The 231404-nt window shown below is 37.7% G+C and overlaps 3 protein-coding genes across 5 annotated transcripts; 2 read left to right on the top strand and 1 right to left on the bottom strand.

The window, feature by feature from the left end:
- Positions 1-37273: 37273 nt before the first annotated feature.
- gabrd (gamma-aminobutyric acid type A receptor subunit delta) lies at positions 37274-74853 on the bottom strand. 3 transcript variants are annotated; one of them, XM_041798905.1, is made up of 9 exons: positions 74502-74853; positions 52837-52952; positions 50016-50083; positions 49293-49513; positions 45707-45789; positions 45181-45318; positions 44570-44725; positions 41355-41566; positions 37274-39800 (listed from the first exon to the last, which is right to left on the bottom strand). In XM_041798905.1, exons 1-9 carry the CDS (start codon positions 74567-74569, stop codon positions 39477-39479), a joined length of 1386 nt encoding a protein of 461 aa, XP_041654839.1. In that variant the 5' UTR covers positions 74570-74853; the 3' UTR covers positions 37274-39476. The 3 variants fall into 3 exon arrangements, with proteins under 3 accessions (XP_041654839.1, XP_041654840.1, XP_041654841.1); XM_041798906.1 differs by lacking the exon at positions 52837-52952 and having other exon boundaries at positions 37275-39800; XM_041798907.1 differs by lacking the exons at positions 50016-50083; positions 52837-52952 and having other exon boundaries at positions 37275-39800.
- Positions 74854-82309: 7456 nt separating this feature from the next.
- Positions 82310-156321, top strand: cfap74 (cilia and flagella associated protein 74). Its single transcript, XM_041798707.1, is given in 39 exon segments — positions 82310-82391; positions 82538-82607; positions 83417-83578; positions 83867-83962; positions 84055-84159; positions 84783-84956; positions 85246-85356; positions 86595-86697; positions 87967-88124; positions 88279-88492; positions 88575-88730; positions 93120-93278; positions 94636-94754; positions 104829-104895; positions 105623-105712; positions 106133-106318; positions 106460-106578; positions 107413-107432; positions 108261-108358; positions 109517-109639; positions 109806-109927; positions 115454-115582; positions 130564-130651; positions 134338-134511; positions 135946-136079; positions 137033-137291; positions 139870-140002; positions 140622-140748; positions 142575-142709; positions 145328-145437; positions 145559-145614; positions 147866-147985; positions 148211-148366; positions 148551-148689; positions 150534-150688; positions 150853-150985; positions 152726-152850; positions 155630-155764; positions 156217-156321. Coding segments are annotated over 39 exon segments (4947 nt in total).
- A 3283-nt stretch (positions 156322-159604) lies between these two features.
- On the top strand, positions 159605-228357 carry gnb1a (guanine nucleotide binding protein (G protein), beta polypeptide 1a). Its single transcript, XM_041798832.1, has 11 exons — positions 159605-159975; positions 202599-202705; positions 203804-203842; positions 204076-204182; positions 206944-207007; positions 213009-213171; positions 219573-219639; positions 220110-220311; positions 221646-221862; positions 224223-224338; positions 224546-228357. The coding sequence occupies exons 2-10, from the start codon at positions 202649-202651 to the stop codon at positions 224327-224329; spliced, it is 1023 nt and encodes a 340-aa protein (XP_041654766.1). The 5' UTR covers positions 159605-159975; positions 202599-202648; the 3' UTR covers positions 224330-224338; positions 224546-228357.
- Positions 228358-231404: the final 3047 nt, after the last annotated feature.

Consider the following 231404-nt stretch of genomic DNA (forward strand, 5'->3'; position numbering starts at 1 on the left):
TACGAGGTTGTGTTTGTCCCACATAGTGTAGGTCCACTCCAATAGCTTTTCTTCTAGCTCCAAGCAAATCTTTTTTTGCCCTCCTCCAGTTAGCTGTGATCTAATCCTGTCAGTCTGCTGCAGCTCGGTCTTCTGCTTTTTCCAGTAGCCAATTCTTCTCGTATCAATATCAAAGAAACGTGCAGCCTTTTGTCCTGAATTTTCTTCAGCATACTGTTAAACTCTCTTTTTGAATTTCACATCAAACTTTCTTCTCACTGCCATGTTGCCAAACTTCACGCTGCCTGTCCTGCAATAACCTCACTAAGGTGCACAGAAACACGCTTGTTAAACACGCTTACTGCCATCTCCTGTTACGTATGAGTTACTACAAGCCACACTTGGCGGAGACATGACAATCCATTGCACCTTAACTACCGAAGATATGAGAATGAATTCTTTAAAGATTCTCTGAAGGGTTGAGTTTGGCTGAGGAAGATTATACGAACGCTATATTACTTTGCAGCAACTTTGCATGCCCGTATCGTATATGGATACCCACATTAGTCATATTGATGCCAGGTGGGTGGACCATTCCCAGCATGCTTAGGGGAGCAGCAGTAGACAGTTTAAAAGGCTGTTTTTCACATCAAATACAGCAACAATTTCTGTACACTGACCTTCAGTTTTCACAGTACAGTGTATATTTTTATGATTTTTGCACCATGAGTGAAAAGGTCTATTATTTACTACATACTGGTCACACAGTCACACTTTGTAAATAAAAATAAAAATACATGCGTTATCAGCTGACCACATTGTTTGCAGTGTTGTGTCTGAGCTATTTTTCATACCGTATTAACAAAACAAAGTGCCTAATGATCAGATTAAAACATTTCGAAGATTTTAAAATAGGAGAAAGCAGCTGAAATATTTTAGGAAGTTTTGCATAATTTGAGCCTCTAGGAGCAACAATTCTTAATGTCAGCTATAACACAATTACCAACACCAGGGAAGCAATGCAATGCTCAAAACTAAACACCTAAACAATGTGACTTGTTATTAAATAAAACAAGCTCCCTCCATGGTAAGGAAGTATTTGGAACTCCAGGTTAAATTAAGTAGGCAAAATTTACAAAATGGTGAAAAGAAAAAACAAAAATCAATACAAGACAAGGGTTAAGGGTTGTCTGTGTCTGTAGTTACTTCTTGAAGGAACCTGGAGACTCAGCAGATCTGACAGATAGTGGGAGAAGACTCCAGGAAGCCACACAAAAAAAAAAAAAAAAAAAGTGATCTCCTTTTGTTTACATTCTGGTTGTGACATAGATGCCAAAGGTGTTGTTATAATTTATTTGATTATCAAAGTTTCCCTTTTAATTGAAGATTCTCCAGATTTCTGCATTTTCTTCCACATAATATGAGTTTAGATTATGTCAGTGTTGCTCAAGTAAGTTAACACACAGCAAAGAAAACCACACCACCTTTTGATAGTTATCATGTTTTAAGATTGTTGTAATGCTCTAGATATCAGGAAATACTTAAAAAAAAAAGACTGAAGGTGACTTGTGGAAATTTTAAAAATTCATGTATTGAGGATGATTAAAAAAACATGAATAGTGCCCAACATTGGTAGACCTGTTAAAGTAAATCCAAAACTGCATGTCCACAATGAGTCACCATTTATCAGAATTAGTTTGTGCATCAAACAAACTGATTTTCTGCACCAGGGGCTCAGTCCTCTGCATTTTAGTAGCTTCCGTTGTCAGGGACATTAAACCGAAGCTGGATCGGCTAATGGTGTTTCATTTTTCCCAGCATACAGTATGAGACACCCTAGAGTCCTCAGATATATGTTCTCTAATTAGAGTGAGCCAGCTAATGAGCCACATTTGGGTTTGGAAACTAATAATGAAAATTTAACACAGAGGTGATGCCCTATGCCAATTAGATAAGTTACCAGACAAGCAGTATTTTTCCGAGGACTTTTGGGGGCACTTCAACATCAGGAAAACATTGAATGTCTTCATTACATGAGATGAATATGTGCATTATCACCCTCAATTGATCAAGATTGACGGTCCTAAAACACTAACATTTACTGATGAGAGCCAGTCAGTGTGTTTACCACAAGAGAAGCAGCCTTGATAAGCAGGTAAGATGTTCTGAAAGGTTCTACAACACTTCAAGGATTGTTGCTTGCAAAATATTAACAACTACCATGGCTGTTAGCATTAATGCATTATTTGCGATGTGAAGGGCCTATAATTTAAAGCATTCTTCTTTTTTTTTTTTTTTTGTAGCATTATTTGTTTGCTTTATTGTTCCCTTCAGCACATTTTATCCAGCAGTGTCTTCCTGCAGTCACAGTAAAGTAAAATAAGTCCACCGTGCTCCTTATTATTTTAAGAGGACAAGTCAAAAGTCATCTGTACTTTGTATTAACAAATATTTGACTTTATTTCCTTTTTAATCCATATGCCGTTTCTCTTTTCAAGGTTCACCTCATCATTGTATCTGAAATCACACAGTCATTATCTTTTTCCTACATGGCAATCTGTCTATAATGGGCTTCATACACACAGCACAATAAAAAAAAAATCAGAACCTACTCCAGCCGATGACATCATTAATATCTTACAATCTAAACATGTTGCAACAATGGGTCATAGACCCACAATAACAGTTTTTCACTTAAAACTAATGTCTTACTCAAGGTTTTTTCACACAGACAAACATTCAAAATGTTACATTTCTTTGTTGTTAATACTCATTATTAGAGATGATAGATTCAGGTGAAAAGCTTCGAACAATGAACTATGCTTCTATGTTCTACATTCATGCCTGCCATGCTCCCGTCATCCCTCTTTCATGGACGAGTGCAGTCAAACCTCACTTTCTGCTCATTTAGCTTTGAACTGCAATACATGATGATAAGATTGCTGTGTTTCTAGATACCGGATTGGATTACACTGTAAAAAATCCAACTTGATTAGCCTTAAAGTAAACAAATTATGAAGTTTTTGGTGCACTTTTAGTTGATAAAACACATAATATTAAGTGACTTAAATGATGTAGGATACACACCAAGTGAACTTAAAGATTTAAGTTGAGCTGACATTTTCTGGGGGCTCACTATAAATCAACTAATTTGGCTGAATCAACTTAAATAAATATTTCCATGGGAGAAAATTCCTACCAACTCATTTTTTTAGCTAAGAGAATGCTATGTCAACTTAAGGACAACATGAAGTATTAAGTTGGCCCCTCAAATAAAAAAAGCTTTGAACTTTGCTTCATAAATATTCAATATTGTTTTTTGATAGATTTTACCGTGTATAGACAATTTAAATTCTTTGAAGAATTGTAAAGTTTATCAAACACCTTAAAAAGGTGTCTCTCAGTTACAAATAGTTTGGCTAGCTCCGCTGCTGCTCCAACCTGGTTCAGGAAACTCTTTTTGACAGTTTCACACAGTGGGCAGATCAGGAAAACTGGACACAGCTTCACTGAGTTATGTTCTTAATAATGTAAGTGTCTTACATGTCTTACGTGTCTTATGGAAACCAGTCACGCATTAGCTCTTGCAAGTGTCTGAACTTTTATGATAATCTGGTATCACAGGCATGTTCCCAACAGGCAAGGCAATATATGTTTTTCATACTTATTGCTTCGAACAGCCCCATGGAGAAGGGGTTTATTCTGGAACACCTTGGGGTCCCCAAGAAGGAGTCAGAAAGTATCGCTGGGGAAGGATGTCTGGGTTGATTTTCTCAGCCTGCTGCCGATGCGACCCAACCCCAGAGAAGAAGAAGAAGAAAATGGTAGATCAATGGATACATTTTCAGCATTTGATAAATATGTGAGAAACATCAATAATATTTATGTCTATATCTACAACATGTCACATCAAAATAAAGTGTGGCTACACATCCACTGTTCATTTCTAAGTAAAATCTTGAATTGTAAAACAGTATCTGGGGAAATACTCCTTTTCTTTGCCTGCAACATTTTTTGTTCTGAATCTGTTTCCAGGGCAGTGGTTTGGTAAATCACGACTCAGTGCTCTTAACTGGGGTCTGCAATTACCTTTCTCCATTTTATTGGGATCTTTTGTGGTGCAGTTGTGCTGTTTTGGACAGACAGAAATTATGAGCATGGTTACTAAGGCCATAGTGGTTGAAAAAAGCTGAAACAGGACATACTTCTAAATATATTTTACTAAGAAACAAAAGAGCTACAAAGTGCAGTCTTTTGTAATGTTGTTTCTTTGCTCCAGGGCACAATTTATTGGAAAATGCTGACTTCTCCTGGCACCATTTAGCCATTTAGTTTTGCTCATCCCAGGAGCAGAGACAGTAGTTCCATAATTTCTCTGCATCTTTTACTTGTGCAGCAAATTATTATAAAGGATGGCAAACCTAAGTCCTGTGTCCAAGAAACTTTTTCTGAGCCAGACCCTTTAGAAATTATTTGCTTCTGCAGCCTCGGTGTTTATACTTGGTTTAAGAAAAACTGCTGATTCATTTTTAATGCTGTTATAAATGATTCTTTTTTAGCCAGCTTTAAATCTCATGATGAGAAAATATAAATCGGTATTATTATGTCAAGACACTTTACAAAAAGAGCAGGTCTAAATTGTACTATGAAGGTTAGTTAAAAACGCTGGTTTAAAACACAAAATATGCAGAAGGGCCCCGCGATTGACTGGTGACCAGTCCAGGGTATACCCCGCCTCTCGTCCAATGACAGCTGGGATAGGCTCCAGCCCCCCTGTGACCCCCAACAGGATAAGCAGTATGAAAAATAGATGGATGGATATCCAGAAGGGTCTGGCTTCAGACCATCATTAGGCTTTATTAAATGTTTTCTAATTAGGTTTTGCAGGTCAGGATTTTTAACTTTTAACTTTTAGTATCTAAACTGGTACCTTTACCCTTACCCTCTCCTTAAACCGAAGTTTAATCTGATTCTATTCAAACAGTTTTAGCGTCTGTTCTGAGAAACACAGTGTCTCAGATGATCAGACTGTGAGGGTGGCTGTCAGAGATGAACGGTTTACAGCCAAACTTGAAAGACAGTTTTGAAAATATCTGCGTAGGACGTAGCTGGACCATCATTTATTAACTTATTTTACACATTTCACTGGAATGCAATTGGTGCTCCGTCCCAAAATGCCAGTTTTTAATGTAACCTTATTCCTCTTCACCATGATACTTGATGTGAATTCTGGGAGTGACCTCCAGTACCTGTTGTCATGTAACAAGGAACTGTTGTTTTCAATAGTAATGAGACTTTAATCCTGATTATTCCAGTGATTCCGAGATTAAAAAGTGTGAATGTCATCTGACACTGCCATTATTCCTATGCCTTCTATTATCAAGGAATGGAAGGAAAATATGGAGAAATGACTGAAGAGGATGGTTGTGTTGATGATGAAGGTGTGAAATAATAGACTTTAAAAGCAGGCCAGTCAGTGCCTAAACATCTCATGTCACGTCACTGCTTTTATTTTTAGTGCCATTTGCTGTGCTCTAGGCTTGTGGCTGATGGTGTGTTGTACTTTGACGTACATGCAGTCTGCACAAAAACAAACATCTAACATGGTCCTCTGCTATTTGTTTCAGAACAAGCTTGGTGAAAGCTCAACAAAAATATTAGGACATCAACATTTTAGTCAGTGGATGGTCTGAAATTCTCCATGTCACATGAGTAGTCCCTCTTTTAAAATGTTTGTTTACAGATGTGCATGATTCACACGGGTCACCAGAAAATTTGGAGTTGTGCATTAATTTCAGAACACGTTTAAAACAGTGTTACAGATACAAATTTAAATGTATCTGTTTATAAGTATACATCAACAAATGGTGCAAAAAGCACCAGAATTCTTCAAGGACATTTCAGGAATATCACATATAACTTACTACTTAAGATCTAATTTAATTGAACACCTGACTTTAAAAGCAACCAGTAGGAGTCGTAGTAGTAGTAAGAAATGTGTTTTTCAATATCACAGGAATTTCAACCTATTTCCAAATATGATCATAAATAGAGCCACAAGGAACAAGGTGGGCAAAGTCAGCAGTCAGTTGTTGAAGTTTGAACTGTATTTCAGGACAGTTGCAGGCTTCAGTGTCTTGCACAGTGGCGTGGATTGTAAATTAGAAATAAAATCAATATAAACCAGCCGTTAAATGATAACCATATAATCCCCTGTAGCTTAATAAGTCTGACTTCTCTCATAGCTGCCATCACACATCACATCAACATCACATTTTATGCTGAAGCCTATTAATAAAGAATTAAAGTCCTCTAATTTACACTGTGAAATTGATCACTGAAAGAAAACAGAGCTGATCTGAATGATTCCAACGAGACAGTTAAAGCAATCTGTAGACATTTGAAATGGCTTTAGACAGGCTTAAGGACATATTGATGAATTTTAAAAAAAAACTCTACAGCAGATGAAATGAACAATATCTTAAGTAGTCACGTTTAACTAATGACATCTCTTAGCATGATTTAATAATGATGAAATTAGAGCCATTAAAGCTCATTATCAAAAAGTAATTGCTGAGAGTAAATTCTATTACAATTATCCATAATCTGGACACCTCTCACAGCAACAGTCAGTGTGTGATGGTGCTGGAGCTCACACACGGGCAGATGAGCAGTTAACACGTAGCCTGAAATCTGAAGGTCAAAAAGCACACAGTCAGAAGTGCTCCTTTTTATGCTAATAGCATGGAAATGAAGCCAATTCTATTATGTCAGTGAAGAAACCTATTTATACCAATCCAACCACCATGCTGTTATTTTCATTGGTATTTCTATGCTTTTACAGAAAACCACAGTTTGCTGACAGTTAAAAAGCCACTTGTTCATTATTTTGCTGTGTTGGTGTGATCTGGCTGCTTTGGGAAAAATTTAAAACAAAACATGGCTGTGACTTTAGCACTGTTGTTTCTCCAGCACTGCTTTAAACTGACTAGTGAACAGGACAAAAAGTAAAGATAGAAAAGAAAATATCATGATGAATAAGTTTGAACTTTGGGTGTTCAAGGCACTTTCCATTAATGTAAGATGCCACTTGCGGTGAAAATGTAAAAAGATGCACAGCCAGGGGTTAACATGATGTTGTTAGCATGAGGCAAGTATATATGCAGCTCCCAAATCAGTGCTTTCAACTTTCATGCAAGTCAACCTACCTGTCACACCAACGTTGTGACTTTGGAAATTTACATCTCGCTCTTGTCAACATCTAAAGGGGTTGGCATCATATCACATCAAATATGATGTTCATCTGTACAACATCCTTCTCAAAAATGTAAATACACAGTTCTACGCTGAGAGCCATCAAATAAGACAATACCATGAAAGTACATGCAATAGTTAATGGTTATGAGTACACACGAACACACACACATCAACCAGACACAAAACTCTGATTTGTCTTAAAGTACATACTACTACTAGTACTAGTACTACTACTACTGGTTTGTTTGTGGTTATTATTAAGGTGGGACTCTTTCAGTAACTCACAAAATGATCAATCTTGAGACTTTGGGTCACAGTTCAATTCAAAATTGATTTACAAGACAATTTCCCAGTCAAAGTTCCTATTTGTTACAGCCTATCAGACAGAAATATTTTTGTTCTGTTGAACAAATTGTCAATGTCATGGTGTAAAGATGAACCTATCTGAACCAGTGCTGACACTAAAGAGTCAAGTGCATTAGTGCATGAAGCCCTAGGTTGGTAAAATTTGTTACAAATATTGTTCACTTGTTTGACCCAAACAACAGATACTGCTCATTCTGCATACTCTGGCTTAGCGTCTTTAATCTTGCAGGACTTGTTTGACCTTTCATCTTTCCGCTAATATTACATTACGCCAATATTACGGTGCTTTCACTGAACGGTACGGTCAGAAAATTCATTTTTATTCTCATTAATCTTAATTCAGTACCCCAAGAGAAAACAGAATGTTGGAAATTTTTGCAAATGTCTTTTATTTTACTTAAGTATTCAGAGTGGCTAGGTGGGAGCCTCTGCTTATTGCCAAACACTTGAACGTCCAGTTGGCTTCCCATAGAGTATTTTGCAAACTTTCATTAAATGAGGAAAGACTTCTGTCTCGCCACTCTGCCATTAGCCCAAATTTTTAGAGGGCTGAAGTGTTGTTTTTACTTCTGGAACATTTTTCCATCTGTTCACAAGATCTCTGGAGCTCAGTCAGAGTGATCATCAGGTTCTTGGTCACCTCTCTTACTGAGGCCCTCAAAATTATGACTTTTTATCTCTCTATTATGACGTTTTATCTCATAATTTTGACTTTATTATGTCATAATTATGACTTTTTATCTCATAATTTGAATTTTTTATCTTAAAATTTCTACTATTTATCTCATAATTTCAACTTTTTATCTCATACGTAATTACGACTTAGGATTTTTTTCAAGAATTGCCTTACTTTCACATTTTTAAAAATGATTTTGTGTAAACGGGCATCCTTATCTGTTCGTTCCAAACTTCAATTTGAGAATTATGGAGGCCACTTTGCTCTTGGGAAACTTCAGTTCACCAGAAAGTGTTTTTTGAAGCCTTCTCCAGATCTGTGCCCTGCAACAATTCTGTCTCTTAGCTCAGAGACAGGAAACTTCATCTCATAGCTTGTTTTTTTCTCTGTAATGCATTGTCAGCTGTGAGGCCTTCTACAGAGAGGTGTGATCCAATCAATTTAATCTACCACAGGTGGACTCAAATCAAGAAACCTCTCAGCAAAGACTGAGAGAAATGGGAGGCACCTGAGCTACATTTAAGTGTTTTTGTAAAGGGTCTGAATACTTTAACCAATGTGATATTTCAGTTTTATTATTAATTGTTTAGAAAACAATTCTAAAGTTTTGTTTTCACTTTGTAATGATGGGGTACGGAATGAGGATGAACGAAATATAAATCTTTTTTTTCCATCTGTGGCAGGCTGCAATGTAAAAAAAAAAAAAGGAAAAAAGGTAAAGGGTCTGAATACTTTCTGAGCGCACTGTAAGTGGTAGGTCTCTGCTCAGTAGCTATGTAACCTAAGAGCTGGAGCATTGCCAAATCAACATACAGCCCTCCACCTAAGAAATCAATGAATGTGGACTTAATATGACACTAAGAAATTAACATTAGCAAGTAGTGCAAACAGAACTACAAATTAAACACTTCTCTTCATCACAACCCTGCCAGGTCTGCTGACATCTACAGCCCTTTTTACTCTCGGGGCTTATAACCTTACCTGGTGGCTGAGAGTGAAGGATTTTTGTGACTTAAGATATTCATGAGGGTATTTTCACCAAAAAGAACTTACAGATACAAAGTGAGCAGAGATGATGATGTCCAAATAACATGAAAAAATGTTGACAATTACAAAGGCATTATAAGGAGCAACATAATGTCGAAATAGCTTTTTTGTTTCCCTGGTCTTAATATTATTTCAACATATCCTCCTGTTCTAGCAGAGAGTTCCTGAGGGAATATAATGTTTTGTTTGAACAATTAGCAGGACTTTATAAAGCCAATGAATTGAGCATTACAGAGGAGATTTTATTTCATAAGAGGAAGAACAAATCCTTATGTTTCTCCTCCAAACTAACGGTCAGTGTGACTCACCTGGGCAAGAGTGTGATGAAGACTTCAGTTCTTAAACATCTTTCAGATGACCTGTGAATCAAGAATCAGTTTGAATTTTCTTGCAAAGAAGAGATTCACACCCCTAGTGTGATCTCATATGAACACATTTTGTTAACAGTACACATTGCTCTAACTTGTGTTACAACAAACACCATAAAATCTACAGATCTTTACCAGAGAATGTTGGAAAAGGAACTTCTCACCCTTTATCTGACTGTAAGAGACTGAGTTTGAGGAGCGATTGGATTTTTCAATTTAGATATTACAGTATAAGATCAAACATGGCTGTGGGAAGGAAGTATGGTTGTCCTCAGAATCCTACACAGTAATCTTTACTACATTCAACAGCCTTAGTACAAAGGTTAAAGCAGCTTGATGACCTCCTCTACACTAATATAATGCTTCAGTTCTTTTTTATTAAAATTTAATTACAGCCACTTAAATATACCTGTTTAAAAATGTTCTTTTCCAAATTACTATTGTGAGAGATGTTTGTACTTTTTAGATTTTTTGCCTGCATTCTTGACAATGAATTTGTCCTTTAAGCATAATTTTTGACCCACTTTTGAAGAGCTTGGCAAAAAAGGAAAACATGGCACCTCACTTCAAGCAGCTCCACCCAACCATGAGGCTTTAAGTACTGTTTCTTTGTAATTCGTCTTGTTTGAGCAGGCATAGTGTGCAACAAAGTCAAAGCCAGGGGCCTGTGTCTAACTATGAAGCAGTCTTGTCACTCACTCTATGCATCTGTGTGGTTTCATTCACCCAAGGGCCAACCTCTTTCCATTAGGCTGAATAAATGAGGTGCCAATCATGCAGTTGGGGTTTTGGCTCCAAACAGGGCACAACAAGTGCCTCTGTCTACTATCTGGTTATGGTGAAATTGTGTTGTTGGCAGGTAGGGGGAATTCACTTGGCACTTAACACAATGTGGGAAAAACAAACATAACCACTCAGGTGTTACAGGCCGGGATAAGGTGTCTCTTTGGTTATTTTTTTAGGGTGGAAGGGTAACCAAACAAGGGAGGCAGACAAAAAAGAGAAAAGAGAGAGAGACTTGATATAGATCAGCAAAAAACAATGTGTACATTTCTCACATATGCAATCCCCCTCAGGCTAAATAAGTGTCCCGATCAGATGTATGGTCACACTGCAAAATTCTTATAAACAGACCTCTGTAGTTTTCATACCTTGACAGTTTCACTGCACTCTGCTGCCTTCCTCAGAAGTTTCACGTGATGTTGCAGTGATGTGTCTGGCCAGCTGATTTATACAGATTTCTTTGGCATTGTTTATAAGAATTTCCAGTGTAATCAAATTGGAAGACCTGATGAACCTAATCAGATTACAGATGTGTGGTCACCCTGAACTTGAGAAATATAGCCTCAGTATTTTGGGTGCTTCAAACCAGACTTCCCCAGCCCTTTTGTCTATTACCCATGATTTATGTGAGCCTGTGAGTTTCTGTGAGAATGGCAGACAAATGCCATAAACATCTCTTAACAAGACATCATGATTATTTTCAAGTTTTAGAGTTGATTTGATCATTGCTGTCGGCCATATCAAGTTGTTTTCTTCAGCTTGGAAAGCCTGTTGGTTTTCCTTTAGGTGACTTTTGTAACAACAATCAGTTATTATGCCCCAAGGTGCATATCCTTGTGTTATGAGGGCCTGCTCTCTGTATGTAGTGGCAGCTAGGGCTAATGTAGGAATGAATGTATGAATCATGTTTTAACCTCTAAGAAAAGCATAAGCTAGCTGAAGAAGGCTGTGTCCTTTTCATGAGATCACAGAGCTGATATCAACAAATCCAGGGGAAATTTGACTCAACTCTCTTTTTTGGAAGTCATTATTTCATAGTTATTCCAGATATGGTGTAGCTGATCTTTGCTTTGTTAACATTCATCCTGTCATATATCACACCTTTGAATCTCAATTTTAGAAAAAAAAAACATGTCAGACTGCAAAAGAACACCCAAAGCAAGGTGGTTTGGGGAAATTATTTACTGTTTGAGGTTGCCCCACCTACTTGCCTGTGGCCTGTCTGAGTCTTAATTCATGAAAAGCTTCACTGAGCTTTTTTCTTCTTCAAGTGGCTGAGGGGGTTCATGAAGCATACAAGCAACAATGATTTATGTGGTCATAAAACCAGTCAGCCAATGTTTAAGTGTTACACTAGATCATCCAGTGAGGTAGCAAAACCATGTTCACTGGAGCAACACAAAACTTGGAGCTGCGATAAGTGCATCAGAAACAAGTCTTTCATCAAAACTATGGGCAACAAAGACCACAGCTGTTTTTATGATTGTTCAATTTTCAGTGCAGGAGAATAAGGTTTGATGGCATCTATATGTGCACAGAAGCTATGGACATTTTCCAGTTCTTGACCCTTGTAATAAAAACCAGGACACCATGACAATTTTCGTTGGCTTGCAAACAGGCATGTCCAGCATCATGACTCCACCAAGTTGTTGGAGCCAGCAGTGGCACAGTTGGATTTAAAAAGAGTGGAGCTGGACTAGAGCGGGTCTAAAGCATGCTAAATTGTATACTGTTTATGCATAATGCTTATTCACCTTGCTAATGCCACTGCAGAAGTTGATCCAGTGAATCTCATATTTGTGGTAGCTGACTGGAGATAAGATAAAGCTTTTTTTGTGGTATGAAGAAAACTTCTATCTAGCTTGCATAAATTTCTGATATGTAAAGCATAAACACAATGCATCAGTTTCTTTGAGCACCATAACAATACAAGTATCTTTTCTCCAGGGAACAGCCAGCAACAAGCCTAACAAAAACGTACGGATGGTCAAAGATAAACTAATGTATGAGGAAACAATGAAGGAGTAAGCCCAGCATATGAATGTTCACACAGATTCCTGCAAATAGATATTAACATAAGGCAACATTATGACTTCACTCATCTCAAAGCTAAGCCATGGACTTCCTCTACTTCCATCAGTAAAATTAACCACACATCAAGCCTGTCATATTATTTCCATGAAAAATGTTTGTTAATGCAATGACACCGTACACATAAGTAACACAATTACTGGCATGTTTGATGAAGTCAGGAGGACAGCTAGTTGCAGCTGAGTCATAAAGGTCAGCACAAAATAGGAGGTGTTTAGATTCACAGACACAGAGGTTGTGGTGCAGTCTGGTGCTGTTTAAGCTCATGACAGTCCGTAACGTTACCTTGCTATTTATTTTAATAGAATGATGGATAAAGGCCTTTGCACAGTGACTGTTTTTTTTTTTTCTGAATTTTTCACACATTTAAAAAGAAAAAACAAGCTCATGTTGTGTTAATCCTGTTTATACACTGACCTTGAAACTTTTGTTCGTCATTATTTTTCAGAAAAGGTTTAATGTTTCGCATTTTTTCCCATCAGTCCAGGTCATTTAAATGGGTGATTGATGAGTCAGACAGAGAGCTGACAGAGAAATTGATACTGCATTATAGCAAAGCAGTAAATAACTGTATCATCTGCATTCATTTGGTCATTTTGATTAGGAACATCATGACAGATGCAGTTTGTATAAGCCGTAAATAATAGTGGTCCCAAGACTACGCCCTGGGAAATGCCATTTCGTTTTTCAAAAGACATTATGCCTGCAGCCTGCCCAGGGATTAAAAAAAAAGACAAAAAGAAGATTTGGGGAAAGTGTGTAGTCTTTATTTCACAACTGTACAACATTGTTGGACCTTCAACAAGTCACAGTAGCTGAAGTTCACACAGGTCTTGATGAGCTATAATGCTGGTTGGCCATGTTACAGGGTAGGTAAGAGAGAATGTCTCAGTGTTGGCATGGAGGGGCATAGCCCTGGAACGCTGGACAAGAAAAGCAAAAGACCTTGTGAAGATGCTGGCTGAAGTTGGTAAGAGAGTCACTATCCACAGTGAAACCAGTCCTGTACCCACATGGGCTGAATGGCCACTCAGCTAGGATGAAGACATTACTCCAAAAGCAACATAAAAAAGCCAGATTACAGTTTACAAATGCTCACAGGGACAAACACCTTAATTCTGGAGACATGTCCTGTTGTCTGATGACACTAAAACTGAACTGTTTGGCCATAATGATCATTGCTACATTTGGACGATAAGGAGAGAAGCCTGCAAGACTGAGAACATCATCACAACTGTGAAGTACTGTATTTGGGTGGCAGCATCATGTTGTGGGAGTGTTTTGCTGCAGGATGGTGCACTGGTTGGTATGATAGACATTCCTGAGTGCCAGCTAATAAAATGAACTACCCTCTAAAATAATTTGCATGTATTTCCTGGTCTAGGGCATATTTGAAATTTTTTTTTTTTCTTTTTTAGTATCATTTAAAAGAGAACCCTTTAAATCTCTGATACATACTGAGATGACTGTAGCTCTTCCGTCATTGACTTACATTTTTTTCCACAATTTTCACCTGCATTATATATTTTTTTTCTTTTAGCCCTGAGGCCTCAAGGAACATCAGGGACACACAAATCAGAAACACAAAGGACTCCTCTGGCTCAGGAGATGCATGATATACCCATACTATTTCATTCTGAGATGTTATTGAGTCATAAACAAGACAAATGACTTTAGCAGAAACCTCAAATATAATCTCTCATTTTATTTGTAATTGGACAAAAAAATCAGAAATCAGTTGCAATTTGTGACAGCGTACTTTGGAGTACTATGCTTCATGACATACTGAAAAAGTCATCCAAAATACAGAACAATACACTTGACTCTCTCACACTGTGATTCTGTCTGCACTTGTTGCTTTTCATGTGTGGCAGAAAGACTGGGCTGTACATCAAATTAAAACCTTTGAGTGTTGTGATATACACAGCCAATCATCTGTTCAGTTAAACAGAGGCAGCTAGCATCTCTGTTAATGGCCTTCCTGGTGTGAGAGTGATCGTTTGATGTCAGAGAAACCACAGGGAGTTAGTTATTACATGTACTGCACAGCTTTTCCCACAGCTTCCTCATTGATGTAGAACAGCTGTATAGAGGTTCAGAGACAGTTCTAGACTTTCCCTCTATGTCCAATCTGTCTGCTGTTTTAAGACTCTACCCATTCAGTTTGGAGTTCCATTGCTGTGGCTTGCTTCGGAAAAGACTGATGGATGGTGGGTATTCACATTCTCAAGCAACAGGAAAAAGTGTTTCTTTACATGATGAAAATTTCCCTTCAGATGCCAAGATAGTCGTGGAGCACACATGTTTGTCTACTCAACCCACAGGAAGAATTAGCATATGTAGAGTGACTGTTGTAAGGATGCAAAATAAACTCCTGAATCTCTTCTGAATTGTTAAAATCATAATTCAGAGAAAAGACAATGTGAACCAAACACTCATGAGATTCCATGCTTTAAACTGAACTGATGCTTTGTAAAAGTTAGATCTGAAAAATATCAGCCATAGCACACGCATTCTTATGTTAACAACTAAACTTGGCTTATTAAAAGCCAAGTTTAGTTTTTTTATATCAACTTTTTTTATATCAACTTTTTTGCATTTGAAACTATATCTAAAATTCTGTTTCTACTTTGTCATGACGGGGGAGTGCAGAATAATGAGAATAAAAATGACATTTTTCAACTGTAGCGCCAGGCTGCAGCATAATAAAACTAAAAAAGTGAAGAGGGTCTGACTACTTCCTGAATGCACAGTAACTTGGCCCAGTATGCAGGATCATGAGTTCCAGCTGGGGAGAATCATACATATTGAAAAAGTAAAAAGACTAAATGGTGAGGAAACATCTGTGATTTGGCTTGAGAATAAGATGAGAAAGATGTCTGAAGTGTGAAGGGCCAACTGTTATCAAAATACTTGAAGCAGTTAAAGCTCAACATGTAAAAACACGTCAGATATAAAGTCAGGGCATTGCCCTAAATAATAAGCAAACGTGTTTCACTTTAGTTTATAATGTGGATATACAGTTTCTCAAGCTGAAGTTCCCTGCTGTTTTAAACCATTCATAATAAGGGAATTACAGAACTTATACAGCTGATAAAGCATGAGAGGGTTTTTGGCATCTTTTTGATTTAAAAGTCAAATGAAGCAAGATGATCAATGATGCTTTTATGACCTTGATCAATAAGAACTGGCTTTTTATTGGCTTCTTGGTTCCTTTAAGGTAGAAATATTAGTTTTTGTTCTTCCTCAGTTTTAAAAAGTTGAACCCATCCATTCATTTTGTTTGTTTGTTTGTTTTGTTGTTCATGAATCTGTTGATCATATGTCCATTTAATATTAAACTGATGTTTTCAAAAAAACTGCTTGTTTTTCATTTATCTGTTCATAAAACCAAATCAAATAACGACAAAACAGTGCATTTTCTCATTTTCTTTTCTGAAATGAAATTCAATACTTCAAGAAATGATTTATTTTTTTATTTTTGATAAAGAGGTAGCTTCATCTTGGCTGTTCAGTCAAACATAGTTCTTAATACAACTGATGACATTTATAATGAATATAAATTATTCCATTTAATACACCTGTCTAGATGAAATGTGGCTGGTTTGATTTATCTCAAATCTACATACTCTGGAACACCAGAGGCTGCACAGTGCAATAACAAATATCCTAATTTGTGAAATACATGTTTATTCTCCGAATCTAGCCTCTTCCCCTCACCACTAACCCACTTCCTGAAATAGATCTGTTCCATTCACTCTGAAGTGTTCCAAAGAGAGAAAGCGCTTCTGGCTGCCCATGTCCTACATAATGTAATTATGTAAACCAAACCAAGAGAAAGAACCCGCACACCACACAATCCACCAAGTAATCAGCTGCAGATAATCAAGGAGAGACCGCTTTAAATGCACGGAAATATATCAAAGCATTCTAAAGTTACAGTTCACTGTGGTGCTGCTGATAAGGACAAGAATACAAAAGCTTTTATTTTAGATACATGCTGCAACAGCTCTGTCAATATCTTAATGTTGTTATATTGGGATTTATAAGATCTTAATGTAAAGGAGTTTGGAAGTGAGCCTTTTATTGAATCTTCAGCACAGTGGTACTTCAATATGTCCACACCATTTCCTGTACTTCCCTCTCAAAAATATTTATCCCTTAAATTTCATTATTTTTTTTAAATGTACACATTACATCACATGTTTTGTACCATCTTGCATCACTAAATAAAAAGAAACATATATTTTTTCCTTTAATCTTCACAAATTACTCCATTATGACTTTGGTTTGTGATTCTGGAATATCAGTGGACAGCTGCAGTCATGAACGCACCTCTACACATAGGTGCCTTTAAATGTATTGACTGATTTTCAGGAACAAGCATGTGGCATAAAATATTTTATATCTTTAATATCTTTTTTTCAACAAGGAGAAAAGGCCGAGCTTTGATAAAGAAAGAATAAAAGGCATTAGTGGTTCAGGGTGGAGAAAGGCCTTTCATGTCTTATCTATACAACAGTATGTCTGTAGCACAGCTCATTGATCTCGCCATAAAAAAGAACAGGCTCTCCATTGACTTTATCAACTCAGTTGAGTGCTGCCTTTGCCATCACAGCGTTGTTTAATCTGCAAGTTGGTGCAACATTTAATCTCTCTCTCTCTCTCTCTCTCTCTCTCTCTCTCTGAGAAGTGCTAAAATACACACACTTGCTACATGTACAGCACACATTACAATCCCCAGTGTCACAGCCTTGATGCCATTTGAGCCAGAGGCAATAACTTCATATAAGCCTGTCAGGTCAATAAAGACACATGAAGAGAGGAGAAAGCATTTTCTCACTATTGAGCCCCCCCTTGACACATTACATGTTCACATAAAAGATCATGTAAGAGCCTTGCATCCTTTAGAGCGCATCATGTAAACTCTTTTAACGCTGAGTAAGGAAGCCATCACAGCTCCTCTGATGCCTGTTTTATTTTTTTATAAGGAAAAGCACAAAGTGACACAGAAAACGTTCAGTTTTGACAAAAAGTTAGTCACCTGTTGTTTTTAAAATTTCATTTTAAAAAGTTAACACTTTTTTTGTTTAACATTTCACAGCACAGCACAGAAACCACCCATTTTGCCTGACAATTGCTTTATTAATGTATGCCTTGAAATTAACCAGTGGTTTTTTTGTTTTGTTTTGTTTTGTTTTTTTTTTTTTGTTTGTTTTTTTTTGTTTTTTTTTTTCAATTTTTTTCAGAGTTTTAGGTCTGTGCCATGCACAAATCAGTGCATGTCTAATGCACTGAAGATGGGCGAGAATGGGAGAAAAACAAAACACTTATAACTACAAAGAAGCAGCCATTCTGTTCCCTGCCCCTGAATAATTGTAAAAATGTGCGTTCGCTTTAATGCTTTTGTGTTAAAGTCGCAAGTTTTAAGAGACGTGGCATTACAAATTGACCTATTGTTACAGATGAACATTTTCAGTCATTCTTTAAAGATTTATCCTTTGGCTTTCCATGCCTTTATTGACAAAGGGGGACAGTGGATGGAAGCGGAAACAGTGATGAGAAAGCTGGGTAGAGACATGCAGGAAAGGCTGAATTCAAACTGACTGTGAACATGGGGCAAGCCTAAACCACTAGGCCACCAGCACCCCACATTTTCAGTCATTCTTAAGAGAAAAAAGAACAAGCTACCTATCCTACCCTTGGTTATACCCTGAAATGTAATGTCTATTCCCAATAAGACATATTAGCAGGGTTAACATGGCACTACATACTCCTATTAATTTGTTGAACCCTTATTTGTTTAAAATAAGACCATTTTCAAACTCATATGTACTCTTTTCTCCCAGAAAAGGTACATGTGAGTACCAAAAAAACCTTGAGGGGACATCACCAGTGTTTTACTGCCTTGAAGATCATAAAGGGATCTGTACTCTTCTTCTGACAGTCATCCTCATGCTGTTTACAGAGACATGCCTAAAAGAGCTAACATCAGACACATTGTGGACAGGACAAGTTTCAGCTGGTGATGGCAGACAGAACAAAAGACAGCAGTAAGAGAAAATAAGGGGGGTTGTGGATGTTTGTGAATGATAGATAGTGTGACCTTGTGTGTATCACTGTTAAAGAAAACTCTGTATTGGCTCGTAATGGCCTACACTAAATCACAAAGTGCAGACACAGGCCCTTATCCTTATTTATGGGGGCATTAACCATTTCTCTTCTACTTCAGAATTGCCTGTTTTTAAAGAATGAGTCAACTGCCAGGCAAAATGAAATACTGGACTTGCCCAGTGCCAACACCAAATCAACATGCCAGGGTTGATATGCTGTGATCTGTCTTGTGCAGAGATCTCTTTCTCACCTGGAGATACTGGAACCATGCTGAGAATTGGGGGGGGGGGGGGGGGGTCCTTGTGTTGCCCCTAAACAGCCCAGTGAATGTGACCTCACCAGTTATCATGTGTAAGCGTATGTGTGTTTAAAGAGTGGTGTTTAGCCTCCTTGTTAACATTCATCTCATTATGAGTATTAAAAAGAATCTCAACAAGGGATGGAAAATACAACATGTATAATGCACCAGATCAGACTCTCACAGGTGGTTCCATAGAAAACTAGGGCTGTCTAAAGTTTTTAATCAAAATTCATCTCCGCTGTTCTGTAGTTAATTTTGATTAACTATATCATTTTCATTACGTTTTAAATTTCCACTATTTTCTCATTATTTTATAATCTCATTATAAGGGTGCAACAAGCTTTATGCTATAAAGGAGGAGGCTGGGGTGGTGGAGGTTAAGCTTTTCTAGCAGCAGAAGCAGCATTAACCAGCTTTAATGCAAGCAGGGATCAGTGAGAAGTACTTCATATTTAAATACACCGCTGTGTTGAGACAAAGAGCGGTGATTGGCTGTGGTAGGTGGGAGGCAATAATTAAGATCAGCTGGCCATCCTGCATGAACTAACGCTGAGCTTCATTAATTGTGGGCTTGATTATTCACAATAAATACAACTACTGCCAAATCATAACCAAAGTTATCTCAAGACACTACAAAAATGGCAGGATGTTTCAGTTGTAAGAAAAAAAACTCACTTTCATGCCAGTTTAGCTCAGTTGGTAAAGCAGGAACCCATGAACAACATAGTGGTTGTGGGATCGATTCCTGGTCTCTGCACGTTTGGTGCATGTTTTCCCCCAAACTCTTTCCCTACTTTTCCTGTCTCTCATCAGCTGTCCAATCCAATAAAGGCAAAAAAAAACCTAAATTATCCTTAAAGCAAAATCTCCCATTTACCAGGCAGAAACCTCGAGCAGAACCAGACTCATCTTGAACAGCCATCTGCCTAAGAGGGGAAAGCATAAAAAGGGATAAGAGGATGGAGGAAAAAGAGAAAGGCAGGTGAAAGAAGAGAAAGAGGAGATGCAGAAAAATGAAGAGTGGGTGCAGGCATAGAGGGAAAAAGCAGAGTAAAAACAATGAATTAGATGAATTTACAGCTGTCGGGTCAGGTATGGGAACATACGCCAGTTTGGCACTTCACCACACCAACATCAGTCCTGTATCACTCTGGCCTCCTGATGGCCATCAGGAGCCCGCATGCGGTCGCCCCTGGTTATAGCTGTCCTGGCCATAAATCCAATTTTCATTTTCTTGGATATGGCTATGATGACAACAATATGTGAAGAATTAGCAGTAAAACCATGATTTATAGATGACGGGACATTCTACTATTCACATGAGGTTCAGTATCTTGCATAAGGGGACTTCACTGTGTGACTTTAGGAACTGGGATCAAAACCCCCTTACCTTCTGGTTTAATTTAAGGGATGCCACTCCACCAGCCAGCCCCAAAGAAACACCATATCAACTCAAGGGGACATTTCCTAACCTCTCAGGTTTAGGTATTTCACTGGTGATACTAACTAAAGCAGGACACACACCTCAAGATAATCACGCCATGTGTGGGTCAGGTTTCCCCTTTCAGATTAAAGTCAGCAAAGCTCCATTTATCAAATTGTCCTCATAATTATCTTGCCAGATTTCCCAACAGTGTGTGGAGTATTGTTAGGAGTGCTCTTTCCATCTCAACCTGCTTAGAAGACAATCAGAGCCACTCTGACTTCAAATTATAAATTTTAAACATGATCTGTATTTAAGATCAGAAAAACTGATGTGTAGACCAGAATTATAACCAGTATAGAAAGAAGCTGGACACTCAGTTGAGGCCTTTAGAATGCAATGGCAATAACTTGAAACATGCAGATGGATGGACGTCAGATGTATTACCAATTTATGGCATGAACATGAGTGTTTATAGAATGCATCACATAAAGCACACTTACCATCATACCACAATTGAACAGACAAGGACAGATGCTGGACTGGCATTAGCAATGAATGCACCAGGGAGCTAACAGCTAGCCACGTTTAGTCAAAGGTCATTTTTGACCAAATTAGAGTTCAAGTTTTAAAAGATGAGATTTTGTTTGTCTGTGGACAGAATCTGTTTTTGGATGGTGTGCTGTGTAGGCCATCTCATTGCACAACACAAACTATAAGAACAGAACAGTTAAACTATCATTATCTGTCACCATAAGCAGGTTTTTCACATTTGCAAAATTGGTTTGAATTTTAGAAATCCTTTAGTCTGTGCCAGGCTTTACACAGGCAATGGCAGGAAACTAACCAGTCATGGCAGGTCACAACTTCAACCTCAATGATATACATATGAGCACATACAATGAGTCGGGGTAGCTGATAGCAGGACAGGATCACAATATTAGAAAATCACGAGGCGTATGGCTCTAACAATGCTTAAATTCAAAACTGTGTTTTCATGTACTATCAACTGTCCCAATTATGTCATCCGGTCAGACATTCAACTGTTTTTCCCCATTAGAACTGGTGGTGTCCCTAAGTGGCCTAGGCCTCTATGACCAGAGGCTATGTTGAAGATTGGAAATGGATAAGGGGCAGCTCTCTCAGCTCTGAGAAACTGGTGGATGGCAAAGGAGGCAGCCAATTAATATTTCAACAATGCATCTCCTGTTGTCTGCAATTGCCTGACTAACAGCTAGCTTTCAGAGTAGTTATCTCTAAAAATGTCATGTGGGTATGGAATCCAGAATGTCCTGTGAAGAAATGAATTTTGCAGACAACAGCAGGCAGTTTTCATTAAGCCATGATGCCAGAAGTCTTCCATCACCGGAAAATATACACAAACATTAATATACATTATGTTTTTCTTTCACTTAACTACCTAGACTGTATTTCAGTTTTGCAACAGTTGAGATGCATGTTGATATGAATATGTGTGAGATGGGGCTGATGGCACACCTGCAATTTACATTATTTAGACTCAATTTACCTATTGTTAAACCCTGTCCTCTACACCAGTGATTCCCAACCTGGGGTCTGAGAGCCCCTGGGGGGTGCCAAAGATCTCAGGGGGGGCGTGAGGCTTTGTCTGCTCCTAGGTTTTCACCATTATATTTGCAAATATTAAGTAAAATCATGATAAAGCACTTAATAAACAGTTTTATACAATGGTCTTTTGGTGAGAAAAACCTGTGAAGAGCAACTTCCTTAGGGTTTTATCCATGATACAATAAATGGATGTTGATTTTTGGCAATAATATGTTGTTAAAATTTTTTGGTTCGTGTCTAGGGGGGGCTCAGCTTGGCTTTGAAACAAGTACTGTAGGTGGGGCTCCAAGGAACAATGGTTGGGAGCCCCTGCTCTACTCCACAAGCCACTCACATCCTTCACAGCTCTACAATGCATTTGGGCATCCAACTTGTAGACCTCCATGCAAAAGCATAAAAAAATTTTGATTTTCTGCAGTTTTACTGAAATGTATACAGTTAAAACTTAGAAAATAGATAAAAGATGGAAAATGGAAAAAGGGATATCAGTTGAGAGAGGAGGCAAGACTGAGAGATTCTGAAAGATCCACAACAAACACAACTTTTCCCTGTTCTATTTTTCATTTAAAAAACATTTCTCCTCCTTCTTACTGGACATTGAGCAATCGATTGACCTGGACAACCTCAAGGACAACATTGATTAGTGTTACAACAGACTCTGCACAAACGATTCTGCTGAAAGCATGGATGTGGCCACTAAAACTCCCACAACCAATGAGAAAAAAAGACACTGTAAATCTGACTCTTTTCTCATTTCACTGGGAAACTCTGCTGCTCTGAGATTAGTGACATTCTCATTTCAATAAATGATCCCATCTGGACTTGAATCAAGGATCACTTTCACTTATCAAAGTGCTTCACAAAGGATTCACAGAGGAATAACTTGCCATTCTGATACAGGAAAATAAATCACTGCAACACTGCATCACCTCACTCACAACACAGCTCAGTTCTGTCAATTTCCTCTGTTTGTTTTCAATCAAAGAAACACATTGTTAAGGACATGACAGTACAAGAGTACAAGATTAGGTGCTCACTACCTAATGCTGCTAATTTCGAACACTGCATGCAAAAAACAACAGGTACAACAGCGTGGTAGGAATATTAAAGGCATAGGCTACAGCATAATGGACAGACATACAGCACTACTTGAACCATCTGTAAAACAGAACATACAGGACAGAAAAAGGGATATCTGTTTGGTTCCAAGGTAAGGCGACCTAAAGTAAGTAAAGCTTGCTGCAAAGTCAGAAGTACAACTTCCATTTCCACCCAGCATCAAACTATTAAAGTTAACTTGGGCAGCATGTCAATTGTCTGTCCAAGGGAGCTCAGGCAGGCCTGAAGTCAAATGTGTTGTACTAAAATACCTTCTTTCTGTCTGCCTGTTCCAAACTGGCATGGAAAACATCACCAGTTTCATTGCCACATCAATGTACACATTAATAACAATAAAAACGTATTATGATTAATATCAAAAACTTCAAGTTTGGAGTATAGTTAAAAATGCAAAAATTCTATTTTTGTCTTAGTATGCAGAAAGTCCATTTTATGATGGTGTTGTGATCGAGGTTCTTCTTCGGTCACAACAGCTCACGTAATATTCTGCAACATTTGCACACTGTTGCTCTTCCACCAGCAGACATGGAAGCTTCTGTCCTTTGTTCATGAAGAGGAATTCTTTTTGTTTGCCGGTGTAAAGTGGAAAGAAATTGTCTCTGATATCCCTGTGTAAAGGACAGGTGATTAGAGAGTGCAGATCTGTTCCACTTCCAGTTGGCTGCAGTGGATGCACAGTCTTTCTCTTTAGGGATCCAGCTTTTCTGTGGTGTCTTCTCTCGATGGTAAGGTTGTGTTCACATTTCCTAAGCTGTGCATCATTCACAATACCTAACTAGTCTGCAATTGCATATTCCCTATTAAGGGACAAATAGCATTCCAGTTTGTTTTTTGGTCGATTTTTTTCCAATGAGTTGCTCTGTTACTACTTACTAGATCTACTTACAACTTACTTATCTACTGAGTTACTCTTAGTTATGATTCACTATTCTGAGTTTTGCAGCATTTAGGCTCTGTTTGAAATGTCAATGCTGCATTAATCACACATAAAACTAAACTGGGATTCAGTCATCTTTAAGATTATTTCAAGACAGCTTTGAAGCTTTATACTCATGCTATTGTGCCTCACTGATTCCAAGGACCTGGAATCTGAAGTGTCTTGTACCTACTTTATTATTTGTTTATCACAGAGAAATTGAAACCAGTAATAGTTAAACTCTCTTCAATTTCTGTTATCACTCAATATTAAGATGTCAGGGGGAAACATCTGATATCCATAGTTGAAGAAAAAATCCTTTCAGATATCTAAATATTTTCATCAATGAATTGATCCAAGGATGAAGGCTGTGTTATTCTTTCTCATGTTTATAGAGAGTTTCAGTCGAGGGCGTCTTAGGCTATATCCATGTGCACTTGAGTTGCAGGATTTTAGTTTGACTGCTTCCTTCGTTTCCTCTGTCTACTGTATGTAGGGCAGCTTGTGGATCAGCTGACATCCCCATCCTCCCACACAATCTTGTTAAAGGATGCTGTTAATCTGAAAAGGAAAGGACTCTCTTCACAAACAAGCGGCTCTTTCATCGCTCTTTTGTACTGCCCACAACCTGTTGTCACACAAAAATGGGATTACCCCAACATTCAGGTGCTAAGACGGTGTTGGCCCTAGTATTGGCTCTGCATGTCTGGGGGTGACTTCATAAACTAGATATTATCTGGATGCAAAGACAGCTTCATATTGTTGAAGAATCAACATCTCCTTTTGGACTTTGCTTTTAACTGTTGTTGTACTTTTGGCCATTAGTCATTTTCAACAAAGTTTAGCAACAACAAAGAAACAAAAGAAATAAAGTACTGAGCTAGAGGATATCTTCTGGAGGTGGTTTCAAGAATGTTTTAGAGTGTTTGGCTCATGTTTTGTGCACTTTTATTATAAAATGCCAACAACTGGGGCAAAAAACAATTTGTTTCCCTCTTCCCTCGCTCTTTTAGTCTTCTTTAAACTAGACATGGAATACAGCGGGGCTAAAATTACCTCTCTTTGTTATCACTGCTCTTTATTTGTGCATTGCACTGCACTGTGGAAGAGAAAAGAGAGTTATTCATTTATGAAAGAGGGCTACATCCCAGTACATCTTCAAAGGGGAGGTCCATTCTCCAACCAGGAGAGAGAGGAGGCTGCTGCATGTTTTTAGCCCCACTGTAAACCCTAGAAACCTTATGACCCTGAATTCCAGCTCTGAAAGTCACCTGTCCTGGTAAAGACTCTGACTCTTTTTTCTTTATTGTGGTCTAAGAACATACAAAACCAGACATATTTCATCTCTTAAAAGTCAGAAATGGAGATCACAAGTGTGTCTTTTCAGACATAATAAAAATCCACTGACCATTCAAACATTCCATGAGCTAATTGTGCTCAGAGGAAAGTAAACAACTTCATTTTAAAATTTGTCTATCAAAGGCCTTACTCCTTTCAAAGCAATGCATTAAGTCTTAAAAGCACCTTCAGAAATAGTTTTCTAACCTAAATAAATAAATAAAACCTAAAAGTTCAATACTGCAACCATGCTGCTGTGTTTGTTTCTTTTTTTTTCTGTTTCCAGTAAACTGTGGAAATTCTTGTGTGGCTTTGGCAATACTGCCATCCTGTGGTGGTTTTTCAAAGAAACAGCACTAAGTTTTCTTTAAGAGAGGTTTAGTAATTAGATTGGACATTATCACAACCTTGTCAAATTAAATAACATAATGTTGTGGTGTCAAATCAACTGCATAATTTTGATTAAAAACAGCACATTCAAATGAAGCTCTCAGATTTCATGGTTTTCTTTTGAAATAGAAAAAAGATTTTCAGCTAGGTTTAACATATTGAATGATAGATGTATAAAATGTTTTTTCATTTTTCAATTGGGACTTATTCTCAAGTCCCCGGTAGTTCTGTGACTAAAAATAGACCTTGAGAAAGAAGGATGTCTCTGAGAAAGGCTGAGATGCAAGAGATAGCAGTTCAACTATTCTCTTGGTGTATTAAAGCCATTCCCCCCTGAGAACCAAAGTCATGCCTCGCAGCATTCTGAGACTTTCTATACCTGGACATCTCTGTGATCTTCCTTCCTCTCACTTCTCCATCTTGTCAGTATTACAGCTTTGTTCAACTCCACACCCCTCTCTATCAGCCTTCTGCTCTAAAACCTCCTCCACATCCCTCTGGTTCAACACCAAAGTACCAAAGCGAGACAACTGTCAACTCTGATTCTCCTATGGGCTGCTCATACTGCAGCACAAACACTCTGAGGAAGATGACTATGTTTATGTGTATGAAGAAGATCGTCAGCTGGTTAAACAGCTGCTCTTGAACCATGAGGAAGAAGGAAGGGTTTCTTAAGTCCCACCATAAGCAGCAAACTCCAAACTTCACTAGAGCATGAGGAGGTGATTTTCCCAATTTTACACACTCCTTTAAAACTTACTTTGTAGACAGACAAAGGCTCTTCTGGTTTTCCACTTCATTTTATGAAAATTGAAACAGTTCTATACCACAATTTTGTTGCCGTTGTTGTTGTTGTTGTTGTTGTTGTTGTTTGTTTGTTTGTTTCTCATGAGTGGTAAATGGACTTTAGCTCATATAGCACTTTTTTAGTCTCAAAGTGCTTCTAGACCACAGGTCCACCTACCCATTCAAAGCCATTTACACCACATTCACTCACTGATGGCACAGATGCTGCACAGAATTGGCCATCAGTATTAGCCATTCAAACACATTCATACACATTGGTATGGAGCAAATTGAGGTGAAGTGTCTTGGACAAGGATACATCAGCTTGTGACTGCAGGAGCTGGGGATTGGACCCTGGGGCGACTGGAGCTCAGTTGGTAGAGTCAGTAATCTCACAGTCAGAAGTGTATAAATGTGGAGCGAATAAGTCTGCAGACCAAACAGCTGATCAGTTTGGCACCCTGTCCTGATGTCAACAATGAGGATCCTAACGCCTACCAACAGGAGAGCATTTGCTCCTTATCTTTGTATCATCATGGACCAGAGTCCCTACTTTGTCTCACTCAGGAAACTAATGTGTACATTTATTCTATTTACATTATCACATGTGTGCCTTTAGTTCTATCTGAAGGAGAGTCAGTCCATATTCTCCTTCTCTTGATGTATCCAAAATTGTTATCCATAATTGTCTCTTGTTTATTGTTTTCTGCTTTTACGAGCTAAAGAGTGCTTCTCTTATATCTGTGATTGACACTCTTTACTCTCGAACTCATACACAGTCGCAGCGAGAGTGGGGACATCAGCATACGATGAGCCAATCCTCCTGTCGCGTTTGTCTTTTCTTGTACACTTGATTTCTCACATGGTAATAGGTATGCATTATGTATCATGTTCCCACAATGCACAAACTTAAAAGCACAAATAAAGGTGTAAAATAAAAAACCAAATGATGAGTTGTTGGGATAACTCTTGTAGTGTGGCCAGGCTGTCGGCCCGTCAAGATTTAAGTTGTATAGTCTGACATGGTGCTGCCGTGAATGACTAAAAAAATATGTAGTCTGTGCTGGCATTCAAATGAAATGGCCTGCTGAAAGAAAAGTAGAGCATTTGAATTATTCTCAGTATAGCATAGATGAAGCTTGTCACTTTTAAACTCATGTTTTCAAAACATGTCTTCCTGGTCAGGTTAAAACTGCTCATGCCTGTGGCTTCACATATCTGCAGGTCATGTCCACTGACCCCCAGTTTATCAACCGTTAAAGTTTGTACTGCTAAACTCTCAATTTTGGGGAAAGAACAGAAAAAAAAGAATTACTTGCAATACATGATACGTATTCATTTAAAGATAAAGAAAAAGTCATCTAAAGATGAAGAAGAGAGGACAAGTGGAGGAAGTGTGCAACAAAACAAGACTGAAATTAAAAATGAAGGAATAAACACAATTAAACATCAGTTCTGATTAAGATAAAGAACCTTGACATATGCCCCTTAACAATAACATGGCTTTATTGTCCACTTTGTTGATGGGTTAATACTGAACAGATATATATTTTTTGCATGTTACAGCATCTTTAGATTTAAAATGATAAGGAAAAAACTGTTTCTTCTGCTGCTGTTTTTGTCAGATTCAACCAGTGGGACAGCTATCTGCATGTCTAATTGCCTTTATTCTAATGTTTCATGCATGTATGCAGGCTCATTATTGGATCACAATGTAGCAAGGCATCTGGAATCCTTGATCAGAATTATTTTAATCAGACTGAAGAAAAATTGCACATATAAACATACAGTGAATCCAGACAGTATTCAGACCCTTTCACTTTTTAAATGTTGTTATATTGCAGCAAAAAACAGTAAAAAATATATATTTTAATGTTCATTAATCTACACTCAGGTCCTGCAGACCCACTGCAGGACTATGACAAAGTAAAAACAGATTTTTTTGAAATTTTTGCAAATGAACTAAAACAGATAGAAGTATTCAGATCATTTGCAACAACCCTTGAAATTCAGCTGAGGTCCCTCCCATTTCTCTTGATCTTTGCTGAGATGTTTCTACACCTTGATTTCAGTCCACCTAAAGTAAAAAAAAATAACTAATTGGACATGATTTGGAAAAGGCTCACACCTTACTGTAGAAGGCCTCACAGCTGACCAAGCATATCAGAGCAAATGCCAGGCCATGAGGTCAGAGGAACTGCTTGCAGAGCTCAGAGACAGAATTGTTGCAAGGCACAGATCTGGGGAAGGCTACAAAAAATTCAGCTGCACTGAAAGTTTCCAAGAGCACAGGGGCCTCCATATTTCTCAAATGGAAAAGGTTTGGTACAAACAGGACCCTTCAAGGAGCAGTCCGAGAACTGACCAAGAACCCGATGGTCACTCTGACTGGGCTCAAAAAAGATGGGACAAACTCTGCAGCCCTCCACTGTTCTGGGCCTATTGCAGAGTGGCTAGATTCAAGCCTCTCCTCAGTGTAGATTTGCAAACTCCAAACTGGCTTTCATGTGTAAGGAGAAGCTTTCATCGAGCCACTAAGCAATAAGCCCAGATGAGTGTAGTGCTGCAGCGATGGTTGTGCTTCTGGAACTTTGTCCCTTCTCCACAAAGGATCTCTAGAGCCTAGTTAGAGTGATCATCAGGTTCTTGGTCACCTCTCTTAGGTGAAGACCCTTTTCCCCTTCGGTTAAGCTGGGTGATGAGCTCTTGGAAGAGTTCCGGTTGTGCCAAACTTCTTCAATTTGATAGTTGGAGGCCACTGTGCTCTTGGGAACATCTAGTGCAACAGAATTTTTTGTAGCCTTTCCCAGATCTGTGCCTTGTAACAATCCTGTCTCTGAACTCCATATACAGTTCCTTTGACCTCATGGCTTGGGTTTTGTTCTGATATGCTTCGTCAGCTGTGAGACCTTCTACAGAGATATCTATGCTTTTCCATATCATGTCAAGATGATTTATTTTATCACAGGTGGACTCTAGTCAAGGTTTTGCAACATCTCAGCAAAGATCAAGAGAAATGGGAGGCGCTTGAGCTAAATTTCAAGTGATGTTGCAAAGGGTCTGAATACTTATGTCAATGTGACATTTCAGTTTTTTCTTTAAAATGCAAAAAATTCTGAAATTCAGTTTTCACTCTTTCATGATGGGTTTCTGATTTTAGATAAATGAGAATAAAAATACTTTTTCTGAGTGTAGCACCAGGCTGCTATTTAACAACACTGACTGACATTCTGGATCTTTCATTTGAACCATATCTGTATTTCATCATGAAAAAGTTATTTTTAAGTTTAATTGCTGTTATGAGCTCCAGATTTATTATACAACAAGAAATAAACTTTGATTTCTCAATATTTGTGTGTCTATGTGATGGCACTACTTTTGACAAGGAGTTCAACAAGATCCAGAATCCTATATATTAAAGACAACAGCACTAAAGCCAAACCCAAAACGGGAGGGATCAAAAAGTTTCTCTAGCAGGAATCATATCTGAACTTCACCCAAATTATTCTTTCACACATTTCCTGCAACTAACAGTATATCCATCCCATTCCTTGATCCAAAATTTATCAGAAACCGTGTGCTAGTTTAATGTTGCTCCATGCAGTGTGCAGCAGGGAGGAATGTTGTGTGCTGGGATACCTACCGCTGCGATGGGGATGTGAGCCAGCAAATGAAGCTCAAGTTGTTGACAGGGAGCTTGGGCAGCAGCAGGCTCAGCTCCAGAAACCAAATGAAGGGGGTGACAGAACTGAGGTACACAAAAAAATCATGGAGGGCGATCCTAAAAGACATTTAATGTATATAGAAGAGGGGGTATTTTTAGGGACCGTTTTTGCCAACCACTACAGAAGATAGGGCCTCATTTTTTCTAAAAGAAGTAACAAATTTCAGACAGGCAATTATACCCATCATATATGCAAATCCTTCTTGACAGTGCAAAGCCCTCTCCAGGAGGAGAGAACTTCAAAGTAAGACTCTGTGAGAAAGAGAGCGGCCTTAGGAAAGCTTGTGTCTGAAAATGTTCACTGCAAATATGCCCAACAACTACAGCTTAAGAATGGTGTTGAACAAGGCACTACACTGAATGTTCATATCTTTTTTAAGAACCTGCGATTAAGGTTGATGTGAAGATGATTCAAGAACCTTTTTAGGGGTGCTGAAGCATTCCTATAAATCTAATCTCACAACCCTATAAAAATATCCAACCAGATTCTACAAATCCAACAGTTTTTTGTAAATATCTTCTATCCCTGCTATTATTCTGATGAAAGCATAGTTTTAAAAAAATCACTACTTTGTCAAATTCATATGCTATATTATGTCTAAAAAATGCGACCCACGGCTGGTCTAATCTGAAAGCCACACTCAGACCAGCAGGTAAGCACAAACAAATGTACATGGAGCACAGAGTTGCAGAAGTCATTATTCAGGTATGAACTCAATAAGACAAACATCAAATACCAGCTAAAGGTAAAAGCTTCCCCCGTTCAGTTAGTCAGTGCTCTGACTCCTTACCTAACGCTAGTTAGCTTTTTGTAACTTAGTGCCCATTTTAATATTGATTAGGAGAGCTCAGAGTTACAGGAACTTAATGACAGTCAGCTCAAAAATGTTATCACCAATTATAACAAGAAACTTAAATCTAAATGAATGAGGAAGGCAAGGCAAGGAAGGCAAATTCATCTTAAAAGCAAAACAACAATTTTTGTGAGAAACTGAAAATGGTTCAGAGGCGGTAACAAAGCAAGGTTTAGTTGGACTGAAAGCCATGATGGCTGCCGTAACTGCAGTGATTAGCTCTGATGTAGCTTTATATAGTTATCAGAATTGGATCCCATTTCTGTATGAAATACAGAGCAAGAAAACAACAACAACAATGAAAGTTTTTCATGATGAAAAAGAGGTTTTTGCTCCAATCCCAGCCTGCTTTGGCATGAGTTAGTAATCATTATGAGTTAGGGTTTGCCAGTGTATACAGTGGCTAATGCTGTGGTATTATATAGCCATAGTACAGTGAGAGTTTAAACAGAACTTGGCAATATTTCTTTAGAACAAGCGTGATGAGCCACATTGTCTTGGTAGAGAAGATATTTTTGCACAACTCCCAACTGGCTTTGGCGGGAAATGCTTTCTAACCGAGACGCTGCCATTCGTATATTACATCAGCGCAGGCCTGTCGAGCTCAGGTTTGTTGCTGCACATTCCTACTACCCAGAGGTGTCAAGTAACTAAGTAAAAATACTTTGTTACCTTGCTTCAGTAGAAACTTTGGGTATCTATACTTTACTGGAGTAATTATTTTTCTGTCGGCTTTTCACTTCTACTTCTTACATTTTAAAAATAGCCTCGTTACTGCTATTTCATTTCAGCTTGTTTTCATTCCGGCTTGGCATCGTTCATAAAAACACAAATAAAAAAAACAAAAAATCTATCCAGATAAATCGAGACATTCAGATAGAGTGAATTAGCCTTGTACCAAGATGTCCATGGCAGAGACTCAAGAGAACTGGAGGGAAATGTCTTAACCAAGCACCAGCGAGGAGGTTGGTAGTACACATACTGTATATGATTCTTGAATGTATTTGAATTGTACTAAAATGCGTTCATTTTCAATGGGCATAAATACAGCTGAAACAGGTGCATCCCAAATCTTTCAACATTAACATTTTAATATAACATTATAGTCATTATGGCCTTTAGAAAAATGTTTTTTTGAGGAGGTGAGGTAGTGCACTATGGTAGAATGGAATGGAATGTGTAATGGAATGGAATGGAATGGAATGGTAGAATGGAATGGAAAGTATAATGAAATGGAATGGTGGAATGAAATGGAATGTATAATGGAATGGAATGGTAGAATGGAATGGTAGAATGGAATTGGCCCCTGTGGCGCAGCCTAAGCTCTTGTCCTTAATGGAATTTTTCCCCCTTTACATTACTTTTACTTTTATACTTTAAGTAGTTTTGAAACCAGTACTTTTATACTTTTACTTGAGTAAAAAGCTTGAGTTCTACAGAAGTCTTTTTAAACCCTAGTATCTATACTTCTACCTGAGTAATGAATGTGAATACTTTTGACACCTCTGCTACTACCTCATTTTGTCTTGTAACTCTGATTGGCCCATATTTAATATGACAGACAGAACATTCCTCCAATCACCTTCTGAGATCTATTTGAAAAGTCCTGCCCTTCCCAGCCGCTTCATATGGGAGATTTCCCAGATAAATGTGATATAATTCCATGCATTGGATACATGGAACAGTCTATCAGGTGTTTCTAATAATAAATCAATCCTTTTATTGATAAACCAGCAAGCAAAGAACAAGTAATATGTAGCCATTGCAATGTAGTGTCATAGAGTAAGAAGCCCAGATTTTAAAACTTAATGATATCACAGAATAACAATATTAGCATCAAATACATCCAAGAAATGAGTTAAAGTTTCTTTTAAGCTTAATGAATCATTAGAGAGAATAAACATCCTGTATAACTGTATTATAATTATGACTACTGATGTATGTATGAGTTAATCACTTAAGTGTAAGCTGATAAAGATGAGGCTGGTTTCATTCATAACAACTGTTGAGAAGTCTTTTTCTAAGTTTCCCAGTGTGGTATGCAGCACCGAGCAGGCAGGCTGCTGCTGAATGGAGCCTGTCACTCAGCCCCAACCCACCACCCTGCACTTTAATCAACTCAACTTTTAAAGGCACCTGGTGCCCAATGCAGGCCTCTTGCTCCTGCCTGGCATGCTGGTATTCCTGTGCTGCTGTTTTGAGCTCTGAAACTAGAGAAACCATTTAACTGTAGTGTGAGGTTAGAGAGAGATTGGCTAACTCCATGTTTTTGTTTTACTCATGACTGCTGGTAATTTGACTTTGGTTCCCCATATGGGATTTTGATTCTGGGTGAAAACCCATTGTGGTGAGCCTCTTGTTTTGGATTATTGGTTGCCCCCTTTACCTTGTGCTGAATTTCTTTTGTTTGACTTGTTAATTCTTTAGTGTTCTTTCAGAGTTGGCATCACTTTGCCACTCTATTGCATTTTATTATTTTGATTATTTGAAATAAAATCTTTATTTTTTTAAACTACATCTCCTGCCTCCTTAGTTCTGCCATGAATTTAGAGTTGCTCTGCCACATTCAAACAGAGCCTAATTATTTTCTTGCATATGTTTGCCCTGTAATATTTCACACCATCAACGTGAATGTGGACAGTAGTCTACTGTTATCAGATTAATGTTGTTAATTGAAACACATCTTTAGAGTAGGTTGAGCAGAGATATAATGCCGACAGAAATCAGGACTTTAGTACTGAAGAGAATATTTCTTTAAACTAAATCATCTGCCATAATGTTGGCATTGGCCTGATTATTCCCTTTCACCACAGGTGGGCCTTTAAAAAGTTGTAATGGTGATGTGATCAGGCACGTGGAGGTACTTATCTATAGGAGTGATGTAAACATGATGGTTACTACATATGATGATGAACCATGCACATTCTCTTAACAAAACATATTTTGTGTGGTGAAACCCACTTTAAGTTTTATTGTTAAATAAATGATGTGCATAGGCAAATATTACTTGTTGAATGACACTGGTGTTTTGATAGGTGCACTAAACGCTTACAAAAATGTCTGCTGTTTATTTTTCTCTAGCCAAAAAAGAAACAAACAAAAAAAAAACCTGGCTGGTCAGTAAACCCTTTGAACAGATATTTTCTGTCTCACTGGAAAGAAGAGACTTAGATGTGATTGCAGGCTCAGAACATAGGTGAGGAAAAACAGAGCTTAACAAAACAGTGGATGAGATTTGCCTTTGGTAGCCACTGAAAAAGATATATAGCTACAAAGAATAAGAGCAAATTTAGAGGCAGTGAATATTACAGGCCCCAGCTGCCTCTCACTGCCCTGGGCAGATGGGTTGTAAAGTATTGAAACAATTCCAAGTTCAAACGCTTTGTACTCCCCAGAGAATAGATTCACTGTCTGTCTCCAATACTTCAACACTGTCACTTTGAGGGAAAAACACCGAACCCGAGCAAGCAGCTGATTATTAAATGAAAATCAAGCCATCCAAAACATTTTATTAATTATGGTTGAGGCAGTTTATGACATAAACACAAGTAATTTTGTGCTATAACCACAAAAAAAAAGTCATACTACATAACACAATGGTTGTGCATTTTAGAGGACAGGAAAGCTCTGCTGTCAGTGAACATGCCTGAAGCCTACTGTGCATTTTTAACAATCAGTAAGTTTTTGGAATGCTACACTGCCACATGAATCTCAGACATCAAGTTTGATGTTTGCAGACTGTACAACAATAACTCCCACCAAACGCTACTGAATTGCAGGAAACGACGTACACAATGCGCAAGAAATAACCATCACTGCTGATGTTTATACACAACATCAGTGTGTGCCATCCATCTACCCCCGCCACCCACCCACACACACACACACACACACACACACCAATGTCCGCTTTTTTTGCATTATTTGTTTGTTTGTTGGTGCCAGTGTTATGCCATTTCTTGCTGCATTCCTATTGGTTGCTACATTGATGTAGGTCGTAGCAGCAGTCGCATTTTGAGATGGTCATCATAAATTTCTGACACTATCAGAATTTTATTCCAGGCCATCTTTGGTCGCAAGACCGGGACAATGGTCTGTCAACCTGTCTCACAAAGCGATGTAGGACCACTGTTTTAGAGCCATGACCAAAGATGTCGCACAGTGAATACCATGCTTTAGACAGGGCATCTGAGCCTTAAAATCTACAGCAGCCTTTAGCACCACAATCCGTCTACAGCATGGTTATGCTCTGTCTGATAGTTCACATCCTCATCTACTGGGTCCATTTCTGGTAGCTAAATTATCAAGATCACATGGTCATAAAGAGAGCAACATATTAATGATGTTACTATGCCTTTCTGGTGTTGATGTGCTGTCCTTGACGATGATAATGACACCAGCAGTCTGTACCAGGTATTTTATCTTGACATTGGCCAGATAGCTACGGTCCTGAGCAGAGATGGATTGTAGCGCCTGCGTTGGAAACCGAAGCTGGAGAGGGAACAAGAAGCTCTGGCGTATGCAGCATGGATGTAACACAGCACACACCTATTCTGTGGATATGGCAGGTAACATTGTGGTGAGGGTAAAATGGACAGTCCCAAGAACAGGCAAGGCAGAACAAAGAGCAACAGTTTGCTGTGAATTTGATAACACTGTCTGGAGTTACTTTATTGTTATGTGGCCGCTGTCTTGGTCTTGATTTTCTTTTATTTTTGAGATTAATATGTTTCTGTAGTTCTTTGTGATTCTTTGTACCTCATGTTCCCTTGTCCTTGTGTGTCTCTCATTAGTAATTCCCATTTAAGTTTCTGCTATCATCTGATGCCTGCCCTCCCTGTGTTCTTGTTTGATTTTGTAGTTTGCTTCCCTTGTGTTTGATTTTTAGTTGTCTTCCTGCCCTTGTTTTTTTCCCTCCACTTTGATTGCACTTACTGTCGGTTCACAGATGTCTTGTTTGTCACACCTGAGTCCAGGCACTCCCAGTGTATTTAGATTACTTCATGATCTCCAGTGTCTCTTACGATTTCTGGTGAGCTTACTGCTTATAACAATATGCAATATCAGTCCAAACTTTTGTCCTAATCCTGGTAAGGACATAGCAATTCATGCTACAAAGTAGAGTGTTTGAATTATTACAGTGTGCTTGATGACCTAAATGTAACCAGGTCCACTTTATATATTTAGTGCACTTCAAAGTGACAGTCATTGTAATTGCCAGCAGAATCTTACCAGAAATCAGCAACCAAGAAGCTGGCTCTTCTTGAGCAGCCGCCACACACCACACTGTCACCACTGGTGTAAAAGTGAGTAGTTTAGCAAAGCAGACAGAATGAGGTCCACACATTAAAGACCAAAGGAAACCAGGACAGAATATGGCTCTGGTGGGGCACGCCAGCACTGCATTAAAAACAGAACTTCATCTGTGATGGACATCACTGCATGGGCTCAAGAACAGTTCCAAAAGCCATTGTCTGTGAACACAGTCTGTAGATACATCCACAGATGCAAGTTGATTTCCTCTCATACTGAAGGGAAATTGTCCGTGGCCCTGAGGTTATTTAAGAAAGATTGTGACAGGGTGGAAAACTGTCCTGAGGTCTGACGGGTCAAAATGTGAAATTATTTTGGGAAAAAAGGACACAATCATATCTGTAAGCTAAAGAGAAGTGCTTGCTATAAGCCTCAGTTCAAAAGCAGTCTTGATGGAATGAGGGTGCACTGGAACACACGGCAGGGATAACCTGCTCCCATTTAAGAAGACTCCATTAACACTGAACTACAGGTTTTTAGAGAGACATGTGTCATTAAGAAGGCAATGTGTTTTTCAGGGAATGCCTCTCTTATTTCAACAAGACAGTGCCAAACACCAATCTGCATGTATTTTAACAGCAGAGATCTGCAGTCAAAGAGTCTGGGTGCTGCTGGCCTGCTTAGAGTCCCGGCTTGTCACAGGATGAAAATGTTTGGCAGATTTATGTTAAAAAAGAGGCCATTCTACAGAGAGGTACACATGTCCCAACCTTTTTAAAATGTGGTGCTGGAATCACTTTTTTGAAACACAATTTTCCCCAAATCCTACAGTATCTTTAAAAATCCACATTTTCAATCAAACATAGGCTTTATTGTTTTAAAAATCATCTGTTTTTATTTACATCTTACAAAACATGACAACTTTTTTACGAAACTGCTGGACCTCTGGACAGTCTCTTGGTATGGACCTCTTGGCGGTCTCCAGTTCTATTCAGTAACTTAGAGGTGACTGGGTTTTCTCAGTCAAGGTCTCTTTCTTCCAAAATCAGAACTGCCCCTTCTGTTGACCCTTTCAAGCCTTGCCCGAGGATAGGTTTTTATTTGTTGGCTTTTGAATCCCCTGGTCGTATAGATGTTTTACCCCTCTGTATTATTCTGTTCTTTTCTCTGCTGTTGGGTTTTTGTCTCATTCATATTTCCATGGTTTTTATGTCTGATTTCTTCTTTATCCATTGTAAAGCTCTTTGATGAGCTGCTACAGTTTTTAAATGTGCTTAATCAATAGACTTGCCTTGACTTTTAGGAAATGGGGTTGTAAATGTTAATTTAAGAGCTGCTGAGCTCCCCCCTGTAACAAACTACACAAACAGTCTTCCTACATCTTTATTATCTGTCTTTAATGCTGAAACCATCTCCACTGTTATTTGCACTGCAGCCTTTAGCCTGTGTTATCTGTTGATGCTGTTTATCTCGACTCATTCTTGTTCTATTTCAACTATTCCTCTTACTCAGCTCATCAATCTCAGCAGATGGTTGTTTCTAATGAGCCTGGTTCAACACAAGGTTTCTGCTGGGTCAAAGGAAGTTTTCACTTGCTAGTGTTGCACTGTTTTTTTAAGTGTGTAATCTAGACCTGTTCTTAATTAAAATTTGATATGAAATTAGCAAGAAAAAACTCCAAAGGGACTCTCTTGAATAATTAAATGCCTTTATATTGAAAACATGATCATGCAGATCTTATGGGATACATTTTAGGCATGTAGGGGGCTGAATATTCACCATGAGGCCCTGATTTGCCACAACCCGAGGCTAGAGAGGATGAGAAGAGGCTAGAGTGAAACTCTGAAATGGCGGCAAAGGTCAAGCTTAATGGCGTGTCTCTTGTCCCCTGGTGATACACCTGTAGAAGTGTGTGAGTAGAGGATGCACAGTCTTCATACACCTGGGGCTAGCTCTTCCAGCTCAGCATCTACTACTGTATTCTGGTTATGCATCATATTAGTATATTTTTCTTGCGGTTAGATATTGTTAGATGAAGCTTCATGCTCTTTATATGCTTAATTTGCAGAATAACGCACTGTTAAACAAGCCACTTGAGAATGCAGTTCTCTGGAAAGGGACAGATGAGTTTCTAGTTTCTAATAGAGCATAATTCTTGAAACCTGTCAACATGATATTCAAGTCAGTTGTTCAGAATCCCTCCAACTAGAGACAAGCTTGAGCATTCTTGTTCATATGATACTGTCTGCTGCTAAGATTTTTGCTTTAGGGTTCATACATTATTAAACATTTATCTATCAGAGGGGTGTTGAATTCTTTTTTTTTTAATTCATGAAATATAAAGCTAGGCAAAAGACACATACAAGTAGTGGAAGAAGTCCTTTAATGGTGAGGAAACAGGCAGAACTAGCAGTAGGAGATAAGACACTCCAGTCGGTGTACTTAAAAAAAGAAAAAAAAAATCAATTGAAAGAAAAAGGGCGGAGGATTGAAAGATAAGGAGGAAGAGGTCAGTGGCAGTAGCAGGGAAAGGGGATAAGATATGAGCCATGCAGAGTAGTAGTACACCTTATGTTGTTATCCTCTAGTCTGGATGGCGCTTTCAAATAGAGTTTACAGAGAGAATAACATTGATGGACTCCAGATTTTGTCTTAAATAGAGTTGAGCAAACTAATTTTCTGTAGAAGATGTTGGCTTGTGGTTGGAACTTAAGGCAGGATTATTTGCCGTTATGTCCTTTGTAGAGCTTGTTTAACTTGAACTCGTTAGTTGAACTGTTTTCATTGAATATGTGAACTTGTAACAGGCAACAAACTCTTTTGCCTTCATACAAACCATTTCTGTATTTGTATTTAAATAAATGAAGTCCTTTTTACACTTTTTAAACTCATTAGAACTTCCATTAATTACCAGGAATCCATATTCACAGGCTCAACACTCATTTTCTTTATCTTTCAAACATTTCTTCTGACATTTTGATTTGTAACTGAGGCCTACAGTTTACTTCAGCTGCATCATCCAGCCAGCATTGTAGTTGCACAGCCCCAGCAGTGTCTTATATACAGCCCTAGAGGGCAGCCAGTTGCACTGTCCCACTGCCTCTTCACATGGTGTAGGCCACCCAGTAGATCACGTTCACCACAGCGAAAGTAAAAGGAAACACAGCCCTGGCATAGATGTCGATTGTATCAGCATCAATGGGCTTGCAGACACACTTGGAACAGCATTTCTTCTCCTCCTTTGTCTCCTCTGCCTGCTTGGACCTTCTCCTTCTCGGCTCAGTTTCCTCACTGCCGCCTTCTCCGGGGATTTCACTGCCGGAGCGCTGGGCCTGCCCATGGCGGTTGGCTATCATCACGCTCTGGTTCATGCCGGTAACCGAGAGAGAAAACAGGACCATAGCCTGTTTGCCATTCTTCACAATGGACTGTTGAGAGGCACAGAGAAGAACATTAGGACTTTGGTAGGTGGTTTTAACCTCCAAAGAAAACAATTCACTGCTGTTCTTTGTTCTTCTTTTAATGAAGAAATGTTTAAAGTTCTGATAAAACTGGCACTTTAGCAGCATCCACGCTAATCTCTTCCTCCATAACTGCACCAGCTCTTGCTGCTGCTTGTTTACGTCACGACTCTGCTGCGTCCGGAAAGTACTGCCCCTTGTCGCTGATTGGTCCTGCCACTTTCTAACCTAGCCCAAACGGTTCAGATGGGAGCTTTGCAAGATGGATTCCCCAGTGAAAAACAAGGAAATGGGCGTATCCATCTGCTTTGCAAGGTTACATTGATTAGTCCCTGAGGGAAAATTTTGCTTTTCTAAATCTGTTACTGAACATAATACACACAGATAGACCAGGAATACACTCTCATGTACAAAAATATCCTATGGACAAGTACTGATATATAAGGGGACTGCACACAATAACAGAGTGGGTTTTGGTGCCTTGCTCATGGGCACATCTGCAGTATTTACAGTACATTCAGACAGTATTGAGACACCCTTTACTTTTTTCAATTTGTTGTGTTGCAGCTTGATGCCACAGTCAATTAAATTAATTTTTATTCTCATTGATCCTTAGTAAGAGAGATGACAAAGAATAGTCACTCTGACTGAGCTCCAGAGATCCTGCATGGAGATGAGAAAAAGATCCAGAAGGACAAACAGCACTGCAGCCCTCAACAGATATGGGCTTATGGTAGGCAGAAGCCTCTCCTCAATTAAAAATATATGAAAGTCCACTTGGAGTCTGCAAAAACTCCAAATGAAAGCCAAGTACCAAACTTTGTCCATTTGAGAATTATGGAGGCAACTGTGCTTGTGAGAAACTTAATTTAACCCTCCCCAGCTTTGTTATGTTCCTGCCTTAACAGCCTGCTACATGCTGTGTTTATGGTCATTGTGAGGTAAATTTCCCAAATCTATTAGCCACTGTGGTCTAAGGGCCATTAAAAGTATCATAACAAAAACATTTGTTCTAAAAACATTAAAATTTAATCTCCAACTTCTATCTCTCTGCTCTGGCACAGAGCCAGGCAGCTGCGCTCTGATCAGAAGCATTTTCTAAAATTTGAGAGGATCATAAGCTATTTCTTGTGAGTGGGTGTGGCTTCAGTTCATTCAACCAACATGCCCACACCATTCTAGAGCATATCTTACTCATTTTTCACATTTGAGAAAACTCATGTTATGAACTTAAAGATTTTTTTGGGAACTGAAATTTGGCCTAGTGGTTCATAACACAGTGGCCTGTCATACAACAAACCTAAAATGAAGATTTTCTTTATCACTTTACAGGGACTTTAATGAGAATCAATATACATTTTTTGGCTGCATCAGGCTGCAACATAACACACCTCCCCAACAGTCAGCCTCAGTTTTCATAATTTGGTCCATCCTGGCAACCTTTCAGTTCCCAATCCAAGTCCCTGCAGACGTAGCTAGTGCTATGCTAATTGAAGTCCATCACGGTAATCATTTCCTCACCTCAGAGCTGAGCTTGTTGGCCTTCACCTTGGCTTTCTCTTTGAGTCTGTAGTCAGCGTTGTAGTGTGCAAAGGCGTACTCAATGAGTGCAGCAAACACAAACACATAACAGATCCAGAAGTAGACGTCTAATGCCTTTATGGCTGACGCTCGGGGCAGGGAGGAGCGGGCGCTAACCATCAGTGTGGTCATGGTGAGAACAGTTGTGATCCCTGTAGTAAGAACACAGAGACGAAATACATTTTAAGGTTCAGTGACTTTTAAGCCATGCTGGACGAATTACCTGGTAATGTCAGTCTGTCACACAGGATAAAGTAGCTAGATATAAATTTTCCCCTGCACTAATGTGGCACAAACATGAGAGACAGGGTCAGTTTGTGGGTCGAGTTTACGGAAGTTTGTGGGAGGGTAATGCTGTCCAAAGAGGGTGAACAACAACACAAGAATGACACAACAGTGAAGAAGGTAGATACTGTCTTTGATGTTGTTGCTGCTTCTAATTATATGGTGTGCCTACAAGCAGTTTGATGCAACCACTGTGCTTCCCAGGGGAAACAACCAGGTGGAGGAGCTGTAGTAAACACAAGGGAATACTGAACATATTTAGTTATGCCTCCTGATCTGTACAGACTTTGCATCAATAGGTAACGAGAGGAATAGAAGGCAAGTAGCATCTGTGTTGTTATCTAAGAACCTTACAGTAGGAATTGCAAGCACAGACAAAGTTTGGTCTCAAGACCTTGAAATATATTTCCAAAGTCCCAAACAGCATTAATTGCCATGACTAAACATTTCAGCTGCAATTTATACTTTCTTGTGAACACTTCTGAAGCTACCTCAGCTGGTGCCATTTTTTAAATTAGCTCTCATCATTCTTATAAACATTACATCTGGTCTTATTAAATTACCTCAAAGATGGTGAAACTTTGTACAATGCTGCAGTAGAGGCATTACATGTGATAGTCACTAGATGGCAGTATTGACAATGGTTGATCCTTCATTTTAAACTGTGTTATTACAGTGCCTATGAAAAAGTATTGGGTGTTTTATTCTTTAATTTTATAAATCAATCATGGTCAATAAAATACATCTTTTCTGACAAATAAAGAGATCTCTTTAATGTCAAAGTGAAAGTCAATTAAACAAAAACTATGTAATGTGAAATAACTGACTGCATATATTTACCTGCTTTAAAGTGACTGACCAAATTCAACAGAGGTCCAGCCAGTTGGTGCTAGTAGTCTCACAATGAGGGAAATAAGGATTACCTGAGTGAAAGGAATGTCTCTACATGGCACTTGTTTAAATCTGCCTTGATCAAGCCATCCTCACAAACTCAGTGACCATGCAAGAAGGAGACTAGTGAGAGAGTCCACCAACACACCTATGACTACTCTGAAGGAGTTAAAAGCTTCAGCAGCTGAGATGGGAGAGACTCTGCATACAACAACTATTGCTCTGGTCCTCACCAGGCAAAGCTTTATAGAAGAGTGGCATATTGAAGAAAACTCATTAAATCTCGACTGGAGTTCACCAAAAGGCGTGTGGGAGACTCCATGGTCAAGTGGAAGAAAGTTCTTTGGTCTGATAAGACCAAAGTGGTGCTTTTAGGCCATCAGACACAATGCTATATTTGGCAGACATCAAACACTGCACATCACCACATACACACCATCCCCACTGTGAAGCACAGTGGTGGCAGCATCATGCTGAAGGGATGCTTTCTTTGCAGACAACAAAGCCTGAAAGGCTTGTAAAGGTAGAGGATAAGATGAATGGGGCAAAATATTGGAAAATTCTGTAGGGCAATCTTATCTTAGTTTAACTATGGCTAACTATGATAACTATGGCTTGGGAAAAGTTTTTTTCTAGCAAGACAATTACCCAAAGCATTCAGCAAAAGCTAGACATAAATGATTTAAAGACAACAAGGCAAACATTCTGGAGTGGCCAAATCAAAGCCCAGACTTCAGACCGGTAAAGAATTTTTGGCTGTTCATGCCCAATCCCCATTCAACTTGACAGAGATTGAGTAGTTTTGCAAAGAAGAATGGAGTAAAATTGCAGTGTCCAGATGTGCAAGCCTGATTGAGACCTATCCACACAGACTCAATGCTGTGATTGCAGCCAAAGGTGCATCTACTACAGTGGACCCCCCTTTGGCAGATGAAAATATTTGAGTTTTATAATTCTGACTCTCTGAATATCAACAATTTATTGAAAATACAAACTTAACAAACATCTTTAAGATTTGTAAGTCCTGTAATAATTTCAGTGACTACTGTGAGCTTTTTTGGTGCTACAGATTATCTCTTGAGTCTTGGATGCAGCTGTGAGACTGACAATCTCAGGCCATTTTCATTGTCCAGCTGCTATTTGCAGCAACAACATACACACAGGTAGGATGTTGCAAAAGGAGTGTGGCCAAGGCTCTCAACAGCTATATTTACATGGACCTCTTGTAATTGGAATAAATGCCCGATCTGAATAAAAATGCTTCACATTATCACTTCATTAGATATAAAATCCTCAGATTCGGCTCATTTGGAAAGAAATTTAATTCCGATCAAGAGTGGTGGTTTATGCTGATAATTGTTCGGATCAGCATCCATGAAAACACTCAGTCTGATCGTCTCTCCCTGTTTGGGGTGATCGTCCAATTTTGGAAACCACTGATCTACTAAATACTGACTTGAAGGTGGTGAATATTTATGCAATTGCCAATTTTAGATCACACATTTTTTTAATTGACATAACTAGAAATCAGTTTTCACTTTGACATTAAAGAGGTTTTTTGTCATTTTTTGTCTAAGAAGCCAAATTATATTGACCATGACTGATTTATAGAATCAATAAAAGGGTGAAATATCCTAGGGGGGGTGAATATTTTTTAAAGGCACTGTATAATGGATTCTATGCTCCCTTAAATAGATACTTTTAATATAATCACTTTTGATGGATCTTTTCTCTGACACCCATAGTATTTCAGAATAAAATTTTGTTCTACCCAATCTGGCACTCAATGGCACTCAAGAAACTCAAGCTAATTTATCAGAGCAGATTATTCACTCAAGGATTTAGATTAGTAATCTGGTCACAGGCAATGCAATATGTGATTGAGCAAACTGGAAAATAGAATTACATGAATATAACACTTGTACTAATTATAAATGTCAAATCAAATATGATTTTATAAAAACATAACCAATACTGACCTAAGGATACACGAGCAGGGACTGCTGATTGGCTGATCCAAAAGGACACCCAAGACATAGCAACCAGTAAAATTGAAGGCATATATGATTGTATGATGTAGACTCCTCTATTACGTCTCAGCTGGAAGCGAAGACTTAGTCTGGGAAATCTTCCCGCTGTGAAGCAGAAGACAGACACTCACTTAATCTGATATGCTGAGGAAGACAGTTATTCATCCTAAAATGTCCAGTGGTTCTACAGAGACACTGCTACTAGAGTAAATCTGACTGATTATTTTTCATCCATAGCAAAGCTTCAACGAGCAAGCCAGAGCAGGATTGCATCTACACTTTAAGTAGCAACTCTTCTCATCTCCTAAACCTCTTGCCTGGCTCAGCAGCAAGCCTGACTTGATACATTCCATCTATGCATAGAATATAACCACAGAAGTGCTTGAGGTTTAAAAAAATAAGCTTCAGACTGAATCTGGAGGCTTCAGTGTCAGAAGCTAACAGTTCAAAATCTCAAAACAGTAGTTAATGCATGGAGAATGCTTGAGAAACATAAAGGGGCTTTCAGACTGGCTGTGCTGCACTAACTTGAGACAGAAGAAACTAAGATGAATGCTCACCTGATTTAAAATTCATCATTTCAGTGACAAACCGATAGTCTGTGATGGTGAACTGGGAGAGCTCCAGTTTGTCCAGGCCATGGATGTGTCTCTGACTCTCAGACCAGTGATACACTACATCCTCTGAGGAGTAACCATCTAGAGAGAGAAAAGTCATTTCATTCTTAAAAGCTGCAGTAGATTTGTCGGTAGTTTTAGGGTAAGTTAACAATTCACACTGGGGTAACAGGAAACTTTTAAGACTGTACATTGACACAAAAAGAATTCAAAAAAGGTTAAATGTGTCTCAAATCTAGTGTCTTATGTGAATGTTTGTCCATTTTAGGTTTCCTGATACAAGATTCTGAGCAAGGCTTAGAAGACTGAAGCATGAAATTAAATAACCTTAATTATACAAAAAGAAAAAACGTTAACTTTTCTGGAAGTCCCTTTAATTAGAAAGGACACATGGAAACATACTGTGACAGAAAAATTTCTCCTAATTCAGCATAAATGTGAATAAAGTGATGTGTAAATCCCAACTTACAGCTCTCCAGGTCTAGCATACATTCTTGTTCATCCATGGGATACTTGGTCAGGTCCATATCACATGCCACTGTTGAAGTGATTCTGAAAAATAAAACAGTTGAATACCAAAAACAGTGAGAATAGAAACTTTGGAGAACAAGACCTAGAGTGTCTTGCTGTGCTGTTAAATGACAAACTATTCTGCATATCCACTGACTTTAAGGGAAACTGGATGCTCTAAGTGTGATGTCACAGAGGGAAAAGAAGATACTGGATTGTGTTCACTGGAGGTTTTTAACTGAGATACACCACAGAGAGAACCGAGAAGTCTTCCTGCCTGATTGTCTGATTTTTCCATCATCTCCCTTACAGTGTCAGTCATTAGGAGTTAATAGACAAGCCCTGGTAGCTGTTTGACTCATGTCAACATCTACAACAGACAACTGATTAATATACTGTGATGTTTTTAATCTTAACACTACAACACTAATATCCCCTTTTCCTTTATTCAATTTGATACATTTACAGTATGCTTTATCAAAGAAAAATGCTCACATTTTAAATTGACATATTTTGAACATAGTGGTTATATTTGTAGTTAAATGAATTCACTTCTGCATGTTTAAATGGACTTTTCATGTCTTATTTTCTGCTTCTAATAATTTATTTATGTGCATGTTTTCATTCTGGAATGAGAACATCTGGAATGCAACAAATATCCCCTCAGCAAACAACAAAGTGTTTCTGAATCTGATGTGCTGTGATTCCCACGGTCCTGAGGGAAAGTTTGAACTTCATTGAACTGGAGTAAAACCCATTGACATGTTAAGCATCAACCCTCTGGATCACACGCTCATTCCCCCAGTTTGTCTTCTTGTCTTTCCAAAAACACCAGGTTTTTAAGTTGTCATCTGTGAATCATGCCAGCTTGATTTGAAAAACAGCTCACTTAATGAAAAAGAATTAGATAAAATATGAATAAAAACCAAAAAAGCCATTACAAAGTGCTGGTTACAGAAAAATGGTCCATCGGCTGGTCTCTTTGTTAGCATTGTAAAACAGCTGCATATTCTGGAACAGATGACTCATTCTATACGACTTCAAAAAGAGCTTGGAGAGAAACGATGGGAAAAATGGAACTTTTATTTGGCCAGCTAGTGCTTTACTGGTGTTTTGATAACTGCCACATGTGTTTGTATGTTTGTACGGATATGTATATCAGTGTATGTGTTTACATATATAGATATGTGTATATTGTAACCACAAGGTTTTGCACTCTGCATTTGAATGAGGCAGTTTTGCTGCCCTCTAGTCTGGACCAATCCAAGACCTCATGATTATCTGGGTTTTTTTTTTTTTTTTTTTTTTTTTAATGTTTTATTACGCCTGCCTCTTGTTCTATTTAAAAAACTACAAATAAAAAGTTAAAAAAAAAAAAAAAATATGAATAAAAACCCTCGACATTTGACCTTTTGGACTGATATTAAAAACTGAAGGCAAGAACTATCACTGAAGTAGGAAAATGAGGCGGCAGTGATCTCTTTTCAGTAACTTTGAATAATGCCAATATCAGCCTGCTTTGTAGGGGATGCTCAGCAAGGCAGTGATGAGATGATGTAACTTGTCATTTTGCCTTGAAGACATTTCTTTATCATAAAAATGCAAGCCTTTTGTTCAAAACTGAAGAGTTCTACTGACATACTGACATCAGTGCACTTTAGCAGATCATTAAACAGCTCAATCCAATATTAAAAAACACATTACAGTGCATAGGATATAACAAAAAAGAGCTATTTGATGAATTGCTGCGAGTTAATAAGCCAATCACAGCAATGGAACTGTACAATTGATTACTTTTTACCACTACAACTACTACAAAAAAGAAAGAAAAAGGAGAGAAAGAGAGAGGAGGATGTGTTAAAAAGGATTAGCTACATTGCCAGTCTAATTTGGGTTATTCTCATTGGTCTTATAAATCAGCTGCAATGGGCTTTATGAATTGTAAAAAAAACTGGTGAAGGTTAAGTTAAAGCACTGTGGAGGTAAACAGTTTCACTGATTTTATTGTCTGTCTCTCTTAACCTAATTTTCTAATGCATTAACAGGAAAATGTAACTGTTTTGGGCATTCAGATACTACATGGTGATGTTTAGTGCCTTGCATAAGACAAATAGCAATGCTGAAAATGATTTAATACATGATCTCAAATCTATTTCAATATAAAGTGCATATGGAAGTGGTCTTGGATAACCTGACACACTGGATTGACTGATTATATCCACTGCATGGATATATTTCACATCCAGCTGGGAAACCTAACATAAAAATCTTTTCAGCTGGGCAGGACTTCAAAAAAATCTGGACCAACATTCTGTCAGCCACATCCATTATGGGCCAGTGACTTTCAGTGTGGCTTTTTGCTCTAGTGTTGGTAAAGAAATGTGGTTGTGGTCTGATTCCACTTCTACAGCTACATCACAGCTGATCACTCCACCAACAGCTACTGTATATACCCAGTCATACTACAACCCCCACTCCTGTAACTCTCAAAACACATGCCAAAGCAGGTCAGCAAGAGACAGAAAACATCTTTTCTGTCATTAAAAGCTTTCAGTGCTATTCTTTGATCTTTATTTCATAAATAAATGTGGTCCAGTTCAGATAAAACTGCTGCAACACTACTTCTGAGCTAACTGCTACACTGTGGGTAGCCCGACCTGTAGCTACCACCTCGTTCTTCTCGAATGATGCTGATTGGTCAGAACCATTTTTGGGTTTGGCACAAACATTGTAGATTGAAGCTTTATAAGATGGATTTGTGAGATGGCAGACATGGAGTCCAGCAAATCCATCTGCTGTCCAAGGGTTAGGTCCTGGATGCCTTCATCTGGAGTGGATTGGTTGTGTAGACCTACTAGAACACATTAGGGACAACCCCATCAACTGACATGACCTGCAGTATTCTGATAGTAAACGGAAAGCATGGCTTTCTTTATCCAGTCAAGCTTGTAGCGATAGAAATTGCTCCTCTTTTTGGAGTTCCAGATTATTTGGCTCCTCTATGTGATAAGAGCCAACCTTTCAGCTCCCAAACAGCTCTTCATCTAGTATCATCTTGCCATTCATGTGGCAGGATGGGGAAAAAAGGAAGCCCCTCTCTAGCAGGAATCAGCTCCCGTAGATCACAAAAGAGCTGGCTCACGTGGAAACAACACATCATGACTCCCACATAACTCGTGGTCTTAAACTGAGTTGCTGTTGCAATTCAACCAGCACCTTACAATATTTATTTGCTGAATGGTGAACCACTGTGTCCTTTAAAGGCGTGTTTTTATCAAAACAGGGGAGAAAAGCTGTTAAAGATGCATGGCTAGCCTCATGGCTTGTGGCGTATTTGCCCTCATTTATTGCCAGCGGCTTCACTTCACACAGCATGCATTGATACCAGGGTAAAAGGGTACTGTTGATGTGCAGTATGGACGTGAGTATTAAGCTGCAGCCATTTCATTTCAGGATGCCCAGAATGGCTAGCTCATCTGTAATAATACTTTGCATAAACAACTCCCCTGAGTTTTACTGCTTAAGACAATGAACAGCGTCCATACCTGCTGCTGTAAAGGATGACTCCATTGGGCTGCAAGCGGATCAACTTGTTCTCCACAGTGACATCATGGAACCATGCAGATTTGGCATTAACAATGAACGTGTCAGGTAGCCACAGCTTGTCCACAAATCGACTATCCAACCCAAGAGTCTTGTTAGTGTGATTGTAGGACAGGCGGTCGTCATGCCAGCTCTGCCGCAGGAACACAGTCATGGTATATTCCTACCAGGAACAACAAACACACAGGCACTCATGAATACAACATATACAAATGTGTTAATATGTGTATTATTTCTCAAAAGCTGTGCTTGATAGTATTGATTTCAAGAACTCTAACTTAAATCAAGAATCCCTTGATTAATCAGAATTGCCGTCATATTATGCACTTGTTTTGCATGCATTTAAATTTAACTTTTATACTTCAAGGGGAGAAAAACACAGGGTGTACTTTCAATTTTCTATTAAAGCAAGGAAATGATGCAAAAAGGAAGGGAAAAATTTAAAATGAGATCCAATAACCATATTTGGTTCAGACTGTACCATTCTCATTCATGTGTGAAATTATCCAGAAACTCTGCCAGTGTGTCACACATGTTCACACTAAGTACTTACAAACACTCCAGTGGGATAAATCAGGATTATGCAAATAGAAAATCTTTGCTGGAACAGTGAAGTTAAGAGAATCTCACTGTAGAGGTACTGAGAAAGTGAGTGTATACTTTACCATATTGGCTTCAGAAATGTGGTCAATGCTGGCCACTTCAATAGCCATGGCAACATTCACTGGTGGACCTAAAGGAAAAGAAGTGAGAAAAGAAAACAAACCTAACCCCTTCACGACTGAAATCCACCCACACACAGCTACACTGCTCCTTCTGAATCCATCAGCATCTCCCGTCCTTACTCCATCACCCATCTGTTTCCCTCCCACCTACCAACTTCCTACATCTCCAGCACTCCTACAGTGTGTAGAGATTAAGCATTATTCAGTTTAAGTGGCACATCAAACTGTGGGTATTCATAAACTGCACTGATCTTTCATGGACTCACACAAAGTGAGCTCCTGCCAACATTAACTCGCACACACATACACACACTGATGCATTTTTCTATCCAACAGTTTGTCACATCATTAGCATGGAGTGTGCCTCTGTGAACGGATGCTGGAGGGCAGAAACAACAGGGGAGCTCACTTATGCAAAATGAAAGGCTATTTATACTGAACATTAAGGAATCATACATTCGAATTTCCCTCCATTCAACACCATCTCCTGATAATTCTAACAAACCAAATACTACTGCTTCTACAGTGTGTGTTGAGTGTTTTATTTACAGATCATGTCCAAAGATGTGTACTTTTGTGTAACATTGCAATAATTATGCAGTACATTATTTTAGTAGCCAGGGGCAGGACTGCAATACTTTTGCCTCACCTCACAATAACTTTTGCATTCCCAATTGCTTTGTTTTGCTATGTTACATTATTATTTCATTGTTCTATAAGACCATTGCAGTGTGTTCATTTTGTATCTAAAATAGCCAATTAAATGTATGTTCACTCATAAATGCTTCTTAAAAAAATAAAATGAAATAAAAAATAATTGACTCTTTGTAGATGAGTTGAAATTCTTTGCGGCAAAAGAAAACATACAAAGCAAGTTTAGAAAAGCTTAAGATCATGCATAAAATGGTGTTGATAAGGTTTGGAGTCTTCATCTGTAAATACTTGTGTAAAGATTGAATAGGATTAAGAACATTTGACAAAAAATTCCAGATATACAAGGCGTTCAGAAAGTATTCAGACCCCCTTCACCCTTTTCAATTCTTTTATGTTGCAGCTTTATGCTACAGTAAAAATAATAATAATTCATTAATATACACTGAGTACCCCATAATGACAAAGTGAACACAAAATTTTAGACATTTTTTTAAATTTATGAAAAAGAAAAACTGAGATACCACGTTGACACACGTATTCAGACCCTTTGCAAACACAGTTGAAATTATGGTTTTCACATGGAGTTTTTTCCAAACTCCAAGTACGCCTGTGTGTGTTTTGCACTGAGGAGAGGCTTCCGTCTACCCACTCAGAAATAGCTGAGATTGGTGGAGAACCCAAAGATTCTAAAAGTCTGTTTTCACTTTGTCATGATGGGGTGCTGATTGTAGATTAATGAGTATAAAAATGTATTTTTTTCAACAGTAGTATCAGGGTGCAAAATAACAATACTGACAAAAGTAAAGAGAGTCTGAATACTTTCTGAAGGCACAATAAGTAAACTTAAGGAAAGCCTTATGATAAATATCTACTGAGCACAGCAAAGCATGCCAGCATTTATTGAGGAAAAATATAAATTGCAAAAAGGGACCCATGCAATTTTTTTGATAATGATGACATCAATAATGATGGAGGTATTATCTTCTCCACTCAGTAGTCAATGTTCTTTCAATAATTCAGACTCAAATATCATATTTAAGTCAGGTAAAGACCTATATCAATGCAGTTGTCTTAAACACAAACTAGTCTTGGATTTAACTGACAGCATCCTGCAGATTACAATACAAAAGAATCAGCATAAGTTTACTTTTAGCATACTTTATGAGCAGTTATATGTCTAATTCAATAAGATCATCAAAACTGGTGCATTGTGCTGGGAGCAGCTTATAAAGATTGACATTTTTTACAAGGGAAGATAAAAGTATTATGAAGGAACACAGAAGTACTTAGAGGTAATGCAAAACTATTGCAATGGTAACACACCTTTATTGTGAGGGAATATAAAGGTACATCTAAATTATCTTGAGTTGCCACATCAATAAGACTTTTTTCTACATAAATATCAAAGTGTGTGCAAATGGAGTTATTAAATCCATTTCTATAGTTTTTCTGATGTAGCCCTCGTCTTTCTTCATCTTAAAGTTGAAGAAAATATCGACACATACTTTTTCAATGCTAATTACATGTCACAAATAAAATGCTGATGCGAGTTGAATGATGAGAATGACTCGAAATAACAGGACACAATTCCTTAGTGGTCAGTATAATGTGACACTAATAAAAATGATGCCACCACATGATGTTGGGATTGGATGGTTTGTATACACCAAAATTGCACAGACTCATGTAGTGACGTCAATGCTTTTCACCTTTTCTTAGCTGAGTTAAGCTGTGAGATTGAGAAATCTATCACTGTGGTCATTGGATTTTTCCACATCTTGCAGCCATTCTTAGCAGAGCCTCCAAGGGGATGCTTACTGTTTTTAACACCCATTTCCCTGTTTGCCTTACACTATAGTCTCAGAACAGGCTTAATTACTAAGACTAATGATTCTCCTAATGGGAGGCAAAGCTGACATTCATCTGAGTAAAATACACTTCTGTTTTGCTTTTCATTCAGGACATCTTAGAATATGATGAATTTGGAAAATGAAATGTTAAGGTTCTTGTAGCTGAAGTCCCTTTTTATGAGTAATGCTAAGGATGGCTGTAAATGTGATGGAATGAAATGCAACCCAACACCACAAGCAGTAGATCTCATACTCACCTCCTATCCCAGGGCGAAAATTTCTGGCATAGCCCTTCATTAAATCATCCAGATTAGGTAACCAGGATATTTCAATGTCGGTACCTACATAGTCCCCAATGTCACTCAGCATGGCCCTAAAGGAGACAACAGCAAACACAGCATCCTTCAGCTTTCATCCATCACACCATATGTCTGCAGGAAAGCTCGAGAAAGTATAGAATCACAAAACATGCTAAATAAAATCTCTAGTTTTGTTTGCTCAGAAATATTAACTGGTGAGTAACACTGACAGCCCAGACCCTCTTCTCTGTATGACTTCTTCTTAATGAGTAAAAAACATAATCCTGGGTCCATGGTCTTAAAATTTCAAGCTTTACAATTCATGTTCAATACACACGAACAAGCACAATCAGTGTGAATAAACAGTTGTTTATACTACAGTAGAACAACACGGTGATGGATTCACTCTAACAGTAAAGGAGGCCCATAAACAGAGGCTGCAGCCTTAGATACGTTCACTGCAGGTTTGTCCTCTCGTCACGTTATTTGATGCTTTATACAGTTTTCCCCCTCCACACATCTCATCTCTCTTCAGCTGTGCTTTACATTACGGCAAAAAAGTATAAAATAACAGAATGTAACATAATATCATCAGTTCTTTTCTAGAACATAGCAAAGTTGCTTTAAGTTTAGATTTTGTGTCCAAAAGGCAAAATTTTATCCAGTAGTGGTTCTCCTGATAAACTCCTGAGAGCATAACATGGAGTGTTTACAATCTAGGAGAATTTACAGCACAGAAAAATAACTGGAAAATTCATTGTAAAACCATGTATGCTCTGTGATACACGATTAATTCAAGTTATTTATAGTCTTTCCGAGTTTGGATTTTGAATCACTTACTTAAACATGAAACAAATATACAGTAAAATGTTAGCATGCAGTACACGTTGACACCCTTCCCTCTTTGCCTGATGAAACAAACATCAGCATCTCCTCCTTTCCTCCCAGGCCTCCACCGAATGGTTTGGTTGTGTTTCTGTTTGGATTGCTCATTAAACTCAAAGCACTGCATTCATGACTAACCTAACTTGCATTAATATAATAATCTTTATTTTACAACACCTCCATTTGTTTAGCTGTTATTTCAAGTCAATACCTTCTTTGCCACTTTACTTAAAGCCAGTGAAAAACCTGCTCTTTTGAGGTTTTAGTCGTATAAACCAGGTTCTGTTGTTCAGTAGGTTTCTAACTTGTTTGTCCAGAGGCACTCTGAAGATTAAGTCAACATTTCAAGGCCCATCATGTCTATATCCAAACATAATAGCTTTGATTATTTAAGATTTAAAATTGTCACACTATGTCCTACTGCTATTTTCAAATCCTAGAAGTTGCAATATTTCTTCACTGGAAATGTGTTAAAAATAAATAAATACATTTTCTTACCATTTTATTGCAGCAGAGATGTTATTCTCTAATCAACATGCAAGCACTGAAGCATCAGGGTTTTTCTAGAATAGATTCAATACTCCCCTTCTTTTTTGTAAATGTTTTTCTCATTTAAAATGGGAATGACATAAAAACAATCCTTCCCTTCAACACAGCAATTCACATTGCATCTGCAACTGCGGTTAGATATTTTTCAAAATTGTTCAGCCCTAGTCTTCATGATGATTTCTTTTAGTTAAACAAATCAGTGAATTTATCACTGTGATCAAAGTAGATGTAGTTATGTAATTCATACTTATTTGTGCATCATGTTATGTTATCCTAACTTATATGCCCAGACTATAGGAAATAACAGTTTATTTTTAATGCATCTAATATTACTGCATCTAATTTGCTAATAATATGGAAGGATTTATTGCTTGTGTTTCTTTAAAAAATCATAAGATGAGAAACTTAAAATAATTGCAAGTCAAATAGAAAATTCAATATTGGAAAAAAAATCATAACAGGATTATTTTTACAAATTGTTCAGCCCTAGTTGTTGCGATGTTTTTGTCACAACATATGGTTGTACAGATTCCCATGGCACACCTAGACTTACCTCAAGGCACACCAGTGTGTTGTGGAGCACCATTTAGGAACCACTGCTGTAGTTTCAAAGTAGTACACTCTACTTTTAATGGTACTTTCCTTTTTAACAAAATAAATACATTCTACTATATACAGGATTTTATACATCTGGAAGTCTAAGCAAGTAAAATGGTAACATGATGAATTAATCATATACAAAATAAATAATAAATGAGTATTTGTAATTGGCATTAAAAGAAAGTGCTTGCTATTATGTAAACAGGTCCTTGTGCAACTCCCTTTCTAGCAGCAGCTACACCTAAACCAAGCAGCTCAGTCCCTTAACCCCTCAAGATGGGAGGATTTTAAAGAACTGAACTATATACTGGTATTTAAAAAAAAAAAAAAAAAAAACCTGAGAAGCCTCCAAGTTACCCAAACACATACTATCAACCACTTTCTCACTGCAGGATTTATAAAGAATTTCACAGGTCTGACACCAGGTGGCAGCTTTGCATTCCAAGACAGGAAGCTTGATACCATGCAGGTCCACAGACGCCATGGGGTTCTGCATCAGTGTGGACCATAATGGATTCAGTATCAGTAAAATCAATTCAACCATATCTTTATAGAAACCTTTCATTGGTCCACAAATATTACATGAATGCTCTTTAAAAGATGAAATTACAATAAATATGCACAATAAATAATGTGTCATACATGGGGGCTTGAACTTGGGTTTTTTAACCAATAAATGAAACAAATAAGACTAAGTTATTGGAATAAAGCATAAAGAATACCTATTCCAGAATAGCTATTACATTATATCCTTACCTAATAAATAAAATTTCTATTATGGATGAGCAAGCTCACTGTATTTCTTTCCTTTTACTGTGCCGTGGAATATTCAGAACACAGACCCCTCTATAAATCATGGCAATCCTCAGACTGAGGTATCATCACTGAAGCATAAAACACTGATGGCTTTAGATAAGGAGAAATGCTACAGCATTATAATCATTACATAAGACACAACAGCATTACTTCATTAACCTAATTTATTATTTATTAATTTCACATCAAAATCACCAGATAGAATCAGACAGGGCCTTGTGTTAACTACATCTGCAAACTTAAGAGTCTGCATGAATTCTGACAGCAACTTACTCAGTAATAACAGGCCATTCACGGACTGTTTCTAAGAGGGAGTTTGTTCTTAAAATCCACTTTGTGTTTTTGTAAAAAGATGCTGACATTAATCGAAGTTTTTGTATTTGTGGTTTGTTCTTAGTAAAGAGCATCATCTGTTTTACATTTAAGTGCTGGTAGTTAATGTTTAAAACAATAAAAATGTACCCTTGTATGCACTTATCTAAATGGATTTCAATGATGTGCCATCAGATTTTACAATAAATGTAGGTTTCAAATGATAAGCATTTTGAGAAAATGTAGGATGTGGCACTGAGGCCTCATGTCTTTACATGGGAATAAAAATAGTGTTTCTCCATGTGTTGATCAGTGTTAATTTCGTTGACTAATACCATGACTACAAGTGTTTTTCAACAGCCTTTATTCCATGATGAAAATTAGACCAAGACAAACCAAAAATAGATCTTTGATGACTAAAACTAACAAAAAGTACATTTTGTTTTCGTCAAGATGACTAAAACTAGACTAAAATGTATTTTAGTTTTCGTCTGATGTTAAAAAGCCATGATATTTCTCCACTAGGGGGAAAATCTGTCAAAATACAATGCATCTGCTATTCTGCCTCTCAGCTGTAGAAAGCAGGGACCCCAGGTTTTGCAGGGTGCCTAGAACACACTACCATGACTTGGTACTAGATTTAGGCAAGAGAATAAATGCTTGGACTGAAAGTAAAGACTAAAATGTGAGGACTTTTTATGTACTAAAACTAGACTAAAATGTTTTGGAGTTTTTGTCGACTTAAACTAAAAAAGGGTAGAAATTACTAAAATGTGACTACAACTAAAAGGCATGTAATCAAAAGACTAAGACTAAAATTAAAAATAGCTTTCAAAATTAACACTGATGATAATAAGTAAAAACATTCATGAGCCTTCAGCATACATGGAGATGGCATTCATAAAATTAACAACACTTGTGCAAATTATTATGCCGTTGAAGAACACATCATAAATCCAGAGTAGGTTTCTCTTAAAGAAAAAAATTGAGGACAAAATTTTAATTAATTGAATTAGAACAGCAGTTACTGTTTTCACAACATTCTCTAAACCAGCATGGCCACCACCAGCTAGCTAATGTATTGTCTCAATAGTAAACCAGGCTGTTTATCTGTTTACAGCAGGGGCAACTGAAGATAAATCTAAACACAAGGAAGGTGTTAATATGTTCTAAAAACATATCTGAAACTTCAGCGAACAGAAATATCCCATGTTAAACAACTCTTTACTTTCATCACAGTTATCATTGCATCAGCAACAGGGTCAGTCCAAGAAAACAGAAAACAGCCAAACAAAATCAGGTTAACAAAAAACAGGAGTAAAGGCAAAAATGAAAAATATCCAGCTGAGCATCATTTTGACTGCAAAAGGAAAAAACTGATTTTAATTCAAATCAATAAACTAAATATAGGGGTGGAGTCAGCTAAAACCATAAATGGACAAGAGATTGTAAAGCACTGTTCCAGTCATGAGCTTTTACACCACAGGTCACACCTACCCATTCACACCATTCATACACTGATAGCAGAGGTTGCTATGGAGACCATCAGTATTAGCTTATTCTACTCAAATGCATCCATGTACATTTACACAACACTTAGAAAGCAGTGAGAGCAAACTAGGGTTTAGTGTCTTGCCCAAGGACACATTGACATGCAACTGCAGAAGCTGAGGATCGAACCAATAACATTCCAATTGCTGGACAATCAACTCTACCTACTGAGCCCCAGTCACCCCAAAACACAGACCAGTCTATTATACCATCAAACAGGCTACACTTTGCACCAGAGCCACTGGTGTTTTTAACGAATGCTTAGCAGTTTCTTAATTTTTTGGTGAGTGTGGAAAAAAAGAATAGCTGTAAAGGCTTATTGAATTCTCCAACTACTTCTGAATGTTACACAACTTTTAGGCGGCACACTTTAGCATCTTATACTATTTTCATGCATCAGCTCTCCCATTGGCTTGATGAATTATCATTGAATGCTCTGATAGCACCTTGGTTAAGTCAATGCATCCACAGACTCGTTACATTAAGCCTTGAAAACGTGGCAAAAATCACTTCTATGACATTTACATAAAATATAAACTTGTGCCGGGGATTACCTTTCTTTCCCCAAGTAGTTTATTAATTGCTCATGACCCAGTGTGTATACCTACATCAGGCTGGGCAGTTCTGGGAGAGAGCTACCACAACAAGCAGCTCAGCTAACCTTCTCTTGGGCAGAAGGCTGCAGATCTGAGGCGGGTCACAGGACTTGGCCTACTACCATGTAGAGTTGCAGGACAGGTTTTTTGATTTCCCATCCCAGAGATGCACATGTTTACACCCCGTGACAACCAAAGAAAACAAAGAAAAATGATGTATGATATAGTCATTTAGGTACGTCAGAAACAGAAACTTGTAATCATCAAAGCATAGGTGAGAGCTAATTATCCAACAAGTTAACATTGACTAAATCCAGTATCAGTTTCATTGTCAGCTGCCATAATCAGTCCATTTTCTCTGGCAGTAATGTTAGCTATTTGATGGCAGGATTAGAATGAGTCTGTGCAGTGCTACTCCCTATTACACCCTAAGGAGAGAGCAGTGTCTAAAAGCAATAATCTTCTAGGATATTTGCCCCTTTCTCCCTGCTATTTGCTTCTCGTCTTTCTCAGATGGGGTTTCGTAAAAGGTTATCCCGGGCTTGTCTACTTATTCTGCTTCCAATTGAACAACAACTGTATCTCATGTTAATTTGATAACTTCAGGGTTTAAACACATAGGTGTTAACTGAGACTTTCATGTCCTCCAATGAAAACAGCAGGAGGCCTTTCTCCTGAAAACTAGGAGTAGCCTATGTTTGAATCTTTTCTCCAATAAATTTCACTGTTTTTTGGTTTTGTGTTGTTTTTGCTAAGAATTATGCTTTGCTCCTCTGACATGCTACCTGCCTATGTCTGTCTGTCCTCTGTTGGAAAAGCATTAACATGCAGCTTTATGGAAAACTAAGCCTGAAATTCTGAAGTGCATAAGACAGAGCGATAAAAAGTGGCTGAGGTTAGCATTTCCTTAGTTAATTCACTGCATAGTAGCAGGTGTATTTTTAGTCTGGCGGTTAGTGTCTTGTCTGGCTAAAATTGGAGCACTGAGTGAATTAATAAATCACTATGTGACTCCTGGATTTCCTCACTAATTGGTGGTTTCTAAATATGGACAAGAAACGCTTTGCTTCAAAAAATCCATTAACACACCAAGGTCAGGAAGGACTTCTGTCATAGAGGGATGGGACAGTGTGTGGAAGTGTTAATGCAGTAGACTTATTGTCTTACATTGTGTTTCAGTCCTGGGCCTTCCCCGTCCTTTCAGCTGTCTTGTGGTAGGGGCTATATATACAGGATAATCTTAACACCTATTTCATACAGCTTCTGTCTCTCTAGTTCCTTAAAACACATCTGTCCAGTGTCAATGTTTGTGCACTAAAAATGTTTCATCTTAAAGATCAAAATAATTTTAAAAATGCTAATGCTTGAAGTGCTTTTTGCATCTTTTAATCCATGTTTTTTTTCATCAATACCTTTCAAGCTTGTAAGCGGGGATTTATTAAAAACATCACAGATTTTAGCTTCAAAATGATGCTCCCTAAAGACCTGATCAGACTTAGTAAGAGTCTTTAAATAGATGTTTGCAAAAGAGATAAAAGTGGTTATTTCTGGACATCTGGAACCTATCTAGCAGTATTTGACTTCAAAAAGTAAAAAAATCACACATCACCCTCCAAGAGGAAAAAATGTCACTGTATACTATTAAAAGACATGTGGAAGGTTGAAAACTTCATTACTCTCTTTGAAGATTCACCAAACATTTGCCTCTTTCTATTTTTTCATGTCTCCATCTGTGACAAACAGTTGTCAGTGTGTTTCTAGACGTCCCTTCTACTTCTGGATTTCACTTCTATTTTACATCGCTGCTGAGACCTGGATTTGCACTCATCTGTTTGAGCTTTCATTGGGAGAGGAGACATGTAGAAGAAAGGCAAAAGGCAGCAACCTCATTCAACTTTTAGGCTGTTTCCACCGAGTGGTCTGGTTCAGTTCGGTATGGCACGATACAGATTTTTTTTTTTCCATAGAGCAAAAATTGTAAAGGTTCCCAAAAAAACGACCCGTACCGTCCCCCTTTTTGGCACGCTTACGTAGGGGTACCTATCCGTCCCAAAAAGGTGGAACTACACACACAACAATAGGGGTTTGCACTGGCATCGCATCAGTGCCACATGGCCGCTCGGCTCGGGGCTGCAAAACTTGCGCTGCATGTGACTTCACATGCAGGCCCTTATAGCCCACCCACCAAGTGAGGGTACGGGTGTCTGTGGAAATGCAAACTTTTTTGGTGTTTGCCGTACCAAACCATGCCAAACTGTACTCAATCAAACCAGACCACCTGGTGGCTTTTATGGTCTCTTATGAATGTCCAGTTGGGCATACAATAACAAGCTTGGTTATTTTTGTACCGTAACGCGGCTTTTTACCTGGGTGTTGGTGTTTTTAATTTGTGTGGGGATCTAGAGATGAAAACAAAGTCATATTTGAGAACTTTGATATGATATATATTTAAAGTATTTAAACATGTACATTAAATTATAGCTACAATGTTGTATACTCATTCACTTGACTTACCTAAACCTCTACCTGACAGGTTAAAAGTTCGAACAATATCCTGATTAAAATGGTTAATGGTAAATTGACTTTAACTTGTACAGCACTTTTCTAATCGTTTGACTCATCACAGCACTTTTTATACTGCAGCTCTCACTTACAAATTCATGCTACATTAAAGGGATACTTCAACACTTTGGCAAATTCACCCATTGCCATAATTCCTATAGTCTTAGTAATAGGTTCGTTTCCGTTTGTTGTCGGTGCAAGCTGTTTCTAGAGCTGGGGGGACCAATATACCAGCTGCACAGCTAACGCTATGGAAGCAGACAGCATTTTTTGCTTTCTCTCATAAAACTAATCAAATAAACATGGACAAGTTGTGACCTGCACATTCACCACACTATGAAATAATAACGTATAAATATGTAACATTACGACACATGAAGCAAAAACTCTGAACTATTTCTTAAGTAAACCACTGGGTGGAGTGACACAGTGCAGCAGCCATGTCTGGAGTGTAGTTCCGGCTTTGCATTTAGCTTTAAAACATCTCCGTCTCGTAATGTTCCATGATTATTTCATAGCAAAGTGAATGTGCAGGTCACAACTTGTCCACGAGAGTGTTTTGGAGTTGTTGGATTGTGTATTTGATGAGTTTGATGAGGGAAAGCAAAAAATACCGTCTGCTTACATAGCGTTAGCTGTGCAGCTGGTATATCGGTCCCCCCAGGTCTAGAAACAGCTTGCACTGACAACTAACGGAAACTAACCTATTATTAAGACTATAGGAATTATGGCAATGGGCGAATTTGCCAAAATGTCTAAGTATCCCTAATAAAGTAGCCATCAGCATTTACTAATCTGATTTATCCATATTTATATGCCACAGAAGTAACAGTGGGCGCAACTGGAAATTCAGTGTCGTGTGCAAGGACCCCCAAAGCTTCTGTCTCAGACAGAATAGATTCTATCCCTCATAAATCATAGTCTGTGCTCAGTTATTTTATCAAGCAGACTGTCAATTAATATAACTTAGCTCTCATGTCTAACCAGATTTTAATAGTTTGCATGAGAAACTTATGACTTTCTATAGAGTTTGCAAATTCAATGGAAATCAGCAACCAAGACCAATCCATACCAGGTCAGGTTTCTTCCACTGTTTCTTCTCTGAGTTTACTACAATTCAAACCTGTGGCGAATCAAATACAGGTGAAAACTTTGAGGTAGGGAAGGGGGCTGCTCCTTCCAAACCCCCAAGCCCTGTTCTAGCTGTTCTGGATGTTCCATTTCTCAGAGGGCTCAGTGGCAGTTCAACACAACCTCTTCTGAAGTCAGGACAGTACCCATCTTCTGCTAACGGTTAAAAATGTTTCTTTTCATTCTGCATCAAAATGCAGATTCAAAAATGTCTTTGTTGTGATGCTTTTGTTCCTGCCAGATACTCTTTCTTTGTATGGAATTATTTAACGGCTCTACAAGAAGAGGAGAAGAATTTAATGAATTTATAAATTCACAATTTAAAAAGGTATACACTTCCATGTGGAAAAAATATTGAGGTTCAAATGTTGCTTTAAAAATCATTGATGTTTCTGGTTTTCTTTTGACATTGTTTTGGTGACAATAAACTTTGAACCCTAAGTTGAGTAACAAGTTGTAGATTATAAGTTTGAAAAGCTTGCTTATAGCAAAGAGGCACTCTAAATTAAAGTGTTAACTTATGCTAGTTGATTCATTTTCACCCAAGACGCAAGACAGACTATTTCACATCCATCTGGGTAGAGACCCAAAGGTTTCAAATCAAGAAAAACTTGGAGGGTGATTGGACAAACATTCCATCTGCAGGGTTCAAATGGCCTAGTGGTTTCGGGCTCTATCCACTGTCCTGTATTTCTCTAATGAAGGCAAAAAAGTCATAAAAAAAGAAAGAATTCTGCTCCTAAATTAAACAAACCAAGTCTCAAACACAACGAGACCAGTAACATAAAGAACAGACATAAACAAAGAATTGAAAATTAAAAAAATTATCCAGCCTTTATTTGTCATAATAAATTAAATCAGTTAATAAATCAAATCAACAAAACAAAAATAGTTGTAGGCACAAGCCAACAAGAATAAAAGAAGAAAGGTGGGCAAGGCAAACCCACATGGGATAGCTGAACCAGCCACCACCCAAGAAGGCTACCTAACCAAAAAATAAACAACTTACTTAAGGTTGAAAGGAAACACAAAGAAAACAGGACTGCCATTAAACTATTGCCCAAACTAAATACTAGATCTAAATATGCATGGGGACATAAACAGAGGGGATCGACAACTGCTTATAATATCTGATTAAACGGGGCAAGAAGGAAAGACAAATCAACAAACCTTCTCACGCACACATTGTCCAGAAGTGTGTGCCAGCCACCTGCTTTTCTCCCTGCTCCTCTAAATACTCCCCTCCCCCACTCTGAGTGCAGATCACATTCAGGTGTGCTACAGCCTGCAGGTAGAGGGAGGAGGGAGACTAGAGAGCCAGGGAGAGAGAGGACAGGCGGTAAACCAGGCCACATGTAACACTACATAATGTGAGCTTAGCAGGCTAATGTTATTGTTGTTCACCAGTAGAGATTGACTGGTGACCAGTCCAGGGTGCCTCTTGCCCAGGGACAGCTGGGATAGGCTCCAGCCCCCTCTGACCCTGAACAGGATAAGCCATGTAGATAATGGATGGATGGAAGGATGTTTGGTAGGATGACCTTTACATCTCTGTTTCTGCTTGGATTTTTATTGCATCCTAATTTCTCATCATGCTGCCCTTATTTTCAGTCTCTGTCTTATCAGCCACAGAAATTAGAAACACTTGTGTAGATGTCCAGAGGCACTATAAAGAAATAGGCTATTGTCCAGTTCTGCTAAAACTGCCGCCATAACTACATCCACACTAATCTCTCCCCGGGTTGCCATGTTTACAGACTTGCAGGCTAAACACCATGCCAACATTAGCTACTGCCTTTTTTTTTGTCCTCAAATGATGCTGATTAGTCTGGTCATTTTCAGCTTGTAGCTTAGAAAGATGGATCTACCTGATGACAGACAAGGATTCTGGTCAGACTATCGGCTTTGAAAGGAAATGTACAATCCATGACTTTTGGAGTAAGATTCAAGCTAGAGACAAATAGGTAAGCTATCTCTGAAAAATGTTCATCTGCAGAGTGAATATTTCATATTTGTTAGTACCTTTACCTATTTCAAATCTTCTACTGTATTCCCTACTAAAGAAAAATGAAGTAGAAATGTATCCATTCATCCATCCATTATCCACACCACTTATCCCATTTGGGGTCACGCAGGTTGGAGCCTATCCCAGCTGTCAATGGGTGAGAGGATGGGTAAACTCTAGACTGGCAGTAGAAATGTATCACATTTCACAAATTTTGACAAGCTTAGACACTACATAAGCAGTTGAACAAGCCATTTTGCAAAGTTAGTATGCTAGGAGTAATAGGTCTTAATGGTATAAATGGAAAAACCATTAAAATGGTGCAACAAAGCAATAGGGAAAAAAGGCAAGTTGTATGGTTTTAGCATAAGAATTTAACATCAACTAGTGTAGTTTTCTAAATTATTTTGAATCATAATTGGATGATTATCTAATGGACTGCAAGCCTCAGCTGTCTTAAACTAATTTTATGCTAATAAATCCTAATTTTTGCACCTAATCCTGGTTTTCATACAACTAGAATTTTGTTGTTGGTATGGAATATTGTTGGTCATACCTCAGCATAATCACGATCTTCTTCATTCTTAAGGTAATTCTACTCAGGTTCCTGTTGATGCCGACTTTTTGCAAACACAAAGATAAATGGGCATGTCTCACTGAGACTAATGCAAGTCATTGGCATGACAGACTGGATGAATGTCATCATGCACTATAAGCGGCTAAAAGCACAGAGAAATTCCTGAAAAGTGATTAAGCACTACTTTAATGATTGTGAGCTCTAGTTGTAAGCCTCATCACAACTTAAGGAGGCCTTACACCTTACAACTTTTCCTTCGATTTCAAAGTCGCAGACAAAATTCCAAAGTCGGAGTAAAATCATGGGAGTCTTGCTAAAGTTGCAGCTTGCTCCCGTTGTCTCAGTTGCTACATGTAAGGTGGTCATAAGACCTTAGATCTTTCTTCAGTCTTGGTGTCCAATAATATCAAACATGTTTGATATCAACATAAGGCCTAAGTATGATTGTATGAAAATTGTGTTTCTCAGTGACGCGATTGTCGTCCACGACCAATGGGAGCCAGTGTTGTACATAAGCACATCAATTCACTTCATTCTTCAAAATATGAATGTGAGCAGAGATCATTTAAGAGCCAATGAATGTCCGCTTTTAACTCAAGAGATTGAAAAACTTTACTGCTCAGAGCTGCAGTCAGATCTCTGCACCTGTGTGTTTGTGTGCCTTGTCTGTCAATTCATTCCAGGCTGACATGACAGGTACAGTAAACCACCACTGAGATTTTCAAAGTCAAAGCCTGATCAGCCCGATTCGTTTCTACTCGATGTAAATGATTTAAAAACATCTGATTAGAAGACATGTTCACTCAAATGCAATCGCAATCTCCATCTCCATCTTGTTCGCTGCTCAAAAATTGTTGTTGGGAATTTCCACCAGATGCATGATGGGAAATAATCTCAAAAGGAATCATATTCTAGTCTTGTAGTTAGTGACCACCAGTCTGCAAAACTTCAGTCTGACACTAAAAACTCAACGGCTTGCTGACAAACTGTCTTCAGATGTGACAGGGTCTCAGTTGTCAGTCTTTTTAGTCTTTTAAGGGTTTTTGCAAAGTCCTCTGGTGTGAGTGACTTAGTGGTAGATTCCGTTTCTCAACCAGAAGGTCAGGGATTTAATGTCCCTGTTAAGTGAAATCCAAAGTTTTTGTCTTAACATACTAGATGTGTTGGAATATGGTTGCTGTAAACATGTGAAAACACTGAGATCTACATGTGACTGAATTTTGGATTAAGACAGAAAGTTTTTCGCCTCTTTCCTGGCTCGGTTTAATTTGAGCGGGACAAATATGTGAGCTCATAGTGTCATGAGCCCACAGTGGGGAATGACCCCGCCCCTCTAACGCTGCAATATAAAGTCACAGAGCAGTTCATCTCTGTACAGTCTGTTGTTAGCTGATGTCACTGCCTTGATTGAAAGTTAACAGCCCGTTTAATGCTGTTTTTCTGTTCATTGTGAGGTAAATTTGCCAAATCTATCAGCCACAGTGGTCTATGGATCATTTAAAGTATCATAACAGAGATTTGAGCCAGAAAACGGACTTTGTCTCTTCTTCAGAGGTCAACAAAGGGTCAAGAGGCAGGATAATTGTTTTGAGTGCTTTCCTCCATTCAGACTGTAACATTATTAAAACCTGAAAGGACTGTATCTCTCCTGAGGGTGCGTGGCTTCATCTCATTCAACAGACACATCCACAAAATCCTGGACCCAGTGACCTGTCATACAACAAACCTAAATACAGATTTATTTTCACTTTACAGGGTCTTTAAACTCCAGCTCCTGGACTCTTCTTCACACATGTTGCTAAGGAATAGACAAGTAGTGCAAAAGCCCAATACATCACACACATCACACACACACACACACACACCCACACCTACACACACACACACACACACACATATATATATATATATATATATATAATGTCTTATTCTATCCACTGTCCTAACACATGGAGGCATAAAAGCCCACAAATATAGAAATTATTGAGAGCACTTGGAGAAAATGTGGATTATGAGCTACACACATTTCCTCCCTCCTGTTCCTGATAAGTGATGAACAAAAAGCCTGCCATCACTGTCAGACAAACCATTGAATCTACTTAAGTGTATCAGTAACACAAATGCAAATATGGTTAAAATGGAGGGTCTGTGATAAGAATCTGTGTTCAAAACTAGTTTAGAGGCTCTGTTCTCTCCAGAGACTCCAGCGCTCTGGTGTAGAAATCCAGGTCATGTTAAGTTGTACAATTCTTACCCGAAAGCATCATCACATAAGAGCTGGCTTCTTAGTACAGAGCCACTCTCAATGACTTAAAATAGAGAAGTGACTAAATGGTAAAAACATATAAGAGATTAACAGTGCAAAGAAATGCCAATTTGTCAACTTACTTATAAAGAATTTATTTTCATACATGCACAAATACTAAAGGAGACATATTCTGTACACCACTGATGAATCACTATCTTCAGAGAGGCCTCTGAGAACCACTTAATGTAAATACAGACATTTTGAGCTCTCTTTTCCTCCAAGTCATACAAAATAACTCAAGTCAGCTCCATCCTTCACAAGAAATTTCCAGTTTAATCATAGCAAGGAAGGACACAAAGCACAGCGACACTTTTTAATAGTCAAGCACAGTCCCAGTGAGGTATCATGTTAAATACAAAGAAAACCAGCAAATCCAGTAAGACCTCTTTTAGGATAACACTATGTTTTAATGTGTTACTTCAGTGAACACTTAAACAATATCAACTTTCACGTGTCTCTGATATGAAACACAGCGTCTGTACTAGTAGCTCAGCTCTGAAAGGTCAGTGCAGATTGAGGTCAGTGTTAAAATAATTTGAACTCTGAGCACAGCACTTGGTGAGAATGTGTGCTCAGAATGGAAAAACAAAGGCACGGTAACACAAACATCTCAAAGCTTTATGTACAATTATTATTGTCTAAATCTATTAATCATATGGCAGTATGTTCTATGACATTGCAATTTTTGCAACTTTAATGTGTCTGTTGTGGGGAATTTTTAAAATCAGTGTTATGGACTAATGGTCCTAAAATGTGCCATTGTCACTCGTACTTTAATTATTGTGTATTATTTTTTAAAGCTTGAATTCATGTGTTACTGTGATCTGAAATTTTGTATGCACTAGAAACATTTATTCAAAATGAATGCAATGCAAATAGAGGACCTTTATAACAGTAACAACTTCAAAGTTAACACCTTTTTCTTGTGCCCAGAGTAAAAAAAAGGTTGCGAGAAATGCCACTTAAGTGAAATAAAGCCTAATTCTCCATTAAGACCTTTATTTATAAAACATATCGATAGCTCTGTTCAGTCAGATTTTTAAAAATTCTATCTTTAGTTTTACCAAAATGATTTTAAGTGCCTTCAGTCGATAACTTTAACATTTTCTTTTTACTTCAATAAGCTGATTATTATAACAAGCAACCATGTTGTCAGACACAATATTTAAGTAGATTGACTACATCCTTTGTAGTCCCTATTATCAGGAAACTTGTCTCCATGAAGGCGTATGTTATACGGCAGACTATAAAGGCCATAGCATTTTTTCCATCTGTTGTCTAAGAGGTCTATTTTCTGATCTGGTTAAATCCTATGTCCACTTCTCACTCACTCTCTTTTTTAACAAATTTGTGGCCTTATTGTGACTGAATATTCAGTGACTTATTCTGAGTCAACTGTACTGAAAATAATACCAAGGGGAATTTTTCACATCCAATGGAAAATAAATACAATATTTTTGAGTGCTTGTTTTCTTTCTTCATTCCTTAACTGTATATATCCTTTGGCTTGAATTGCTGTCCCCTGTTGGTCTAACCTCTTGAAAGGCAACCTTGCTGCTGGTCCTATGAATTTCTTGTAAAATGGATGGTCCAGGTAAACATTAATTTTATTGTGTTTTGGTAAAAAAAATTTAATGCCGACAAATAAGTGTCTCACAAAGGCCAAAAGATTATATATCTGGGAAAAATTACAAAGACTTCAGACACAATCAAGTAACAACAGCTGGTGAAAACTGAAACCTATGCAATTGCAAAAATCTGTTGTTTCCTGGGGTCTCACTCGAGGCTGGCAACTGAAGCAGTGGTTGTCACATGTGCAGATGTTAAAATGAAATTTGGTATATCTGGTTTATCTGAAAGGGTATGCACAAGACTGACGTGACACTGTCATAATCATGACATGACGACTGTCATTCACCTAAAGGAGGCTTTATAGGTGTTTATGAATGTCTCATTAATACATTGTTTCCACCAAGCGGTCCGGCTCAGTTCGGTGTGGTACGGCACGCATTTTTTGCGTTTCTATAGAGCAAAAGTTGGAAAGGATCTCAAAAAAAAACCCACCTGTACTGTCCCACTTTTGGCACCCTTTCGTAGGGGTACCAATCTTACCTATCTGTACCAAAAAGGAGGAGCTACACACACACAACAATAGGGGCTGCACTGATGTCACGTCAGCGCGCGACACAGCTGCTCGGCTTTGGGCTGCAAAACACGGAAGTCTCTGTGAGGAACAGCGCAAACAGGAGAAAAACAGACTAATGTCTGCATTAATCTGGGATATTTGGACTTGACAGAGATTCAAACTGCTTCCTAGTCTGTGGATATTGATATCTGGCCACAAATCAAGTTTCCTGATGTTTATCTGGACCTGATTTTAAGAACACAAAGCAAAGACCAAATGCTCACATCAGCCTGGTCTATCCGCGATGGATGTGAAACTAAATTAATGCTAAGGTTTTGTAAATACGAAGCCTTAGATCAGTTTATTCTCTGTACTGTAACTAGTTATTCATCTGCTTCTTACTTTAGGTAACCTGTGAAAACATGGCTCTATGGTTGTTGAACGGGCTCGTAAAACTTCGGGCTGCAGCCTATTTTGCACACACAGCGCACCCAGTATTTCTGATTTAATCTAGTTTGATTTTAACACCAGCTGAGCTTTCACTTCATTGTTAATGTGGCGAATTCTCACAGTACAGCTTTAAACTTTAATATTTTGTCGTATAAACTGTTCTAGACTAAATATATTCACATATTAATGAACAGTTATGACGCAAAACGTCTCTGTGCACATATTCCATCAGCTGAGGATCTGTACTCACAGCGATTAACATAATTACACAGTTATTTTTTTAAAAAGCACTTTCATCTGAAATAAAGCTGTTTAATGAGTATTCCCCTGATTTCTGTCTCTCATCCCTTCTAAAACTGTGGCTGGACCAGCAGACTCACGCTGCATGTGACGTCACATGCATAGTATTCACAGCCCGCCCACCAAGTGAGGGCATGGGTGTCTGTGGAAACGCAAACTATTTTTGGCTTTAGTGTACCAACCCATACCAAACCGTACTGAATCAAACCAGACCCCCTTGTAGAAACAAGGGTTAAGTGTCATTCAGTCAACTATGTCACCTTTAAAGCTAAGTTTACATTGATCGCTTTTCGCTTCTTTATACAGTGAGGTAAAGCTATGGTCAGCTGTCTTAGCCTAGCATAAAGACTGGAAACGGGGGAAAGTGGGGTAAGATCCAGCTTTCACCTTTCTAGCACTCCAGGAAAGGAAAAAAGCTGCAAAGTGCAAAGTACACAAAAAAATTCCACTCTTGATTTGGGATGTCCAGCGGTGTGTGAAGAAGTGGGTCATTTATGGCATTAAAGGGGATATAATTGGCCAAATGACAGTCAATGACAACACTCATAAACGTTCATAAAGCCTCCTTCATGTGAATGACAGGTGACTATGCCATGACAGTCTTTATGCATACCCCTTCAAATAAAGTATAAATGTTAGTTTTTAAGTGGTATGGCTGCTATTACTGAAAGCAATTGCACTGTAGCTTTTTTCATTATGGTGACTACCACGGTTGGGCTTCAAAATATTGTTTCCTGGGTGAAATCACTCAGATTTCAAACTTCAAAATTTTGACTTTTACATGAACAAATTAACTAAATGTTTCTGTTTTTAGTAACTAGATAAAATGAAATACAAATAAAAGGAATAATTTTCAGATTTTAAATTTCCAAGTAGTTTCTAGTGGGCTGTACATATTGTGAGAGCTAAGAAATCTGAGGAGGGTCAGTATTTATCATTTTTAACTATCTGAGAAATTCAGACCAATAGAAGATTGAACCTATAAAGCCGGGGGCAGGGAGACTCTGTGAGCAAGCTAGAGGACTGTGATGACAGCAGCTCTAACGGGATCTGACGACGGGGTTGTTGAAGAAAAACAACAAACCCAAAAGAAAAGTACCTCATCACAGTATTCCCTGTCATCAAACTGGCCTATGAAAGCAGCATCAGAAAATAACTTGCATCAATCTCTGAAACCTACAGTAATCATCTTCTATCACCATCTAGACAGACAGTGAAATGTCACTGGGAATAGTCTTTGTAATTCCAGAGAGGTCAGCAGTAATATTAAAAACATCCTAGTAAAACTTCCTTTTCCATGTAGAGTTAATGTGTTCAGCTTGAACACTGTCATTACTTGGTCCATAAATATCCCAGATTGGTGCCTGTTCATCAGTTAAGTCTCAGTTAAGTCTCAATTCAGTTCAGTAGTAGAGTTTGAGTTATACAGCAGCTTCAGGCTGACTTATTTCAGCAGTATGAGCTGCAAAAAGGAGATCAATTTTTTGTGATTTACTTGCAATTAACTGAATAAAGTTTGCCAAAATAACATCATAATGTAGATCTGTAAGATGAAAACTGTAAGGCTTTGTTGGGTCCGTCTCAAAGAGAAGAAGAAAACAACTATTAAAGTCACAGTTTGAATTACAGGGGAGCTAAGGAGAGCTTGGCTCCCCATAAAAGGGTCCAAGCTCCCCTGAAAGCCTCAAATGAGACGTTTATGGGATATTTAAGTTGTTGTTATTATGCAGGTGAACAGCAGGTTCCAGATTAGCATTAGCTCCCTGCTGCAGAGGTGGCAGAATGACTTTTACCTCTGATGTTGATCGCACTGTGCTTATATATGTACATGCGGTGCGTGTGACATGGAACGCTGTGGTGCACATCAGAAATTAGCCTCTCATGAAAACCACCATATATTTCCAAGACTGATTAAAGTGTTTGTGGGTGAAGGTCACTTCTGATGCATTTCAGGTAACTTTGACATTTCCCAGAGTCCCTAAAGGGACATAGGCAGATAAAGAGCCCATAAGGTTTTCCATGAGTGTGAGACAGTTCTGCATCAGCACCAGAAACTGTTTCTTTACACCAATGCCTGCTGACAGTGCATTTCAGCGAAAGGTTTGTAATTAATCTCTGCTGTTATTTTATATAAACCCTTGCAGCATTTATTCTAACATGGCAGCGCGTGAATCCGGTGTCCCCATCAATTCACACATTTCAGCATTGTGGGAGTGCAAGAGAGAGCATAGCACAGCTGAAGCTCCGCAAACACACACAGACATGCACACACAGTGCTGCACTCCCCCCAACTGGCTCAGCTGGTCCTGTTTTCACCATGGCAATGCCTCTGTTTGTACCTACAGGGATGGCAAAGGGGGCGGATCACCTCATCACCCCATTACGTCATAGCGATGTTTGCAGTGAAGGCGTCATGAGGGTGTAAATACCACATCTTTAAACAGCACTGCAAATAGAGCTCAACAGTGGTTCAGATAGTAACATTTAAACAACACTTTCTCCGAAACGGATTAACTAAATGTCAAGATAGATATACATTTTTTTTTTTTACTATTCTGCCTTGTTTTCAGAAAAACTGTTAATTTGCAATCTTGGCCACAAAAACTACAGAACCTGCAATCCTAGAGGTTCACCTTGACATCTCTGATTGGTTACCAGTTGACTGTGAGCTGTTGAAGATGACAATAACTGCTGCCCTAGACCCAAGCCGTGATTTATCATATTTGAAGCAGAAATATGGATGAGAATATATAGAGAAGCTGCATGCTTCAAAAGGTTTGAGAAACTATCTTTTAAAATGGATTCAGGTCATTGTGATGGATTGTGGTATGTGCAGTTCCTTCATGCTCTTGAAAGAAATGTACACAATCATTTGCTCTTTTCTCAGTTTTGGAATGTCATTTTTGTGCTGAGACAAATGTCTTAAAGTCCTTTGTATTTAGGTCACCTGTTAGCTTGGTTCATAAATTTATTAAGTTGATAAAAGCATTAGCAAAATGTCAATGGAGGACTTGAGTTATGAGTGTATTAGGGTTTCATCTACAGATCTGTCACAAAAAATACAATCTCCACCAGACGTCAAAACTACTTTAAAAGTTTTGAGGAGAACATTAAAATAAGTTAGCTACATTAAAGATGTAAGCAAAGTTATATCGTGTTTCAGTATAGTATGTATCTACTGACCCAATCTTTTACACTTTCTCTTAGATTTAACTATCATATCAGTTATGACATGATTTACACATCACATCATTATTTACATTGAAGGACGGCTGTTGGATGTGATCAGTTAAAAGGCAGCTGTATTTATTTCTCTTTAGTGAAACCTAACTGGGAGGAAAATGACCCCACAATCAGAAACAAGACAAAACTTTTCCAATATGGAGGGAAAAGGTTTTAAAACTATATCAGAGTAACTCTGATTAGGAGGCAGTGAAGAAAGAAGTAGTTTACCTCTTTCAATCAAGTTTGTTGTATGCAAGGAAGAATGCTTGCAAAACAGATGTAAGAAAAGCCCACAGTCTGTGTTGTACTGTGAACAAAATAATGCAGCATACATGATAAGAGGGAGGAAAGCCTGGTTACGATATCTGTAACTCCCTCTATTGGCCAAAAGCCAAGAGGGACAATGGAAACTACTTGCCCAATTTTTAAAAAAAGAATTCAACTGCTTCACTCTTCGCCCCTTTTCAGTGGAGGCACTTGCCAGTGTGTGGGTTTTTGGGAAACTGGCACAAAGAATGGGCTGCTTGTACAAGCATATGAACAAGTGCATGGGGGTGTTTAAACAGCACAGAAAGGACTGGGATTTTTAAGGAATATTAAGCTTAAACCATTAAACGTGTCAGATATTACTGCCTGATAAAAGAACACTACTGTTATCCAAAGATCTGTGCAGAGAGGTTATTCATCTGCACATGTTTACAGTTACATAGATGCTTTATATCCCAGTGTTAGCACTGTTAAATAACAGCACTGTGCTTGGCATTGTTGTTTCTAAGCCCAAGAGTACAGTTTTCTCATTACATTCAAAGAAAACTTCACTTTGAGTCCCAAGTTGAATATTTTTATCATCAAATGCCAACTGTGGTAGAAATCTAAGCAAGTTTGTTGCCAAAAAAGAAATCAGTGCAACATTTTAATGAAATGTTTCCATCTTTGCCAAGCTGAATATTGTCCTCTCTGGTGTGAGTACTGTGAACACTTATGAAAGCAAATGGTGCTATAATTGAAAAGACTGGTTCTTCATAAATAGGCTTGATCTGAGCATCATGTCACCATCTGATTAGACTTTGATCAAACAGAGCTGAGGGAAGGGGACATTATCTGCTACACCAAACCGCAGCATTCACCCACTTAGACCGTATGTAGAAAAACAGAGCAGCTTTAATGCACATGTATTATGCAGATAGTGTCGTCAGGTCCACCTGTCCGGGGGAGAAACAGAGAAGAAAACACAGCCTACTTCCACTTTTACGAGTCAAGGAATTGATTAAAAAATGTTTAATTATAGCAAACAAAGAGGCAGATCGAGCTGATGGCTTTAAATCTACTGAACACGATGGAGGAGTGGAAGGAGGCGAAACAGATGGACTAACAGCAGGATCAAGCTTTCTGGAAATATTAAGCTATGGAAGGTTTGTGTTAAAAATAAAAATGTGACCATTTGTTGGTAGGAAGATGGCTTTTAAGCTATATAAATAGCATACTGAGTTAGCCATTAAGCTTTCCATATTTTGTCAGTGTTGGTATTTTTGCGTTTCTGGTCCATCTTAATGAATAGTATGCGCATTTCTCACTGCACGAAGGGATACGTGATGAAAAGACACCTATGTAAATAAGTGGGCTCATCTCACCTGGTGAAAATGTCCCCTCCAACGAAGAAGAGAACAAGACTTGCCAGGAGGAAATTTGGAATCTCCATTTTCACGCTTTTTGATCAAAGATTCAAAAAATGAAAAGGTAAGAAAGTTTCCTGGAGTGGTAATCGACGAACAGCCGGAGTTTTATTTTAGTGCGCTCTCGTCGTGATCCCACTCTGCTGTCAAGAAAGTAAAGTGTGGTGCTGATGCCACTGGAGATGCAGAGGATCGTGGTGACGATGACCCCATGATCATTCAGCCAATTCCTCTGTGTCCAGAAGCGCACCGAGGAAAATTCTCTGTCCGACCGCAAGCCAACAATCCACCGCAGCTGCTCTGGCGTTGCCTGTCCTCCAGTGTCAGAGAGAGGAGAGAGGAGGAGGAGGAGGAGGGAGTGGGGGGGCTCGCTAATCTGGCGATCCCTCCCATGCTTGGCCTCTAAACGTCAGATTCAATCTGGCCGCAGAAGGCGGGATAGGGGGAGGGGACATGGAGGCATGTCACGAACATACCCTTCATTATATTATGTAATTGTTGACACATTGGAATTCTCTCTTTTAGGTTATTACTCATGGAGATATCAATAGTTCTTCATCACTAATGTGGCAAAAGGACAAAAGGGAGAGGCGGTTATGGTCAGCACATGAGGGACTCCAGTCCAAAGTGAGTAAGAGAGACTCTGGTTGGGACCTCTCCCTCCCAATAATTTAACACAGGGTGGGCGTGATCAGCCCAAAAAATAATGTAAAACTGTATTAAAGTTTCACAACTGCTCAGAGAACTGGGAAAAAACACACAGGTCGATTTTAGTCGTATGAGCTACAGTGCATTCAAAAAGTATTCACACCCCAGTCACTTTTTTCAATGTTATTATGTTGCAGCCTGATGCTACAGTAAAAATCATCTTTATTCTAATTAATCTACACTCAGTACCCTATAATGACAAAGTGAAAATGAATGTTAGAATTAATTTTTCAAGTTTATTTGAAAGGTGCTCAGGTGCCTCTCATTTCTCTGCATCTTTGCTGCTTGTACACCTTGACTGGAGTCCACCTATGTTACACTGAATTAATTGAACATGATTTGGGAAAGCACCCCCGTCTAGAGGGTCTCACAGCTGACAATGTATATCAGAGCAAAAACTAAAAGCAAAGGCCATGAGGTCAAAGGAACTGCCTGCAAGGCACAGATCTGGGGAAGGCAACAATAACATTCTGCTGCACTGAAATTTCCCAAGAGCACAGTGGCCTCCATAATTCTCAGAACCCTGACACCACCACAAAATAGCATATTAAAGTGCCCTCTGTGTTGAACAGGGAGTGATTTCAGACACAGACAATATCTCGGGAGTCAGAGTGACCATTGAGTTCTTGGTCACCTCTAAGGCCCCTCTGCTCTGATTGCTTTGATCAGCTTTTGAAAGAGTCTTGGTTGTGCCAAACTTCTTACATTTGAGAATTATGGAGACCACTGTGCTTTTGGGAAGTTTCAGTGCAGCAGAATGTCTTTTTGTAGCCATCCCCAGATCTGTACCGTGCAACAATCCTGTCTCTGAGCTCTGCAGGAAGCTCCTTTCACCTCATGCCTTGGTTTTTGCTCTCATATGCATTGCCAGCTGTAAGGCCTTCTATAGAGGTGTGTATCTTTCCCAATCATGTCCAGTCAATTGATTTTACCACAGGTGGACTTTAATCAATGTGTAGAAACATCTCACCAAAGATCCAGAGAAATTGAAGACACCTGAGCTAAATTTCAAGTGTTTTTGAAAATAGTTTGAATACTTACATCAGTGTAATATTGAAAATGTAACATCAAGCAGCAACATAACAGAACTGAAAAAATTGGATGGGGTTCTGAATATTTTTCAAATGCAGTGGAAGTTATTTCTGGAAGTTCAACTGTTTCCATCCAGACAGTGAAAGCATTCACGGTGTAATTCTGTCCTATTGCTCATAAGTTTTCTCTGATAGCCAGCACTTGGTTGTATAACACTCCCAGCATTATGGATCAAAGGCTTTAATTTGTGTTAATCCAGTCATTTCAGGAACCCAGTTGAGATTTAATTGAATGTTGTACACTTTAATAAGACCACTTAAATCATAATCCAGCATATAGCTCTCAATTACACGCTATCATTCCTCCCCCTCCTCCCCTTTTCCTTGTAATTTCTCTACTTTAAACCTTTCAGTCTGTGTGTGAAACCCCACTAATGCCCCCGATAAACACAAAACACTGTGGATGCTTTTATAATTCAATCCAACTCTCAGAAACGACACCCATAGAATGCAAAACAGGACGTATTAAAGAACAGACTGAGTATTTTGATTGGACAGGAGGCATGCCATGAGTGCTGATGAACAGGAAAAAAAACACTACTATAGCTACACAATGTGTTTTACTCTACCTAAGCCAGTTTAACATTCCACATGATTAAATAAAGCATACAAATATATTTTCATGAAGCTTGTCTGTGGTAACCATGGACACAAAAAAGCAAGAGTGCAGAAGAATGTTTGGCTGCTTGGCAACAGGTCAGTTTCAAAGATTTGGGACTTGTTGAATTGGTGAAGCAAAAAGTAGATTTTTTTTATTTTAATGGTTATTCAATAGTTTGGTCATTGAACTGTGGTATAAAAGCAATATCAAATAGTGATTATCTATGGCAGCCTTGTGCCACAGCAGCATTGCTTTTCAGTATCACTCCTTCTCATGTGATATTGCTTAAATAAAAATACCACGTGGCCCATGGCCCATGGCCATGGCCCATTCAGTATTGGAGAATCTGAACAGAAGAGCTTAGTGGATTTTACATTTTTAATACATACAATTCTTTGTTGGGTAAATCAGTTATATAGGAGGTAATAGATCAGTACGTCTGCTGAAGTACAATTTACTGTTTTTTTCCTTTTGGCTATTAATAATCAATGCGATAATTTTAGAATATTTCTGGTGAGTATGCATATTGTCTTATCCCATAAAATTTGACATGACCTGCAGTTTAAAAAATCTTTTTATGATATTTTTAAAAACACATCAAGGCCCTCAAGACTGCACTTAAGGTGTTGCTGTTTAAAGTTCAATTTATCACATCATGCAGGCTAAGTATTTTTGATATTACTGTCTGTCTCCCAATCTCATCAGTAAATCCATTGGTCATTATTTGAAAATGTTCTGGCTTTTAAATTTCTTTCATCTGATGGAGCATTTTATGCTTTGCGAGAGGAGTTAAGTGGTTGCAGCTGTGCACCTCATCTGCACTGCCTCAACCTAAGGGGGATTCACCCCCCCCCCCCCCCAATACTGGACCTTACATTTGGAATGAACTGCACTTGGTATTTATAGAGTGGTACCCCTCTTTGTTTCCCTCACAGCAATTTGGCTTTGCCTTCATCCTGCCCACCATCATCCATCACACTCTCTCACATTCATTGCCTACTATCTATTTATTCTGTCTCCCATGGTGATAAGAGCTATTCCTGTATCACACAATTTCAATGTGTTACACTGCAGGGCAAACACCTTTTTTATGGCCCTCTTCTGAATTCCTCTTTAACATTATGGAGACTAGAAAGAAAGATTTATTTCTGCAAATAAGAGAATCTTTACTGTAAATGCTCATTCTGCCAGCGCAATACTGATCACCCCAAATGTCTTATTCCAGCGTAAATCAGATAGCGCCATACAGCATCTTGCATGCTTGACAAAAGATTTTGCATAACTCACAGATTTATCATTCTTTCTGAGCCAAATGAGATATTTTCTGCTGAGTGTGGTTTGACTGATATCCATCCATGGAGACAATTTAGGAAATATGGGACAGCTTTGCTATTTTAACTTAAATGGCATTAGATATCTATCAAAACACTAGATCATCACATTCAATCTTTGTTGAAGGGAAATAATAAAGTGCTATCTTTAAACAGTGATACTTGAAATAACACATGAATGCTTAGTTCTGTTGACAGAGAGTAACAATGCTTTAAGTCCTAATCGTCGGGTGACTGAGAGCCTGACATTATTATATTAGCCATCTTGTTATATTTTCTTTTATCTAACAACCATCATTTTTAAGAGGGATTTCTTCTTATTACTGGATTTAGCACTGCTACATTTGATTTATTTTACAAGCTGGCATTATACAGGCTTGGCTTCAAGTTTCTCTGTTGCCTTAAAACACAATAACTGTTGTGGCTCATAGTCTTTCATTTGAGGTGGTTTGTGGGCTGGGGTTAAAAAATAAAAATTCAAAGACAATAAAGTCCGTACTTACAACATATTTAACTTGAAAAAATGATGATGCCTTGAATTCTACATGCCATGTCTGCGATTTTCAATATAGTTTTTTTTTTTTTTTTAAGGTATTTTACAGTTTACATGTTGATATTTGCACCTCATCAATAAAATGACCATTGACCATTTGCTAAAAAACAATTCATTGAATGCAGTGTTCGTGGTCTTTAGGTCCTAGAAGGGGTTTAAAATAGATAAGATTATACTTCTCAAAGGGGAAATTCTGGGCAATCTATTGTTCAGCTGGGATAAAGTCACTATGGAATGGCTTGACAATGTGAAGCTGACTGGTGTTCTTGGACAGGTGATCTATTATTAGGGAGATTTATAAGTGTGTGTAATACAACACTATTTGCCAAAGTTGATGATTGAGTTTGCTTTTATTTCCTGAGCTGGAACAGGTCATGGAGGACAGACCTGGTAACCCTCAGATGTAGTGAAGCTGAATTGGGACATCTGACTCAGAGCTCCACCCCTGGGAAACTCCAGTGGGATTTTCTTGAGCATGTTTGGGGAGGTGGGATACATTGAATTCAAGAAGACCTTGTTCAAAGCTTCCACTTATATCTTTTATATCTTTTTTCTGTGAAGGTCTGGCTGAAGAAGGAGACCCCTTAAAGACAATTTGTCCAGTATACTTGATGCCATATTCATGGAGCAATAAGGGATTGTATAATCCATGTTCCTCCTCTCAATCAGCTGTAAAATGATGAAGGCCTATAATTCCTCTGTTTTCTATGATTGCTGACTTTTCTGTCAAATTTTAAGCCTTACTCCTTGCCCTTAAAGTATGGCCCCACCTCCTTTTGGAGAAAGTCGTCCATCTAAAATCTGACTAATTTGAAAGTAAATCCTTTTTCATAGTTTTGGATTCTCTGGTGTTATTTTTGAGATTATTATTTTCTTAGCTCTTTGCGTTAGTTTCAACTTCCTGTATTCCTTTGTCCTTGTGTTTCCCAGGGTAGTTTAAGTGTTATTGTCTTGTTTTCCTTTATTCTCTTGTCACCCTTCAGTGTCTCCTGTTTCATTTTGTAGTTTGCCTCACTTGTGTATTTTTTTTTTCTTGCCCTTGTGTTTTTCCCTCCACCCTTTGACTTCACCTCATTCAGTTTACCTGTGTTTTGTTGTCACACCTGTGTCTGATCAGCCCTGGTGCATTTAGTGTCTCTTCTTGGCTGTGTCAGTTCGTTGTGAATCCCCTGCATGTGAATGGTTCTTTATATATTTGTCTCCCGTGCCCCCTGACTCCCAGTGTCTCCGGTGATATTTTTAGATTTTTTAATTTTGCACTATCTATTTTCTAGAAGCTTGTTTTTTTTCTTTCTTTTTTGGTTTATTAAACATTCTTGGATCTGTGCCTATGCATGGGTCCTCTTTTATTTGATTTTTGCTAAATAATCACATCATTCAGTTTTGCAACAATTAAAAACTCAAATAAAGATCTTTTTCTTTTTTCTTCATTCTTATTCCTGTTGGTCTGTTCCTTGCTATGTTAGTCATTTAATATACCTTAATTTTCAGATTTGTCCACATCAGTTTATTCTGTATGATAATATTTTGGCATAGCCCACTGTGATTTGCACAATTATTGTTTTGCCCCTGTATCCACCACAGAGCTGTTTGTTCTGTTATCAAATGAAATAAACCAAAACAACTACTTTGTCATTAAATCATCCCGCAAAATTGTAATTTTTGTCCACAAACCTGCACTGTCTACGCTCCTTAAACTACCATAGATTAACTTTGTGAGAAAAAAATGGAAAACAAAAAACACTCACATGTGCTCATCCTAGAATTCCTCTCTCTGAGCTCCATCAGAAGCCCCCTCTCGACTTTATCCTCAACTCCAGCAGTTACGTCTCAGAGCTGAAGGTCCTCCATCATTGTGGATTGTGTACGGTTTCCGGGTCATTCAGCTACAGTTAGCGGCACTTCAAAGCCTTGTCTCTTGCCTCTCGTCTCTATGGCAACCATATCAAACACTGAGTTCACTTTCGCTGGAGCAAAAGTAACTGTGGGAAGAGTTTGCCTGTTGCCGATAAAGAGACAAAAGAGGCTCAAGGTAACTGCTTAATTTTGTAACATGAAGTGTTTCACTTTAAAAATGAACCGCTATATTTAGCTTAGCTGTGAACCTTTGAAGCTAGCGTTAGCAAGTATCGAGTGAACGACATGCTAATATCAGTCAAGAATCTAGTGAGAGAATGATTCAGCATCACATTTCAAAACAGCTCTTATATTTTACTTTATTATAGAGGCGTGAATACCTGAAAAGCTTGGGTGGATATCCATATTTTCAAATTTTTACTGCCAATTAGGAAAGATTATATTTTACTTCTCAGTAGCTACTAAGGCTGGGTAATCAGTCAAAATTTAGGTAAAATCGCAATATGCCCCACTGCAATTGAAATACCAGAAGTCAATTTTTCTTTGACCTGAAATGTGAGAAAAAACATGTCCATACAGAGATGAAACACTCTTACACAACATGCAAAAACTGATGCATCATTTCCCAAAAATAGTTCATTAAATTTGTACTTTCCTTATCTAAAATGAGAATGACATAAAATTCCTGTTCCCTTCAATACAACAATCAATATTGTATCTGCAATATGAACCAAAATTTAGATATTTTTTTCACAATCATTCAGCCCTAGTTTTGATGACTGCTACAAGAGTTTAAGTTAAATCATTACATTTACTGTGATCAAAGTAGATAAAGATATGTATTATGCATTAAATTATGTCATCCTTACATAAAGGTCTGGCCTAAAGGAAAGAAGAGTTTATGTTCAACCTATCTAAAACAGTGTCAGTTTTGAGATGAAATGAATTATTGCTTGTTTGTTTAAAAATACATAAGATGAGGTACATTACATGTCAAATCACAAATGCAATACTGGAAAAAAAAATCACAATTATTTTCCCAAATCATTCACATTCAGCCCTAGTATCTACTCAGTACTCGAAACTTAAGTGTTAAGAATGATAAGCTTTGTAGAGGTCCTCTTCTTTTTCTTTTCTTCTCTGTTTTGTAAATTGTTTTGGACTGGTTTTCATGTTCCAAAGGGGTTAAGCAACTGACCAATCCCCAAGGACTTGAATCGAACTGGTTCTTAATTTTGAGTTACAACCCAGCGTAAACTAAAACTGAACTTTGTTGAAGCTTGGGCTCGCTGATCACTGAAGTTAACAAGGTTTGAGGCCCAGAAAACACCAGTGTGCAGGTGCTTGTATCTCCCGTATTGAAAACCAGTCCTATCTTTCTTCTGACTCTCTTTTCTTTAATACTCTGGATGTTAGTGCTAGTAGTTTAAATCTTTGTTTATTTACCCAGGCTTAGCCTGTAACATAAGTACTTTAAATTGAATGCTTTTTACTTGTACTTGAGTATATTTTTAGACCAGTGCTTTTACTTAAGTACAATAGTCGTGTACTTTTTTCACCCCTGGCTATAGGCCATACAGTTTTCTCTAATAACATGCACCTGTGTGCTTTATAGATAAAGCAGAATGGACAATGAAGAAAGGGAAAGTCCTCAAGTGGCATCAGACAGGAGTGAACTTCAGCTTTTCACTAATGAGGACAGTGAGGGTGAGTGACAATACCTGTAGTTACCTTGTTTGCAAAATGTTGCTTGCTCTCTAATTTTGGTCTGTATAATTAATTATATCTTTAATTTTGTTTATGTTTTTCATTAAAAACTGTGATGATGCCACATATTTCTGATCATGGTTCAGTCCTGGACACCTTGGGAGATGATAAACAAGCCCATCCTCCTGATTTGGAGTGGTTGGAAGAGTTGTCTGAGTGAGTTTCTTTTGAATTATATCATATTTGGGAGGGAAGCACTCCCAGATAGCAAAAGATGTTAATTCAATGTTGGATTTTGGTCAGATTGGTTATTTTTGGTTGATGTTGAAAAATCTACGTTGTTTCAATGTTTAGTTACAGTTACCATTTCAATGTTTGAAAAACTGTTGTTGAATCAGTGTAGTATAGATGATGATTTTTCAATGTTGAAATGCCCTACATTGAATTGACATCATTTCAATGGTGCTGGATGGGGGGGGGGCATATATGTGGGGGCAGACAAGACCAAGAACGCTCTCCAGTACTACAACATGACAGGTACAGTAAAGTTCCATTGGGTTATTCAAAGTAAAAGTCCAATCAGTTTGGTTTTGTGGTGAGATGACTTTCTTTGTATTAATCACCACTATTTACATTTTAAAGTGTGTTTTAGGGCTATTTGTTCATGTTTCTCTTCTAACTTGTTGCGTTTTAAGGACTGAAGCTTTAGGTATGATCTACATTTGAATTTCGGTATCTATATTGGTAAATACTAAAATTATTTTTTAGATAATGGCATATCAGGTATTGGCAAAAATGTAATATCACGCATCCCTAATATTTGGACAGTAGATTGCAAATAGATAACTTATATAACAGTTTTGGTGATCATCTCGATTTTTCTTTTTTTTCATTTTCTTTTTTTTTTTTTTTTTACTAAATTGGCTGATTTTCCATCCAAGTTGTAAAACTCTGGTTCTAATGCAATGGTCAGATTTAACATGAAACCCACTTTCTTTCCCAAATACTTTTGCATTTGCCCAAAGAGAGGAAAATGCTGATGAAGGTGATGGTGACCTTCCGGCTGCAGCTGACAGTAGCGAGAAGAGGATTCATGCCATAACAGCACGGAAGTTCAAGCTGAGAAGGAACCTGGACCAGCTGGACTCTTTGCACAAACAGAAAGAAAATTGTGTGCTTAAAGCCAGGTATGGACCGTTAAAATCTTTTATTTTTTGACACTCTGTTACCCTATTCAGAGATGGTTTTGTTGCACAGATAAGACTGGGAACATTTAAGTTTTTGACATGGGCTTGTGTCCACTCTGTCCTTTGAACTTTTTTTCAGTGGATTACCTTGTTACATATATGATATGTTACACTAATCCAGCTCTGATAATGTCTCCTAAAATTGTTAAACTTTTCCCTTCAACACTGAATGTTTTTCAATTTTATGTTTAAAATGTTGATCAGATATTATACACATATTTGTTTCAGAGAAGAACTTAAACTCTGTCATAAGAACATACACAGTTTGTTGGAGGAGAGGGATGTTTTGGAGAGGCAGATAGAACAACAGAAAGCAGATAACAGGTTTGTTTAAAATGAACTATCACCTTATATTTGTATGCAGATTTTCTATATTCTCCAACTCCAAGGCACTCTATTTGTATTTTATTCTTCAGCGTGGGGGTATTTCGTTTGCGAGCCCAGCATAAGCATCTGTGTCAAAAGCTGCAGAGTGATATGGAGCTGGAGGGCAACATCACCAGTGAGCTGAAGCAACAAGAGTGAGTCAGGGAGGGAGACTGCCAGTAAGATTTTTTGGTGATGATCTTTTGGTGCCAGTATGTCAGTCATACCTGCAACAACTGGACTGCACCAACTTTGATTTTATTTCCAAATACGAGGCCTTTCTTTATCTAAAGGCTTTATCACCTGATACTTTATACAGCTGCATCACAATATACAATGGTCCTTATTAGAAGGCACTGAATTCGTCGGCAAATATCATAAAATGTGGATGTCCTTATGGGTTTGATATACATGAAAACTATTCATATGTTGGACTTGATAAAACAGTAATATATTTAAGTGCAGTGTAGGTAGTTTAAGCCCTATTTGAAAATCTGTTAGAAGTTCTCTTTTTTTCTTAACTCAGATTCTGTTTCCTTGGGTTTATAACATCACCTGTTTTAGTATGGCTTCTTGGACCAGATGTTCTTGTTGATTGGCCCATCAATTCAGTGAAGACTTAAAATATCGAAATTGCACAGTGCTTCAGACTACATATGTCTAGTTACCTCTTTTGTAACCATGAGCCCTGTAGATAATATACTGTATATACCATCAGACAGAATCTTTGATAACATGTTCCATCTACATTTATCTCACTCTCCATCCGTTTACTCAGAGTGGAGCTGGCAGAGGTTGAGGTGGAGCTTGGCAGGCTCTCCTTGCTCTGGGAGGATTTGAAAGTGGAGGAGCAGGTCTTCCAGGTCAATAAGGGCCAGAAGGCAGTAAAACGGTTGCACCATGAGAGGAAAGCCAGCAAGAATTTGCAGCTCAAGTCACAGCTTCTCAGGGAGTAGGGAAACGAGATTTGTTTTTTTCTTCTGCTCTGTTATATTTTGGAAAGTATTCAAAGTTCATAAAAGAAATAAATATGAAATTCACTCGTACACTAAGGCTTAATTAAATGCCACATGATGCCTCAATCTTTGTTAATAGTGCCCCTTCCCTATCAAACATGTTTTTGTCTTCGAAAACCATTTTCACAGTTCCCTTTTTAAAAGCTAGTGATTAGATATATGTGTATGTACTTTGTATAACCATGTAAAAATAGCTAGATTATATGTGTCTTTCTGCTCTCATAGTAAGCAGGCATTAATGCTAGAGAAAGAGGGCACTGAATGTCAGAAGAAAATGGAGGAGGTCCAGGCAAGCCGCAAGATAGCCGCAAAACACCTGAAGAAAACAATTGAAAGGTAAAAAAAGGTTTGGATTCAATAAAAAATTCTTGGACCTGATCAGGAATGTAATTTGACTCAGCAGACTTGTTTGAACTTGTTTAAACATGGTTTGTGTGGTTTCTTATTCACCAGCGCTGACAAAATAGTTTTCTAAGAGGGTCAGGAAAAATACTTTGAAAGGTGTAAATTTCAGGGGAAATATGTACCATAGAATTATTCAGTTTAGACATGAAAATAAGAAATACACAAAGTAAAAGGAAACCTTAAATTATCCAAAAGATTAGTTTTTTTTGTCCAACTCCACACTGACTCACTTTAAATGTTTTTTTTTGTTTTTTTGTTTTTTTTTTGCAAATTGCAGCAATAATTTGAAATGCAAAAAATAGCCCTTTCACATTCCTCTAAGCGTTAAGCATTAAGGCTGGAAGTACTATAGTTAAAATGCCAGCAATGAGCTGGTCTCTTTAAGTAGTACCTAAGAAGCCAAAGATGAAGGCTGTGCAGTTCATTCCCCTGTACCATAGAACCCAACTGTTGTCAAACTATGATTGAAATAACCAACTTAAAATCACATCATGTTTACATGTAATATGATAAAAAAGAAGGTAAGTCAGAAAGTAACAAAATTAAACACCGCATAGTTGTTCAGAGTCATCTTCTGTTTATTTCATTAACCAAACTGCTTGTAGTTGCATGTACCATTACATCTTTAAAGTCAAATAACATTTTTAATAATAAATACAACAATTGTAACAGGGCTCTTATTTTGATTACCATTTTTCATGCCTTTAAGAAGATGTCACCGAGAATATCAGCTAATCTGAGAACAACAGATCTGAACTTGTTCCTTTAGGAGAAAAGCAGTGATGGTACAAGCTTTATTGTTTTGGATTCTTTTCTATTTTCAGGATCACTTTCAATGATTTTAAGTGTCAGCTGTGTCTGAGTTTTTCATCTTTAATCAAATTGTACTCCGTCAAAGAAGTAACCATTTGTATGTTTACTCTGTGAGGTCAAGAAATTCGAAAAACAGCCACAGCCTTTAATCAACATTTGCATTTTTCTTCCATTTTCAGCTTCCCAAAAACAGCTGAACCAAGATGTTCACATTATTCATTATCAAACTATCCTTGCAATACCTTACATAACTTACATGGTATTTATTAATCTCAGTGCTAAAGCTTGAATTTTAAGTCAAGGTGGAGTTATCAGATTTCTTTCTTCATTTTTAATCTTTACTGTACTTTTTTCAGGATTCATCAGCAGGAGGCTGAGAAGAATCAACAGATTAAGGAGATAATGGAGAAGAGAACACAGGCTGTCATGTCATTAATGTCAAACATAGCAGCCACCAAAGTATGGGCACTTATCCACTAATTATTTACTTTTATAGTCGTCATTTTAAAACACAACACAAGGCAATGCTGAGGTGAATATGTGATTACTTTGAATAACAGACTAGCCTAAATGATGCACTCCATGTTTGATAAATAATAACAATTACTAAAGTGTTCAATCTTGCTTATGCAAAATTAGAGTTTAAAGGTTCAACACGTTTTAGTTTTCTGTTGTTCATCTAATGATTATAGCAGCCTAGAGCTAAGTATCATGGTACATTAATAATGTATTTTTTTAATAAGTCATAATTTATTCTTGTATTTAAATCCACTCCAGTAAAAGTAATAATTACTATTACATCTGAATGCACTTTAAGAACTAGGAAATGCCTTCGGCAAAATTGAATGAAAACGGTAAAATGTGCTTTAACTTACAATATGTAGTTCTGTCAGATCATATGAATTTGCATTTGGATTTACTGTTTGCTTGCAAAAGTTTCTGGAGCCTGGAAGGTGACGGGGTGAAAACAAAGGCACCTGTGTGTCGAAATTAAAAATGCACTGTGTTCAAATATAAGACAAAATTCCATCCTAACTAAAACCTCCATTAACCCATTACTGTCCATGTTTTTCAAAAGCAGCTCCACAAGCATCAATTTTGCTTGGACTAGGACAACGTATTGTGCCAAAGTCTCCTGGTGTATCTTATAAATATATTATAAAAAGGGTTTCTGTTATTTGGTCCCTTCTGTGGTACTGAAGAAACATACAAAATGCAAAGAATCCAAGATGGTGGACCTCATGGAGGGGAATAAAAAGTTTATTCTTAGTTAATAGAAATAAATTATTCTTATTTAGGTGATTTAACACTAATTTAATTAAGCCAATTTATAAATATTTTTCATTTTTAATAAGTTTATTTGGCTAAATGGCACTATGTTAAATATAACACACTGCACCTTTTTATATGAATAATTTAATATTTTAATTTTAGGAGCATAACATAACTTTAAGAGAAAAAATATATATTAATGATGATTCTGACACCTAATAGGCACCAGTTTTACGATATGATTATTTTTACATGAGTACAAGGCAGCAATATATACTGTACATGTAAATGTTTTAAGATATGTAATATCTGTGATAATTTGAACATTGAACAAACTGATCATATCATTTTGGAAAAGCAGCAGTGTAACTTTCATCCCCCTTATTCTAATGATTACCTCTTCATATAACTTAAAGGGATAGAACTGAGCTTTGTTTATTTTGTGTGATTTTTAAGGAAAGCTTGGAAGTCCAGCAAAGACGGGCTAAAGCAAATGCACAGAGAAAGGAGCATCAACAGAGACAGCTGACAAAATCTCTGCAGTCTCAAGGCATCAACAGTATCAAGCATATGCACCAACAGAAACAACTAGAGGACCAAAAACGAAAACAAGAGTACGTCCTTTTCTTTCCTGTCCTCTCCTCTCCCACATGCGTGTCCTCCACTCCCACTCCATGCAGCAGTGTGTGGGTGTTTTCCTCACTGTGTGCTGAAGAATACATAACTGCATTTCAGTATAACGCAGTGTTGTTTATTTGCCCTTCTCAGGGAATTTGAAGAGAGAAAGAGGTCAAAGAGAGTGGAGATTGTGGCAAAAATACTTCAGGAGGAACAGCTGGTAAAGAGCAGAGAGAAGCATACACCACTTCTGCGCAAACCCTCTACTACTGACGAGCTCTCATCCCAGGGGAAGGCAAGAGAAAAGCTCCTGTTCCACTTGGATGATGGGTCCTCATCTGCCAGGGAGGAGGAAGTCACAGTCGTGAGTGGTCCATAACATCTGAAAATACATTTGTGAAAGGGCTATATAGAGATTTCAAGTGCATATGTGTGTATTTGTCCAGCAGTTAAGAGATTTCAGTGATAACAGCAGCTCATCATCAGCATCCTCTGACACCGAAGACCTAAAGGAAGACATGCAACAGGCAGAGGATTACCAAAGCCATGCTGAGAGGATGAATGAACCAGAACTCCCAGGGCTGTGGGAAAAAAACTACAAGGTGCTCACAAACAGCCAACCAGTTGCAAATCCGTGCAAGTTACTTGTATGAAACACCCATAACCCTGTGTTGATGTTCCCAATGTATATGAAATTCTCACAGAAAAATTCTAATTAGATATTTCTTGAGAACAGAAATTAAGACAAATTAATAATTAAGTTAAGTAGATCATGTTTACACTTAACTGCAAACAACAAAGCTGTTTCATCAAGCTTCTTGAGCTTAGATTAATAGAGAATGACTGGGGCCTTAGGTAACCTAGGACTGTGATTGAACAGACGTTTAAGTCCAAGCAGTTTGTGTGTCTGTCAGATTTTGCTGAAGGAAAACCAGTGGGGATCATGTACTTTTCCCTGCACTACAAACAACTGCTAGTTCTTTGGCACACCCACATTTAGTGGGGGAGCTTTGGAAAGGTAACCTACACATCATCTGTGTAAAATCATCAGTGAAAAATAAAGAGAGGGACCACATATCGATGTATCACAGTGGCAGCAGAAGTTCCTCTAAATCTTTCCCAGTCCAACAATCAGGCTGCAGAACACAAGGAATTACAAGGCTTTAAATTAAATTTTGGAGGGCCTTTTGATGATATTTTTAGAATTTATGTAGGATTCGCCAACACTATTGAGAGCATTTATTTTAAAAATGCCTTCGAATGTTGGTGCTAAAATTTAGACTTGTCCCAATAAATCAGTTTCCTGATTGGCCATTAATCAGTGATTCACTGGCATCAGTATAAAAGAGGAGTGACCTGTTCAACCCAAACTGCTCTGTGTGTAGCTCATGTTGCAAAGCCCGGTGGGCTCGCCACTTGAAAAAAAAAACGCTTTTTTTCCTTCAGTGTGTAAAATTTGCTCATTAACTAATAAGTAAACATAAACATTACTAGGTGCATTTTCTTAAAAGACTCACTAATTTGAAAAAGCAAGTAAGCAACAGGTGGGTGGTACTGAAATGTCCATGGTCACACTGCTTTGAAGGATTCAGAGGTTACATACTTCAATCCTAATACTGACAGAAAATGTCCATTTAAGAATCAATAAAAGAACAATTTATAGAATAGTACAAGTTTTTGGTTCAGTATTTTGGGGGCATCTAGGGGTTTCCTTCCAACCTTCATAATATGTACCACTGTGTGCAAGTAAAGTTGTTTATCAGAAAAAAAATGGTACAGTTGCTGGAGATTTTACTGGTATTCAGCTGTTTATCCAGCAAACTCAAACTTGCAATATGCAATAACTATGCAATACCCTTCAGATGATTTGCAGTCACACTCATTTATTAAAACTCATAGTTTATTCTACTCTCAGTTACTGATAAGACTGATGACTGTGTTGATACAGAGCCAAAAAGTCACAAAAATTTATAAGCTCAGTACAGTGCCTCTTGACATCTTTCCTGAGCTCACAAGTGTATTAACATTACACACTTGATATAGCTGCAGACTCATTCTGTTTTACTTACCTCCAAACTTTAATATTAAGTGCCTTTCTCTCTAGGCTTCTCTGTACCGGTGATTATTGTCACAAGCTCACTATCTTTAAGAGGACTTGGCTGTCTTTCTAATCCATCCCACACACACGCACACAATTGAGATGTGGGGCAACAGGAATCACTTCTCGGTTGACTTGTGCCGTTGAGAACTCCATGCCAGTGCTATGAGCAGCTCAGAGCTCTGAGGAGGAAACCAGTCAAGTGGCACTGATATCTGCTCTGTGCATACAGATCAGATTTATGTCCTCATTAAGGGTACTTCTCAGCACAGTGATTGCAAGTGTGAAAAGGAGTGGAGCGAAGTGATGAATGTGAAAAATTATTATAAAGTATCGATATTACGCTTGGTTTTACAACAGCAAAAAAGAGAGTTAAAAATTACGTAATAAAGGCCATATGTGTGTACATTATATTTTTATACTCCAGAATATCAAAATTTTGAAATACAATGGTTAGTAATAGATGCTGATTAGACAGGAATGCTGTCTTCAAAGTATCATTATATATATATATATATATATATATATATATATATATATACAGTTGAAACCAGAATTTTACATACACTATATAAAAAGGCACATAAACATTTTTTCTCAAAGTCTAACATTAAATCAGATTAAACTTTTCCTGTTTTTGGTCAATTAGATTACCAAAATTATTTCTGTTTGCTAAATGCCAGAATAATGAGAGAGATCATTTTTTAGACATTTTTTTATTATTTTCTTGAGAGTCAGAAGTTTACATACACTAAGATTACTATGCCTTTAAACAATTTGGGAAAGCCCAGATGATGATGTCATGTCTTTGGAAGCCTCTGATAGGTTTATTGACAACATTTGAGTTAATTAGAGGCACACCTGTGGATGTATTTTAAGGCACACCTGAAACACACTGCTTCTTTGTGTAACATCACGGGAAAATCAAAAGAAATCAGCCAAGATATCAGGAAGAGAATTGTGGACTTCCACAAGTCTGGTTCATCCTTGGGTGCAATTTCCAGATGCCTGAAGGTACCACGTTCATCTGCTCAAACAATTATACGCAAGTATAAACACCATGGGAATGTCCAGCCATCATACCGCTCAGGAAGGAGACGGGTTCTGTGTCCCAGAGATGAACGTGCTTTGGTCCGAAAAGTGCATCTCAACCCAAGAACAAAAGCAAAAGACCTTGTAAAGATGCTGGCTGAAGCTGGTAAGAGTGTGTCATTATCAACAGTCATACGAGTCCTGTACCGACATGGGCTGAAAGGCCGCTCTACCGGGAAGAAGCCATTACTCCAGAAGAAACATAAAAAAGCCAGATTACAGTTTGCAAATGCACACAGGGACAAAGACCTTAATTTTTGGAGACATGTTCTGTGGTCTGACGAAACTAAAATTGAACTTTTTGGCCATAATGCTCATCGTTACATTTGGAGAAAAAAGGGGAAGCTTGCAAGCCTGAGAACACCATCCCAACTGTGAAACATGGGGGTGGCAGCATCATGTTGTGGGGTTGTTTTGCTGCAGGAGGGACTGGTGCACTTCACAAAATAGATGGCATCAAGAGGAAAGAAAATTATGTGGAAATACTGAAGCAACATCTTAAGACATCAGCCAGGAAGTTCAAGCTTGGGCGCAAATGGGTTTTCCAAATGGACAATGACCCTAAGCATACTGCCAAACTGGTTACAAAGTGGCTTAAGGATAACAAAGTCAATGTTTTGGAGTGGCCATCACAAAGCCCTGATCTCAATCCCACTGAAAATTTATGGGAAGAGCTAAAAAGGCATGTGCGAGCAAGGCGGCCTACAAACTTGGCTCAGTTACACCAGTTCTGCCCAGAGGAAGGGGCCAAAATTCCTGCAAACTATTGTGAGAAGCTTGTGGAAGCATATCCAAAACATTTGCCCCAAGTCATACAGTTTAAAGGCAATGCTACCAAACACTAATGAAATATATGTAAACTTCTGACTCTCAAGAAAATAATAAAAAAATGTCTAAAAAATGATCTCTCTCATTATTCTGGCATTTAGCAAATAGAAATAATTTTGGTAATCCTAATTGATCAAAAACAAGAAAAGTTCAATCTGATTTAATGTTAGACGGTAAGAAAAAAAAGTTTATGTGCCTTTTTATATAGTGTATGTAAACTTCTGGTTTCAACTGTATATATATATATATATATATATATATATACTGTGCTTTATGAATTTATTAGACCACCACCCAAAGTAAGGTTTATGCCAGCTGCCCTAAATTAACAGCACTTGCATAACCAAAATCATTTTTTATGTTTCTGCAATGGTTAACACCGATATCTGGAAGCTCTTTAACCCAAATGATATTTTTAACACTAAAATATAATTATTATTGTTATCCATGAATTTTCAAATTTACTGATTTACAAAAAAACTGAAAAAAATAGTAAAGCACATTATTATTTCTTGATTAATATGTCAAATGATAGTTATTTACTTGCATTCCTGCAGAGAAAAATTAGTTTTAGTGGTTGAATGTTATGCTTGATTAATTTCTGACTTCTCAGAGAAGCCCAGTGAGCCAAAAGAGTCCACACTGAAGCACTTCATGATGCTGGATGGTCTGTGAGACAAATATGACAGGTGGTCTGATAATTTGTTAAGCACTGTATAGTGCTTAACAAATATGTGGAGTGAGTGAATCGTTGTTAATGGGTACACCTGCGGTGTAAAAGGTCTTTCAGTAGTAAGACAACAAGAAAAGAACTAAATGAGCTCAAGCCCATTTACCATATATAGTGAACATATATGTGCCATGCAGTCAAGAAAAAACAAAATTATTTTCTGAGACTTTGTTGTATCAGTGAATTAATGAGTGAATTCATAAAAGCAACATTGCCACCTCTTGCTGCCTTGTGCGGTTACAGAAACTGCGGAATGAAAGAACTACATTGGAACAGACAGAGATGAAGCCTGAAGAACCTGTTGTGTCCTGTCGAATATTCAACGTGCCTGAGAAACAACTCCATGGAAAACAGTTCAAAGGGCCTCCATTCAGCAGTAAACCTGACATAATCTACTTCAAGGTATCAAAGTACTGGTTGTACAAAACCTTTATCACTAAAACCTTCTTACCAGTTCCAGTCCATACTCCATATTGGCCTTGTACATTGTCTTTGAGTGTCTTTGCTGGGCAGCATCCCATTAAAATTAAGGTACAAAAAGTAGGGATTAAAGATTTAACCAAGAGATTGGGAGACCACCTTTTACAACCTGATTTTTAAGCCTCATACCAGGATAGGTTATCACTGTCACTCACAAGTTTTTTATATAAAGGTTAAATGATATCTCGAGTAGGGCTCAACTGGGTCATCATGCAAGCTAAAATTCTGGGGGGAGCTATATTAGAGTGGGGGTCTAGAGCAGTGGTTTTCAAACTTCTTTTGCCCAAAGCACACCAAAAATCAAGCTGACATCTCAAGGCACACCATATTTATGTCCTTGCAAAATAGCCTTTTTAGTATGTGTAGCAACATGTCCCAACTACATGCAATGTGAGTGAGCGCCAGCAATAACATCAGTTTGGTTACAGAGTTTCCTTTTGTAGCATTCTGACACTCTGCAAGTGATACACTGCAGCTCCCCAGGTTTATCCTCAGTCACCCTGTTCCTATTTTCTCTCTGTCACTCCTATTAAGATGGAGAAGTAACAAGGGAAGAGGTTGCACAGAGGATGACAAGGAACCAGGAGAGTCCCACTTTTCTTACTCCCTAAACTTGATAGCTTGTTTTACAAAGTGGAGTGTAATGCATGGATATTCTTCATAACCACTTATGAAATGTTAAGATCTGACTTGTGCTAACATGGAGACAAAACTATGTGGCTCAAAGCCGTTAGAGGCACCATACCTCAGATTACATTTGCTTATTTAACAGATAACAGATGGACAGTGAGCATGCAATGCTGCATGATGTAATGCAACGTGTAACGTTTGCCTGCAGTAAGGACATTGGTTATAGTCTCTTAAGTTTTGCACAGTTGTAGTACTAATGTAAACTCAGACGAATTCCCAAGGCACACCTAGACTTGTCTCAAGGCACACCCGTGTGCCTCGGCACACCATTTAAGAACCACTGGTCTAGGGGGTCCTTCTTGGAAAAAAGGGAATAATGACATTATTTTCTACTGATGTATGTTACCACATCAACCAATACTCCATAATCTCTAAAAGAATGTCAATGAGACTGAATGGTAGGGCAAAAAGAGACATAGGATGCTGCTCTTGTTATAGGTAATCATGTCTTTTTGCAGATGAATGTCATTTGCCAATGTGAACCTGCATATGATGTGTGTTTTTCCTCATGTAAATTTTAGTTTACTGAGCTGATGTTTGTGGATTCCTTGTTAAACTGGCAACAAACTGCACACTTTATTTATTTTAGGACTTTGAAGTTGGGAGAAAGTACAAGAAGAAAATCATCCTGACAAATGTCAGCTACATGACTAACCACTGCAAGCTTCTTGGGGCCTCTGCCAATCTGAAGGATTTTATCTCTATCAAGTAAGATGTTAATGTCATGTAAATCCCTAAACAGACAACAGTAGGGTGTTTCATGTCAGACAAAATGGCCAAAAATCAGGGTGATGTAAGGTAGCTTGCATTTCACACCAGTACACTGAAATGAAATATGATTTACAAAAACTAAAACATACAACAGGGTCCTCATATAAATGGACTTAAAGTCCAACAAAAACTGCACTTGAGTTAAACAGGGTGTCAAGCCTGTCTTTCTTGAGAAAAAATCAAAGGTCTGATTGGATGACTCTCATTAAATGGCTAGAATAAAAATGATGAATAATACTGGAGTTTCTCGAAGTTTATCATTTCATGTACTCACATGAACATACCAAAACAAATTTACTGTAGATGGTAATAGATCAAAAAAATAATGCTGAGGCAGAGACATTGTTACTTTTATACAACACTGGAGGTTCAGGCACTCCACACATTAAAATAGAAAAATGGGTAAGGAAATATATTGTTAAAAACATTTTTATATATATGCCAAATCATTTAAAGATGAAACAAGTGAGAAAGCAATCTGCAACAGCTGAAGACAAAATAAACCATTAAATGGGATAATATAATTTGACCATTATTGAAATGGCTTTTTAAAGGTTTCCTTCCTCATTTTTACATTTTTCATGCTTGGAATGCATGGTCTCTACCTTTTTGTGTGCATATTTTTTTCTTCTGTTTTCACAGAACCACAAACACCATTTTACATTTCTTTTACATTGACCATATTAAGCAACTAGTCATCCCTATTTGTCTGTTACTGAGATTAAGTTTTGGTAAGGGAATACCCACCAGCCTCAGGCCAAAAATAAAAAATCTTAATCCTTGAATTTTTGGACTCATGGATGGCTGGAGTAGTTTTGGTGCTCATAAGTCAAATTCTCTATGAGCTCACATCTGTGTCTTTCTCAGAGATAGTTGGGTGTCACCAACACCTGAGGGAAGCTTTATTATATCAGATGATATCAACCAGGTTTCAATTGTGCATATCAGATAGATAATTGGAACGTCATAAATTAGCTCCTCCTCCTACCCTCTCCTCTTCCTCTTCTAGTTTCCACAGTCTTCCAATATGGCACCCATTTCACGGAGGACTATTCAGTCACTTAATCTGGACAACCCACTGGGACCAATTTGTCTTGGGAAACCCTGCCAAGGGCTAGGGCCCCCTGTAACACAGCTCACAGGTTCAAGTGGATAGGAAAAGACCTCAAAGATTACACATAATAAAGCAAAGGTGATTTTTAATGGGTTTCTCAATAGTTTATTTTTATAGTCATTCTATATATCTAGGATTCCAAGGCAGAATTGTTGTATTGCAACAACACCACACTTTGAGGTTCTACTTAAGTTGATTTGTATTGTATAATTTCAATTACCACATAAAAATCTTCTAATGTATCACCAGTGATGAGTTAAACACACCTTTTTTGTCATTTTAACAAATGATGGAGTGCATGTAAGCCAAGCTTGTCCTCCCCCATATGGATCATCACGCTCACAGTTCCTCATATGAGACTCTACTGAGTGAGTCATTCTATGTCTTTGCTATCTTCTCTCTAAGCAGCCCACAGGATGAGCAAAATGTATTGTTCTCCAGGTCACTCAATGTGAATCCCTTACTATCAGCTCCCCTTAACTAAATGTTTCTTTGCTTCTCTTCTTTCTGCCTGACTGAGAGGCAGGGTCAGCAGGAAATTGCTAATGCAGTTGAGACTGAATGCTGGACCACTTGTCTGAACATATCACCTTCTAGTTGTATGACTGTAACTAACATGTAGCATGCACTTTCTCACCAATAGGGTGTATGCACACATACAGTATAGAGTCCATACTACCAGTTCATTGTCTTCAGTTCCATTTCATCTTACTGGAATAAGAAAGTCACATATTTTCAGAGTTTTGTGTTTTATACATTTGAGATCTATTCATTTGTTGTTTCTACATCAAATTTTAAAATAAAATGTATTAAATTTGCTCTCAGGCTTGCTAATAGTAGACACATCACTGGGGTGGGAAAATCTATGTACACAGTTTCAGAGGCTTTCATGTAACAGTTCTTGTTAGATTTTTTTGCACACAGGTGAGTTGCTAAAAACCTAGTTGTAATGAGTGACATGTTGGATGTTGAAGACCCTTGTTATAGACAGTATAGCTAGTCTAGATTGTATTGACCTGGTCTCTCATAATCAGTTATATTTGATGAGTATACATCCCTGACCTTCAAATGAATTTAAATTACGAGAACTGCTCTTTTCACCCACACAAATATGAATAAATCAGGTACATTAATTCTCAAAACTGTACTCTGCTCAAACAATATTTTGGTAATTATGTCCTGAAAATTTTGAGACATTTTATTCAATAGCAAAGACACTTAATGTCAGGGGCTTTTGTATCTTAAATAGATGGCGATAAACTACATCTCTACTAGGCATGATGCCTTCTTACAATATTATATCAATAATCTATACATCACCCCTTTGATTGTTTTTTCTTTTAATGGCTTCAGAGTAAAATTATTATTTGTGATTTATGGCACTAATTGACCATCCAAGTATTTAGACTCAAGTTGTTTTGGTGAGTTAAATTTTGGTAGTTTTGCGTGTTTATATTTGTATGCCCTTGTTAGCACTTGTAGTGTTTTTATCCACAATGTTTAGATCAGTTGTAGCCACAGCATATAGCTTATAGTTCACCTAGCTTTCAAAAAAGAAGAGCAGGAGGGAGAGGAGAGATCCAGGAACACACTGAGATTTTTCCTCACTAGCCCATTGTATGCTGTATTCACCCTGAATTTCTAAAAATGGCTCCCCATCCCCCCACCCTCTGCCAAGCATACTTGCTCTACTATGTTGTGCCAAAATGGGCTGTGCAGTTTTTTTTCTCCACTGAAACAAAATCCATAACACACTTGCTGAAAAGCCTGGCTGAGAGGAAGACATCTCTCTGTGTTGTCCATACTTTTGAGTTGAGATGTGAGATAAGGGTTGTTACATACAAGTCCCAGTACAAGCAGCCTCTGACAACATATTCCATCTACTCTGGTGAATAAACACCAGTATGTATGCTGGAAACAGGGCATCACTACTTGAGACTAACTTTCAGACAGGCTGGTTGCTCTCTTGGCTATGCTAATACTTAGTTTTTGCTTAGTGCAAACTGAGCAAATCAGAATGGAAATAGACTCAATCTTACATTGTTATGAAGCAGATTATTTGTAGGTTACATTGTCCATGTTGAGAATGCTATATTAACTCTGTACAATGTACAGTTAAGGCTCATTGTAATGTCAACATGTTTTAAGGTATTTTTGAAAACTATTTATCAGTTTTGACAGTAAGAGCTGGATAGTTTTAGGCAGCTTAGTGTTTAAAGTCTTGTGGGAACAAATAATAATTATTAAAAATGCTTAAAAAGTCTTTCCCTTGGTATTCAGTACCAAATTTACCAGTTGATTAACCCAATTCTTAATATTTCTTATCAAATAAGGTCCACAGTCCTTGAGAAATGCTTTCTCAAAATTGTAACCCAACCACCTGTCACTAGAGGCCATTTTTTAGTGCCTTGCTGACGTAATGAGGGTAGCTGAGTGGCATGACTTGATGCTGTAACTCCTCCTACTCCCTCTCATCAGCCTCTGCGTTTGTCCCCAGCTGTTATTATTTCTCCTCATCCAAATCCACTGACTGGCCTGAACCGCAACATATGACATCTCCTTTACTGTCTTTCACAAATTTGAAAGTTTTCATAAATACTCCACTGTGAACTAGATGAGCAGCAAGAGCAAACACGTGACTTCTCCCTTCACCTGAGTGTTTGACAAGTTAGGCCAAAAAGGGCTTTAAAAGGCTAGATAGCCATCCCCTCCATAATAGCTTTTACCACCCATAACTCACCTGCAGAACTTTTTTCCACATGCCATTTTTGTAAAGTGTCCTGAGAAAACCAGTTAGGAATTTTGTGATACACAAAAAAAGATTGATTGATCAATCGTTTGATATTGCGTTCTTGTGGATAAAGGTCAAACAAACTAACAATACAACAAAACAATACATTTCTGTTCCAAAATACCATAAAAGTCATAAGAAAGACAGATGTGAGACAGAACAGGGACAACAGAGAGAAGCCAGTATCTCCTCTTCTACTCTCTGCTTTTTTTAAGGGTTAGGGTGGTCTAATAAATTTGTTATGCACTGTACCTCCTTAAACATAGTGGCATGCCAATTTCAAATATGAAATAAAACCATGGTTAGAGGGGAGGGGATTTTTTTATGATGTTATTAAACTTTGGCATCATAAAAGGGCCCAGTGTGTGCCAATGATATGTCCTCCATGCTACACCTAAAACATCCACTTTAAATGTTAAAGCAGAAATCAGGACTTGGATCAGGGGAACTGTTTTTAATCTTCTCTCATCAAGTTTTGGTTGGCTTATCTATCACTCCGTCTGTCAGTCTGTTCATCCATCTGTCTATATATATTTACATAACCTCAGTTGCCACTGTCTTGTCAATGTCTGCTTCATGTAATGCAATAAAACTGCTCCACCATAAGCCCTCCTGTTACTCTGATCATCAGTTGACTCTGTCAGAAAGGGACTGACAGTACTCTGATTGTACAAATCAGACGTTTCACTGAAGTACAAATATACATTTGATTAAAAGATTTTTCATCTATTTCATACTTTTGTCATAGATATTCTGGTTAAACCTTTATTGATTCTAGTTCTTATTGAATTTTGATCAAATTCAAACATTTTTGTGGAGTAATACGTGTTTCATGAGCAAAAATTAGCCTATCTTTAATGTTGTGACATTTCAACTGTCAGTGATGTCCTGGCAAATGTGACCACTTAAATTGAAAATAGAAAAATGTAGCAAAAATACAGTAAGATTAGTTTTTTTCTTATTTGTGTTGGTAATTATTTTAGTTGTTTCTACTGTTCAGTGATGATACAAAAATACTGATGTAGATATCTGTAATAAACTTTGCATACCTAAGGCTGGTGACTTAGGCCGCGTTTAGATTTCTGTAGTGTGTGGCCAGCCTTAGAAGGATGACAAGGAAAAAACTGTATTTTGTACCTGAGTATGAGGGGATGTTAGAACAGCTGCTAATGCTACCTGTGGCCAGGGCATTGTGTTTGATTGCAAACAGCAGCACAAGGAACGCAGCTCATTCTGTAGTGAAGTAAACACCTCATCATAATGTGCCTTCTTCTGTGCTTGAATTATCTTTACTGCATGTTTTTGCTTTGATGTGTCACTGTCTTTTTTAGTGTCGCTTAGTGATCACTCGCTGCAGTCTGCCACGGTCCTCTTCTCTAACCTTTTTTGACATCCTGTCTCAAAAATGATTTTATGTCATATCAAAACAGTAGGTCCTGGCAGCTGAGTCCAGTTTTCATGGACTGCATAATTTCACTGAGGTTTAATCCTGAGAGATTTGTGTTGCTGTCAGGATTTAAAAGCAGAATCATAATTCACATGCCTTGTCAAATCTACCAATCTCAGAAATGTAGATCCAGGTTGGAACTGGTTCTTGATACCCAATACTACTTATGAACACAAAAGAGTCAGGCAAAATAATTGGGACACCTCTACATTTGATTAACTTCAGTTAAACACATGAATATGCATTGATACAAATGCATGTTGATTCATGCATGCATAATTTATTCTGATTTCTTTTGAGGATGGTTGTGGGATTAGAACAGATCCCACCTACAGGCCATTTAGGGTGGTGGATACTTGTATAGGGAGAGCATGCAATGTCTACACAAATAAAGCCCCAGCCAGCCAGGGGATCTTAACCAAAATCTTTTTTGTTTCAAGGCATCAGTGCTTACCACTGCACCTCCATGAGTTTCAGGTGGGCAAGCAATGCGTACCTTCAAAACTGCATTGCCATACTCAGAGTCAGTGGAATGTGTGTCAGATAGGGCTGTCAAAAGATTCAAATTTCTAATTGTGATCAATCCTAAAATTTCTGTAGTTAATTGTGATTAACACATGAAATTCCATTATTTTGCATTCAAAACTATTTTTGTGACATTTAGGATTTTTCTGCTGTCTGGCCTGCTTTTGTAGGTAGATCAAAGATTTTAACTTACTTAACCAAGGAAAAGGGAATTTTCAAAGGGTCTTAAAGAAAATAAGTGGCCAGTAAAAAATAAATAAATAAATAAAGGTTTTAACACATGGCACAGATTACTATTGACTTCTCCACTGAACTGTTTGAGTTCTTTAAAGAGAAATGAGACATTAAGGGGCAGTGATAGACCTTTTTAACATCGCTGTAGCTGCAGGGACACTGATGTGGCTTAACCAAATCTGCTGAAAGGGACAGAATAAAGAATGTGATTGATCATGATTGAAAAAAATAGTGCACTTATTGCGCACCTTAATTAGTCGAGATTAAAGAAAATATTAATCATGACAGCCCTAGTATCGCACCAAGTTTCTGAATCCAAATTCAAAGGCCATTCAGTCTTGGACTATGTCTTGGGATAACTTTTGGATTTTTTTGCTCAAATCATTACCACCTGCCAGGGCACACAATTCATCTTAATTTTTTTTTCACCTTTGAAGGTGTTACCTTGACTAGACAAAACAAGACACTGAACCCAAATTTTTCCTGATTGCACAGCCAATGGTTTGCACATGTGAGTAAATTGTTTTTTCTACCAATGGGCATTTTATCTAGCAGCCTCAGTCATTAGTGTTTGAATGTCTGTGAATTAGAGACCATGACATGTAGTGCAAAAAACATTTAAAATGCCAGGCACAAAGTACTTGACACGTCTACTTATATCAGAACATTATTGAAATATTGAAAAGTACTTTTTGGGAGGTTTAATTTTGAAAAGAATATAAAGCAAAACATGTGGTGTGGATATAAAAGGATTCGGAGGGATACATATGCAGCAAGAAAAAACATACAAAAATAATTTTGTAGTAATGGGTAAGAGAGTCTTTGAAAACAATGTTGGTACTCCCTGGCAAAGGTTTTGTTAAGTAGGCAGTAGTACCTTTAAGGTGTCAAATAACAGTACACTGCAAAGCTGTTGCTGTTCCTTAATTGTGCAGCAGAATCTATCATGAAGTTTATATATCTATATCTATATCTATCTATCTATCTATCTATCTATCTATCTATCTATATATATATATATATATATATATTATTTTTTTTTCCTCTTTGTCATCATTTCAGAAAGTGTAATTTTTGGGTCAAGCTTACAGAACAGCACTTGCCATAAAGACTTGGTATACATTATATTTCAGTTAGAGCTCATAACTGAATGTATCCTTTGCATTCAGAATATTTTTGAATAACATGTCATTCTGTTTCAATATTTCTGTATAGTCAATAATTATATAGTCACCATTCTGGGTTTCTCTTTTAAAGGAAATATTCTAGTTCTCTAAATGCTGATTTGGTATAAGACAGTATTTATTTATTTATTGACACTAACCCTGTTGTTTTTTTGTTTTTTTTTCTTTTTTTTTTGCATCTCAGTGTTAGACAAAAATGCTGACAATTTTTGTTATACTCTTCTGACTAGACCATATCATATCCCTTTGCCATGCTGACAATAATGACTTAAAATAGAGTTTTAGACATTTTTGTTGGTAAAGCTATATCTGATTTGCCTGTGTTTTACAGTGAGAAAACATAATCTGAATAGTCTCTGGAAGAGCAGAAAGTTATTTGTTTCCTTAGGCTGTAGCACTGAGGTTGATGTCAATAAACTGTAAGATACACATTCAACATTAGCATAATTATGTTAACATTCCAACATCTTTTTTTTTCACTGTGGAAAAAATGCATGATGTTGACTCTTAACCTTGGCTTATTCCAAGGCATATTCTCTCTAGTCTCAAGTGATTTGAGTCAAGAAAAGGAAACTTAATTTATGTTGCACATTTGAAATAGAGAGACGGAGGAAAAAGGTGAAACATGAAAACTATTCATAATACAAATATACAAATATTATACTGAAAATTTTGAACTTTTAATGCCCCAGCATACCATTAAGCCAAAGGAAAACTTTTTTATTTTATCTAAACAGTGATAAATTATGTTCTGATTTTTTTTTTTGAAAATGTGCTAATCTGTGTCAGACATATTAAATCTCCAAAAACATCTCTTTAAAATATTTGCTTCTGAGCTATTTCAAATATGAAAATAGCAGGATGTGATATCCAAAGCACACAGAAAACATGTCTAGAAGCTCATGCTTTGAAATATAAATATAGAGAGACAAGTTTCTGTTTTTTTACACAGCTTTACTGTCAACTAGGTATGAAAACTGGATATTCTAGAGAGCACTGAAGAAACTGTGGAAAGAGACATGTTTAATAGCCTTAAAAACATTTGGTTAACACAAGAACTAGGTTATTGCAATAGTTATGGTAAACGTAAGCTTTTATCAGCCTAGTCAAGTGAAAACCTGGGCCTCCTGATTTTCTTGACTGCAAAAAGGCACTCTTACTCATGATGTATGATATTGTTTAAAGATAAAATATTGCTGGAAAACTGTTGTTCAGACATCATTGGAGATGTTTTTTTATTACTAGTGCGTTAATGATATAGAAAATGTGTGTGTAGTAGGTATATGTCCAAAAGATTTTTAATGTTAATTCAAAGCAAACAACTTTGACATTGCATATCTGTAAGTTAGGAGGATGATTGATCCATTTAGGAGGAAAATTGATATACCTTAGTGAAATATGAGGTACGTCTATTAAATAATGAGGCTGCACCTAGGAGGATAAAATCACATGGTTCATAGTCACACCTAGTGTTATACTGGAGGTTCAGTGTTCATGCACAACTGCTGTATGGTTTCAATAAATTACGTCTTTAGTTCACTGGTAGCTACTGATTTAGGTGCACGTTTTTCCTAAAGCATCAGGAAATGATTAGCTTAAAATCTTAGCAACAAATTAACTTGAGGTTGTTGATTAAATTAAACAAACAGACAGCAGAATCTTCACTGAGGTGTATAGGGAACACTGCATGGCATGTGCACTTGTGTTTCAATGACAAAAAAAAACTTTTGGGAAGGCAGAGAAGATGTCCAAGATGATTAACATCCTGGGCACCTCACCCTAGCTCTGCTTCTCCCACCCTCTTGCTAAACCTGGGTCTGTTGAAAGTGGCAATGCTAGTTGGCCATGTGTCAGAGAAGGTAAGACAGAGATGTCTTCGTGGTGGCATGGTGCGTGGTGAGAGTTAGCATGGAGGTGGGGGCTTGGGAATGCTGGAGATCACTGTTCAACCCTCTCGAAGTGTCATGGGACTAACTGAACAAAACACTGGTGGAGAGTTCCCACTTGACAACCCTGGTGAAGTGCTGGTTTCCTGCTACCCATCGGTCTGCATGGTTCACTTGTGGAGGCAGTTAGCAATGAATTACGGATTTCTTTGCTGAGCGCCAAATTAAAGGCCATGTTGATTGTTTTCCTTGATATTATGGTTGTAATTTTGGAGAGGGGGGGTTCAAGAAGAATCAACAGTGAATCAACAATATTACAAATGGGTTCAAGAAAAACTGCGAGGAAAGAGTCCAAAGAAAGAGACCACAATTGTGGAAAATTGAATTTATTCTTCATAACGACAACGTGCTAGCTCACGCTGTGCTCTCAGTAAAGCAGTTTCTGGCCCAAAAACAAATCATAAAATTGTATTACATCATTAATCTAATGTTTTTAATAACCATGCCTCGTATATGTATAAAGGAGATGACATCTTGTACTGTAGTAGACAATTGTAGCTAAATTGCTAGAGAAAAGAGAAATACAATCAAAATGTATGTCAGCCTATTCTGAAATTCCTCGAACATCATACATGCAGCTAAAGTTGGTGTGTGTTGAGAGGCTTTATTTGTTTGTATCTTGTATTTAATGTGAATATATGTGAATATTTGTACATTTATATGTGTGTAACAGTCGGTTATTAAAATTTAGTTCTGTGTGTTCATCATTTGTAAAATATGAAAAAAAAAATGCATTTTTAAATACTAACCAATTGTGATTTGTGTTTCAGCTTTGATTCTCCTTTGGTGTTATCTGCTGGTATGTCCTGTGACTTCCATGTGGTTTTTCTACCTATGGTTAGTAACATCTCTCCTTTTAATATGTCTCATTTGTCAGTTTTAGTTTTGTTTCAAATTGGCCCAAAATCAATGTAATGTGTTAACCTTTTTTAGTCTGTTTAATGTAGTGGAAAATAAGCTTTAGTTATTTTGTATTTAAGTGATACTACTTAGCTTAAGGTGATTAGCATTTCAAACCGTCTAGCTTCGTTGTAGCTATTAGATTCATAGCGGTTAAGAATCTTAAATAGTGACACTTTTTTTTGTGGTAGTTACATTGTACTCTTTCAGTTTGAAATAAGTTAGGTTTAGGTGATGGCTTTGATTTTGGCTTGAGGTTTCTCATCAGAAACAGATCAACCTTTCACAACTTGTACAATGCTATCTGGTGTTCTCTGTGCCCATTTACGTCAGATGGTCTTACCTGATCTGCTCCTACAAATTTAAGCTATGAAATCCAGATAATCCCTGCAATATCCCAGTGTAAAAAATATCAAATATAAGATAATTCTCAAAAGCACAGAAATGCATGTATGGGCTTTTTGTAGACAACACTCAAAGTTCACTGACCAACAATCAAAATCTTGCATACAAATTTTACTTTGTTTTTCCTATGTACCCCAAACCTCATCTGTCAGTCCACTTGTTTGGGTTGAAAGCAAAATTCTGCCATCTAATGTCATATTAAACTATGACTTTTCATTAAATGTCCTGAACACATTGTCATATTATCTGATCACTGCAGATCAATGCAGATCTTGAAGGAGAGGTCCACTTTGCATCAGCCATGGGTCCCTTTTCTGTGTCTGTCAGATGCACTACAAAAAAATGTGACGTGAGTAGTGAGCTGTAGCCAGCCCAGAGAGAGATTAGTCTGTGTGTGTGTGTGGGTTTGTGTGTGTGTGTGAATGTAATTTTCATGCTCTTCTATTTTTTCTCCTATCATTTTATCTTAATAAAGGGCTGTAAATCTTATATATTTTAATTTACAGTGTCATACATTTGTTTTTGTTGGCTTACTATTTTTAGTTCTAGCTATTGGCCATGTATAATTCAGTTTATATGACAGAGGAACAAATGTGTGTGTGTCAATCTTACCACAGAAAAACTGCACTGAGGGATCTGACCCAATTTAACTGGCCATTTAATTTTCCTCTTTATTAAATCAAATGTTAACACAACTGTAAAATCAACTGAATGCTCTTCATTTTTTTCTGTGCATTTATTTCTGTTTTGTACTGTATCCTCTCTATAGTTGGAAGTTGACAAGCAGTTTATTGACTTTGGTCCACATGTTGTGGGCCAGAAAATTTCACGGATTATCACCTTGACCAACAAAGGTGCACTGGCCACGCTCTTCAGCCTGGAGACCTCACCATGTCTCATTTCAGAATCTCACCAGGTCCAGATGCTATCCCAGACTTCAGCCAGCACATGCCAGGTCAGACTATGAATAGCTTGGTCTAATAGATTTTACTAGCCGAAAATGAATGAAAGATACTTTAAGCATACATGGTACAGGTTATGTAACAGGTTATGTTTGAACTGAAACTAATTTTTGTGTTGCTTTGTTGGCTGACAGGAGACAAGCAGTCAAGACACAAAATCTAACAGCCAGACAGGTTTTGCATCCATGGACACAGTGGATCTTCAGCTACAACAGGACAGTCACAGGCTATCTGACAAGTTACAGCAGGGACAGTCAGGTATGATAAATATTAACCAAAAAACAGTGAAAATACTCAACAAAACTATTATGTTGCCCTGTTGGGTTGTATTTCCTTTCGAAATAGCCCACTTCCACATTACCTTGCTTATTATTGGTTTAATTAATATAAAGTCAGTAAGCCAACACTAAGTAGTCATTTCAAAAAAGTATTAAAAAATAAGAAGCCACTGTCAAAGCATTCTGAGTTACCCATTACAGGGAACACCTTGGTGACAGAGTGCACAGCCATTGGCAAATAATTGTGGATCATCAAGTTAGCAGCACAAAACGTACCAACAGAACAGCAGCTTCCAGTAGCAGTTCCCAATTCATGTAGCATGACATCCAGTGTTTCCATGACAACAATAAACATGTTGTGTCGATTATGGAGGAAATATTTGGGGTAATATAAGTACTCAGCTAAAATGGAAGGAGTAGTCATTTTTTTAAAGGAATTTGGACATTTCAGCACATAAATTCTACACCTAGTTAAGTAATCTGATTTTTTATTCATGTTGATAACTTGGCTCTTTAGAGCGTAATTGTGGACCATCAATCTGTAGTTCACCACTGTCTCATGAAAGACACTCATTGTTTGATGGTGAGGGGGTTGGATTTTTTTATTCTGATGCAGAGCTGTGCAAAACTATTGAATAAATTGTCATAGAATCTGGTAAACAAAGTCATGTTTTTCAAAGCACATCCATACAGAATGTCTAACCATGCAAGTATACTGACTACAGCATTTTGTTCAAAGTGCAGCGTTGCACAACCTCCCATATTTCCTAGCGTGGCTGTGGACTCTTGGTCTTGTTTTGTAAAACAAGTTCAGATAGCCAATGCTAATGTTATTCCTCTCTCACAGTCTTTCTCTACTCTTAAAGAATATTTGAGCCATAATCGTGCTTTAGTTAAATGATGTAAATATTTTAGAGAAAAGATGAAATTAATCACTGTATAGTTTTGGTTATAAGATTTTTGTTTTTATAAAAGCATAATTTGAACTGACTAAGTCTACCTTCTACACATTTAAGCCAGTGCTGGCTCGCTAGGTGTGATCCCAGTTTGTAGGAGACAGCTCTTCCTGTAATACAATGCCTTTGAAATACAGGAGGTGAGGACTGACAAAATCTCTCTACTGTTGACAGTTTGTCTCATCCTCTGTGCCTTTTAGGACTTCTTGTCCTTGTAAGAACAAAGATAAAGGAACACACAGAAAGCAGAGGGTTCACCTTGCTCTCACAGCAAGTGACAAGGAGGCATCTGTTCTTTAATGGTCTCTCAGATCTAAAGTCTTCATCGCTGCACTCAGCACTTTTCTTCTCCTGATGCTTCGATAAGCTGTTCAGTCATTTGGTTCTGTTCTGCTGTCTCTAGAAAGGACAGTCATTTTTGTTCCCATTGTTTGAAAGGGTGCTCTGTGTTGATCAAGTTTCTGGGCTGCTGAAAGTAGATGATATTTTGAGCTTATATTTGTTTTGTGTCACTGCTGTCTCTTTTTTGCCTTATGAAACTTATCTTTATCTCTTTTTCTGTGTTGTATTTGTCTACTTGGCAGCACATCAATGCAGGCTGACCATTTAGATTTTCTTATTTTTCTTAATGTATGCTCTATGTGTGTGTGTGCTTGTGCATGTGTGTCTGTATCTGTGTGTGCCAATGTCTGATGCTCCAGCTACAGATCCACAAGTTGCTGCTGAGGCTTGTGTGTCCATCAGTGCTGGACAGATGGACAAGAGCTACTCAGATTTTGGTGACATAATCCTTGGGAATGTAAGTATCCAGTACAGTTATAGTGCTTAGTTTTGTCTTACAGTTACTTTGGTGACCCCTGAATTGTTGTTTTCCTCCATCATCATATAAGAAATCATTTTCACCCAATACCTTGACATATGGCCAAATTCCTTCATAGTAAACAAGATTACCATCAACTACAAACTTGCATTACAAGCAAAGGCCAGCATGTTGGAATGCAAAGAGGTGATCAAGGTAAACATTTTACCTGCACAGCATCATCATGTTAGAATAGTTTTAGGATGTTACCATCGCTGATGCAATACAACAAATGTTCAACTCATGATCAGAGGGAAACTTGATTGTATGTTAGAGTTAAGCAGAAACATTAGGGAATCTGTAATTATTCTCTAAAAATGTTAACTGATCTTACTACTTTTTTGTCTGGTTCTTGATATATCTGTGCTACAGCATAACTAATTGTTCCATACGAAACCCCTGGCACAATTTGTGTGTATGAAACTGATAAATCTGACCCAAAAACCATTGTAAACAAGCATGTGAGACTAGAACAGAAGAGACACTTGCTCTGTGCCTTTGTGAGTGTCTTGTTTTTAGCACTGATACTGCATGAGTCTTGTGGTCCAAGTGAAGTTATTTAGCTTTTCATGGTTCATTATTTCTTTCTGGTGTGAAGTTAATGATGCATTCGCTTTCAGACTGCATCAGCTATGGCTGTCTGTTGCACAGTGTTATGAAAGGCTGGTGTCTGAAGTACAAGATTTTCTATCATGAATGGTTTACCCTCTTTTTTTTCTTACATTTGTAGTTGTCATGGACAGTCTACATAGCATGTCATCGTAGTTTTGCAACATTTTTCATGTTGTGAAATATTAATATCAAACTAAACAATGCATTTCCTGTTCATATTTTATTTGAGATTCACAAACAAAATGATGAAATGGGTGGTAAATCAGCTTAAATGTTCGAACAAAGAATAGCTCAAAAAGCTCAATGAAAAACTGCCATTATCAGAGTTATTTGGTACATCTGATGTTCTTTACAGGAAAAATGATTATGATTTGCCTTATTCAGTTCCTCTCAAAAAGTTAACTTAAAGGTACAAAGAAAATTAGATACATAGAATTAAATATTTGATCACAAATTTTGCTTTTTTTTGTTCAATGAATTCTTTAGGTTAGAGGAGGAGAACTCGGACCATTCCAAAGCATTAAACTGGAGGTTTTTTTCACTCCCACCATTCCAGGAGAAGCCAAGCTTGACTTTCACATCAAATTCTCTGATTTAAACACCAAACCAGTAAGACGAAATATCAATATTATCTTATTTTAAGAGCTGAAAACAAACCTATAAATATAGATTATAGGGTTGTAAATATATATATATATATATATATATATATATATATATATATATATATATATATATATATACATATTAGATTAAGGCCTGCTTTTGCACACAGATACCCATTCAAGTAAGGGGTTTGGGAACCAGTGCTCCTGTATGGGTGATACAGCCCACCATTGACTTGAAGATCTGTATGTTTGACCACATCTATCAAGACAGCATCACCGTCCAAAGCAGGTAGGTCCTTAAGCCCACCATGGCCAACAGCTATGTTGTACATGTGAGTTTGGTACTCTGTATGATTAGATTTTTAAAAAATAAAACATATTTCTGTCATTTCCTCTTTTCTAAAGAAGCACAAAAGTAAAGTTCACAGTAACCTCAGAGGGCTTTCCACAGGTGCTGGCTGCTGGCCGAATAGATGACTACTCACTTTACTACAGCCAGTTTTCATACTCTTAGCTTAGTTAGTAAATAGTTTGTTTAACAGGTTGCCACTCACTTTTCCTGTGCATTTTAGATGCACTTGCCTCTGCTAGAATCATTTTTCATTAAAAAAAAAAAAGCTTGTCCATCTGTGCCAGCTCCACCCTTGGCATTGTGAGTGTGTGGGGGCTAGGGTGCCACACACACTTGCATGACTGTAAAACATTAGCATGGCAGCTGAGCGAAGTCCATGCTAAGTAGAAATAGCGAAGTAGTAAAAATGACCACAGTATAGGCGTTAAAGCAGCCTAGATACTCTGGAGATTGCAATAAGATACGCTGACAAAATTCTGAGGTGGTCTGGGTCTTATTTGACAAAGTCCTCTAAGCAATTGGAATTCAAAGTGTCAGTTCTGTATTTTTTCTGTCTTGTTGTTTTTTGTTTTATATGGCAGACAATAGTTTTAAAGTAACGCCGAACACTAGACTATGTTTAGACCATTCCCTGAAATATAATAATTACAGAGTCCCAGTTATGTTGAATAATGAGCTAGCTTGCATATGATATCAGTGGTGAGGGGAACCTCCTTTTAATAAACAGAAACCTCAAATGGAAAAATGGCATTGGTGGCCACTGATCTGCCACAACCAAACAGGTCCAATTTATGGATTAAAAGATAGAGATTGAGGTTTTGTGGGACAGAAAATAATGTTGGTGTTTGAATGCTAGGTTAAGGTTATCATTTAAATAATGATAATCAAAACTATTATTATTAATATAAATGAATAAAATGATTGATCAAGATCAGTAAACACAGGGCACCACCCTGAAAACAACAACCAAAAAAGAGCAAAAATCAGTCTCAGTTTTTTTTAAATAATATTATTAACATTTAATACATTTTTTTATTTACATAAATAGAAGGTGTAAGACCACACACTCCATCCTCTCAACCAGCAGAAATATTATCGTATTTGTGCACAATAATCCCAGACAAGTTCTCTTTAAATCTATAATAAAATGTATTAATCAAACCAGCATCAATTGTTGTCAATAGCTGCATTTCCATTACAGTTTTTTGCAAAATAAATTACACTTTGAATATTTTTTTTCCCACTGAAGAGTGATTTGGGCATGAGCTTCGCAATTCTCCACTGCAAGGAAGCTAGACGCGCAAATCCTGTTGCATGTTGGTATGGTTATAATTACATCTACAGCGGTTGCCTTGACAATTCTGAACAAAAGACAGAGGCTACAGATGAGAGTTCAGAGGCAAAGTCCATATGTATGGCAAAAGCTACAAATAAGGGTATAAGTATGATGTTAAGCAAAGTCTCAGTCTCCTGTCCGCACGTACCATGCTATGTTGTCTATGTTGAGGGAACTGGTCATGTGACACCGTATGTTACGTCCTTTGACGTGTAAATGCAGAAAATGTGTTTCCACTTTTGCAACTTCTGAAAAACCTCCTCATTAGATCATAAAAATCTTTAAGCTTTATTTGAGAGGTTTTTCCAAATTCAGGTGTTTCCATTGCCAGTGTTTTCTTTTTTTTTGTGCTATTTAGATTTTGCGCATTTCTAAATGTAATGCAAACGCAGCTAATGACACTTAATTCAACAAATAACTATTATAACTAAACTACAACAAATAAACTTACAAGCTTACTTTACAAGCAAATCAAAGCAGGGTGAAGGTGTCAGAGAGATAGAGAAACAAGATGGCTGATGGCCTTCAAAGGGCTGACTGACATGTGGTTTCGCACATGTGGCTCTAAAGATTTTGGACTTTGATCAAACATGGAGAAAGAAACTTTAGCTCTCAGCTACAACATCAAGACAGCAATTTCACCACATAGAAACTCAGGTGTGTGATTAGAGTCTGATGTCCAACTAGATCCAGAAGTGAGTGTTTAGGTATGAATGGCCATTGAGATGGGGGTACCACTGGCTTTTATTACCTGTGGACCCCCTGCATTGTCTCCTGCTATCAGAGAAGAGAATATATCCTGCTGCAAGGGTTCCTGGTATGAGGAGTCCCTTTGTTTTTAGGACTCTTTGTTTGAACTTTCTCCAAAAAATACTGTAACTTAGACTTTAACACTGCAATGTAGGCTGGGTCTTTGTTTCATAAAATCCACCACATGGCTGATTCCCAACAATAATGACAAAAAAGACAGAAACTAAAATGGTAATAATAGGGGACTGATGGAAAAATTGTAATCATAGGTAGCATAGAACTCTCCCCCATGGGTTCCCCCTACCCTTAATGTCCACTTTTGTAATTGTTTTTATAGATAGCCTCCAGGTGGTGGAATTCAGATGCATGTAAGGCAAATGGTTACTGCACATGCAAAACAAGCCTCTTTTAAGCGCAACAAGAGCACTCTAACTATATTTAAGTTAAACATCCACCCTCCAAAATTACATCAAACAAACTTCATTATTTGATGTGACAAACCAGGTGTATGATCTGAAACAACACAGCATTCACTCACACTGCAGACCACTTGCTTGTTCCCAGTTGGGTCCAAGCCATTATACTGAGATTCCTCAGCATTGCCATAACAAACCTCCACTGTCATGGGGGATTTGTGATTTTATACCATACCAAACAACAGTAACAGGCTGTCTCTTATTTTTGATTTTACAGTTCTTTTGTGCTATGGCAGTGAAAGATACCTCTGTTTCTACCTCAGCTGTTATTTTTACAGGGAAATGGATTACCTATTACCATTACGCCTTGTAACCTTTAATACAGATTGAGGTTGGATGATGTGTAAACTAGGGGTGGAAGAAAAATTCGATACAGCATAGTATCGCGATATTTTGTCTGGTGATATATTGTATGTATTGTATCGTCTCATCCACCAAGTATCGATTTTTTTCAAATTAATTTCTTATGTGAACTAAAGTCTATAATAATGGAAAAATAAAAATAATTGTTTTGGCAATTGTTTGTCCAGTGAGGTCGGCAGACATGACACATGAAGTTTGTAAGAAGTGCTACATGAAAATTAAATACTGCAGAAATACGACAAACATGAGGGCAAGACTAATGCTAAATCAGCTTAACAGCTTACAAAATGGTATAGACTGCAGTATATCCCACTATATGGTATTGCAATACTCAATGTATTGCAAAATGTTTAAAATCACCATAATATCGAATCGTGATAATATCATATTATGGGGCCACTAGTGATTCCCACCCCTAGTGTAAACAGTCCTGGCTTGAACAGACCATGTAAAAGGGGCCTTGGACTCTCGCTACATTAACTTGTTGACTGGGAGGGATAAGATTTGTAGGATGTATGTTGTATATCTCACCCTTTTACCCATGACCCTGCCTTCTTATTTGACTTTTACAACTTGCAGAAGCCTAGGTCACACAGTATTTGCCAGGAGGGCTACTGTCACTACTGCCTTTTTTGGTTTTGCTGCTCCTTGCCTCATATCTCGTCTGCATTTAAATGGAGTATTTGCAGACATATTAAAAAAATATTTATTAGACTTGATAAATGTTATAATAGTATAATGTCAGGATAGAGCAGCAAGCTTGCATCCCCACAATCCTCTTTGACCTATACTGTAGCACAGAACAAAAGTAAATCCTTGATGATAACTGATGTGATACATTATGATGCATACACAAGGTTAAGAATACTAGGAGGGAATTAACATTTGCCGGCATGTAGTCCGCCATTGAGCTAGTCATTGTGTCATGTCATGTGAGGAGGAAGTGCTTGTGTGTGTGGGGGAGGGGATTTGCGACAACTGCCATCTGGTGTGCTGGCATACAAGCACATCAGACAATACGAAGACCACAAAATGAGTCTTAACAGCAGCTCTGACAGTAGAAATTGTTATGCTTGTGCCAGGCAGCCATGCTGTATTAAAGCAAAGATTGTGCACACCAACAGCAGGCTTTTTTGGAGAAACAATGAGAATGATGCTGCTTTTATCTTACAATATATCATATTACATTTTTCCAGGGTTGATGGGTATATAAAATTTCCTTCAAGACCTCCATTTTTAAGAGAGAGAAGAACAAAATGTTACTTAATGTGGCACTTAATTGAATGTTATTCCTGCTAATTAAAAGCAATTTGAAAGACTTTCAATTGTGTAAAATTTGGCTGTTGCTTACAAGCTAATGGTTTGAAAGGTATGCATACCTTTAACAGGGTTTTGTGTTTGACAAGCTGTATGAGAGCAGAAAACCAACCCTGATTACTAAGCTGAGACAAATGTAATCTCTCAAAAGAGTTGAAATTACCATCAAACATTTACCTCATCCTTCATACTACTTTGGTGTAATTTGCCATTAGACTGCTTGAAATTTGTTATATAATTTGACATACTTTTGCATGTATTATTTGGGATTTAACTTGGTTTCTGTAAGTTTTATTTATTCAATTTTATTTTTATAATACATGTTGATGCAAAAAGCAGCAGAAGGGGTTAGGCCACAATTTTAATGACAGAAAAAAATCATAGTAATTTACTTGCATCTGTCAGCTGACGGAGAGGATGAATGAAATATATATTGTAATTAATTTTGATCTAATTGTTTAATTAAATAACTTTTTCTGTTAAATGGCAACTTGAAAATCTTTTAGAATTATGATTATTTAGCCTAGTAATAATTAGCATTATTTTGTTATTTGAAGACAACCAATTAACCAGCTTTGTTTACACCCGTTCCCCTTTTTTGAATACAGAAACACCACCTGACAGCTCTTTAAAAAACAATTAACTTGGAACCTCATCTCATTCCCTGAGTGATTCCTCACATCCAAAATTGTTATTGATGAACTTTAAGAGATCATTTATTCAGAAACGAATTATTTAGGGAACATTTTAGTGGAAATGTTAAAGAAGGTAAAGTCAAAAACTTGTTTTATAGCACTTGTTTAAATACAGGACACAATACTTAACTTAAATAAACTTAACTAAACTTAAATACTTGAAAAGCCAAAGATTTGATCATCTTCCATAATGGCACAGCTCTCCAGCATCTTTATCACTGTTTGAACTGAACAGACACACATAAGCATTTGGTCTCTATTTAAACCTGAAGCTGTTACATAGCAGCAGGAAGTGATGTCATTCCTCGGTTCATATAGTGCCATCGACTCTTCTGTCTTGAAAGGGAAACACATCTGTCTGCCATTTGCACCTGTATTTCACTTATTCCATCACTGGTTTCCCATGTTTTACTAATGTGTACTATCTTTCAAAGGCAGTTTGGATTACCCTTTATTATAGCCATTCTGGGAAATGCTCTTAGTGTGTCAGCATTATGCTAATGAATCTGTGTCTTTCACATGACAGAGCCAGCACAGCATTAAAGCTGACCTTTGAGGTGTGCCCGGAAATGAGAAAACACATGGAGATCCTACCAAAGACGTGCTTCATCCAGGCTCAATCAAGCTTTAATGCCCTACTCAAATTCCTACCAAGGTAAGGAAGGACAAATATGGGATGGTATAATAATTGAATCACTGGAACAATCATAATCTTGTTTAAGACTCTTAAGCTTGTTAAGATTCTGTCAACCTTCGGTGAAAGTAAATCTGATTCAGTTAAAGAGGACTTGTGTGTTAAGCCATTCTTTCAGTTTTGTAACTTTCCAGCCTCTTCTTTGACAAAGACATTACTTTAGTTTCACCAAGAGACCTTACCTAGCTGAAGATGGGAGACGCTGCAGGTAGAAAAAAACAGGTTTAAGGAAGTTTGGTAGCAAGTAGATGTGTTAGTATCTCACACATACAGTATTAGACCTGAAATAACTCTAAAGGTGTATTGTTTATAAATGTTTCTAACACTAACAATGTAAGCAGCTATGTGTTTAATATGCTGAAACACTGCATTACTTACAAACAGGAAAAGATAAAGACAGGCACAATTCAAAAAGCTCCGTCACACTGATACATAAAAGAAACCTGGATTCAAATCTGAGTCAGTCCATTTAATCAAAAAAAGATCAGTTCACAAAAGTCCAAATCATTTAGCCAAAAGTTGCCAAAAAGAAAATAAGAAGCAACAGTTAGTTCAGTGAATCACTAAACGAGTGCAAAGGAAAAAAATTATAAGAAACATTAGGGAAAGGCTGGAATGCTGACAGAGGTACAAAAATGTATTTCCAGATGATTTTATTGTAAAATGACATAAATATCTGGAAACAGAACTAATGCACAGAAACTCTGTTTGCTTCCTGCAAATTCAAAAGAGCATTTAAGCCTTTGCATAGGACTGGTGAATAATTTTTGTCTCAAAAGTTTCTTAGTTAATTTGTAAATCAGGCCCTCTGTAACTGAGACAAATGTGATGGCGTTTGTTTTTGTAAAGAATTAACTATGGGGTTATACAAAGGTTTCTAATGGTTTTGAAGGACTTAGTAATTGTTCTACAACAATACATGCTCTATATTTAGATGGCTAGGCAGGAGTTGAAATGCAGCTTGAATGCCAGGAGAGCGGACAGGGGACCCTAGGGCAAATATGAGAGGCGTGCAGTATGCAAAAATTGCAGCGTGGGCGCAAGTATTCTTCTGCAAATCTCCCTTCTCCCCTTCTAATATTGATTGTTGGGATGCTATTGATTGAGAGGAATCTACAATTAGAGAGCATTTTCATCAAACATAACCAAAGTTAGGGGCATGCACTGGTCATCTTTCAGCAGGAGGGCGGAAGAGGAAAGTGGGAAAATGTCAGTAATCTGCTTTAGTGAATCAGCAGAGGTTTTAATACCAGGATTAGAGTACAGCATTACTCGTACTGTTGCTGAGATGGTGCAGTTTTCATGAGCACAAACACAGCCGCAGCCACCACCCCCTCCCTACTCCCTCTGTTTTACACTTTTTCTCTCGGTCTCTCTCTTTCACTTTTGTGCTGTCTACTCCCACTCTCTCACAAATACTTCTATTTTCTTTGGCCTCTCACCTCTGTGCTAAACTATACTTTTCTCTCTTTGGTTCTCTCAGTCATTGCAGTTCTCTACAGTAGATCTGTCCTCCTTCTCTTCCCCATCTATTCTGCCTCTTCCTGTTAGTCTCAAACTCTTCTTTCCCTCCTTGCATCTACCCTAGAACACTGCTTATAAGTTGGCCCTGTTTCTGCTTACATAACCTTAGACATTAGACCCAGTTCCCTTTGCTCTCACTGAAAATACTGTTGTTACTAAAGGATAACTAGATTTTTAGAAATAAAAAAAATCTTATACCATAGATCAGATCTTTCAGTCATTTTATAATATACCACTAACAGTAACTAACTATTAATAATTTTCATAGTTTCATAATAAACCAAATTGTAATCTTTAACACTTTATTATTTGATGTGTCTGTTTGTCTTTATTGGCTTATTTCAAAGAGGTTATTAATTACTGAAGAATGAGAAATCAGATTGATTCTGATCTATAACTTGGATAGTAAATTGATAATAATTACTATCTTTGTGCATCCATAATGTGTGGTCTAAACAAAAGGCCTGATCCCCAAAAATGTTGTTTTGTGGCTGCTACACCTGTGCAAATAAGAGAAAGAGATAGCATGCATTCCACAAAACATGAGCATAGACTAAAATGCTTGCAAACTGCACTGCTAGGATTTGTCCTATTTGCATATTCATAAATAAGGGAAGAGTCAAAAATTCAGAGCAAACTTGCTCCCTTTCTATTCAAATAAAAAAAAATCAGATGTGCATTGCTTTGGACATTGTAACATTGTAACAAATGACCCTTGTTGCAAATACCATCTAATTCATAAAGGTCAGTGCTGATTTACACATACTGACCTGACATGCTAGATAGACTGTTTCTTATGTCCATTGCAGGGATATATTTCACTCTCATCTTGGAAACCTCCCATACAAAGTGTTTGGGATGGGCAGGACTTTCCAAAAAATTCTCAGAAGGTGATATGACAAATGTTCTGTCTGGCACTTTCATATTATTGGCCAATCAGAGAAACTACAATAAATGAGGTAGTAGGCATGTGGAGCTCCAGAGTAACCTGAGCCTGACAGGCTTGTTCTGCCGTATTTCATGAACTATGGAGCTTGTTGGTGTAAAAAACTGATGCCGAGCCCAGTCAGGAGAAGAGTAAAAACATCTTCTCTGTTATGAATAGCTTTCAGTGCTGTTCTTTGCTCTTTATTTAATAAAGAAATGTGATCCAGTTGATAAAACTGCAGCTATACTATAGCTCTAGGCTATGTTAAAAAGTAGGCTTTGGTCTAAACCTGTCCTATATGTAACATGCCTTGTGATAAGTTTGATTTTAATTTTGAGTTAAATAAACCTGATTGGACTCCAATAATATGCATCTTAGCAATTTGACCTTTTTACTTAAACTTGACCATTGTATCTTAAAGTTGCAGTGTGTAAAATTAGGAATATAAACATCTAACAGTCAAGAATATGCTGCATATTTCTCTGGTGATAGCTGTGGCAACCAGTGAAGTAAAAAAAAAAATGTGTACCTGTTATTTGGTTCATTCTGTGGTGCTATAGACACAAAAAATGCAAGAATCCAAGGTGGTGGTGTCCATGGAGGGGACCCTCCCTGTTTATGAATAAAAGGCTTATTCTGGGTTAATAATAAAAAAAAAAGAAAAATCATTTTTGTCTTCAGGTGATTAAACACTAACATGGATAGACCTACTAATTAAAACTTTGTTTTTACCATTTCTTTTACTATGTCTGCTCTGCTAAATGATACTAGGCTAAACATTACGCACTGTACCTTTAATGTTTGTTGTAATCTATACACTGGCAAAAATCTGTGGTTAAGGTAAGCAGGTCATTCACTAAACACTGAATATTTCATAAACAAAAATAGATCTGTAAAACCCAAACAAACATAATAAATCAATACAACGTGGTTTCTGACCCTGAAAGTAGCAGACAACTGGCCTCATTACTAAGTTAAGAGATGGTTTATGTTGGCCTAAAGAATCAGGACCATGGACAGCTCTGCTGTATGACATGTAGGTCAGTATAAGATCCATACGGTGGCCAGTAGGTCTCACATGAATGCTCATTCAAAACACTTTGCATTAACAGAGAACACAAAAACAGCTTTGACAGAAATGGAAGTAGCTGAAACACCAACAAGATGCAAGTCACTGACCACATAATGAACATAACTCTGGCCTCAGTCCCTGCCAAGTTCAGTTTTGCCATTAAGTTCGACCCTGTGACTTGCCTCAGTAGTATTAATGCCCCCCCCCCCTTTGTCACCACATGTTTTTATGCCCAGAGGGAGTCAGGACCTCGAGAGGCATCTGGGGCAGAGTGCACCAGCTGGGCATAAATAGTCAGTCTCATCTCTCATGTCTGATGTAGCTACAACAGACTTCCAGGCACAAATTTACACCAAGTGTACCATTGAACAGTCATTGATACACCCAATCTTAACATGCACATTAACGTAAACATTCGCCAAGAGGTCTGCGTTGCCAAGTAAGACACTTACCTGTACATCTACAGTTGTGGAGGATCCTTCTCCTTACACCCCCACCAGGATGAATAACAACGATCCCTCATTTAAAATTAGAAATAAAATAAAACTGGCCAAAACATGTAGATGGCGTAGTGTAAAGCAGTAGAAAGCTGTTCTTGCTTGTCAGAGGTTGGTATCATGAATCTGTGACATCATGCTATGAATATAATTTGTGCTTGTTCTGTTGAGGATAAGGTGTTAAAATGGAGGAGATTGTCTTTTGTGGATATGGTATAAAAATCAGTAGATCATGGGAACTAACGCTGCAAAAAAGGTCATGCTATCAGCAGGCATAATCCATTCTTTGTGGTTCTGGCCCCAAGTGTTGAACTTTTGACCAAGGGACAATTTCAGACCACCAACACTAACTTTGCCTCCCTCTTTTATTAGACATGGGGTAAAGAATTATCCTTTTTTATGTGACAATTTATAATTTTAGCTAATATTAGTTTTTATAATTTCAAATCCTGACTGTATATTTTGAAACTAATTTTCCCAACATGTTGGCCTGGTTTACGTAAAATTGAGAGTTGCACTGCCTCCCAAAAAAAATGCATAAGCTTTCTAACAGCATACCATATAGGCAGCTAAACATATTGCATGTATGCATGCAACTGGTGGAATGCTCTTTTTCATATTTTGATCAGAGTACTTAAGGTATCTATATTTTATAATAGATAAGGGATTATTTCAAATCCCCATCTAAGACAGGATTTACATAAAAATTGCCATGTCTCTTTGAACCTCGTCATGATCTGCATTATGTAAGAGGCCATTTGAGGGGACTTGCTCCTAAATAACACTTTCCCTACTAAATTTGTGTGTGTGTGTGTGTGTGTGTGTGTGGGGGGGGGGGGGGTTAGCTAAAAACCTGTTAGCTAAGAACTAGCATGACATTACCTGGCAAACCACTTTTTCAAACCTAGACAGGGAGGATATTTGAAAAGAAAGGATTTTTTCCCTCTGCATGGAGATTAATGTAGTACTCTTTTTTGTAGAAACTGGTTAGACACTGGTTAGATAGGTGTTTTCACTTTGACTAAACTGATGCCAATAAAACAAAAGTATACTACTTTTTACTGATGTCTTTAGCATAATCAGCCCACCTATAGACATAGTACTAGTCTAGTGTCATTCAAGTGAGACATCTCTGCATGAGCCTAAAGCTGCCTTTTAAGAAGTTTTCTTAATGGGGAAGGAGAAGCAGAGACGCAGCAGATGAAACTGTGGTCTGTGTTTATTCTTCTTTGGCATTAAGCTGAGGCTGTCTCTCTGTCATTATCCTTTGCGCCTTAATCCACGTGACTCAGCTGTTTCAGTCTCTCAGTGGTGGCAGGAACATCCTCATACACATTAGTTGTCTAAGATTTGGGTTCAATTCTGATTTTTTTTTATATTTCAGGAGCATGGACATTTAACTAAGACCAAGACCTGAGGCAGGGTTCCTTAAGACAGTGATAGTTATTTACTTCTCACCTCCAACAATGGTTATCATTGAGTAGGCATGCATATTTCTGTATAAATGTATAAATCCTCCCGTGTGTACAGGAAGTCAAAAATACAGGTACAGCTAAAAAAAAAATTAGAATATCATGAAAAAGTTAAATATTTTTTGTCATTCATTTCCAAAACTGAATCCCATATGTTATACAGACTCATTACACATAGAGTGAAATATTTCAAGCCTTTATTTCTTGAAATGTTGATGATTATGGCTTACAGATAATGAAAACCTAAAATTCAGTGTCTCAGAAAATTAGAATATTGTGAACAGGTTCAATATTGGAAAGTCATGGTGTCACACCCTAATCAGCTAATTAACTCAAAACACCTGCAAAGGTTTCCTGAGCCTTTAAATGGTCTTTCAGTCTGGGTTCATAGGCTACACATTCATGGGGAAGACTGCAGACCTGACAGATGTCCAGAAGACAGTCATTGACACCCTCCATAAGGAGGGTAAGCCACAAAAGGTCATTGCTAAAGAAGCTGGTTGTTGCTGTATCCAAGCATATTCATAGAAAGTTGAGTGGAAGAACAAAGTGTGGTAGGAAACGGTGCACCAGCATAACGGGATAACCACAGTCTTGAGAAGATTGACAAGCAAAATTCATTCAAGAATTTGGGGGAGCTTCACAAGGAGTGGACTGTGGCTGGAGTCAGCACATCAAGAGCCACTACGCACAGATGAATCCTAGACATGGGCGACAAATGTGGCATTCCTCGTGTCAAGCCACTCCTGAACCAGAGACAGCATCAGAAGCGTCTTACCTGGGCTGTGAAGGAAAAAAACTGGACTGTTGCTCAGTGGTCCAAAGTCCTGTTTTCAGATGAAAGTACATTTTGCATGTCATTTGGAAATCAAGGTCTTAGGGTCTGGAGGAAGAGTGGAGAGGCACAGAATCTACGTTGCTTGAAGTCCAGTGTGAATTTTCCACAGTCAGTGTTGGCCCAGTGTTTTCTGAAGTACACAGTCAACGCAGCTCTCTACCAGGAAATTTTAGAGCACTTCATACTTCCTTCTGCTGACAAGCTTTATGGAGATGCTGATTTCATTTTACAGCAGGATGTCCAGGGCGGTAGTAGCTCAGTCTGGAAGGACTTGGGCTGGGAATCGGAGGGTTGCCGGTTCAAGTCCCAGTCTTTGGTCTTGAGAGGTGCCAGGCCACTTCCTGAGCTCGTGGCAGCACTTCAACGAGAGCAGCAAGGCCATCACTCTGACATCTCTCCATTAGTGCATGTCCGTGGGGATCCTGTTTGTGCATGTGTATTTGCATGTAATTCAGCCTGTGTGTGTGTAACAATAGAGTGTAAACTGTGAATTTCCCTTCAGAGATTAATAAAGTATGACTTAACTTAAAGGTACCAAAAGGTGGTTCAATGACCATGGTGTTAATGTACTTGATTGACTAGGAAACTTGCCAGACCTAACCCGCATAGAGAATCTGTGGGGTATTGTCAAGAGGAAGATCAGAGACACCAGATCCAACAATGCAGATGACCTGAAGGCCACTATCAAAGCAGCCTGGGCTTGCAGTATAATCTGAGCAGTGCCACAGGCTGATCGCCTCCATGCCACGCCACATTGATGCAGTAATTCATGCAAAAGGAGGCCCAACCAAGTACTGGGTGGACAGAAATGAACATACTTTTCAGAAGCGTGACATTTCTGTTTAAAATACCCTTTTTTATTGATCTTATGCAATATTCTAATTTTCTGAGACACAAAGTTTTGGGTTTTCATGACCTATAAGCCATAAACATCAACATTCCAAGAAATAAAGGCTTGAAATATTTAACCCTATGTGTAATGAGTCTATAAAATATATAGGTTTCACTTTCTGAAATGAGTGACAAAAAATATTGAACTTTTCCATGATATTCTAATTTTTTGAGCTGTACCTGTAGATATAAATCATTACAACGCCAGAATGAAATAAAGGTATGTGCATCTCATAAAGGGTTTGGACAAGCTGACCAATAAGTCTCTCAAATACCAACGGGACAATTTAGGGGTAGTCCATGAGCAGAAATAAGCTGGAATCAAGGTTGTGAGAAAAAAAATGTAGGTGCCCCACAAAATGATAATTATTATTTTTTGATCAGACGTTACACAGTCTGTAAGAGCCAAACTGAAGCTTGGTGCTGCTGCGCTGCTACAGCTGGGGCATAAATGAAAGGAAAATTACTGTCAAGGTCAAGTGTGTGATCCCAGATAGATAAATAGTTTTAGACCACTACAGTACAAAGGCTAATTGTCACAGTACATTTGGATACAGAAATGTTATGTTGGACATGGATTTTTGTTCATATTTTTGTGCTGAGGATTTACTCTAAAAGAAAAAGAAAACTTCAAAACTGCAATCTGGTTAGACTGCCAATCATTAGTTGATGTTTACTGCAGCAAGTTGCAGTATAGACACCAGCAACATGGCAGTGGTCTGTACAGATTAAGACAAGAAACGACATTTTGTGTTCTGTCTGTTCCATTTTCATGAAAGTCTGCAAGGGGGAACATCGATACAACTTATGCTTTTTTATCCATTTTGTTTTGTAACATCTGTTTAGAACATTAATGCAAAAATGGATTACTTGCATGAGCAACAACTTCATCTTGAATGCTTCTGGAAAACAACAGGTTTCTCCAGCCTATTCCTTTACAGGATCAGAGGTATCTGATTTAAACAAAAGTAGCAGCATCTTTTCAAAGAACACATCCCAGTTGAATAGAATCATTCACCCTTGGGACATTATCAACACCTGTGTAAAGGCTGAAGTGGGTCCATTTAATTGTAATATTTTGGAACATCCTGTTAGTGTTGCTGTATGAATGAAAGGAAAATTACTGTGTAAGGCAGGCATGCTATCACAGATGGGCATACTATTTGTTGTTTACTGCTGCAGCACAATGGCTGTTTTTTTAACGGTATACTTGGATATTTTATGGTTTATTGATTTGTGATTTTGGCATAGAAAATTCAATAAATGAACTCTTATTTGATGGTCACAGCAACTATGAGTGCATCAGCGAAGTCACTCCTGGATTCTAAACCTCCGTAGCCTCAGGATGGGCTTAGCTTCTCTGTAAAACATTCCCAACATTATCAATAATTTGCCTGTTGAAGAGCAAGTTGCATGGTTCTGACTGTCACCTTCCACTGGGTCAAACTGGAGTAACACAAATTGAGCAAGAAATTCAATTTTAATTTATAAAAGGCAAATGAAGTGGATAAAAAAAGGACCAGAAAAGCCAACAGTTTCATTCTCAGCATCTGACTTGATTTCCAAATCTTCAGCAGGCTTTCTTTTCCTCATGTTTTATCCACATACACAAACATACTCAAACACATACATACATGGTTAAATCAGATCCTTCAATGACTCATAGCTTTTGTTTTTTGCACAGGTGTCTACTTTCTGCCTTCCCTCTTCTGGCTTTGGGAGAGGGTGAGCAAATTCTTCCTCCCTTACTGAAGAATTGTGCTCAAGCTGCCCACATCCTTCACCGTCTTTCGTTTGCCTCATTCCTCTCTTCCTGGCTTCCTCCGCCTTTATTTGTCATCCAGCCCACGTTTCATTTGCATATACAGAGCATTGTTCCCGACACTACATAATCCTCTCTTTACAGTATCAAGGCTGATGGTTCAGATGTTTTTGATCCTGTTCAAGTACAGAGGAATGCTGCCTAATCTCTGTTTATATGGGCTGCTAATGAATGCAGATATCATCATTTAACTTCATGACACTGACTTTGTATAAGCCACTTTCTGTTAGAGTGGCTTATTACTCTTTACAGTTGATTTAGAAGCTGTGGTTTCATTTGCTTAAAGTAGTAAAATTACATACGGATGAGAGCTGTGTGGTTAATTAAATTTTAATCCTTATCATGATTTTGGTCTACCCAGTATCAAACTAACCTGACTGACAGAATTCTTTTTCATTTCAATTTGGTTGGCTGCCCCTAGAAAACTGTTGTCATCTGTTGAAAATATTTAAAAAAAAGATACATTACCTGTAATTAAATCATCTTTGGTTATATAACATGTTCTCTGTCAACATTCTCTTAATATTTGTTTATGTGCATGTCAATGCACTTCCTAAACCCTTGTTTTTTTGAGAGCTATGTAAATAGATGTAAATTAGATTTATTATTTTAATATGCTCAACTGGCTCCCATCCTCTCTGCCCACACTGCTGCACAACGACACACACTTAGTCTGCACCTCTCACAGCTGCTTCTCCTGCCACGCCTCTACTTTTCTCTTACCAATTCTACACTCTAGTTTCACACTCATGGTGAAGCTGCTGTCAAGAGTGTCCATCAGTATAAACTAATCCCATTCATGCACATCCATACACATTCACATGCCACTGACGCAGCAATGGGAGCAATTTGAGGTTAAATACCTTGCTCAACATTGACATTTAACTGTAGAAACTGGGGTTTGAACCCCAACCATCCAACTGAGAGAAGGACAACTAAACCTACTGATCTGTATTTAGATTTAGTCACACTCAGTCTGTTTCTTAGATGAGGATGGACACTGAACACCAGAGCTTTTTCTTTGGTATTTATTTCCTATAATTCTGTTTGAGTATTGTGTAGCGGTGGAAAAGTGACTAATGGGGGCTGCAGCTGTGTCCCATTTGCCTTGTTTGCCTGTTTGTCTTAAAAATGTCTTAATTTTTTGGCATGTATTTTATTACCTTATTTATTTAGTCATGTTCCTCCTTTATTGTTACCACTAAGATGTTTTCAGCCCTGTTAGAATAGCTGTTAAACTTCATTAATTCTGAACCAATCAAAAATGTTTAACATGAATATATTTGCCTCAACAATAATAACTGTCTCTGCATTTGACTCAAATGATATGTCGAAGCATTATTGTCACAATCAAGCTTCATAACTGGCATATGGCTTGGCCTTATTTTATATTAATCAACAATCCTTAATGGTTGAAGTAAGTAAAGTTAGGATGTAGTTAAATCAACAATTCTGCCTGAAGGATGATTAAGAATATGGAAAATTGTTAGCAAATTGTAATTTAGCAATTTTGAAAAGGACTACAGAAAACACAACCTGACAACGATTTGTGTCCCAACACATCCCTGGAGTAAGTCAAATTATCCTATCCAGGGAGTTCCAGCTGATAAAAGGGAGATTAGAGGGGTGATTTACAACAGATTACAGAAAAGAGCTTAAATAGTACTTTGTCTGGTTTTGCACTCCTATGAAGAACTCTAATAGAGTTGTAAGAAAACAACAAAAATATAATATTGGTGAATGTGACGCACAAAGTTTGTTTTACAGTAGCTTACTATTTGATTGTCTTTATTTTGCCCAGTCCTCAAAGAATAAAATCCCTAAACCTCTAAATATTTTTTATGAATCCTCATTTAAAGGTGAAGCTGGATCCTAAAGTGTCCATTTTGAATAGGAACACACACTATTTTAACAAATTAGTAGACATAAGCAAAAACACCTAAGAAATGCATCTTTGTTTATTAAAGGTGATTGATCAACTTTTCAGTTTTTTCTTTTCTGATAAACTTATGTGAACACTTCATCATTTGTTTATCTCAATTTTTTTTTTGCAGTATTTTGTATTTGTGCAACGTTATCTAGCTCTTTTGGTAAATACTCACATTTCAAAACTGTCAGAGTATTTTCCCCTTAACTCAGATGTTTGATTGAAGCATATGTCTATATATCCTCTAAGAACTGCTTTTGGACATGACTGTTGATAATATGGCTACAATAAAAAAACAGGAGAACTGTTTTGATGTTGATCTAAAATGTGATGATTAGAGGGTGTGTCAGACTACATCTTGCTTGGTTTGGGCACACAATCTGGGCATTAAATGAGGCACAGCGCACAGGGAGTTTGAATTATATTCTTTTGAATATAAGCACTTGTCATTGTGTTTTGGACATCACATGAATCAAACCAATCGGTGTCAGCTCACATTCCCCTCAAGAGCAAGGGATGCCTGCAGGCTGACATACTATTACATACACTGCAGATTTTAGTCTCCATTCCTAGAGAGAGAGAACACAATAGTTCATGTAACTTCTCTCCTTTCATTGTGCCACTGAACTCACAGAGCACCCACACAAGAAACTGTTTGAAAAATGCTTATAGTGGATTTAATCATAACATTAAAAGAGCAGCAAAAATGTCTACAAGGAGGATCAGACAGGTTCTGTGTTGACCAGTATTTCGTGTGCTCAACATCAAATAAACATTGGCTGCTGAATATCATTGGTTTACTCATTGACTGTGTTCTCTTACATTTGTTTAACGGATACTTGACAAACTGTATTACATTCATGATAGTATATTCAACTCTCTTTTTGCAAAAGTGTTCACAGTGTTGGGTACTAATGGCACTCCAAATGGCAGCAATCCTTGGTTAACAGCATTTTTAGCAGCTAATGTTTGTTGTTGTATGACAGAACTAGCTTCTCAGTCGCTAAGCTGTTTTAATAAGCAAAGTAGTAATGTCCCATCAAGCTATATTTTCCCCACATCAGAGTTAAAACTCAGCAGAGCACTCTGTCAGAGTTCTAAATAAACTTTGAGGATGAGAAAAAAGATGGCAGCCAAATACAGTGTATTTTTAGCATATTGTGTTGTTCCATAAGAAGGTGACATCACAGTGTAATTCTTGATGCCTCAGTATCTTTGCAGCCAGCAATAGTGCAGACATGTGTGTGTTAATTCACCTGCTGAACTGGCTCTTTGACTTTTTACTCACAAATTATTGTTTCAGCTATCACAGAAATATTTCAGCATATCAAATGACAAGTATATTAAACCAGATCTGTTTAGGTTGATTGTTTATTGTGAGGTGTAACAGTAATAAGAGTTATATGTAATGAATCAAAGTAGCCTACATATAGCTACAGCTTCTTTTGTGGTGTTACAGTGTGTATTTTTTGTGAATGTCATGGCAAAACATAGTTTACTGAATATTTGGAGCCGTATGTCTACCAGGCAGAGTGGATGATAAGAAATGACATCTGCATGTAAAATACGCGTAATGTTATTGTGTAGATTAACCAAAAGAAGTCTGTTTCAAATACTTTTTACTAGGTCTGCCAAAAGATTAAAAATGTAATTACGGTTAATCTCAGAAATTCTGTATTTGATTGCAATTGATCGCACCCTTTTTATCGACTTTTAAAGTTCCACTTATTTGCATTTAAAATTGTTCCTGTGTCATTTTGAATCTTCTACTGTTTAAAACTAGGGGTAATTGACTTCTTGTGTGGATACAGACCTGCTTTTATAGGTAGACCTAAGATTATGACATGAACTTAACCATGGAAAAAAATAACCTTTTATGGATTGAAAAGGAAATAAAGGAACAGAGAAAGATAAATGTTTGGTAACACAAGGTTCAGATGATTTTTTTGCTTTCCCACTAAGCTGTCTGAGTTTTTAAAATGAACTGAAACATTAATAAGTAGTGGTGGTGTTATTTTAAATCACTGTGGCTGCAGGGAGAAGCTGCAGTGGCTAAACCAAAGTGTTTTGAAAGGGACAATAAAAGCATGAGATTAAAAATAATTAGTGATCTAATTGTGGATTTTATTTAATTGTGATTAATGCAATTAATCTTCACAGCCTTACCTTTAACACTTTATTTTTATATGCTTCACAATGGGAAAATTCATTAGAAGTATTAACTATATTAGTAAAAGATGCTTCTCAATGCACTTTTTGCACTTTTGAGGTTATCAAAGAACAACAAGCCCTCTGAAACATGGACAAAGGATTCCCAGCAAGCATCTCTGTACAACAGTCAACTCCTAAACATATTTGCCCTAAGGGCATTATATGAAAATTTGCTACATAGAACCAGATTTTAAATCTACCAATCTTATTTACCATCACTGCCATGTCCTCTGTCAACAGTTCAGCTGATCCTGAAGCTCTTAATCACTAATTTGGAAGTGCAACGAAGGAGATAGTTCATGGGTACAGTAGTATTTTGTGTTTTGAAGATAAAAAGATCAGGTTTTATGTGAATGAAGTAAGAAGACTGGCTTACATTCAAAACTAGTTATATTTCTGTAAAACTAGAAACTTGTATTTTTATTGTTGATATCACAGACTCAATAAAGTTGAATTTACTTTTGCTCATATTTATTTTCCATCAGAGTAAGAAGTCATTAATCTTTGCCCTCTAGTTTCTAGTAGTTATCTAGTAGCTTTTCTTTTGACAAAATGTAATTGCTTGGAGTGAAAATGACAACTGTATCAGATAGAAAAAGGAAAGATGCTGCATACAAAAATGATGTCCCTAGGTATACGATAGGGCTCATTTTTGAATCCATACTGGACACATAAATTTGAAAAATTCATCCATCCAAAAAAAAAGTCTTTTAAGCATATGGGCTTGGTGACATCCCACCAGGCCTTTCCACTCTGCCCTGCCAAGCTAATACAAGAGTGACTCTCCAGCAGTGATGCTATTTGTGACCAGAACAAGAGTCCACCCACTGTGCTCACTGCTATGGGGGAGGAGACATTTTTCCATTACTGTCTTTTGTAAATGAAAATATTGAATTTTGATGAGTCAGGAAGTGAATTTTTAACTTTTAGTCATTAAGTCAAATTTAGCAATGCAGCATGTTTATACCAGCTGTGTGTAGCAAAGAAGTCTGGGGAGGACAAAACAAACCTGGCCTTGGTACTTCAAGCTGACAGATCTGATTATAGCCAGGCTTGGTTTTAGCACTATAAAAACACACTGACACACTCATTGTCTTCAAACCAGTGGCATTTAAAACATTGTGCCGAAGCCTTCAAACAGCATTTAGATCATTTTAGGGAACAGCAGAAGAGAGTTTACAGGAGAGAAAAAATAGAGGGCATGAAATCATGAAAGCAAAGGATGATGAGAAAAGGAGAAAAAGAGAGGTGGGGGTGGATCTGAGTCACAGAGCTGCTTTTGATATTTGACCACTATTTACATGATAATTAACCATATACTGATAAGGTTTATATATGTTAAAATAATGCAACAGAGTTTTACATAAGCCTGTGACATCAGGGCCTCTTTGAATCATACTTACGTCTTCCATCACCATAGCTACAACCTACAGTATTGTGGAGGCGCGCTCTACATCTCACTGCTGCACTCTCTAGTGAGCTGATTTTTCAGTTATGAGTTAAGCCAAAGAGATGGATCTCTAGGGTCTGAATCTTTCTTTTCCTTTGGAAGCTTGACAGTGGCTTATGGCCTATAATTCTTTTACTGTGAAATTAACAACCCTTAAGTTGTGTGCTATTATCACCCAAATCATTATTATGATCCAGTTGTCTTTTTTTTTCTCCCTTGTTCACAGAAATTAAATATGATTTCATAAAAGAGACTGTTGCACATGAAAGTATGTTCTCACACTGCATTTGTCTGTTATGCTTCCTCATAGATATTCCTTGAAAGAAGACGCCAAGAAGTGTTATGACACAGATACGGGAGTCCTTGAGGTTCCAGTTACAGTGCAAGTTACAGGCCAGGTTTTAATTGTGTTATTTACATGTATCTATACAGACATACACACACACACACACACCCACATACACAAACACACACCAACACAGTATACCAGGCGTCTACGGGGCTTGTGTCCTACTTTGTCTCTAAGCATAGCAACTAAAGGTTGTAACCTATTTTTCTGGTAACGAGCTAAAATTATCTCCTCCCTTCAGGCCCATTTACTCCATTAATTCTAATAAAACAAGCCTTAAGAATTGTACCTAAGAGTAAGAATTCTCAATGCACTGAGAACCTGTCCACATCAGATTTTTGTAATTATTTTAGTTCATTTTCATGCCCTGAGTCATGAAGTTCTGCCTTAAATTATGCCTGGTAAGAGATATGAAAAATGTGTGCAATATTATGTTGAGTCCATTATAACAAAGAATGTGTGGGGTCGTTGTGTACAGTGTGTTTAACACAGATAAACGTACTGTTCATGAGACTTGCATGAGTTGTAAGGTGGGAAAGAGCTTTTTAGAGACTAATCTAAGATAAACCCACGTTTTACCTCATTAGGCACTGAGGAAGGAATTTTAAAAAAAATTGATGTTTGTTAAAGCAAAGCAACAAATTAATGTCCAATTTGAGCCAAAAGTTCAGGACCATGATCCATGGTTTTAAGTCCATGATAGGGACTCCTATAATCTACATGAGAATTGCCCTGCTTTAAATCTAATACAAAATAGACATAAACATATAAACCCAATGAAAACAGTGTTCTCATAAAAAAATAAAGTATTTGTGTTCATTCACACACCTGCCTCCAATCACCTGGAGCATTGGCTTCATACAAAACAAAAGCAAAGACTCCATCTAGTGGGTAGTGCCAGAATTACATTTATCACAAAAGCCTATCTCATTTGTCTCCTATTTCCTGAATTAAAGTTCTGGTCCATTTTCAGCATAAATTGGGACTTACATGCATTTCTTCAATTGAAAAAAAAAAAACAAAAAAAAACCTGTGTTCTAAAATGCATGGTTGCATAATTATTTTCAATAGAGAGCCTGTGCTGCCTTTGACTGGGTGTGAACAAGAGATGCTGTGACCAATCTGCAACCAATCATTATCAGCCATTTCTCATTAAAAATGTTTGATCTGTTAACAGGAATTAATGTTTGCAGTTACTGATTTGTTCACCTGTGGTTCATACTGTGCTGTGTGAAACATAAACACTATAAGTGAACTCAGTCTTTTCCCTGACACCAACTTGCGAGGCGTGATGGGTAAATAACTTAAGAAACACACAAAAAGTTTTATTTTAAGGTTTTTTGTTTTGTTTTGTTTTTAAATGTACATGGACCTGATAAAATTGATAATTATAGCCTGCCATGACCAGTGTTGGGTTGCATTACTTTTAAAACTGAAATATTAAATAGTGAGAAAAGATTTCTTATTTTCCTGTGTTACCCACTGACAGAACTTACACGTTAGATAGATTTACATTACAGGTAAAATTTAAAACCTTTAACCTGTTGTTAGTCATTAAATCTGCATGCAGCCTGCTGAAGTTTTTGCCTTAAAATGTGTGGACTCCACTGTCACTATAACTCTACAGACTAAAAACATCACTTACAGAAATAAAAATCTTTACAGCTCTTTAATATGTTCACAATCTGACAACAAAGTGGGCAGAGATCTTCACTATTACATAAACACTGTGGGGTAGGTCCACTAAGATTTTTTGCACAGTGCTAATGACTCTGAATTTAGCCTGAGATTTGCACCCACAGACAGCTCCCCTTTTGCACCATATCCACCAAAGAATTTGCATTAATAACATACAGGCCTTGAAATGGCCACTTAGCATGGCTTAAGATGACCAACACCTGAATGACAGACCGAGACAGGAAAAAAGGAAAATATAATGCTAGACCGAGAACTTGTGCAAAGATGGTTAGCAAAACGCACACGTAGGCACATAAGATGATTATAATATGACTATTTGCAATTCAGAAACACATGTAACACATTGTTGGACAAACTAACAGCTTTGAAAAATCTGTCATTCATTAGCCATAGCTGAAAGAAGTCATTTTGCATAGCAATAAACTTCCTGGTGCATGAATCAATATTGTATTAAATGATTAATCTGAACATTCAGGATTTTTTTTACCATGTGTATTAATGGCAGCCCACACTGCAACAGACAACAAAATTTACACCACAGGTTCACACAGACCTGATCTATGATAATAATTAACAGCTTAGTGCAGAGGCATTTATTTAATACAGAGGACCTCATTTACAGGGAAAGCAAAGTTTAATACACAGCAACAGATGCCTTAAGTGGAGATAGTTCTTCTATCTATCTCCAAGAGATAGAAGAGGGGGAGAGGGATGTAATGCCAAGTTTGATACCTCATGTCATTTGGTGTTAATGACACTACTTTTACTGCCTGTGGCCTTTGTGGATAAGTTGATATTTTGTAATGAGGCCGATTTGCGTATGAGGGGAGCAGTTTTCCACAAAAATGGGACAGGGCACTGTTTGCGCGGCTGAGCAGTTTGTATGCTTTTGTGTGCAGTTAGCATGGATTTCCCCCATGCATGTGCTCTGTGAATCAGACGCTATCTTTTTGCTGCATAATGGAGCTGAGTTAATGTTCTGAGACTTGTCTTCTCTTCTGTTTTTTGTCATGTATGAAACCTACCATGCTGCTGTCTTGGCCAGGACTCCCCAGTAAAAGAGATTTTGTATCTCAATAGGAATAAATAAAGGTTAAATAAAATAGAATTAAAAAATACATCAGATTGTTTCCACTATTTAGCCTACTGAATAGGCTCAATAACTCTCAGTCAGTTTATAATTATGTTAAAAACTCTCAAATTAACACATTAATTGCTGAATCATCATATTGTTACACTGCATAGCTCTTTTAAAGGTTTTTATGTTGCTCTGTTTAACCAAGGTTTGTCTGTCTCTTGTATAAGGTCAAAGCTAAATAATACAACCAACATCTAAACAAGCTGCTACAGCAATACACAAAATCAGAATCAGAATTGTTATCAGTCAATATCACTTATGATGATCAGGAATCAGTATCAGCAGGAAAAAAATCTGGTCAGGGTATCTTTAGCCCAAACCAAGAAATACTTTATATTTTAGCATTCATTTATTTTAAGTGGATCAATGAAAAATTATCATCAACCTTAAATAATCTTGGAACAATTTTATTTCTTGACAATTGATAATCTAACTAATAATAAAACTTGGTATTTTGGAATACAGAAACATGCAAACAATAAGTTGAGATTCTTCAAGTATAAAAATCTCTATCTGATTTTTTCCATCTCCAAGTAACAACTGCTAAGACATTTGTGCTGCACTTCTACCAGTCCTTTCCAGTAATTTTAAATCTGGTTTGTTTTCTTGCCAAATCATAACTCTTCCTCTCCCTTCCTATCTGTCCTGTCTTTACAAGTAAGGGGGGGGTGATTTTGAGGAGAGCAAAGCTATATTAAGTCTCTAAAGACTTGGCCAAGATTTCCTGTGGAGCACCAAAGCTGTTACCACAGCCTCAGGCCCTGAGGTTCTGGCAACCATACATGTTCACACATACACACACACACACACACCTACACACACACACACACGAAAAACTGACATGAGTGCTCTCTGTGCTTTGCAACATGCTTTAAGATATTTCATATTTGTCCATTCAGGTAAAGCCTGTCAATTTCACCGTCCAGGCAATTGTTACCTCAGCAGACATCCAGTTTGACCGGACTGAGGTGGATTTTGGATTCTGTTCTATTTTCCAGTCGGTTAGGAGCAGGATTCACCTGACCAACCTCTCCCTGCTACCCCAGGACTTTGGCTTCTTTAATGTTCCTGAGGTACTGCAAGAAAAACAAGTACTTGGAGGGTTTACACTGTGTTTCCACCAGCGTTGTGGTTCGGTTCAGTTCAGTTCGGCGTGGTACGTGATAGTCTGCCTTTCTGCTGACAAAAGTTGGGAAAACAACCAATCTGTACCATTCTAACTTAAACAAAACATGCCATGTTTAAATATCCTGTGAATTTTGAGGCAGCAGTTGGAGCACAGCACTGCCCTGTGGACAACATCGAAGGTACAGAACTTCCAAAGGATTATTGACAAAGAAGAGATACAGAGAGAACTGAATGCACCATTAGGAACAGGGAAGTGCTGCGTTTTTACCAAGGATGGCTGCAGAGGGGTAGATCAGACATCTGAACAGTGCTGAACCAAAAGTAAAGTGTTCAGGAGTAAAGAACATAAAATTTCTTACTGTATGGTTATATTTTCCTGCAGCCCTATGTCAGACAAAGCTTGTCTTTTTCTTGTGATAAACCGCCACATCCCAAGAAGAAAATACACATTGCTGGATGTCCTCCATTATTACCCTTTGTTGATTATTACATTTTTCTTCACTATTGACATTTTCAGGAGGCAACACTGTTTCAGACTATGATGTCATGCTGTAGGACAGCTGATATGGCTCTAATCATCTTAGCTTACACTCCCAACTAGCAAGCAGTGGTATGGTTGGCTGTGGAAATACAAGCCTGGTCAGGATACCAAATCATACCAAACTGTACTAAACCAAACCAGACCACTTGGTAGAAACCCATAATAGCAGAATCTAGCCCGTTCTTTGAGCATGGAAAATTCCCTGGAAAATTCAAAATATTTTATTGTTATAAATACAAAGGGCTGAAAGTTTTATTGGAATGATGCAGGAGGATAGTATCCCATTTTCTTTTTTTCCCTGACATTTGCTATTATTTTAGCACAGCTGTTGTTAATCATACAACATCGCAATGCTAATTTCAGTGTAAACAGGATTTTAAAGTTTGGAGACCCCTGCGGACAAACCAAAAGTCTTATCTCTCTGCAGTTTTATGTAAATGTTTAGGTAATGTTTTGTTTAAAATCTCTCCCTACTTCTTTCGATAGTCAAATGTATCTCTCATTGAGAAACTTTGCCATGAAAGATACTGGTAAAGGCTGTTTTTTTCTGACACCTACCCTGCTGCAGAGATTTTAGGGCATTAATAATAACAATGTGGAAACAGTCAACTTGTTGTTGAAGGTCTTGTTTACTGCTGTTGGACATAGGTAAGCAGTAGCAATTTAAGTTTGTTTTATAACCTATGGAACAAATCCTTACAGGAGCTTAAATAAATAAATGTAGAATGAGTTTTTTAAAGATCAACTTGAATTTGGAAATGAATGTAAGCACATTATGTTTAGTTAAATTTTGCAGAAGAAAAAATTCAAATTATCTTTGTGTTTTCTCACACAACAGTTCATTGAGGTCCAGCCTAATGATGGTTTTGGCACTCTACTCCCACAAGAGACCTTGGAGATTTTTTTGATTTTCAGTGCAAAAAAGGCCAGAAAATACCGCTTTCAGCTCAGCTGCAAATCCGGAACTAACAGGTTACTTTTCAACCTTGTGTTATTCGTAACTAAAATGTGTTATTGATTATCTAATATAGTATATGTTAAAGAGGGGGTATAACATTTTTTCGATTTTTAAAACAAACAAATGAAGTCACTATGTTGGGTGTCCATACTTCACGTATGCAACTTTTCAAACCACAAGATAAACCTATGTGGCAGAAATCTTGGAATTAGAGTGTAAACAGATGAAAATGGTTCATTGGGAATCTCTCTGAGATCTTCCCGAGACGAGATTTGATGGAGCGAACTGATGAGGTCATCGCAATAGGATCTGACTGGTTCGTCTGTGCTGCCGCTAAGCAGAATAGACCGCCCCCACAAGGCCTTTTAGCCATTTAGCCATTTAGTAACACAGTAATTAAACACTTACCAAACAGATACGTCCTGCTCTGTCTTTCACTGCTGCTGGTTTTCTTCCCCCTCTCTCTCCCCAAACTATCAGCATCAGACTCTGGGTCTAACACGTACGGATAGATATCAAAATTCGCCATATTTTACTCAGTCGGACCGGTTCATTCAAAGTTTTCAAGTACTAGCATAGCAACATAGCCACATTGGAAGGGGCAGGCACAAAACATTGAGCCCTGCCTCTGGCCAGCCTCCAGAAAATCGGCCAATCGGAGGGAAGCAGGTCTGTGGAGAGGGGGTTGTTAAAGAGACAGCAGCGAAAATGAAGCGTTTCAGACACAGGTTAAAATAAGGGTTTTTCAGGATGCCAGTGTGAGAAACATGAGGAGTTTTTGAGCTGTAAACCATGTAAAGCTACTTCGTGGGTATCAAAGAGGTGTGCAAAGCCTTGAAAAAAAGGCATAATACCCCCACTTTAACAATATCAGCTTGTTTATGTAACGTGATCAAGTTAATTACATTAAGAATGTATTTACAATGCTACAATCTAAAATTAAACATCTCATCTTTTTTGTCACCAGAGATTTCCTCTTGTCTTGCCAAGCAGTGGGCTTTTATCCACCATTGAGGCTCTCTCATTCTCTGGTCCAATTTGGGGCCACAGGTGTAGGTTGGCACTCAACTGCCATACTCTACCTGATTAACCAGTCAAAACAACCAGTCTCTCCTGTGGACAGTGATGCCATGGCTTCTGTAGATTCCAAACTGTTCTCATTTGTGCTACCAAAGGACTCAGACATCAGCATCACTCCTTTGGCAGGAAGACTTCTGCCTGGCCAGGTTGGTTGGCTGTGTCTGAAACCATGTACTGTTGTATCAATCACACATTTCAGGTATGGGGTATAAGTATATTACAAGCTCACAATAGGCCATATATGGAATTGAGAAGTATACAAACATGAATTACTTACAGTTATGTAGTTATGTAAATATTATTTTAATACATGGGAAAATGATTGGCTTTACAATTACTTTGATTTTATGCTGCTTGTTGGCTGGCTTGCTCTGTCACTGGACAGTGTATAGAGATGCAATGCATTGTGGGGTGGCTGAGGGTGACAAGTGAGCTCTTGTATCATACTTAAAAAGATAGGACTTCATGGAATTTCTCACAAACACAAAATTGCATCTGCATGTAGAATGTACTTCATAGTCACTGTTATGACAGGGTTAATATGAAAGTTGATAGTTTTGTAAACAGCAAGTGTCTTCTAGTTTATCCCTAAAAAAAGAAGGAAGTTCCTGTTTTCCTAATTCAACCATTTCTCCATTATGGTTAAGTCTATGCAATAAAGAGTTACACAATCATGGCATAAGATAATTTTTTTTCAGAATTTGGCTTTTCAAAGACCAAAATTGTAGAGCAGAGAGTTGCAGAGGTCACTGAGGAACTAATGTTGAGTTTAATTTAACATTGTAGCTATGACAAAGATGTTTACCTTTAAATTTATTAAGTATACAATTTAAGCTTGAGGTTATTCTGACATATGAAATTTGAAAACTTACCTGTATAAGGAAAAACATATATATATATATATATATATATATATATATATATATATGTGTGTGTGTGTGTGTGTGTGTGTGAGGGGGGGGGGTGTGGGTGTGTGTGTGTGTATGTATATATATATATATATATATATATATATATATATATATATATATATGTATCTAATAAGGTAGCCAATCCTTGAGAACAGTGGGGAAACTGTGAGATACAGGTACAGTACATCTAAAAAAAAAAATAATAATGAAAAAATTAAATATTTTTAGTCAGTCATTTCAGATACTGAAACCCATATATTATATAGACCCATTACACATAGAGGGAAATATTTTAAGCCTTTATTTCTTGAAATGTTGATGATTATGGCTTACAGATAAATAGAGATAGATAGATAGATAGATAGATAGATAGATAGATAGATAGATAGATAGACAGACAGACAGACAGACAGACAGACAGAGAGACACACAGACAGACAGATAGATAGATAAGACAATATTACGTAAGATTGATACAAAAATTATATTTTAAACAGAAATGTCAGGCTTCTGAAAAGTATGTTCATTTCTCTGCACCCAATACTTGGTTGGGCCTCCTTTTGCGTGAATTACTGCATCAATGTGGTGTGGCATGGAGGCGATCAGCTTGTGGCACTGCTCAGGTGTAATGGAAGCCCAGGCTGCTTTAATAGCGGCCTTCAGGTCATCTGCATTGTTGGGTCTGGTGTCTCTCATCTTCCTCTTGACAATACCCCACAGATTCTCTATGGGGTTCAGGTCAGGCCAGTTTCCTAGTCAATCAAGTACAGCAACACCATGATCATTGAACCAGCTTTTGGTACTTTGGCAGTGTGGGCAGGTGCCAAGTCCTGAAATGAAATCAGCATCTCCATAAAGCTTGTCAGCAGAAGGAAGTATGAAGCGCTCTAAAATGTCCTGGTAGATGGCTGCGTTGGCTGTGGACTTCAGAAAACACAGTGGACCAACACCAGAAGATGCCATGGCAGCCCAAATCATCACTGACTGTGGAAACTTCACACTGGACTTCAAGCAACGTGGATTCTGTGCCTCTCCACTCTTCCTCCGGACTCTGGGAACTTGATTTCCAAATGACATGCAAAATGTACTTTCATCTGAAAACAGGACTTTGGACCACTGAGCAACAGTCCAGTTCCTTTTCTCCACAGCCCAGGTAAGACGCTTCTGAAGCTGTCTCTGGTTCAGGAGTGGCTTGACACAAGGAATGCCACATTTGTCGCCCATGTCTAGGATTCATCTGTGCGTAGTGGCTCTTGATGTGCTGACTCCAGCCACAGTCCACTCCTTGTGAAGCTCCCCCAAATTCTTGAATGAATTTTGCTTGTCAATCTTCTCAAGACTGTGGTTATCCCGTTATGCTGGTGCACCGTTTCCTACCACACTTTTTCCTTCCACTCAACTTTCTATGAATATGCTTGGATACAGCACTCTGTGAACAACCAGCTTCTTTAGCAATGACCTTTTGTGGCTTACCCTCCTTATGGAGGGTGTCAATGACTGTCTTCTGGACATCTGTCAAGTCTGCAGTCTTCCCCATGATTGTGTAACCTACTGTCCCAGACTGAGAGACCATTTAAAGGCTCAGGAAACCTTTGCAGGTGTTTTGAGTTAATTAGTTGATTATGGTGTGACACCATGACTTTCTAATATTGAACTTTTTCACAATATTCTAATGTTCTGAGACACTGAATTTTAGGTTTTCATTATCTGTAAGCCATAATCATCAACATTTCAAGAAATAAAGACTTGAAATATAAGTGATACAATTGAATTCTCTGAATATGAGTATTCTTGATGATCTTCTTTGACCTAGAAACAACAGGTACAGGTCACTTTCAGACCCAGACTGCAAGACCAGGAGATCAAAGATGAGGCACTGCATCTCCTCCAGCAAGAAGGACTTCAAGAGGATTTGGAGAAGCCTAGAGACACTGAAAAGCAAGTAAGAAAACATAAATACCCAAATCTAACCCTTCCACTTATGTAGAATCAGTCCTGCCACATCAGAGCTTTAAAATTGAGCACATGCTGTGTTTTATAGAGATGTGCACACTGCATAATACTTTCTGCTGTATCTAGACCACAAGCTTTTTAGATGCATATTGTACTTGCATGTCTTATGTAACCACACACTCCTATTTAATATCCTCAGTTTCCTGTCTGATTCTGTGAGACTCATGCTTCGGCTACGCCTCATCAAGCTTTAATTTATGCTTCAACTCTACTATTTAATGATACTGCACACATTTGTGCCCAGTGAAAATGCACTGAACATAAATATCTTTATAACACATAATTTGCAAAAGAATATGGCTGCACTGTTATTTAAGCAATTTAACATTATATTTCTGATGTAATGTTTAATAGGTTAAAATACAAAAACAATCAGCAATAGTAACTCATCAATTCCTGCAAAACAAAAATCTTCACAAAGAGCTTTTTTGTCTAGTTTGCCCACACTCATCCATGTCAGAAAGTGGTGACTTTGAATTGTTATAGTCTTGAAGAGGTGTTGGTAGTATGATGTCATAGTATTTATAGTAATCACGCATGTGGGTTCTAACTAAAAGGATGACCAATTGGAGATCAGTAAGCGAAAGAAGATCTCTGTGATTCCAAAGAACAAGATGTTGGACAGCCCAACAATGGACCAACCTACTGATTCACCAAACACTGCTGACTTAAGCCCAGGGTAGGACTTAAATCATTTCTTCACAACAAAATAATTTCATGTCATCAATCTTTTTCTTGCTCTGTACAACAAAATACTTTTACATTCAAATCCAGTTGGCCACATTGAATTGCTAAAACATAATCATTATTTAGTAGATAATCTAAAAAAATATGAAAGTTTCCTGGAAAATAAAATATTTGTGTTGGAAATATCGTTCAGACATTAAATAAGCTTTGCACAAAAAATAAGGAAGTTTGTGTTGGGTAGATTATTTCTTTGTTGTAATAATACTTCTTGGCAATTTATCTTATATTGTTGGAAAGCCTATTTAGTTCTCTTTTAAATGGTCCCGCATTTGTAAGGAACATGCATTTGTGGGAGGAGCCGCAGAGCTGAGTATGATGGTTGCAGCCATAAAAAATCTGCCAAGGAGGCTTATTTGGCCATCGACTCTTGTTTGGTGTTGTTTGGTGAATTGGATGATTAGAGTCTGAAGAAACAAGACAAAATGGCAATTTCAATTAATTCATTTAACAGTAGCTTTAGTAGTGTGTTGAAGAACCATACATAGCCACAACAGTCTGGTGCCTCCTCCTCATGCTGGTCACCAGTCTGGTCACACACTGCTTCCGGATGGCATCCCATTCTTCAACCAGCAGAAGTCAGCCAGTATGGTTGTGTTGGTCACTCTGGCAGAAACAGTGCTCTCAAGCTGATCTCACAAGTGTTAAGTGGGGTTGAGGTCAGGACTACTGGCAGGCCATTCCTCCTTCTCCACTCCCAAATTCTGGAGGTAGCCACTGATAAACCCTGCTCTGCAGGGGCAAGCGTTGTCATCTTGGAGGATAGAGTTCAGTCCCAGACTGTGAAGACACGGAATTGGTTGCGGAATCTCATCTTGATATCTCTTTGCATTTTGATTGTCTCCATTGATGGCAAGCCTCATTTTTCCAGTGAAGGATGTGCTGGCTCACACCATCACACTGCCTCTGCCAAAAGATGTTTCTCTATCGGTGCAGCAATCAGCATAGCTTTCTCCGCATCCCCTCCACACTTTGCCTCTACACACCAACTGCTGTAGGCAGGATCTGGACTCATCACTGAACATAAAATTCCCTCACATGTTCAGGTTTCAGTGCATGTGTTGTTGACACCAGCTCAAAAGGCCCTTAAGGTGAGGGGTGCTCATGACAGACTTCCTGGCAGTCCTATAAGACCGGGCTTTGGCTGTGTACAGTCTGTTCTGGATTGTCTGGCCATAGCCATATCGTCTTGCAAACCCAGATTGTAACTCTGTAGAAGACAGTCTACACTTCCTAAGTGCTGACAGGGTGAGGAAATGCTCTTCTTGGGGTGTCAAAATGAGAGTCAATGGCAGATTAAGCTGTTTGACATTGGCGGAGTAGATTGGGCAAATTTTTTATGGCCGCAACCCACACACTCTGCTGCTCATCACACAAACACGTATTCGTTACAAATGTGGCACCATTTAAAGGGAAATAAACAGGCTTTCCAACAGTATAAGATTTATTGCGACGAGGCATTGTTACAACAAACAAATGATTTACCAAACACAAATTTACTTACTTTTCGTGCCAAGTTTAGAATCCTATTTACACTTGTATCTGAAACTCTGCCCAAAGAAGTCAAAGATCTAACCCACTTGGCAATCATACAAAGCTTTTGCTTTTACATTCTCCTTGTTTATTCCCATTGTGGATCTTTCAATACGTCAGTCTCTTTTACCTTGCCATCCTCAAAACATAAAGCTTACGTTGAAAGGAATGATGAAAATGGGTGAATTTAGTTTGTTTGATTGAGAATCTTTACTGTTTTCTTTTAAGGTCAAACCTGTATGAAAAGGCAAGGGTCTCCCTACTACACTCCTTCACCCAACGCTACAGAGAGTACACCATCCCCTGCTATGTGCTGGATGGAGAGCCATCAGAAAAAGATTCTGAGGACAAGCCAACATGGAGGTGATAATGAATCCCTTTCTTTATATATCGGACCTGAAAATTTAAGGTCCTGTCATCTCAGAATTTTTATCGTTAATCTTTGGTACAAAAACGAACCCATACACCCCCTGAAGTTCTTTTGTTTATTCACATGTGAATAAAGAACAATATTCACATGCAGTTAATGCCATTTATTAAGTATTTTTTAAGCTCCTTTTGACCATGAACTGCTTGAACATACCTCCACCCCTTTTTTCCACTAATGATTTTAATTTTTGCAGAAAATAAGTTTTGTTTTCTGTGTTAATAACTTACCCAAAAAGTCTAGGTTGACCCTATGTAGTGCCCTAAGAACACTGGTCTTGGCCAAAAATAATCCCCACCATAGTTTGAGAAAGCAATGATGTCTTGAGAAAATTATAACTATATCCACAGGTCTATCTTTGGCTTTCTCTGCCCTTCAAAATGTGTGGTTTTGTCTAGTCTTTGGAAGCAACAGATGGGCACACTGAGGAAAAATGAATCTGGGCAAAACTAAATTTAACCTAATTTAATCTTCGATATCAACAAAAAAAAAATCCAAGTTTTTAGCTTGATATAAGTAAATCTAATTTTGTTGTCCGTTTCTTTTGTTAAAAATACAAGACACTTTGATTTTCTACCTAAATCAGAACAATTGAGGTAATGTAAGCCAATCTTCCAAAGTTTATCCATGTAACTAAGCCTGACTTTGTTACCTTTACTCAGTTTAATTCTGCATTTCAAAACTACAAAATACTACATTATCCATTAATAAATGCCCCTTGTGATGCATTGTAGGTATTTCAAATGAGTGATAAATGGCTTTTCTAACAATCAGGAATAGATTAACTGCTAACTGAAGACATGGCAGTGATGATAGATCAGATTGGTGGGATTCAAATCTGGGGATATGTAGGCATGATTTCCCCATGATGCCCTGGGGCAGAGTATATTTATGTGATCAGGTGAGTTTAGATGTTGAATGTTGTACAGAGATCATTGCTGGGATTCCTTTGTTCATCATGATGGATTATTGTTGTTTTTGATGGTCAACACTTTACACTGCCTTACTTGTTACTATTTTTTTTTTCCATTGTTTATTTTAATCTTGACCAAAACTACTGGTTAATAGTCATGACTACTTATGATGAGGTTTAATTAAAAGCCCTTCTTGGGTTTCCTTACCTCACCAGCACAATCTCACATGTATACTTTCCTTGTGAAAAGTGTGCATAAATTGTAAATTGTGATTTCTTTTTTCTTATGCAAACACAAATAAATAAATAAATAAACAAATAAATAAATAAAGTAGTAGTTTTTACAAAGATTAATCTGGCTAAACCACAAAAAAATTGATGAAAAAAGTTGCCTTGGTTTTTCTAAGTAGATTGGGCTGAATATTTTTATCAGTTCAGTGAAAGCAAAAACCCAGTAGGGTAAGGCTATGGATAGGGACTTTGAAGTCCTGCCATACTAATAGGTGGCACAATTGCAGAGGGGTTATGCATGGCCCTTTTTAACAGAGGAGTACTGCAGAGTGTGTAAATCATTTGAGGTAGAAGGAACAATTTGAGGAATTCCCGTATTCAACAGTCACATGATGTAGATGTAGAAGCAGAGTTCAAAGACAATTGAGAAGTCTTACCTATAGCAATTACAAATGTATTTTTGCCTTCACTCTGTGCTTATTCCAAAATGTCTGGAGCTTACTTAGGTTAAATTTCACTTTGTGGTTCTTTGAACAAGATGTCCATTGTGCCCTCACAAGTTACCCATGCATCAAAGGTGGTTTTACCATTGGACAAAGATGGGGAATTGCATAAGGCCCCATGTTTCAAGGGGCCTCATAATATAGTCATCATAGGTGTACATAAAATATGAGGTACTCTAACTTACTGTCAGTGAGTAAGACTTGTATTCTGGATGTACAACTACCAAGATTAACAAATGAAATAGCACCAAAATTGATTTGATTATCCAAAGAAGTCCTTGGGAGGAACCCCTGGCCTCAACATTAAAGTTCAAGCCACATAAAAAGGCCCATATTTCCTCATATCAAGCAAGCAAGTTCCACCTGGCCTAGAGACATGTCAAAATATTATGTTGTCTTGAGTTCAAGTTGTGATGCTCTTTTAGGGGATGAAGTACTTTTGGCCATTTTGTTATTCAGATTGCCTTTAGCTAAATGGGAGAGGGCCTCATATTGATCCTTGCTTAGGCCTCCACATCACTAAAATTGGCCCTGCTATGCCATGTGCACTAGCACAGCTCCATATCATTACAGATACTTGCTTTTGTCTTAGAGAATTTGGCATCCAGAAATTCCAAGAGATGGTCAGATTTTGAAAGGTCAGTTCTCAGGGCAGTTTTCTTCTTTCCCACAGTCCGTATGAAATGAGTGTGGACCCTGGAGTCTGTAAGAAAACCAGCAGCATCTCTAAATCTGGTTTATATATGGTTTCCTTTTGCATGGAAGAATTTCAGCTAGCATTTGGAGACACAACAAACTGTGAATTGGTGTCCGATTTAACTCAGGGCCATTTTAGGGCCTGAGGATCATGGCTCTGTTTTTTGTAATGCAATGCAGTATAGTAACGTTTAATGGTTTATGTCCACAGTCCCATGAATGCTGTTTACTTGAAGCTGCAGTGTCCTGCTGTACAACCCCATCTGGTGGTTTTATCCAACAATGGCCAAAGCACTGTAGACTTCCACCAGGTGGCAATTGGTGAGTGATTTTAAACTTATTGCTTCCTTGATGATTATTCATTTCGCATTCATGTTTACAGGTGCCTATACTGTACTCTTTTATTAGTTAGTAATATTATTTTTGTGTCTTCCATGTTTAGGAGAAAAAAAGATCCAGAGGATTGTGGTTCAGAACATTTCAAAAGAGTGTTTGGATGTATCCTTGTCCTGCATAGAGGAATAAGCTTGATGTAGTGAAAACTCAAACAATAAGTACATCTTTACATTAAGACAGCAGAAAAACTCAAGTTACAGTTTTAATCTCCAGACACACCAATTATATTGTGCAGAATAGAATATACTGGCAAAGTAATCTCTGGGCCTTTATAAATAATCAAAGAGACAAGGTCACATTAACTAATTTTGTTGCTGGATCACATGTTTTTACCCGTTGCTGCATGGGAAGGAACGCTGGGGGGTCTGTGTTTATATTTTGGATATGAATGTCTGTGGCATTGGTAGTTATGTTTAAGAAATGTAACGCATTTTCCTTGTGTTTCCATTTGTTTATGCTGTTATGAAAGGGAAGTGCTTATCATGAGCATTTGATTGAAAGCTTAGTGTCAGTCTTACATCAAGATTCAACCAGAATTAGGCAGAAATCTCCCTGAGTTGAAACTGTAGAGGGAATAGGTAGGTGTTAGCATGTCCTTTACACTGGAAAACACAATGCTGAAAGCTGTATTCTGTTGCAAGAGGATGCTCCCCATCCCATACCATGGAAGTCAGTTAACACCTATGTACCATAAAATGCATTGGTGATATTAGATTTGGAGAATCAAGGGTAAACTCTTTATTTAACAAGTAGAGTGGAAAATTTCAGCAATACATGTACATTATACTAACTTAAAGCTACAATTAAATGGCAGAGAAATTAAGCCAATAATGCGACTTTTTCTTTTCAGGGGTGTGGTCACTTTTTACTGCCTCAGTATAAAAGTGTGCCACCAACAGGCCTGAGCACACCTCTTTTTAAAAGCACATCCTTTTGATCTACCTTATTTGTTTGGTCAGGTTCTGACTCTGCTGTAGTTTGCATGAGTTCAGAAATGTGTATTGTTTGTATTGTTTGTATTGTACAGTGCCATGAAAAAGTATTGATTCCCGGGTTTTTTGCATATTATTCACACTTAAATGTTTTGGATCATCAAACCAATTTTTAGATCTCACAAAGACAGCCCAAGTAAATACAAAATGCAGTGTCTGAATGATTATTAAATTTTTTAAAGGGAAAAAAAGGCCAAACCTATCTGGCCCTTTGTGAAAAAGTAATTGCCCCCTGAACCTAATAACTGGTTGTGTCACCCTTGGCAGCAATAACTGAAATCAAGCGTTTGCGATAACTTGTGATGAGTCAGGCTGCAACATAACAAAAACACAAAAAGTAAAGAGGGTCTAAATACTTTCTAGTGCACTGTATGTCTCTTTGCCTAAGGTTATGTATAGGATATCAGTCACCATCTAAAGAGTACTAACTGTCTAAGGACATAAAAATACACAAATAACTAATGAACTAATTCAACATTTAATCAGAAGTTAATTAACTTCAACTTTATGCTGATTTGGAAAAAAAAAAAAACACACACACACACAAATAGGATGCAAATTTCGGGGGTTCTCTGAGATACCTATGTACGTTTGTGTCCAGAGCTCATATTAGTGCAAGCCTACGGCACAGTTTGCATTGCAAGTACAGAAAATGACAAAGCCAAAATTATGCAGGTAAAATTAACATAGGTAAGTATAAACACCTGCCTTTCTATGATCTTTTGCACAAATAAAAATAAAAACTAGACAAAAGAGTGTCAAAAGGGTGGGGTTGGCAGTCAACAATCTCAATCACAGCACAACCTTCAGGCTTTGCTATCAAATTTTGTTTAAGTATTTTTACATCACCTTTTGCTATGATGCAAAAGTTTATGTCCCTACCTTGTATCAGCTCATTCAGTTAAGTTTTTCAATTTTAATGAACTATATAACTGTAAATGGACCATGGCCAAAGTCTTTATTTTTATAAATCTTCAATAACTGCACTTAAACATGTGTTCAAAATCTAAAATACTTTCTTGATCAGTTGATAAGATTTTGTACAAATCAGATGCTTTAGGGACATGGCCTTTCCAAAATTGCATTTGTGGGTGCTAGTACCAGCATACCATCTGAATAATTGTGTTTGGGAATTTCAGGGAATAGTTGCATGTAGTTTATGTTTTTCTGCACAGGTGGCTGATAACAGATTGTTTCACCAAGTTTAAGCTTCTTATTACAACTGTCTTTTCAGGAATAGAACCCTAAAAATAAAAATGGGGAAAAAAACAAAAGTAATCTCTGGAAAAGGTAAAAGTAAGGATTTGAACAAATATATACTGTAAGTTTAGTTTTACTACTTTTCCTTGACCTTTTTCAAGCTTACGTCATCAGTACTGGACATAAATGGTCCTTTTTCACTCCTGAATGCTCTACGGTGTATAAGACCTGAAGAAAAACACACTTTGATCTTGGCCTTCAGTCCATCTCTGGAGAAAAGGGTATGTAAATGTCGTACAGTTTTTTATGGAGCACTGGCTATTGTAGGAACTTAAAATGTTGCACGTCACAATTTTCCACCAATTCCTATCTGTGAATTTGAGCTTTTTAAGATTAATAGTCCTAATCCACTGATTGGAGTTTGTTCATGTCAAGTTGCATCAAGGATTAACATATTGAGGATAAAGTTTTACCTTACCCTACTACCCTACCTTACTTTTCTCTAGTACTGTGAAACTTTGGAGGTGCGTAGCCACAAGATGACTCTGGAAATTACTCTGTGTGGAGATGGTGTGGTGCCTGTTGTTACCACCAACCAACCAGAAGGTCTCATTGACTTTGGATATGTGTTGAAGCAGGAGAGCACCTCAAAGGTCCTAAAGGTCAGTGAACAGTTTAATGATTAAAAAAACTAAAAAAAGAAGAACAAAAATACAAATAAAGGTTTCTTAAATTTGTATTCATTTAAGTTCATTCTAAAATCAGCCAACCCCAGAGCATTTGATCAGACTGATGCTTTTGATGAGGCTTAAACTTTGGAATCATTAAGCTCTTCTTTGTCTACAGCTGCAGAACAGCTCTGTTGTGACAGTGAGTTTTAGGGTGCTGCTGGCCAGCTTCTCTCCCTTCAGGCCTCAGGATGAAGCTGATGGTGTGGCCCTTGAGCCTTGCAGTCATAGAGACACTCAGGTCCAACCTATAGTAGGTAAGATTTAATCAATTGTGCAGTGACTGCAGAAAACTGGACAGTTTTCACAGTTAGAATCTAAAACTTAAAAGACATGAACCAATACGTTTCTATAACACCCAGTTTTTTATGCATTTCAAATGACTGATAGTGTCACGAAAAAGGAAGTGGGGCAAAAAAGGGCTACAGTACCATCAGTTTTTGAATGTTACAGTGTGACCTGCAGTAAAAAGCGCTTTGAGTTGTCAGATGACTAGAAAAGTGCTATTCAGGCTCAAATCCATATACCATTTACCACTTGATGTTCTCTCATTGCCCAAAATTAACTCTGATTGTAAAAGGTGTGCATTGTAGAGCTCTGAAACATTAAACATGTCGGTAACACTTTAGATGTTTCTCTTTTAGCATTAGTAAAGCTGAGGTCATCAGGTTAAAATTTATATGTTGGTTATAAGCAATAACTAGGTATGCTTTATTGATTCATTAGTTACACATTTATGTCCCTAACTCTTACCCTAACCATACCTCTTGACTAATGGTATATTAATTCATCACTGATGAATCTGAGTTGACATAAATTAAATACAAATTAGCATTACCTTTACTAATGCATCAAAAAGCATTTGAAATTATTTTTTGAAATGATGTAAAATCAGTTGATAATGCTTTAGAGATTAATCACATTTCCCAATGCTTTATTAATATATCAAACTGTTTATAATTTTGATAATGGCATCATCATTAATTAATAATACTTTATAAATGTTGTTATGCATTTACTGATGCTTTACTAATGCTTAACAGGGTATCATTTTTCCAAAATGTTTCCATAGAATTTTCAGAGTAAGAAATGTATTAAAGTCTTACAGCATCTCTTAATGATTAGGATTTATTTTGAATAGTGATCCAGTATGATCAGTAACAAATGCCTACATTAACATTTTATGAGATAAATGAGACTGTAAAACAGACCTCACTACTTCTGTGAATAAGTCAGATGAAATTGTAGTACATAGGAAGTCAAATAAAATAAAATAAATGTTGTCAAACTACACTTCAAATTTATTTTTACATCACAGAGCACTGACAGAAAAAACTGACTAGTAAATACAAGTATTTTTTGTATTTTTAATTGTTTTGCAGTGACCTTTAGATTTTAATCTGGGACATCTCTCTATTTTTCTTTTCAATTCTTAGTAATTTTAGTGTACAAACACCTCTCTCCCTTATGGCCATGGTACTCTCATACCTTTAAATAGGCATTTTGAAAAACTGACAGTAGCTTTGAGCTTAGTGCATTACATTAATGAATTAGAAACTCCTATATGATTAATTATATCATCTTAAAACAAGTGCATGCATTTCTCTTACACTTTTCTACAGGATGTATATAGGGAAAAAAAGGTAAAATCTTATTCTTTTAGTGGTGTGCTAAAGTGCAATTAAATAATATTGAATAAGTAAAATAATTACATTACAAAAATATATTTGTATGTTAAATTGTTTAAGTACAGTCATGGAAGACTGCCATTGGGAGACATGAGCTTCAAATTAAGGAATGGTGATGAAATTCATAGATATATACATATATAAAAATGCCTTATGCAACAAGTTCCACTGAAAATGGGAAAAGGGCTGTAAAAAAGTTTAAAAACATTTATGAAAAGTAAACCTGCAGCAAATAATTTTCAAAGAGACACAGACCCCCCAAAAAGCAACAGGGTTAAAACTCTATGTTTACATTATTATCCGTGTTTAATTAAAGAATATGATAATTTTAGATATTTTTCAAAGCAGAACTAGCATTGCAAACAATTAAGAACACAGTAATTATTATAGTGTGTCTTTTGAATCCTTTCCAGGTACCCAGAACTACAGGGGGCTACGTGTGTTCAGTGTGATGCCACTAGAGGGTAGCATTGCTCCAGGACAGAGCCAGGACATCACTGTCACCTTTCAGCCTGACCATCCATTTTTTACCTATTCAGATAGACTGACAGTTGAGCTAATGAACAAGGTAAGCTGAACAACACACATATGCACACACAATCACACACACACCACATGAAAACATGTCATCATACAACCAGAACATTGTCTTTATCAGCTGATTTTAAACTAGTACACCCTGTATGTGTTATTTTCTTACTGTGTTTCTCTTGTGTCAATTCTGCCTCTCAGTGTAAGGTATGTGTGAGGGATCTTAAGGGTGTAGCGTCTTCACATAACATGTATCTTTATGGAGAACAACTTCTCACAGTGCCTACTGAAGCCTTCTTGCCACCACTCATAACAGGTCAACTGCATCTTAAAGGTATCAAAGCTTAATTTTCTCTTCAAGGTGATCAACTTCAAACCTTCAGGTTTTTGGTATTCAGAACAGTAGCTTGTCTAATGGAACATATAATCAGCCAGGAGGAGATCATTTTGGTACTCATTCGTCATGATAATCATTTGTGAAATTGATTAAATTTCAAGCTTATTACCCAAGAGACTCAGAATGTTAAACGCACTGGGGCCTCATCTAAGGAACATAAAGACACTGTCAGCAAGATGACTAATGATTTTAACAGTCATGAAAAAAAAACAGTGTAGCTCCATACCAAAAAATTCCTGTATTTTATCCATACATCCATCACTTTTCCTTTCATGGGTTCCCTGGAGGGGCTGCACAGCAGCGCAGGGGTTAGCACTGTTTCTTCACAGCAAAAAGGTCCCTGGTTCACTTCCCGGTTAGGACCTCTCTGTAAGTTTGTATGTTCTCCCCGTGCACGCGTGGGTTCTCTCCGGGTACTCCAGCTTCCTCCCACCACCAAAAACATGCTCATTAGGTTAATTGGTGACTCTAAAATTGGCCGTAGGTGTGAATGTGAGCGTGACTGGTTGTCTGTGTCTCTATGTCAGCTCTGCGATTGACTGCCACCTAGTCCAGGGTGTACCCCGCCCCTCGCCCAGTGACAGCTGAGATAGGCTCAGTTTGACTTTTGATGTTCAAACTATTATGAAAGAAATTAGATTTAAGTTTTTTAAAAATCATATTCAGGTCACTTGGCTTGCAGTCTTAATCCAGCCATAGAGACACACAACTAGTCATCTACTCTCTTACACCTACAGGTAATGTTGAGTGACCAGTTAATGTAATTAATGTAGTTGAACAGGGGGAAGCTGGAACACCTTGCAAAAAAAAACTTACAAAGACATGGTAGAACAAGCAGACTCCTCAAAAGAGGGGTTCAAAACAGGAGTCTTCTTGCTGTGATGCAACAGTACTATCTACTGCACCACTTTGCCTCTCCTCTACACTGTTAATGTCAAGTATAAAAATGCACCATATGTAATTAAAACAAGTGTTATACGTGGTTTATAGCTTGATGTATTGAATAAAATTGATAAGTTGGGTACAGCTAGTAGTTTTCAAAGGCTGTATCTAGCACAGGCTTGCAAAATGCTAACTGGCATATACTAACATCCAGCCATGCTGTTCATAAAATTGCTTCCATAGTTTCATCTAAATAATGTTTACCACTGTTACTATGTTAATAATATACCGTTTGTTAACTACCAACAAAAAGTAGGGCTCAGGCTGATGGTTTGACCCTGGATCTTTTTGGATGTTTAAAAGCAAAGCACTGCACAATTCGATTCATGGTAGTTTGGTTCTCATGAAAATGGTTACAACTGTTTTTGACAGGTGTTCTTTAGATCAAATTTCATAACAAAAAACTTTTTGAAACATTCAGTTTAAAGCCTACATATGTCAGCCTTATGGTGTGGCAGAGGAATATGGCCAAAGTTTGTAAGGTTCAAACTCTGAAGACATTAAGAAACAAACTGTCAGAGTTTTATCCTGTATCTGCTTAGGTATTTCAGTCAGGTTATAAATGGAACCACTGGTCCAGCACTGCTTAAGAGCATCAAAGTAGCTGGCATGCAAATAAACTCTGCAAGCACTTTCAAGATGTCCAGTGGTCACTGGAGCTGACTAAAAAATGTGTGCATTGGCTTTAACTTTAAAAAATGCCTACAATGTTTATATGGTCCTTTTATGTTGCAGACTCAGAGTTGACAGAGATCCCTGTGCTGGTGACTCTGCAAGCCAGATACTGCACAGGTGCAATAATACCAGCAGTAAAGGAGCTGGAGGTGGGCTGCATACGCTCCACACAGCCCAGTAAGAAGGTAATGTGATGTCAGCAGATATAACAAGGCAGACGGTTGACTTAGTCATGGAGCTGACTGCCACCATGTTTCAACAAGTGCTCTGTGATGCATCAGAGGATAGTTGATTTGTTGGTTTGATTTGGAAACATCACACAAACTATGCAAAATTTCATGTTATTATTCTACTTCCTATAAATATATGAATGTCTTTCCTTTTCAATTTTATTTCTTTGCTTGGTTTTCCACTGTTTAAAAGTGCTACTGATTTCAGTTGCTTGGGTATGTTGCTGGGCAAAAGTTTTTTCCTGTAATGAATTGTTTCTTCCTAGTGTTGTATACATGAAGAGGATGGCAGATTTCAATGAGATCACATAACCTTCATTTCCATGAACAACCTGATATTTAGTACATGCATAGTTCTAAGTATAGGCCTCAGTGAGCCTAAGTAGATTGTAGCCGCCGAAGAGATGGCTTGTGAGAGAGTTAATTCCAGACAACGATAGGGCCTATTCAGCAATATTAACAAAAAAAGTAACAAAAGTATTAATAGTAAAAGTACACTTTAAACATTCAATAACATCAAAGAAGAGAATGCAGACTTACAGTACATCTGGAACGTATTCGCAGTGCTCCACTTTTTCCCCATTTTGTTATGTTACGGCCTTATTACATGATGGATTAAATTCATTTTCTAACTTAGAATTCTACACATAATACCTCATGATGACAAAGTGAAAAAAGTTTGTTTGAAATGTTTGCAACAATATCAAACATAAAATACAAAAACATAACATGAACATAAGTATTCGCAACATTTGCCATGATACTCAAAACTGAGCTGAGGTGCATCCAGACCGATGATCTATGTCCCAAAGGCTGTGTGGCTGTGTGCTTAGGGTTGTTGTCTTATTGGAAGATGAACCTTCGCCCCAGTCCGACTTCCAGAGGGCTCTGGAGCAGGTTAACATTGAGGCTGTCTCTGTACATTGCTGCATTTATCTTTCCCTCGACCCTGACCAGTTTCCCAGTCACAGAATTTTGCTTCTCATGGTCTGAGAGTCTTTCAGGTGCCTTTTGGCAAACTCCAGCCAGGCTGTCATGTGCCTTTTACTGAGGAGTGGCTTCTGTCTGACCACTCAACCATACAGGCCTGATTAGTGGAGCGCTGCACCTCCCTGTCTTGGACGCCTCCCTGACTAAAGTCCTTCTACTCTGATAGCTCAGAGTGGCCAGGTGGCCAGCTCTAGGAATAGTCCTGGTGGTCCCAAACTTCTTTCATTTATGGATAATGGATGCCACTGTGCTCATTGGGACCTTCAATGCTGCAGATTTTTTTCTGTACCCTTCCCCAGATCTGTGCCTCAATACAATCCTGTCCTGGAGGTCTACAGACAATTCCTTTGACTTTATGGCTTAGTTTGTGCTCTGACATGCACTGTCAGCTATGAGACATATAGACAGGTGTGTGCCTTTCCAAATCAAATCCAATCAACTGAATTAACCACAGGTGGACTCCAATGAAGTTGTAGAAACATCTGAAGGATGGACCTGCTCAATTTTGAGTGTCATGACAAATGTTGCAAATACATATCTACATGTTATATTTTTGTATTTAATTTTTAATATAATTTAGTTGCAAACATTTCAAACAATTTTTTTTTACTTTGTCAACATGGGGTATTGTGTGTAGAATTTTGAGGTAAAAATGAATGTAATACATTATGGAATAAATAACAAAACATAACAAAATTTGGAAAAGTGGAGCACTGTAAATACTCTCCAGATGCACTCTTTTTGTAATGGGTTGGTCTGTCAGTGAGCATCAGAAATTGTGTTCAAGTACTCAATTCTACTAATAATGGCGTTTGCCTTGTTTTGTTAGCTGACAGATATGTGATTGAGCCTCTTACCTTAGTTACCTGAATTTACCCGTAATGTGTTTGTTTTTTTTAGTTTTAGGACAACTTTAGTAACCTATTGTGTTTCACTGGCACATAATGCACAGAATTTGAGTTTGCATTGTGGTCTTCCTGGGTTTTTTTGGAGCTGGAGTTGACCATATTTGAACACGAGGTGGTGCTAGAGAAAAACAAATGGCTGGCACAAGTGGTTATGCAAGTAACACAGTTGGGCTCTCTAAGCTCATAGCTAATTCTTTGGCCGACTGTTAGATTATTAGAAATAGTGTTTCTAACTGAATAAATGTTTTATGTCTGGTCATAGCTAGCTGGACATTTTTTTTTTATAACTATCAAGCTGAAAAAGTTAAGAGAGCCATGGAGAACTAGAGCAAACTCTGCTTGACAGACACATCCTCAGAGAGCCAGCCAGCTGCAGACAAAACAAAAAAAAAAAAAAAAAACCCAAGGTAAAGCTAATTGGCCTTGCACACAGCTCAAACAGACAGCCATGTGTTTGCTTATATGTTTTAATACTTTACATGGGTGAGTAATACAAAATGGGAGATGAGCTGAGAGGCAGTTTTGTTTCCAGGACTAAATGATCTGTACATGCTCAGGCTTTTCTATTTGATCAATCAGTACATTTTAATTTTGGGCAGTTCACACAGTTCTCTTAAAAATGTCATTTTATTTAATTTAGTTACAATACTGGTAGATGAGTGTTATGTTGTTGTAGTTTAATTTAGTCTGTCAGTAAGATGCTTGTAATGAGCAACACAAATAGACCATGCTTAAATACAGTCAGGAACAGACTTTAACTCTTGAGGAACCCTCCTCTAGTTTTCTGTGGGTATCACTGTGGTGAAATAGTTTAATCTTGACTATTATTTCCCCAGAATGGTGAATTTCACTGGGATAACTTAACATCCTTGCAGAAGCAGGGCTTCAGTGTGGAACCAAGCAAAGGCGCCGTGGAGGCAGGGCACAGATGCACCATCAATGTTGCATGGACTCCCTACAGTGGCTACAAGGTGAGTAAAAGATTAGTGGTATTGACTTGAATTAAGATACATTTTCAGAACAGACTGCATGATATTTTTATAGATAGCTTAAAATCATTGAAGTGCAACCTCTAGCTTTCAGATTAAATATCAAAACGAGCCTTCTTACAAACATACGTTCCAGCTAACTTGAAGTAGTCTTTTTACCTCTTAGCAATTTTTATGAAAAATATATGTATATTTTCTGGTGATGTTCTTTCATGTCTAATTAGAAATTAAATTTGTTTACTTTTACAGTAAAATACAAATTGATTTAGCTGTGGCAATAAGTGAAATGTCTACATTTTGTTACACAGAGTTGTTCACAATAACACCACCATGAACCTTCAAGCAACAAATATTTTTTCAATGTCACTCTACAACTGGCTAAGATGATTCTTTGTATACGTTTGTGTTATCGTGTATGTGTGTGTCTATTCCAGCCCTATGATGTGGTGCAGGCATGTGCATCTCTTTACTTGAAGGGGGATGAAATGACTGTTTACAAAGTCACCCTGATGGCTTCTGCCTCCACCACTGCTGATTGACCTCTACTGCACCTTGATACCAATCACGCTCTGATGCAGTTCACAAAGAAAGCTTACAACTGTGTGTGAGTGTGTGTTTTATGTTAGTTTAACATTTAACAGTTTTGTATTTGCTGTCAGGTTTTGAAGCATGTAAAAACTCCATGGTTGAAACCTTTGCAACAGAAACTCTTCATAACAGCATAAACATTTGATGAAAGCAAATATGGCCTTGACTTGTTGCGCTTTTGAGCTTGTAAAAAATAGAATTTGAAATAATACAAAGTAATTAAAAGTATGAATTACTGAAGCTATGTGGTTCTTAGCACTCATAGTTTTGTGCATTGAAAACTGTTCCATTAAAACTGCAGAAATAACCTGAGTGCTCTTCTTTGCGTATCTACTTTCTTTTCTAGGGTGATGGGGACATTTCGCTGGCAAGATTAAAACCAACTTTCCCCCTTTTTCTCAGAGTAAATGAAAAGAATCACTGAGAGATCATTTTAAAAACTGCTCTGGGCAATCCCCTTTGTCATTGGATTTAATTTCTATTGTGATGTCAGCGAAGGCTCCATGATTTAAAGAGAAATACAGAAAAGTGGTGAAAACAGCCATGTTGTTTTTAGGAATAGTGGTCTAGTTATTAGTGTAAATGGCAAAGGTGAGAGCTGAGCTGTAAGCTTCTTATATAGGGAGTATCAATAAGGGATGCACAATGTTATGGTCAAAATATCAGCAGATAATAGCATTTAAAGTTCAAAATTGGTATCAGCTGTACATATTGGAAAATTATACCCTTTTTAGTAGTTTTAGCCCTTTTAATACACACCTCAGTATATCAATTTCAAATGCTGAGTGAAGAAAATTCTATAATAAAAATTGAGTTTTTAAAAAAAGATGAAATAGGTACTGGGACAATATTAAATTACTTTATTCAGTTTTAGTGTAAAAGGAAGTTAGAAGGGAAGTAACAAAGAATTTCACATAATACTCCTCATAGGAAAGTTTATGAAAAAATATATAAATAACCACTCACAGAGTATTTCATATTAAAATGCATTTTCAAAATAGTGTTTCAAAATTAAAATTATAGAATTCCTCCATTTAAATACAAATTACCTGATGATTTCCCATTTATTTTGATAGTCATTAAAATCAATAAAGCAGTTAATTTAATAATTTGTTCTGGAAAAAGAAACAGCAGCAACAATATGAACACATGTTAAGGTGTTTAGAGTCCCTCAATGGATATTGCTGAAATGAGTCATTTGCAGTTTTGATTTTGGTTTATTTTCTGTATTATCAATAATGGATTTTTGTTGTTTTAGAAAAATTATTAGATGTCTTACTAGAGAACTTGTTGAATAGCTTTCAACTGCATAGCAATTCTATGAGAACCAGGCCATGTGTGACAGTGACAGCAGATGTTAGTTAAGCCGCAAAACAGACCAATAGGATCTGACCTCTCTCAGAGATACTTGCTATAAGCATTTATCAGAGATTGTGGGGGATTATGCAAAATCAGATTACTGTATCCAAACCTGCGCATAAAGGTCATTATGAGCTTAGCCTCATGTAATATCACTTGTTTTATGAAATGTAGGAGATTATATTAGACAATATTTGTGTTGCTATTTTCCCTCTTTTTCTAATCTGATTTCCTTTTTGATCTCTTGCTAATACTGTGTGATATTGCTACTTATGGTCCTTGCACTACTTTGTGTTTGTCCCTTCTGCCTTTATCTCTGACTGTAGGCGAAAACAACCAGTTGATTTTGTCAGTTTGACTTGCACACCATGACTTGCATAAAATGAAAAAGTTTCACCTAGTTTGTATAAATACCCATGTTTTGAATCTATGAACATGCAGAGAAAGAGAGGACAAGGATAAGGATTTGTTTTCAAAAAGCAACATACACATTTTCTTAGAAATTTAAAGGACCCAAGTGTGATCACCCTCCCTCACATTTTAGTTACTGGGAGCTTAGAAACCCGCACACAATAGACAGCCGAATGAAGTTCAGAAACTGATCAAGGATGCTGACAGATGTTTTTCATTAATTTATTTTTCAGACCACAACAGTGAAATGATATTTGACTTTTTCCATCATTACATTTACTCAAACGATTGTGTCTGTGTATAAAGAAATATTACAAATTATAAATAGTAATGCTAGATGCCACCTAGTACAAATTTGATTTCAAATTAGCCATAATAATTATCTGTATTGTAATCTGTGAATGCTAAGATTTACTGTTTTGTTGTGTCTTGTCTGCTGAGGCACAGAAGAAAGAGAAAAAAAACCCTCTGGAGCATTATTCATGCAAAGCATAGCTGATGATGCTCTTCTCTTGCCCCACTGGACCAAGTCCAAACACCCTTTGTTGTCCCCACAGACATCATTGTGTTCCATGTTTCCAAGGAACACCTTAACCCACTGAGTATAAACCCCTCCTAAACTCCTTTTATCTAGACTAATAGCGATCAAGTCATCTGTGACTAGCAGCAATGCTCCAGCCTCATGCATCTCCTGTCGTAAATTCACCCTGAGTTTAGATGACAACAGTTGTACTGTATGGTATAAAATATTGTAAATAGCTCTAAAAAGGGTTTCAAAAGCCCTTGCTGGTCGCAGATATTGGCCAAATTTCTGAAACAATTGGTGTTTGTTAAGGTCTAACTAATGGAGCAAGACTATTTATAATTCATTAAACTACCAGTGCAGGGCATCTGTGTCATATAAGTGCATGTTATCAAACTATCTACATGATTAAGAGATATATCCACATTAAGATTGTCAAAAAATGAAGCTGGAATATTCAAAGAAGGCTTTCATGTGGTGAAGTTGTTTGTTTTGCTGCTCCTGCTGTCTGGGATGTACTGTGTATATGCCGTAGGTAAATTTGTAAATCTGTTTTGGTTTGCAAATGAGACAGCTTTCTGAGCAGCGGTTGTTATAGGCACTCTAGTGTATTTTACATTAGCCTGTTTTAAGGAATTACCTACCTAATCCTTGTGAAACCATTCGTCTCTTGAGTCACTATAATTTTAAAGACCTTTTTTCAGAGTCAGTGATCAACATGAAACAATGTAAATGCACCCTATGTTCTCACATTTGGTTATGTCTCGTAGAGTTACGGACTAAACTGTGATAAAAGCTATATTTCGATAGATTAATGCTATTTAACAGTGTAGGTGGTGCCAGAAATGGCAGTATTTCCTGATTGTAAAAGTGGTCGCCGACCCTTCGCTGTGCGTTGCGACGCTGCCGTAACGTGGGGTTTCCCAGACCGGAGTGCAGGGTTACCGCGCCCATCTCTGCTGTTTGATGGCCGGAGGAAGAAGCGATTGAGGTCCTGGTGTGCTGGAGGAAAACAGAGGGACGACGACGTGGGACAGACATTTACGGATTTTTTCTTTGATTTGGAATTTGCGTCACAAATTGGAAGCTTACTGAAACTTTGACAAATCTATCTGGGTTGAACACCGCCTCATCTCTGCGCCCCTGTGCCGGTGTGTCTTCCCCTCAGTGGGTTAGAAACTGGGTTTGGGGAGTGCCGCTCCTCTGTAGCTAACCAAGCTGAATCTAGGCGCCTGGGCGGAGAGAGGAGATACAAGATTCTGCCGTTTCCAGTCAATGTGATATAACGTCGGATACCCACGACTGACAGAGGGTAAGGTTGTGCATTGTTTTTTGCAAATGCGCTTTAGGAAAAGCGTGAGGTGTCTGTGCAATTGGTTGGCCTGTCAAGCAGGGAAAATGGACGAAAGGGGTTAAACTAGGCTGTGTGGCTTCTCCGTTAGAGTTAGCCAGCTACCCGTTAGCCCATTGCTAGTAAGTAATGGAGTGGGTGGGGGTCACTGTAAGAGAAACTTAAAGCACTGTGTTAGACCAAGCCTCACTTGACCAGTGGAGTTCAGGACTGAAATTTACACACATGTTCGTTGATGTATGTGATATAGTCAACTGGCTGATAATTCATGATTAACGCACATTTCAAGTAAAAGGTTAGCTCGGGATAGCTCGGATTGTTCGCCAGTAAAACCCTAGACCGGGTATCTTTATACCTAAAAATTAAGATTTCTGCGTGAAACTGGGTCAGCTGTGGCAAATTCTAGTTGCTAGTAGTTATAGTAATAATGATACATCTGCCCAAAGCTAGCTTGCGTTTTAATCTGTGAGCTTACAAAGTGTCAGATACTTTTAGTTTCTTGATGACTAATCAAGTCGGGGTTATTAAAATCAGTTTGCACAGCGACATTAATCTTGCATAACTCAAAAGACGGACTAGTGTTAGGATTTATTTCCATTCGAGTCGGAAATTCGTAGCACCATGTAATTGACAACGCAGGGAGTCTAAAAATGGCTACTTAACCAACAAAATCATAGCCGCCCCCACTAATCCGTAGGCAATCCATTGAAGTTAACTTTAGCCAGCAATAGCCACAGCCTACATTTTGGTATGGCTGATCAGGGTTCTAACATCTCGAACATGGCAGCCAGACGTATTTACAAAGTCCCTGAGTAAATATAAACTGTGTATTTGAGTACCACTACCATGTAAAATTACACATCATATATTTATTTATTACTGTTCGGGTTTTTTTCTGAACTCATCGGCTGTGGACTTGTACAAGATGGGTTGTATTCAACTGGTTCTTGCAGTAAAAATCCTTGAATTTTGAAAATCGAAACTAAACAATAATGGATGACTGTTAGTCCATCGTTTAGCCTGCAGGGTAAACCCCATGCACTATGTGATGTGAAGGAATCGCTGATCTTTAACACGATCCCCCCTCGGAGTGTCATATTTGAAGAATTCTACAACTGCTGTCATGTAACCATACAGCTGTTTGATATCATGTGGCTTATAAAGACCTTAAGCAACACTGCTGATCCAAGTAAGGTGCAGCCGTCATTAACCCGCCGCCAGTTTGTGAACACTCAGTTAGGACGTAATTTAAACAACTTATTTGAATGATTTGAAAACAAGATTGTGTAATTGGATTTTGTCAATCTCTTTATCTCGATCACGGCTCTGGTGCAGGACTGTCAGCAGCTACAGTGAGAATGGTCGTGCTGCTGCATAGTATTTTAAGCTGTTGCTAAGAACACAGCAAGTAACCACACATGACGAGCCTTTATCCGCACACCAAAACTCAATGTTTAGATGTGAAAAGTAACTCGGAGACTGAATTGTAGTTGTGCAATGTTTTCGAATTTACGAACGACACAGACGTGCTGTCGCAGGACTTATGGCTTTGCTCCTCCTCCAGCACCGAGGCAGCATATGCCTATCGCCTTAAGGAGGTTATGAACCAGCAGTGTGAGGATATTTGATTTACAAAACACACAGCATAACTGCTCTATTTTTTGTCGTTTTTGTTTCTCTAAAATGTGCCCCTTAGACCGTCATTTGTTTTTCGTAGTTTACAAAGATGAATTCATTTTGCCAGTGTGCCCCCTCCCTCCGCCTCCTCGAATGAATGGGTTCCTGTATTCAAGTCCCAAGCAGCTGCAATGAACAAGATGGCGTTCAAAGCCTTTTTCATCCAGGCTTTTTCTCCGACTGAGAGAGACAGCTGCCGAGCATCGGATGGGTCACAGTTTGGCATGCTAGATTTATTTTATTTCCTCATCAGAAAAAAATAAATGTATTTGGTTTTTTTTAAGAAGTTCCAATCCTGACGGCGTCCAGATGTAACAAATCAAGAATGTGCATATGTGTACCGTGGACAGGGGGTGGAGATACGATGCTGTACATCATTACTATGAAATTGGATACAAGTGGTAATGGCAATTTTGATTAAACATGGTGTGGCAACAGAGAAAAACACTACTAAAATATTTTCATATAAACTCTCAGGCTTTTTAAGATTTGATGTTAATTTGAATTAATTTTGAAGTGAAATATTGAATGAAAAGTCAAATAGTTATCTGTTTAATTTATATTTTCTTAGTTTTGGTTTGGTTATCAGTCTAAGGATTTTAAGCCCTTGTCAAACACGGACAGACATATTACAGCCGTTAAAGTGACGCCTGACATCTGTTTCACTCTGGCTGCTGCTTGAACAGTATATGATGACTGCAAGTCAGCTTCATTTTCATTTCTGCATGCATGTTTAAAGATTAGGGGTGCTAGTTATAAATGGTCTGTTTGCTTATAATAGGGCCTGAACCTGGCACATGTCCCTCTCCTGGCAAAGTTTGAAATCTATAAAAGCCAACCTGATGTGAAAAATGTGCAATAAGCAAACTCAAAACCCATAGGTATATTATTTGGAGTAAGGATGGCAAGCGAGAACCAGTTCCATTTGGCTCAATCTGTTGACATTATTTGCATTTAATTTTAACAATTCCCTTATCTGTGCCTTGACAAACATGTTCTGTCGAAAAGGCAGTCAAGAACGGAGGAGCAGAGGAAGTAATCATGTCGGACAGTCACAAAAACAGGCCAATGTGGCTGTAAGTGTTGGTTAAAAATGGTGCAGACCATGCAATGAGCAACGTCTGTCAAACAATGATTTTATGATGCAAGGCGTTTTTTTGCAGAACTGTTAATTTTGTACATTTGAATTTATTTTTATACGTCCAGAGATCTAGGATCCAGAGACTAGTTTTATATTTATTTTAAGGTTGTATCTTTTAAAGAACATGAGCAGTAGTATTGCAGTCTAATGCAAGTTCAGAAACTGAAGATTTAGAGAGCAGTTTGTGTTAACTGAGACGTTTCCATCAAAAAGATTTTTTTGTATATTTTGGCATGTTCTCCTCCCCAACACTTGATGTTTTAGTTATCAAAACTGTTTATTATAGCCAGTAATTGAAGTGTGCAAGAGTCAATGATGTTTCCATAAGTACCATTAGACATAAGATACATTTCTAAATGAAAGGCCACTATGTACAACCACATTACAAAAGTTTGAGCACTGTGTAAGGGTGATTAAAGACAGAATGTAATGATTCACAAATCTCATAAGCCCACATTTTATTCACAATAGAACAGAAATAACATATCAGATGTTGAAACTGAGACATTTTACGATCCATCCATTGTCTACACGGCATGTCCTGTTCAGGGTCATGGTGGGCTGGAGCCTCTCCCAGCTGTCATTGGGCGAGAGGCGGGGTACACCCAGGACTGGCTGCCAGCCAATTGCAGGGCTAGACATTTTACGATTTTATGAAAAATATTGTCTAGGTTTGAATCTGATGGCAGTAACACCTTGAAAACATAGGGACAGGGCCATGTTTACCATTGTATAGCATCCCACTTTCTTGTCTTATGTAGGGTTCTAGCTGCTCAACTGTGCTGGAGAGCCAGCAAAGAAGATGCAAAGAAGTGTTTTATGCTGCGTCAAAAGGTTTCCCCTGGTGAAAGGTCTGGACTGCTGATAAGCCAATTTAGCACCCAGAATCCTCTACTGTGAAGCCATGCCGTTTTGATGGATGCAATTTGTGGTGTAGCTTTGTCTTGCTGAAATATGCAAGGTCTTCCCTGAATGAGACATTGTCTGGATGACTTCTTTGCATATGTTGCTGTAAAACCACAATATACCATGCCATCAGAGATGCAGGCTTTGGAGCTCTGTGCTAACATGCTGGATGGTCCCTCTCTTTTGTCCACAGGAAACTGCATCTTTGGTTTCCAATAAGAAATTTTAAATTTTGATTCATCTGACCACAGAAAAGTTTTCCAGTCCATTTTGAATGAGCTTTGGCACAGAGAAGACAGTGGCTTTTCTGGATCATGTTCACATATGGCTACTTCTTTGCATGATACAGCTTTATCTTGTGGATGGCATGGCAAACCATGTTGACAGACAAGACAGATTCTTGGAAGTGTTCCTGAGCCCATGCAGTGATTTCCAGTACAGAATGATGCCTGAGGGCACAGAGATCCCGAGCATCCACTATTGACCCATGGTCTTGTCCCTAACACACAGAGATTTCCTCAGATTCTCAGAACTTTTGATAATGTTATGGACTGTAGATGGTGGGATATTCAAAGTCCTCACAATTTTATGTTGAACATTTTTCTGGAATTGTTCCATAATTGCTCCTTTTATACCCAGTCATGTTACTGACCTTTTGCCAATTAACCATACTAGTTTATCTATTACAGAATGTTCCTACAGCTGTTTTTCAAGGGTTACACTTTTCCAGCATTTTTTTGCTGTGTCCCTACTTTTTTGAGATGTGTTGCTGCCATCAAAATTCAAATAAGCTAATATTTTTAATGAAATGGTGAAATGTCTGTTTCAACATCTGATGTTATTTCTGTTCTATTTTGAGTAAAATGTGGGTATATGAGATTTGAAAATCGTTGTTTTCTGTTTTTATTTACATTTTACACAGTACCCCAGTTTTTTGGGAATTGGGATTGTATTTCACCAGCATTGTGTCACCTTCATTCACACAGTGTGCAGAGAACTAGACTGCACACTAACTGAATCATTCAATGTAAAAATCAGAAGTTTAACCAAAAAAACATGAGACATCTTAAAAGGGTATTTCTGTATTTTTGAAGTTCATTTATCAGGTAATTTGTGATTAAAATGGCCTTATCTTTCAGAGATTTCAGTGTGCGTTCCCCCTTTAAGGAGAGCATGCTAGGGGCACCAGCAAGGAAACTAGGCTATATATCTCTACAGACTGTGGTTGCTCTGTGTAATCCAGCAAGTTTTTGGTAAAAATTGGCTGCATTTTATTTACTGTGTTTTTGGCGCATGCACACTTTTTGTATAGATTCTACTAGGGCTGCAGTCATCAATTCTTTTTGTAATCAAGTAATTTATCAATACTTCTGTTGATTAATGGAGTACGCTTATAAGAAATATTGCGTTTTATAAATGAATAACTTTTGTTGTTGGTTTTTTCCTGAGCAATATTACTAGACAAATAAGAAAAGAAGATATGTCCCTTGAATAAATTAGTTGTATATTACAAATTCATATTAACAGGTTCTCTAAAGAAATTATACAAAGTGCAGTGAAGTTTCAGTGGTGGTTTACATTTATCCAAGTGAAAAGGTAAGGAAGTTAAATAATTACATAAAATTATGCCATAATTGGGGTTTAGGGATCCTCTCCCACAAAATCTGGGGTCTTAACATGTTATTTCTTATATTGTAGTTTATTTTTATTTTCCAATTTGCCATCAAAAAAGGGGGACCCTTAATCATTTTACATCCTTTACTTCGTGCATGAGTATAATATTTCACATTCTAGCAAGAAATAAAACTCCATTATTCACACAACAGACTAATGATGGCTGAGAGCTGGACTCTCACATTGCAGGAATTGATCTATTTTTCAAAGGGTGTTCACTTTTAATTTTTGCCACCGCATTTTTGTTTGTGAATTGATCCACTGTTAAATATGACTTTAATACCATCTCTGGACCTGGAGAACACATTTTTGGAGATAAAGCTGCATCTGTGACCTGAATCCTGGCTGTATGATGAACTCTGACCTTTATGTCTCTCTGTCTCAGTCACTGTGATAATAACGCTTCTATTTGATTGGTATCTACTTATTATCAAATTTAATTTTTTAAATGCTTTGGGATGCAGAAGCCTTTCAAAAATTTTCTGTAACAAAGATGTGGGGGCGCTGAATTTTAAATGAATCATACTTAAACGTATGACATGCGCATGCAGAAGAGAAACTCCTGTCTCACATGAGTGAGGCAGCACGTAAACTCAGAGATCTGTGTAGGTTCACCAGTGCAGGCAAGTGCTGTATCTGCGATAATTCCATGGCCCCTGGATGCATAAAAATGCAGAACAAGTGCCTGTCAAGATCCAGTCATCATCTTTCTCTTCCCTCACTATTGTCCCACTGTGCATCAGCTTAACTGTATGTTACATTATAACAGCAAAAACAAGTGCATGGTGCCACACAAATAACCGTCTGTGCGTCACAGCACAATGTCCAAGTTTACATCATGGGCATATATGGATACATGACTGAATTAAGGGAAGCCTCGAGGAGATTCGAGTGACTAGAATTACTTGAGGAATTGTTTCAGCCCTAGATTCTGTACATTGTTTTACAAATGCAACCCAAGAGCTTCCAGAAGATTTGAATGAGCTGCATTGTGACATTTTGCTCAGGGTAGGAAACTCAAATATTATCATGTCATACATTCTTTCAGCTGTTATATGATATTGTTTCCCAATTGAAAAACAACAACAACGACAAAGGATAATGATAATCTAGAGAAGAATTGGAAAACATTTCATGTTAAACCATATTTGATAACCCATTGGCTACCATTGGATTGCAGCTTATGTTAGCATTCAGCCATTTCCTAGTTATCTCTTATGTTAATAATAATATAATAGAAAAGGCATGTCTTTTTTTAAGATAGCTACAATAGGAAACAGAGTCCACAGTTTCTAGCTAAAAGAGGGCATGTTGCCATCAATCCTCATGCCAATAAATTGATTCACATCTGTATGGAAATGCTTTCTGTCTGTGTTTTTCTCATATATACAAAGTAATACATTAAATTATTACCTTTTAAATGTTCAGCAACCTCATGTCTTTGTTTCGGTTTGTTTTTAAAAAGGCTTCAACATCCTGAAGTGTTAGAGAATACATATTGATCATAAACAAAAAAGTAACGTAAAAACCCCTTATCACACACTGTGACTGAGGCAGAGAAACACAAAGAGGTTAGGATATTAAGAGGATATTAAAAAGACAGGATTCTGGTTACAGGTCCTGGAAATGCTGAAAGTTTTTTTTTGTTTGTTTTTTTTTGGGGGGGGGGGGGTTGAGTTAATCAACTTTTAAAACACTGATGTGTTTGTAATTGAAAAAAATGTAAGATGAATGTCCTTTTCACAGTCTGGACCTTAATTCTATAGCAAGAGTACAGCTGTCATGGCCATCATTAAATCACCATGTGAATAAATAATGACACTTAATGAGAGAATTAAACCTCCTTCAATTACACCAATATTTAAATGAACAATTTCTAAAGGAACCAAAATTTACAGATGACCTATTCCATTTCCACGAGGTCCACTCACATCCCTCCTACCTGTGGACCCTGGGAACTTGATATGGAAAGCCATAACCCAACACTTAATAACCTATGTTCCTCACTATGAGAATGAGACTGGGGATAGTTTATATGTAAGGCAGCATCAAGTTTCCCAACTTTTTAAAACCTACTGTGAGTCAGTGGTAGTGTCGGTTGTCTCAAAACCAGAAGGTCAGGGGTTCAATCTCCAGCTCCTGCAGTTATGTGCCAATATGTCCTTGGACAGTCGAATTTATTCCTACTGCTACATCAGTTCTGTGTGAATATGTATGGATACAAATGAATGAGGTAAGCTTGTACTGACATACATTCTAGATAGCAGCTTTCATCATAAGAGTGTGAATGTGATGTAAGTTGGTCTGTGATGTAAAAAGCACTCTGAGTAGTAGACTGCTGTGCAGTAGACAGTAACTTGCAGTAGCATTACTTGCCCTCTGCATTTTTAACAGAAAGCTCTTGAGCTGCCTGCAGAGGCCAGACAGGGTGCTTTTAGGCAGTATTTATAGGCTGACAAACTTTACCTTGGTTCCAAGTGTTTTTACTCTTTGAATCCATCACCGGAAATTTCCCCAGTGTTTGTCATGGAGCCAACATAGTTAACAGATTTGTTGTGTGCTGTCTTTGTTTATACTCATGGTTTAACCACCACCCTTTAAAACATGGGTAGTGCACTGATTGCTTCGACACAAGAAAGTTTTTGGTGTAAACTGCGTCACCATTGTGTTGGCTACCTCTAGTTGATACAGAGGCCTACCAGACAGCTGATAGCAGGACATCAGAGAGCAGAGAACTGAACTGTATAGTGGGGTCTTCAGGTTGGCTTAGTGGATTGGCCCATTGCCACCAAGAGCTAGCCATTTGAGTCAAGATTGGACTGATTCCCTACACCAACATTTGATTGGCACATCCATAATACTTAATAACACTTACCTCCTTGTCTTTTTGCGTCATTTTTCAATTTGTGGCCGTGGCTTGCATTAGCCAGTATCACATGTAGTTGTCTGGTAGATAACAGAATCAATAGCCAAAATGTCCATGGGAATAAAAACTGCAAATTGTTTGGTTTGATCAGGTTTTTTAAATATATCCAGTTTTGTATTTGGAAATGCAGCATCATATCCTCATTTCAGAAATCAAGATACATTCTTATCCTAATTTTGATAAACTTGATATTGCTACCCTCTGTACTTGTAACTTCACTGGTTTTATTAATCCTGATAACAGTAAAAAAAAATATTAGATTTGGCCAAAAAGTGCAAATTAAAGCCGATTTAATAATTCACCCTAAGAGCTCTCAGCTGTTTTCAACCACTTTATCTCATCTGGACTTACTGTCTTAAAAAGCTTGTAAAACATCAACCTTGTGGTGCACAGCCAAGCTCTAAACATCATTTTCTTCAGGACATCCTGGGCTTTAGGAATATGTATGTTGCAGCAATGTCACTTGAATTAAAAAAAAATAAACAGGGCTTTAAAGACAATAGAAAAAACTAATGGGAAATTAAAATTTAAAGATTCTTATGTATTAAACACAGTAAACATTAATGACCAAGAGTTTTTTTTTTTACACAAACTTGTTCTCCCATCTCTTTAGGACTAAAGAATTTTTAAAAATAATTCTGTGACAAAATGTCTTAAAAATATTCAAATTTTTACAAAAAAAAATCCTTGCACTTTTGGGAATTTGTGTCGTTATTTAAAGTGCAGCGACTGAGAGACAAATTACAGCCTCCCTGTGTTATGAGTCACCCAGGCTCTCATCTTAATTTTCCAAGTCTGTGCACATGCGCTATTCAGCAAAGCGTGACGGGACAATGGAGCAGCTTCCCATTGGTTTTCACAGCCCAATCACGATGCATTCTGGGATACAAGCAGATAATATGGTAGCAGCTAACCTGCTCACGTTGTCATAATTTCTTTTAGATTATGTATGTAGGATGTAGTCTCCATGTTGTTTTTGTTTGTTTTCATACTTTGAGATTTAGAATATTGATCTCCAGCTCGGTAAAATGCATTTGGGGTTGTAAACCCCAAGAATGAATGGGTTGAGGATACTGTCATAATGGAAGACTTTCCTTTGTTTAACTCAGAAAACTGTTTATTTTCAGGTCTGTTTGTGCTACATTTAGTGTTAGCATCTTTGCTAAATTGTAGCTCTACTGTCTCAAGCATATATATCAATTAGCAGATGCCGCATGGGCCTCTGGCTTTAATTGGTGAGAATGCGTCATGTGGGGCACCATATGCACAAAGGCAAATAAAGTAGTCTGTAGTAGTAGTTTAGTGTTTTTCTTACACTTTGATCAGGGTCTACCTCTGTGTGTAAAAGACGTTTTGGGGCTATTGCCAAGGGGATTACACCCGTTGTTTCATTCCCGACTGCAGATGATGAATCTGACACGCTGATTTCCCTTTCAAACTAACTGCTGTGCAGTTTTAGTAGACAATGGGAGTATGTTGAAAGTGTCCCACTATTTTTCGGCTAGTTTAAACTACATCAAACCCGCCATGCTTTATCTCAGCTGATGTGGACAGAGAACTAGAGGGTATGCGCAGATAAAAACTGTCAGACTGCTTCCAAACCTCTTTAGATAAATGTAATGAAATGGTCTTAAATATCAGCAGAATATGCAAATCTACCATCAGGTTTAGATGGTTGCCATGGGTGCTACATACTTATCATGAGCCCTGAACATTTTGAATAAAGCTTCAAACGTTACAGCACTACCAGACTGTCCATTTCACTATTCCTCCCTCATCTCTACTCCACTCAGCCTCTCTTTGCACAAGAGACACTCAGTGTTCCTTACAATTACAAAAGTGTGTTTATGTATCTGTACTGTTATCAGCTAAAATGAGTTTGGAAATACTAGAATATCAGATATCTACAAAAATCCAATATTGTGCATCTCTTATTAAAATATCATTCACACTTGACATCCTGAAAGGCAGGCAAAGGGTAAATTTAGGAAGAACCAGAGGTTACATAACCTTACATCATTAACCTAGTTGTACTCCTATTTATGGCTAAATTTGTGCCAAAGTTGTACAGCAAGAACCTTTTCAGCATCATCAGTTATTGATATGACAATATGATCAGCATACAGAGTAACAACACGATCACAAAACTTTGATTCGTCGTTTTCCTACTGTAATCCAGCAATGAAATGTATAGTTACAATTTAGTGAGTGTGTTTGGTCTGGACTGGAGCAAGGTTATTAGGGTGAAAGGGCTATGGGGAAGCGGTGCATGGTAAATGCAGATGGACTATAACTAGGTCACAAAGATGGAAGGAACAAGGGGGTTGATGACCCTGTAAGAAAAAGTAGAAGGGGTTGGCTCCAAGCCATTTCCTAAAAGCCCCATTCAATAATGCTGGCTTTGTCATTTCCTTCAACAAAGATTTTATGGCATTGTGGAGTAACACTTCATATGACTTTCAGTTATGCCTTGCCTGATTGATGGTGAGATGTTTTAATGTTGTCAAATTCTGGAATTCCAATAAAACAATGTACTTTTAAGACATAATTGGGCAGGAATTACATTTTTTTTCTCGTCCAAGAAGTATGACAAAGCAGTTCAAATATACAACTGTTCAAGCTGATTGGCGTTTAGTCTTCTGTATTTCACATCAGTCAAAGTTTAGATTTATCTCAGATTTTAACCGTTAGAAAAATAGTTTTGATGATAACAATGTAGACCTAAATGTCCAACTTAAGCATAGTTGACATTAGGGTAGTCCCGATCAGCATTTTTGGCCTCCGATTCGGATCCAATTTTTTCATATTGAATATCTGCCGATACCGAGTCCTGATCCGATTAGGGATGGAACCGATCTGATCCAATATCGGTATCAGGTCCGATATGGACGTAATTAATAGATTGGATATCTGACTGACGGCGCCGATCCAAGTGACCAATCCAAATCCATCCTACAGTTTGCGGTAGACCATGAACGCACCGCAGTCTAACACAAGGCAGTCTGTGTGTAACTGAGCTAGTATTAGTTGGGGATGTTCTTAGCGGTATAATTACCTAGTAGATTAAACGTGAATCTATATTTAGAATAGTCAAAACTAGTCTTAAGACGAGAGAACGCAAAGAAGAGTGGGTGTGACGTTAGCCTGATAACGGGCGGCGCTAGCATTGAAAGCTAGCACCGCTAGCGCCTTCATTCCTGTTTACAGATTAATATCATGCTTTGATATTTGGCCTCTTTTCACTTCGGATGAGTACTCATAAATGAGCTTAGACCTCGACAGCCCACATACCACTTTATTTCCATTTACTACTTTGGAAAACTGTCACTAACTGCCGTTAGCCGTTAGCCACCAACAAGCTACTGATTGTTGACATCGGGTGAAGGGTCAGGGAGGAAGGCTGTGGCCATTGACTGAAGCTACAGCGGTCTCTAGTGGCCGAAGGTCCGTTACAGTTCAAAAGAGCATCAGAGACGGGCTGTTTTCGAATTGGCCGACTGCATCCTCCTGCCAAACGCAGTATGCAGTATGTATTGCGCACTGCGTACTACATTCAACAGTAGTATGCAGTATGAATGCCAGTCGGATGTTATTGTGTGGTATGCTTGGTCCGGTTTAGCTGGTTTCCGGTATACAGAAGTACGTCATACCCTGGTCAATATTAAACGACGCACACATTTTTTCCATCCATTTACGTACAGAAAAAATCCGTGAAGCATTTTTATTTGATTTTTTGGGATTTTATAGCTGTTGTTTTTAGCTTAGCATGTATAGTGCAGTGAAAGGACACACTTGACAGCACCTTTCCGGCCGTTACGAGCCTTAACGGCAAAACAAAAACAACAGTGACTTTATTACAACTTATTTCACTATAGTACATGTTAAAAAGGTAAAGGTAAAAGGTAATGGCACTTTTTGTAACTGTCAGTCACTCCGATGAAAGTTCTGCCGCCCTCCACTATTATGAACTCTGACCTGGCGCTTTGCATTGTGGGTAACAGTAGGCAAAGCAGACTGGTCCGATGCATACTGTGAAATTTTCCCAAATCAGTACATCATCCGGGTATTTTTGGCATACTGCAACTTTCACATTTGTTCGCATACTGCATACTACATTTGGGGCAAATCAGTACGCACTGCTAGTATAGTAGGCGAATTCGAAAACAGCCAGGGATTTCAAGCACGTGTTCATAAAAAATGATAGGTAATTAGTTTAACCGACTAGTAAATCAATGTTTAGTAGTAGTTCAAATAAATTTGTTTGGAATACATTTAAATTCAATTCATTTTTGTGTTTTTTTTTTTTTGCTTTTTTTGCTTTTTTTGCTTTTTAATAAGAGGAGCTGGGTGGTTTACTACAGCTTCATGTAACCTCACACATTATACCAACAACAATAATAATTGTAAAATATATATATATATATATAGGAATCAGTATCGGTATGGGCACATATTTATCGGAATTGGATCGGAACTGAAAAAAAGTGGATCGGTGCATCCCTAGATCAGATACTCATAATTACCTAGATTAGAGTTTCAATTGTTACTACTAGATATCTCAAACTTATTCCATTTAACTTAGTTCAGCCAATATTGTTGTAAAAAAACATAAAATCACATTTCTGCTCAGAATGGTGTAATAGCTTTGTTTTGCTTTAATTATCTGTCAAAAATAAATGTACATATTCACTTAGTGCAGTGTTTAGTATTCAATCAGACAGGAGGATTCAAAGGGGCAGCTGATGGTTCTTGTGTCCTCTTGTACACTTCATGGCGAATGACACTGGCTGGACAGTGAATACCTGTGGAAGCAGCAATAAAAGGAGAGCACTTCCCTCACACAGGGAGAGACCCATTTGCCACAGCAAGCGGGTTAGACTATGCAACATACATTACCCCTGCTGCCTGTCCTCCATAAAGAAGAATGACTGAATTGAAAATTAAAAGCCCCAGGCCCCATAACCTATTTTGCTTCACTGGAAGTAGAGCAAATCTTAGAGTGCACATGAGCAAGCATACGTTCATACAGTTTTAACAATACTGGTGCACAATCTATCTGACATAAATGGAAAATAGTAAATAGACTGCACTTAGGTAGGGTTTTTAGTCTCAGGGTGCTTTTACACTCCATGTCACACAGAGCCTTTCACACACAAACACACTCAACTATGTACTCAACTGCCCATCAGCACCAACCATATTCACAAACCCATGGCTAGAATCTTTGATTATTGGTGTACACTTAGAAACTACTGGATGGATGAAAAACAACAATGTGCAGAGCCAAATAAATGAGAAAAAATGTGCAGTATACTTGAAATGAGGATTCATTTCAGTCACAGTCTACCTGTGACTGCTGGAACTGATTAAAAGAAAACTAACTCTACCTACTGAGTCACAGTAGCCCCAATCACATTAGCAAAGTTTCACAAGTGTAATCACATTTGTCAGGGTTGAAAGCCAGCCCTAAGAGTGAAGTGACAGAGAACAAAACCAGTAGTTCTAGCCACTCTGAGAAGACCGCTGGAGTTGGTTGAAACGCAATGCAGCTAAAATTGAGCCTTGCCAAACCTGCTAACCCGTTAGCATCAAATGCAAACAAGACAAGTAAGCTGAGAACAGAAGACCAGGTATTTTTACTCAGGAACCAAAGGCAATGTTACTTGGCCAGGGGTTACATGGAGCCCAAAGGGCTTGAATTAAATGTTAGTCCCTAATCTGTATGTGCCTCAACATGAAATGAGAAGTCCTTGATCAAAATATCAAACAGAAAATACCTGAACAAATGCATTTTTATGCTTCAATTTAAACAAACTAAAGAATGTAGCAAGATTAGGCAGTAATAAGGTATTACGGTATTTAGTTATTGAAGGGGAACATGAGCTAAAAGCATATCATTATGTAGCCAAACTGTGTGTACCGTCAGCTGTACATTTGAGGGAAAAAAGCCTCCTGTCAGTAGCATGCAATCATATCTGCCAACGCTGCGAGTAGCATCAGTGTTTCCCACAGGATTTAAGGAGACTATGATGGTGGACCCCAGACCTTCTAGAGGCGGTCCAGAGGCATGCGCCCCTGAGTGAAAAACGTTGACATTTGAAGCTAAAAGCGCTGATCTTAGGCATTTTTAGAGCAAAATGAAAAGGCTTCTTTATCAACTAAAATTGTGTGCACTTTAAAAAAATCTCTTGTTGTAATCAAATAAGAGGTGTACTGATTATAATTTGACTGTCTAACTACAGGTTTGTTTTTACACTTTTTACGGTATCTTTAATGGATTTTTTTCATATTCATAATAAAACATCTACTGTCTAAAAATGTTTGTTAAAAAAATTTTTGGCTCTGTCTGCTCTGAGGCTGTCAAAAAAGATTCACTTGTACTACTTAAAACCATGATAAAACACTTATGTATAGCTCATGCAAAGGTCTTTTGATAAGAAAACATTTGTATGGGGCTATTCTAATTATACAGATTTGAACTATGAAAACTTTTAAATTTGATGTTAATTTTTTACATCCATACAGCAACTTTTGTTATGGGAGTTCTCAGCTCCTCTACGATACAAATAAGGGAGGCTCATAGGAAAAAAGGCTGGGAAAAACTGGTCCAGATAACTGATGGGAAACCCTGAACATGCAATCATAACACCAGCTTGCGCTGCTTCAGGACAATTTGCTTCAACACCTGCTCCGATAAATGCTGAAAAGTGCTCCCAAAGTTTCTATTGAGTCCTGTGGGTTAAAAATGTTAATCCAGTGTCGAAATCTGTGGTGGGATTGGCAGAACTGAAGTAAATTTGAGAAGCTAAAGAGCTGAAAGATGGTTTTATACGATGCATTCAAGTAACCTCATACATTATATGACTGTTTCCTTTGTCATTATGTGTTCAGATGCCACTTCTGTTAACAGCAAATTCAGTTTTTGACAAGAAACTTCAATAAACACAGTTGTGAATATGAGGAATGTGTTTGTATTTGAGGGACATAGAATAGATGTGACAGACTGAATCATTACTTTTTAACTCAAGCAGACCGTTTCTGTTGACATCATGTCTTTCCACCAAACAATAGAAAAGTATTGAGAGTTGTATTGATAAGCACACGGATCAAAAAGGAATATCGATTAGAGTATCAATATCAATCAAAATTTAATGATCCCCATCCCTGTTCTTTTCACATAATTGCTTTATTTAGGTTTTACAATTCCCAGTGGAAAAAATGAAGTGAAGCCATCCGATCTAATATCTGTATCAGGTCTGATATGGACGTAATTAATAGATCAGATATCCGACTGACAGCGCCGATCCAAGTGACCGATCAAAATTCATCCTACAGTTTGCGGTAGACCATGAACGCACCGCAGTCTAACACGAGACAGTCTGTGTGTAACTGAGCTAGTATTAGTTGGGGATGTTCTTAGCGGTATAATTACCTAGTAGATTAAATGATTAAACGTTATTTAGAAGGGTCAAAACTAGTCTAAAGATGAGAGAACGCAAAGAAGAGTGGGTGTGCTTTGATATTTGGCCTCTTTTCACTTCAGGTTAGCCGTTAGCCACTGCCGTCCTTTTCGTTGTTAATATCCGGTGAAGTGTCAGAGAGGATGGCTGCGGCCATTAACTGAAGCTACAGCATTCTCTAGAGGCGGGGGGTTCATTAAAGAATATTATAGACAGGGATTTATTACTTAGACTCAGCTGTTGTTTTTTGGATAATGCTGATATCTGTTTTAAGTAGTAGTTTAAATAAATTTGTGTGGAATACATTTAAATTCAATTCATTTTTGTATTTTATTTGCTTTTTAATAAGAGGGGCTGGGTGGTTTACTACAGCCTCATGTAACCTCACACATTATACAAACAACAATAATAGTTAAAAGAAAATAATTAAATATATATATATTTACATCGGAATCAGTATTGGTATTGGCACATACTTATCGGAATTGGATCGGAACTGAAAAAAGTGGATTGGTGCATCCCTAGAAGTCAGCAATCAGAAATATCCTTTAACCTTTTTTTTTCAATTTTATTTTTATTTCTGGGCCCAGGAGCCTACACATCATGACAGTCGCATTTAGAGAAACATTTTTCCTCCGCGTCAACAAGACTCTAAATGGGCCGTCAAAAAAAAAAAAAAAAATACCTGGTCATTTCTGACTTCTGATTTTACACTTTCTAAAGTCTGTTATCATTGTGCACCTTAAGAGGCCTAATTGTTTCAGTGTGCTCCTTTTTTGTCTTTGCAGTATTGTGAAGAAAGAACCTAGGAATAGAAACAGTCTGTCAGGAGCACAGCAGGCATTGAGGTTCACATGCAAAGCCTTGCTTAGGTTTGTTATGGGCTTTCATCAGAATTACAGTGGGTGGTGACAAGGTTGTATGTGGGTCACTAAGCTCTACTGGCTTCACTTTTACAATTCAAAACAGTGTGGCTAGACTTTCTCTTAGTGGTGATGAGCTATGTAAACATAACGGCAGCAACAGCATACACAGAAGTGTGAACACCAAGAAAACCTCATAAACCTCATCTTTTGTTAGGAGAGGAATACAGAAATTATAATAAGCATCAGGAAACGCACTAGAATGTGCAAAATTTCTGCATGAAAGTTGGACTTGCAGTAAACTCTTTGAATTGTCACCTTGCTTACTGTGTTTTCATTAATTTAACATGTAGTTTAGAACAAACAGTACATGGCTGACTACATGTTTATCATATATCCACACATATCACTAAAAAATATGCAAAAATTAATGTAAAAACAGTTAGCAATTGTTTTGCCTCTTAAATGTGCACAAGAGTGTTTTCAGATTTTCTTCATAGTCTGTGAAGTGTGTTGGTGTTCTTGAAAATACTGAAAACATTTTTTTTCCTTTTACAATCAAATTCACTGCTTTGAGTTGTAGGTTAATGAGGAGCACTGTAAAAAATCACGTGTTTGGCTTGGGTGGTATCCACTTTTTTACACCGTCATACCCTCACCAAATTTTACCGGGGTATACGATATTACCAGCATCTTCACACACTGGCAGTGGTGCTGCTGGTGGAGGGGGGCACATATTTTAAGGCAATTATTCAAAAAGCTGCACTCATTACATGGCACTGTCTTAATGATGGTAATTGAAGCAATACCGTGGCTATTTTATAATACCCTGGTATACCGTATTATCGCCCATTCCTATTCGGGGCTATTTTTTCTGCGTTTGTGTTTCATATTTTGTTTAGTCACAGGAGCGATTCTTTTGGAACTCTTCCAAATCTGATGTTATTTTACATGCACCTGTTCTGTCCCCCTAAGGGCATGCTCAAATATCGCTATGCCTCTAGCTAGCTGTAGTAGTGTTTGCAGATAAATGATGGTAAATGCAAATGACAGTTTTTTGGGCAGTGGATGGAGGAGAAGTGTTGGAACCACAGCTGAGCCCTGAGCCCCTGATAAAGTTTTGGAAATTAAAAGCAGCTTTGCAATGCCTCTTGTGCCCAGTGTATTACTAGAACACACTCGGCTCATGCTAGTGTCGCTAGCAGTAGAGTGACGACAGAAGGCAGCAGCCAGCTAGTTTGGGATGAAATCTGATGGCAATTTAAGATGAGAGCAATCCTTATCAATGACTTTCTTCAAGCCAAGATAACCTAGATATTTCCCCCATGCAGCAGCAAACCTCCTAGGTATATGCTAACACAACTTAACATGTTGTAGGCTTGTTTCATGCTCGATACCGTTGCAGGAAATTAAGTTGTCTGTTGCAGATTTCTGTCAGTTTCATTAGTGCTTTAAATAGTTGGTCAGTGTTACACTAATGCAAAAACAAGGTGATTTTAGTTTAGTTGCTTACTGCTGTGTTTTTGTCAGACAGGTATTTTACTTGTCTTCTGTAGTGATACTGTAATCTTGCTTTTTTGGCATTATTGTGTGTTTAATATGACTTTTAAGCCATCACTGTCTCAGCGTAATAAGCTTTTATTGTGGTAGGGAACATTAAGGTGTTGTCCTGTCATTTTTGGAGTTGTGATCTTTGTGTGTTGTAGTGAGTGACTTTCATCACCCCAGCTGAAGAAAATACAGGAGAAGAATCAGAGACATGTCATAGTTTACCATGAGCTAGAAAAGCTAGTGTGATTACAACCAGAGGAACACAAGTCAACACAACAGATAATACAACAGAGCAGCAACGGCCACACAGAGCCATGTAGAGCGACCTTAAACTCAAAAGTAAAAGGTAAACTTCTCACTACTGAATTTGCATGGCTGCTTTAGTCCAACTAGTTAGATCTCAGATTCACACTAGTTGTACTATACATGATTAATAAATTGAGATATTATGCCAATATATCTTTGTATATTTAGGGAATTAAAGGCTATCTAGACTGATTGAAATAAATGATTAAAATGAGTAAAGCCCAGCTGTAGTGAGCTATAGATTAGAGCCCTGCATGGGACAATTTTCTTCATCCCGCTCCCGCTGAATTTCTAACCATTACCGCTCGCACCCGCAACATGTGTGTTACATCCCCGCCCGCTCCCGCAATGTGTATGTCCACTCCAGGCCGCACCCGCACAACCCTGAGAATTCATGCCCGCACAGTAATGTGCAGGCATGAATTCTCAGAATGTAAGAGATGCATTGATTTTGTGTCTTCTCCTGTCCTGCAGGAGAAAACACGTAATTTTATAGGCTATTAATAGATATTCACGGGCAGTGCAATTTGTAAATCTCCAGGTCCTGGAACGCAGACTGGGTGTCGTTCCAGCGGTAAAGGGGAAACAAAAATGTCACGGAATACATCAAAAACGAAAAACGGTGCCTTTTGCATAAATGGGCCAAGAAGATCTTGTGACTGCAAACAACCTATTAATCTAAATGATTAAAAAACAATCAGCTGCAGAGAAGCACGTACAATCGCACATCGACGGAGAGCATCTCTCTCCTTCTCTCTCTCTCTGAGCGGCAGCTGTCAGTCAAACCTGCCATGTTTCAGCACTAAGGACAGCTCATTTAACCACTGTCAGCATAAACATCACTTCACAACACAAAAAACACGCTTATTCAGTTGAAATAATCATTTATGAAACTGTACTTGTCATGTCATTTAGTATTCAGTAGATATTATTCAGTTATCCAATCAGAGCTTGTCTGCTAAAACAAGACTTTTCTATCATTTGACAGCCCAAGTAAACTTCCACGTCCATGATGATGGACTGATCATGGATGACCCTCTGTCTCTCATCTTAACGCCTTTTCATTAAAATATCTGTGGACTGCCTCCACAGTTCACAGCACACGTGCCCACGTTAGTAGCTGTGAGACTAACGTTAATGAATGAATGATCGGCTGCCAGCTTGTTTTTATCTCATAATAAAGTTATAAATGCATCCAAAAATAATTACAGGCAGCGAAAATGAGGGGCTCATGTTATGGCACGGCGGCTGAATATGTAATTAAAACATCGTCTTACCTTAATATAGCAATATGTGACACTTTGGCATGGATGAACTGCTGTCTTTTTCTGTCAGCTCTGTCCCGTTTAGTCCCACTGTGATTCGGGTACCCAGTGATAGCAGCCTGCTAGCGAATGTTGCTAACTCTTCATCTCAGCTCCAGATGCCCTTACAGGTGAGCCCTAACTCATTGTCGGCAGGTGCATCAGCTGTTGTTCCAGACTGCTGCTGATGACATTGTTCGAGCTTCTTTTCTATATCATTTGTTGACTCTATCATCCTGTCTCTAGGCTATCCCAATCCCGCAGTGTTTTTTTTAGCCGCCCGCTCCCACCCGCAGCAAAGTTCAAACCGCCCGCTCCTGCAAGATTTGCTTTGAGTCTCGCAGGACCCGGTGGGACCCAGTCCCAATGCAGCCCTCTACTATAGATTGTCAACTACAGTACTAAGATTGTCATAGATACATCAATGCATAAGAATCTGAATTAAAGGCTAGAATAAGTATCCAAAAATTGGCAATCAAACCTTGTACTTTTTCTTAAAATCAAAATGATCCTTCTAGTTTTATCTGCAGAGCAAATCTTTTAAATAAGAATTTTTCTACATGATGTTTTAATGACTTTTAGGGTGCTTAAGTAAAGTCAGCTACTTTATGGTATCAAACCTACATTTTTTCTCATAATCTAATCTCAAAATGCTCTAAGAAAACTTAATTCTTATACTACAATAAGATATATTACTGTCGTTTTGTTGTCAAATTTTTATCTTACAATAAACACAAAACATGCACAACTGTGTGATAATGTTGTGAGTTATAAATTTAATGTTGCGGTAATGTCTTAAAATGGATGAAGAGAGTCAATGTTTTTTAAGTATTAAATTTGATGTCAGATTTTCTGTAAATACCCTGTGTACAGTGACAATATAGTGACATATTATGCTGATTAAGGGATCATGTTCTCAGACTCTGGCTTAGCTGTATGTGCACTGGTGGATTTGGGGCTGGCCCTTCTGTTTCATATTGGTTTCATACTGTTTTGACAGTCCTACATTGAATTGTTACCAGTTGTTGACATGGTTCAAAATTACATATTTGCTGGTTGCACAATTAAGGCTTGACAGGACTTTGAGTGCACAGTTTGTCTAACCAGAAACCACGCCTCACTTTGGTGCATCTTTGGAGATGAAGATATGGGACTTTGTATCTGCATCGGTCACAAACAGTGCTGCAAAGAAGCACTCACCAGATGCAGGTTTTTTGTGACGTGCCTGGTGGATTTTCTCAATCTACCATCCAGACAGCCCTGACTCCTTTCAGAAACAGGCTGGTGCTGTGATTTGTGAAAGAAGCAGCTGTAAATTCTGTTAATCCCTACAGTGTTATTGACAAACGTCACTTCTAATTGATCAGCTAAATCTAGGTTAATTACATGATAAATACCTTTCACTTGTCACAGAAAATTCTTCACATTAAGCCTCTCAAAACATGGCGTGGCAGAAGTCTCTTATTTTAAGTCAGTCAAGTCTTTTGTTGAATGCAGAAACTCACTGGCTTGTTAACCAAACTAGAACCTACAATATCAGTGAAGAGAAATAGGCATTATTTTTAAAATAAAACTACAACCAAAGGTTTGTGCAGAATCTGAGTACTCTACCTGTGATGATCCGAGCCTAAATAGTGAGTGGTTGAGTGAGATAGAACGTGCGAGGGAGAGGTGAAGTGAAGGAGAACAGAGAAGTTTAAACTGAAACTTGCATGTAAAACCCTATAGTCTATGGGTTTTCATATCATATTACAGTATTTTTTTGCCTCGTCAGCCAGATTACCAGTGTTCTATCCCTTTGGTTTGATTGTTGTTACTCAAAATTTTGCAACAAAACATTTTCTTTCTCTAGTAATGTTGCTTTTTTAAGGGTTAAACTTGTCATGTTTCATTAGCTCACTTCTTATTGACAGGCATTTCATTCATGTTTCCTGTTTGAACCTTTGAACCCAGTCACGTGGCGGGTTTGCTGCAGCTGCCCAGCAACAGGTGGAGGATCAGTTGATCATCTTCTCTCATTCATCTTTGCAACCCTGGGCTGAAGCATCTGATTATAGGTGTGCTTTTTCAAAGCTTCTTTGGTACTGTCAAACTTTAAATTAAATTGCATTGTATAGTTTTAAAACCTGGTATGAAACAGTCTCTTTATTTTGGACAGCCATAGCCTTTCTTCACACCAGTGCAATCAGATACATTTTTTGTAGTGAGTGCAACATGCAGTATATAACACTGTACAGATTTGCTGTCTTCAGGTGGCTTCATGTCTCTGCCTTGCTCTCTGTCTTTAACGGACACTAACATAAACTTAGACTCTTTGTGAGGTGCTTAAGAGCCTTAATAAAATGTGTTTGATGTGTGGATTAACCGTCAGCAGGGTGGAGGGTTGAGCAGAGATCTGAGCCTGCTCTCATGTTCTGCAGAGATTTTGCCCTTTTTTCTAGATTCTTTAGAGCATATGCACATGAAACAATCAGAAGATATTAATATTTTTTTCTGTATCACCACTTTGTCACTTATTGGCAAAAATAACAAGTTTCATCGTTTGAACCACTTGCTATCAAAAAGCATTAAAGTAATGAAAATGTTTGACACAGGGCCTGCCACTGATTGTTAATGCACAACAAGTCTATTTCAGATGCACAAAGTCTTGTTGCTGTTAGTTTGACTAATCTAGACCTGTTCTTGGTCTTTTTGGTGCCTAGCAGCTTTGTCAATGTAAGGCTGTGGACCAATGTGTGCACAATAATAAATATTATCCCCCTCTTTATTGACACAAGTACAAGTAACTAAACCTTCATCTTTTCTGTCACATCTGCTTGTCTGTTCTTAATGTGATAGTGAAAGCAAATCTACAAAAACATATTACAAGGGCTGCTGTAGTGTATACCTGCATTTTTTGTTGAAATTGTTACAGGTTATTTTCCTTCAAATAATGGTCTGGGTCTTCAACTTGTCTATAATTTAATGCAGCCTCTTAGCCTCTGATATATTTCTAATGTGACAATTACACATTATAGTGAAATATTTCAAGCCTTTATTTCTTGAAATGATGATGATTATGGCTTACAGATAATGAAAAACCAAAATTCAGTGTCTCAGAGAATTTAAATATTACATAAAAGCAATTAAAAAAAGGATATTTTAAACAGAAATGTCAAGGCTTCTGAAAAGTATGTTCATTTCTATGCGCTCAATACTTGGTTGGGTCTCCTTTTTGTATGAATTACTGCATCAGTGCAGTGTGGCATGGAGGCGATCAGCCTGTGGCACTGCTCAGGTGTAATGGAAGCCCAGGTGTTTTTGATAGCAGCTTTCAGGTAATCTGCATTGTTGGGTCTGGTGTCTCTGATCTTCCTCTTGACAATACCCCATAAATTCTCTATGGGGTTCAGGTTAGGCCAGTTTGCTGGCCAATCAAGTACAGTAACACTGTGGTCATTGGACCAGCCTTTGGTACCTTTGGCCAAATCATAAAAATTTCAAGAAATAAAGGCTTGAAATATTTCACTCTATGTGTAATGAGTCTATTTAATATATGGGTTTCACTTTCTGAAATGAGTTGCAAAAGATATTGAACTTTTTCATGATATTCTACTTTTTTGAGATGTACCTGTAGTTTGACAAGCCTCCTTGCTTTTCAAGGTTGTAAATACAACTTTTGGCCCCAATTCAGCCCACCACAACCCTGACCCTTGCTTTCGTTTGTAGCATTCGACAGAGGAGAAATGAGAGAGGCATAAAAACAGAGTGCAGCACTAACTGTGTAGCTGCTAAGATGCACCTCCAACCCTCGATTAGTGGCAGTAAATAATACTTTGATTGAGATTCTTTTCAGTTTCTTCAAATGTGCACCTAATTCTTGCAAATTGTTGTACTCTGGGGACTTATTTTATGTGTTCCAGAATTTTTTCTCTATCCCTGACCCACAGAAACACACTGTCTGCGTTCAGGACCTCCTGATTTACAAATTCAGCTCTGAATTTTACACAAGAAAGCTGAGAGACTAAAGCTTTGCCAACAGACAGAACAACTTATTTGATTTTGGACTAGTGATTTTGGATGTACTGAATTCATGCCACCACAGTGAACTGTCAGCATGTCTGACCCAGGCCAACAAGAACAACAATGTTAAAATATTTCATATTGCTTGGAAGTATGTAGATTTTTGGTTGGAATCATTTTAAAATTGACAATATTATTGAGGACCAGCTGGTCACCGGTCAAGGCAGAGCAGCCTTAGTCTGGTCACCCACCCAGATCTATGGATGGGTGTTTGAATGGTATTGTTGGCTGTTTGTTGGAGAATGCCACACCAAGACAATTTTCAGCTCTGAGGAGTGACGTTCTGCATTTGTTTCCATTAAGCATTGGTGTTAAAGCTGTCTTCAAATGAAAATAAACACAAAACTAAGTCATTCTAAAGCCTGTGTCAGACTGGGCAGTTTGATTTCATTTCAGGAGGAAAACACTTTGTGACTTAAGTCTCAATGTATTACAAAGTTTAGCTGTATGTTGTCAAATATGTTGGATTAAGTTAAAAACAATAGTTATCCTAAGAGATGTTACGGTTAATTGCAATAATTGCATTTACAAAAGGCCCATAATTCCACAGTAAACAGAAAGTAAGCTTAAAGTTGTCCATTGATCAGTTATTTGAAGTATTTTTTTATTTTTTTTATTTTTTATTTTTTATTTTTTTAAATCTTGCTTAAATCCCCATAGAGCTACACTTTTTGAATATAATCCTGTAGTGGAGACAGAGTTTACCTCTACTGAAGCTCATGAGTCAAACAGTGCCCACTCTAGTCCATTAGAAACATTTATTTGCAATTAATCAGGAGTTATCGTCCCTTTATTTCTTTCTGTTGTTTATTTTATCAAGTGATGTAAAATGATATAGGACAAGTGACAGATTTGACACAGGCAGTGCATTGTGAAAAGTAGAGTTGTTGTGATTCCGATACCAGAATCGGAAATACATCCAGTACTGCTTATAATGCAGATATTGGTATCAGACAGTACACGTGTTTATGCATCGATCTGATACCGTTTTGTTTAACTTTTATTTTGCTTTGTTAAGCCATGCTAAATGTTAGCATTATAAACCTGAAATCAATTCTTCTTCACTGTTGGAAAACACTGCATGTACTAGCTATTGTTCTTAGAGCAGCGAAGAACAACCAAAGACCCTCTGTAGCAGCAAAGATTGGTGGCTGCGTGACATTTTTCTCTGTATGTGATTGTTAAAATGCCTTCTAGACCAGCGTTGTCGTACATTTCAAGAAGTGACACAGTTTATCAAATATTAAATAACTATTGAACCATAAATCGTTGCCTGTTGCCTCCTCTTGAAGCTAGCTGTTGTGCTGTCGCATTGATGCTATTAATACCTTTGAATCCCATACAGCAGCATTATCAGTGAGCCTGCAACTATGGTAACTCTTCAGGACTTGAAAGATTAGTCTGAAAAGATCAGTAAACTCGATAGTGAATGTTCTCTTTATCCATCTTAATCCATTTTCAATCATTTTTTACTGCTAGCTTAAATGCCAACTGTCATATAGTGTTCCCTTTGTGAGGGTCTATCAGCCAATGGCAGGCTCTCAGGCAGCATGATGTCATCATGTCATGCTGCATGAATAGAGAATAATGGAAAGAGAGAGAGGGAAGGGAAGAAGGGCTTTTTTATTTCATTTAGAAATCTTAAAATGTTCAATTACCAATCAGAATCTGTCTCCAAATCTCTAAGTCATTAACTGAACTAATATTACCCTATGGTAGTGAAGTGTGGGGTCCTCTTACAAATCTAAATTATGGCAGAGCCAAAAATTTTAGAAATGCCTAAAAACCAGTGACCCCAGCTCCTACCATCACAAAGCTTTACTTAACCAAGTGGAGACCCTGGAGAAGAGCCCCCTCAGCCAGCTGATCCTGAGGCTCAGCTCACCTTACAGTACCAGGCATCAGGACAGCACTGACTGTCCCAACCAATCAGAGTATAGAGAGAGAAAAGATAATTACATTAACTACTGGACATGCACAACAAAGACTCAAAAGCCGTGTTTGATTCAGTACAGTTTGGTATGGTTTGGTACGCTAAACCCCCAAAAAGTTTGCATTTCCACAGACACCCGTGCCCTCACTTGGTGGGAGGGCAGTAAAGGCAGTGTATGTGAAGTCCCATGCAGCATGAGTCAGCTGGTCCAGCTGCAGTTATAGAAAGGATTAGTGACAGAAATCAGTAGGGAATAAGAATTAGACAGCTTTATTTCAGCTGAAAGTGCTTTTAAAAAAGAACTACATCTTAATTATGCTAACTAGTACAGCTCCTCAGCTGATGGAATACGTGTACAGAGACATTTTGCGTTGTAACTGTGTGTTAATATCAAATCAAACAAAGAGTTCCTCACTTTGATTCACTACAGGATGAACATAAAATGACATGTAAAGAGAACACAGACTCGTCTGTGTAGATGCTGTTAAATACATTCAATCCTGCAAAAGCCTGATGGACAACCAATCAGTCTCTTTCCAACAAACACACTGAATTTTATTTATTTTTTCTTTTTTTTAATTCGTTATTTTCATTTCTGTTATTTTTAGTCCTATTGTTTTATTTAATTGATCAGATTTATTTTCAGATTTATTTTTATACATTGATTATTTTAGAATTATTTAATCTGCAAATTTATATTATGTGTAAATATTTAATGCATTTTTTTTTTTTACACTGCTTTGGCAGTAACTGATCTGTTCAAGCCAATAAAGCAAATTGAAATTGAAATTGAGAGAGGGCTTGTGAGCAGCCCCTGTGCTATTTTTATTTTAATATTTATCAGTAAATCAAGAAATAATCAACAGAAAAACAGCTTTATTTTATTTAACCTTTATTTAACCAGGTTAGTCCCATTGAGATCTCTTTTTCAAGTGAGACCTGACCAAGAATGGCAGCAATACAAAATTTTATCTAACAAAACACTCAGACTCATACAATACACATGAAGTGATAGAATAACAATTATAAGTCATCAGTTTAAACAGTGACATTCAGACAGTTTGGATTCAAACGTTTTCACTGCAGATTTAAAAAAACATTAGGGTCACATAGATGCTGTAAATTATGATTCTATTAGTTGGGCCATGTTCTGAGTCAAATACACATCAAAAATAATTTAACTAGTTTCCCACAGCACAGTCAGTCCAGAGAGTTCACACCAGTATTGCATTGGGAGTCAGTATTGGCCAATACCCAACATTTTGGTATCGTGTCCGGAGGGAAAAATGATATTGGAACATCTCTAGTGAAAAGACATAAAAAGTAATAAGTGAAAACAGTTTAGACAGCTGAAACCAGAACCGAGCAGGGACTAACGTTGTAATGTTTTAAGTAGAGTTGGGCCAGACCTGAATGTTTAGTGAGAGACAGCAGCTCAGTCTGAGTCCAGTCTTCATATTTAATGCTGAAGAGTGACAGCAATGTTGGCTGTAAACATGGGGGCTGCTCCTAATGCTAAGTTAAATGTTTGATGAATGTGCAACTTCCGACAAATCTTTCACAATAAAAGTCAGTAGTTGTTTTCCTAGAGCGTCCAACCATCACGTCATACACACATCACGTTGGCAACATCTGCCAAGAAAAAGTGTCGTATTTCTTGATCACCTGTCCTATTCATTTATTCCCACCTTTCCTTGACCCTGTGATGTTTTTCACAGGGGTTAAGGAAAAGTGGATAGGAAAGGGCTTATGAAGTAATTTTTTGTCCTTTTTGGATGAACCCTGTGACTCTCAGGTGCAATGAGGTACGATAACTTAACTCTTCGCATGGATTTGGTTTTTTTTGTTTTGTGTGGCATTATGCAGCATAGTACAGCCTTGTGTTGAGTTAGGTTGTATTTGTCAGTGTTCCAGTATCGTTTTGGAGGGGGAAGGCAAGTGTTTGTGAAGTGATGCATGGTAAGTGTGGGAGTGGGGGAGTAAATCATGGATTAAATGAATGTCCACTGCCATCATTTTATCCCGTCCTGTCTGGTGACAAAAACAACACATGGGTTTTTATCAGAGATTTATTTTTAGATCACCAGCGTCTTGTCTTCAACATAGGAAATAGTTGATGAACAGTTCTTATCATAATTTTCATTAATCATTTTTAGGGAAGTTATGGCTTTTTAAAAACAGCTTGGAGATGAGGAAAGGGCAGCGATCTCACTGCTCTGCTTCTCTTGCAGCAGGAGCCTGGAGGAAATTTTTCTTCTTCATGTGTTTTAAAATGCCAGCTACTTCCTCTTCTTCATTGGGGGTCAAATAGCACTTAGCAAACACTTGCCAGCATTACTGCCACCAAGACTGACGGGTAAATACCTTTTCGTTTTTTAATGGTTTGCACGTATTCGTCATGGGACTATGTGCACTGGACGCTCATCGGGACAAATACAAAAACCGTTAACACCCCCAATCAATTATTATAATCAGAGAAGTAAAAGTGATGTTTATCAACTCTCTGATGTAAGGTAAACAACTTCACACCATGAAGAGGTTGTGAGTGTTGTTGTTTTTTCCCCTTTTGGGCTTCATTCAGTAAGAAAACTGATTAAAACAGTGAAAACTGTCATTTGTGGAGGGTGGTGCTCAAGTTGAAAAGGAACCCTGCTGTTCAAACAAATTCATGTTATCGGATAGATATCTGTATCTTTTATGTGTATATTGAACAAAAAACTTGCAGGATATCTTCATGTTGATTAAATCTGAACTTATAAACTCACCACGGGGCAGTCATGTTTTGGTCCACACTGGTAGTGGGAGGCCATGTGGCCACAGTGCTTCTTGGCCCATACAACCTCTGCAGTAACTGGCCGTTCCAGACTGGTGGTATGTTTTGCTGTTTGCAGCTGCTGATGTGTTTCACACATCCCTGTTCTAAAAAAGAGAAAAAAGACAAAAAGAGGAGTATTAAAGTTCTATTGCATTAAAATGGATCAATCTGAACTGTGCTCTGTAACCTAGGTGTTCAGCAACGAATACAGACATCTATGTATCTATGTATGTACTGCATTATTTTGAAAATAATAAAAAACAAAATCTGCAGCTAAACCCAGGTAGCTATTCTGTGATTTGCTCTTCATGTGTCTGTGCATTGATACTTTTTCCATCAAATTGCCGAATAAAAAAAAAAAAAATGTTAAGGAAATAAGATGTTTTTAGAACATCTTTTTACAATCGTGTTAGAGATTTTTCAGCAACGACACATTACAAATGTGTGCCTTCTTCCTTCTGATTGCTACATATGATATGAATATGGTTATGATTTGATTATTTAGTTTTGTAAACTTTGTAAAAGCAAAGTACAATTACTAGTCACAGCAATTGTGTGTTGGGGCGTTTATGTTAACCATCATCTTTCTTTATAGCAGTTTGGAACAAAGTTAAGGACCAAAAGATATCCAAGTATTCCCTTTAACAAATGTTGTGGCACGATACCAGAGGTGTAAAGAGCACAAGACTACAACACTGTTGTACTCAAGTAGAAGTAAAATGACTGGTTCATGAATCTACTCAAGTAAAAATAAAAAGTAAGTCATTTAAATTTTATATAAAGCACTAAAGAGCTGCTTATTATATCTTGGGGGAGTAAAGTATGATCAATCCTTGATGTGCCAACAAGAGAACATGAATCTTCACTCATGCTGTTTAAGTGAAGGCACGCCTTTTTAATATTGTGAAATGTAGTAGCTGTGTTAGGATGTTATGTGGAATCATTCTCTCCCTGTATGCCACTGACAGTTATTCATAATGAAAGCCAAACTGCTGGACAGTTTCACATTTTTGACACAAAGCTCAGATTCCCACTCGCACTATACATCAGCAAACTCTCTTTGAAATGCTTGATTGATTAAATCAGGCCACTTGTTCTACCAAACAAGCTCCAGAAGCCGAATCCAAAGGTAACTAGGGCTGAATTGGCCACACCTGATACTACCCCAAAATTTTGAAAATGATCAGCTTTTCTCTTGTCAGAGGCAGGGCTTGTGTGTAAATCAACTATTTAAAATGTGTTGAACAAGGCTTCTGGTAGCTTTCTTTGTATTAAATTGGCAACATTTCCTTTATTTAACATTTTTGATCCTGATTTACGGCAACTACTTTTTGATTTCTAAAAGAATTAATCTTAAAAGATTTTAATCCCCCCATTTGGTTGTCTAACTTAAAATTTTTAGTTTAATCAAATACCTTATCATAGATCGCTGTATGTTAGAATGTTATAAGATTAGTGGGGACAGTATGGTTAAACCATAATCCTTCACTGCCACTTCTTAAACTAGCACACTCACAAGCATGTTAAGTTGCTCCGGCCAGCAGCAGGACCAAGGATTCTGTCTTAAGTAAAGGGGAGCAACAAATGAAGGACAAGGACTCAGCATCCACATAGACTTGTTTTCAAGGATATACCAATCTTTCCTTCATCAGTCCACAGTGAATCGCACTGTTTCTCTCTGATTTTATAGTTTTCAAAGCCTTTCCGCATGAGACTGCCAAATCCCAGAAACAAACAAAAGGCAGGCGGTAGTGCTGAAAGTTCTTGTCTGTTCTGTATTGTCTTAGAAGCTGAGACAGACCGTTTCTGTTGACACAAACTCAGTAAAGAAAAGTTATACTCTCTGTCTCTTACTCCCTCTCTCTAACTTAGAGTAGGTTGCCTGTTGACAATCTCTCCCTCTGCACCATCATTTTAAACAAATAATCCACCCATATCAGCAAAAGAACTGCATTGAATCTACAGAGTTGTTAAAAAAATCTGTGTTTTTCTACACAATCTGTAGTAGTGATACATGATAAGTACTTTTTTGAACCAATACCGATAACTGATCATTTCCAACTCCTGATGGCTGATTACCAGTAAGAACCGATATTTTTTTTTTTTCAATTGTTGATTTAACAAAAGAAGTCTATTTGATGTATTTATGCACATCTGGGAGTAAGAAGGGGTTAATATGTAGGGAGCAAAGATATTTATAACTAATTCTAACTGATATCACTCATGTTTTTCAAAAAACAAAGAACTATTCTGACTTTCTAACTGTTATTATAGTTAACTTTTTTTTTAGTTAAACATTTGTGTACCAAGTACAACATACACAAACAACTGACATACATTTTCCCCTTTTCCCTTGAAATGAATTAAAGTATCTTGACAAGTGGTCAAATCTGACATTTCAATCAACTAAACAAGAATTCAGCTGACTTCTGTCAAATCAGACATAGAACCAAATGATAATAGGCTGTCATGCTAACAAATGGAGATGCTTGGGGTCTGGGTTTTTTGTTTTTGCTGCATAAGTCAGAATTAAAGAGAGCTGATGTTTTACATAAAGATTGAAAATATGCACTGATATAAGTCAGAAATAGGTTAAAATGTTAAGTACACTGTGGTCTGTGGCTAAACTTTTGTTCCTAACGTTGATCAGAGTTAATGAAACCACATCAAACAGAGCAGGAATAGGTCTATGAAAGTAGCAGTGGAACTGGAGACTGTCAGACTGAATTTGTCATTTTAACTTTCAGCCTATGTGCTCTGGCAAACTTTCTGCAGTTTCCAATGCCTGCTGGATCAGCACTCTGCCTGGTATCAGCCTTTGACTCGGTCCTAATTCCCGCGGCTGAGGCTAGTGACTACTGCCGCTTCATTTTAACGTCGTCAGGATGACGACTTTCAAGAGACTTGTAAGGTCCGTCGAGGACTTCTTTACACTCTTCGGGACCTTCACAGGGCAAATTCTACAAACACTGCCGTGTTATCCTCCCCGAAAATACTGAATAACTCCACCGTGCTGTTAGCCTCTTAGCACCGAGGCTGTTTCCTCTTCTTCTCTGGTGCTTAACAGCGGGTCATGTACCGCGGTGACCCCTACAGTTTCGGAATGTATAGTCTCATGAGAAAGAATTCAAACACCTTTATTATCCATGGATTTTATCGGTTAATATTTTATTATCAGGATAATAAAAAGTTGTAAAATATATGCAATACCGGCCAGTAATATATCAGCACTGATAATTATCATGCATCCCTAGTATTTTTGCACTAAAGAAGTGGCAGTAGGGTTTCCAGTGAACAGAAGCTGTCTCAGTATGGTAAATATTTCAGAGATGAATTATTAAAAGAAGTAGGGCTGATGCGATTCCTTGAATTATCCGAGTGATTCAATTAAAAAAATTCCTTGAGGCAAATTATCTGCCTTGAGGCTTCGCTTATATCAGTTATGTATCCATATACGTCCATGCTGTAAGTTTGGACATCGTGCTGTGAGTTGTATGGCGTGCTGTGTTTGGCAGGGACAGCTATTTGTGTGGCACAATGCACTTGTTTTCACTGTTACTATAACGTAACATGCATGATGTGAGGCGTGAAAATCACGAGGGAAGAGAAGGCAGGTGTTACGCAGCTAGTGCCTGTGGCTTCATGGAAAATATGGCACTATGCCTGCACCGGTGAACCTACGCAGATCTCTGAGTTTACGCGCTGCCTGCATGACTCGCTGGTGTGAGACAGCGCTCAGTTTGTGTCTGCAGACTTCAGGGCATTTCATAAGCGTCTCTGATTGACCTGTCTCTGATTTACTCCAGGACTGTCGTTCTGCTGTCAAAGTCAACACAACTGTGTGATTTTAGTTATTCAATTATTTTGGTTTAGTTTTGTAAGCACAATGTAATTTCAGACGGTTACTCTTTATTTGTAAGTCTTTTTTCTATTTTGTTTCAGTCTATAGAAATGTTTTTGACATCTCCAGAATGACATTGATGATGGCCATGGGTCTGAGTGCTTTTAGAAGTATGGTGTAATTAATTGTTTGACCAAACCTTACCTATGTCTGCCTTGAAGAGTCTGGAGGAGTTTCTCTTGTCTGACAGCCAAGACAGGTCAAAGCCTGTCAGCCTGTGCTTCCTATGCTTATTGTTGTGCCGCGCTGTGTCAGTGCTAAACACAAAGCTTGCTGCCCATCCCCCTCAGCAGCTGAGGAACTACAAGCATCCTTGCCATTGCTTCAAACTTAGGTTTGTTCGGTTGGGTTTGAGCAGATGGAGTGGACATGCGTTGAAAAACTACTGATTTTTTATTACCTTGTTTCTCCTTTAGGGTGAACATTGGCTCATTTTTGATTTTTTTTTTTTCTCTACTACGTGACATGAATACTTCCTCCACTCTCTTACTATCAGTCAGCCTGCCAACACTGCTCTGTGTGAAGCAGGGATGAGTCCTCCCTCAGGACAAAGGGATGCATAAAAGGTGCTCATGCTTTTCAAAAATCAAATGTGTCTTCCTTGATGCTTTCTTGTAGTATTCTGTACCTTTCTTTTGTAGAGGTTGTGCTTGGAGTGGAAACACTGGATGTGTTTTTGTCTGCAGAGTTAAATAACACTTCCTCTTTCCTTGTGACTGTGTTGTGCTTGAAATGTCTGAACTGATGGGAGTGGCTGGAAAATGTGAAGTCTGCCTCCATCCTCCTCTTTCTCCTCCTCCTCCCCCACTGCTTCTCTAAAAATAGCCTGCAATGAAGAGAAGGCAGGGAAGTAAAGGCTCTATTTGATGGGCTGCCTGTAGTTTCAAGACACCCACCAGTGTACAAAGGAATACATGTCCTCTGAATAGGGAAGCATGCCCTCTAAATAACACCCTTTATTCTTTAACTCATGACCAAAGAAGATTCCAAATTAATCCAAAGTAGGATTTTCTTGCATTTATAAGAGTTTATCTTTTTCCTTGAAGAAAAATCAAGGTTTCAACTTAACTGGTACATTATAAATACAGTGCTGTGCCATTCCAGCTTTTAAGCCCTGATACCAATCCGATACTCTGCCTTTGGGTGTCTGTCAATAACGGTGTAATCTAATCTGATGTGATACAAGTATTAAACTAATAACCTATATTCCTCTTGTGACAGCTGGACTGGGAATCATGTATGTCACGCAGCATGAAGTTTTCCTAGCTTTGTAAAAACAGCCGTGAATAAATAAATTCATATAAACTAAGATTGTTATCACAGTCCGCCCCACAGTCTCTTTACCACTTGCAATAGCATCACTCACCCTTTGCTGCCAAAGTAAACCCTTGATAAGCTGCCCTGTATGTGCATAGCAGTGACTCCTTTATTGTCCATGGCTTTTTCATGTTGCTAGCATTGTCCCTAAAAAGTCGTGACTTCTGTAAACTGATAAGGCATTTCCTTGATAGCAGCTAAAATCAAGTTTGAACGTTTTACCCTTTAGCACTGCTGTGATGGCATAGCTCAAATTATCTGTGGTGAAGCTTACAGCTTTATACCATTAACTCGGCTGATAACTGCTCATACATTCTTTCAATGCCCCAGCAGAGTGCCTTTGAAATTTGACATTAAAAATGTTTTAATTTAAAATCAGGAGGTAACAGGCTGTTAGTTTATGTCCTGTTTTTATTTTGCACATTTTATTTTTCTCCTTTTTTTGTCTCATGTTTAATACATCACAGGCTGCACCAACTATCACTGAGAGCTCTTAATTGCATAGATGATAAAAGGTGTAAGGTGCACCAATCCTAGTTAAAAAAAAAGAAGTGAGAGAACCTAGAATTATACATCTCGGACTTATCTTCCTTTTTCATCAAAGAGCCAAACCCCTTTACAAAAAAAAAAAAAAAAAAAAGGGAGAGGGAAATGGAGACTAGAGAATGGACATGGTATGATGGAATATAATACTAATAATAGAATCCTAATGCAGAACATTATTATTTTTTATCATTATTATTGCCATGTTTTCCCCTTTCTGCCCCATTGATTTGTTCATTTTTCTTTTCTTTCCCCTTTTTTCTTTATCATTTACTACCAGTTTTTTTATTTACATCTCCTTCACTTGAACTATTCCTTTACCCATAAAAACCTCTACATCTATATATACTGCTTTTTTCTCTCTTCTTGTCTTGAATGTATTCATACAACTCAATCCCAGCTTAAACCGACATCCCATACCCTCACGGTTCCATTATGTTCCCTCAAAACAAAAAAATATACACACACATATAGACACACACCAACCCAACACACACTCACATATTTATACACACATGCACCGACACACACAAAAACATAGCCCTTCAACTCCCTCAAATTTAAAACATCATGTTATAAGTTCTTGCTTGTCTCTGTTTTGTCTTGTTGCCACTGTTTGTATTGTTAGAATTGCAAATGTTTTGTCCTTCACTTCTCATGTTCTGTCTTACATCACTCAATAAAAATAAATAAATAAATAAATAAAAGAAGAACCAAACCCATGCCAAACCGTGACCCCAAAACAGAGGTACAGACTGAATAGTGGCCTTTGTGAACTGTTACAACTCGTGGTGCTGACAAACTGTACCATGGTTCTAAGTTTTTTGTTGCTTTTAATCCATGGAAAGTTACACTGTATTTGCAGTTTAGCTGACAAAGTCAACTGCCTCACTTTCCTTTTATTTTTCTTTGTCAGCCTGCTGCATTTGTTTGTACTTGTACTTACTTAAAAGTGCTATAAAAATAAAGTTATTGTTATTTTATTTTTACACTCCCAACCCTCTAAGTATGAGCTGTGTGTAAATTGCTTGTTGTTGCAGAAGTTGTTGAAATATCTCCATAATGCTAGCCTTTGTTGGTAGCTTCTTCTATGCTAAGCAGAGGCCTTCCTGAGAACTAAGTGCAGATGTAGATGATGTAGCACATGCATATGCTTGCTGTAAACACAGCATAGCATAGAACTCAACTGTATAGATAGACCTAAAGGGTCAGCCTAAAGGAGCAATGCATCAAATGGAAACATGTATGTTTATTATTGTACATGGTCCCTTTACAAATAAAATAAATACATTAAAAGTTAATCTAACACAGAAATACAGTGCTTACACAGCCTGAACACCAAAGTGATGTGAGGACCCTATTTGAATGAAAGGAATTATTGTTATAGGGATGGTTGGGATTAACCAGCTAAAGAGTTAAATTCAGATTCTGTTGTAGTCTGCACGAGAATTATGAGTTGGTTAAACTGATTGATGACATTTATCATTTCAGGCCCCCAGTCCCAGTCAGATGCTCTGTCTGAACTTTAATGCAGCCTCCTTCTACTAGAAGCCACTGAAGCTGTTCTTAATGACTACTTCCTTGCTGCCACAAAGCGCTCTAATTTGATGTAAACAACTACTAACTGCTATACAATACTATACTAACTGTATTGATAGCATTTCATAAGAACAGCTCAGTTTAGCGTTATTTTGATCTAGAAAATGGGCAGAAAGTTGTCCAGAGGCCTTGTCCGGTTATACTCTTAACATAAATCACAAAGGGATCATATTCAGGTCAGGAACCCGCAGAAGAGATCAAAGGTCTGCGGTGCTAGCACTGCTAACATTAGCCACACTCTGCAAACCAACTTTGCATCGTTGCAGTGTGACATTGTTTTACCATGCAGTATGAAGTTGGTTTACAGAATGTATTAACTTGAGTACTTGGCTAAATTGAATTATTTATTGCAATTAATTGGATGGGGAATTATACACCTAGGAACATCCCTAGCTAGGTCCTGAGATCATAAACAGTGCAGAGGACCCTGTGCAGCCCATGCATTAAATTTTAGCCCTTTAGACAGATTTCTTCTGAATAGATCATACAATATGTGGCATCCAGATACAAAAACCCTCCAAGCAAGTCTGTCGTGAAAAAATACCAACAGAAATTGCACCGTTTTTGAATAATCAGGTTCTGGCTGTACGTTGGGAGAATGAACTAACTTGGCATGAGTATCTGGGCTGTGCATGGGAAGTTCAGTTTAATATTTAGAAATTTCTGGTTTTGTTCCTCTTGTTCTCTCTCCATCGAATGCCAATACAGATAGAGCGGCAGTTGTGTGCAGTAGCTCATTGGCTCTTGGTTTAGGATGAAGGGTCCTGTGACGTGGGTCCTTGTCCAGGCTGAAAGTTCCTTCAGTTGGGCTGCTGAAAAGACAGCAGAGTTATTGCCCTATTTCTCAGAAACCCCCACAATCCATATCCTAGGATTTATTTTCCAGTCTGGTCATTTCAATAGTGAGAATAAGGGAATAAGTGTATATCAGTAGCACCCACCTACCACTCAAAGGGGCCTTATCCTTATTTATACATATCTTAAAGCTTGAATTGGATTAAAGAACAAGCTGCGATTTTTTTAAGGGTTATTTTCAAATCATCCTAATACATTACAAAACAAATGTGAGTGACTCATGCACACACAACACTAACAGTCTTTTTTGGCCTTTGACATCACTTCCAGTCAATTTCCCTGGCAAAGGGCCAAGTAAAATCTATACAACTTTAATTAAACTCCTGTAATTTGCCATGAAAAACAACTAATTACTTTTACTTCACGTGCCATTGTTATTCTATCCTACTGTTCAACGAATAATCTGCACATCATTTACTATATTAATGTGGTTCTCTGTTTCTTGGGTACTCTACTGTTATAAAACCATTGACAGAAGACAGTGGGATTACTGTCCCAGCTGCTTTAACCCGCAATTTCCACATAGGACGAATGCACCGCGCACCAAAGCGCCGCGGGTTTGCTCCATCGAAGGAGAGCGACCTTGCCCACTGGAAACGAGTCTAGAGCACTGCGGCATGGCGGGCAGCCCTGATCAGCAGGCAGTGATCAATGGAGAACTGCGAGTTCACGCAGGAATAGTATGTCAACAGCAAATGATTTGACCCTTTGGGGTTTATTTATCATCCTTTCCGGTATAAGTCCATGATATTATTGCTTCCGCCATTGGTTGTGTACATTAGGAAGCTAAAAGATTAATTTGCTTAAAGGAGCTGTGGTACTATGTAAAATTGTTTGGCTAAATGTCCTCAAAAGTTAACTTCTCCTCCTCAGTGGTGCCGTTGTAGCTCTGTGACCCACTGACCTCTCAGTGACCCTTTGCTCTCGCTGCAGGATGAGACGTAATGTTGATATAGTGATGATTTGCGACCAGGAGTTTGTGCACTGTGTTGTATTTTGAAATAACCGTATATTCTACGCTTTGGCAGCGGCTGGCACTAAAAGTAGACCTGCCATGTATCCCAAATGAAGCAGTGTGAAGTTGCGCTCCAGGCACGGGCCGCTGCCGGTCTGGAAAGCCGGCTGTGGAAATGCTCTGATAGACTAGAGAGGGAGCGATTTGCTCTGCAGTACGATTCACTGGCTTATCGTAGCATGGTCGCTGTATGTGGAAATTGGAGGTTAGATCTGCACTGATTCACATTGGTCATAGTGGTCGTAGAACCTCTAGTTGGTGGAACATTTCAAACAGAGCCTTTCATTTTTATTTAGTAGACTCAACAGAAGGCTTCTAGCTGTGGTTAAGTAGATGGTTAACAGTAATAAACACAGAAATATGGACAAAATCTACAAAAGAATTCAAATTTTAAATGTATTTTCATGGATTTGCTGTGTCTTTGAATACTCTGTTTCAGGGCTAAACAATATTGGATGAAAGTGGAAATCCGGTATATTTTTCTTTGGCTGCATGAAAATGGTGTGAGAGGATGCTAAATGAAGACGTGCTGTGAAAAAATCAGTAGAAGAGTTGTGCTTCTTCAGTTTTTTTGTTTTTAATTTACTGCATTAAAATCAGATCATTGCAGTGTGTTAATGGCAAAAACTCATGTGTTAACAAAATAGTGCAATAAATTATGCAGCTTTTTTTTTTACAGTCAATATATCACAGTATGTTAAATTTTCTTTTAATAACTTAATTAAAGACGTACATGAAACAAAAAAAAACTTTTCATTTGTCCTTACTGAGTGTCCGATTTTGAAAAAGAATGTATGTATCAATTACTGCTGAATTTAATGTTCTTGTTTTATTTCTTTTTCAAAATCAAATAGACTGTCAGGAGAGACTTGGTCTTTAGGATTAGAACGAAAAAGTTTTTTTTTTCAGTATTATTATTATCAGTTTGGCTAAAATGAGTTTTGAAATATTTGTTTATTGAGTATTAGCAGAAATCCACAATATAAATATCAAAGTAGTAACATACCAATAAGTGCTGACTCCTGTAGGACTGTATGTACGGGAAATTTTTCAAATCTGTGGAAAAGTTGTGAAGATTTCCTAAATTTACATTGTTGGGGTTGCAAGGATTGATGAATTTTGAATGAATTAGCTGAATTGCAGTTTCCTGGAATGACTGACTAACCCACATTTCAAGCCAGCCTGAGGCTAAGGCTATTTTCCACTTCTGCTGTGGCTTGATTATTTTATAGGCCCAAAACGTGTCCCCTGTGCATTTTAATTGAAAGAAAAATAATGTTAGAAAAAAAAAGGACTGAAACTGGAATCAGAATATGTGCCGTGCTTTAGATTGAAGGCTATGCTAAATATTGTGCTATAGTAAAGTAATACTTTTGACATCAACATAATTATCAACAGTTAAAGTGGTTATTGAGACACTTGTTTACTACTGATTACTAAAAATCTAGGCTTTCTATTAACTGATAGAACACACCCTTTCCCTAAAACACATTAAACAAATGTTCAAATTTCAACAGTTTCTGTTTGACGGTTTTTCTGGCAAAAATTCCATCTGTTGACTGCAGTACCTCTGGCGTAAGAGCAATTACAGATTATATGAGAATTATTAAGTGATTTTACAATGACATGTTATCAATAACATGTCATTGTAGATGGAGACTGACCTGTCAGGCAGCAGATAGCTACTGAGATATCAGGTAGTTGAAGGATAAGGTATTCTTTCAGATGGTCTCAGCACTCTCTAGAACAGGGGTCAGGAACGTTTTTGGTTCAGAGAGCCATTTTTGGTCACACCCCCTTCCAGTAAATCTTTGAAGAGCCGCAAAACACATTTGAACCTTCCAAGGAAGGTGACGTAGTCAATTAGCCTAAGTCTTTGTCTAGCAACATAATTGATTTGGCAAAGGTATTTGGCCATCCACTGATATGTTTGATCTCACTGATAACTTTCCACTTAGTTGTTATTTTATTCTTACTTGGCATTTTAATCATAATTTTCATTTTGATGGATTTATGGATTTAGAAGTACAATAGAAACAACTGTGTACCCACTTTCATTTTTATATATAAATGCTATTTATCAGCAAGGGATTAATTATTTTCATCCTTAATGATACTGATAGAATCACTATCATTACTTCTTAATTCATCAAAAAACACTCCTTACATCTGCTGTCAGACAGAGTTAATGCAGGATATTGTAGTAGCCTACTGCTCACCTACAGATGAAACCTTCTCCTCTCCATCTCCACTCTCTATGCTGCTGTCTGTCTATCTAGGTTACATACAGAACTGCAGTAGGAAATACCGTTTTGTTTAGATCAATGGACAGCGCCACATTAACACACGTGACATTTTCAGCACAAACATCAACAATCTTATCTTTTATAGCACAAATGCACACTCATACACTGAACCTTACATTCATTAGACGCCAAAAATATTTAGGTAATCATCAAATGCATCAGTCTTCTGAATGATAATATGGACTTCACAGCAGCAGAGTAGACAGAGTCAGCGCCAGACTAAATTCAATGGGGGGGCATTAAGACAACTGTGGGGAGGGGGAGGCACAAATTCTTGTTCATAACTGATTCTATTCTATCTATAAATATGTTTGTCAGTTAATAATAGAGCAAGTTTCACTTCAAAACATTGCTAAAATAATATTTCACGCGCACAAGGCTCTGCCACAGCTGATATGGAAGCCATTAAATCTCTCTCTCTCTCTCTCTCTTTTCCCTTCCCTCCCTCTCGTGTGCACACAGCTATGCGCACTTTGGGGCACCAACATTTAAAGTAAACATCAAACATCATTCAACATGTCGTTTCATGGACTGCAGGTCTGAATGCAGTCAGCACACTGGGCATTGTGTCCAGATGTGCATGATATTTTGATAGAACGCACTGTGTTGTCCAGTTTACTTCGTGAGTGCATCCTTAACACTGCAGGTATTAAGGATGCACTCGCGCTGGTAGCAAAGGCTGTGTTCCACATATTACTGAACTCCGCACCACAGGCTTGTACAGTGTGTGCAGTGGTGTGGGGGGGCACAGTGGGTCAATAAACATGACGCCGACACCAAATTAGAGAATGACAATAAAACGTGAGCTTACCTGTTTATTTTGCTCAAACAGCCCTCTGTTGATCCCTTGGCCTCCTCTATCTCTTTCTTTACCTGACTAATGCTGTTAAGTGTAAACTTGTCTTAGCTTTTCATGCTACTTTTAACGTGATTACGTTCATATTCTCCGCTGACAGTACTTTTTTCCGACGGACGCACCAGCTTAGTATGAAAGTTATTGTCATTTTTACATCCCGACCTTCCCTGGCTGCTAAAACCAGATTTCAGAAATTCAAAACTTAACTCGTATGATGAGCACAAAACTGTTGCTTCAGGTGTCATTTGTGGCAATCATCCAGACCTTTGTTCCCAAGACAGGAAAGCGCCAGTATGCGCTGCGCCATAGAGGCACAATATGACGCATATTTAAGTTAATAAAATAGGCCTATTTGTAAAAATGAAGTTAAAATAAAAGAGATACATGTTTAATAGATAAAATATACAAAATTATCTCAATATAGCATTACAAAAAATATTTGTTTAATGTTTAAAAAAAAGTTTCCTTCATATCAAATTTGGCACAGCTGCTGAGAGCCACTTGGGAGGGGCAAAAGAGCCGCATGCGGCTCCAGAGCCGCAGGTTCCCAACCCCCGCTCTAGAACAAAAGATCTCTATGTAGTCACACAGGTAAGGCACAGTTGGTGTTTTTAGTTTATCAATACTGTGGTGAGGGTTTCCAATCGAGCTCTTTAATTTTACAATGGAGTTAGAACAGGCCAGAGAAAGATAGTTCCTCACTAAAAAACAAGTCCTTCCAAGTTATTTAATTCCATTTAAATCTGCCTGAAATTCATAAGTGCCTTTGTAGTTTTTTTGTTTAGTTTTAAATAACATTTGTCTTCTTTCTGTGGACAGTGAAAGTGTCAGTGCTAAGAGCCTCAACCAATGGATTGGGGTCAGCAGGATAGCCACTGCTTTTAGGATCATCAGCAGGTTTTGTCTTAACCGGATTTGGCTGGAGGAGCTGAATCAACCATGTCCCAGGATTATAGGGATGACATTGGAGGAGAGTTTAGAGTCCAGAAGCCTGGGCATTGACAGTTTCTGTAAACCTTACCCATCATCTGAGCACCTTAGGTTTCTTGTAGCTGCAACAAAATCCAAGCTGGTCTCAAGGTCTGCCTCTTTACATTCTTGCTATCTGGGATCTTAATCCTTGCTTCGATCTGATAGATACCAGAGGCTTTGGTCCCTTTGGTCTTTAGAGCTGAGTGCTTTTTTTTTCTTTATAAGACTTGAGAAGTACAGGTTATCAAATGCCCTGTGTGGCAGATTTTTGCCAAATGTTTGGAGCACAAAGTAGCTGCAAAGTGTTCACTGCTCTGTTGTGGTTTCCAGCTGGCAGGAACAGGTTTTGCCCTTTGTAGAACTTGTTGAGTTATTGTCATCCTGTGTGGCTTTGGCTGGGCTGTACAGGTTTCACTTGATGGAGATTGTGTGACTGTTAGCTGTTTTGTTGCATGTGTCCTTTAAGTATTTTGGCTTTAGACTTGCGTTTACTTTGTTGCGCTAGCATCTTGGGTGGTGAAAGTACACAGTGCATGTAACTTTGTTTTGAGATGATCAGTTTCTGATATGTACATTATACCTCTCGTTTCTTTCCCCCACAGATCAGCAAGAGTCTAGGCGGCGGAGCGAAGCACACCATTACCAGAGGAAAATGAGTGAACTGGATCAGCTACGCCAGGAGGCTGAGCAGCTAAAGAACCAGATCAGAGTAAGGCGTTGTTTCTTTTTACATTTAAGTTTTTTTTAAATCCATTTTCCTTGGAGTTAAGTTGGAGTTATGTGCAGACACTTGATATGTTGAACGTATATTGATGGGGCTCACTTAAAAGTGAAGCTTTCTGTCCTCATGCTTATCATTTCAGTCAGTACTATTAGCGAAAGACCACAGCAAAAACATACTTTGTCATATAACAACCATTGAATGAAACAAATCAGACTAGATATAAGATTATAAGGTTGAAAAACCAGGAGGAAAATTTGGTATTTGCTCTTAAATCACATTCACTTCTACCATTGCCTGTAATGTCATGAATCAGTCAAGATATTATTAGCAGCCAAACTTCCATCTCATAATTACATTTAACTTTTCATAGCCCTTTGATTAAGAGTTAAGAAACTTTGATAACTGAAGAGGTCAACAATAGTGCCGCATGATTTGGTAATAATGAGTATTTATGATAACAGTAAAATACATTGTAAAGTGTCTACTTGCTTGGAAATCAAGGAAAGTACAGAGAACAATGAGGCTGTAGACATGTATTTCCCAATTCAAAATGCATAAAAATATAAAACCTCAAGTTTTTACAGTACTGCTGTCAAAATAACTTTTTTTCCAGATAAAAAAAAGTTTTTTTCTGTTGTTTAAAATAAAGGTACTTCCACAAAGTGGCACTACTTTAAGTAGACATTTTTGTAAACGTTTCACATACTTCTTAACACAAAAATAATTGCAGCCTCTTATGTGATAATGTGCACAGCCTGACTTTGTGATTATGATTAGATTAATTGTGTAGCACTAGTCAACAAGATGAAGCACGCCTAGTTCACTACAATTCATATTGCGCTTGTGATGTATTGTCTGTTTTGGACCGAGTCAAGCAAAAGGTCTATTTTTGTCATGTTTTTTTATTAAAAGAACTTTCAGTGATACTTTTTACAGTACATTTGTGCTTAAAACACAGTTTGAATTATGGGTTTGTAGTCACACTATTGAAATTTGTGGCATAGGCATTTGGAATCACCAATTTAACCTAAATATGAGACGTTGATGAGATGAAACTGAAATGACCTGATTGTTGTGTTTCAGGATGCCAGGAAAGCGTGTGCAGATGCTACCCTGTCTCAGGTAATGTGATTTCTTGTGGTGATTTTCACTACGTATCACTTATAACTCTAATGAAGTTGTTATTGAAATGGAAAGTGTTTTGCTTAGGTTGGTATATGACAAGTCATCTTTACAAGTGTCTTAAATTAAGATTCTGCTCTGCTTTACAACGCTACCTAAAACTTCAGTTAAATCAGGTGAAAAGCAATTCAGCAGCCTTACACTGACTTCTTCCTCATCCAAACCTTGTTTAGATCACAGCTAATATCGACCCTGTTGGCCGAATTCAGATGCGCACTAGACGGACACTGAGGGGGCATCTGGCTAAAATCTATGCCATGCATTGGGGCACTGACTCAAGGTAATTTATTTCAACTTCATTTTTTCTGTAAACTAAATTTTTTTTTCTCATCATCCTCTTTCCTAAAGGGTGCAAATATAAATTGAAACTGCATTTGTTTTTTCTGAGCTTTATTTTGTTTATCTTACCTGTAAAATGTAGAAATTAATAACAGCTCTTACTCACGTAAAAAGATCTTTTCCAAAGTAATCTACAATTGTCTTTAAGTGGTCTCTAATTGTTGAAATACTTACCCATGTATAAAGTAGGATAGTCACAGTGTGCACATTATCAATGGGCTATGCATTTTTATATGCATACGCTGAGCATAATTAAGTCTTTCATTTTGTCTACTATGTTATGTGTGTGTGTGTTGTGTTTTGTGTGTAAGAGTGGGGTTTGAGGGTGGATAAAATACTCAGAATGGTATAAGCCTTGTTTGAGTTGTATTGAGCTTAATAGCTAAAGCAGATAAAGCAACATGCCTCACTTCACATTAATCCTTTTCCCTAGAGAGTCAACATCTCTCACCTAGTTAATCCTTGTGGTACCAGTGTGCATAAGTCAGCATAGAGACCTGATCATCCTCCCAGTCATAGACATGTTTAACTCTCACACCCAGAAAGATTGTCGTAGGAATATGTTTGACCGAGGGTTGTTCTTATATTTCAAACATTTTCAGGCAGACACTTATCAGACACTGTCTGATTTTAGTTTAGCAAGGAGTTTCATGAGGTTTGAGACTGAAACCTGGTGGCCAATGTTATACTAACCTTTGTTAAGGATATAAATACTTGGTGTGCCCAGTAACCATTCAAATGCTTGTCTTTATTCTTTTACTGACACATTTTTTCTCAACTTCAAGAAACCAATTACCTCAATGTAAAAAATATTGATTGTAGTCCAGAAGATGAAGCAACTATTTTGCGTGTTTAACAGTTTTCCAGAAAAATAATACTAAAATCTTACCACTGACTATCGACTGTTGGTATAACAGTTCCATTAAAATAAAGGTTTTATGTCAGCACCTTTATATCAAGACACAAGACAATTTTGCATACAAAACGGTGCCCAACAGATTGGTATTTTTCCAAGAAAAGGCTGTTCTGATCTCTTCTAGTTGAATGTAATTAAAAAAAAGCTGATTTTAGAGCTTACAAACTCTCACAAAACTCTTGCTTGATTTTTTTTTTTTACATGGGAGCATTTTCATTGGCAGAAATTCACAAATAATTTTCTGTCTCCTACGTTGAAATTCACTTTTGATGAACTAAACTAAAAGCACACACTTTTTATAAACACAGATGGCATCAAAAGGAAGGCACACAAAACATCACATCTGAATTTGTGCTCATTCATTCAGTAGAAAAGTAATGAGTTTAGGCACTGATGTTGGGCGAGCAGGATCAAAAGGTTTTGTTTAATTTTAAGGAGAATTTTGAAAAATGAAATAAACTTGCATTTTTACGAGAAAGTAAGCAGATATAACTCTAAGCAATGCCTCATCTTCTCTCTACTGATAAGCAAGTGCACACATGAACACACATTGTATTGCACGCCTACTGCATTGCAAGTGAGGTATCCTTCTTCTGGAATCCCCCTGAGGCATTGATTATTGATTATTTGAGGTGAAAGTTATTTTTTGTAAATGCTTCAGATTTTTCTAAACCCAGGCAATCCTGCTCCTTATTCATCTCCTGCAGTGTGCTTCTGTGTGCACCAGGCCGGTAGTTAAGATTTGCAGAGTCCCAGTAGGCCTTTGTGTGTTCACTCCTGTTCCTGTTTCAGTGTGCACTGGGGCCATCACTGTGGTTACTTCTGTTTGATTAATCCAGATGGCAGACCTGAGCTGCAGGGGTACCTGTGGGCTAGATTTAGAAAGTCTCCTATTAGAATATCACTGACAAATATTGTTGGTTAACAAATTGTCTGTTCATACTTTCTTGTTTGTACAGTTAAACATGGAAAAACATGCCTCAGCTCTGAGCATTTGTCCACTCTAGGATAAGCAATGTATTACAGTGTTTTGTTATAATGGACGCACTCAGTCTCAATAAGACCCGGTCCCTCGAGCTTTAGGATACGTGCAAACAGCAAATAAGATCTCCTGACTGACTTTGTGTTTGTTTCCATCTCTAGTTATAGTCATTCTTGTTAAGCACATTTTTAAAGTTTTTGTCCACCTTATCATTAAAAATACAATAATTAGAGTAACACAAATGTACTCCAACCTTTATAAAATATTAGTCCAGTCTAAGTGACTTTTTTATTGCATGGATCTTTTCGACTACACCCTCATCCCCTTGAGTTTTTTTGATTTAGTTATTTCTGAATTCTGAGTTTTGTAAAGTAAGCAAAATTTGTTATAAGATTGCACCATCACTGGTGGATTGATTAAAACTCAAACACATCAAACTGATTTGAAATGGGGAACATGTGCCACCATTCTGATTAAAGAAAATACAATCTTGAAAATTGTCAACGCCCTCCGATGTGTGTCACTCCACACAACAGATTTTTCCCCTTCAATAGGAGTAGATGTAGTAAAAACAAAGGGAGACAAAGATTTCTTGCTTAAAATGTTAGTCCTGGAGAATTCAAAAATGAAATGGGATTAACTGATGTTTTGATTTAAATGATCAGTTTCTGCTGTGCTGCCCATGTTACCTCTCTCACAGAGTACGATTTGAAGCTTTTCCATTTACCATCCCAATTTGTGAAAGAATATTAACATTGAAAGTGTTTAGTACTTTGACTGATCTGCTGTTTTGTTTTTCATCAGGCTTTTGGTCAGTGCTTCCCAGGACGGCAAACTCATTATTTGGGACAGCTACACAACAAACAAGGTAAAAAAAAAAGAAAAGAAAAAAAAAGATTTGCCAAAGAATTTGATTTCATTTTAATTTCAATTTTAATTTTCTTTTCATGGTCTGTTACTCTTAGTGTTTGTTTTTTTAAATACTGTTTCAATCAACTTCTACCATTGTGTATAGTAGTAGACAGACTTAGGTATTTTAATATTTTTCCCATTCGCCTGCTACAGAAAAAGGACCATAGATCAGATGGGTTTTTTCTAGGTCACACTTTTACTAACAGTGGTGGTTTGCAAGGCCCTCTTATGGAGAACCATCTAGAGCAGCCTTTCCAAAACTTCAGGTGGCTTCGGCCCAATTTGAAACCTGAAAATCTTCTAGGACCCACCGAAAACCCTTTGACAACCATAACATGAGACTAAAAGTACAACCAAGAGTTATTACCTTCAAATTTTTACATCATAGACAAAAAATTTCACTGCAAATGCTCAGCTTTTAGAGACATTAACATTACTCAAAGTGTTTGTGGATTCACAAGTGCATTTAACAAGCACCTGCCATTAATTTTGTTTTGATCAGACATCATCACCTAAATTTTCTTTTCCAATATTCATCTTAAACATACTTTGTGGCTCAGAAAACTCTTTACTTGTGGTATTTAAATCTCCAAAGGCACTGATAAAATCTTAAACTCAAGAAGCAATTGGCATTGTTGAATGTTATCGAAGTGTCACCAATTAATCCAACACGTTAAAACATGACATTTGTTCCATACATCAGACAAAATAAATGACCAAAAAGAGCCAGGAGTTACAACTTCTGACTTTGTTTTGTTACTTCTGAGATTTAAAAAAAAAAAAACATGTAATGAAGTATTTTATTTGCTTTAACTTTAATATAGATGTATTTCTTTAGTTTTAAGTTACTGTCAAAGACCTTGGGGTTAAGCCCCGGCCCACACTTTGTGAGGCACTGCTCCAGAGTACTTACATGGAAGGAAAAGGGTGTAGTGGACATATTCAAAAACAAAACCTATTAGATTCAACTAAAATCATCAACCTAAAAATATATAACCAGTTGAAGTGGACTCATAGTCTAAAATCTGTCACTGCTTATAAAAGGCTGCAAGAGTAGAGCTAAAAAGCCAAGATAAAGGCAGTGGTGTGTAGAGTACACAGTTACAGTACTCAAGAGAAAGTACTGTTACTTAACAATAATAATTACTCAAGTAAAAGTACTCATAAAAATAAGTACTTGAGTAAGAGTAAATAAGTACCTTATTAAAAGACTACTCAAGTTGTGAGTAACGTCATGAGTAACTTCATTTTGTGCAATTTATGTTTTATGAAACATATTGCATTATGACATATTATTCAGGGTTAGTAATGTAAACTGTACATTGTCATAAATAAAGTAGCATAACTTGCCAAAAGTAAAACAAATTTAAAAAACTTAATATATAAAGCAGCAGTCAAATTATGTTTGTTATTCACAATTATGGGATGAAAAATTCAATATAATGACAAAAAACCTGACTCTTTCTCTCATAATGGTTATCTTATTTTTACATGATGATTTTAATCTCACATACATTAATTTGTATCTTGCAGTTCTCACTTTTAATCACATTATATTCATTTTATCACATGTGAATGATTTTTGGCTCATATTTATGAAATTAATCTGATGATCTGGCCTCATTTCTGACTTTTTGCCCATTTTTATTTATTTTTTACTTTTAAGCTCCAATTTATGAAATTTTATCTTGATTATCACTTAACAAATTTGGCAAGCCAAAACTGAAACTTATCAAACCAAAGACAACTTTAGCCCACTAGCACCATGTTATAACCATGTTAGGTATAATCACTGTAGTAGCTATACCACACACTCGTGATAATATTATCACCTACAACGTAACGTTAAATAATGCCGTGTAAAATTAAATTTGTGGCAGAGTTGCATAGGTAGTTGGACATGTGACCTCATTTATCACTGTCACAACTGTGTGTTTGCAGTCTGCGAGGTAAAACAGAGAATTGAACTTATATGTTTAGCAAACTAGCAGTGTAGTCATTAGCTTATTTAGCTTTCTTACCATAACGTGCTTTCTTAGATTTGACGTGCTATTTTAGAAGCTTGAGATTTCCACCGTTTTAGTTAGACACAGTTGGCAGTGCATAATGTGGCTGTTGTTCCTCATTGTTTGAAAAGCAAAGAGTCTTGATGTTGAGCCAGGGATGAACATGCTCCTCTGAAGGAGACGCAGGTATTACATCTTCAGCCATTATCTCCAGCTGTTGATAGTTAAGGGGGAGGGGTCACTCCTCCGTCTACTCGGTGGTGCTGAGGATTTTACCTCACGCTGCTGTGAGAGCTCAGCTGAGTGTAAAAAAATAATTAATGAAAATAAATTATAGACAAGTAAAAGTAGCAACCAGTGCATGCCCATTGTAACGGAGTAGAAGTATTGTTTTTAATCACAATGTAATGGAGTAGGAGTAAAAAGTACTCTACTCAAAAACTACTCTCAGAAGTAGGATTTAAAAAAAAAACTACTCAAGTACATGTAACGGAGTAAATGTAACGAGTTACTACCCACCTCCGGTTAAAGGTTAAAATGGCTGTTGTCACGTTGCTTTGATCTAAAGTTCAGGTATGCATGATGTGTCTTTACACTAGTACAAAACAATGATTCAAAGTAAATGTTGTTTAACAATGGGCAACTATGAGCAAAAAATATCATAATAATCCAAACATAAACAAATGTGTATAGTTTGGCAGTGAAAATGACTTTGAAGAGAATTTTAATTAGTTGTTGTCCATTGTAGTTTGTATTTGTTGTCTTAAATCAGGAATAGTCAAATTCAACCCATCTTAACAGCAATTTTCAATCATATTTACAAGTGAAATTGTAAAATTTTTAACAAATACTTTTGAAGTGCTGGTTCGCTGGTTTCAAACGCACAGAAACAAGTCTTGATGCCAGTTAATGACATGCAGAAGGAAGCGTGATATTTAAGGCCTGTTATTGCTGTACCAGATTCTGTGTTAGACACAGCAAGCAACCACAAGCTTATGGCACCACCTTTTTGACAATTTCCTAGGAAAAACATCCAACCTAAGTGAGATGTTTATTGGAAGTCAGCAGGACAAAGATTTAACTGTGAAAAGCCTACGTAAATAAGAATTTCAAATGTTGAAAGTGAAAAATGCCATTGTAGATATACATGGAAGTAACTCCTTGCAAAACAAAACACACCTGGCGAAACATTACATAATCTGAATAACAGCCAACTGATTAATAACATGATTGGGTTTAAAAATAGCATCCGAGAATGGCTGAGTCTATCTGGAGAAAGATCGAGAGGGGTTCACTACTCTGTGAAAGACTGTGCTGTCAAATACTGCCAATATTCCCAAAAAATATTTCTTACCTTAAAATTGCATAGATATTTGGTATTTTATTCTCTAGGGTGAGGGCTGAAGTGGGATTCATCTTTTAGCCCTGGAGTTCCCACTCAGACCAGCCCACTTAAATTCACAACTTTTTACTGGAGATGTATTAATGTGGACTTTGTATTTATATATATATATAGAGAGAGTGAGAGAGAGTAGTACAACTCTGAGAATATTTTCAATGTTAATTTTAGTGAACTAATTTAATCATGTGCAGTTGTTCACACATGGAACAACAGCTCACCTTCACTTTATGTGTTACTGACAGCAACAATTGAATTGGGCATGCTACTGAGTCTGCAGAAAGAAAAAAGGTAGTTTTGAGGTTGAACGCTGCTTAAACAATGAGTGCTAGTGACACACCTTGTGAGTGCAGACTGTATTTACTGTCACTATACACCTGCTCTCACAGCCCTTAAACCAGCCTGGCCCACCAGGAATTCTCTCGGGTTTCCAGATTAGCTACTATGGGCTGGTCTACAGTTTACAATATCATGAACAGACTCAGAGAACCTGAAGAAATCCCTGTGTGCAGGGGGACAAGACCAAAACCAATACTGAGTTATCGTGATCTTCAGACAGCACTGCATTAGAAATAGGCACGGTTCTGTCATCACTGCATTGGCTGAGGAACACTTCTAACCTTCTGTGATCACAGGTCGTCACTGCAGCTATGACTGTTTGCTGAAACTCTACCATGTATAGATAAGATTGGGGGTCATTTAAGATGGTCTGAGTTGAAGCAGAAAACTGTCCTGAGATCCAGTGAATCAAAACTTGAAATTCTTTTAGTAGATCATTGATACCAAGTTTATTAAGGCTAAAGAGGAAAGGAACCATCCAGCTTGTTGTCAGTGCTCAGTTCAAAAACCAGCTCTCATGATGGTATGGGATTGCGTTAGTACAGGGGTACCCTGCATGTATGTGAAGGCTTCACTAATACTGAACATTTAGTTCAGGTTTTGGAGAAATATATGGTAAACGGTAGAGGTGTGACGAGATTTCATCAAGATGAAAGATGTCTTACTGTAGCATTAAGTAGTCCTTGAACAGTAGATTGTCCATGCAATTGCTCCTGACACTCTTATATTGTTTGGGAGATAGTAAAGAAACAGAGCTCAGCTGATCCTCCATAACCTGTTTGAATCACTGCTGAGCCTGCATCGCCCTCATCTTTCCTTCATTGGGAGCAGCAGCAGGTGCAAGTGTGACACTTTCATCACCATTGTATGAATAAACAATTTTCTGACCCCTTTATGAATAAAAATAAAGATAATGTTTAAATAGTATACCATCATGACTTGACTTCACCACCATGTGTCCAAGAAACTAATTAGATCCTGGGTTACGTTTATATTTAATTACCTTGAAGGTTTAAAAAAATATTCAGTAGCTTTGTCTTATAAAATTACATGTGAGCAAGCCACATGCTTCAAAATGAAATTTACTGTGTAAAAATTTGCCTGATGAACACTAATAAAGATTTAATAAAAACGAAAAAGACACATAAATCATTATTTCAAAAAGGTGCAGAGAATGCAGAAATTGGTTCCATAAAATAGATAAGAATGCCGTGAAATAAATGTTTAATGCTTAAAATTTTTTTAGAAGACCTCCAGAATTCTGAGACTGCAAACTAGAAGATATCACATGCACTGACCTAATGGTTGTTGCAGAATAAGAATTTTAAAAAGTTTGAAAGACTTAATTGTGAACACAGTCTTTGTGCATTTGAAAATATAAATGGGGAATAAGAAAGTGTCTCTGCTAAATAACTTACACATTCCTCTTAAAGATTGAATGCAAAAAAAGCTTGCTCAAATCAAGATCATGATCAAGCCACTCCACATTCATACACTGATGGCAAAGGCAGCATTGTACAGTGAGCATCTTTTTTAACCAAGCTCATTCATACTCATCTATTCACATTTGCACATGACAGACAGAGCAGTTGAGTTAATTTTGGGTTAAGTGTTAGGACAGCACTGGCATGTGACTGCAGAAGTTGGGGGTTGAACCTTCAACTTCCGGTTGGGAGAGGATCGGTTTGAACTACGGAACCACAGTCACCCCATATGCTATTAAATAACCAAAACCTTATTGAGGGAAGGCTTCATGTATATCAACAGGATAATGCTGAACATTATTTAGCATGGCTCAATGGTTTAAAAGCCTTGGTGCTAAAGTGGCCTGGTCTGGCCTGGAGAATCTGAGCTGTTGAACAACTGAAATCTTGAATCAAGCAAGATTGGGAAAACATACCATTTTTAAAAAACAGAAACCAGTCTGCTTAGTTCCTATATGCTTGCAGAGTGGTGTTCAAAGCAAAGGTGTTATATCCAGGGGAAAACATGCTGCTGTCCCAACTTTTTGAAATATGTGGCTGGCATCAACTATGAATTGTGCTCCTAATTTTCAAAAATACATCTAACCTGATCTGTTTTAACACCTGATATGTTTGTGTTTCATTGATTTTAAAACATCATGTTGTTTTGATTTACATTTTTGCTGGTTTGGAAATGTAAAAAAACTTAAAGTTGATATCTAATATAAAATATTTTTCCTTTGTTTACAGGTTCATGCTATCCCATTGCGTTCCTCCTGGGTAATGACATGTGCATATGCTCCTTCCGGGAACTACGTTGCTTGTGGAGGCCTTGACAATATTTGCTCCATTTATAACCTGAAGACCCGTGAGGGAAATGTGCGTGTAAGCCGTGAGCTGGCTGGACATACAGGTAGGCTTCAAGAATAATACATTATACGGGTTAACTATTGAAAATTAGATATAGGTGTCCTTGAAAATAGTGCTTTGTATCTATAAGCCTAGATTTACTTTCTTGTGCAAAGTCTGTCCATTCAGAAACTCTAAAGAATAAGTATACAAAAGGAAAAAAAAACTTTACGTTTTAATGCAGTTCTCCAAATACAGTGAATAAAGATTAATTAAAGTCATTTTTTGTCAATATAAAAAAATCATTAGAATGGATTTAATTCTCCCTAAATAAACTCTCTTAACTCTCTGAATGAAGCCAAGGAATTTCATTGGACTGTAAATTAAATACACCTGTCAATGGACGGTCAAACTACTGAGCTCTTAAGCCAGGTCCAACTGCACATTTTCAGCATGACTGTAGTCCAGCCCGACAGCTGTGGGGAGTCAGGACCCATCGACCCCAAAAATCTGTTGTATCTTCTCGTGTAGTGCATCATAGTGAAAGACAAACACATCTGAGACACTTCACAACAGAAAGTCTGGCGTGTTTGTTTTTTGTCCTGCCTTCTACAATATGTTCTACAATGTCAGTACCGCTGACCTAGAGCACAGGGTGCTCTGAATGCACAGAAGCCACAGAAGGTAAACAAATCAAATGACCAAACAAAAGAAGACTGATGAAGTCGGTGCTCCGAGACGAGACTTACCTGCAATTTCCACATACGACAGCTGCACCGCACTCTGCCAGCCAATCATACTGCAGAGCAAATTGCTCCCTCTCTTGTCAAACAGAGCAGTTCCACTGCCTGTGATCCAGTCCAGCACCAGAAGTGCACCCTGAAGCGCCACTCCGCTGCGCTTTGTTGGGGATGCACTTCAGGTCTATTTTCAGTGCTGGCCGCTGTCAAGCCGCATCAATTCCCAAACAGGGATTCAAAGGTGATCGGAAATCATCACTATATCAACATTACATCTTATTCTGCAGCGAGAGCAAAGGGTCTCCGCGAGGTCAGTGGGTCACAAGGCTGCAACAAGGCTAACTTTCTTTAGTATGTTGCTTTTTAAATTTATGTTTACACACTATAACAATGACTTTAGGTTGCCACACATTACATGTAAAGTATTATGATAATGCAGAGAAGAGAAATAGACAGAAGAACGGATGCACTCTGCTGTCCTGTCAATTTTGGCTACCTCACTCCTCGATGCAGCTCTCTCATGTCATAATCTGTCCGCACATGCAGACTTCAGCTCACTCCTCAATCTGGTCGTGGGCTGCCAGGTCACATGGACAGAGGGTTTTAATTTTGTGTTGATGTGGATTGTGTTTATGTTTTGCAATTTATAAACGATCTGGCAACTCTGGTGTCCTCAGACAAACATACGAAACGTATTATCTGTATTTAGAATGAGCATACTTCTAGTAGAGCCATAAAACAGTGTGAGCCCCAGGAGAAATGACAGAACAGGAAGTGGGCTGGAGATTGTCCAAAGGTACAGGAGGAACCTGGGAGAAACGGGGGTGTTAGAAGGTATGTCTGTGGAAATTGCAGGTGAGACACAGAGGAAAAATTTATCAAGCGCTAACAACAACATTCCTGTCTTTATTATGTAACACGGAGAGATGACCACAACAGACTAAAAAAAGAGAGAGATGTTGGCAAGAACTAATGACCAGTGAGTCAGTGCTGTTAGCATATTGTCAAGCTAGCGTATCAATCATTATAGTGTTTGGATAGATAAACAAATACAGTATAGTGCAGTGAATAAATTGTTTGTGTGCCCTCATTTTTTCAGGTGTATTCCAGCCCAGCCCCTCTTACTTCCAGCGTCTTTACAATGACAGATCATGTACCTTCATGTCGCCTTTCATGTCTGTCAGTTAAATTAGGGCCCTGTGATTGCCTTATCGGACATGGTGACCATCATGACAGACAAAAAAATCATGCAGTCTGACCTTAGCTTTAGTGTTTGGACAAGACCTGGAAAACCATAACCTCTAAAGCCAAAGGCCCTGAAATAGAGATTGCAGTGGATCGGTCGGGGGTAGCTCCTTTAACATTACCATAATACTTCAATAGGGGTGGGAATTGATAAGATTTTTATCGATATTGATGCCATTATCAATTCTTCTTATCAATTTGATTCTTTATTGATTCCCTTATCGATTCCTTCCTGTGAATTTTCTTTTTGGATTGCTAAAAATGTAAAACATAAAGTGTTTGGGAGGAGAACATTCTATAATAATAAACAAAAAAAACTCTTTTTTGTTGGATATGTCTGTTAAAACAAACTGCTCTCTGGATCTTTAATCCATGAACTTGAATTAGAATACAGTACTACTGCTCATTTTCTTTAAAAGATAAAATCTTAGAATAAATATAAAACTAATCTCTGGATTCCAGATCTCCAGAGGTATCAAAATTTACAGTTACTGGGCAAAAAGATGAATGTCATGCATTAGACATCACTGTTTGACAGACGTTTCACATTGCCCTGTGTGCGTCATTTTTGGAGAAACAAAGCCACATTTTGACCACTTTAGTCTGTTTTTGTGACAGTTCACTAGAAATGGGTGGTAATACAGTAATACTGTATCCTGAGGGAATTAAAATTAGCCACGGTGTTGCTTTGATTACCATCATGAAGATGGTGCTGTAGGATTAGCGCACATTATTAATAAATTCCTCAAGAATATGTGTATTTTTCCACACACAGCACCACTGTCTGTGTGTGAAGACGCTTTAAAAGTGACGAGTGAACTCCTGTTATTCATGTCGGGACAGTTTTGCAAAAGACGAACACTCACGTATAGACTGGCGCACAGATACTCGTGTGCTATGGCCTGGCACGGCACGGGCACAGCTCTGACGCTGTGGCATTGTCTTCTCTAAAGTCAATCTGTTAGACGTGCTTCGCTGGCTCCAATGTGATCTCAGACAACGTGAGTTTAAAAACGCTCTCATTCTTCTTTCTGGGTATACATCTGTGATGAGAAATTATTATGCACACTCACAGGTGCTGCGTCCCGCTGCAGACATACCAGGTACAACAGAAACCACTGAGAGTTTTTAAAAACGTTTAAACCCATCTTTACCCGTTTAATGTGAAATGTAGATTAAATTATTCACTGCTTGTTGTTCATTTTATGTGCTTGAGTATTCTGTCACTTTTAATGAGATCGGTGTAAACACTCAGGATGGAGCTCGTCATTGAAGCACAACGCAGACATAAATTATTACAAAGTCCAATCTCTATCTGTTTAAAATCATACAGAACATTACTTCACATTCAAAGATTCTGATATTAGATTAGGATTATCAATTCTCATTTTACGTCTGGAAGAAGAGGAGGGAGGAAAAAGACCGCACGTTGGTGTCTTTGAAAGAGAAAAAAGAGACACTTCATTTGATCCCCTGCCCTGATTTAACCTGTATTACTTAAACTATTCACTTCTCCCGCTCCTGTAAACGTCTCCTTATTTTATTTTAGACTCAAAGCATTTTGATGAAGGATTAGATAAAGCCCCACAGAGGCGCGCGCTCCACTCGTGTATGCACGCACGCCGACAAGAGCTTGTAAAAATGTGTTTTTTTTAAAACACCTTGCGGAGATACTGTATAGTCCTGTAAATGTTTGTTTATTTCCTCAGCTTCTCTGTTCAGCTGACTGTCACATGCAAGGCCTGTGTTTTATGGCACGCGGAGGTGCGACATTGTTAAGAGAATCATTAAGATAAATAAGATAAATGATGTCGATGGATCAAGCCAATCGGAACCAGTTCTCAAAGGGAACTAGTTCTCGGTTCCCACCACTATACTTCAAAGTTATTTATTCTATAGTACTGTTAAATTCATTATTCAGAAACATCAGAACATTTGGTTCAGTTGCCAATCTGCTGCTATCAACAAAAAGTAGGTGGACATATTAAGAGGATGCTTGTGAGAAATGCTACTTAAGACTAATAAGTAGGGAAGCATGATAGTAGAATTTGCCCACAGACAATATGCCAGTATTTACAAATTAATTTTTGCCCCATACCGATATGGGTACCAATATTAACCTTATGTGATCGGGTGGGTTTGTTTGTTTGTTTTTGTTATTTTGTTAGCTTATTAGCAACATAACTCAAAAAGGTCATTGACGGATTTTCATGAAATTTCCAAGAAATGTCAGAAATGGCATAAGGAAGAACTGACTAGATTTTTGGAGTGATCTGTATCACTGTCTAGATCCAGGAATTTTTTAAAGGATTCTGTACTATTGGGAGATAGGGCTAATGCCGGAGGGCTGCACTATTACCACTTTACACCAGGAGATGGCAGACATGAGTAACTTATTCAAAGTTTTGGAGTTTATAGAGTTTGAAAGATGCACACCTGGTCGAGGAGATGAGTCAGAGCGTAACAGAGAGAAAGACAGTGAAATGTAGCAACAATACTCACAGTGCTGGGAGGAATAGAGGAATATTAACCCTCTGCCATGACTTTCAGTCATCTGACGAAACCATGGGTGCTTCCGACATGACAGTCCACACGTAGCGAAGCCAGTGCTTTTCCTCACCATGTCTCCACCCCACCAGGGAGGGAGTAATCGGCGAATTAGATTTTGGGACTGATCCAGATCACTGTCTGGATCCAGGAATGTTTTTAAAGGATTCTTCACTATTGGGAGATAGGGCTAATGGCAGAGGTCTGCGCTCTCTGAGTGCTTCTCTAGTTATACATGTAGTTCAGACCCAAAACTAGAGTTCTGAAAGCACAGTCTTAAGTTTAAGGACGAACAAAGAAACATATTTCACTCTTTAAAACATACAAATTTAAAGGAATAATAATGAATAAAGAAAAAGACTTCCGCTGACGTAGGTCTGTTGGTCCTGCCTAAAACTTCACTAACTTAATCATACATCTGGTCCCTTTTTACTGCAAATTATGGCTAATATTCACAGCTGATGTATTGTTTGTAAATGCTGGCAGAAATATTCATTTCAGCTGATACCTGTAGGTAATTTTTTGAGCCAATATCTACTGGTACTGAGATCATGCCGATAATATGCATCATTATTAATGAGTACTCTGAAGAAGTATAAGACTTGGAAAAGATATGCATACTATAAATGTTACTGGCATCTTCATTACCCAGCTCAAGCTGAGAGCGGTCAATGTTTATAACTATCCACTTAAAAGCTTGCCTACAGTTCTCCAGAGGACATATTTGAAGCATCTGAAGCAGATGTAATTGTCAGATGAGATGAAAATAACCTTTTTGGAAAACAAACAAAACTCTTTGTTAGCTTCTTGACAAAAAAGTAATCCTTCCATAGCACACAATCTGAAGCAGGATGGTGGTTAGTGGTTAGGGGGATTTTTTTTTCTAGCAAGACAACAACTGCAAACTTTGGGTATAGCTATGCAGGTATGAATACAAAATGTCATTCCCAATGTCCAAAAGTGGTTTAAGAAGAGTCCTGTTCTCCACCTTAGTGATAATTTGTAAATGGAGTTATAATGGCTCTATGTTACTCGTGGAATCAGACTAACATGACCAGGTTGGCGAAGTTTCATGAAGAGAAGCGGAGTTGAAGTCCACTTCCCTCACTGCAAATAGCAGGTCAGAATCAATCCAAACAGATTTAAAGCTGCTCTTCATCATTAGCATCTACAGTGTTCTTTCTTTGAAACTTTTGCAAATATTTTCAACAGAAATTAAACACTTGTGACTGAGGATGCCTCCACAATACAAACCGAAGAATAGAAAACAATATATTTGTATTTTAGTCAAACAGTGACAAGTATAAAGCAGAAAATCTCAACAAAAAGGCTGTAATCAACACACCCTCCTGCTTGCTGTGAACGGCCTGGACAGATACTAATTACTTTAACATACTGGCTCAATGGGACTTTACACTGAGTTTTTCTTTGGATGACTTTTAGGACAAGTCCACTTAAAATCTTGTTAAACAGAATCAGGGAGTCTTACTCACATACAACCTATCCTGGTAAATAAGGGTACATTTTCAGGAGTGTATTGTGGGTGGGAAAAAACTTAAGCCTAAATCTTGGTGAGCCGTTTGGCAACTTAAAGGGTAAGCTCTGCCAACAGCGTATGGATATGTGTGTTAGATGGTCGGAAGACAAGAAATGCCCAATTTAGGTAAAGTTCATTCAAGTATTGACCAGATGTTGGCATGTCCTTTGCAGCTACAGGCCTCTCAGGTATAACTGCTGTCTTATTACTGATCCAGTCAGCAGCTGGCCCTGCAAAGATCTAGCATCTGATAACTACTGAGTACTTTGAATAATGACCTTTTCCAGAGTCATAGACCCTGAGGTCATGATTAGAATTTGAAGGGTTTTTTATTTCTTTGTACTAAACAGTCGTATAGTAGTTATTTAATCAGTCACTGTCTTTGACTCTTGCCAGGTTACCTGTCCTGCTGTCGCTTCCTGGATGACAACCAGATTGTCACAAGCTCTGGAGACACCACCTGGTGAGTCTGAATACTGCACCAATCTCTGAAGTGCATTACACTCAGAGATCTTGTCTAAAAATATCACTTAAGAATTAGTTTAACACCTTTCCTACACCACAAACAAACGTCCATTTAAAACTTCGTATTTTTAGTTGTAGTTATATTTTATTGATTGATTGATTGCATTATTTAGCAGTTTGTTTCTACATTTAGACTAACCTTTGACTCATTGTCAACAATATTTGACAATATTTAGGCCACTTTGAATTACAAGATTAATGTTGTAAGCTAATACTGGCGTAGCTACAATTGAAATCCATGGCTACTGTAAGCCCAAAGTGCTGGATCTATCTGGGGTAGATAGACTTCATTTGGCTTCTGCCCTCACAACATTTCACCATCAGTTTCATTACAGATTTGCTCTTACCAAGATATGATTTTTTTTATTGCAGCTGGTAATAGACATAGTTTTCCTCTTCTCCTTGCAGTGCTCTGTGGGACATCGAGACGGGTCAGCAGACCACTACATTTGCTGGCCATACTGGTGATGTCATGAGTCTGTCTCTGGCACCAGAGATTAGACTGTTTGTGTCTGGAGCTTGCGATGCATCTGCAAAGCTTTGGGACATCAGAGAAGGAATGTGCCGACAGACCTTTACTGGCCACGAGTCAGACATCAATGCTATCTGTGTAAGACGACTCAAACCTGCACTTTACAGACATTCTTTAAATGACACTCTCAAAGCTTACGTGTTTCAGTTTTAAAGTCACTTAGGACATGTTCAATTCAAACCCATTCTATCATGTCTATGATGCTTGAAATACCATTCATGTCAAGCCTAAAGGAACTCGAAAAGTGTCAACCAGGTCATTCACTGGAGTCCGGTAGATTTTTGTCATCCGTGGTGTTTATATCAACTCATCTGCTATGTGATGTACGATTGAAGCAGCCCATCATCTTTAGAATTTTCTTTTTCACCATTTTTGAGCATTGTCTTTTAAATATATCCAGGTTGTTAAACAACACTCATCATGGGTTTTCCAGGAGTTCAGTTTTAATATCTTCAGCTTACAGAATTGATACTTCCTGATTTGTTATTAGACAAACTAACTCCATATAGATTACATATCAAGCTTAATAATTTATACATTAAGATTGGCATTAAATGGTGAAACCAGTGTAGAAAGGTGTAAAAAAAATTTAAAAAAATCCTCTGTTATTGTAACTCACTGCAATAATCGTTTGAAGTTAAAGCCTTGCACTCAGTTACTGTTTAAGAGAACAGTAATAGTTTAACATGAATTGATGGTGAAATCTCAAAGTCTTACATTTTTTTTACCTGTTTACTTTAAGTGATGTTGAGAGCTTGTTTGAAGGCCTCAACATAGCTGTTGAAACACATAGTGGTGTGCTGATGTGACTTAGTCTGAAAGAGTCTTTCCCTCCCTTTTTTCTCCTATGACAGTACTGTTTTGAACTGACATATGCAAGGAAGGTTGTGACAAGTTATAGTTACATTACTTAATGTTAACAGCAAATGTAATCATTTTTATTCTAAACAACAAAACTGGGTCAGACATATGGGAGCATGAAGAAGTCAAACATGGTACTGCACCATTTGACAAAGGGCTAAATCATTCAGCTCTGCTGCTGCTTTAATGCATGATACTAGGTAATAAATACTGTTGAGGCTGCAGACTGCTATACTGCTTTTTATCCTGCTGTCCAGCGTGGTTAAAGATTGACAATTTTGACATCAGCCAGGCAGAGAGACTCTGTGATTCTATTGGGTTCTAAAACAGAATTTAACTTGAATGCACATTTTTACACTGCCTTTTTGTAAAGACCAATGTTGTCACTGCACAGATGACAAAGAAAGACAATCTAACAAAAATCATCGTAAGCATTATGTGGGAGTTCTTTTTTCACTTGTGTAGGTAATTTAGAGTTAAACACAACTCTAAAGTAAATAATCTTATGCACCAGTATCCTCACTAAAATTCTACCTTCCCCTCTTTTGCAGTTCTTCCCTAATGGCAACGCTTTTGCCACGGGATCGGACGACGCTACCTGCAGGCTATTTGACCTGCGTGCTGACCAGGAGCTGATGGTTTACTCACATGACAACATTATCTGCGGCATCACCTCCGTAGCATTCTCTAAGAGTGGCCGCCTGCTGCTTGCTGGCTATGATGATTTCAATTGCAATGTCTGGGACACTTTGAAGGCTGATCGTGCAGGTAAGCAGTCATACAGAACAGAGCCACATGTACATGAAATAATTTTTCCTATGGTGTACTTGTTCACATCCCAAAATGTACACTTTTACACACTAGATAGTTTATATTACCAGGAGCCACAACTTTTTTTTGAGATAGTATAATAACTCTTCATTAATAACTCTTCAATAACTGCTTCATTATGAAAATTAGCACATAAAATGTCGATCTGTGTTATTCTCTGTACCTGACTTAATGTTCAATCTGTTGTGTATTTCTGTGCATAACCTATTACTATTCATAAACTTTGAATGACAAGACTGTGTTGACCCAGAAGTAGTATATCAGAATATAAAATACAGTAGTGCTGTGAGAATGTAGGTGTGTCATGTTTATGAAAGGAGGCAAGCAGGCATAATGCTAATTAAGCTGTATGTCCGTTATGCTGTATTTCCACACACACCTCAATATGATGCATGATCAAAGTCTTCTTGTTCTGCCAGTAATGCAATCTGTAGAGTAAAATCAAGGCCTTATGATTTAGCACATTAATGGCACATCTACACTTACCACTTCAGCCCGTAATGATCTGAGCTTCTGTACTACCTGTGCTCCATAATTTCCTTTATGTTTTTAAAATTCTAATGAAGCAACATAAGTCTCTTTATCATTTGCATATTAAGTAGAAAAAGTTAAGATCCGGTCACAGCAGGAGTCACTTGGATGTGTGAAGGCGTGTACTTGGAGGTGCTGTCCATTTAGGTTTGACCATCCAGGCCTCATGCCAATAAGAAAAAGTCAAAATTATGGCACAGAGGGAATTTTTTGCACACAAGCCCATCTCTTGACCAACAGTGCTTTGTGTGTCTAGTGCCTATGGCCTTAACACTTCCTTAAAAGAAGTGTCATGTCACACAAATGGCAGTTCAGTCTTAAAAATAAGAGGTCTGCAATTGTGTGACTCCACCTTTTTATCATAATCTTTATTGTTTTTTAACTGTGTTTTGCTGCTAAACAGGGGTGTCCCGATCCCGATTGTATGTATCGGATCGGAGCCGATATAAGCATTTTTAATTGATCAGAGATCAGCCCAGCGGGTCATTTACCTCAGCTGTTGTAGACAGAACACAATTTACGACAGGCTGTAAACGCACCAGTAGCAGTAGCAACATCAGCATTCATGTGTTTAAAATGTCAGCGGTATGGAAAACTTCAAACCTTGAGCTTCTGTCCTTGAGTGTGCCACAAAGAGCTGTTGTCCAGATTAACACTCTTGCCCAATCGGCACTCTGGCCTCTTGTGTGTTGCCAAGACCTATGGCTCAGTTCTTGGTGATTATGAGGATGTCATTGGGATTCCAGTACACACAGAACCATTGTCAGGGCCCATAGATGTGTTTAAAAGTAAAGTTTTCACTCAGCAGGAAAAGGCTTTGAAACTCTGCGCTGATCATTTATTGAGGGATGAATCTCTGTAGTGAGCATCAACATGGTTTCTCTCTCGCTCTCTCCTCCACTCCCTCTCCCTCTCCCTCTCTCTTTATCATGATGGATACCTTTATACCTTTAAATATTCATGGCTCAATATCAGGACTATAATGTGCTCCTCTTTCAGTGCTCTATTGTGAAGAGCATTATAGCATTACAATGTTTTATCGGTTGCTAATGGATAAGAGACTTTAGTACCAAAATTAAGATTAATTTGACTGCTTTATCCTCTTGTTAAGCTGATGGTAATAAAGTAATACAAACACACAAACACTCAACTTTATATGTGTTTTTAGTAAGCCTGTTGCTGGGCTAAGGCCAGTGTCCCCATATGAGATTTGCTTCAGATCTTGTGCCCTCTTGTGGGTCCACTCTTGAGCCCATTAAGATATAAAATTTCTTTACAGTAAGACTGCTATGCCTATCGCTTTGATCTATGCACAGTGGGTAGTTAGCCAGCACGCTTTATCTGTGCATAGATCTACCTGTTTCACTTCACAAGGCTTCAAGGTTACATTAAGTTTAAACAGGAGGTATTTGCTTTATTTCAGCCCTGCAGCACAAAGCTCTGTGGCTTTTGAGCTTTTATTCCACCTTCTTTTGCATCTTGGATGAAAATTTGGCTGTTCCCTGTGTTCTGTGTGTGCTGACCATACTGAATCTAGTGTGATGGCTGCTACTCTGGGTGTTAATACACTTACCTTGCATGTGTGTGAAGTGACTGAAATGGAGCAAAATGTAACCTATGTTTCTGGAACGCCAGGAACAAGGTAAGACATTGAGGTAGACAGTGACACAGCTTAGCTTGGTGATGAGAGACTACCACTGTGAAGGGTGACAGTGATGATAGAGGTATACATAGATATTGAAGTGTTCCTTCTGATGTTTCTGCAGGAGTCCTGGCTGGTCATGATAACAGAGTGAGCTGCTTGGGTGTAACTGATGATGGCATGGCAGTGGCAACAGGGTCCTGGGACAGCTTCCTCAAGATCTGGAACTAGAGTCTGAAGGTAAATGATGAACTAATTATAACCAGTATTCCTGTGATGTGTATCAGTAAGAGGCTGTCATAGTTGACAGCTAATAGATCTTTGTTAATAGCTTGTATTTATTGCCATTTGGGGTTTGGGAATGAGTAAACAAAATATGAAACATCTGCTCAGTGTTGATTATTAAGATACTGTTTTTTTCTTCTTGTTTCTGTTTTTTTTCCTAAGATGGCATCTGGACTCCAAAGTTGAGTGGAAGACCATTCCAACCTAACAATGTTCAATTTTATTGCATATCCAATCTTTTCAAAGAAACACCGTGATACTGACTCCAAACTTCCCTAAAAACTTACAAGGGCAAAAATTCTCTTTCATTCTCATTTAAAGAGCACAATTACCTGTCATTCATTAAGCTACAGAAAAAGGAAGAAAAAAGTTTGAGGGATTTAGAAAATTCAAAATGGAACAAGGGGAAAGTTGTGCATTCCTCCATGAACATGCTCTGGTATCGAAGTAAGTGAAAATACAAACACCCCACCACTAAGCAAACTGTATCCTTTAAAATACGAAACTCTGACTGAAGGCTATCACTTAAAGGTGATATTATTCTTTGTAGCTGATTGGCCAGGATTATTTTTGTTTCTTCTTTTAATTTACATGTTTATTTTTTGTTAATGATACATAAATGAGTGAATTGTCATTTAATGTTAAAATGAGGATCAAGACTTTGTTTTATTTTCCTAGTCATTACACATTTTGGAGAGTGTTTTTAAAACAAAAGGTCCTGGAGATCAAGTCATTTTATGTCCAGATATACCCCACTGAAGAAGACAGCAAGGGAACCAAGGTCCATAAAAAGTGGTCTTGAGTCAATTCTGGCCCTTCTGCATACTAAGTCTCAAGATACAGAACAAAAGTCTAAATACACTGTCAGATTTGTTGTCTTTGCAGCTTGAATGCCTATGCATCTTTTTTCTCAGTTTCTTTTTTCGAATACAACCAGAAAATACAATGAATATATCTGCAGTGTTTTAAAGAAAAAAATGAAAATGTCTAGAGGAAAAAACAGCTTCTGTAGGCTAAAGTTTAAAGTGCATTGTATGGCTTACAGTTATTGAGCTGTGCCGTATAATACTGTCCTAAGAAAGACTTTGCACTGAAAAGTGTCCATGATGGGCTGAAAATAAAAACAAGACTTCTGTATGTCCTTTTTTATGTGTGCAAGTCCTTCTTTACTGTACATAAGCATTAGGTGTGAACTCCCCTTGCACTTACCGTGTCTTGAACTCTCTTGGGCAGATGCTAGGAGATTTACTGTACTAATCCCCTTATGTATTAAACCAGGCTTATTCAAGGTATTTTGAAGGCTTCTTATTGATTTTTGTTTTATGTTTAGCATTACATAAACATCTTGCATGAATTAAACTTACTTGGAAGATTGCTAAATAGAGGAGCAGTTTTCTATCACATCCTTCCATTCATAATCCCAAAGAAAATCTGATGGACATAAAATATGATCTTGCACCAGCTGAGCCACTTTTAAAGGTAAATCAGCAAACAAATTGGATATTTAAGATGCGTGACTTGGGAGAGGACAAGGACAAAAAGGAGTGGACAAGGACAAAAGAAAACTTACTAAGAAACGGTCTTAAAAATCCTTTAAAAGACAGGAAGAAGTCCAGCAAGGAAATGGCCCTTGTTAGAATGCTAAATTGACTCTTCTGTGGTCAGAAGAGGCTTGAGCTGGGGTGGTGTTTGTAGAGGGGTAGCAGCCATAAACCACATTTTCTGAAGAGGAGCTGAGTGAGAAAGATAAGATATCCCAAAGCCCAAGAATACTGAAAAGAAATGCTATGAAAATGTGGTATTGCATGTCAAATCCAAGTTTGAATTGATTGGGTCCAGTTATGCAAATATGTGTCTGCAGCTTTCAACGGCACAATATGGAAGGTCTGTCGTGGTTTATGGACTGCATTTCTGCCATTTATCTTGGTGATATTCTTCTAATTAGTGATGCTGAAAAGTGAAGACAATTTTAATTCACCAGTGATTCCCTCTTGAAAACCGGGTTGCTAACCGTTTTATTTTTCAACATAGCTGCAATCTCAAGCACACTACTAATGCAGTAAAATCATTTTTGACAAGAAATACAGGTGATAAAGCACTTCTTGGACAGGCCTTCAGAGTCCAGACCTGAATTTTATTGTGGCAGTATGAGATCAGCTTTACTAAAAAAGCCCAGGTGTAGATAGGACAGGGAATTACTGAAATAGGCCTGGAATAGTATACCAAAAAATATTTATAGACAGCTTTAACAGGGTTTCACTCAAGAGGTTCAAGACATGTAGAAGTACAACTGAAGGTTACACTAAATACAGACTTTTACCTGTATACATTTTTTTGTTCAATTTTATGATTGTATGTGCATATTTCTTGTAATTCCTGGTTGTATCTCAAAAAGACTCTGAAAAATATGATCATTACATCTTTGCTAAAACAACAAAGCTAGAGGTGTCTTGATACTTTTGCACAATACTGTACTTTTACTGTTTCTTCTTTTGCAGTCTAGTTCACAAATTTTATTTGCAGAAAAATTAAACTTTGCATATATAGAATAATGTCTAAAGCAAAAAGTTCTACTAACCGAGCACATGCTTTTTATCGTAATGAATGCTCATTTTTGGAAAATCAACAGAAATCAAAACATTGTAACCATTTTTACACCGTTTCACCTGACGACAGAGAAAAATGAAATGAAGAATTTCTCATTGGATCGTGATCTGCCCCGCCCCCCTTTAGATTCATTGATTTAATTTTGTTTTGTTGACCAGGGTTGGGACCTTTGATGAGATCTGGTCAGCTATGGAGTACCACCACTCTCACCCAGTTGCAATCTGGACACGTTTCTGTTTTAAACAGAAGTGCCCATTCCATGCATGGAAATGCAATTATTACTCTGTTAATGACATGTTGTATAAATCAATGTTTGAAAATAATGATATTGAAATTTTTTAAGTTAAAAACAAAAAAAAATGATTTTGGTTGTCTGCCATGGATGGGTTATCACTTAGAATCGCATGCTGTAGAATTGCTTAAAAAGGTGCATATGGAATAAACTCCTTTGATGTTTTCTTTAAGAAAATAACCTGTTGAATATATCAATACAATGATATTTATATTTTTTCTTTTATTTCTTTTTTAAAAATTTCTTTTGGTGGGGGGATGGGGGGTGCTACTCTGTGCATACTATTCAACCTAAATGTCAAAGCTATGCACTTGAGAAGCAAACCTTGCAACATCAACAATTTCTTGGTCCATACTAGGGAGGGATTCCAATTATTAAAAAATAACGTAAATGCTTAAATTTTTACACAAATCATATGTACACTCATACACCTAAACAAACACAATCTCAAATGGAACACATAAGTTTTCATTCCTTCTGTAGCAAACAAATTCAACTTAAAAGAAAAACATTTTATAACAGCTTTTTCTGTCCTTTAATTAAAAAAATCATATATATATATATATATATGTATATACATACATATATATATATATATATATATTTCAGAAGAATGGCAGAATTTTCTGTTCTTCTTGTAAACAGAGGCGCTTTTCTTTAGCTGTAGTGTTATTTTTTCCATTTTTTTTCTTGGCAACTGTACAAAAAAAATGTGCTGTAATTGTGCGTTAGGCCTGGAGTCGGCAAAAAGTAAAATTAAATTAAAAAATATAAAAAATTTAATTCCCTTTCCTTTTCACCCTCTCCATTAATTAACTGTAGAGCTCTGCACCGCAACAGTTCCCTTTTCACTTTTTGTATTTAATTTTAAAGTCAGTCAGTGTACAACCGAAAGCTGGATGCAAGATAGAAACTATATTAAAATGTACTGTTATTTAAGATGTAATAAAAAAGCAGTTTGAGATGAACTTCTGTGTTGAGTGTGATTCACTTAAAGGGTTGCCACTGAAGCTACAATATTGCAGACTGTTTGGTTTCCTTGTAATTATGTTTAAGTCAAATAAACAATTTCTTATCCAATTGCACCAGCCTTGGCTTTTCTGTATAATCAATTGTAATATGCCTGTTTTCTTCATGGAAAAATGGCTACACAGATCAAAACAGTCACACAGGATGGAGCAGGACACCTTGTTGTGCTATGTATGCTGTATTTACACCTCCGATGAGATGTCTGAATCCTAATGTTGCTGCTCGAGAGGCGATGCTAACTTTCGGGACAGAGCTGCAGTTAGGCTTACCTAATCTTTTATTAATGTGTGTAATCAAGCTTCTAAAACGCTTTGTGAATGAACTGTTTATATACATTCATACGCTGATTGCAAAGGTTGATATGCAAGAGCCAGGTAGCTCATTAATACCTAATTTAATTCTGTTCAAGTCATTAAAGCAATATACTGTAGGTTATGTGTCTTGCAAAGACTACAACATGTAGACTACAGAGCCTAGGAACATATCTACGCTCTTGATGGAGGCATCATCAGTTCTTCATGTGATAAAATGAAGCCTGGAAGATGGTGTTTGAGTGCTGTTTGATGTTAGGAGCCCTTTTCTGCACAGATTCCATGCAGAGCAGAGACTCAAGCTGGCAACTCACGTTATTGTCCCCACACAGAATATTTAGTACATACTCATGCTCTCAGCTTTGTCGTCCTCGGCATACATCAATATGCAAAGTGACAGTTTTAACACGTTATCGTAAGGATGTACTAGTTAGCATTAGAGTGGCATATTTATTGACAAAAAACTTTTGAAACTCTTTTAATGCCAACAGAAAACTGTGCTTCATTTGAGGGTTTTCAGCAGAACTACATCAAATTGTTGCACAATCAAATAATTATTGTAACAATTTTGAGAAATAGCATGGGCTTGGCCTGTTTTTCCTTTTAATTAAACTAGTTCAAAATAGAAATTTACAGTACATATAGAGCAGATTTGTCTAAACCATAAAACTGTGTTTTAGACCTAATCCCAACCAAGCTGCTTAAGGGAGTCTGTCCCCTGGTCAGCACTTTTCTCGACATGATCAATACGTCTTTATTGACAGGTTATGGGACAGTCTCTTAAAGTAGCTGTTATTAAACCTCTCCTTAAAATCCAGCGCTTCACTCAGGCACCATAGCTGACCATAGACCTAAAGCTAACATTTCTGTTGTTGCCCAGATCCCTGGGAAAGTAGTGGCAAATTTGACCTGCGTCAACATAATCATTTTTGGACTGCCAATTAGGATTTGGAGCACACCATAGTACTGAAACTGCACTGGTAAGCACTGTAAGCTTCACAGAACTTCTCTCTGTACTTGTTTTATTAGATCTTGCTGCTGCTTTTGAAACAACTGACCATCATATCCTGCTACAGAGACTTGAACAATTACTCGGAATTACAGGAACTGTTATCTATCAGATCGATCCCAGTTTGTGCATGTTTGATTAATCTTCCACATAAACCAAAGTCAGCTATGGAGTTCCACAAGGTTCTGTGCTTGGACAGATTGTTTTCACATTTCTTCCTCTAGGTTACAGTATGAAGGACCATTCCATAGATTGCCTTTGCTAGCCAGATAATAAAGAACAGAGCTTATTTTGCTTGGCCCAAAACACCTTGGAGAAGCTTTTTTCTAAAGACATAACTGCCCTGGATAGTATCAGCCTGGTATCCCGCACCCCTGTGAGAAATCTAGGCATTCTATTTGATTGGGCTATAGAACATTAAACTCCTGCTTGTGCTGACCTGCTTGTGGTACCCTCAGTAGATCCTTCAGTTATCAGGACCCTCTCCTTTGGAATCATCTACCTGTTGGGGATCAGGAGGCAGAAACTCACTCTACCGTTAAGAGTAGTCGTAAACATGTGATTCTTTGATACAGCTTGTATTTAGGGCTGGCTCAGGCTTGTACGAGCGCTTTGTTATGCTTCGACTGCTGGGTGTCACGGCACACTGAGCTTCTGTTTTTCTCTCCTTAATCTCATATCATATTACTGCTTATCACCAGCTGTGAATCTTTATGTACTAGTTCAGTCACCACCATTCTTTTGTCTTCCTAAAAGCTGCCTGGACCCAGTGCCTCATAGATTCTTCTGGATCATTGGTGTGGACAACTTGCTGCTGTGGACACTCTGACTACAACCTCTGCAACTTATCAGCCCGACACTTACTTGCTGATGCTAGTATTCCAGTGATCTGTATACGTTGCTTTACCTGTTATCATGGATATCGAAGGCTTGCAGCTGTGAATCCACCCGTTTACAACTACTTCATCTCCTGACATCATCCGCACTTCATAATCATTAGAATAGTTAGAATAGGTGAACTGAATCAAAGAGCAGCTCTACTTCAGCTGCTATGATTATTAATTGTAGTCCTCTTGTAGCTGCTAATGCTAACATTACAGTTTTCAGTTTTTTATTAGTCATGGTGAATGGACTTGAGCTTGTATAGCACTTTTCTAAGTGACTACTCAAAGCTCTTTACACCGCATTCATACCCTTTCACACCACTCACTTCTCATTCACACTGATGCCATCAGTTTTTAACTCATCCCATTCAAATGCATCCATACCCAATGAAGCCATAGGAGCAAAGGGGTTGAGTGTCTTGTGCAAGGAAACATCAACCTGTGACTCTGCAGGAGCTGGGGATTGAACCCACTGCCTTCTGATTGTGAGACAACTGACTGCCTACTGAGCCACAGTAATTATTGCCAGTGCTTCACATATTGCTACCATAAGTACTGACATTATTGCCATAACCTACAGATGAGAGCTACTGATCAACATGAGTCTGGTTCTGCTAGAGGTTCTCTGTTAAAGGGAAGGTTTGCTTTCCACTGTAAAGTCGCTAAATGCTGCTTAGTGCTGAGGCCATGATGATTTATGTTGGGTCCTTATGATATATTAAAGAGTATGGTCTGGACCTGCCCTCTTAAAAGTGTCTTGAGGTAAGTTATGAGTTGGCGCTGGACATATAGATTGATTGATTGGCAGTGTTGTGATCTGTTTAGAGATATAAATTAAAGGTATAAAATGAACTGTATGAAAAAAATTAAACAATCATTAAAATGAATA

This window comes from Cheilinus undulatus, linkage group 11 (assembly GCF_018320785.1).
Source record: "Cheilinus undulatus linkage group 11, ASM1832078v1, whole genome shotgun sequence".
In the NCBI taxonomy this organism is placed as follows: Eukaryota; Metazoa; Chordata; class Actinopteri; order Labriformes; family Labridae; genus Cheilinus; species Cheilinus undulatus.

Coding starts and splice junctions, on each gene's coding strand:
- gabrd (XM_041798905.1), bottom strand. CDS start 74,569: ATGGAGATTCCAAATTTCCTCCTGGCAAGTCTTGTTCTCTTCTTCGTT. Junction 50,084..52,836: donor TTTTCGCCCTGGGATAGGAG/GTGAGTATGAGA, acceptor CTTTTCCTTTAG/GTCCACCAGTGAATGTTGCC. Junction 41,567..44,569: donor CCCTGCTCGTGTATCCTTAG/GTCAGTATTGGT, acceptor TTCTTACTACAG/GGATCACAACTGTTCTCACC.
- gnb1a (XM_041798832.1), top strand. CDS start 202,649: ATGAGTGAACTGGATCAGCTACGCCAGGAGGCTGAGCAGCTAAAGAAC. Junction 204,183..206,943: donor CATTGGGGCACTGACTCAAG/GTAATTTATTTC, acceptor GTTTTTCATCAG/GCTTTTGGTCAGTGCTTCCC. Junction 221,863..224,222: donor TTTGAAGGCTGATCGTGCAG/GTAAGCAGTCAT, acceptor ATGTTTCTGCAG/GAGTCCTGGCTGGTCATGAT.